The sequence below is a fragment of the Agelaius tricolor genome, unplaced genomic scaffold (assembly GCF_023055355.1).
Source record: "Agelaius tricolor isolate 1412-34295 unplaced genomic scaffold, bAgeTri1.0.p SCAF_82, whole genome shotgun sequence".
Lineage (NCBI taxonomy): Eukaryota > Metazoa > Chordata > Aves > Passeriformes > Icteridae > Agelaius > Agelaius tricolor.
The window spans coordinates 371,350-659,707 of NW_027269342.1; the positions used below are offsets into that span (position 1 = coordinate 371,350).

Below are 288,358 nucleotides of genomic sequence, written 5' to 3' on the forward strand. Positions count from 1 at the left end.
TACAGCCACTTCACACTCAATTAAAAGATCAACTCAGAACTTTACAAACTCTGCAGGAACAAAAGGTGTTGACAGATCTGAAAAATGATCTCTCTTGGCTAAATCTGAAAAATTGGTTTTCTGGGATAAATTTACGAGTTTGGGTTTTCATTGGACTGAGTTATTTAGCAATAATATTCTTTTTAATCTTCTGTCTTGTCCTTTTTAACATAATCAGAGCTGTTAAAAGCACGCAAAAACAAGTAATGGTTACCTTAGCCTTAACTATGACTTCTTTAAAAAGAAATGATGTAACTGGAATTCAAGTAAAGAATAACATTGTGCTTTACTAGATTCAGAATTCGAACACAAATGTAACACAGGAACAGAATCAGACACAAATATAGAAAAGAAATTGGACCTGAAATGCTTCATTGGAGTGCCTCATCTTCAACATGTTTTCAGTGAACCCAAGACAGGGATTTGTGGCTCCCCAGAAGAGCAGTTTCCCAATGCTGTGGCAATTCTTCCCAGGTGAGGTCCAGATGCTACAAACAAACATGACTCATTAGCAGCGGGTTTAAGAATGACTACTCCACTGAGCGTCTGAAAGAGCCACTTTGCTAAAAAGAGAGCTGAATTTAGTCAAGGTCCACTTTGAGGAAAATATAATTTCCTGGAAGCTTGAAACCTGGCTTCTCAGGGATCTTCAGAAGGGAATTTTGGATCCCTGAGGATAGTCTCTGGCTGTTGTGGTGGCTGATGTGTGTAATCCTTTCCATTACCTGACTGCATGCCTGCTTTTGCAGGATAAAGCTGTCAAAGAATGACATCTCAAAATGTTTTATGAAGAATTTCACAGGAAATTATATTTCATTAAATCCTCAATCATAGTATCAAACTGTCTAAATTTACTAATAGATCACCCTTCAAAGGTAAACTGGTTTTTACTTAGTTCCCAGAATTAATGGAACATTTTTATCCCTAGTTTAGGTCTACTGTGATATTCCATAAAATACCTGGAACATTCTGCTTATGAATTTCTGATATTTCCAATTTCTGATTGGGCCACTTTTCCTTTGTTAATTTTCTTAATGCAACCAGTGGAGACTAAAAGAAAAGAGTCCTTTATCTTAAAGCATGTAAAAATGCTGTACTCGTTAGTTGAAGTGTCACTTAAACTAACGAGTACAGTAGCCAGATCAATTCACTCAACTATCAAGTATTTTTGCATCTCTACAATAAGACTGCTACACTGTATTTCATTCTTTGATTAATGCTGTTCTAATAACACTTGGAACACTACAAATCTTAGAACCACAGAATAGTTTGGTTTGGAAGGGACCATAAAGATCATCTAGTTCCAACTGCCCTGCCATGGGCACGACAGCTTCCACTAGACCAGAGTCCCATCCAACCTGGCCTTGAACACTTCCAGGGATGTGGCAGCCTCAGCTTCTCTGAGAAACTTGTTCCAGTGGGTCACCATCCTCACAGCAAAAAATTTCCTCCTAATATCTAACAAGTTAGAGGAAACGTAATACAAAGGTGTTGTGGATTACAAAGATATCTTTTCGTGCCAGGAATGACTATTTGACAATCCCAAATATGTTACAGTAATGGCTGTTAGTTGCCATCAAAGCAATGTACAGAGCAGGGGTAAAATTAAAGAAAAAAAAAGTTACAAAAATTGCAGTCAGCATTGCTGAGGGGGGAAGAAAATGGAGAATGGAGCAACGTTGAAAGCTACAGACATAGTTATAACAATATTTAAAATACCAGGGAGAAATTGCTGTGGCTACTCCTAGGATGGAATGGGGTCAGCAAGCCCAACTTCCCACACATAGTACATGCTGAGGGGGCCTAAATGGAGGGTGGAGTGAAGTGGAAACACCAAGCTCAGGTTCTGCCAAAATTCTTGCAAAAGGGATGCTCAGTGATGCCTGGTACCTGATTAGCCACATAGCACATGTCAAATAAGGGAGGAAAAAGATTTCTTGCTGTTGAACCAGCAGCCATGGTGAGATCACAGACACCAATGCCCATTCCCAAAGGTTATCTCAGATGCAATGCAGATGTTCCCCACCTCCAAGGCACGACCACCCGGCATGGAACATGATATACCACCAGTAACTCAAGCTGTACCAAAACACAAAAATTAGTATCAAAGTAAGTTTAAAAAGTGGAGAAGATAGGGAAGACTCAGTTGATGCTTCTGGCATCAGCTGGCAGGCAGAACATATCTCCTCCATCCCAGGGACCCCAAGAACTGCAGTCTGTGTGCAGATCACTTAGCTCAGGCTATGTTTTTAGTAATTAGAGCTTGTTAGTATATTGCTTTGAACAGATTTTTTTTCAGCGAGATACTATCACTGTCAATCTTCAAACCTTAACCTTAACAGTTTTCTGTTATATTAATAAGGAATGTTCCATAAATTGTTTTGCGTGAGTACTTCAAGGGGGCTACCAGTTGCCAGCAGTAGATAACATACTTGACTGTGGAGACCTGGGAAGAAGTGTCTCTGACCCTGAATCTTCCCTGAGGCACCACAAACCAATTAAAGGTGTGGAGACTTGGGAGGAGGTCCTTCTGTCTCCATCTGACCCTGAACTGCCCTCCAACCCACCAGACTTTTTAGTGAAGGGCCCCCAAAACTGGACTCTAACAGATTAGGTTGTGCACAAGGGTCTCAGCTGACCCAAGGCACTGACAGACTAATCAAACACAAAGGGTTTGAGAAAAATCTCCTCTTTCACATGACAAGATCTTTGAATGTGCATGACACAGTTCATGCAAACGTTATAGTAACTTCCCAGAAAACACAATAATAGCCAAGATTTAAATAGTGAAGATAGTGAATTGGAACAAAAAAGATTGCTAAGAAGAATTCATCCTTTAGAAATAGCCAAAATATGTAGCTCACATATTACTGTTTTCTTCAAAGGTAGGCATAATAATTCAGTTTTGAGCTAGGTCTTTATTGATCCGCTTAGCTAGACTAACATATGTCTTTAGTACTTTAAAGTACATTGATGATTTTCTGATATAAACTAAAGAACCCCTCATTTTCTTGTAATTTATTAATTGTCTATAAAGACAAAATATACATCACTGATGAGCATCATCCACTCCCCCTCTCTTGTGAGATGATGCAGTTCAGTTATTGCAAAATCTATTTATGTGACACCTAATAACTTAAAACTGTGTGAAGAAAGACATGTTAAAACTGTTTCCTTTTACTGTGCATTTTAGTTCAGTATGAAAAGGGGAGAAAGAACACACTTTCATTGTCCAGAAAGCAGATTAAATTCTCATTAATTCCTCCTGCTTATATTTTAAGCTAAGTTAAACATTTCAACTGACCTAAATCCTGAAATTCAAACCCAATGAAATTATCAAGAGTGAATTTTTAATGATTGTGACAAGCCCCTTGCATGCACTAAACAGAGCTGGAAAAATGCAGGATCTAAACTAGCTTACAAGGATGGCAGATTTCCACTACAAATAATGTTTTTCTTAATGACTGATGTCAATCTTGCTTTGTGGTTCCAACAGAGTCAAATTGCTCAAACCCCCCACATTGTGATTTTGTAATTTGTTATTGTAAGAAAATACTTATTAATGATCTTAAGGGAAAAGTCTTACCTCTAAAGTAATCAGCAAGGATTATATAATCCAAGATAAGTCCTCTCCTTCCAGAAATGTTTAAGTGTTGCTAAGGTGGAACACCAGGTGCTTCTATTGTAATAAAATACAAATAACCATCTTCAACAAGATAGCTTATTGAGTTCTTACAGAGCTGTTCTTGGAACCAACATAATTTAATATTTTCATTAGTGATTTTGCCACAGAGAGCCAGAGGATATTAACTAAATATGATGGTGCCCTAAAACAAGAAGACATAATTAATATAAGGAGGATAAAGAAGAATTTACAACTTGCAAACAGAATCAGTATAAAATTTGGCAAAAATATGTGCTCTGGAACGAAGAGCATGAATTTCTGTCTTGAGCTTGGAAAAAGCAAATTAAAGGCAGAAGAGGAGAAAAATCTTTGGATATTAATTGATCACAGGATAACTAAACCACTCTATTACAGCTGTGGAAGAATCTGAATGGAGTCCATTCTATTTCAACCAAGATATTTGGGACAGAAATAAATATTAATGTGATCGTATTAGTTGGACTAATGTGCTTTGCCATGTGTTAGCAGAAATTTCGTGTTTGAGTAAGATAATTTCAAATTTTAAAAAAAAGACACCATAAAACCAGAAATATCTGTCTTATGACACAGACTGGAAGACATTGCATTAAGGCTACTAAAATAAAGCCTGGGAAGCAATATAGTTACTTTCTATAAATACACTATGAGCTCATAGGAACATATGAGAATGATTTAAGCTAAATGACTATATATGTGCACATACATACAGCAAATAGACATAAACTGGAGGGAAATGAGCCATCAAAGAAAAAGAGTTCTTAAATATCCTCCCATTAAATCACTGCAGGCCAAGGACTGATAGAAGTCAGAAATTAGGTTTGAGCAAATCGTGGAAGTAATTGCGTGCAGTGGCTGACCCTCAGAACACGGCGCTGCTTTCTGTGAGCAAAAGGGCTCACAGATGGACACGAGAGCCAGGTGTTTGCTGGCTCATTTGGGTGAGTAGAGAAAAGCTCAGGAATTAACCAGCACAATCCACCAGCTCAGGAAGACTCACAGTGGGTGCTCATCAGGGAAGCAGCTGTCCCAGGGCACACGGGAAAACCAGTGGGGAGCTAGGTCTTTATTGACTCACTTTCCTAGACTGACATATGGCTTTAATACTTTAAAGTACATTGATGATTTTCTGATATAGATTAAAGGCATTCTGATATAGACTAAAGACATTCAGCAATTTTAACCACTGCCATTCATCCCTATAGACTAGGGATGAATGGCAGTGGTTAAAATTGCTGAATGCTGTGACACTGCTGGGTGGGATAGTGCCACATGGACTGGCACACACAGGAGGGGCAGGAGGGGACTGGAAGGGGAGGCAAGTTACAGCTGGCTGGAAAACCAACCAGAAAAGGGTATCTGCCAGTTGTGCCTTTTTTTTTTTTTTCCAGCTGCTTGACTTGGAGGCCTGAACTTAATCTTGAAAATTCATGGACTTAAAAAACCAACTCTAAGATTTTTTGCACTGAGCACTTCAAAATACTGTAAGTTAGGTTCTCAGACCTCAGCTGGCTTCAGTCTTCAACTGAAAGCAGTCAGCATCTTCTATAAAAAACCTTCACATAAATGTTTCATTTCCAGTTGAACAAACATTTCATTTAAGGATGCTACACTAAAGATTCACACTATTTTCAGCATTTCCCTAGTAAAACACTACCTGAATTCCTTAAGTATACTTTGTTTCTTGGCCAACTTTTCAGGAAAACCTCAGCCTCAACATACATTATCACAACTGAGGTATCTATACCACATATATACAATGTCTAATTTAACTGATGCCAGTTCTTACTTTCAGTATCAGTATAGGGAGATAAGTCACTCCTTTTCAGAAAATTACTGTTGTAGGTGGGGTTTTTTGGTTTTTAAATATAGGGAAATACTGAAGGAATCTGTTTCTCTGCTGCCTTCTGAAAGACCATGCCATGCCTTATGTATACATACCTACTTCCAAATTTTTTTCCCCTTGCATATTCATTGTCCACTCAAAACAGCCATTACTGTAGTTCTTTCCAAACTTTAGGTCAGAATTTATTTGGTACATCCATTATGGTGGTTAGCAAAACCTCTCAATTAAAAAGTCATGTAGACAAGTAAACAGTTATATTTCTATTTGTGGAGGCAGCTTAGCTGGAAAATGGCCAAAAAGAAAACACCTGCTCCACTGTATTTTACAGTGAAAGAAGTAATTTTTCAGAGAGCATGTTGTTTTTTGAAAGGTGGATGCATACCTGTGAGAGGCTTTGTGTTTGCAGTGCACCTGGAGTGGAGTCCAGGGCTGGTCATGGTCTGCATCCACCTAATCCAAGGCACATCCAGAGCCACAGATTCTGTGTGCTCAGTGACATCTGCCAGCACTGGGGGAAAGCTTCTGAAAGGCGTGAGGAGTGTGATTACAAAGATATCACAGAAGATGTTTTATGTATTTAGAAGATGCTGCAGCTAAGAAGTTGGCTGTGAATCCCTTGCTGAGTGCCAGGTCCCAGAGCAGAGAGGGTTTGCAGGGACAGCTTGGGGGGCTCAGCTGGGGAGGGTACACAATGGCTGTCAAAATAATTGAATTAACACACAAAAAGTGCTGCCTGGGAAAGAAGGAAGTGACAAGAGAGGCTTCAAGAAGTGGAGAAGCAGCAGTGAGCAGCATCACCACTGGTGGCAAGAGGTGAGACCCTGAAGCAATGTCTGAGTGTCACACAGGTATTCTTTGTCATGCCTGCATGCTGAGGGCAGGGGGAGATGGCTTGACCTAGAAGGAGGCACACAGATGGGACCTGGACAAGTTGTAAACTTCCTCAATAGCTATCTTGTAATGCAGCTAAAGCTGGCACAACTCCCATCTACAGCCGTTGCACACTGGCAGCTGACCAAGCTGTTTCAGCCTCACTGTCCATAAAAAGTTCTCTGACAATATTCAAACACAAGCCAGCTTCTGACTGCCCAAGTAAGTGCTTTTCTGGGTGAACACAGACCACAGAAAGACCTTGCAGGAATTTTGAGAAGATTTAGTAGTGCTCACTCTCTTGTCCCTGTCATCACCTGAGCAGTTTTTTTCCTTGGCAATATCTTTAGACCTTTGGAATCTGTACTCTGCTTGGGACTGAGCACGTAGGTCCAAAAAGCACTTGTGCCCTGACTGTCTGCAGTGACCAGACTATCCACAGTCACCAAAAGGGATACAGCTAGAGAAGTTAAATCCAAATCTCAGAAATATAGTGATAATATATTAGGAATTTATATGTAATAGAGCATTGTATGGTATTATATATTACATAAACCCATCTCAATATCAGTCCCCCAATTTCTCGTGCCTTCCAAAAATAATAGTAGCTCTAGACAGAGTTCCTTATCTTTCCCAAGAATGATTGAACAATCCTTCATTGCTCCTTTTCTACACTGACTTTTTCTCCTCAGGAAAAAAAACCTGTCCTTGGTTAAAATTATCAAATAAATTACATTGTTTTGATTTGGCCTTGTGTGCTAATAATTAGGAATTTGGATTCTCTTTTGATAAAGTTTGTTTGCAGCAATGAAAATGTAGGACTGCCACAATTAACCCTTGGCTGCAAGTTACTTTCTGTAATAAAATGTGGAGCGATTTTGCCTCTCTGGTAGGCTTAATTAATTGGTTGTTTAAAAAACTATGTAACTATAACTAAAATTGAACATAAGCTTTACCAATGAATCCAACTGGCTGAATTTCTTTGGTTGTTCTGCTTGAAAATCCAGTTAACACAGCTGGTTAGAAATTTCTCTATGTGTATTTGCAAATGTGGTTTGTATTCTCTATGTGTATTTGTGCAAATGTGGTTTTAGCTAATTTCTAGTTTGCATGATTTTAGTTGAAGCAAGGCAGTCTATGGTGTCTAGAACTTCTTTCCCACATGACTCCAGTATGGATGGTTTTGACCAGCACTATCCCAGCCTGTGTAATTTATACATCTGTAGTGTATTTTCTCTGCATGCAGGCCAAGTTCCTGTGTAGATGGATCTCTGCCAAAGAATTTTTCCAGTCCTTGTTTGATCACTCAAGCCATGATTCTAATACCAGTTCACTTCTTACTACAAACCGACAGAAACCAATCACAAATTTATTAAAAACTATCCACTGAAAGTAAAACAAAATCATCTTTCTTTTTATTGTTCTGGTTTTATGCCTTTTTTGGTATTTTAAATTTGCAATGAAATCTTATTTGTCAAGCTATTTCTCAGTGCTAGAAGAAGAAATCTTTTCAATTTCTTAGCTTCCTTTTGATTTCTTGCAATGGCTGTTGAAACAATTTAATTGAAATGGAATATATGGAACGTGAGATGGCAGTTTGTTTCAGGCAATACTGCACAGACAGTTTTAAATGTATTGCCAAAACCAAACAGATTTAAAAGATTCTTTAAAAATTGATTTTAAAATAAAATATGAATGATAATGCAAGTCTAAACTCTAATGTCATCTCACCTGTAGATTTTGCCCATTTTGGAGAAATAGTATTAAACTGATGGACTTTTTAAAAAGTAACACAACTACTACTACTGGATTTGCTTTAGCCTGAGATTTTGTGTGCTTTGATTTCACCTTGGGCCCACTTAAACAGTGTGGAGACAATGTTTGATGACCAAAATACACAAAGAATATTATCCAAAATATGGTTGAAAAGGAGATCAAATTACTTCAGCCTTAGGGCTTGGTCTTAACATGTTTTTCAGTAGTTCATTCAGAGGGACATATTGCATTTAATTGGCTGAGTTGTGACCCTTGGAAACAGGATTTAAGTCCTGTTGGTGCCTACCTTTTTAGGATCCTCCTGTAACTCCCATAGTACCAGTAGCTCACAGTGAAGCTCATTTTCATGGGCTGCAACACTTGTTGTTAATAGAGCAGCAGAACCACTTTCTTCTTGATGTTTCACCCAAAAGAAAAGGAGAAAGGCAACTTACATGATGCTGAAATCATGTTCCACTTCCAGGGTAGTGACTGCTTGAATCATTAGACAAAGAGAGAGAGAGGCAATGTGTGTCTGAAGATATATTTGCTGTGACTCCTTTCCCCATCTCCAGAGCCAAGCACTGCATTCCAATCCTAATGTGCCTTGCTGCATTTTATCAACCCTTTTTGCCAAATCTCTGAAGCTCCTCTGGGGTTTCTTGAGTGGCTCAGGATGCTGAGGTACAGCAGATATCTTTCCTGTGAGATTTCCGCTGTCTTTTGACAGGCTCAGGAGCTCTGAGCCCTATTAACCCTTTTTTGCTCACTGTGCCCTACCATCCTTTCAGCCTCCGTGAAGCACCAGACACAAACATGTGTTTGATTTGTCTCAAATGTTCTGTTAGGACAGGAAAGGTGTGATTGGAAAAGAGGGTCCCAGGGAGGGGGGCAGACCTGTTCTGAATCAACATCCTGCTCCACCTTGGGACTCCTGCTCAGGCCACTGTCCCTCTACTTGCTTCCTGGAGAAAGGTTCAAAGGGGCTGTCTGCACACGGGCAAACAAAACAGCAGGAAAAATCTAGTTTGCATCAGAGGTATACACCAAGGTAACTGTAAAAGGAAGTGGATCAGGCCCCCTTGTGCTCTTTTTCTTCCCTTTGTCTTTGACTCTTACCCCAGCTCTGGACCATCCATGTGCCAGGACCCATGTAGTATCTACTGGTGATATTCATTGTTGTCTTTCTCTCTCTTCTGTCTTTATTTCTGTCCTTCCTTGCTTTGCCTGTGGAAAGAACAGCTATCATATTCTAGCCCAGACTCCATCCTGAAGTTTGTTGCTAGAGCGGGGAGCTTGTGGAAGTGTGCTGCAGTTTGTTCCAGTACCTTTGAAAACCAGTGTTGTGGCTTATGTCAGCACCTTTGAGAAGTGCTGTAGTGTGGCCTCTTAGCCAGCAACTTTGAATTGTGGGATTGGAGAGCTTATTAAAGTGTAATGTAAAAAGTAAGGGTATATTAGCCACTGCTTTTAAGAAGTGTTAAAACTTAAGGGGTTGATAACCAATGCCTTATGTGTCTAAGTAGTGGTCTGGTTGCTGAATCTAGGGCAGCTATATAATAGAAGCATCAGAGTTCTTTGACACAATATCTGTTCAGCATGAGGAGAACCTAGAATGAACATCATGCCCCATTCCAGTGGGTCGTGACAGCCTCCAAAGCAGCCCTTCTGCAGCATGTGAGACTTCATTAAGCTCTCAAACAGCTATTTCCTATTTCATGATCTTCCTGACATCAGTATCAGCAGCACTAAGTGGTCCTGGAACAGGCTTTTCCAGGAAAACAGGATTAGTTTCATTAGCCATCCTCATTTCAGCTTCAGGGTGGCATGTGGAAAATCCATGTCACTAAGAAGGCTACAGAGCTGCTGCCATGGATTAAAGAACTTGTTCCTTATGGATATTTCTTATTTAACCTATTGTACTGCTGGTGCAGTTTTCCAGCCATACAAAGCCTAGATACCAATCTCCTCCTCAAATCTGCTTTTCAAGACACGCTTTCTGCTCTTGGGATTCAGAAAGAGCCACCTGCATCTTGATGTCTGAGACTGCTATGTACTTATATATATGTACATGTGTGTATATATATATATATATGTACTGTGTATGTGTATACACAGTTATACATATATATACATATATATAATGCAAAACATCATCCTGCAGCCATCCCCAAATGGAAATATTCTGATAGCTCACAATTACTGTATTAAAAACCACAAATGATTTAATTTGTATTTATAGTCACAAACATATTGCTTCACAGCAGAATTGCAAGCCATGTTTTTCATGATATGACACATGAAGGATGAGCCATATGTCTGCAAAACAAGGCATGTAATTTGCTATGTAGAAGCAGAATCTTTAATTTTAAATATGACTCACAAGAATTCTTGTGTACTTAGTCATTCCTAGCCTTTCCTACTTGGAAGCAAAACACACTGGGGTCAGATTCAGCCACAGCTCAAGATAACATAACTCACATTAGTTCACTGTGGTTACATTAGTGGGGACACTTTTTGAAATCTCAAGACAAAAGCTTGTAGTACAGATTATTTCAAGTGATAAACCCCACTGTACCGCTGTGTGGCATGCAGGAACAGAGCTCTTTCTCTGCTGCAGCCACCCACCCTCCAGCAGCTTCTCCCTTGCTAGAGAGATCCATGCAATTTCCCCATTCAGGTGAAAGTTTATCCCTCTTGGCAAGTCATAAAACCTTCCTCCTCTGGGGCAGTGAAGGTAGTTTGAAACAAGAGGATCCTTTCTTTTCCTTTGTTTCAATGATAATATACTCCTTTGGCACAAGAGGAAGGCAGTCTCCCTGTGGCCCCACAGCTTGTCCCACCGGCTGCACTTAGAGACAGAAAGAGATTTCTTCCCTCTTGGTGCAGCACCAGCTAAACACAAGGGCTGCACTATTAGCAAATTTCTCTTTTACACAGATCCTCTTTTACTGTTAAGTCCTCCCTGGGGTCTGACCAAGGTACCATTCTGGACTTATCAGTTTTTTTATAGAAAAGATAAAAACTGCATTTACAGAGACAACAGATATTCATATAAATGCAGACTTCCAGATATCTTTGGATGTCATAGAAAATGGAATTCCTTCCGTTCTGACCTGCCTCCAAACTTGAAAATAGTTTCCAGAAATAAGGAAGTTTTTGGTTATTCTACAAACTTGTAAGGTACAACCACCAAAGTAAAATGAACAAAGACTCTACTTGAGAAAATGTGAGATCATATTTTTGTGTGTGGCCCACAGAGCCTTGAATTTGCGTTACCCGTAGAAAGGATTTATCACTCATGCCAATGGAACAGCCTCAGAGCCTGGATGCAGAGAAATCTCAATGCCCATTGCAAATGTACTTTCTATTAAAATTAGTTCACTTGGGAATTCTTGTTCTCAAGCAAGTTAATTGCACACAAACTGTGAAAACTTGCAGTTCAAGATAAAACTGAGTCTCAAGCACCAAAGTGGTTAAATTGCACTCAGAGTGCCAGTGATCCAATCAGCCAGAAGTAAAGGGATGAGGCTTTAATCCTGGTCTCAACCTGTTTTCCTTCAGTGGACAGACCAGTGCCAGAAGAGGCAGGAGCATCTGTAAGAAAACAGTGACAGCCTCAGAGCTGTCACACAAGTGACAAGACTGTCCCCTCTCCAGCCCTTTCCAAGGGAGGGGAGAACCATTCCTCCTCAACAGCCCACCTCCTCAAATCTGCCCCTCCTTTCTCTCAAGATAGAAAGACACCAAAAGCCAGAACCACTGGGGTACTTGTGTTGTATTCCATTCAATAATGTACGGGGGATGCCACCTGATGTTAGAAACGTTGTATCATATTAAGCCTCATTGCAAGCCACTAGTCATCCATCAGGATGGTACAGCTTCACAGCAGATCAAAGCATACTTGTGGCTTTGTAATTTAAGCCTCAGGTTTATAATAACCTGATCACAGCCTGAAATCCCAGGAGTGTCAACTCTTCCTCCTGGAAAGAGAAGATTAGTATTTTGCAGGCGGTTTTCATGCTCATTTCAAACAGGATATAGTTTTAAAAATAAAAGGTGTCTTTATGCGTGCGATTCCAAAGTACTTTCTTTAAAAGGGAAGGAGACTGGCTTTATTTTCACCTTCTACTTGCTTTGAAAGCTGAGATGAACAAATAATTGGGAAATCTAAACAATCCCCCAAATTCCATATGCATGTACATGTTTATACACAAGTATGTGCATGCATGACATTGTATTAACACTCCTTAAGAATAAGTTATTGTTCCTCATGTTGAGTAGAATAGGCAAGACTTCAATACAATACTTCCAGGCTTCAAAACAATACTTCAAGGCTTCAATACTCGTGCAGATTAGACAGCAATTCATTTGGGATCAAGTCCCCAAGAGTACAGAAGGCCTTGCAGATACTCCATGACCCGTATTGCAATCCTGTGCAGGAGTCCAAGTGGACATTCAGACTCTGCATACTTCTCCCTGAGTACCAGTTACACTCTCTATGTTCCTTTCCCATTAAAGGATCAGGACCTTCCCTGACAAGGTCCCAGCCACAGCTCTTGGATATGTGAAAGCAGAAGTGGGAGACGTCAGAAAGTCTGAGCTCAGTTTGTAGGGGCTTATCCATCTGGCAGGCAGCCTCACCCTAATGGGAAATCATCTCACATTTGGCCAGCAACCTCGGGGGCAAGATGCCAAAGCACAGAGGATATTTCCTCAGCAGCAGATAAGCTGATGGCTGCTCATAGTCCTTCCACTGCCAGCTCTTCAGTTGTTTCATGTCTTACAAGAAGAGCTCCCACCGCTGCCTTGCCCTCCTATGAGCTAGGTGGCTGACTGACACTCCATTATTTTGCAGGAGAATTCAATTCAGTTTCCTGACACAGAAGCTTTTGTCACTGAAAAGTAGAATGTGCTCATGTGTCCTCCTTTCTTTTTATCTTCAAATTTCAAGGCAGAGTTGTACTGCCTGGTCAGCCCTACAAATCCCTTTTTTTTTTGAATCTACCTTTTTGCATACTCATCTTGCACAAACAGCACTTTGAACACTGTTGTTGAATTGTTGCTCAAATAAAGGAATTACAGAACAGAGTTCTAGTTCCCCACAAACATAAACATTACTGCACATCTAAGTGAAGGAATTTCCAGTCTCTCATTTATTCTTACATATAAACTCCACTTCTTTAAGTTGCAAGTCAGAATTTAAAGGGCTGAAACTAATATCAAATCACTGTTTTCCCTTGACACTGAAATGATATGTTATCTGTAATGCACTGAACATGTCACAACATGAAATTTTACACAGGGCTGCCATACATTATTCATTAAGGGCTGAAGTTTCTAATAACATGAGTATGTGCACTTCTATCATCTTTTCTAATGACACTAATTGTCTGAAGGCAGTAGGGCAACTTCACAGGGTAAAATTTCATATATCTTTGCAGTTTAAAGGCCTAATTAATTATACAAATTTCTAAGTCCATAAAAACAAAGAACTCAAACTTCCATTTACTTTTTACAGCAACCACAGAGCATGATCAAGATCTGCTGGTGTTACTTGACTAGATTCATCCCAGCTCCCCTGTACTGAGAGATCCCTGAGTACATCTCTGATGAAGGTCTCTGGGACCTTGTACAGGATGGGACACAGAGCTGCTGGAAGAGTTTGTATTCCACCAGAATGGAACTCTGTGGGGCAAACTGAACCTCTCACCAAATACCAGTGACTTCCCACCACCCCCTGTCCAAATTGCTATGACTGTGTGAGTTAAACTTGCTCTCTGTAGGGTTTGGGTACGTTTGTTGTACACAAACTTATCCTAAAGAGTAAAGATGGTGATAGCAATTAATTTCCCATTGCCTAATATACTCTTTGGGGGTCACAAGATAATAAAAAGACATGAAAATATTCCAAACCCTTTAAAATATTAATACTGACTTTCTAACAAACATTCTGTCTCTCAGTCTTGGTTATTGGCCATTTTTGTGACAACCTTTTATGAAACAATGCAGGAAATGTCCCAAACTATCTCCCACTTGTCAGGAAACTCCTATTAATTAAAATAGGAAAATTTCACAGAAAATAGCTATCTCACTACTTATGCAGGACTGCTTTAGATTACATTAGTTAGAAGTTGCAAATAATTGATAAACTGTACCAGCATCACTAAACCAGCATCACCAACACCAATCAAACAAAACTCTCATAGAAGAAACTCTCATGCTTCTCACAGAAGCATGTACTGTTGATAGGTGTAATTCCTGGAATAGATGCAGAAATAGATGCAGAAAAAATATCATTAATGTGTCAGGTATCTTCCAATAGCTCAATTCAACAGCAGAGTGTTTGATTCCAGGTTCCAGAGCAAGAAACATATAAAAAAGTGCTGGTTTCAGTTAAAATACAGAGATTTCATTACATTCCACTACCTCAGTACATTTATAATTATTTTAGGGATTATAGATAGTATTCCCAGGATAATTCAAATTTCCATACAAATTTGCATTCAAGGATTTTGAGCATGACAGACCTCAACAACAGTTACCACATTGTACTCACTTTTACACATTGTTGACTAATCTTTCTATTTATGATTGCTATTGCAGGGTCAGCCAGACCCAGACCATATGAGTGCTGTCCAAGAGCAGGCCAAAAAAGGTCCCCTGCCCAGAAGGCCATGCTACCAGCAGATCTATCTGAAAAAGACAAGAGAGGCAGGAGCTCAGCCACCATCCTGCAAGGGAAAAGCAATTTTCTCAAAGCTCAGAGCACACTGTGGATCCCCTCTCTCTGCCTTGAGCTATAGGATTACATTTTCCGTGGTGACAGAATGAAGTCTGACAGCCTAAATCTGAATAACCCTGGCCCCAAGAATCACTTACGTAATTGAGAACAATTGAGAGTACAGCATCATGGGGTTTTTTGGGTTTTTTTCATGAGCTGTTTTGTGGTTAAGCAAAATGTTTGCCCTGCTCCAGCAGTAAAGAGCACACACGAGTTGCTGCCATGACATCTTGTCTAGGCAGCTGAGATGCTTTGGGAAAACACCTGTGATGCAAGTACATGTTGTGCTTGTGAGCTTTGCCAAAGTAAACCTTTAATCCATGTGAACACTGCACTGCTCAGTCCTTTCTTCCTTCCCATCTTTTATTACCAGATCCCTTTTCTGCAAATTATAGAATAAAAACTAAAAGATGCACTTAATCTCAATGCAGCCCTATAGGCAGGACTTGCTAAAAAAAAAAAAAAAAAAAAAAAGAAAAAGAAAAAAAAAGAGGAATAAACATCCTGTTATTCTTTTGCTGGTTAGCAAAAATGGAAACAGCTTGAGCACAGGCTGGTGGCAATGAGCCAGGACTGTGATATTCTGCAACTGGAAACACTCACTTCTGATGTTCTGAACTTTAATAACTCTCATTACTGCTGTGTGGTGGCAACTTCTTGGGCAACTGCTGGGCTTTACAGAGAACATTCCTCCTCTTGTCTGAGGCTGTCATGGGAAAAAAGTGCTTTTAAGTGAAGGCTTCAAAAGAAGACAAAGGACTGTCCCTTCCCTACCATGGAAGACACTAAGGATGGTAAACTAAAAATAATAAAAATAGAGCATGCTCTGTTTTCAGGGACTACTGTACTACTCTGTACAACACTGATATGAGGTGATGATGCCCAATTTTGCCAACTCTTTGCAACTCATCTGCCATAAGACAGCATCTTAAACTCTTCTGTATGCCAAACAAACACTTACATCCAAAGCTAACTGCTACAGCCCCCAAAAAATGGAAGTCAAGAGCTGGCTTGTGTATTTATATTATACTTAAGGTAATGACAAAACCTAGAAATGTACAGAAGGTCAGAATTCAGTCATATTAAGCTGGCAGGAAAATAAGAAGTTTAAATTCACATATTAGTAAAGGAGCAGTTGGCACATGCAAGGAGCCTAGTGTGTGTAGCAAGAAGGGAGATGTAGTTTGTGGTAATTTTTAACAGATTGAAGCAAAGAAGGAAAAAAATACCTTTGAGGAGGCAAATACTATCTACATAAAAGTATCAGTACCAGAGATTTTAAGAAGAAATGTGAATGTGAGAGTAAGCATGAAGAAGTGGAGAGTAATAGAGGTTTTCAGTTAGTCTTCAAAAAATCCTGGTTTGCTTCTTCTGCTGCCTTTGTTCCAAGTAAAAGGGAGCTGGGAGCAAATGGTTACATGTATGTTCTGAGGACATTTCCTCTCTCATTACCAATGCTTTTTGTTATAAGGACAGTTTCATGTAAGGCTCAAGACTGGAAACTTTCATCCTGAAAGAAATTTGGTTCCAGCTTCAAGATTCTCAGTTTCTTTGTAAATAATAAAACATGAATATAAATTTACTTGGCACCTTTTATTTGTGAAGAGTGCTCTACCAAATAAAAAAGGGACAATATAAGGGCTTCTGAAATAAATAAATAAACAAACACTTTTTCATGTGTTTGTAAAGGAGATCCACAGGATTCTGTCATGGTTGTATCCATTGCATTTTGGGTTGCATTTTAGTGATGATGTAGGTCTAGAGGCTTTTGCTCTGGCCACCTCAGTCTGCTCATCTGTTGCACCATATTACTTGCTAATGTAGACACAGCATATTTTATATAAACCTCAGACTTTTAGAAAAAACCCCAACATATAGATCTGAAAAATGATCAAATTATCCCAACCAAGTTTTTGACTAAATTGGAGTCTGCAACTTTTTTATCAAACAGTGAGTGTCTCAAAAGATGTGCTGCTACTTGCATTTTGATTACCACAGGACCCAATTCAAAGCTCATTAAATCACTAAAGGAATTCATCCACTGGTCTGTAGTGTCCTTCCTTTCAGTTCATTTCTATGCTTGGCTAGGTAGAACCTAACCAACACCATTTATTTTTTTTAGGAGAAAATAATCAAGTTTTTATGTTTGTGAACAAATGAATATCTGCTCTGACACCAGTTAGGTATCTTTCAAATTATAAAAGAATTCCCCAAAAAAGCAAGTTTTTGTTCCACAAACACCCACAGCTGTAAAGCTCTGATCACCCTCAATGCCTGATACAAGTTGGAAAACAGTTATCGTGGTACATGTGATGAAGTCCTACATTTGCCATTTCATTAAAAATACCTTGTGTATGTATCTGACCTCATGAAAAAGTAATAGAAGATAATTTACCAAAGGAAAATGAAATGAATTTTTATTTATTTTAGTTATTATTCACAAACTTTGCATCACCATATCAAAAACCTCATCCTGTAAAGCCATTTCAGTATGAAGGAGCAAGTGGAGTTTTATGCCTGAGGAATGGTTGTAATTATGAAAGGACCAATTTTCAAATTTATAAGCAAATTTATATGTGCTATTATCCTTCTGTTATGCAACTGTGTTTTTTCTAATGACACAAACAGCCTCAGTCTTGGCAAAACATGATCCCAGATCTTTGCATGAATAGTCTAAGACATTACCCTTGATTTCAGTAGAGTTAGTGCTGAAAATTTTACCACTGCTGAAAAGTTTCTCTATTTATTACATTAAAAATAACTAAACAAAAATGCCATCTCAAAATAACACAAGACTTTTAGCCAGCATGCCTTTCTTTCTTCCTGCCACAGAAGATCTTGCAGGTTTGTGTTACAGCCACAGTCACTGACACGCTTCAAAGGCTACCAACATTAATTTGGCAGCAATAGCCAACCATCATACCAAAGCTGACTACAAATCCTTGCATTTCTGCTGTATTGTTTAAAGAAATATAACTGAAGAGTGAAAAAGAGGGATTTTAAATTGGAGCCACATATCCACAGCTATTGCCAAATAACTTTCAGGCAGCCCCTCCCCTGGAGGCACAGAACGTTTATCATTACCCTTGCAAAAAAAGCCTGAGCATGCAAAATGCCAACAAAAACCTAAACAAAGGAAGAATGAAAAATTAGCATTAAATGCAGCAGGTTTAACTTGTGGAAATGCATATAATTTGTTTTGATTATGATGATGATAAAATGTGTGTTTAAGAAGCTGCTCTTGCAAATAATAACAATAGTGAATAAATGAAGCACCGAGCACAAGTGCCAAAGAAAGAAAACAGTGATATTCAACAGAGGCAAACAATTCAGGAGGAAAGAACTCTGCTCAAAAGATGAGATGTAATGACTTCAATTGCATATGGGCAAACAAAGTCTTTCTGCCTAACTTTTCAGGTATACCCTTCTGCGAAAACTTTAAACACATCACAATGACAGATGTAGGTTTAGTTTCACAAAGAAGAGCACTCCCTCTGACACTGAGATGCTCCCATGCTGCTAGAAATGTTTTCTTTGCTCCTCCTTCATGCTGTGGATGTAGAAGTTAGCATTCAGCTCAGTGCTGTCTTAAGTGGGGAACACTCCCTTTTGGTGAGGGACAGTCAGGAGAAAATGGGTCAAGAATATGTGTGACTCCATGGTGCTTAAGTACAGTAATTGCATGAAGAATATATGGGGCCCAAGTGAAACACTGGTAAGAATGGTATTAAAAATAGCCATGGGCATGTGTTAAAACACTTAGCTGAATTTGCAATTATACATAGCATTTGGAGGAAGTTTAGCAAAATTCCAAAAGCAACACTGATGTCTTTAATTTAAAAAAAGCCACCAAAAGCTAGTATTTCAAATAAGTTCTAGAAACAGCCTGGAGAGGTTAATAAAAAATATCTCCTCTTGATGTCCTGTTCAAGACATTTCCAGATATAGAGTTTTTATTATAAATGGTTAAAATTGCCTACAGCAACATACCACTGTCTACCACAACTCAGGTTTTTTAGCAATTGTACATATATGCACACACATTTAACACCAGACTCTGGAGGTGAGACCATAAGTGCAGGGTACAGTAGTTTATATCCACCACTCCAGCACTGTGTGGCTGACACACCTGAAGGACAGGACACTGTCCAGAGGGACCTGGACAAGCTTCAGAAGTGGTGCCATGAGAATCTTAACGAATGCACCAAAAAAAAAAAAAAAAAATCAAAAGTCAGTACAAATCCAAAGCTGAGTATCTGAGCCATTTTCATCCCACCATGAGGACAGATAGAGATATTTTGCAGATATTGGCTTGTACAAATGAGCAAAATCTAAAACAGAGACTGAGCTGCTTGTATCAAATTTAAATGACCGTGTCCTCTGTTGCTGTATAGACAAGAAAGGGTGTGAATAAAAAAAGCCTCAGAAGAAGAAGTATATACAGGGAAAAATGCCAAAGTTCAGATTAAAAATATTATAGTAGGCAATCCTCTTGCATACCCCACCTGAGGAAGCATTTGTGGCTACAAAACCATGTTTCTTCTGAACAACATATGTGTGGAAGGAGCTAAGGGTTCCACTTTAGGACTGCATTTTCAGAGAAACACAAGGTGACAAAGCTCAGGCTCCTGCTCTGGCCTCACTTCACACTGAGAACTTTTTGATATAAAGCATGGGGAGAGCTGCCCCCTCTGGTCCTCTCTCAAAAGTATTTATAAACAAGGGATGCAGCAGCTCCTTCTAGATCATGGCAGCTACTGCTGTGCTTTTAGTGCCTGCACAGTCCCAATCTGCCAACTTCACGTTCATTTAAACAGACCTGGCAGCCATCAAGATTTGAATCATACCAGTCCAGAATAAATAAAACCTTGGAAGTTTTCAGAAAAAAAACCCCAGACAACAAAAACAACCAGCCAAAAAGAACCAAACCAAAACCAACAAAAAAACTCCACCCTGAAATTTCATATTCTTTCAAGTGGATTTTTCTTTCCCCCAGACTGGAGCTATTTTTAAATCCTATTTCCTTAGTGTTCTTTCCAAAGCAGAGCAAACTCTCTCCCTCATACCTACAAGTTAAAGTTGCTTTCTCTTTATTTGCACAAGCCACTAAACCATTCCTATGTTCCTTAGGCTTCAAAAATTTCAGCTTGCAGAAGAAACTATTATATCTGGGTTACATCAAGTAATGTTCACTCTGGTTCACAGACAGCAATTTCCTTGCCAAGTTTTATATTATTAATCCCCTGGTAAGCAGAAGGGGAAAATATCTGGTTCTAAACTCCTCATAAAGGGAAGAAGGGAAATCCACCCTTGTGGGAGGAGGGAGGGGGGAATAAAAATCTCATCTGTTGAATTTTAACCGTATTTATGAACAGTGCTGTTAAAAGTAAAAGAATAAAAAAGGTTGAAGTAAATTTCAGCTCCTAATAAATACAATTAATTAAAATATTTACAACAAGATTGATGTTTTTAACTTAACTGCTAGGTCATTTTTAATAAGAAAACACTAAGGTAACTCCAGACTCACATCTCTTAAAACATTAATTTTTTCCAGATATGATAGGTATTACCTTTCCTCTATATATTCTAAAATTTATTAACTAAACTTCTCTGGCTGAATCAGCATAAACCTGATGTAGATGTATGTGGAAACAATTTGCCTTAGGTGAAGACATTCCAATACAGGTGTGGAAAAATGTGGAAAAGTGCTTAATGTGCACCCTTGCACTTTATGACAGGAGGTAACTCTTGCCATTTCAGCCCCCTCACTGCTGACCTCTGCATACAGCATCCTCACAGGCAGCCACAAAGGACACTTTCTGCATGGATTACTCAAAATGAGATTACCCTGTAGAGCTTATATATAATATTTTACACATTCTTTATAAGTTGCTTAAATCCTTCTGAAAATGTTTGTAAGAGTAACCCACAGGGCAAACATGTTCTCAATAGGGACTTCATGAGCATTTTGATGTACAAATTAGGAAACAGCTAACACTTCAACAAAATGATGTTTCATTGTTGCTTGCTGCCATCAGAATCCCAGGTAATCCGTGCTGGTGGGGGAATTGCTGCAGTGGCAAACAATGGGAGCAATTCCACCATCCCAGTGTGCTGCTGAGTGCAAGTACAGCAAAGCACAGCACAAGGCAAAACCTGTTCCACTTGGCACCAACCAGCAGGGCAGGCTGGATGCTTGAGCTGCACACAAGCCAAAGACAAACCACCTATTCAGCTGCCTGGCTAGTTGGCTCCAGTGGGCTGTGAAAATTCAGGTTTACATACTGGAATACAGCACTCCAGTGTATAGCATTTCAAGAAGAGTTCATTTTTCCTGGCATTTACTTTTCCTCCATGTTATTTCACTGCCTCAAGAAATCCCTCAAATATCCTTTGGTGTGAGCAATCTATCTACCAAAGCATTAGCAAGAAAACATCTTTGCATGAAATAGTATGCCAGAAAATTTTGGATAATCCCTTCAGGGTTTTCTTGATGGTACTTTGTAACAACAGTTAGAGCAGCTATATTGAAAAAATATCCAGATGCACAAGATTGCATTTCACACATGTTCCCATTGTTATGATGCCCCTCCAAGCTCCCTGTGTAAATACATTACCTCTTTGAAAAACCAGTAAACCCTTTTAACATGCTAAATTCTTTGAAAGAAAACAACCATCAAATTGTTAATAGAAAAGTAAAATAAGCTCAGACAGTACTCAGGTAGCCAAATCCCTAAGACTGAACCATGATTTGAAACCTTATTCCACATTCCCTGCACACACACAATATATTATTTTCATTGTCACAACAGACTGCTAAAGCATACATTTAAATAAAAGATTAATTTTCCAGATTTCAAAACTGTGCAAACCACTAAAGAGACATAGGCATATGGCAGCATCCCTGTGGGGCAGACAATTAAACCTTCACATTGAGGTGAAAGCTATGAAAATTCAAAATATCAGTGAGGTGTGTTGTAACTTGAGAAGGTCCTCAAGTTCTCTGAATTCCACATCATAACTCCTTATCATAAACAAAATGTAATAAAGTACTATGAGGATATTAGCCCCATGCTCCCCTTCAGGCAGCCCCTCCACTGAGCATGTCTTTTCCTTCATTCAAATAATCTGAGCAGAATATGTCCTTAATGAATATGAGAGCAAATTTTAAGGTTTTATCAGATCCTAATAAAAGTTCTTTCAGAAGCCTGAAGCATATAGTGTACAAAAATAAGGTGCAACAATGAGAGAAATAAAAGCATAAAAGGGGAAAAATATAACATAGTTGTTATGTAATTAACTTGAGCTGATCAGAAATTTTTATTAAAGTAGCTTTCCTAAGACCCGTGAGTCAAGCCTGTTTAACCTGGTTATGGGTAATAAGTTTTCCACAGTATTATATTTTGTGTTTGGATACTCCTGTATCTTCTGCTTCTGCTATCTTTTACATATTGCATTGAGATGATTCACTCCATAATAAATGCCTTTTCCACCCCCAACTAGATCTAAAGCAGAGGTATTCTTGTAGATTTTGTTTTATACCACATTTATACAGAATTACCTTTATGTATGAACTCAAATGAAATATTCTAAGCTAGTTCATGGATATTTGCAGAGCAGATTTGTAGGACTGTTGCAGAAAAGAATGCAACAGCAACCTCATACACAGTGCTACACAGCAAAGGTGAGAGATTCTCATGCCTGGTGTGCTTCAGAAATCCCTGGATTTCTATATGAAAAAAAATCAAAACAGAACAAAAAAACCCCTTCTCCAGCTCTGACACAGCATTTACACCACCTGACAACCATTTAAGTTTCCTGGACTTGGAATAGGCTTCACTTTGCTCACAATGCAAGCCATGGCACAAGATTGAGAAACAAAGCTCTTTGCTTCTACTGGGAGTCTCCCCATAACCAGTACAGTTATTGTTTCATTTGCCTCACAAGCTGTGCTTACTTAAATGAGAAGAAAACAGAAAAGAATGATGTTGTATGGATTGACAGAGACTGGAAAGACATTTTGGGATCGTGCCTGCAGCACTGCCAGGCAGGGACAGAGGTTCCAGGGCTGCTCCACTCCGCCCTAACCCAGCTTCCCAGTGGCCAAATGACCTCAAGTCTCACCTGGGGGAAAGGCACAGGAAGGGCAAGGGATATTCAAGGCCCAACAAGAGGCAAAGCATTTCTCTTGACCCTACCTTCATCTTGGAGTTTCTATCTGAGTACCACTATATGCATGCTTTTCTGTATCTTTTCTGTCTTCCCCTCTCGTCACAGCATATATCACAGCATAAGTCACAGTGGAGACAGCCCCAGTATCAGAAAGCTTCTACCCATAAAAATAACATCTTACCTCTTCAGAAGGCTTCAGGCACCTGCCCATACAGAGTGACACCACACCTCTTCAGAAGGTTTCCACTGTCTGTCAATGCAGAATAACCTCATGTCACTTCAGAAGGCTGAAAGCATCTGCTCATCTTTGTCCCTCAGCCCAACCTTTTATACCCGCCTGTTGATGCCCTGCCCCTGTGTGCCCTCTGCTCCCTGTGTGATTGCTCAGCACCCCTGGGCACTCCATGGCTCCTCACCTTCAATAGCATTCACCTGTCCTGCACAGCTGGAGCCCCACTCCAATCACCACAAACTCTGTGCCTATACCCTCTTTCTTTTCCTGCTAACTCCCTCCACTTGGAACTCTTTGAGTAAAATAACACTGAGTGAGTTTCATATTTGCTAAGTCAAATAGGCCAAGTTAATGCTCTGAGAAGTGTTTTACATTGACTGGATGTTGTACTAAATATTTTATTAAAGCTTCCCGACTTTCTAAAGTTTGCCAGTAAAGTTGTTTTGACCTCTTGAGAATATTTGGTTGGTATTTCTTCCATGTATCCTACCCAGAGTTAAAAGAACTATTGTAACCCTGTTCAAAATTCTCCTTGAGGAGGTGATTGAGGCCTTACAATGGATATTATTATTTGTTCATTTCAGTACCATCCATTTAACAGCAAACCCCTCCTTTTCTTTCCAGTCTCTATCTTTCACATGCTAAGCCCTGCACTGGCATATCCAAGAATTAGCTGCTTAGGGTGCAAAATTTGAAGCTATATAAGATCTAACTTTCTCAGTTAGGAGTTTAAAAATGCCTATCTGATTAAGTTGTGGTCTTAAAACAGTTGTTAATGCACCAAAAAAGAAAACCCAAACAAAACAAAGCCAAGCCAAACAAAACAAAACCCAACAACAACAGAAACCCCAAACAAATTCCAAAACTATTAAATACAAATACATATATAGGTCTGTGCTGAGAGAGGAGAGATGCATCTTATACATAATATGAACATCTGTAGTTTTCAAACATGTAAACTCACAGGATGGGTCTGAAAGAAGAGTTCTTGGAAGAGTTCTGTGGGGGATGCAGAGATCCACCCACAGCCCATGGGATCCATGGGGATGCAGAGATCCACCCACAGCCCATGGGATCCATGGGGATGCAGAGATCCACCCACAGCCCCTGGCAGAGGTGCCCACACCAGAGCAGGTGGGTACTGGAGGAGGCTGTGATCCAGTGGGAGACCCAGTGGAGAAGGGGCCCTGCTGCCAGGCTGGAGCAGCCTGTCCTTGGAGGAATGCACCCCATGGAGCAGTGACCCACTCACAGAAGTTTTGGGAGGGCTGTGTGCCCATGTAGTGAATTCACATTGCAGCAGTTTTGGGAGGACTGCAGCTGGTGAGACTGGAACCATGTCAGTGAGGTTTGTGGAGAACTGGCTCTCCTGGGAGAGACCCCATGGTCTCACAGGGAAACAACTTCTCTTCCTGAGCCAAGCAGAAGAAAACCTTGGGTAATGAACTGACCAAAACCTTACCCCCTGTCTCCCTGTGCTATTGGTGGGAAGGAGGGAAGGATTGGGAAAAAATGTTTTGAAGGGCTTATTTTAATTCTTATTATCCCACTCTGATTTTATTAGTAATAAATTCACTTTGTACCTCTACGAGGAGCCTGTTTTGCCCCTGGAGTGTTTTCTTTGGGTCCTTATCTCAACTCATGGACCCTTTGTTCAATTTTCTCTCCACTGCCCAGCTATGGCAGGGCGGGTGAGGAAGCAGCTTCCGTGGTGCCTGGTGTTTGGCCAGTGTCAAACCACAACAGCTTCTAATCTGCAATACCAATTTCAATTAAATCTGTGCTGCAGAGACCCAGATGACATTTCCAATCCCTCTTGAGAGAACAGAGCTGTTTGCTTCATCTTCTCCTCTAAAAGAAAACAGAAGCTTCTCCCAGGCTTCGTTAATGTGACAGCTGTAAAGAGGGGCTGTTCAACCACCTTTTGAACAAACAAGAATTGAAGTTTACTACTAAAAAGAAATTTACATCTGTACATAAGGAAAATAAAATAATCAAATAATCTCTTTAGTCATCCTTGCCTATGAAGTCTGATCTTCAACCCTTCTTTAAGCCCTTGTAACAAGCAGAAACCCAAACATCCCCCCACAAAAAGACATCAATAAATCTCCACCAATCTAATTGGGATTTGCTTATCTAGTACAGCAGGAGAATCAAAGCCCCAGTGTGCAGAAGGAAACTCCAGCTCCCATCCATGAGACTCAGGCAGATTGAGAATAGTAACACAAGTAGCTGGAGTACTGAAAAAGTGATCTGCTTCTAAACCTAAGGAAAATACTCATTTCTACATCAACACACACACTCAAAGGTTCCATGTAATTGAAAAACCAGGTTATGTGATCCCCACACTAAGAGCATCCAGCTCTGTGTCAGTATTTTTTCCCATTTCTTTTGACTTTTTGTTTTCCAGATGAGGAGTGGGGTGATGGGAGCTAAAAAAAAAGTAAAAATAAAAATAAATCATTCTCATTCTGAAGTCGCCTCTAACTAAGTTAACATCAACTTCATTTTTCAAGTCCCCACTGCTTCTGATTTACTGTTTTTCTTTCTACCTGATTTATTTTCCAGATGGAGAACTGTAGAAGGCAGACAATTTTTCAGCACGGTGTCTTATTTCCTGCTGGGTTATTTTGTCTGTCCAAGGAGCTCTTAGAGAAGAGAACAGAAAAATGGATTTATGTTGCTGTACCTGATAAAGACACACATTTTTTTCAAAAGCTTTCACTGAAGATTTCACAGGCATTAATAATAGGCACTGCCTGCAGCAAAGTATAACAAACTACCTCTACTTTCTCCTTCTGTCTTCCACTCCCTCACCTCCCATTTTGCAACCTGCCTGGCAGGGCATCTTACACACACATACACACACTTCACACCTTTATTTATTTATGATGACTCTGACAACACCATCTGTAATACCAGTTTCAAAGCAGCAGCAATGATGGAAAATAAGCCCAGTGAAAGGTATAGAAAATAGTTTCACAAAGTGTAGGTCATATCCATTCATTTTTTTAGCAAAACTGCTCTAAAACTTAGTAATCTTCCAAAATTAAAAAACAAAACCACATAGATCAAGACCCAGTAATACCTAAACTCCTTAAGCACCTGGTCAGCCTATTTTTCACCATTCCCTACCTTGTATTTATTGTACCTCTCAGATACCTGCTCTTATCTTGATCCACCTTCTTTTTTGCCTTACAAATGGCTTTACGCAGAGTGTTATATGGACAAAAATGCACGCTCTCACTTGGAAATACTTTAGCCCAGAGAAGCTGTGGGTGCTCTGTCCCTGGAAGTGTCCAAGGCCAGGCTGGCTGAGGCTGTGAGAAGCCTCCTGTCATGGGAGGTGTCCCTACCCACAGCAGGTGATCTTTGAGATCTCTTCCAATCCAAACCACGCTATGATTCTCCGATTGCTCTTGAATGTGACTGTACAGTTATAGCCAGGAGTGAAGCCTTTCTTCTGTGAGAAATAGCACTGCTTCTCTTTCCCAGAGCATTTACAACTCTTACAAAGGCAAAGAAAAGAGTGGGGACAAGCAGGAGATGAAGGAGTAGGAGAATAAAGACAATGTTGTAAAATGCAGAACCTTCTTCATTTGCCCCAAGGACTTCCATCAGGGTTTGATTTTCTTCATTAATACAAGATTTAGTACCAGGAGTTTTCATCCACTGAAAAATTAAACATACCACATTAGTCTATGAAAAATACTAAGAATTAATATATAGCAGATGTGCTATATTGAGCATGAGAAAAGTATGCATTTGTGTGAATGTATTTCAGCAAAATCTTCTTCAAAGCATGGTGATACCACTGTCAACTTGCTCTTGTGGGTAATGCCAGGCTTTTCGGCTATTCATTCAGCAAAAAGTGACAGAAATTCTCCATTTTTAAGTTACTTATAATGAGAAGACCATGTAATTAATTAAAATACCATTTTTTATTAATCAAAACAAGTTATCAGGAGAGGTATTGTGGCACTGAGTAGAAATACACACCACTCCATGCAATTACAAAGCAATTGTTTCCCAAATGTTTCCTACTGACTTACATAGGATTTCAATTAAAACAGAATTTGAACTACAACAGTGAGGAATTTATGAGATTGGGTGATTTTTCATGTAAAGAGGTTTATGAGATTAGGCAGCAGTATCTGATTTTTGAATTATCTTGAGGATAACATGTTCCTCGTTTTTTCAAACTGTGATGCTATAGAAAATTAACATACGCAGGTTTTTATTTCCTCTGAACATTATCTAAGGTTATCTTTGGAAATAATTTTTCTTTCATTTCACATCATTACATGGTAAATCTAGACAGCTGATTCCCTGGAAGGAAAGCAATCTATTGGCATATTCTGATTTCTGTCCAACAAAGTGCATGAAGAGGTGGGAGCAGCACCTGCTCTATTCCAGGAAACTTTATACAGAACAGCAACAAGCACATCAAATCTTTCAGTAAGCATCAAAAGCATGTTTTACTTTACATTATCTTAGCATTTACTTTAATATTTAAATATTAATTACTATTATATATTTTAGAAGAATTATTAATAATAATTTAATATGAGGACAGCTTTGTTCTTGGAAAAAATCCAAACCCCCTCTTTTTCAGCTTTCTTTGTGTGGAAATGTCCTACTGAGATGGTTGCAACACCTGTATAAGCAAGATTAGGGAGTTAAAAACATGGAGGACAAGAGTTACATTGGACTTCTGGCATGGAAATAAATATAATTATTCTAAGTCTTATACAATACAAACATAGTATAATTTAATGTATGATAATATATAATACCATATAAATAAAATATAACATAAAAATAAATATATAATATCCATCAGTAAAATTATACTATGTGCCAAGTAGATTGTGAACCTTTAAAAAATAACAAAGAGGTATTTTCTTAATGCTGATTCATTCTCCTTAACAATGTGGGAAGTTGCTAAATTTGCCATTCAACTTATGCCTACCTTGAATTATTCCAAAAAACAGAGGAACCAATATCAAAGCTCAATGTGGTTTTGAGTTCAGTATTCTCTATTTAGCTATTATTTTCACACCACCTAAACCCACACAAAGCCCAGAAATAATATTCACTTGAACACAGACTAAATTGTGTTGGTCTAGGAGTTTTACCACAATTATAAAGGCGTTTACTCAATAAATTATGTACAATCCTTATGTCTTTTTTTCTAAATTAGTCAACTCCTAAAAAAGTAAAGTGTAAGAGTGTTACTCTTCCTAAGATTTTTGTTACTAATCATTTGTAAGCAAGATGTTTAATCACACTGCCTATGCCTTCATCAATATAAAAGGAGAGCAAACCCTGTACTACAAATTTCACTCATAGTTCCAAAGAGAAAAAAACTGACTCCTTCCAAACTACTTGTTTTCAAAACAGTATTAGTCCAAGCCTTACATACAGTTGTGTTCCAAATTCTTTATTCCTATTTCCAGTTTATTTCAATCTCATTTCTTCTCCAGACTTGTCAGTTCTCAGCTGTTTCTGTGTCATGGAGCTGTGCCTAGTCATCATGTCTTAGGAAGAAAAATGATAAAGAACTCTGCATATTGCAAAATGAATTCACACATATTTAATGTACACTCCGGTAGTCAGGAGAAGTAGTCCAGTGAGGGGTCTTTTGTGTCAGCGTAATTAAATTACCAGGTTAGATAACGTTTTGAAAGCAAAGTGTCCTACAACTTGTCCTAGTTCTAAATCAAAGATTACAGCCTGTAAAGAGCATTTAGGTCAGAACTACAAACACCTGTCAAATTATACTGGTGGAGCTGAGGAAAGGCAACTCGAGTATTTCTGCATTTGTGAGGGGGATCCCAAAGGGTTTCCCCCTGCAGCAACCTTTGGCTACCTCTTAAAAAGCTGATTAGCCAAGTCATTTCCAACAGCTCCAGTTCAGCATCTGATCTTTTTTATTTTTCTTTCCTATGGAAAAAGAAAATGAGAACTTGAATCACTAACCCAGAGCTGTGCAGCCAGCTGGCAAGAGCTAGGTATCCCATCAGAGGTCCCACTTCCAAGACTTCACCCGCAGACAAAGCCTGCTCAAAAATTAAGTCTAAAAAAAGACTGCTGCCTTTCAGTTTTCCCTTTTCTCCTCTAACCAGAAAGCAAAAGTTAATGTTCCACAGATGTTACAGGGTGAAAACAACACCAAAGATAAAACTACAAATATGCTAATTCAAAAACATCCAACAAAAAGCCAAAGCAGAAAATCCCCTAGCCAAAAAAAACCCCAGATTAAATGCAAATGGGGGAAACCCCACACAGTAGTAAAAACATTATCCAAAAATTCAGCAAGCTACTACTCTGCACTGGGTGTGTTTCATACAAGAAGGCAAAGGAAGAAGATCAGTTGCAAAAGCCAAATGCTGAAAAACAATTCCTTTCATTTTCATGTCAAAAATTCTTTCACTCTGATGTTGATTATCAACAGCAAGTGATTTACCCTGAATTTTTCAGTTGCCCTGTCACAGATTTAAAAGTAATCTAAAACAGAAGCAAAATAATTGATCTATTCTCAAGCCTGCAGGGGACAGGCAAGATTTGTCTCACTTCTGAGTTTTCATTCCACCAAGGCAGCATGGAATAAACATGAAATAGAGAGATGGCCTGTTTACATGTACATTTACATTCAAAAGAAAAGAAAAGAACAATAAAAACAATAAAAACCAATAAAAACAATACAAGACAATAAAATAAAATAAAGGAGAAGCTTTTCATCTTAGAGAGATGTGTTTCATGTGTTCTGTCAGGACTAAACCCTCACCTCTCCTCAACAACACAGACTACATCAAAAGTGCAGTTTTCCACCACAAGCCTTCACATATAGCAAAAATCTTGGTTTAGAATTTATTGCTGAATGGATGCTCATTTGCAATATCCCTAATTTTGATGTGTTAATTACTGTCATTCCTAGATAGCATTTTACTATAATAATATTTTTCTTTTACATGTATGATTTCAGGGATCAGCCTTCCAAAACAGTTCAACATGTGTACTCAGAGTCAATTTTCCAAATGGATGCATGACTCACACTGCATAAAAATAACACTAAATTCTCTGCAGCTTAAACAGAGAAAACCACCCCAAAGTATTTTGTTATACAAGGAAAAAAGTGAAATCCCAAACAAAACCAACGTGACTAACAGAAGCTCTTCCACTTGATTCTTTCAAGCCAAATATATTGTGCAGTTGCAAACAAAATCCTATTTATTCACTTATTTTGATGGATTATTTTAACTATTACTAGGTCTTTATTTTTTAACTTTATTCATTTTAAGCCAGGGGAAAGAAAATAAGAGATCATAATTGAGGGAATTTAATGATAACAAGCTATATAACAAACAGTTCAAGAGAAGCTATTCTCTGCAGAAAAATGCATAAAAACAAGGGGGAAAGCCAGCTCAGCTCCTGCACCAGGAAACTCCATGCTGCTGCTTCACCATCTGCTCCACCTCCACTTTTGGCACTACTGGAGTCAATGCTATTTCTGCTAGAGATGAGCTCAAGTTTCCTCATTGTAGAGCTGGAATATACCTTCATTTGAAGTTAAAATTTCTTTGTAGTTCTTGGGATCTTCCAGTTATTCCTGGTACAAAGATAAGGATGTGAGTACATAAGGAAACTGAAATTATGTAGGCAAAACAGGATTGAGATCCTTCTGAAGTACACTAAGAATGAAAACTGAATGTGACAAAATAAGCCAACAATGATTAAAGATGATTACTCTCCAAGTCCTACTAAAGAAAGTGTCCCTTTAATTTGGATTTTCTGTGATGAGGGAAAACATACTTTTTATAACACAAGTACGCTGGAGTGCATGAACCATCTTATCTGGGGGAAGACATCACACCTCTTTAAGTGTTAAACATCTTAATTCCACAGGGAGTGTCAGAATTTCTCCTTTAGGTTTAGCAGAGTACCACGGTGGCGAGGGGATGTTTGTGATCCTCAGCTCTGCTGTAACCAAGGATGCTCATTAAAGCTGCTCATGAACAGCACAGACCTTCTCCATGGACCCTCAGCTGCAGTCCTGTGAAGGACATCTTATCTGTCTATCCCTAGGATTGCTGCCTGACTGTTCCCAAATGCTTCTTTTGCAGGGTTAAGGTGGAATGTCTATAACTTATTAACAATTGAAGACCAAATCAAATGACTTTGGTTTCTGAAGTTTTGAACAGCACAGGAATAGTGAAGTGCACATTACTTTTTCATTCTCCTAAAGTATGTTCTGCTTCTTTATTCTTAAATCACCTGCAGTGAGATCTCACCCCCCTCTTTCCTTACCAGTTGCTACTACTTTCTCCCCAAAGTGCTTTTCAATTCATGTATAAAGTGCCTTACTTTTGCTGTGCCTTTCCCTCATTTTAAAACAAAGCAGAACTGTAATGCTGCTATTTTGTTCAGTCCTTGACTGCCTTCTTTTGCTGAGGTACACTGGAATGCACAGCTGGTCCTTCTGTCAGTCCACAAGTTTTACAACCTCTTGGCTTGTTCAGCAACTAAAAAGTCAAACCAAATTTAACAGCCTTTGTCTGCAAAGCTGTAAGCCAAACAGAAAATAAGTCATGTTTTCTCAGAAATAAGTTATGTTTATCCATTAGTTGGTAGTAAAGAGCAGTATTCTACTCTTCCCTGTAAGGATCTCAGATGGCCACTGCAGTGAGTTTCCCCAGTGCAGCCTAGCCCTGCCTTCCCTCAGGCAGCCTCCTTCCCTCCTCTCTGCCATGCTCAGCCTCATGCATACTCCCTCTCACAGAGTCTTCCAGTGACAAATCAGCAAAAAAATAGAGATGACCAAAAGACAGCCTTACCTCCTTGGTGTCCACACCAAGAGCACAGCAGCCTTCCCAGCCTGCTGTGTTTCACCAGCAGATATGCACCAGCTGTTTCCACACCTTCACCCACTCTGGTCTGTTATGAGCTCTGTCACTTGGGTTATCCAGCTTGTGATCCAACTGGAATAGCCAATCATTGATTGATTTTGGGTGATATTTGGATAGAAACATCTTTCTACATCATACCTGTGCCATTTCTGGAAAATTACTCATTTGGTTGTCTCTATTTTCCACATAGACACTGTGGCAAATACTCCCTGAAAGGTGGGACTGGGAAATGTCCCATCCTATTTTGGAGCACTCTCCAGCCACAGTGTCAGGATGTGATGTGTCTCATCCTTGCTCTGCACTGATGTATGCCTACTGGTGCAAGTTTATAGGCTTCAGAGGAAGATAATTCCTGGGCAGATGAGCAGCAAACTACTTTCCTATATCCCACTTTCCTTCCCACTGCAGGGAAGAAGCAGCTGGGAAGGGTCAGGGCCTTGGGAAACTGCAGCCACAGAGGGACCCTCCACTACTGCCACTGCCATATTTTCTGGAAAAATCCCCTTGCCCAGGATTTTTCTCCTGGGAAGCTGAGAAGCCTCAGAGAAAAAGGAAAACAATAATTATCTCATTGGCTTTTCCTGTGTTTTGCTGCTTTCAAATGTGTTTGGAGATTGTTTCATTGGTTTCATGTGAATTGTTTTAACTTAATGACCAATCACAGTTAAGCTGTCTTGGGACTCTGGAAGGAATCACAAGTTTTCATTATTATCTTTTGAACCTTCAATAAGTATCCTTTCTGTATTCTTTAGTATAGTAGAATAGAATAGAATAGAATAATAAATTAGCCTTCTAAGAACATGGAGTCAGATTCATCATTCCTTCCTGTCTGGGGAACCCAACAAATACAAGACACCACTGCAGTAGTGGAGGGATAAATGATAACTGATATATTATTTTAAGCTGGTTTGGTTTTTTCCTTGATAATATGGCTATTGAAAATCCAGTGTTTCAGATTGTTCCTTCCCATCCAACTTTCTAGCTGTCTTTGTAGAAGAAAATCCAATTCTCAGTGAAAACCATGCATTTTTCTCCTGAAAAATGCTCACAAAGTAAACAATTGTGTTTGCAAGCAGCTCCACAAATTTTGCATCCTACAATGAAAGTAGAGGGAAGCAGGACTGGATGGGTCCTGACCACTGGCCACAGAGGCCACTGGGTGCCCTGATGTGACCTGGCACTTCCAGGGAAGAACAATCCCACAGGGAGGACTCTGTGTCCCCAGAGAATGATCTATTTTGAAACTCTAAGCAATACCTCCAGTTCCTCATACTACTGGACTATAATCATCTTTTTATAGATAAATGAGCAAACTTTCTGAGCCAAGAGTAATCATTAAAGAAGAGCCTCTTAAGAAAAACCAAAGTCCACTGTCAAGGAAAGACAACAACCCCTAAGTTTAACAGGATTTCTGGAAGACATAGTTTTCACTGCATTTCTTTTGCTCCAGAAATTTACTTTTTTTCAATAAACTACTTAGCACTTCTTTTTTGCCTATCCAATCAAATGTGACTTAAATCCTCCGGTGCCTATTTCTATGAATTTTTCACAGCTTGATATTGAAAAGTATTGGAAAGATATAAGACAATAATTTAGCTATGTATTAGGATGCAGCAAAACAGTTGGGTATTTTTAGCAAAATATATTATTCACATAATTTATTCTACTATCTGCATTTTTAGAAGGAAAAAAAAAATCCTTCAATACTGCACAGGTATTTATTTACCTGACAGTTGCACTTTAAATGATTTCTAGTGGAAAGCAATATACTAAACAGAGAAATTTTCTGGCCTGGATGTTAGAAATCTTTTCCTTACAGAAACACATGTAATGTTTATTTTTTGTAATAATATTTAGAGGCTGTTGCTGTTTATGGATACTATGGAAAGTATACATATGTGAGGAAATCTTAATTTTGTAAGTTAAATCAAGTGTATTTTGTATGTATAGATCTAAGCATTTAGAGTAGCACCAACAAATGGATATCAAATTTACCTGTGAATTGATATTATGTTAAAGAATGACACATTTATAACAGTGGACACATCTCAGACTCAAGCACTGGACTTCAGCATCAAAATAAGTGCAGAAGATGAAAAAATAGTAAGTAATTTAGGAATTCAAAACTCACTTTTCCTCTTCTCAGTACTAGTGACCAGTCAGTCTTGGATCAAGGGTCAGGTCCTGGATCTGTTACACATGACAAATCTAGCAGATTAACTCAGCTGAAGCCAGAAAAAACGTTCATGATCTGATCACTGACCATCAGACTACATGATTCTAGTCTGGCTTCACACAGGGATGATTCTATCCTCTCAAACTGGCATTTACTCCAAACTGAAAGCTCTCACTGCAAGGAGAAAAAGAAGAAAAAAGGACAAGAAAAAAGGGCAACGTAGCTGTGGGGGTGAGAGCATTAGGCAGAGGTGTCTTCAGCTTCCTCCTAGGGAACTGCTTGTAAATATGCACCATGTACACATACAGCATCACTTTTCTGCATTTTAGGATAAATTATTTTAATAATATAAATATAAAAAAGTATATATAACTGCATTTTAGGATAAGGCAGGTGTGTCTCACAAGTGCTCAACTCTCAAGCCAGTAGAATGGAATAAAGGTTTGTCCTTTCATTGCCAAACTGAAAGATGCAATGATATATATATAGAGAGAGAGAGATATAGATATATAGATATATATATATCTATATATAGATATATTTCCCCTCAAAAGGCTTATGTTCCCCACAGACAGGGGCAAAAAGGGATAGCAGCTCATGGAAAGGAGCATTCCTTGCAAGTTTTCCTGCCTGACTGCAGCAAGTCAGGCTGCAGCTCATTAGTCACACCCTTAACTTTGCTATCCTCAAGTGCCTTTTTCACATGTTGAAATGGGGCCTGACATAGAACCTCAGATGCATAGAGCCTGGAGTGGAAAAGTGAAACACTCAACTTGGAATTTCTAGTCAGATTCTTGGTCAGATATTGAAAGAGGTATTGAACCTTCAAAAAGTGAAGGTTCTTCCTTGGGTTACCCTGGCTAAAAATTAGTTTCACAAGAGTTTGCATAAATAAATTTAAAATAATCTTATTATTTCAGGGAAATAAAAATACCAATTATTTCCACATAAAGAATAACATCATGACAGAAAAACAAGTGTTTCCTTATTATTTAAAAATATTTTTTCTCCAGAAATTTTATATCTAAGTTATATTATTTTTTTCTGTGTGAGATTTAGCCAAAATTATTTTTCTGAACAACCCCATGACATGATCCTGAAAATGTGTCAGAAGACTATGGCATGATAAATACACAAATTTACATTCCTAGCTTGATTTTCAGTTTGTTATTCCATTATTTTTTTCCTACTTTATGTAAAATACTATAATTTTAAAAATCCCCACTTTTCTCCTGGAAAAAACATTTGTAATTTTAAAAAAATTTCTGCAGGCTTACATTTATGCCAATAGGAATTTTTACACTACACTTATTTTCCTAGAATGGATATTACAGGGATCTTCCACTTACAGTTTCTTTGGTAACATGACTAGGAGAGAAACCTTCTGACTCAGATGATTATTTTTTCATTTGCTTTATATTTTCATTTTTTATCCCAGGCTTTAGACACAGTTTCCCCAGTGCAGAACTCAATATTGAGTTCTCTGCCCACTCAACATTGTAAGACTGATGAGGTCTTATCTAAATAACACATGTTCAGCAGCTCAAATTTAAGAAGAAATACGCTCAAGTTTGAGGGTATTCACTTGATGTCCCTGTGCTCAGGCCAGATCAATCTATGATTTTCCTACAAACTGCATACAAACACCATTAAATTAGCATCCTGCCAGACTGGGTTGATGGTTGACCCTAGAAACTCCATGTTGTAAATGGCATAGCTCTTGCCTGAGACATTTATTAATAAGACCCTGTAGGCATAAAATAAAACATGCATAAAATATCCACATCCACACTTATAAGGAGAGAAGAGCAAAAAGCGGGGGGGAAAGGTAAAAAATCCCACCCTCTCAAAAGAAGAGGAATGCTTGGCTGTTTTTTTAAGAGTGCAACACTCTAAGGCATTTGGTCTGTACAAAAGAGAAATATTAACTAGTGATGGTTGCATAGTGGGAAGGAGTTGTGTGAAAACTCTCAGCTTGTAACCTGCACTGACTCTGATCCACACCATGGAACGTGGTTCACTGCTGTCTCCTCTGGCCCCTCCATCTCACCACCCACAGGTCACAGGTTACACAGTGGTGTGCCATAGCAACTGCTACATCCATATCCTGGCTTTCACACATTTGGGGTCATAGGTCCCAAACCTGCACTTCATATTTTTAACTTACGTGGACTAAAAGCTTTTTCTCTGCATGCAGCAGTACCTTTAAAGAAGTACCTTTGGTTTGGGTTTTCTGTTTGTTTTTTTCAGCTCACATTTGGCAATAAACGGGGAATTTCAGCTTCCCCCTTCACACTCAGTCTCATCAAAATCAACTATAAAATTGCACAATCTCTACTGCACACATGGGCAGAAGAAGTCCATCTGAGCAACGGATGGGAACAGGCAAGACTTCAGGTCTGGACACATACTAAGTGGCTACTGACACAGCAAAACCACCTCTACTTACCAATGACTTAAGAGATATGGGGGTCCATCCCCCACCAAGACAAGGCTGAAGAAAAGAACTTATTCTATTTAAAACTCTCCCAGGTTACGTAATTTCTTTTTTAAAATTTTCCTCACAATACACTCTCCACCCTTCCTTCAGGGTTGTGACTGCACACACTACCTCTCTGTACAAGTTCATCCTTCAGGATGACAAGTAATTTCCTGCTTCTTTGGGAAATGTATTGTTATGGCATTAATGAGGATAAAATGAATGTTCAATTATTTAAAACAAAAACACAAAAGGAAAACCTAGTAATTGAAGTTTAAAAATTATGCCAAAGACATAGTTAAGATAAATGTTGCTGTTCAGTCTGGTTTTCTATGATTCTGTAGTTCTGTAAGTCCAACCAAGTTTTATATGGATAAAATAAGTAATCTCTCACATGAACCCATAGAAGCTATATTGTCTTTGGCATAAGTTAGTTAAAAATTAGTTTCTAACAGAAACTCACCCTCAGACAGTGCAGCACAAACCACACATCTGGAGGTCCACTGGGTTTCCAAACACACCAAGGCTGAACTACAGCAGCTGGGGAGGAGCGCCATAATTAGTTTTAACCATTAAACACTTCAGTTTCTTATGGCCACTGTAAGTTCCAGAGATTCTACCAAGGAGCACACTTAGCATCTCAAAGGACAGCTGCAAAGCCTATTGCTGGCATTCAAGATCAGTTTCTAACCATATGAGGAAACTGCTTCTCTGAAAATGAACTCACTAGTGAGACGACAGGTTTGTACACTGAGCTTCCCTTCCTTTCTCTCCCTTTTTTTTCTCTATTGCTCTCATTTCATTATTTAAAAATGCTGAGACGTTAGAAAAGACTTGGATCATGTCAATGTGCCAGGCTAATGTTTAACCTTAAACTTACACATTACAGATAAAAAGGGACTGTACTACAGATTTCACAGCTAACTCCCTTATTTCAACTTGCCTGGCAGAAGCACCCACAGTACTTGGGTCTACGTGTATTCCTCCTTAACTCATCCTTAGCTACCTTTTTTTTTTTAATTCCTTAGAACAGAACTGGATTAGAAAAAGTGTTCTGGCTGAACACTCTTCCAGTTTATTTTTTGTCATTGCTGAGCTACAGATAAGATTCAGCTTTGCTGTCAACAGAGTCAATCTGGTCAGAGCAGCAGACACAGTAAACCAGAACCTTCCATCAGAGAATTATACAATTGGTGCAATGCCAAACTTTGTAGCTCCAGAAGTCAAAAAATTTGTGACTTGGGACTATATTGTTTTTGCAGCACTATTTTTAGTCTCTGCCAGCATTGGAGTATTTTTTGCAGTTAAAGAGAGGAAAAAGAAAACTTCAAAGGAATTTTTGGTGGGTGGTAGGCAGATGACATGTGGACCCATAGCTTTTTCTCTTACATCAAGCTTCATGTCAGCAGTGACAGTCCTGGGGACACCCTCCGAAGTTTATCGCTATGGGGCATCCTTCGTGCTCTTCTTTCTTTCATATACACTTGTCATCATTTTTACTTCTGAACTTTTTCTACCTGTTTTTTATAGATCTGGCATCACAAGCACTTATGAGGTAAGTAAAAATCATAAAATAAAGGCACTATTTATCATATATTTTTTTACAGAAAAATCTTTGACAGAAAGCTTTCTGCGGTGTTTTACAGAAGAAATATATTGATATATGAATTATTTTAAAAATAATTTGCATTATTTAAACTAGTTATTTATATTGCATAAGCTGAAATCCCAATCTAAGGGTCAGAGCTCCTTTTACGCACATATAGCGCAGACAGGATATGGGTTCACACACAGCACCAAATTAAGCTACAGCTGGAAAATATTTAAGCGTATCCAAATGCTTCTGGTCTTTGAGTATTCTGCTCTGGTTTAGAGAGGCAGACTTTAAGAACAACATTCAATACTACCCAATTCAAACTTAGTCTAGATATGGTAATTTTGGCCAGTTACTATATTTAAGTAGCTGTGGTGGGAAGAAGAGAAAGAAGGTGGCAGGCTTGTTCAAAAAGATAAAGAAGAAAAAAAAATAGTCAGGGCTGGAGAGTGAATTCAAGCATTCTCTAGGAAAAGAAATTAATGACTTTTGAATTTTTGTAGAGTTTTTTGCCTGGCATTTTCTCTGGAACACATTTTTTCCTTTATAACACAGTTGAGTAGTAGCCCTTATAAACTGCACATCCACAGGACAGTTACTGACATTTGGGATGGCCTATTACCTCAGTCAGCTCCTGCAAGTTTGGTTGCTCCTCTCTGGGCAGTTTCAACTAGGCATGAATTGGATGACGAAGCTGGGTTCCTTCACAAGTAACCTTCTGGTAACAGAAAGGCTGCTTGAGCTCACTGAGCCCAAACCCAAGGAAGGAAATTTGGTCAAAAAGATCTGCCTGGGTATTTGGAAATACTTTCAGGTCAGTGAAGAGCAAAATTGACCATTGCTGCAAGTAATTGCATTTTCTAGCTGGTTTTGATACAATGTCAGAGAATGAATTATTTTTGTCATGTGAACCAGCAAAAGGGTTATTGTAAATGGAGATACCCTTCAAGCATGCTGCAAAGATGACTGTTGGCTTCACAAATTATTTTTAGAAATAGATCAAGTTACATAAATTAGCCATGTATTTATATGGCAGACTGTGGGGTTTATTACGCAAGAAACACAAGATCAGCATGAGAAAAATGAAAAAGAAAAAGATACTTTGTCAGTAGGAAGTGCACAGCTAAGAGACTTGTAAAAGAGAGAAAACTTGTACAGGCCATGCCTGGTGTCTGGGGGGCACATGGGACTGTGGCCCAAGAAGAGCCTCCCTGCATGGGGACTGCCATGGGGCAGAGAGACTCTGCCAAGACCCCAGGTAGTGATTCAGCCTTAAAACCTGGGCTTTTGGGTCTAGAGATCCATTCACATCTGAAGTTCTTTTGAAGGTGGCAACACCTCTCCACATCCTTGAGCCTGGAAGTCCCTAAGATCCTCCTTCATGCCTCTCCATAGTGGTGATGTGCAGATTTGGCTTTAGGCTGAGACAGAACAAGGGAGAAAGCCAGCTCAGCTCCCGCACCAGGAAACTCCATGCTGCTGCTTCACCATCCGCTCCACCTCCACTTTTGGCACTACTGGAGTCAATGCTATTTCTGCTAGAGATGAGCTCAAGTTTCCTCGTTGTAGAGCTGGAATATACCTTCATTTGAAGTTAAAATTTCTTTGTAGTTCTTGGAATCTTCCAGTTATTCCTGGTGCAAAGAAGGCACTGATTACTGCAACCCAATTTAGAACTTCACCTGGTAGAGATGAGGAGATAGATTTCTTAAATGCAATTATCATTCTGTCTAATGACAATCTTGCTCTTCTCATTAGCTGCTCACAGCAGCAGGGCCAGCTGCCAGGAGTACTTGCACAGTAAGGTGTCACTTGGGGCAAACAGAAGGGTAACAGCTGTGTCACAGATGCTACATGTGCACTTTACTGAGATCACGCTTTTTCCTAGTATTTGGAGTTAAGATTTAACAAGATTGTCCGTCTTGCTGCAACACTGATTTACATCCTCCAGACGGTAAGACAACATTGACTCTTTTTTTATACTAATTTCACTCAACATTGATTTTCACAGACTAGTCCCATACACCACATTTTTTATAATGAGATGTTTTAATGAGTACTCTTTTTTCTTAGTTTTTTCACTTGAACTATGAATGCTAAAAAGAAAGTAAGATTGTATTTTTAACTGTCTAACTGCCCTAACCTTTCCTGTTTAGTATTAAGAATGCCATTTTAGTCGTCTTTAACACTCTTTAGCAGTATTTAACACTCTTTAGCTGTCTTTAACACATGTTGGGCTGTATTCTCACAGCACATTCTTGGTCACATTACGTTCACTGGAAACCTCTCTCTTCCCAAACAAGTGGATTCTGTCTTTCTTGAGAAGCTGGTCAAGCTTCACTGGGTATGTTTAGTTACCCATTCATGACACTGAGGTGAAGTGTCCTGTTTGAAAACTGCTGTACAAGGTATCCTGGGCAGATGCCCTGCTAGTTGTGGTCCCATGATGGGCACTGCTCTGACCATCTTGAAAGATTACATTATTTGTGTATTTAATGGAAAGATAGGACTTGATGGGAGATTAGGAGACATTTTCATCTGTATTAATTCCATTTTAATTATTCCCAAACCTTTAGCAATAGATCTGAATGCTTAGTGACTTTGATGCTTTGTTTCTCCATCAGTTCTCTCAGATCTTACACTTAAAAGGTATTGAATCAGTTACTTTGAAAGGGATTGAATGGGAAAATGAAGATTTAATTTCTAAGATCAACGCAACTTTATTTCTGTATCACTATTTGTGTTATCCGGAGATATCCTTTTTCTATTTCATGAGGATATTTTGTAACATACTTGTCTTAGCAGTAGAGAAACAGGTAATATAAAGACAAATAAGGGTCCTCCCCTCAGAAAGGAACTAAATACAACATTTTAATTTTTAAGGGCTGGAACAGAAAGCCATAGTACAATACAAGCTGATCTAAAGAAACCGTAGATCTGGTATTTTGCTCCGAGCCCTACTCTAAATACAAGTTCTATCACTGAGCATTCAAATACATCATTTTTCTCCTTCAGATCCTTTACACAGGAATAGTGGTCTATGCTCCATCACTGGCACTCAACCAAGGTGAGTTCTTATGCTGCACTACACTGCTACCCCAAATAACCATACTGGAGGGACTGCTTGACTAAAAGAAGTAACAAAAATAGATAAAAACCCAACCCTGCTCAAAGGTGCTATAAGAAGGTTTTTGCCTTCACCTCGTAGGTCGACATTTCTGACTCCCCAGGTTCCTCTCACACCCAAACATTAGGAGGAGCCTCGTGGTTGCTCTTCTGCTCTCCTTCCCACTCAGTACCGCCTGAAGAGACCTGAAGCAAACAATTTCCCAACATCCTGACAAAGTCCACAGTACAAGCTGATGATCCAAGACCATACTATGCACTTTGATTGCCCCCGTTCCTGTCTCTTGTGTTCAGGTTTCCATGGGAATAGCTCTTTTCCCTGCAGCCAGAGATGAATGCTGTTCTGCTGTCTTCACCTAGACTTCTTCAATTAATATTTGCAAACTAGGCATAAAGCATCCATCACCATAGGTGGGATTTGTAATTTTGCTGTCATAGGGCACAAGGAATCATCATGGCCCAAATCCTGATTTTACCAAAACTGACTGGGAAGAGACTGTGAGGCTTTTTTCTTTGTTCATTATCTGAGTTGCATTCAGACTGATCCCACTGCTCACACAGTGCCAAATTTTCTAATTTTCTTCCTTTGTCATGCAGCTGAATTCCATGTGAAAGTTCTCATTCATTATTACACCATACTAACTTTGCTAATAAGAGAACCTTTACAAATAGCTTTCAGTATCAGCCAAAACAAAATCTGTGCATTTTGTGTAAAGAAACTTTACGAAGCAAAATGAACACAAAAATTTATTTTAATGAAGCTCATTTTAGCATTAAGTCATTCTTAAATGCAGGTAATGGAATTTCTTAGGGCTTGGGTTTTTTTCATCTTAGGATTTTTGGGAATCTCTGAAGAACTTGGTTTCTCAAGCCAAAGTTCTGGACTAAGAACAGAAGTGAAGCATTGCTTATAAAGCTCTGTCCCGTCAGAATGACATTTTTGCTTTATGCAAGTATTCTTACTTTTGCTTGAAAGTTAGTTAATTTCAATTCAAAAGAAAACAACAATGAAAAACAGTACCCAGAAGTTCTACAAAACTTGAACAATCCAGCAAAGCTCCTAATAGACACGAAAGATTAAAGTTAGTAATTGCTCCTATCCTTCTAAAGCTAAAGGATTACAGCTCTTCTGCTACCTTCCAGATGGCTCACACCCATTTCACTAACAATTTTGTTTTCATTGGTTTCACAGTCACTGGATTTGATCTCTGGGGCTCTGTAGCTGCAACAGGAATTGTCTGCACTTTTTACTGCACTCTGGTATGTAACAGACATAACTGAATACTTGGAAGACAGACAGTTAATTCAACCATCCTTTAAACAGGACACGCTATCAGAGAAGGATGGCTCCTGTGGAGAACACAGAGATAAATTTCTTCCACATTCTATGTTATAAGGAAGTCTATTTGGTGGAAAAAAAAATCCTCTCTAATTCTCTGTTGTATGTCTCCATGTTAAAACCAGACATCTTGGGACAGAGCCCAGATAAGGAGGCAATATGCTTCCCGTCTTCTTTTGAGAAGATGATTGTTATCTTTTACAAATTATAAGCTGAAAAATACTGCAATGAAAATTGTGCTCAAGAACAAAGCACTAAAACCTAGGAAGGATAATCAACAGGTCAGCTTTACTTCTAAGTGGAAGCAACGTGAGACTCCAAATTCCAAACTAGATATATTGTATAGATATTTGCAGCGAAGCAGCAGAGCCCTGTGGCTCAGGACACAAACTAATTGCCATTCTCATTGCCACTAAAGATTTTTTTCAATATACCACTCCACTCCTGTTGAGAACACTTATTATGTGCTCTAGCACTGATTTGATCAAATATGAAAGCTATGGAAGATGAATAGCAAATTTTCTGGAGATATTTTTCTGCGTTGGGCTTATTGTGGGCTCTGAGAACATATGGAGTCCTATGGGATGTAGGAACAGGCCAAAACTCCCTAAGTTCCACACCATCATATGTTCTTCAAATGCACGTAAAGGAGGCAGTAAAAAAGCTTTTAACTGAAAGTCAAATATTCTTCTGTGCCTGTGAACAAACTATTTAGGCTGTGAAATTTTCTGACCTGCAAAAATACACACTTTGTGGGAGAATACAGAGCCCTGATTCGCTGGGTGCTGCACATACAGCTCAGAAGCTGTCAAAATAAGGAGACTTGATACATTTTTTCAGTACTTGAGGAACAGGAAAGAAGATTGGGGGTGTACAGTTTCTCTTTGTTCTAGGGAGGATTAAAAGCTGTTGTCTGGACAGATGCATTTCAAATGGTTGTTATGGTGGCTGGCTTCATGGCGGTTCTGATTCAAGGCACTAGTCTGAACGGTGGAGCAACCAAAGTCTGGGAAGATGCCCATGAAGGATCTCGGCTAAACATATTTGAGTAAGAAAAAAATTATGCAAACCATTCCTCTCTGCATATTTATTGTTTAGAAACCATACCCTCAGTAAGCCAAAAATACACAGACTTGCTATTAAACAACCCTGGTAACTCAGAGAAGTCCATTCCTCATATCTTCAGCTACTGGCAGTGCATTTAGGAAAGCTTTACTCTTTCAAGAAATCAAAGGTCTGCTGAACTGAAGGGGAGATTTGCCATTTTTCCATGTGTAGCTACAAATGCAGCCCAATTACTCCTTCCAATTTCATACACAGAATATTCTGAGTTGGAAGGGATCCACAAGGATCAACAAGTCCAGCTCTTAAGTAAATGGCCCATAAAGGGATCAAACATGAAACCTTGATGCCATTAGCACCATCTTCTAGTCAACTGAGCTAATCTCAGTGGCTAATTGTATATATCTTTCATTTTCTATTCATAACAGATACTATGTTTACTTGCACTCACCACAGCAGCAGGCAATAGTGCACCAGTGCACTGGGATAGAAATCTGATCCTCCTTTGGCTGTTTGGGGCATTTGTTGGTTAATCAAGGCAAGTCAGTGACAGAATCCAGCAGCAAGGTCAAATGTTATCTACTGTCCCAACCAAGATAAGGAAAACTGCAACGATTACACATTCAAGACAGAAAAATATGTTGTACAAGTTAGACTTGCAGAGTAGCAGAATTTTGTTAGATAACACAGCAGCTGAAGTAATTTCTTGTAAAGGAAGTTGTAATTATTATTATTAATTATAAAAAATTAATTACAAATAAAATTATTAATAATTATTAAAAATTATTACTAAAACTGTGCTGGATTTTTTTAGACTTTGGTAAGCAACCTTGTTCCTTACAGAAGATGGGGTCCCAGACAGGACAGCTTGTAGGTGCTACAATATGACACAGGTCGGATGTCTGAGCATAAGCACCCTTAAAAATTTGATTAATCTGAATTAAGTGATCCTCTGACTATGTCTGAATGATATTTGTTTATCCTGTCTTGAATACAATATGTTCCAATATAAAAGTAAAAAAACTTCCAAACCTGAACACATCGGATGCCGTCTGTTCTGGAAAACCCTATTACCAAATCAGAATTTTTTGATTCAGGGGGTAGGACATGCCAGATAGTTCTGAAAAATCACCTACCCCTTGCTGAAAAAAATATGTTTAAATAAAAAAAATTAATTGCTTCTTTCTTTCTTTCTTCTAGCTTTGATGTTGATCCTTTGAGACGGCATACCTTCTGGACAATAGTTATTGGGGGAACATTTACCTGGCTAGGGCTCTATGGAGTCAATCAGTCCACAATACAGAGATGCATTTCCTGCAAATCAGAAAGGCATGCTAAACTGTAAGCTACCTGTCATTAACCTATTCCTGCAATCAATTAAGAATTACACTAAGTTTGTCAGCTATACTGAAAACATATATTTATATGATAAATAAATATTGGGATGCCATTAGGTGGTAGTAAGTTAATTTTGCTCTGACAGTCTTACTACCTTTGGCTCAAAGTGACTTAAGTATATGCAGAGAAAAAAGAGAAATCTATCTCTTGCAGCTTATCAATTTATGATCAGGCTGACAAACTAATCCTCAGAAAGAGAGTATGGCAAAGATGGCAACACAGAAGTTGTGCTATCTACAACCTCATTACAAAAATGTATCTATTGGAACTGTGTTTATGTTATACAGGATTAAAGATTGTTATTGATTTAGTGGAGTACTACAGTACAAGGTATTACCTAAATAAAATTAAATCTTAATTTCTTAAAATTCTGCAGTGTCAGAATAATCAGAATCAATGAAGAACAAAGTGAATCTTCACAATATAGATAATACTGGTCTCCAGCTTGCTACCTGCCTCAACTTCAGCAGTAATATATTCATTACTAGACATATTTTACTAAACAATCAGATTTTTTTCACACACCTAGGGCCAATTGCTTGCAAATGCAGCTAAAAAATAAAGGTGATCATTTTTTCCTTTTTCAAACAGTTAGCTTTTTTGCTGACTGTAAACCCATTAATTTCTCTGAAGGTCATGACTGTCTATATGAATTCATCCTGTAGATAATTCGGTGTCTGAAAAGCATTTAGAAGTCACACTAGGGAGAACATCACCAGTAACAAGTTGGGTTAACCTCTGTTTCCTGGTAGCACACTCTGAACTGTGTGCAATAGATCTTGTGCAAGGTGTGTCCAAACATGATGTGAGCTCTGTAAATCCTGGCAGCTCTCAGAACCTGCAGGATTGCTGACCCACAGCCGTACAACCTTCCCAGCAGAGGCTGTCACCCACATCCATTCATGGAACACCAAGAAGCCACCAGGACTGTTACTGTGCACAGTAACATTGGAAACGATATCCTGTGTGCTCTAAAGGGAGAGCAGCATCAGCATCTCCCAACAGGCAAACATCTGTTCTTACAAGGGACAGGCATTACAGACCCAGTCCTCAGTGCAGCCCATTCTACGTCGAGGTTACTTGACTCTCCCAGCTCTGTGGAGTTGCTTGGAAACTTTATCCTTGCCCTATAGCATAAAGCTGGTGTACTTTTCCTTTTTTTTCATCTTGCTTTGAATTATACAGCCAGTTTGAATTATATAACCAATAGGGATTAAAAGATCTCCCGAAAAAGTTCAGAATAAGTATCTTATAACAACTTTTTAAATTATCTTCCATTAAACAGTTTCCCTCTTTTGCTCTAGGGCACTTTACCTGAATTTATTGGGACTTTGGACAGTCCTAGTGTGTGCAGTATTTTGTGGATTGGTGATGTACTCTCATTACAAGAGTTGTGACCCTTGGACTGCTGCTTTCATTTCAGCTCCCGATCAGGTACAGATGTCCATTACAATAGTTAGGAGCTGCTTTGGGCTCAGATATAGCACATATCAGAACAGTTTAATTTTATGCAATGCTCTATGTCCTTTCAGCACTCAGGGACTAAGGTGGGTGCCAGATCAGGGCTATAACTATCTATTCTGGCACTCCTGCAGTATTATTCAATTGAGTATTTTTCCCAAAAGATATTCCCTTTGCTCAAAATCGGAAACCATGTTATTTGCGACAACATCAGAATTTAGCAACATGCTAATAAACATAAAATACTTTGTTTCCATTACCTTAATTAATTTCTTGTGTTGCTCTCGTGCTCCTTCTATCCCAGCTCATGCCATACTTTGTTATGGACATTTTTTCTTCAATGCCAGGAGTCCCAGGACTGTTTGTTGCCTGTGCATTCAGTGGAACACTAAGGTTTGTGAATCTGAATTGAAATTTTAGTTGTTGATGATAATTTCTTGAGGATCCAGAATGAGGTCAAAACATGAAACCCTAAGAAAAGCCCAGCGGTTTCTCTTAGATCATTCTAGGAAGTAGCACTAGTTCTTCGTTGAACTATGTTACATCCCTGGAGATATTTGAAAGACATTTGGAAGTGGCACTTAGGGGACTTGGTTTAGTGGTGGACTTGACTCTGCTGGGTAAACAGATGGACTCTGTGACCTTAGGGGTCTTGTCCAACCTAAATTATTCTATGATTATGTTTATGATAAAGTCTAACTCCACATCTCCAGTATCTTTTTATCCCAAATACATTTTAGAATAATGTTACCTAGAATAATGCTACCAATATAAAGAAAGTGTAGAAAAACTGAGTTTAACTTCCCAAAATACTCTCGGGAGCTGCTCATGGTGAAACTATCTTGACTTAAGGTATCTGCCACAATATCATAGTCAGAGGTATAAATATTTTCAGTAAGTCTATCTGAACTGTATTCACCAACAACAGGCTCACTCACCCAGCTAAAAGAGTTGGGCCATGCATGGAGGACCAGGGTGGCAGTAGTGGTGACTGCACATCCTTCAATTTGTGAGGGAGTAAGGTTTTAATTCTGGAACGTGTCTATACTTAAGGTCTTTGCAAACTTGTAAAAGGAAGGGTCAGTTAGGATGTGTTCTTATCTTGTTCCATGCCAGCACGTAGCAGAGCCCCCAGCAATTGCAGAAGCAGCAGGAACCTCCCCAGTTAAAGTAGCACATATGAAAAATACTATGAATCATACAGTTCTTGGGGAACAGTAGTGCTGAAAAAGAGGAAGCATTTCTATATAAATACAACTTGATTCCAGATTATATTGCTTCCTATTTACTTACCATTCTTCTCCCTTTCCACAGCACAGTAGCTGCCAGCATCAATGCTTTAGCAACTGTTACCTTTGAAGACTTGGTCAAGAAAGGTTTCCCTAACATCTCTGAGAAGATGAGCACGTGGATCAGCAAAGGCTTGTGTGGGTACTCCAGATGAGACCCCTTTCTTTAGCAGCAAAGGGCACTGAACAGAGAGACTCTCTCAGAAACAGGAATGTAACACTTTATAAACCCCCCAGGTGAACATCAGCCTGAGGCCTTGGTAGCATCATCAGCACCATATGGCAGAGGAACAAACAGAGACTAGCATGAACAACCCCCACTCAAAATCCTTGGAAAAGTTTGGTCTACTGAACGTATTGGAAAACATTCTTCATAACACAGAAAGAATGTTAATGTAGTTATTACCATATTACTCTATAGTAGTATTTATTTAGAATAATACAGTAGATAATTTATATTCAGAGTATTGCATAAGCAGGTTATTCAGCTTTTCAGAGAACAAAATATGAAAACAAAAAAATAAAAAACCCCAAGAAACATCATCAACATATCAAGCATCCAACATTATTTTAACTTTTACGATATTTGTTACAATTATTGCAGTAAGATCATAACCCTTTTATGAATACCATAATAATACCATAAGAATTTTATTAAAATTCATTAATATAATGAAAGCACCAAACCCATCTATTTTCTCTCTCTGTAACTGCTTCTAGTCTTCTCCCTTCTTGTTTTTCCACTTACTACTTAGTTTTTTCACTCTGGACCTAGAAAGATAATTTTTATGTCTGAAACCAGGTGTGCTAGCACAGAAGTTTTGGCTGGCTTTACTCAAGGCTGCTGCATACAGAGTTTCACCTACCATAAAGTTAAAACTGGTGTCAAGGGAAGAAAGCCATGCTGTTTTATCATTTCTCAACTCATTTATGAGATTTTTCAAAAGTGATACTTAAAGGCAACAGACACATTCCTATATGAGGCATTACTTCTAAATTAATTTCATTGCTATTGTTCTACTTTGTAAGAAATATCAATCCACCAAAAACCCAACGAGACTTCATACAAGCCACTGCTGGGTGTGTATTGGTCTACTCTAAACACCCAATAAGAAGTGCCAATTCCTCTCTGCTGGCTGGTCACCTCAGACACTACTGAGCTGGAAGCCATCCCCACCATTAACCAGCACTGAGAGCCTCCCTACCTTACCTTTTCCAGGTGTACTGTACGGTGTCCTGTGCACTTCCATGGCTGCAGCAGCATCGCTGCTGGGAGGAGTCGTGCAGGTATTTCTTGCTTCAGAAATGCAATTAATAGAATAGGAATGAACACAAAATGTAATGAACTGAGCAAATAATGCTGCCAGCTCTGATGGCTACTAGATTACCCAAACCATTTCTGTGGACATTTTGCGGAGAGGAATAAAAGTAGGGAAAAAAAAATCCCCTAACTCCTTCACTATTGACTCACTGCTAGGAAACAATACTGAGCACAATTGTCTCTTTAACTGTGCCCTGAAATTACTACCTCTCCCTTCTCCCTCACCATTTTCCCAGAGAAAATTACAGATCAAAATCAGAACTGGGCATGCTTCCCCTCAGCTGCTGGCCTGAACTCCTCTTTTTTCTCTTCACCCGCAGGCTTCCCTCTCCATCCATGGGATGTGTGGGGGGCCCATGCTGGGATTATTTACTCTGGGAATTGTGTTTCCCTGTGCTAACTGGAAGGTAAGTAAACAAAAATCCTGATCTAAAAGATCAAGTTGTTTTTTGGTTAAAACTCAATTTTGAAAATTGTTTAAGTCCTTGAGCAGCTTTTCAGATTTAGTGCCTGAGGATCTAAGATCTATTTATATGTGCCTTTTCCCTGCCTAAATTCATCCTGCTGAATTTAAGTCTACCCAGTTGTGGAATAACTGGTTATTAGATTCACAGATTCACACTGGTTATTAGATTCACATGAATCCAATAACCAGCTTTCTAAATTTTTTAAGCTTTCTAAACCAGCTTTCTTTTTTTTTTTTCCTGAGTTTCATTAAGAAGAAAAAATTATTCAATACTTGCCCCAGCTTTGGGATGCACAGAGGGATTTCAAAAGCTTTGCCTTCAATCTTTCACTCAAAACAGAAAGATTGAGCTCATTCCATATTGCCCCATCAGGATTTCCATCAAGGCTAGCAGAGGTAAAAGTAAAATCTGTATCACAGCTTTAAGCACACTTCTGCTTTAGCTTTTACGAACAGAGAGCACTAAAAAACCACGTTTTATAGCTTAGTTGAGAGAGAACAGAATTTATTTACACCATAACCCATCATTACCTACTCCTGGCTAATTCACGTTCACAGAAAAGCACTTTGCACATACCATCTTTAACAGTATCTTTCCATACTTTCCAAGGGTGCTCTTGGAGGCCTCTTAGCTGGGATCAGCTTGGCTTTTTGGGCTGGTACTGGCTCTTTCATTTACCCTGCACCACCAACAAAGTCCATCCCTCTGCAGCTGTCTACCCTCAACTGCACCCTGGCTAACAGCACCGAGGCACTGCTAACAGCAGCTCCCACGCTGGCTCCAGAGAGGTATTTTTCCTATTGTTACCACTTGAGCCTATGCTTTGCCAAGTGTGCCCCCCAGCCTGCAGCTGGGGTGCAGGCAGTACTGACAGGGCAGGCTGGAAGTGCAGACTGGTGCCAGATGTCACACCAGCTGCAGCTTGAGCTGCATTGTGCTGGCTCAGTCAGGCAACAACTTAAACAGAACTGATGCTCGTCACTAGCTGCTTTTGTCACCTCTTCACAGGCCTCTGCTGGCAGACACCTGGTACTCCCTGTCCTACCTGTACTTCAGTGCCATTGGCTGTGTGGGCTGTGCCATCACTGGGCTGTTGATAAGCTTTATAACAGGTTGGTGTTCTAAACATACATAGACATATATATATTCACACATATATATAAACAATCATACCTCTGCATAAGCTGACTCAGTTGTTAAAAAAGCTTTTAAAAAGTTTAGTAGGTGACTTGAGACACAGACTGAGGGCAGCAGGCTCTGATCCTGCTCCCCAACCTCATGGTCTGTGGTCTGAGGCTCCCAAGGCTCATAGCCAGCTATCCATGGACTCACTTATTACTATTTTCTTTTTGCAGGACCTAGTAAAGGAGAAGACATCCCACCAGTGTTAATTAAGCCAGTCTGCGACCTGTTTTGCTTTTGGTCCAAAAGACTCAAAATATTTCTCTGGTGTGGTGTGCAGCACGACAGCCTGGAGGTGAGTGCTGAGCCCATCAGCTCAGCCCTGCTGTGGCCCAGGAGCCACAGGAACACATGAGGGCATGTGCCCATGTGAGGGCATGGGCTGAACAGAGAAATAAGCAGCCTTCAACAGCTGCTCTTGAACTTCTGCAAGGGATGCTGCAGAAGCAGCACAGACTGGAAATGAAATCAGCCAAACCCTGGTCAGTAGCAAGTTACCTATTGTTCTCTGAGGTTTTTTTCCTATTGTTCCCATTTTCATCAAATATGGGGACTCAGGCCCTCAAAAAACACAGAGACCTCAGGAAAGCCAGGAACTGATGCCTTGGGAAGCTGACCTAGAGCAGAGGCTGGATAGAGCTAAAGAATCAAGCAGGGATTTATTCAAAGGATCTCCTCCATGGATCCACCTTGGGCAGCACCAGAGCCCAGCCAGGGCTGCACCCAAGATGAACCAAAATGGTCCCAAAATGCTCATGGGGTCCCTCACTTTTTTAAGTTCTGCTCCATTTGCATATTGGAGCTAATTGTCCAATTACAGCTTTAGCCCATGCAGTCCCATCCTGCTTGTTTTTCTCTCTTCAGTCCTTGTTGGTTGTGCTCTTGGGCCTGAGATTTGGATCATTTGTCCTTGGTCCCGAGGTAGAAAAAGAATTGCTTTGTCTAGCTGCTCTGTGAAGAGCACTTACCAACACTTCATATGAAGCTCAGAACTACACACTAAAGCAGCACAGAATCTGGAAGATACAAAAGCTAAAACCCGAGGCATCAAAACAGGGCCTGACCTCCCTCTCCCTGCTGGGACAAAACTGCACCTTACACCCTACACAGTTCACCAAGCTATCACCTTCCACCAAGCTCAGAGGAAAGGACTTGAGAACTGACATCCTCATGAAGCTCTCTTGCTGCTCTCATCCCCATCATCACAACCCCTGAGGCTTCTGCCCTCCAGAGCAGCACCAGGGAGCAACAACCAGGCAGTGCTGCACTCACCAGCATCTGAGCTGCTCCTTCCCAACCTCCTCCTCCTCCACAGCACCAGGGCCAGCTATTCTCCAGGTGTCCCAAAGCTTTGTAGCTCATTAAAAAGGCATACAGAATGAACACCTTTTTCCTTCTTGTGCTGTTTTCATAATTTTTCTTTAATCAAAGGAAAAAAAGCAGTGAATACAGGCTTCAAACTACAAGGGTATTTTCTTTCTTTTTTCAGATGGACTTTGAGAAAAAACTGCCTGAAGCTGCTGCAAATAAAACCAGAACGGATAACACCTTCAAGAACAATACCAACAAAGAAAATAACCACCAGATCCATGGTTACAATTCTGAGGAAAATTCATATACAAATATAAGCAGAGAATCTCGCCTCTAGAAGCTGAGGGACAATGGACATTTAATCAAACTTTAGTTCTTCAGCTTCAGAAATTAAAAACTTCTTTTACTGCACTTACCAGCTTGTAGGTGACCAAGAGGGAACAGCTGCTCTCTATAGCAATAAAGGCCAGATTTTTATTCACCAATCTCTTGGCAGACCTGGGAAATGATGGGACAATCAGGTTTTGGAAGCACTGCTATCTCAGAAGAAATGTTCCATGAATTTTGTTGTGGAACCTCCCACTCAGACACAGCCGCAATACATCTGCATCATCAAATGCTCTATTCAGCAACTCATCATTGGAGGGAGTGTGCAAAGGTGAACTTGAGATAAATTAAGACTTTGGAGAAGTTTGTGGGATATCTCACTAAGGTGAGTCAGTGAGCTGCCCTCTGATGGAGGGAAAGAAGAGAGGTCAGGCTGAGCCTACACCCAAGTACCACAAAGAGTCTTCTCACAGGAACCCTGTACAGACCAGACTGGTCTTTCAGTCACCAAGATAACTGGTTTGCTCCCTCTGGGGAATTCAAGTTTTCTTTATAGTTTCTCATTGTAAAAGATATAAAACAGAGTAACAAATTTTACTTTGAATTCAGGATAGTTCTTTACCTGCATTAGTTTTCACCTCGAAAGGATCAACTTTTATGCAATAAAGAAAATAAACCAACATTTAATGATGATCATGCCTCCTAATTGATAATTCATGCTGAATTTTGAAAAAACAACACATAATCTGACAAAATAATCTGTCTGGTACACTGTCTTGGAAGCAGAGCACATTCAGTGCTCTATTCCAGTGAAACATATTTCTTTGAAAACTTGCTGGTTGAAAATAAAAGCCAACAGGTCATCTCTCACCTTGACTAACTTCTGGATATAGTTTTGCAATAAATACATTTGTTTTAAAACAAAATTCACAATTGAGTGAAACAGACTGAATGAAAATATCAAAGACAACTCACGGACCCACCTGAGACATTCAGCTTGTATTTCTTTGAAGAGCCCCTCTGTTGCTTTTGCTTTAGCAGTGACCATCTTTATGATGCAGATGTATGTCAATCTGGTCCTTGAAGCTACTTCCCGTGTGTGGGTTCATGCTCTACCCCTGGAAGTGGTCCCAGGATTTTAATCAGGGAAAAGAAACAGCAGCCTGTAAATGATACTCCCTTGCTTGCCTGGAACAGTTTGTCAAGAAACTGAGAACCAAGTCAATATTTGTGTTAATCCTCAATATTTGTGTTAATCCCTTTTACAGTGCTCTTATAATCTCATTAAAGCTTACAGCTGAGTCTGGCTGCAAGGCAGCTGCTTGCTGTCTCATGTGGCACGCTTTCCCCTCCTGCTTCCACACTTGGGATTGCCAGCAAGGTGAAGAGGGAAACTCAGTAAATGCTACTGGACCATTTATATCTCATGGGCACACACCTTACATTTTCAAACAAACAAAACTAAATCATATCTTTTTCCATCAAAATAAACAAACACTTATACAAATATTTCACATTTCCAAAAACCATTATTACTACTTACCTTAACTATCAACTTATACAACTTCTTGTTTCTACAAAAACTGTTAACCCTCAAAAATTATAAACTTAACCTTACAACTATAACAAACAAATATTATCAAATACCCATCTTTTATGAAATTCAAAAGCATTCATGTATCTAATAATACTTTTTCAAATATAATTTTTACTTCTACACACAAAAAAACAACCAATCATACTTACCAACACTTTCTACAAACTTTTTCTTCATTAAATATACCCCCCAAAAAACCAAAAAATAACCCCACATACACAAGTCAAAAATTAACCACATTTTTAATAAATTAAAATATTCACCACGCTTTTAAAATTCCCAAATCGCCCACAAATGAAAAAATTATTTTAAGAACACACCACACTCTAAAACACATTTTAAAGGAACAACAAAAAATAACCAAAACAACACCTCAAATAACATTAAACAAAACTTTATATATCTTTAATTTTTTTAAATAACCCATTCACAAAACCTAATCCTCCAATTTTAAAACACTTTTCAAATAACACAGAAATGAAATTTTTAAAAATCATCCAATTTTAATCAAAATCCCTAAAACAAAAATTAAAACACCATTTCCATAAATAACTTAAAATAAAAATTCTATTTCCACAAATACAGGCTTCCAAATAATAAAAACCCAAATAAATCCCTACAAAAAACATAAAACCATATCACACTCAAACTCACACCAACAATACCACAAACAAAAAAAACCCACACAAACATAAACCACACATAAAAGCTACAATTCATATAAAACATTCCCTATTCAACCTACAAAAACTACAAATCTTAAATTTTATATTAATATTTAGACTACAAAAATTAATAATATCATAAAACTCTTTTAACAAAAAACATAATATCCATCATAATTTTAAAAATCCTAAAATATATAAATGTATAAAAATTAAGTATTAAAAAACCAACTTAATACTTATAATTAACCAATCCCTAAAGAAATACTAAAAAATTTACTCTCCACTTCCTGAGCCATTGATCCTTCCAGAGGCAGATCTAGCCTGTCCACCTTGGTTGAAAAACTGAGATTATGAAACAGATAAATCCTAGAAGAGATTAAATTTAAGAAATTGTTAGTCACTAGTAAAAGCAGTACAACATAAATGACTGAAAATTTGAAAACTCAGTCTAGCTGGGCCTTGAGGCCAAAATAATTGATTATTTAATGGTTATAAATTCCTAAGCCAAGTATGACCCTGAAATTACTTTCTTACAAGACTATGGTTTGAATGCTCATAAGCACTCACTTTTCAAGCATAAAATTACTTTTAATTATCTTTCACTATTTGGAATAATAAAGCTCACAGCCTTTTTCAAAGATATCCAAGTTTATTACTGAAAAAAAAAGTAATAATCAAATGTGCATGATACAGCAAGTAGTTGCATTTGTAAATGTAAACCTTGATAAAGTAAACAGCATCCCAAAGACAAATTTATGCCAAAAGTGTCTTACAATAGTTAATCAGATTTACAACTTTTTCCTCAGTGAATTCTTTTACTTCTGGGGTACATAGCTGCTTGTAAAAGCAATCTTAAAACACAAAATAAACTGAAAGCTGACATGCTGGAGGAACTTACAGCTTTTGCACAGAAAAGTAGATTTCTCCAAAAATGCTCTCTGATACTGTAAACTTGTTTCAAATATTACTTACAAAGTGTAGATTTATGAGTAGAAAAAATAGCTGAAATTTTGTTCTTACTGCTTACTTAGAAATCAAGTTGTATTTAAACATTACATAAATTTCAAATATATACACATTTTAAGAAATCTGTTACGATCATGATATTGCAAGTTAGCCAGGACTATCAGAGTAAAAAAAATGACTGAACTATCTTATTCAGTTAGATTTTACATGAGATTATTTCAAAGAACTGAAATTTCAGTGATACTACTCTAGGTAAAAATTATAGCCAACAGTTTGGAAGATTTTCCAATACGAAACTCCAAGTCAATTAAATAGAACAAGAAAAGAAAATGTGATCTGTTTTTTTTATTATTATTATTAACAGAGAAATCATCGTGTTCTCAGTGGTTAAAATCTCTCCAGTTTTAGACTCCATTGGGTTTAATCCTAATTTCTCACCCTGTTGCATCTGAACAAGTAGCTCATGTCAGTAAGGATGCAAACTCCAGAGAACAGCCAGCAATACAGAGGTCGTATCAAGAAGACAGAATGAGCCAGCAGAACTCACAGAAGGTCATTTTGAGTGCAGTGCAGAGGGAATACACCATTACATTTCAAGACTACATCCCAGTCCTGGATTTAAAAAGTTCCTGTATACCATGGAGTAGTGCAGTGATTTCCCTACTGTTCCTTGTTGTGCCATTAGAACTTTGTGCTGTTGTGGTAACATTGTGCTATTGTGGTTATGCCAAGCTTGTGACAATCCAGGTTTCTAGTAAATGTATTTGCAATGGCAAGATCAGATAAAAATTGTCAAAAGAAATCCATTGTAGAAATTTAAAAATTATACAACTGTGACAGTTTCCAAGGATTTACTGAACTCATCATGAGGTTTGCCTTGCTTCCAAATATCCAAAGAAGGGCATTTAGGATGTATGTGTAGAAAGAGACATAATGGGAAAAGACTGTGGTGCTTGGGGAAGTGACTAAAAGGACAGGAACAGTACAGGGAGGGGTGCCCCATACTTCCTCATACTGCTTCATCCCACCAAGGCAAACAGATTTGTAAAAAGCATCAAACAGACTGCTATTTGTGCACTTTCTGCTTTGGCATCTCTGTCAGGGACATCCAAAAACAGCCTGGAAAAAAAAAACCTGCTTTTACAGAATTGCCCTGGAAATGGGACAGTCACCCAGAAGGCAGTGTGCAATAAAACACTGAGGATAAGCAAAGAATGAGCCAACAGAGAAAAAAGAAAAGATCAGGAGGCCTGTCCCCATGCTTCATCCTCAAACCCTTATTTTTCAGAGCCTGTTGCAATTCTGGAGCAAAACTTGCTGGGGTGAACAGGAGCCCTTTGCTGCCTGGTGCTCATTCTCACCCTCCAATGCTGGCTCTGAATTTGACCTCAGAGAAATGTGTGTTTTGCAAGCGTGAGGTTAAGTATGAAAGGACTCTGGGAATTTTTGAAGCTGCTAGATTTTCTACTACAGGAATATAGGTTAGAAGTCACTAAAACACTTCCAAAAAGTGTCATTGTATGCATCTTAGTCAGACAAAGTATGCATTGGAAGCAAGTAACAGGTCTGTCTAGAAGGGGAATTCTATTTGAATTCTAAAATCAGTCTTAACATCAAATAATTATTACAAAATGCTGCCCTTATATTTGTTTCAAACTTTGCCCCCAAACAAGCAACATCAGCATTTTATGAGGATTCCAAAAAAATATAATGCATCTGGAAGTACTACTGCATTGTAAGTGATTACTGACACCACTATTTTCTTCTCGGTTCATTTTCTTAATAGAAACTAAATAGAAAATGTGGGGCTTTTTTATTTTCCATCAACTTTATCACATTCATAAGTAGCTGTTTGTATAAAATGAGCTTTATTGATAAGGCTATTACCCAACATATATAAAAAAAATCTAGTTTATAATAGTTTTAATGAAAATTGGTGACATTTACAGGCTAACTATGCTAATTTGCCTCCAAACAAATTGTTACATAATGCAAAAGTTTGCTAAGTCCCACAATGCCATGTAGGACTCGGCAGGTAACTCCAATGGACTCCATGGCTCCAGAAATTCTCTCTGGCAACACTCCCAGTTGGAGTCTGCAGTAGAGGAAGCCACAGCAAGGATGTGCATTACACATATGATTAGACTGATCATCTTAATGGCACATTAAGAATAAAACATCACCAAAACTCTTGCCTTTCCCCATATTAATACTTGCCCTGAAGCTACGTTCCCCAAGTTATTTTTCCTTCTGTAGAACTTTCTATGAAGGAAACTCCTGGAAATTTATTAGTTTTTCCATTAAGGTATTTATCTACTAACCTATATGTACCAGTTTGTCTAGACATTTTCCTTTTGAGCTTTCCACAGGACACAACTGAGCCTAACTGTGCCTCAGAACACAATTTATGACAAGTTGTTGTTGGAAAAGGCCACAGCTGATATGTATTTCATACTAGTGAATACATGTACTTCCAAAGAAGCATCTAACAAAAAAAAAAGCTCACTTAATCACTATTGAAATTTTAGCCCTGTCACCATTTTCTCAAATCCTTGAATGAAAACAGTTAGGAAAAAACAGAATCATTAATGCTTCATTATGCTTTCATTAATCATGAAAACACCACCAAAATTATCAGGTCTAATCTTTGACCAAATATCACCATGACAAATAAATCACAACACTAAGTGCCATGTGCAGTCATTTCTTGAACACACCCAAGGATGATGACCCCACCACCTCCCAGGACAACCTGTTCCAATGCCTTCAATGGAAAAATTCTTCTTGATATCCAACCTGCACCTCATGGTGTTGCAGCCTGAGGTTATGTTCCCTTGTCTTGTCCCTAGCTGCCTGGTAGAAGAGGCTGACTCCCACCTTGCTGCAATCTCTTTCCAGCTAGTTGTGGAGAGTGATAAGACTCCTCTGAGCCTCCTCATCTAACTAAACAACCACAGCTCCTTCAACCAATCCTTCCTATGACTTGATCTCTCCAGATGCCTCAGCAGCTTCACTGCCCTTCTCTGGACATGCTCCAGCACCTCAGTGTCTGCCTGGAACTGAGAGGCCAGAACTGGACACAGGTCTCAATGCATGGCCTCACCAGCGCCAGGTGCAGGGGGACAATCAGTGCCCTGCTCCTGCTGGCCCCCCTGTTTCTGACACAGGCCAGGATGCCATTGGCCTTTGTGCCCACCTGGCCCATGCTCAGCTGCTCTTGGCCAGCACTCCCAGCTCCTTTGCCACTCTTCCCCCAGCCTGTAGCAACTGCAATGGGTTGTCGTGATCCAGGGACAAGACTTGGCCACACTGAGCACTCCACTGACCTGAGCCCATGGATCCAGCCTGTCCAGGTCCCTCTGCAGTCCCACCAGTCAACTTAGGATTGGCTGCAAACTCACTGAGGATGCCCTTGATCCCCTGTCCAGATAACTGATAAGGACATTAAACAGAACTGGCCCCAAGAGAAGTGGTTCCCCCGGGGAACCACACTCCTGACCAGCTGCCAGCTGGATAAACAGCTTTCACTGCCACCCTCTGGGCATGGCCATCCAGCTTTAACCCAGCTAAGAGTGCACCTGCTGCCACCTTCTCCAGGAGAATGCCATGAACTCATCATGAGGTTTGCCTTGTTTCCAAATATCCAGAGAAGGATGCTCAGTGTGCTGTGAGAGCTGAGTTCAACACTCAGGCAAGCCTTAGCACCCAGTTGTGAATACTCTTAATGCCTCCCAGATTGTAGAGACAAACTTAGGGGAATCTCTCATTAGGATGGGCAATAAAACAGAATTCTTATCTTCCTTTTTTTATTCGTCAAAATTCAGATCTCACACATTAGGCACAAATTAAGAATAAAAAGTTGTAAGAAATGAGGTGCATCTCATGTATCTGGACTTTGTGCCATTTCTGAAATGGAATTTTTTTTGCCTGAATCAAGATGCAGAATTTGGTTAAGAATAATTAACACATTTTGAACAAATACTTCATATATAAAAAATCTAGTTGCTCATGCAGTCTCTCTAAGGGCGCATGCATAGAGCAAACTTTTCATAGATTAGATCTGCAATGATCTAAAGCATTTTTGCACAAACTGAGGTTCTAAAGCTTTATCAAATTTCACAAATGCAGCCTGCATGCACAGTCTAGTCATACTAGTCATTTGTTTGAAAAGACAATATTTAAAATATTAAAAGATCATTCACCATTCAAAAAATACATTATTCCTGAGGACAGTGTGTGCCTTATTCTTTAGGAAAATAACGTGCAGTCAATGAAAACAGCATACTGAGCAAAGTCCAGCAAAAAGGTTTCTCAGCTTAAGCAAATGGCTAGACAGTGGCAAGATCTTTATGCACCGTTGATGTCCTCCAAAAGTAAAGGACACACAGAGTGTTTCTCCAAACTTCTTGTCCTTTCCCAGTGCATAAAATGCACCATGTCAAATCTGCATACTTGCCTTTCATATGCTCTTACATCCCAGTGTTGAAAAAAAAATCATAATACCTATAAACGTAAATCTCAAATACAAAAAGATTGTTTAATGTGGTTTTTGAAGTCCAATTGGAATTTGCCTAGGTATGTATTGACATATGCCAATATCAATAGCAAAAGAAAAAATATAAAATAATGTTTCTGATTTTTGCCTGATTTTACCCTGTATCTTTATAACTTGGGCCAGCCAAGACATTTTGTTTTTAGAGAAAATATTACATAAGCTCATTTGTGGCCTTCTGAAGCATTCAAATATTATCACAAGGTGTCACACAAATAAAAACTGTGACACACGGTTACTGCTGTCAAACAGCGCTTGACAGTCCACAGAATGAGACAGAGAGGCAATAAATTAAATCAAACCTAGTGACTGTATTAGCACTGAAGAGAGTGCAGTAATTTTTTTCTGATAATAACTCCTGAGGAATTTAATGCACAACCCAGAAGATGAAGGAACAAAACAGCCTTTCCAAAATATGGCAAGCTGAGTTCCATCTGCCCTTTATCACAGAATGAATGGGTAATGTACCTGATTGGGCCAGATCTTCAAATTTCTTTCCTCCTTTCATGCAGTACTATAGATACTCCTACAAGTGCCTTGTCTGGTAACAGAGCTGAAATTAATCAAGAAAGCTCATGAATGTGGTGAAACAACTGAAGAACTTGAAAGTATGATGTTAGGCTCTCTGGATACAACAGATCCTATTTACCTACTTTGATGGGCTCTTGACTCTTGAAATTAATTTCAGTGAAATAAAATAAAATTATTGTGCTAATAAATGCAAGTGAATAATCAAATCAAACTTTTTAATTACACAGGATTAATGTAAATGGAAAAAATTCAGGTCTTTTCATATCCGTCAGCATTGATTTTGCTGCAGCTTTATCCTTAAAAATAAGGTCAAAATTTCTAGACTTTGTAGCTATTGTGCTTTGCTGACTCTTTGTTTTTTACATTTTTCTCATCCAATACAGAAAAGCATTATTAAAACTGTATGAGAGAAACAGAACAACTGTAACTCTATCCATTCCCTTCCCTTCAATGTATCCCTTAAATTTGTTTAAACTTTAAGTGCTTTTCCTGTATTATGAAATGCTAGTAACAGACAATTTCATCACCAAAATGTGACTATTAACCACAAGCAACACTGCAGTATGCTGTTTGCACATAAAAATTGAAATTTGATACTTCAAATGAACATCTACGTTTTTAGTGATTTTATCAAAAAAATCCACCCCAAGTGTAAGAAGGCATACTAATAATAATAATAGTAGTAAATACTGTGTGTGTATGCATTTATATACAATCTGTATACATATTTGCCTGTGTCCAGCTCCAATGTTATGACATATTTAGGCCAATAAAAGAAGTGTACATTACTGCAACATTTACTATTACAATAAGAAAAACCTTGTTACAAATTGCTCTTCTTCTCCTTCCCTGAACAAGCAAGCCACAATGCTATACTGTATGTCTCATATATATTGGCAGAAGCTTGCATACTATAAAGATATAATTGTATTTGAAGAGAAAGTCAATTACACTGCATGGGAGCATTTCAAGTTCGCACTCTGTGAAGTCATGAAATCATTGCCCAGGCAGAGCAAGAGGAACAGTAACACAGTTAGCATGAAAATGACAGTTCTTTCATGCTGGAAGCATGTGGAGATGGCCTTTTACACACAAAAGTGCAAGGACAACTCAACAGCTGTGTAATTTTCAAACAGAAAATTACCCTCTCCTGGTGCTGCTGTTTTCTTTCTGAATTTGGACTTTTTGGTTTTCAACTAGATGATAAATTAATGACACTAATGTGCAAATCTTAAACTGCATAGTATATATTTAGCAGCCACAGACCCCTTTTTTAGGGTAGGACCACATCCACAATCTCAACAAGAGACTAGGACAAACCTGACAAAACAGTAAGCCTGAAAGATCAAGTCATGGCCACAAAGGCAACAACTGCTCTTTTCTTTAGAGGCATTACAGATGGAGCTGAGCAATCAGAAGCTGTAGAAGTAGTGGATATCACGTAAGTTGGTTTTAGTCATGCCCTTACTCTATAGGTTCACAGGTAATTTTCTGTTTTCATCATGCTGAGAGTATCTTCATAAACAGCATGAAAATCCATTGCCTTTTTTAAAACAGCATCCAGATTTTTACTCTGTCTGCACATCTCTGAATGCCAATTGTCACTGGAGCTCATCACAGACCAGTTACAGGTAAGGCTTTTCGTTGACATCACTGGGAACATCCATTTCTCGATGCCCACCAAAGTATGCAATTGCACTGCCTAGCAAGAACATAAATATACCACCACCAAATCTCACACTGATGCCAGACTGACTTCAGTTTGTAACTTCACTCTCCAATTCCAAAGTGGTTTTGTTGTAGCATGGTAATGACTAAGGCCATTCATGGTGATACTGTTTCCCATTCTTTTTCCTTTCTCTTTGCAAATGTTCCAGTTCAGCCTCATACATCATTTCCTGGACTAAGTATTTCTCTCTTCTCATTCTGTCACACAAGTCTTTGGGTATGTCTGGAATTAGGTAAGCAATGAAAGACTTTATTCCAAAAACAAGGTGCTGAAAAGAAAAACAAAAATAATTGATTAACATATCAATATGTATTCCTTTGTAGGACAATTTAGAGCCCAAAAGTCTGGCAAAACTGGACACCAAAGATTCAATTTGTGACTGAAAGGCAACTCCTTTGGGTTTTTTTTAATAAAAACACTCCTATGGGAGTAAATGAGTGAACTAAAAGAAATGGGCAAATGCTGAAGTTTTCTAAGGAAAAAAAGTATAGAGTTAGTGACTTAAATGAAGATGTGACTACAGGATATGCTAGTTTGATCAACAAATGCCAATGCTACATACAAGCAGGCTTTGTTCAGGGCTTATCATGGAAATGGGTGATCAGAGTCCTAGGGGAGTATGCAATAGATACTTCAAACTTAGTATACATGTTTCAACTTCTATATTAAGCTAGAATCATGTATCATTTTCCTGACACACATTCTATCTTGTAGTAACTGTGCCTAATAGACACAAAACTTGCACTTCTTTTTCAATAAAATACGAATGATTGGGCAGGGAACCAACATGATGTATAAGATTACTTTTAAGGAAATATGATTTTATAGGCATTCTACAGCAAGTGCATGCTCTGTCAATTCTGTTTGAAGTGGCTGATAGTCAACAGTTTGAGGAAGAATTTTTTTTTTCCTCAGTCTTGACTGTACTGAACAAACAATTGATTAAAATGACAATTTTGCTTATAGGACAACTATAAAGAATCAACTCAGACCTATAAAAGGTAGAAAGGGCTTTCTCCCTTTCACAACTAACCTCAAATACTATGATGAAGGCCAGCCGTGCTGCCAGGACGTGCCAAAACTGCAAAGTGAATTCATACGGAGTCGAGCTCCATGGTGGGGCTCTGTAGTCTCTGTACCTGCAGAGCAAAGAGAAACCCAGTGAGTTAAACCCAGTGTGCTCTCTTGAGCAATTAAAACTTTTGACATGGTCAAGGGGTCTCTGGTTCATCCCAGATCTGGCTAAAAGGAGAGAAACTGAAGTGAAAGCAGACTTCAAGAGGAGTTAAACTGAAAAGGAGATCTGTCCAGAATACAGGCTGTTAAATAAAGCTGTTTATGAGACAGTACTTCTTGCTTCCAAAAATCCAGAGCAAACGGTTTCTTTTATTGTTACAAAGCTGGAGTGTTAAGTGTGTTGATTCTAAATTGGTTCTTATCTTTGCTTATAAGCACTTGAGAGTCTCCAGACAAAGTTTGCATAAATGAAATATGATTCTAATTTAAACTAATGCTTACTGCAAACCTAAGACAGAAAACAGGAGTGCGCTCATGTCCTATTTCATTTTTATGCTGTATTTTTTATATTCATCTTGCATAATTGTTTGCAAGAATTGTAATCTCCATCTGGGTTAGAGAGGTAACAAAAATTTTAATTGTGTACTTTAATTTATTGACTTCAGAATGCTTAACAAAATTGAAATGTGGATTTTTACCATTCTTGGCAGCTGCTAAACTTTTAAATTAAATAATTCATAGAGACATGAAAGATAATGGCTTGCAAGAGTCAATGTATCCTACCACACAGTATTTGTACCCAAGGACTCCATGTTGAACAAACATGAACTCCAATGCTTTTAAGGGCAAAAAAGAAATGCCAGCAATTTCAGCACTTTTAATTTACTGTCTGCAATAATGTCCATGCATGTATTACAGTAAATGGGAGCAAGGAAACATACCGACAGTATCCTGAATATCCCATCCCAAGTTCACTCAAATCAAATACTGACAAGCTGCTGTTGACATATCCTTTTAAGCATCTGAAAGAAAAAGCCATATGGGCAGCATTTTCTTCATAAAGTGTTTATACAATAAACATGTGTATGTAAACATATTCTGCTATCAGATACTGTGAGCATAATACTTTATTGACTTATCAGGACAAAAGCAATTCTGAAATTCATGCAGAGAAGCAAAGTTTACTGGAAAAAAAAAAGACTAACAACTGTTTCAGCTATAGCACTGTTTAGAAGTCTATTTTCAGCACTTCTCATGCTTTTGCTTCTTACCTGCTGGGAGATACAAACCAAAAATTGTTGCTACATTCTTTTTAACTGTCCTCTAAAATTACTGATCTTTGAAAGACGGATAGAAAGGCAGAGAGCAGTATAATTTAACACCCTTGCAGAATTGGCCACCAATAATGCAGCATATACAAAAAATAACAGGTTTTATGTGTTTTCATCAACAGTAACATGAACAGCGTATATATACCAAACAGTTATATTAAAGGCAAAAATATCTTACTATTAATTACAGAAATTATATAAATAAATTGATTTATGATTGTAGGAGTGAATTTTTGCTGTTGCTTGAAAACCACAGACATGAAAGATATCCTATCTTCTTTTTCTCGATATCCTATCATCTGTCTTGTAACTTAATTAAAGCACATTTGAAAGTCAAAGAAGATATAAGAAGAGATGCATGAGGAATCTTTTTATAATCCTGGATCTTCAGGTTTGCTATAATACCTCAAACCACTACTGACAAAAGAAGAAATAGAATTACATAGTTCTCTCTTAAATGGGTAGAGTGCATCAAGCACTAACATTTTTCTGATACTGTCTCTTTTCATCCTATCCCACCTCACTATTTTTGCCCTTAAACTTTCTTTTCCTGTGACAGCTCAGGAAGAGTAAATCACTATTTTGGGAGCATATATGTGTATTTGGGAATGCACTGGGAGAAGACAGCATAGACCTACTGCAGAGAGGAGGAAAAGCTTATTTAGAAAAGATCTGAGAACTGATGCAATGTACAGACTTTTTTGTTTGCATTCAGAAGGGAAGAGATGATTTTCCACTTCTATAAAGAGCTACTTTGGAACAGCTGACTTACTCGCTCTTCACATCTGGGAAGGTTTGCACAGAATATCAAGAAATGTATCTGATATATGTTATCATAGAAATACAGCAGTAAATTGTGCTTCCACTCAAAAATACATGCATATATAAAGAATAGGCTAATTACTTTTCTTGTCTGTACCCTTGATCTGTACAGGGACCATATTTGTATGCATAGACAAAACGTGGAATGTAATCAGAAGTAATGGCAATAACGAAGGCATTGGTGATGACAGCCAGAACTCCAATTCCTTCCAGAATTCCATACCAAATACCTAGAAACAAGAGAAATTTCAACAAAGTAGTCAGTTCTTTATAGTCATATTAAGTCATATACAGTCATACCAGTGATAATAAAGTCATTAATAGTCATACAATTTTCCTTTCTTGTTAAGAATGAGTTATGAGACAGAAAAACTAATCAGATGAAGCCATGTCCCCACATTGCAACCACCACCAATGCCACCCAAATGAAATCTTACAACAGTGCACACCCTGCTGAAAAGATACAGCCAAGGAACAAAGACATAATGGCCATTTTTTGTTATGAAGGCCAAATAGGAGGTTCTAGAAAGAGATTTCTTATTTAATTAAATTTTAAATTAAAATTTAATTCAGTCCTTTTATTTAACTTCAAAATTCAATTTATTTTAGACCTAGAGTTCCACAAATCGGAAGCCTGAAATGCTTTTAGCCTGTTCCCAATATTCAAATTATAATGATTCCTTATTGTAAATGGGAAACAAACTTGAGGAATCCTCTTTGCAAATCAACCAACTATCCTTTCATTGCCAAAAAGGAAAGCTGTCACTGAAATCTGTTGGTTATGTTACCATCCTGACACATGAAATACTTTGGGGGTGCAGCTGCTCTCAAGAGGAAAACCCAAAGAGATGGTAGCTGGCAGTGGCAGCCACTGGCTTCTCTCACCTATATCTGTGGCTCTTGCAGGCATGGGTCTTCGCCACTGAGTGACAAACTTGTATGCATCTAACCTGATTTCTATGATGTTGTTGAGCAGTGCCAGGAGAGGTGCCAGGGGGAAGGCAGCCACAAAGATGGTGGTAAAGCCAAACTGTAAAACTAGACAGGCATTTCTGTGGTTAGAAATTGGAAATTCAAAAAGTCTTTTAACGTGCAACATAGTTCTACCTTCTGAAGAAAACCAACACCTCCCAGATTTGCTCACCCATCTCTAAATATTCGTCCATTAAACCATGGAGATTCATAGGTTGCAGATTCCAATCTTTTTCCCATTGAGGTAGAGAAATTTTATTCTCCATTGATTGCCCTCTTCTCTTCATTTTGCGTCGTGACCACCAATTCTGTAATAAACTTTATGAGATAAAGAGAGTAATAATGACTGTATCTGCTCACAGATTTAAAATATGTTCTGGTACTGTTCTGAAATAGGCAGGCCTGTTTTAAACAGCATCTGGATGATTACTTAAATATTTTATGGAAAATTTTACAATATCTTCTTAGATCCAATGCAAAGAACTTATAAAAGATCTCATCATTCTGCATTATAATTTTAATTGCCTTTAATGTAGCATGTTTGACATTGTAAAAATAAGCTTTTCAGAATATGGAATATGCTTACATGGACTTTTTTCATTTTGGTAGGATTTACCTGAATGACTAAATAAAAAAATTTTTAAAAATCATGCATAGCAAGAGCACTAAAAAGTAAATAATGCTTTATTTCAATCCTGTAAAAGACAAACCAGGTCAGTGGAATTCAGTAAGAATACCATGGTAAAACACTGAAGAGTAGAATACATATATTTTTGAACAAACCTAAAGGTCTAGATGTTCTACAGAATATTTCTTAAAGTAGGAAAAAGCATTTAAAAAGGTGTTGCTGTATGCGGAAATATTTAAGACTATTCTTCATAAAGCTGTGCAAAATCTTTTCACAGAGTAGTCATAAATATTAAGGAGATAGTAGGCTCATGAATTAAAATGTTATTTAAATGAAAAATATTATCTAGTACTGACACATGGACCAAATAAAGACTACTGTTTGTTTCTAGATAATATGGAAGAGAGACTAAGGATGGGAAATATCTTTCTTGTAAGTATTTTTATAAAAAGGCTGCTCTTTTTTCTCTCAAGCTAATTTCGTGTTTGGCTCTTGATCTCTCTTGTTACTGAAAGAGAAGCTTTTGTTTGTTTGAAAGATAAACTGTTGCCTATGTTGCAAACAATGGTTTTGTCAAAACAAAACATTTATTTCTGTAACAGAATATAAGCATGTTCTAAAATAAATTTTAAACAAGGTTAACATCCTGCTTGGCTGAGAAGACAGGAAGCCTGGCAGTTAAAGTAGGTTTCTCAATTCTCAATTTCAAAAATCCTCATTCTACAACATACAGTACACTGTCCCTTGTGCAGAACAATTGCAATTGAATATTGTGAGCAAAATCCTTTCTAACATATTTTCAAGGTTGAGACTTCAATTTGATCAATATTTGATGATCCACATTTTACAGAAAACATATTACCAGTTTCAAGAGAAGTGTAAGACTCTTAGCTCATTAGTCATTTCAGAGGCTGAACATCTCTGTATTATGGAAAATGAAATCCTAATAAACAACTGAGATGCTTAACATACCCTGAGAATCTTTATCTCAGAGTGGAAGACAATGCTTTCCTTGGGAATAAAGTGACAATATCTGAGGTGCAATGAGTGAAAACATTCTCCAAACATAAAACCATTTCTCCTTAGAACTGAATCATGCTAACATGTATTTACTGTTTTTATAATGAACTTTAAAATCCGAACTTACGGATAGCCTAGTTCCATGAAGTTGTTCCACATTTGTTTTAAAACCATAATAACTCCCATTTGTAAGCAGAGATCTATCAAGCAGCCGCTAGGATGACACTGAAATGAAGTGGAAGAGATCAACAGCTAAAATCAGAGAATTCATTTATTTTTTATTTGTTCTGAGTGCAAAAAAAAAAAGAGTTAAGTGTGTTGAAAAACAATCTCCATCTGCAGAAATATTTATTTCAGTAACATTTATTTTAATATTAACAGACTTCAGCTGAACAACCCTTACACATATTGTTAAATATTAGATATTAGATAATATTGCCCAATTTAAAGGTATGTGTGCTAGAGATATGATAAATTATATAGACCATTTCACTTAGACCAGTAAGTACTTACTCATTTCAAAAAATGGAGCAATATTTCATCTGCAATAATCTAAGTCTAAAGAAAGATTTACTAGCAGAATTTCTGATACTGGTACGTTATCTATATCTATCTATCTGTGTGTGTGTATATTTATAAATATATATGTATATATATATATGTGTGTGTGTATGTTTGTATATATATATGTACTGCCATATTAAAATGTTAAGTAATTACAGAACTATTTTTCAATTAATTGACTACAAAGTTATAAAATTTTACTCTGTGGCTACCAAGATTCAGTAGAAGAAATCTGATTTTCAGAGTAAAGAGGAAACTTCAGCATACTGGTGAGTTGCAAGTCTAACATTCCTGTTAAATTTTGAAAATATTCTTTTTCTTCTTTTAGAACTGTACAAAATTATCAATTATTTTGGGATGGAAAGGATCCCTTAAGATGATCTAGTCCAAACTTCTGCCATAAGTATGGCCATTTTCAACTAGAGAAGTCCCATCCAACCTGACTTTGAATGTTTTCAGGGATAAAACATCCATCACCTCTCTAGAAAACCTGTCCCAGTATTTCATCATCATCTTCATCATCATCATCATATTTTAAAAATCTCTTCCTTACACCTAGTCTAAATCTAGCCTCTCTTAGTTTAAAATCATTAATCCTTGCCCTGTCTCAACAGGCCCTACTAAAAGTTTGTCCCTTTCTTTCATTCAAGCACCTTTAAGTACTGAAAGGCAGTAATAATGTCTCCTTGGAGCTTTCTCTGCTCCAAGCTGAGTATCTCCAACTCAGCCTCCCTTCATAGGAGAGCTGCTCCAGCCCTCTGATTCATTTTGTGGCCCCCATCTGGGCCCATTCCAACAGATGGACACATTGTTTTCCTGTGCTGACAGAAAATTTATCAAGTTGATTAAAAAGCTGATGGCTTTATATTTATGTCCTCTATCCAGGAGATTCCAGTCTCAGAGGAGTCACAGTGCATGTGAGGTAAGGGACTATTACTGATGGCTTTTCTCTAAGACAGACAGAAAGATCTTGTGTGCCTTGGGCAGAGTCACTCAGCACACTGGAGAACACAGAAGGAAAAAACCATCTCCTGGATCCTATCCTTTGCTATAAATAAGAGTTTAATATTTGCTGCGCTTGGAAAAATAAAATCTTTAAACTGGGCTTCAGCCACTTCCTTTTTACTCATGGAAATATCACAGGAACACAAGATAGGATTGTTTACCTCTTCCAGCCTCCATCTGTTAAAAAGCTTGTTGTACTTTCCTGGGCGGCCTGCAAATCTGGAAAATAAGATTTCTGTTTCTCAGTGGACATTCCAGAAATACCCTGTATCAGTAGTTGTTTCATAACATCCACTGAATACAGGAAATATCAACAGAATAAATCACACAGGCTTAAATCTGGTGTCCATAGGATATGGAAGTTACAGAATGCAAACAAAGACCATCATTTTGCAAGTGATCCTGAACTTTTATTATGTCCTGAATAAAAATCCTAGCTTCAAAGATTTTAGATGTTAGCTATTCAAACTCTAATCTACTTCTAAGAAGACAAGCAAGCCACTACGACTAATAGGAATTAACTGCAGCATAGGGATCTGCTTGCCCAAGTGAAGTGTACACTTGATTTGTAAAACAAATCCCAGCTCTTGATGACCTCAATGAAAGTTATAAAAGAGATAAAGAAACCCATGCTTGGTCCTATTAGATAGAGGAGAGAGCAATACACACAGAAATTTTGGTATTGTATGGTGAATACACCATTGAATGCAACAAACAGATTCTCACCAAAAGTCTTTACTAGGCTTTTATTGTTTCTTTGCTTCTTTGTTTTTTGTTATTTTTTTTCCAAAAAATCCTGAACTGAAATTATACTATACAACTTTATAGAAGATACCCCAAAATGTTCTCTAAGTTCTGCAGGAAAGGTAAGTGTGACCATTACAAAATTGAACTGAAGATGAAGCAAGCTTAGATCTGTGCTCTATCTCATGCTCTCAACTAACGATACACACAAAAACTGGAGCCAGAATTTATGCTTCCTGCTCTTGTATAAGTTTTGCCAGACAATATTTACTATTTACAGAAATGCATTACTGGAAATTTAACTCAAGGGGAATAAACCAGAAAATATTAATAAAGGCTATTAACACAACACTAAATACAGACCCACATCTAGGAAGTGGCTGCATTTTCAAAAGTTCTGCCTTCTTATTTAATAGGAAAGTAATGTACACTCCCATAAAAAAGTAGAATTTTTACTCTCTAGTTTCATGAGTAAATATTTCAATGGTCCAACGCTTCCACACATTTTGAAATATTTAGTGTTTAAACCATGCCCAGAAACCAAACTCGTACCTAAACCTTACAGTTCAAATTGTCCCTGTATTTTCTTCAAATCTATAAAATTACTGAACATTTTGAGTTCTGTGCAAGTTTTCTTTTAATGCAACTGGCAAATATAACGTACCTGCCAAGAAAAAAGGCAATGTAGAAGATGGAGCTGTTCAAGTTGACAAACTGGAAGAGGAACATTTTCAAGGCAAAGCTGTTTTCCCACTCAGATTCTGTTCTAGGGTGCTCTTCAGAAAGACACAATATATATTATATAAACAAAAATGAAATTGAGTTATGCATAAGTTTGCTCAAAAAAATCAATCAATATTAACAAAACAAGTGATGGTTTTAAGTCACGGTGTCCCATCATGTTGCCATTGATTTCTTCTCATTGCCCCAGGTTAGAGTGCGTTGTTTCTATGTGGAAGCAGGTGATAGGAACCCCCTGGTTCAGAATAAATCATAACACTCTGGGAAGATACCTGTTTCACTTCTATGAAAAAAATTGGAAACCAGTGTGAATTTTTTATCTTTAGATTAAAGATATCTTGATTCAAAGAAAAAAACTCACCTCAAAAAACCCCCACAAAACTCAACCAAACTCCAAAACAAACAAAACCCAAACCAACCCAACCCCCCAAAAACCTGAAAGCACTTGGAATCAGTAGAGCTGCCCAGGGAAGCAGAGGTTAAAAGAGTCACATAAAAGCTAGTTGATTTCTCATCCAAGCTTCTCACCCTCTAAATACTTCTGTAAAACCTTTACTTCATCCTCAAGAGTTCCTTTTCATAAAGCTTGAGGAGTGCCAAACAGTTTATAACTCAACAAAAGGAGAGAGGTTCTCTCTTAGCTTCTTTTGGAAAGAAATGTAGAAATGTGTAGTAGAGCTACACGTGCTCTGTGTGGGTCTGCACTGCCTTGGATATATTTCCTTAAGATTTTTTATGTCTGAATTAGAATTTAGTGGTAATGTTTACAAATTAATTTTTACAAAATCCATCTTTGATGGACATATCAAACTTGGAATACAGTACATTGGTAAAAATTTTAAAGCACATGAGCTGTAAAAGCATACGAGTTGTAAGTCTAAACTGCCTGGATTTGTCAGTTAAAATTTGTTCTACTTAACTACTCTGGTCTACTGATGACTAAATTTGGATAGAAATATACAGGATACTACTAGCTTTGCATAGGGACAGTTGTTCCCAGAAGGGTGTCCTTTTCTGATGTAAAACACCTTAGCAAGAAGAATGAGCTACCTATCTGAAACACCTAATGCTGCTTGATATTTAATTCAAGAAATCTTTTTTGAAAAAAATTCTTTCACGTATTTTGGGAAAAAACTGCTTAAGCACAAACAATTATTTTCTTTCCCATTCTATGACCAGTAAAAATATAAAACGCTTTAAAAGGAATATAAATAATTTTGATATGAAAGAATACTTTAAAATATTTTAAGAATTCAAGTAAGTTGGCCATAAATTCTGAGTATTTCTAGCCTGTTCTACTGCGTGTTAGGTGAAGCACTATAAAGCTTTGAGCACCTCGTTTAATACTTCAACCAAAAGAGGGAGCTGTGGAATTTAAGCAGCCAGCTGGCATTTAACCAAGACAAAACCACTTGCATATGTTGACATGGGCTAAAAGCGAGCATGTAAAATGAAACACTAAACAGTAACGCATTGACACAGCCAGAGATCCTAAATTCTATCTTTGCTTTCTTGTTTTCTATAAGCTAGAAAGCTTTATGTCTGTGATTGAATCATGACTAGAGGCTTCAGTATAAAATTTTCATATTACAGATTTGGAGCTACTATAAAATTCATGACTCAACATTTTTATCTGGGACAACTTTATTTTATCTTAACCCATTTTTTCCATCTGAAAGATCAAATTAAAAATTAATAAAAAACAAACCAAGCATTTGGGGATAATAGAAAAAACCCTTTAGCATGCTAAGAAAGAATAAGTTTTGACATTCACTCCTAAATAAGATTACTATTTTTCAATGTATACCATGAAATATTAAAAGTTGAAGTATAAGAATAAATTCCTTAGTTTTATTTTATTTCCTCACTGAAATACTAATGTATTTTCTTTCTGTGATATTTCTCACTTGCTTAGGAAAATGCCAGAAATGTACTTCACAGATCAAGTTTTCAAAACACTTCTTTAAAGGTAAATAAAGAAGTATACTATAAAGGCATATGCCACAGCCAGCAAGAACCACACCATTAGTAAAGACCTACATACCTAAATCTGTCAGGAGATAGGCAACTTTTTCATACACCTAAAAAAGAAATGAAATGGTGTAAGTACAGGACATCCTGGCTGTAGTGATGACAAATCCACACTGAAAACAAGCATCAAAGCATGGTATTCTCTTGCTCTATAGCATCAAGGTATCACAGTACAGTTTTCCTTTGCTGAGGATATCAGCCTTGTACTGAAAACTTTTCTCTCTATATATTGACCATCTCAAGTCTTTATTTTAAATGTCATTTAGCACCAGGTAGTTGCCAACTCTGAAATACATTTCCTTCAGTATACTACAAATAGCAAGTTATTTTGGATAGCTTTGCTTGTTCACTTGAATGTACATTGTATGATGTGGAGTGATCATGCATAATAACAAAAATAGCTAGAGAACTCTGATTGGAAGGATTATTTCTTATTGCAGCAAGTGCAACTCCTTAAGAGAACTAAAAGCCAATGTTTGCTGGGTTATTACTCCTTTTTATCTGTTCATGCTTGCATGGGAACAGAAAATGATAAATAATAATGCAGCTGAAATAATAGAGTTTCTGTCTGTGTAATGCTATAAGAACAAATGATTAAACCTATGCTGTTACATGACAGAAAAAACCTAACACCAAAATCATATATCACAGTGATTCCAGGACTGTGCCACACTGATATAACAGCTGCATTTTAATAAGAAGTCATGAAGCAAAAAAAACCTAGAAACCAAATTCTCAGTCAAGAAAATAATGTAGTTCAAATTACAACTAAAACTCCAATTAGAGATCTACTGCAAAAGGTAATATTAAAAAAATACAAATGTAAAAAGCAGCAATCTCTACTCTTGTAACCTGGTGACAGAAGCGAGGATGTGCAGTGACAAATTAAGGAGGATTTAGAGAAAAACATTAACAAACACTGTATCAGAGGAGAAAAATCCACTGCAACACTAGCTTCAGACACTGCTACCTGGAAAAGCATTACCATGTATATATCTAATACATGGGTAACTCAGTAAGCTTTTAAAAATTACTCTCTTTAATTAATTGCTTCTTTAAAAGAACAGAAGACTTACGACATTGAGTGACATGATGATCATAAAATTGATACAGACTCCAGTGCCAGATGTTGCAAACTGCCAATACTTCTTGATGAAATACCACTTGAAAGAAGCAAACTGCTCCATGGCTACCAGTCGATACACCACAACTGCAAATACTGCAGTAAGGACCAGTGAAATCTACAGGTATGTATTTATGAGCAGAGGTATTAGAACAAAAGGAATCACATCTGAAATTATATCTGCTGAAATAATAAAACAAGTGTTTTAAAGATTGATATTTGTTTTGGAGAGCAGAGTTTGAGAGAACAAAAAACCAAGATGAGTTACAACATTTTTTTACTGTTCTTTTCCAATATAACTATATTCCATCTTGGGAAACAAAGAGGTCCCTGAACAAGCAGTAAGACAGACAAGCAGTTTTGCTTATGTTACATAAATCCACTAATCTTAATGAATGCACTCATGCTGAGTTGCTATTTACATCAGAGTAAGATGAATTACAACACAACAGTTCTAATAATATTAAACATCACCATGAAGAATATTCCTGAGACAGACACCATCAGTCGACTGAGCTTATCAGGGAAAGGCTGAAAAGGTTCAGGTTTTCCTGTGATGGGATTTACTCTTTCCACTTGGGAATATTTAGCTTCAAACTGGGGGCGCAGCTCTTCCTGGAACGACAGGGTGGATTCCATTTGTTGTATTACTTATTTCTCTCAAGGATCAGACATACATGTAGAACATTATACTGATACAGATCATTTTTCATAATGCTGCAACTCAAATACCTAAATAATTTTCTCTTTTGAAAATCCTTGGAAGCAGTGCCAGAAAGCAGCAAAGAACAGAAACCACAGGAGCCTTCCCCACTATGTGAGAGTGTTAAAAAGAATCATGGGTCATATGGCTGACTTAGACACTGGATTGTCTGTGAAAATTGGTAACAAAACTATAAATTAGGGTCAGTTGTAATGGTGTTGCATGTGTTGTGACAGCATTTATTAAAAATAGCCACCAGCTTCTATCTACCCGTCCACAGAAAGCTGTAAAACAAGTGAAGTCTATTGACTTAAAATGCAATTAAGTCAACAATATAGGTAAACTACAGTTACGCGGACTAGTAATTTATGGAATAAAAAAAATTATTGCTGATGCTGATTGCAGATTGTTCAAAGATAAGCTATGCCTCTCCAAGGATACAAAAGCTAGTTTCTCTCTTGTTGCTTGTTTTGGTCCTATTTTTATGCAGGATCAAGAATTTCCAGAACAAGACACCCTGGAACTGAAAGGCATCTGTGCTGACATCAGAAACAGCTACTGTCCTCTGTACAGGAAGTATTTGCACTCAGTTTTTCCCAGGACACTTTTAATAAATGTACAATTATATTGGAATTATAATGTTAGTTGCAAAAAGCAAGGTATCCTTGTACAATCTCAAGCATACCTTTGTATTCTGCAACTAGTGCTATAAATACAAATATGATCTGAATGACAAACTCAGATGACTGACATACACAATTGATACCGAGACTTTAACCATGCTGATAGCATGGTTTACATGTAAACTTCTGTTTCTTCTTACCTCTTCATCTTCCCAGTCTATGAGGTCCCAATCATAGGTCAATACAGCCCTCCGTCTTTTCCAAAACTCCAGAAAGACTGTTGCTGTGGAAAACAATTGTACTTTAACTACAGGGGGGAAAAGGGTCATGCAGATCTTAAGAAAATCAGAAATATAACATATCATTAGCCACTTGCTGACAGTTTTCCTCATAGAATCTGAAAACTCCAAGTAGCTTCAGGATAATCCCTGTTAAATTTAAAACAGTAGTTAACAATGTTTATCTAGGAAACATATTTTTGCTGTCTGCAGTAGCTGTACAGAAATAGGTACCTGTCAACATGAGACACTGCCATCCCTTTAAATTCATCATTTTGCTTTTCATTTTATTCAACACACAGAATCTTCTCTTGAAGAAACAAGGAAGCACATACACAATGATATCTATTAATAAAGAGCCAAGAGCTATCTCCTTTTATTCAGTTCAAATAAGAACCTCACTTCATTCCCAGCTATACCAGTTTTACACTGTAGTGGTCTTGCTACTAGAATAATTCTTTAGACAATTATTTCTAATTATTCTTAGGTATGAGACCATAATCAGATTTTCCATATACTTAGGGGTTTGGATAAGATAATTACACCTAATAAATTACTCCAAATTTCCAAAACACTGTTGTCTGCCACTGAGGATAGGTAACCTTGCTTACAGCGTGACTCCTGACAAAACATAGAATTGTCCAATTGTTCCTTGAAAAACAATGAATTCAAATAGGAAGTAAGAAAATTTGCTTCCTTCTAGAAATCCAACTGCTCAGAAGAAGGATTTCTAACTCAAAATAAACAGGAGGGTCATATATTCCTACCTTTATCTGTATTTCTGTACTACGTTTAATATTTTTGGGTTTCTATACATACTTGATACCTAATTAGTTATCGTAATTAGTTATATGTATTATACCTATATCTACATAATTATACATGACATTTATATAATATATGCTCTTCACATTGCTCTTAACAGTGTTACATACAAAGAAGCTAAGCTGGGGATAATACACAACTCAATAAAAAACCCCTAATGAACAAATTAATAAAACCTGTCCTTAATTCTCTCTGCTCCCTGCCCAAAACAAAAACAACAACAAAAAACCTAAAAAAGAAAAAAAAAAGAAAAACAACAAAACACAAACCATCTAAAAAATCACTCATGGGGAAAGCATAAGAAAGTAGGAGAGGCTTGATGACAAAAAAAATAGTTACTTTTTTTCAGATATAAATCTCATTCAGGTGGTGAAGTACCCACATACATGGACATACAAATAATTAATGATGCTGAAGAATAACTAATTATAGAATTTACTGTGCTGTCATATGAGAGCTCATGTGTGGGAGTTAAAAACTGGATCATCCCAATCTGTTTCATATATAGAAAATATACCAAAACCTCACTGAACAACATATGCTGAACAGCAGACCTGCTACAATCATGTGACTTCAAGGTGAGGTTTTCTCATTCTTCTCAATTTGAAAAATTAATGCCTAATACACAGTTTACAGTTTTGTACTGCAAAAGAAGTTTGCACACAAATTCAGCCTCATTCATAACCTCTGGACTGATTTAGTTTTCAATTTGCTCCTGGCAGCATTCATATGACACTCACTGCTCAAGGCCACAAAATATTATCCATCAACTTTCCAGGTCAATTGTAAAAATTCTAATTCTTGATAAGGCAGCAGAAATCTTTAGCATGCTCTTAGAATTGCTGTCTGCCCAGAAAACACTGCCTTGAGAACACCATCCATGTATGTTTCATGATCTCACTCCATAGCAACGTGGATTTGAATTATCAACATGGTTTTTAATTATTCCCTTCTGAGTAAGAGGTCTGTTTATAGAACCATGGAATTTTCTTATGAAATGAAGCTTTTGTTCCAGAATCATGAAATGGGTAAGACTGGAAGGGAGTGGATCATCTGGTCTAACCTCCCTGCTCAAGGAGGGTCATCCAAGAGCATATGGCACACAACTGCATCCAGGCAGTTCTTGACTATCTCCAGTGAGGGAGACTCCACAGCCTCTCTGAGCAGCCTCTTCCAGAACAAGCAGGAGAGAAGTCCTTCTTCACATTCAGGTGAAAATTACTGTGCATGAATTTCTGCTCATTGCATCTTGTCCTATTGTTTGGCACTAAGCAGACTCTTAACACCCTCCCTTTAAGATACCCAGGTATATTGGTGAGGTCCTCTCTGTCATCTCTCCTCAAGGATGAACAGGCCCAGCTCCATCAGCCTTTCAACAACTCCAGGAGCTCTTTGTCTTTTTTGACATGAGGAGCCCAGAGCAGGACACAGTGCTCCAGATGTGCCTCACCAGGCACTCACTCCAGATGTGCCTCACCAGGGCTGACCAGAGAGGTAGGATCACCCCCCTCGACCTGCTGTTCTCCCTAATGCACCCCAGGATCCCACTGGCCTCACTGCCCACAGGGCACGCTGCTGGCCCACGGACAATTTGTCATCCACCAGGACCCCCTGCTCCTTTTCCACAGAGCTGCTGCCCAGCAGGTCAGCCTGTACTGACCTAGTGCATGGGTTGCTCCTCCCCAGGTGCAGGACCCTGCATTTTCCTCCGCTGAATTTGACACAGTTCTTCTCTGTGCATCTCTCCAGCCTGTTGAGGTCCCTCTGAAGGAATGCACAGCACATGAGCTACCCTACAACATCTCCATCAGCACACTGAGATCAATATTGCAATGATATTGATCAAGATGAGATCAATTTTGTTGATCATCAATATTAATTTAGGTGATTCTTATGTCATTAACACTTAGGGACATAACGTTTCCAGCATCAACAAGTGATAAATCAGTGAGGTTTCTATTGTATAACACTGACTTATTTTACCAACTTATTTGGATCTTCAATGAGTAACTTGGTTTGGTTATATAAAACTATTTTAAAAAGTGAATTTCTTGTAGGTTCTCTATAAAATAAACTTTGAACTCAACACCATGCAACCCTCCTGTGGAATGACTCTCATTTTTCTGCTTTTAGGACAGCAATGGAACAGAATTAAGACTGAGGCTGGAGAAGTAAAAGAAACAAGCAAAGGAAATAGTTCAATTACAAAAAAAACCATCACTCTCCAGTACAGCTAAATTCACAGAGATTAGTTCTGCATATGACTACCACAGTAAGTCCTTTCACCACAAGTCATGCTCCACCAGCAGCTGCCAATATCAAAGAGAATGTATTGAAAAGAACAGAAATTATCAGTGGAGCAAAAAGCAGATCCCTGTGGCCCTCTGATGGCACCACCTTGTCTTCAAATGTGTCAAAAAAATTGGAATAACTCAGCCACAAATATCCACAGAATGTCTTGAGCAAAACTAGAACAACAGGTGACTTTTCTGAAGTGACCAAAAGTGTTGCAGCTACTTTCCTTCCACAGTGGCACCGAGTTGTTCCACAGTCATTCATACCATCCCCGAGGGCTTTAGTGCTCCCAGTGATAACTCGTCAGTCAAACCCACCACACTGTTCCCCATCACTGTCATTCTCACATCACCCATGGTGAAGCAGGACAGTCCTACCCCAAATTTCAACCCCATTCAGCAGACAACAAAGCTAAATCATCATTCCAGCAACCCTCCTACTGCATCACCAAAAGATGCCAATGAAGGTAAGAATCTAACTAAAATCCAAGTGGTTTAATAAAATTATGTAATGCTGAAATAAAGCCTTTTTTTTAAAATTGAACTGGAAGCTTTATGAGACATGTGAATTTACAAGTGACCTAGTACAAACTAAAACTGAAGTTCACCCAAAATAAAACATGTACTTTTCAAATTATTTACACTTCAATTAATTATTTAACACTTCCCAGAGTGGGAGAACCTAGTGACAGATATTGCCTGTTTTCACTGGAATGGACCTTCAAAGCAGATATGTAGAAACTAGATTTAAAATATACAGCACATCAACTTATTAAAGTTCAGAAATTTTTGTGACCAAAGATGACTTCTCATAAACAGTTCCAAAGGAATTACTCATTGTGCATTTAATTACCAAGTTAAGTATGCGTGGGAAAACAATGGAACATAAAATTGTCATTGCACTTTTCTATCCTGCTATTCTGAATCAAGTCTTCAGGAAAAGAAAAGATTAGAAGGCACAGTAATTTTTAGTATTAATTAGCTTTCAAGCTTTTAACACAGGACTGAAAGTACAGTTTGTACTAAGAACTGAAGGATCATCAGACTTTCATGTTTCCCATCATAGTTAATACATAGCTAATAATTACAAGGCACCTGATTTTTAGCTAACATCAACTGAAAAGGAATCAGAGTTGGAGAGCACGTTCACTTCCAAGAAAAACTGAGTATCTTGAAGAAAAGTCTTATGAAAATTGAGGGAAAATCTTGAAGAAATGCATTTATTCTGCTAATTAAACAGGTGCATGAAGCATTACTGAATTTTTAACTTTGCATACATAGAAACTGAAATTCAGAGGCTGCAAGTAATCCAAAATTAACTGCTGTCTAAAATGCTTACAAATAACTGCATTCAAAGAATGATTACTGGTTTTTTTCTTTAATTAAAAAATAGTTGTGATTCAGTAATTAAAACTGAAACCTTTGTATTTGATTAAAAACTAATTTAGTGGCTTTTTTCCTAAATCCCCGTTATTCCCCCAAACTTCAAGGATGGAGATGTCTGTTTTCATCTACAAAGGCAGAAAGTTTCTGCAGATAGGCTGGTTTACTTATAGCTTGCAAAGTGTTTCAGACCCTTGCTGAAAAGTCTCACTCACTGGTTTTATAGATTTATTATTCCTATTCAACTGTTTCATCTTTGTTTCTTTTTCTCACAGAGAAAAACAAAGAAGAAAGAACTGGCATCTCTGCAGGAGCCATTTTGGGATCTGTATTAATCGGCCTGGTTGGATATTTTATATGTGCTATGAAGAGGCCCGAGTAATTTTCCCACAGAAAATTCCTATTTCCCACAGACATCTCTATGCTGACACAAGGAGTGACCCAGGTAAGGAACAGCACGTGTTTTGCATAAGTGTTTCTTATTTCTGCACAGGGCTGCTTAAATTGTCTCATCTTACTGAATTATTAGGATATCATTGACTCCAGCCCAACTAGCTTTCAACTGACATTAATTTATTATTTAAAAAATTTAGCTTAACCAGTATGTCTCTTAACTTTCTATCTCCTCCTTACAAGTTATTTCTTTAAGCTCTGAAATATCAGGAAAATAGTATCTAGCATCAGTGAACCTGTTCAAAGAATTGTGGGCAAGTATAAAACTATAGCTCAAAAGCTCTCCCAAACCTTGATTAACTGAAAAAAAAACTAGACTCTTTAGTGATCCAATGTCAGTTACAAAATCAGGGACGAAGCTACATCTGTTTTCAGAAGCAAAAATATTTTTAAGAGGTTTAAAAAGATGACTGCTTTTGTCTTCTCCATGAGTATGTAAAAACTTGTACTGAAGTGCAATCACAGTCCAAACATCTATATCATGTTCCTGGTCCTTATTTTTAAATATTTAAACAATTACTGAGAGGCCAAACACATCTTTTTTTTCTCATAGAAAATAAAATCAAAATAAATTTTGGCAATATGCCCTTTTCAGCTTAAAAGCAAGAGCTGAAAGCTGCCAGAACATCAGATTAGGAAGCAGCTCTGAAAGCTGACCACCCATGGGAGTGCTGAATGGGTGTTGCTAGAAGGACATGAGTTATCTTCAGAAATAATGAATCAGGGCTCTCATCTCTTCCTCTCCCCTATGTTAAAAAGCATTTAACTGGACTTACATGTGATACATATGAGTGACAGCTGAATTAAACCACGAGGTAGTGATTCAGCAGATAGTGATAAACCCAGCAGATAGTGATTCAAATCTTTCAAGCACATATAAAAAAACCTTTTATGTTATTCCTTCAGTTCTTCACTAAGACAACTCTCTTGAACCATATAATAAGAATCAGAGGTGCCTCACAGCAGACAAGACAGAGGAAGACAATGCAGGGTGCCCATCTGATGGCATTCCAATGGCTGACATCACACCATCCCACCTTTCATTGCAATGCTTGCTTCAGATTATATTCTTGCCTGTTATCTACATCCCTTTCATTTTTCGCAAAACAACCTGGCCGTTGTTACCATACAGCCATTACTGTGCAAACAATGTCTTGAAAAGTTAGGAAAAATCACAAGACACACCAGTATTCAACAGGCAGGGTTCAGTAGCAGAGCATCACTCCTCTACTTTGTAATTAAATGATCAACCTCTGCTTTTCCTGGAAGGATATTATACTTGCTTTCTTAGAAATAACAAAGAAAAAGAGCACCCAGGTAAGATTCTGCTGTGTAACTTTGGTCAACAATGTAACAGAGAAACATTTGACTAGGACTACAATGATATTTTAGTATCAATACAAAAAAATCATCCACAACTTCACTACTTTGAAGTGAAACTATTCCATCCTAATATAATTTCTATCTGAAAAACGACTCAGGTCATTATTTTCCCAAATTTACGTCTGTACCTTCTTCAGTGAATATGCCAAGATTGATTAGGTTTACTTGGATTATTTAATTTGGATTACTTGAAGTTTGCTGGGGAGGATGGAATTACTGAGTAAAATGAGCTACATCTAACCTATACTAGATTACACTGACTTACTATCACCATCAATGGGAAAAAAGATTACAAGCTTCTATTCTTCCATCAAACAGATCTGTTGTTTGAGTTGCAGGCTGGATCTGTAGAAATTATTTAAAACATGTCAATACATATTAGATAGAAGAAATACTTAACAACAGAGGAAAGGAATTATCTCTGATACATATATAGGTATCCTAAAAAGCATGGTCCAGTTCTTTCCAGCTAAAGAGTAAAACTATGGCAACATAAAGCAAATAATTGCATAGATTATCTGCTTGCAATTACCAGATGTTTCTAAATAGAAAGAAAGAATATGTAAAAGAAACAACTGTAAAGGCACAGAACAAACAAAATAAAGTGCAGAGAAAACTACCCATCAGGGATGTGTCCTGGTTATTATGCTCTGCTAAAACACTTTAATTAGTGTGGAGACTGTGGATCACACTGAAGGAATGGAATTATCTCACTGTCTGTGAATGATGCCATGAGGTTTTATTCAATATGTGAGTAAATTACATGCACATAACACTCCAGAGAGAAACTATGTCAGTCATACTGAATATGAGCAAACCAGGTATTTATTTTAAATATTAAAGATTTCAGCCCATATATGCAATTTTGCCTTTTTTTTGAGTTCAGTCATAAAAACAGCATTATGTCCCATCAATGCCAGGACCTGATTTCTAACACAGTATGCAGCATGTTTTGAAGCAGACTGAAAATCTGAGACAGATTAACCCATATTACACAAGAATATCACTCTGATGCTTGAAATGAAGAAATATTTAATCCTCAGCTTTCACCTTCCTTAGCCCACATAATACCATCTTTCCTGTGGTAAAGCAGTGTCATATAAGCAAATTACTCCTCACACTTCAATCTTGCCCTCAGATGAAAATGGAAAGAGCTCTCTTGAAGGAGAACTTAGAGATGAAGAAATGCTAGGAAGCTACCTCTGTTGTCTGCACTGCTAACTATATAATTAAATGAACTGTATTTTAGGAATTTTTCAAAGTAATCATTATTAATTGGAAGACAGTAATAGCAAGATTAGCAGTAAATGAAGAAGTATGAATGAGGAAATTAATCAAAGTGTGCCCTTTAGTTATAATATGTTAATTTTTAGCAACCCAATCATAATTTTTGCATGGATGGGGATGTGCTTCTGTTCTCCATGTAACTATATGATGTTTTGCTGTTGTTTGTACATCGTTACTTGCTTTTACCATGCCAGCCTCCAAAATTTGTGACATTTGTTCTTACTTTAAATTAGAGTCCTTAATACTTACTCATACATGTTACATAAATAAAGATGTTGTGTACCATTTAATTCAAAACTGTGAAACTCTGGCTTGAATGCAGACAGCTCTATGTGTGTGAACTAGTGTCATTTTCTCAGTGTTTACACAGACAAACATGTTCATTGGTAGAACCAGTTATCCCTGGTTCTGTCTTCTTCCCTATTTCCCAGCAGCAAAATCCTCTTAGCTGCAGTGAAAGCTAATTCTACTGAGGATTTAATGCTGGGCCCATTAAATCTGTCTTTTATGGCACTATTACACTGAGAGGCAGGACTGTTTTTGGTAACTCCTGCTCAGCAGTGTCCTCTGTGGATGCACCCCTGCTTGGCTTTGAGCTGCACAACACGATGTGTGCGATGGCACTGGGAACATAACAAGAGATTCAGACTGAGAATTTCAATGGAAATACCTTAACTGCAGTAAGCACTTAACCTCAAACCTTTCCAATACCTTCCTCTAATTAGTTTCCATAAAACCATTCTCATTTATTCTATAAGAACCCTCTACAAGAAGTGTTTTTGATATTGGCTCAAGATCAGTAACACTACCCACATGTTTTCCTGCAAAAGGACTTTGGCCTAACCAATATAAAATTCAGGCTTAAAGACATTTAGGACCCTAAAGACAATCATTACATTAGGTGTTTATATACATACATTTATATAAAAGGTGTTACCCATTACCACCATGGAAATTTAAGTTAATGAAAATGAAAAAAAATTCGTTTGTGTGAAAAAATCATAATCCTTCTGTAACTTTTATCCAGAGCTAAAATCTCCTTTGTCAAGTAATCATATAAAAGGGTCAGGTGAACTAAAAATAAAAAAAAAAAACAACAAAGTAAAAATGTACTTACCCCAAATTGCCATGAAAATTGCAAAGAAGACAGTCCCTCCATTATCAAACAAATGTGTAACCTGAATTAAAAAATGAACACATCAGGAAAAAACAATACTGCCACCTCATCTTTTGCCCCAAATAGTCCCAGAGTAGACAACTGGCATCAGAAACCAAAAGCTAAGCTTTCTCATAAGTAGCCCTACTAGCATGTTTCTTCTACCAAGGTTTGTCAATGTCACACTCTGACTTCCTGTATAATTTGAAATCTGCTGTTCCAGACTATTACTTTATGCATCACCAGTCATTTTGTTTCACAGACACTGAGCTGTTTTGTCCATGTCCAGACAGACTAAAATTTCATCCAGAATTCTTGTCATATGGTAGGTCAAACTTAATCTCAACCATTTCTATTTTAAGGTTTTTTATGAGCTAAAAAACCTCTTCACTTTTCTCCATCTACATATTTACTGTCTCTTGATTCCATTTTGTTCTTCTACCTAGGTATTTTGCAATTTCTGGTGTGATTATTTAAGTTTGAAGAATAGATTCTTGCAGCAAAATATTTAATTGTATAAAATCTTCGCATTAGTTTGACAGACCAAAGCAGGAGCAAAAATTCAAATAGAAAGTAAGCAAAGGAAACAGAGTAACAAGATAGTTACAGAGAAAAGTAGGAAAAACCTTACAAAAAGTTTAATTATGAAGTCATCAAAGAGGAATTAATTAACTTGATGAAAATAATATGAATTTATTTATAAGAAAATTCTCACAGAAAGGAATTTTAGAAAAACCCCAGATCACTTTAGAGCACTCCCACATTAGAAAGATGCATTGCAAAGGCTGAAAACAACATCTGTAGAGAAAAAAAACATGCTTTTTAGGAAACTTGGCAGAAACAAGGGCAGCCATTTTACAACCACAATCATCTTGATTGCAATAACACAATAATTACCTTGGCATATATGCAGCTTTCGTTGAGTTTTTGTAGTGTGCAATTGCGTTCACACATAGGGCACATAATGGTTTCATTTGCCTCGCAGATCTCTTTGCTTTAGTATGAGAGAGGAAAATAAAGGTTATAAAAACACTTCTAGCATTCACAAGGTTTTCTGAGCTATGCCATTTATATTTTCTGTTTGTCAACAGTGCGTGCACCACAAAACTGGGCAAATAAAATAAATTAAAAGTGAATATTTGGCTTGGAAAGCCTAATCCCAAATCAGGAACCTGAACACTATGGGCCATAGAGTAGCATACAATATTTCTGGGCATCATGTTACACTTCTCACACTAGCAAATTCTCTCCCAAATATCTCAAACAGAAAAACAAAAAATTGCTCAATACCCTTCAAATGCATTTACAGCCTATTTTTCTAAATTATTATAAGATACCAACATTCAGAGGATAGACAACACTGGTACATCTACATTGATCTCAATCAAATGACATCATTTGTATGAAATTGAGCAAAGAAGAGAGACACTATGACAAGAGGCAAAAGTCAGTATGAGAGGGGGATATTTGCACCCTTTTGGTGGTACCCTTCCTTCTTCTCCATTTCCAACTTGCCCATGGCAGCAAGAGACATGAACTACAGAGAGAATCTTCTGATACACAGAGGGCAGTGACTCATGGCCCTGTGCTGAGATGAGATGGGCTCCTGACATAGGCTGATACATATATCTATCTCTCACATATATTTATATATTATATTTATATCATGTTTTTATACAAATACATATATATATATATAGCCAACTGCTAGCAGACCCTGAGCATGGAGCACCACAGGCAGACACTTGGACAAGTCATGAGCAAGACAAACATTCTTAGATGTGATATCATTCTGCATCACCCTTGAATTACTGCTGCACAAAACCTATGGCTGGCATGGTAAGCAAGGTTTGGTTCCATGGCAGTACATGCTCCTGCATTTGCTTATTACTTCTCTACTGAAACTGTACTGGATATCTGGAAAAAAAAGAAAATTATTGTTTCCTGCCTGGAGCCACTAGAAGTGGGCTGATGGCAGCTTTCTGCACCTGAGAGGTGAAGACACATCACTGAGCAAAGTATCCTTCTGCAAAACTGATTTGATCATCTGTTAAGTTCAGACTTTGTAGTACAAAAGACAGATAAAAAATAGGGCTTTGTGATGGAATTTATCATACTTAAATCAACACTTCCTAACAGCCATGGATTCCTCATATCAGGCATTATAAACCTGTTTCACATGAAACAGTGTTCAGCAGAAAATACTGAATCTGGGTCAACATGCCAGTTCTGACATTGCCATAATGCTCTAACATTGTCTTTCAATTTCTAATTTCCACTGGGTTTCCTGTGTTCAGATTTTTTAAGGTAACATATCCAATTCTGTTTCTTCCAGATTGCTGCTGAAAACTGCATTTGTGTATGATGATAGCTGAAGTGCTTAAAATCAAATGATAGATTTTAATACTCTTACAAATGCTTATTTAGAATTTTCTTTAAAAGAATGCAGAAACACCAGATAAATAATCTCTCAATCCCAGACTACAGAAAGAATAAGAACAGGTGTGCAGTCCATCTACCTGCTAATGGATGACTCCTGTCTGCTCTAGGTACAAAGTTTCTCTCTAATCCTTACTTACACCTTCCAGGCTAAGTAAAAAAAACACAGCAAGGATATGGTAACAATATCTGTTATCAGTGGCCTTTAGAATTGCCTAAGTACACAAGGTGATACAGAAAACATCTACACATATTTTATCAGGCCAGGCATAATCAGCTTGAGTCACACAGTTCACAGCTGCTCTTACTAACACAGTTGTAGCAACACACTGACAGGACAGTGCTGTGCCATGACTGACCAGAGGAACTGCACACATTCACACAATCAAAGGCAGGTAGCACCTTCTCCACACAATTAACACATCCAGATGGCAGATGTGGGGCTGCCACAGAGCACATGGTTGGGACTTCTGCCATAACCCATCCTCTGACAGCATTGTGAAATGAACACTGGCTAATGATAGCTACAATAAATATATGAATATTCACCTTCCCTTGCAGGCATGCAGGGCTTATATGAGGGTTTACCTAACTTTGAGTCTCCTGTTTCTCACACAGAGCACGGAGGCCTGGGGCACACTGGCACTCTCAACACTGAGGTGCCTCACGATGAGACCCAATAGAACCAGCCCCACAGGAACACACTCAAATGTGCTTTGTCTGTGTTTTCTCTGCAGCTACTAAGCAGCAGCCAAGGGAAAAAAAATGAGGACAGAAACCCTCAAAAGCTAGCCTACCTCTGTGCTCATTTACAACACCCTGCAACCTTCAGCAAGGAAAATATCTGCGTTTTTCTGTTAAAAATGAGTTGTACCTGCAAGTCTTCCTGGGAGAAGCATATGACACACAGGAGGTGATTGCCCTGTTCTATTCTGTGCTGGTGCAGCCTCACCTGGAATATGGTGTGCAGTTTTGGGAGCCACAATATAACAAAGATATAAAGCTCTTAAGAGAGTCTCCAAAAGAGGGCCACAAAGATGGTGAAGGGCTTAAAGGGGAAGCCATATGAGGAGCAGCTGAAATCACTTGGCTTGTTCAGCCTGGCAAATAGGAGACTGAGGGGAGATCTCACAGCAGTCCAACAGCTGGAATCTAACAGCTGGAATCTAACAGCTTCCTCTCCTTCTGGTGACCAGTGACAGGACCAGAGGGAACGCATGAAGCTGTGTCAGAGGAGCTGTAGGTTAGAGGTTAGAAAAGGGTTTTTCAATCACAGGGCAGCTGGGAACTGGAACAGATTCCCCAGCAAAGTGGTCACAGTACCAAGATTGACAGAGTACAAAAAGAATTTGAACAATGATCTCAAGCACATGGTTGGATTGTTGGGGCAGTCCTATGCAGCCCCAGGAGATGAACTTCAATGATCCTTGTTCTGAATCCCTTCCAACCCAGGATATTCTATGATTCTATGATATAAAAGCACATAATAGCTCACAGTTTGAAAGAATGAACTTATTAGAAATTTTGTTCTTTCTCTTGGGCAGTTGCCAATGACACATCTTTCTCTTCCCCAAGGAAGAAATACTAAGCTATACCTTGATAATAGGAGATTATGGCCCCTTGTTCCCCCTTTGTTGGAATTGTGCCACCGTACATGAGACAAATACAAGATTGACAGTTCAACAGCTGTGGTCTCTGTGCTCTAAGAACAGGCTGATCCTCGACTTTACAAGCACTGCATTTTGAAGACATTTATGATGAAAAACAATCCTAATACAGTATCTTAAAGATAGCATCATTTCCTGGCTGTTAAGTTTATTGCATTTAACTGTATTTAATGTGGTTTGAATTAGTACGGTTTCTCAGGAGTTTGCTGTACAAAGCAAGCTTAAAAAAAGTGTTCATTACAGCACTGTAGAATATAATAACTCACTGTGAAATAGAAGTTAAAGAAAACTCCTTAGATAAAACATAATATGATTTTGCTTAAAGCCAGAGAAACAATGTTATCTATTAAATCTGACTCCAAGTATACATACAGCCTAAGCACCCAAACTGCTTGAAGCAACAGCTGCAATTGTAAGAACAGATACTGATACTGTCTGATAACAGCTAATGGAATACTTTGCAGTACAGGGGGTCCTCCGAGAGTTCCCAGAAATACAGTCAGCACTTGAGGACCCTCATCACAACATCTAAACTGACACAGAACCCCTCCCAGAGTAAAATTACAAAAGTGGGAAACTCGAAACTTGGTTCATTTTATGTGGCTGCAACCTCCCTGAAGCTCAGTCTCCTGGCTGCAAGTTACATCGACACAGGTAAGAATTTCGTTAGAGTCCAAGTTTGCCACTATTAATGAGGAAGGAAAAAAAGACATAGGCTAAAGTTGGAGTTTAGTAACTGTACTACACTCTGGAAGTTATAGGAAGATGGAGGTAATGACGGAATATGGCTGTTTTTTCACCCATTAGCCTTAATTAGATCAACAACTACTGCAGTATCTGCAACATGAGCATTGGTCCTTATAGATTGGTCTGTTTTTCCTTAGTGGGAATCACTGCAATGCAGTGATAAGAATGGCCACTGCCAGCAGTACATATTTGCCTTGATGCAAAACAAATGTACAAAGTATAAATACTTGACTCAACAACCCAATATTCTAATAAGGTCATTCTTACATTATTACCATATCTGCAAAACATTTAAAAGAACAGCAATCTAAGTTCTGCCAGACTGTGCTTAATTAACAATAGGCTGTTACATATTATTAAATAGAATTTTACCTTACTTGGCTGGAATCCATTGTAAATAATCCATAGAGGAAAACGAAGAGCCCAACCAGGGCAGCAGGAATAAGCATTCCAGTATACCATCCCAGCCAGGCAAAATACAGTCCAATTTTTTCACCAAAGTATCGCCTACATGAAAAGGAAACACATATATTGTTTAAAACTAAATTTTATGGTGATTTCTCTCTATCTCAACTGTCACAGTAGTAGAATAATTCTAACAAGGAACTTTCATTACAAGTTTCTGGCAAAATTGTCACTTTACCAAACAGGTTTTTTTCAGGCTAGCGTAATATTTTACTGACACTAACTGCAGATTTGTGAGAACAAGGATATAACTGCAGAGACTCTGTAATTGCCATGTTCTTGCAATGACTAAGTAGATGGAGTAGTAGCAACATTATTAAACAGAGGCTAGACAGACAGATGGATGTACACAGACAGAAAAAAAATCTGGAAAGGGATAAGGTAAGTTAGTATGACCTAAGTATTCAATTTTAAAAAACATTTATGATAGATAATCATACATAGATAATATGACATATTTCCAACTACTATTAGTGAAAACAATGCTCTGAAAACACAAGCTGAAGACTGCACTTTAATTCTTCAAAACTTGGGTATCAATTGCCAGAATAGATCAAATAGCAGTGATCAGAAAGTCAATCAAGGATGAAACAGCATAAAATTGCCCCATGGCACTTGCTTAGCTCCACCAATAATCAGTTATGATTCAGATCAGGAATAAAAACTTACAGCAAGGAAAATGAATTACTGGTATTCAGAGGAGAAAACTGTGAAACCCAAACATCATCATTATTTAACTTAAATTATATGTATTTCTCTATTTTACATTTGGTAACCTATGACACTAAGTCTAAGACATAAATAAGAGTTATTTAAACCCACATGGAAAGGTTAAAATTGGATTGCATTTTAAGTCCTCTGCATGTGGTAACTCTGACTGTCCATGTGGATAAGAGTCTGCTTTCAAAGGTGCTCTCACAAGGGGCAAGTGTCTCTCATCAGCAGACCACATTATGGGTTTGTATTTTAAGTTTCACACTGCAAATTGTTGAGCAATTGGAAGTACGTGTTCTTTAGGCAGACTCATTTGGAATTAATCTACAAAAGACCACGCAAAATAAGCAACTTCGAGAACTCCAGCCTACCCAATAATAGGGAATATCTAAATGTTATAGGAAAGCATAAGGAATTGATGAATATAGTTAGCACACTGTTGCCAGGCTTTTTGTACCAGAGAAAAATCTTCCAAGTACTAATACCTGATTAAATCAAGAGGTTGGTATTTGTACCACATTCCCCACCGTGCCCAGCGCTCATACAAGAGGTGTCTGTGATTCTGTGCTCCGTGTGTTTTGATGGGATGCCTGCTTTTGTGGCTTCCCTGAAAAAAAAAAAAACACAAAGAAATGTAAGTACATTATCAGGCACTATGGAAAATGTATACCTTTCTTAGATGCTTTTTATTATAATTTTAATAGAAATGTTTTTTATATTTAATAAATAGGTCTCTTATTCTGGGCACATCTGGAACATGTCATCAGGAGCTAAGGCAAGCCTGACATAAGAGGGAGGGTTACATACACTTCTGAAATGGTCCATTTCTCTAATAATTAATACTGAAACATAGTAATACAAGACTTTTAGGAAGTACTCAGCTCTGGTTTTATTTCACTAATAGATGCCTAGTTGTATGCTTTTGCCTATTTAAATATTTCAAGAAATGCTTGTGGTATATTTTTATTCCTTCTAGAAAATTTTAAAAATTTCTAGTATGTCGGCTCTCTTCTCCTAGATTTTTTCTATCACTTTCTTTCACTACTGTTGAAGGTATAGAAAAATATATTCTTTCTGTGGTACATACTTTCTAAGATGAAGGAAACAGAATTGGCATTATTTTGAAGCTACGTAGGACTCGAGGCATTAAAAGCAAAACAGTCAGTCTGATCCAAAAGGAGTCCTTCCAGGCCATGTCTGACATTTATAGACCACCAAACAGACTAAAAGAATAGCCTCATGCTTGGCAATCAAAAGGTATCACATTTGCTAGAATCATCTTGAGCAGAACTCTTGCATTTGTAATTTTGCTCCAATTCTGAAGCAGGATATATCCCTTAGTTGAACTTTTTCCCCAAACAACTTCCATCACTCAGCAATGGTAAAGAAAATATTTCATCAGTTGTTGACTGCAAGTGAGCCAAGTAATTCTTATAAGGAGAGCAGAGTTCTCCAGCACCCACCTCAGTGATCAGACAGATTCTTGACCCTGGTAGATGCAGGTAACTAAGGCATTTAGATTTTTATCAGATATTTGAAATCTTGAGCACTCCTCAAAGTTCAAAGAACACCATCAACTTGTTGCAATCTGCTGGTTCTTTGACTTAAGAATGAGTTATAAACAAAGCTAAACATAGCAAAAACTCCAAGTCCACTCTTTTCTCCTTACAGTTAGCACAGCAGCATATCAAAGATGCCAACACTGAGTGTGACCTTTGCAGCACCTAGGAACATCCAGGAAGAGCACATCAACTTATTCTCACAGCAGGCTGGATAAATTACTTCAAAGCATTACCCAGAATTACATATTTTCATTTTTTTTCCTGATTCTTTCTGCACTGTTACCCATAAAAGAGTTAAACTCAGCATTCCCACTGGGATGGAATTTTCACTCTTATTTGTTCATGTGGGAAAGAAAAAAAAAATTGAGTGTTCCACCACTAGTCCTTAGCATCAGTCAAGGAGCAATTAAGGTAAGAGTGGCTTAAAACTATGATTTCACTAATTTTAACTGAGATGTAGAAACAGTAGCTTATGCCATAACAAAGGAACATGTAAAATGGATATGACAGCACGGCTTTGATGCTAGAGAAAGCTTCACAGGCTTTTATGGTAGTACAGCCAGCTTTTCCCTGAAGTCAGTAAAGCACAGCTGAAGCATTAACAATGATGTTACATTATTTATCTAAAAATACTCCTTCTCTGTATTCCTAGTAATTAATTATTAAAACTAAAGTATTTAAAAATTAAAAAATTACTCTCAGCCATTTGTAAAGTCTTTGAAACACGAAACCAAGTCACAATATTCAGCTGCAACACCCAGAGTTCAGAGCTGCAACCACCATGTTCCTAAGTGTGGAATTTGCAGACAATCACGACAAGGGAAGAGATAACAATCTTGACTTCATGTTTCAGAAGGCTAATTTATTATTTTATGATATATATTAAAAGAAAATGATATATTAAAACTATACTAAAGAAAGAGAGGAGACCTCAGAAGGTTACAAAAGAAGGAATGAATAATAAAATCTTGTGACTCCTCACAGCCTCGACACAACTGGCTGTCATTGGTCATCAAGTAAAAGCAATTCACATGCTGGGTAAACAATTCTCCTAATCACATTCCAAAGCAGCAAAACAGGGAGAAGCTGAAACTTCCCAGCTTCTCAGGAGAAAAGATCCTAGTGAAAGGATTTTTCAGAAAAGACATCTGTGACACCTGAGAGCATCTCAAAGACTGAAGATGCGTGGCTTGCTTCTTCTTTTCAACATAAGAGGGTTTTCTCAAAACCCTCTTAAGTCAAACATAGGTTTTTAGTTCATTTTGTGGGTTTCCAGTCTTCAGTAGAGTTTTACACTACTGGAAAAAGCATTGTCAAGTGTAGCAGCATGGGGTTTAGATGGTGGTTGCTGCTACCTCTATCTCATTTCCCAAACAGCATCTCCTGTGGAAAAGCCACTTGGGTGAGCATTCAGGCAAGGCAGCCAAGTCCACACATCACACTCACCACAGCTGGCTCAGCAAGAGAGGCAAGAGGGCCTTCTGTAGGGTCAGTTCCAGCCAGGATTATTTCAGCACACCGAAGGGGAACAAGGGACAAAAGACCAACCATGTGCTCTGCACAAGGCTTTTATGGGGGGGCCTATGGGGGTGGTACCAAGGGAAGAAGGGGCTGGCCATAGGGATACCCCAACCAGTGAGGAAACAGGGAAAGGAGAAACCAGGGAAAGTTGGGACAAATGGGGAAATGGGGATCAGTGTTGTGCAAGACTCCATGGGGAAGTCTTTTCTGTCCACCCAGGTGCAGAGAGACTCTATGCTAAGTCTCTCCAGGGGAGAGCCCTGGGGATTTCCCTGAGGGGGAAAGATCTTGAGGATTCCACAACTCCTCTGTTTTTCATATTATGAAGACTTCCCCAACGGACATCTGCAGACACTTAAGAGGGAAACATAAGTAAAACAATAAAAACCAAATCCAGCTCCTTCAACAGCCTGAATAGTCTTTTTGAGAACCATATCTAAGTAATAGTCAGTCTCAGTGCATATTAGAAATTATCCAGAACTATCCTGAAAATACTAAACAGAAAATAATTAAGCAGTCTCCCTAACCGTGATCAACTGGCCAAGCTGTTAGAAAAACAAATCCTTTTGTAGGTGGCAAGCAAAAATAATTTAATAAAACTAACTGGAACAATTTGGAGCAACTGATACTCTGTTTAAGGACTCAACAGGCAATGTGCAGTTCATAAAAATCAGAAAATAATTATATCCTAATCAAACCAGAAAATGTTCCAGGATGTCACTAAAATATCCAAATTATCCAAATACAGAAAATTTTAAAAGCCAATATCAAAGTAAAAGCTATAAATAAAAGAGGCATCAACAAATTACAATATGAAATTAAAAGTTTGCAGGTCAGAATTAAAGTAAGCACTAGTGGAAGCTATAATCTAAATATGAAACTAAAAATCAAATTAACACCAGGTTACCTCATGTGGTGGAAATGCTGCTTCATATGTGCCATTATTTAGTAACCTATTAATACCTAAAAAAAACCAAAAAAGCATTAGCTCTGATATAAATTTTTCATACACATTTTTCAAGTCACATTTGGAGAATGTAACTTAGCGTTAAATGATAAGAATGCTGCTGAAGATGACAATCAATAACCCCACCAACTACTTCAGCAGGTACTGCTGATGCTTTCAGATTTCTGGCTGTGTCAAACTAGAGAGCCACTTGCCAAAGCACCAAAGCCTGAAAACCTTCTCTCAGGGCTGAGTGCTTGTACCAGATTGATTGTGAGAAAATAGTTACATTCACACTGTATTCCTCAGAGCATATAATTCAGATTTTATGGGTGACCAGGTGATCTGGTATACAAAGTGGTATGGATAGATAATCCTTGAGGTAGTGAGACCCTTGCAGGGTTAAAAGCTATTAGGTAGCTATTTAGCTACCAGCTAAAACTGGTATTTTTAAATATAAGCCAGCTGACAATTTCATATCAGAGCAGTGCTCTGTGCCAGACTGACTACTGCATTTTGGATCCGTTCCTAGAGCCATCCTAAAACCAGATTTGTTGTACTAGCCCAGCACATTATAAAAATCAAAAAAATAAATAACCATTGATAGGTACAACAAAAAGATTCAATAGCTTTGAAGAGCAAAACTAAACTAATCTTATAATGAAATTTCCCATCATCAACTTCAAAGGTGCTAAATATGAACACTTATTCTTCCTGTTTTTCTTACTACTGCTTTTGTTCAGAAACTCAAGCAACAGTTTTCTGTAATTGAAATCATCCAAGTCTCTGAATATTAAATCTTTAATTTAATTCCTGCAGAAAATATAGAAAATCATGCATACATTCCCTGGTCATTCAAAATGAAAATAGGTAGTTAGACCTTCTAAAAACTAACACTGTATTATGAGTGTTGATATAAAGCAAATTCAGTCTTAGATCAGCTGTCTCTGAGCTACACAGACACCTCAAATAAATTAAGTGTAGCACACATTGATTCTACTGGACTGAAACTGATGGACAGTAGCTGAAATACCAGGATCAGTCCTTGAAAACATTGTCAGCTTTCTGAGGTATATGTAACCCTTACTGCGGCTCTCAATAATGTAAAGTCACAATAATCCCTCCATTTTATTTTAATGAATGAGTAATTAAGTGAAAAATACTGCAAATTTTCACAGAGATATTTAGGTAGAAAATGATGGGACATTGTTTCAATTCTGTTACTGTGTGAAAGAAAAGATTTCAAGAATAGGAAAAAATTAATTGAGTTTATTCAAATGGTATTTCTCCAGGCAATTAAAGATGAACAATTTTATAGCTTTGGCTTAGGTAAAAAATACAACATTCTTACCCATTTTGGATTTTCCATCTTCATACTTCGTTCTCTGTAGCACATGATGCACAATTCTACTTCTTGTGGAATTGCTGAAGAAGCTGTCTTTGTTGTTTATCGTAAAACTATTAAAATAATGAATATCTTAATATTCATAACAATGCACACACGTTGAAACATAGCTGTTCAAGTGTTTTCTTTTTACAATGATTTAGTGGATGTTTACATTCCTTAGACATAAGGTTATACAAAGTTACAGCAGGTGCAATGAAGTTATCCTTATCACAAATTAAACCAAAAATGTCCTCCTATCTAGTTAATTACTGTTCTGGATATAATTAATTAAATAAAGATCTTCAGTAACAGTGGTGGTCTTAAATTCAAATTAATTATGAGTTGACTGTTGTCTGTGCAGTGGAACCACCAAAATTACTATTAAAAAAAAATCCACGCACTAGAGGCTTGGGAAGCAACTCCACAACCATTTTCCCTTAGAGGATCCCAGGATGGAGCCAAGTAAAGCAGCCTTGGCCAGATGGCTCCATTCTGGACACGAGAAATCTGATATGCAGGGGTTTCTTCCTGCTCAGCTGTGCCAAAAGTGGTGCTACTACAGTTCATTACATCAGCTAAGCTGATTGAGGAAAAAACACCAAAACCAGGGGATTGATCCAGTGCAGTATGGTAAATTACTGGGAAAAAAAAAGTTGAGACTATAATGCACTTACTCTGTTTTTCTGGGGTAAAGTCAGTTCACTACCATTTAGGTTCTTTACTGAGTGGAAAGTCCTGTTTATCCTAATTCATATTTCTACTTGAAATTAACTTTTCTGTTCTAAAACAGTTATCACAAAATAACTTTAAATTAAGAAACAGAATTTTAAAGCCTAACTTTATAGGTACTGAAAAAAATATATCACATTTTAAATATAGCATTGTCAACATGCTGATTTGAACATATAGTTTTGTTGTATATATATTTGTATTTTCAGAGGCAATAGATCTTTTTAAATGCAGATCTGGTAAGAGAGAAAAAGAAAATCATCACTGGTCTTAGCTTGCTTCTGGTGTTCCAAATCTCAACAGGTTTTTGCCTATGTAAAGCAAGTAATAAGCACAGAAAACTTGAGCAAGTGTTTGCATTTTGTAACGTAAGGGAACAAAAAACCAAAAACTTCTAAACTAAAATGGCAACATTCATCTTCCCATCAAATTTCAGATGATGTTACTGAGTGACCATCAAGTAGCAAGTGACAAAGAGCAGATTTTCACTTGAAGAGAAACACGGTACTTGGTACTGCCAGTGACCATCTGTCAGCAGCTCCCTCTCTGGCCCTTGCTCAGAAGTGAGGAACAGAAACCCTTGTGGTGCGTGGCGCTGCCCGCCCGCCCACCCCAGCACTCACTGGTGGATGCGCGCGCGGCTGAAGGGGGCTGTGTAGCAATCTGTCTCCTCCAGATCAGGCAGGGCCTCCTTATCCAGCTTCATGGGATTTCTGGGCAGCCAGCTTTTCAGCTCTCTGATGTTCCTCTGCAAACTGAGACAAGAAGTCAGGTTGACACGCTCTCATTTCCTCGTCATTTCTATCAGCAGCGCTGCATATTTATTGACATTGTTCTAGAAATGAAATTAAATGAAAGCAGGAAACTTCCACATTAAGTAAGCAACAGAAAATAAAGAGTCAAAAAGCAAAATGAACAACATTTATTTGCAATCCATCTTGAACACTTTACTTGAGTAAAACTCATCCTAAAATTAGTGGGATTGCGGCTCAAAATGCGACTGTGGTATTGAGTCTGCAGAAATTAATTTTCCAAGGTAATTCATCTGGCAGAACTGTAGATGCTTATGCCTTAGCTGAGAACATACCTAGCTGCACTGAACAAAGCAAGTGAAACTCCTCCCCACTCTCTTGCCTGGCAACGTGGACACTAAAATTAATAAAATTTTAAAGTATATTTGAGAGTGCTAAGGATCAGATTATGGTTTTTCTGACTGCAACAAAGATTTCCCCTGCAAAATTTTCTTAAAAATCCAAGAGCTGATATTGCCTTATGAAACAGTATACCTAAATATCAAATAAAAAAATAAAGGATGTTACACTAAAATGGTTATACAGTATTTAGGCAAGAAAACCCCTAAATATGGCTTCCTCCAGATTCTTAAAAATTGATACTACAGAACACAAACAGAACATCAATGCTGTATCTTCAATTAAATTACATACTGGCAACATAAATGTTTTTTTTCTCTACTGGCATGTTGCCTAAATGATGTCTCAGGACATCATTCATATATGTGTAAATCCAGTCAAGTGCAGTTAATTTTTTAAGTGAGCAAATGCTCACTTGAATTTTGCCCTCCTTGCTCACCTATACCTTTTCATATTCAATTGCAATGCAACATGGTTATTTAAGGAATTGACTTCAAATTAAATGTGCTATATCATGACACAATAAGCACATCAGAGATTCAGAAAAAGTGTAAATTTGAGAAAAAAATTCCCCAAATAGTATTTTTTTTGGTGGAATTCAGGTTCTACTCAATGAATATGTATGCATGATATATAAAGTATATATATTTTACATCCACAAGAAGTGTAAAGCTAAGCAACAAATTCTTTTCTCTGAGGTGAATACCTCATTGCCTGGGCTAAGCAGAAGCACAGCTATACATTTCATAATGCCCATAATAAAAAGTTACATTTCATAATGTTATTTATATTTCATAATGTGAATGCAGCTATTTTCATAATGTTCCTAGTAAAGACTATAAGTGATGATGTGGTAAATTGCTCTCATGCAACAGAGTAACCCTTATGAAAATACTTATTATCAACATCAACAAAACCAGAAAACCCCCACTTCGCACAGTATCAGATAAAAATTTCAGCCAAATGTGGGAGAAGGATTTTACAGTTACATTTAAAATTCTCAAAATATCTTCTTGCTATATATTGCAAGATATTGGTGCACATTCTGTTGTAACTGATACTGCACTTGAGGGACACCACTTGTGTTCAACATCAAGCACTGTAAGCCAAAGAACATCATATGTTCATGAAATTGGAACACAGAACACAGTTCAGAGGCTGGTGGATTCTTTAAGTGTCTCCTTAATAATACCTCAGTGAGTTGATTATCTTTATTAGTTCCAGCAGAAGCTCTCTTAGTATAGTTGATATAAATGCATTTTCTCCTTTACTCTCTTGAACCCTTTTTTTCTGTTGTACGCTTACTGACTTTTTAGTCAGAATCCAGAATTCTTTTTTAATGAGGAAAATATGCAGATGCATCAGGAAGAAGAGAAAAACAGTGCATCTAGTTTCAGATTTTTTCATTATGAAAGTACTTTAAAATTGGTTATGGGAAAAGTCTTGATCACTTCTCCCATACAAAAATCTAAAAAAAAATTTGATAAATATTATGTTAAAAAAAGACAGCTCTTGTTTAAAATTCATGAGTGCTTCTTTTAACATGAAAAGCAGCATTGGAATAAATTAATGCTTGTGTCCCCATTACATTTGCAGTTTCTCTTCTGAGAAAAAATATAATGCCTTTAGTACTAGATAGCATAGAATATTGCAACGGAGAATGTATAAAAATGATCCAAGAGAGACATTTTTCTTATGTTATTTTACTGTTGAAGAAGAAACTATATTTTCATGGAGCTTGCCTTTAAATACAGATTTTTCCCTAAATCATAGGACTAAGTATTAGCATTTTTACTCAGAATGACTTTCTAGATTTAAAGTAGCAGTTTAAACAGATTCCTGACTTAATCTGCTCAATGTATCCTATTTAGCTACAGTAAAAGCAGAGAGAGCTTCTCTGGGGAATTCAGGCAAGGAGATAAAAAATGTCCCAGTGGAATGGTGCTGCAATGTTATGGGATACTGATTCAGGTTTGCTTTTACTGAAACCACTCCAGCTGGTGCTACAGGAACACCTCAGACCAAGGGACAGCACTCTGAATTGCATGTGCATTTCATTCTTAGCTATACAATTTAATATTTTATGAAGACACTTGTAATTTCAGCTTTGCTCGACTCCCATTCTCAGTTTTACCCATCTGATTTATTTGGTTGGTTAGTCTTTTTTTGCAGAACAAGCTCACCCAAAAATCCTTGCAGATTATGCTTACTCAACAGACTGCAATGCAAAGAAACACAGTATATAGACGATTTTAGCATTATCTGATCAAACTCATGGAATGAGATACCAGAATTAAGCAGCTTCAGCAGTCATGTTAGGCAGCTTTGATAGCAATCATCACCCAGCAGTTTGCTTGGTGTTTGTGTCTCTCGAGACTGGCCAAGTGTCAGCTACATGCCACCAAGTTACCGGGGCACAGTGTATTTCCATGTAATGGGAAACATGTTAGGGTTGACAGATTCAACATATAGACACAATCATCACTAAAAAAAAAAAAATAATCATACCTTTGTTTACTGGAATGATACCAACAATTTCACTTTAGTGTGCAGACTGAAATCCCAAAGATTTTAAATCCTCTTGCAAAGCAAACTTACTGTGGGTCAGGTGCTGAACAAAGACATTTTTGGTTCTCTATTTTTAGAAGTATTAAGTGATTTTAACATTTCAGTGGGCAGAGTGCAGCTGCAGACTAAGACAACTATATTTTCATTTTCTTTTCCTTGACGCCATCCTTTACCAGCATGAAATCAGCAGGTCCAATGTGGCAATTACAAGACAGTTTTACTAGATTATTCAGTCTTCAATCTGAGAGCTCAGACAATTTTTGATACCAACCCTATTTATTGGTATATTTCTTTCCTTTGAGAAGAACAAGTCTTTCCAAATATTGCTCATAATGAATATGATAGATTTATTTCTATAGTGGGATTCTATGGATAGAAATCAAGCTTCATAGAATTAAACACAATGTCAAGGCTTTTTAAAGGTGTGTAAATAAACAGACCACATGGATACCACATAAAGGAAATTAAGTATTACATTTTTCTTGTCCTTTCATTAATGCACCTAATAATCTTTTGCAGATCTTTTAAAGAACATTTATAGATACACATCTACCTATCATATAACTGTGTCAATAAAGTTAGAGAAGGGTCCAGGTTACAGCAGGTCTAATATACTAGAATTATACTAGAATTCTTTGTTTTCTTAAATCATAGAAACTTTATAAACTTAATATTTTGATATAAAAGAATTTTAATATACTTCTTCACTGTAGCTCTTATAAACTCTAACTTAGAAATTTTAACAAGAGATTAAATTACAGAAAAGCAGTAAAGTTTGAAAAGTTGCAAGATGCAAGGTAACAATGACAGTTGTAGAAATAAAAGTATGCATGCAATGTGTATGTCAGCAATTTTAGAGTTAGCTTTCAACTTTAAATATAGCTTCTTTCTATATTGCTTTTGTTTCACACAATTCCTCTGTGCACTGAATTATATAAAGTGCCAGAAAATATAAGCATAAAAATATTTATACCCAAATTCTCACAAAATAAATCACAAGTAAAAGCATTTATGTCAAATACAAAATCAATCTGGCATGGAAATTACTCATTAGTCAATTCACAGGTACTGTGCAATTTCAGTTGCATCTTTCAGACATCTGTCCTTCTAAATAAGGAAAACAAAATTTATGTAATATCCAGGACCCACCAGATGGATTATAGATGAAACAAGACAATTCTGAAGTAAAGCTTGTTGATTCTGCCTTTTATTGCAAGCATTTCACTTAGATTTTTCATAATGCATGCTAAGATGGAGCAAGCATGGGAACTGGGAAGAGGACAAAACGCAGTTGTAAATCTATGTTATAAATTGGTTTACTTCAACATATGCTATCAGCTCATATGTTTCAAGTTCTCTCACTTTACCATTCAACATTCTGCTGTTGTTAGCTGATCGTCCTGGAAACTTATCGTGAGACTCCCTAAATTGCTCCAGAGAAATGAGAGATCTTTACCATCTAAAGTGACAATAAGAGAACTTAAATCAAAAGTGAGCTCATCTCAAGATCCATCTCAAGAAAACCTGTGATGGGGAACTCTTCAGGAGATTTCCCTCACCTGAAATATTTCCAGGTATCTTTTCTGATGGGGATTAGGATTTACAAGACATAATTATTTCTGACTCAAGTGATGGGGAGAAACTACAGCTCAGTGTCCCCCATTCTCACTCCCTAGCACTCCCAGGCTCCTTTCCCCTGCCCCTATAGCCTCTTGTACCCTTCTTCTGGCTGACAAAAACACCAACAGCAGTAGCAGCTAGCTACAAGTGAGTTTTGCAAGTTACTCTCTCAGCTAGCAAACAAAAATTCAAAGCAGCCTTCAGCACGCAGCATTAATTTGTTCCTGATCAGGAGGACACACAGCAGAAAAAGTCTGTTTGCATATCTAAGGAAGTAGCTGACTGCCTGAATCTGAGACACACACTCAAAAGCATCCTTGATGCTAAAGAGGTATGCCTTGGTGTCAGCAGATATAAGGGCAGAGAGAGATCCAGTATTAAATCCTTGCTGCAAAGATAAGGTCTCTTTTTTTGTTTGTTTCCCTGGCATAAACATCTTTACATTTCTAAAATGACAACTGGCAAAGCTTTAAAGAACTGCACCTTGTTGCAGATGAATATTTTAGCACTTTGAGCTGACATATTTTGAGTTTTCAGGAAAATAATCTAATTTTCCAAGTTTCATGGATAAATTTACAACTGCGAATGGGTTTTCTTTAGCAGGGTGACTGACTGACAAAATTAGAAGCTACACATCACCCACCAACCTGCCCATGGTTTTGCTCCTCCAGTCAGTGTAATAACATTTTTTCCTGAAAGAACAGCAAAAAATCAGCTGAGATTAATCACATAGGAGACAGTTGAAAGGGACATATATGTTAAAAAAGAATGCTAGACATTTAAAAACATGCATTTTCATAGACCAAAACATGAAAAAACACTTTAAAAAGGAAAGTGAAATAGAATAAGTCATTACAATAACATAGTTCCACTTTTCTCAAGTTTGTTCTAAAATAGCATTTTGGATTTGTAGCTACTGACAATAATGATAACCGATCAGTAAGTCACTTAACAGTTCTTTTCTCTGCACCCTTCACCAATTAGAGAAACAAGACCAGAAATTCCCAGTAGAGTGTTCTGAGAACAGTTATTTTGAAACCAAATGGAGACATATTTGCTACATGGTTATATTTCCCACATCTAGTTTCAGGCTTTCAGGCTCTTTTTCTGGCCTCCTCCTTTAATTTCACATCACATTTCAACCACACAAAAGCCTTGATATTGCAGATTCCTCAGGAGTTAGGAAGATCTGCAACTGCACACCTGGGCAGTATGTGAGATTTATTAAACTACATTACTTACATTGAAGATCCACTGCAATTAATACCTTAAAAAGAGGGTGAAAGGCTCCTTGTCTGGAAAATATATGGCCATCTGAAAATTATGTATCTACCAATCTGCAGACTGTTGGCAGCCTGACACTTGGTACTGCTAGGCAGCATTGTAAATGAAGAAATGAAGGGTATTAAAGGGTTTTCAGACTTTTTTTTAACAAAACCCTTATTTACCCTTAGCTGTTTTGCCCAGATGGAGTTCAGCTGTTACAAATAACTTATTAACTACAAAAAATAATAATTATATGTTGCAAGATACTTGTAGACAAAATTAAAGCTTTGCCTCAGTTCTAGAAACACATAGTAGTTGTATTTCTACTGACAGACCATATACTTAACAAAAATACCCATAAAAGTTTAAAAATTGTAATTCAGTCATGCCCTAGCTTTGATGCTTACCCTGTTTGAAACCATGTACATGTGCTTCCAAATAAAGCAGCATTGCAAAGTCAGCCATATATACAAGACAGCAATGATTACTACACACTGTCCATTTAAATTTTAGAAAAATTTCATTCTGCAATTGAGACACTGAGATTCCATCTATATTACATATATGATACATATTATATATCTGCCAGCACATTTTGGTATAATGCCATGCTAAAACAGCTCTGGGGTATGGGTGAATCTCCAAAGTATTTTTACTTTTCAGAAACAGAGAGAAGTACCCTGTGTGATAATAATTCTTGATTGTGTTGATTTTGTTTAGATTCCTGGATTGAGCAAAATGAAATGAAAAAGTTTGAATTGAATTCTTCATGTGTTATTCATATATGATATTGACATATGGTATATTTAAGTGACCATAACTAAAAGTCAAAATTTTGCAAGACTGTGCAAGAGCAAACAGGTATACTGCACTAGAGTACTGCAGGGAAGGTTATCTGTCATCTTTAACTTTGTACTAGAACCAGTCAGAAACCACTGATGAAACAGATAAAGCCAATGAGAAATAACTTGCTTTTCAGAATTACAGAATATCTCAAGTAAGAAGGGATGCACAAAGATCATCAACTCCAACTCTCTTTTACCCTTAGGCCTACTTAAATCTACCTAAGGATGACCTAAAACTTTTTGGGAGGAAGATGCTCTAGTTCACTTAGTAATCACTAATTGTGGGAGAACTGCAGCATTTGAGGTTCCTTTGTCCATTGAATGGTTACCTCAGGAAAACAACATACACCATCCAGGTAGGAAACATTTCATTAAAAAAGGCAAGTTCAACACTTCAAACACAATTGTTCCTAACAGAATATGTAATAAAATTAAAAAATGTGCGGTCACAGGATGTTGTTACAGGAGTGCAGGTTTATATTTCTGCATCCGTGAAAAAGCTATCTGGGCAAATATGAACAAAGATGAAGACTTGAACTCTGTCTCAGCAAGTTTCTAAAGCACAGCCTTCTAAAAAGAGAGAAGGAAGGTATCATGAAAAACTGCTCATCTACTGTAGGGACACTTTAGAAAGGCTGCTGGCAAAGCAGGGCAGACCATTCCTCAATTCTGCTACATCCAGCTTGTGTTTGCAACAGAATTGTGTTGAGTTTTCTGTTTTAAAAGGTACAGAAATTCAAGAAATATACTAAAATAGTCACACAAGTTCTAGACTGCAATTTCATTTAAATTCCTATTAAAATATTTTTAAAGATAACTGAAATGTTGACCAATTTACTATTTCTCACAGTTCTATTATGGAGGTAGAGGTGGAAAAATTTCTTCCCTAATAAATGTATTTCATTGTACAACAAAACTACCAAAAAGATGAAATTGCAAAATTTAGTATTTCATCTACTTTTGGTTTTGAATTAGATTGTTATGAATTGGATAACAAGAAGCCAAGCCAAAGTCCAGCAATTAAGACATTTTGGGGGAAACACTAAGAGAATATATTTACATGGCATTTAATAATATAAAAAACAAACATGACTTAGAATGCCTTCCAAATAAATCAGGACTGCAAAAGCCAGCCTTTTTTGTCCTGAGAGCACTATAGATCTATGAAATAACTAAAATTATGAAGAATTCAAACCATTGCTAAAACACAATTTTATGAAGTAAGGTATCAAGAGGAAGAAAATATAATTTTTAATTGAAATTTTGATTATTTATGTGTGTATACCCTTAGATAAACACTTCTATATTTAATATACTGGCAAGTATTTTTTGAACTAGGTAAACTCAAATAGCACTATAATAATATTTTTAAACATATGGAAGATGACTATTACAGAAAACATTTTTTATGGAAAGGCCTTTGAAGGCTTAATGGGATGATGTGAAAACTCACTACAGAACTGGGTATGTGGAGCAAGATTTGAGCAATGATGATTCACAATCACTGTTTCTGTCTTAGGACCAATGCAGGAGACCACAGCCCCATAGCATAAAAGACTGAGCACTTGGCAGTTTGAGTGGGAAAGGAGTGCTGCAAGGACATTTTCCATGGGTCACACAACTTTAGCACCTAGTTACTCCTTGAACTCATGCACAGGATATGCTCTTCTCTAGGAGCATCGTTAATCAATTTGAAAAGGCACATTTTCTCCTTTAAAGACTTAGGTATTGTTGCAGAAAATATTAACCTGTCCCACAAATTAATAACAAATATTAATCTGATAGAAACTTGTTTTGCATTCAGACAAGGAAGTGAGTTCAGGACTAAAGAAAGCTACTGGACCTCATTTTACTCAAATTGTGACAATATGTGTTATATTGGAGACATGGAAGACATTTTCTGTCGTTTCACCTGCCTTTCAGTAAGACTCCAAAAAAAACCCTAAAATCATGGAGGACACTCAAGCTCAGATGGAGAATTTCTGAAACTCTGCCAAGAACATCCAAAACAATGCGTGAACTACTGTTTTCTAAAAGACATATGCTCAATCTGATGTAAAAGGCAAGTTTGAAAACAAGTAACACATAGTACACATGTAAAAAGGAGGAAAGAACAGCACTTATTATTTGTTTCTCCTCTCTCCCTATCACATCACTAAAATAAATATGAGCACACCTGGTACAGAGCAGTAAAGGTTGCACTTTTAGACTTCAGTAAGTGATGAACTTTCAATATTAAGCACTAAATCATAGGTTTCTTAAAATAGTTTCCACAATACCTGAAAGGCATCCTGATGTTCATTCTTTCTGCATATTTGCACAATGTCTCCCACGGACAGTGAATTTTAACAAACATGATATCACTGTTGGTAACAGCTGGCTGTAAAGAGCAGTAATATGCAAACACATATTAATAATTTAAACCTACAGCAACCACCCTTCCAGAAGCATTCTTCAGGGTCAAATTCTGATTTAAGGCCTGAATTGGGCATGCAAATCTGAAAATAAGTGCTCTTCAAGACAAAGGAAAATCAGTAATCTTTTTCCCTTACAAACTCTGTAGTATGTGTAGACAAGTGGGACAAAAGGCATCTGTAGGGAAAGGTCTGTGGTCATGGACGTAAGTAAAGACTTTATGCAACACCTTTTTACATGGAATAAATTTTACATGGAATTAATTTTAAATCTCAAAAAAATCACCTTAGTCAAGCAGATTGAAGGCCATTCTGTGTGTCTCCCATTAAAGGAGAACTGTGGTCAGCTGCTAGAGACATGAGAACAGATGAGAGAAGGCTCCAGGTTGCCAAAATGGTAACTCAAGGGAATGATTCAGTAATTGAGTTACCTGCTGGGAATTTTCAAATGTGTATGAACTGGGATGGTTTTTTGTTCAAATTACAATGTGTACTCTACACAGTTTTTCATCACTAATTTATTTATACTTAAAAAAAGATTTTCAGCCTTACAGATTTCTATATTCACCTTCTCTTGTGAACACTTCAGTTCCCCACCCTCTTCCCAGATGTATTTGCTTGAGATTTTATATCTAGGTATGTTGATATTTGAGTTAAGTCTGATTAAAGCCTCCAAAAGCCTGACTTTGCAAGGTTTGGTAAGTAAAGGTAAAAGAACATGCAGTTAAACTTAAGATGTTTCCAATTTTACCTACCCATTCCATAAATCATATCACAGTTCCATACTACCGCCTCAAATATTTCACTTTCTCCAAAGATGTGGATAAAATACAATACTTGTGGAAAGCAAAATATTTCAGATCTTATAAAACCATTTGTTTCTGAATGTCAGTAATTCTGAACTGACAAAAGCTAAGATTTTACTATTTGTTTAAATTGGAACAAAACCAGATATTTTTACTACCATAATGTAACAATTCTTAAAAGCCTTAAATCCAAATTTTAGTCAGGTTAGCTATTTATGAATATTCAACATGCTATATTGTGAGCTATATCTTGCAAGCTCATGGCTTAAACTCAACATGCATTACAATTCTACTGAGATGAAAAATCAAGATGAAAGACACATGAACAATAGGAGCTTACATCAGAATAGACTAAATATATACCCATTCTGCAGGTCATTCATGAGACAGCAAAAATCCAGGGCAATGTTTCCCTGGCTCCATTTTCTTTCATTTTTTATTAATACTACTATTACTAGCCACAGATGAACTAGAATAGTGACAACCTTAACCCCTTGAGACAGTGAGACATTTAACATCAGGCATTCTGCTGAAAGACTGAGAGGTTATATATTAAAGCAACACCATGGGTTACTGAAGCTGCTTCTGTTCTGCAAGCATGACAAGCTGGAACTTTTCCCCCTGTACTGCACTACACTTCTGTGTACAAGTATGTATCTCCAAATCATTTTAAACACACACTATCAAACTATTCTTCTTATTAGTTTAATACAGTTAAGCAGATGATGAGAACAGCCTGACTGGAAAGGCTTGTATTTTTGTAATCTGGAATCTTTTATCAGTTCAGTAAAGTAGAATAGTATTATAAAGGGGCTTTTTTATGCCACATAAGCTACAGGACTCACCTCCCGTTCTAACATCAGCCCTTCTGCTCTCAAATTCTTCTCAAATGTGCTTCTTTTTTCTACCTGTGGGCTTGATTTCTTGTAGACCAAGATGTAGTCAATGCGCTTTTTGCCATCTTTGAAGAAGAGTCCTGATGATGCCATGGCATCACTCTAGCAAACATAAAAGAAAAATACTCTAAATATGACATCAATAAAGATGAAGAGCCCCATTATGAATTGTATATAACATAGCACTTTCTAAACCATGGAAACAGCCACATGTCTAAAGGATGATGAATATGAAACAAATTCAGAAGAACAAAAAAGTGATATGCATCAGTTGCTTAAGATTTCAAATTAATTAGAACAAAACAAAATAAAATAGCTTTGCAGAGCCCATATTCCAGTTATTTCAGCTATGCAAAAACATTAAAATTCTTGTGTGGCGTGTATTGATATGAACTTTTGTTTATCCCTACTTTTAATTGGGAATTAAAAAGAAAAAATAAAGAAGTCAATTAAAGAAATTTTCTCAGCTTTGTACCTGGGCAAATTTTATAAAACAAACATACCTGTATTTTCTCCAAGACACAAATAAATCTAAAAAATTAAAAAAGAATGCTATTGATTGGAATGTTTGCATGGCCAGTCTAGTTGAAGTGCTTTTTCAATGCCATATTAGCAATGTTCCAGTCTTGACTAGTTCCTTCCCACCATGCTTGGAAACACAAGGAATTACCTGACCTTGGTATGGAAAACGCTGCTTTACATGCTGCTGCTAAGGAGCTATTTTTGCATTCTGTGCTTTGCATGCTTCAGAACAGAGACCAAACCAGCTGGTGACGGACTACAGAATGAGTAAAATCATTAGGTTAGGATGGACCTCCAAGATCGCTGAGTCCAACCAAACACCACCTTGTGACAACTAAATCATAGAACTAAGTGCCTCATCCAGTCATGTCTTGAACACTTCCACAGATGGTGACCTTGCCACCTCCCAGGGCAGCCTCTTCCAATGCTTAACCATTCTTGCAGTGAAAAAATTGCTCCTCATGCCCAATCTGAGTGTCTCCTGGTGCCATTTGAGGCCATTTCCTCTTGTCCTGTTGGCTGGTAGAAGAGGCTGATCCCCATCTTGCTACAATCTCATTTCAGGTAGCTTTAGAGAAGAGGACTCCTCCAAAGCTCCTCTTCTGACTGAACAACTCCTGTACCCCCACCTTATGAAGTGTGCCACTCCTCTTACGAGGAGTGCCTCGTAAGACTTCATCTCTCTGGCCCCCTCACCAGCTGCACTGCCCTTCTCTGGACCCACTCCAGCACCTCAATGTCTCTCTTGCAATGAGGGGCCCAGAACTGGATGCAATACTCAATGTGTGCCCTCGCCCATGCAGAGAGCAGAGGGACAATCACAACCCTGCTCTATTTCTGATACAGGCCAGGTGCCATTGGCCTTCTTGGCCAATTGGGCACACACATTCAGCCAGCTGCTGATCAGCACCCCCTGGTCCTGAAAACTTTAAAATCTGAAAAGGTAAAGTGAGAAACTATCATCATCCTCTGGAGAATACAGCGCTCATTTAAACATGAACCATCCAGAAGAAGGTTAGTTTCCAGAAGTATCCATTACACCCATCATGAATGGGTCCAAACGTTTATGAATGCTGCATCTTCTGAAAAATGGGATGATGCTGGTCTTAGAAATTAATCCTATTTGGATTATTTAGATATGAAATTTATAATACTCAGTTATATCCAACGGGGACATTCTCTATTCAAAACTAGAACCATGTATCAGTGCATGATATCAGCATTATAAATACTGGATAACAGCTCACTTGTTTCTATGTGAAATGTTTTTCCTACACCCACATCTCTCACTGCCAGCTTTCTACAAATTTAGTGCTTCTGAGAAGTCCTCAGTCTGCAAAACCTAAAGCATTCTAACAAGATTCTTTCTCTGTCTTTGCTTTTTTAATTCCCAAAATAAAAAACAACCACAGTCTGTCTCAGACCATCTACCATTACAAAGGAGTGCACCTGGGAACATTATTTAAGTACATTAAGCTTCAATTTAGAATCATAGACCTCTAAGATCATTGAATCCAACCATTAACCCAGCACTACACCATGTCCCCAAGGGTCACATTACACACCTTTCAAATACCTCCAGGGATGGTGATTGCACTTCCCTGTGCAGCCTGTTCCAATGCTTGACCACCCTTCCAGTAAAGAAATGTGCCCTAACAGTAGATCTAAACACATCCTGATTTAACTTGAGGATGTTTTATCTTGTCCTGTCACTTGTTATTGAAAGGCTGAATCCCACGTGGCTAAACCTCCTTTCAGGTACTTGTAGAGAGCAGTAACACCTAGTCTTTTCTCATTTTTTTTTTTCTCCACACTAACACCTCCAGCTGCCTCAACCACTCCATGTAAGACTTGCACCCTGGATCCCTCTTAGAACACACTCCAGCACCTCAATATCTTTCTTCATATTTAGATAAATAATAACGCAAGTCCAAATTAAGGTAGTAAAGAGTGTCAACCAAGACTGTTAGTGTTAGTGAATATAGGGTCTGTCACCCCTTCTAAGAATTCTGAATGGGAATAGTAGTAAAACCATTGTTTTTTATTATTTTTTATAATGTGATAGATTTTATGATCTAAATCTATAAGACTCAGAGGTTTGAGGGTGAGGTAGCAGACTGAAGGTTCGAAAGTGCAAGTTTGAATATGCAAGTTTTTAAAACACAAACTTTTTCAGGTTCAAGACATGAACAATGAATCTCCTCTGGTTCATGAAGCAGGCACAATAAGATACAAAAAGCCTGGCCAAAACTCCCCCAAAGGGGAGATCTGGAACTTCTCTAAAAGATTTTCTGCTCATGCAATTTCCCTACAGGCATGCTGCAAATTACACCCACCTTTTGTAATACACTTCTACTGCCTTTCTTTGGATTATTATTTCTAGTCTTTCTTTCCTCATTTCTGAAACATCTGATTTTCTTCATTCTTAGAAAAACATGCTTTGTTTCTCAGATTAATGACAGTATCCAAATATGAGCTCGTATTTATTAACATCAAACAGAATTATTTAGGGTCAACGTTAAAGACATAATGAGCAGTGAAGACAGTAGAAAGAAATCTCCTATCCAGTTTATCCCAGACCACTTTCAGAGAACAACCCCCACAGGGGGTTTAGAAGTGCAATAGTGAAGCCACTTACCACACTCATGCAGTGAACCTGGCCTATATTACACTGATTTCATGACTGATTCACTTTAATGCTACTGGCACCATTAGTTTCACTTTTGTCCTATTCACACAAAGCAATGTTGACCACCTATATTAGCAGTAATATAATAATTACTTAACTAATTAAGTACTAGTAAAAGAATTTATATGGTTGATTTGTATGGATGATTTAGTTGGGTCTTTTCAGTGGATCTGAAGGAGCTTCATAACACAAAAGGGCAACAGGGAGCAGTAATTTCAATTAAACATATAAGTCAGGGTATATAATCTATATCTAGCACAAGGAATCAAGCTGTCAGTACAGTGGGCATTCAAGGACAGATCATTTATTATTTATCTGCTGGTTTAGACCACTACATTAATTTATTCTTTCACATTTTTAAAGAGAGAAAAGGATCAGAAAAGGAGAAAAGCATCAGAAGAAATATTGCGTACAAAAACCTTACTCTCCTCTATTCTATTAAGATTTCCTGTTTCACCTGAAAAATGTGTATAAAAGGACTAATCAAAATTCTCTCATCCTTTCCATCACCTTACTCCTCCAGATTTTCTGAAACAGTATCTATCTGTTAAGCTTTCTTACATTTACACACATATGAAAACTCATTTGTTTGGAAAAACTCCTTTTAGACTACTGCAATATAGTTCAGAGAGTAAACTCAACAATTTAACTTAACCTTGTTCTTTCAAAGTCTTTAAATAGAAGAATTTCAACTGTGAGGCACCACTTTACTCAAGCTTGTCTATTATGCAGAATCATAATACACTGGCTTGCATCAGAGGCTTTGATACCATAGATCTGCTGCAGTTTCTTGGTTTTATTATGTATCAACAGCTTTGGTTGCTTCATAGTTTGTGGTAAGTATAACAAATCACATGACATGCTGCTTTGAAGTCTGAGAGTGTAAAATTCAAAATACTGCCACTATATTCAACTGAAGTTTATACAAGGCAAAACACATTGATTTAGCCTAGAAAAAGGAGTTTTGGCTCAATCAAAAAAAATAAAAGGTCAAAGTACAATGGAAATATTTAGCAAAGCTATAAAATAACTTATATTTCCCTTCAAATGTATAAAAAGAACTTCCTTGGATTTAGCCAACATGGAGGGATTTTTCAATAAACTATTTTCCAGATTCTAATTAATTAGAAATGCTCTTTTTACAAAGTGGGAACATCTGCTTTACTGGATCTTTCTCTACCCAGTTATTTAAGTAGCAAAATTCACAGTAATTGTAACTATTTCAACGTCATTTATGTCTCACTACTGTTCTGATCTGTAAATTAAACTTTTATCATTTTTTCACCCCATACACAGAAACAAATATTTCTAAAGAGTGAGTTGAAACCATTCTCAAAACAGGAGCAAATTTTAGATTCGTATAGTCACTGTATCCTAATTTAGTAGTCTATTTTCTTTGTTTTCTACCTTATACTGGTAAAAAGTTTAAGATAGTGAATAATATACTCTACCTAGGTGAATTTAGAGGTTAATGAGAACCACACATAGGTACAACATATATGTTGTAACCATCTTTTTCACCTTCAGGCCACCACTGGCAACTCTCCCCAAAACTAACATAACAGCAAGGCTTAAACCTGACAAAATTCTCTATAGGTGTTTACATTTTAATAGATTTTAAGAAAATTCCCATTCACTTGTTCAAATAGTTGCACCTTAAACTGTGCGACAGCTAAATACAAGTACATTCAAACCACTATGAAAGGCTCTAATTTGTTTCTACATTAAAGGTACTGCCTAGGAGAGAGCACATAACTAAGAAATGTAATTAATTACTTCCCTCTACCACCTGCTCAGGGTTCAGCCAGTGTCAGCTCAGATTTCTATGTATTTAGTAACTTTCTGTGACATTCAGCAGCCCTCAAACCCATATAATCTTTAAAAACCCACAAGATCTCTGATAAGGATGTCCACAGCTCATTTCTGGGAGAGCTGCTTGCTATTCCTTGCTCTGAATTCAGGACAAATTTGGTTTTTTGCAAAAACCACAAAAAAAAAAAAAAAAGATGTTTTACACATTCATATGGTAGCTTAGAGCCCAAAAAGGTTGGTATGGATTGTCATATATCTACATATATTTATGTGTATTTGTGTGTATATATGTACATATATACACTCTCAAACGCACAGATATACACTCTCAAACACACTTGTAAGGAAAATCAGCTAGGAACAGAGTAAGAAGAGCAGAAAGACACTTAAAATGCAAAACCACACTAGTTGCCAGGTGTGTCAAGGAAAAGCAGTTTTCTGTGCCTCTTCATGCTTTTAAGACAACTTTCAGAGATAATAAGGGATTAATTCAGGGCTATTATATAATGAAGTAAGAAAAAGCAGCCATGGAAACAATTTGAAGAACTAGGGCTGGAATTTTGACAGAGGTCAAGTCTGATCTGTTAATTTCTTCAGCATGGCAATTACCTGAAACTGAAAAATCTTCATGAACAGCTTTTCTGTTCTATCTCTGAGAAGAATGGCTCTCTCTAATAAAAGAAAACTTTCTTCCAATATAATTTAGTGATGATCTTGATTGATGGATTGATCATCTTCATAAGATGCTAATAGGTTGAAAAATTACTGGCTGATGAACGAAAACCACCCCATTTGTTTAGATTACTGATTCTCCCAAACACTGTTACCATGATCTTGGCATTAACATCTTCAGTAATACTCACACCAAAGGATGCCACCATTTAAGTGGTGAGTGTCCACAGCCACAGCTTGTGGTTCATCTTACACCTTAAGTATTTTCTGGAAATAAATACATCTTTAATGCTAATTACAGTAGATTTATTCCCATGAACAACATTAGGATACCTAAATAATGCTTCCTTTGTTTCATGATGTTTAAAAATCAAAGCTGGGACTTCAATAAGTTTTAGACTTCTTAAGTTACTTGAAATTAGCTGTGAAGTGTTTTTAAATAGTACAAGACCCATTTTTACATTCTAAAAAGATACTCTGATTAAGAATAATCTAAGGTGTGCTTTATGTGAAATTTTCTAAGCACACATCTAAGTTAGACTTCATCTAAGTTAGACTTTTGTGTTTGTAGGAATGGATAAACCATAAACAGATTAACTAGAATCGTCCTTTCAATTACTTGATTTCAAAAACAGATTGATGATTTTAAATGTATATTGCTTTAGTGTTCTTGTGCAAATAAACTAGGAAAGAAAATTTGGGACATATTTGCATATGCAAAGACATCCAAATTACCCTGGGCATCAAAGACAACATGACAGGCTGCCATATTTACCCACACTACTGCATTTCTGTGAGATTACACTGCTGGGCAGAACAAAGCTTTTTTCTGTGGAGACAAAGACTTCCAGAAATATCTGACCTTCCTAATTAAAATGCAGTTTAACCTTTTAGGATTTACTAGTTTAGCAATTACTTTAGCTTCTTCACAGAGGATTTTTTTTTCCATTTATAGTCTACTCAGACTTATAGAGTAAGCATGAAAAATGCATTTGTATATATTATGAAAAACATATCTGACTTCAGGAAAGGAGTGGGTTCGGTGATATGCAAAATTTTTAAAGGAAGTCTGTTCAATATTACCATATGAGGGAGCAGTAATGGAGGATGTTTGGAGACAGGAGGAGGCTTTTTTATATTTAATCTCTTCTAATTTGCTCTTGAGGTCTAATAGGGATGTCTTAAGAAGCATACTAACATAACCACTGAAAATTCTTCTGTACATGTTTCTTTTCAAACATTTTTGTCTATAAGTTGAAATTACTTGCTACTTACCCCAAATTTCCTGAAATATTTTCTGAGCTTTTTTTGGCTCTTTTTCTTTAATAAAACCTCACAGGAAATGAGAGTCAAGCACTAAAAGCACAAGCATGAAGTCAACTTTTGTTGCAGCTTACCACATCCTTCCATTCTGGGATAATGATTTTATCTGTTATCATCGCTTTTAGGCTTTATTCACGTCTGTGTTATTAGAGTGCATTTTTGGACTACCAGAAAAAGGCAGTCAATTAGGCTATTGTATAGGTAGCATGTCTTCATAGTTCCTGAATCCACAGTGATAATAATGCAAACCTTGTTCCAAAAATTATTTCTTTACCTTCCCAGACAGCAAAATGCATTACCTAGATAAAATATTTACAAGATCAAAGAGAGTAACAGTGATGTAGTGAATGAAAGGAAATGGAAGAGCAATTTCTCAAATATTCCTATCTTGCTACTATACATGCAATAGCAGTAGGTGAAGAATTGGCTGCTACTGATTTTGCCACTTCTCTGGGAAAACGTTGCCTTCCACTCAAGATAAAGTCTGTTTTATCCTGCTTCCCTTTCCTAAGGAAACAAGAGCATTTCAAGTATCAGCCTTCCACCCAGGGACCTTCTTATTTTCTACATTTCCCTAGCAAAGCAGGTACTACTAATTTTTGCTCAACAGACACTTTTTGGCCTCATTTTTCCTTGTGAGACCCCTTGGCAGAACCACATACATAAAGTGGTACTTTCTGTGCAATTTCAAGAGCAGCTGGTGATGAGAAGTTGGCAGAGATGGATAATGATGACAGCTTTTTCATGGGTCTGAGCGACTCACAATTTTTCAGTATGAAATCTGTGGATTCTGAAATATACCAACCTACACTATAGGAAACTATCAGTTATAAATCATAATCATGCAAACAAGAACAGTAGACGAATACACTGGCATCTGGTTGCTCTAAGAAAATTCTCTGATTTTTCAAAGCTTTAAAATGTTACAACAAGAATCAGATTTATGGAGCTATCATGCATGTAAGCTGAAAACTAAACAATTCCTGAAAAAAAAAAAAGTGTATTGGTTTTCATCATGTCAGCAAGACATGTTCACTACTGCTAAAGTATCCAGGCATCTCATTGCTGAGAAAGATAATGGCACTAAGAAGCAATTGCAAACAATTTTTTTTGCAATTTTCCCCATAATCTCTCAAGAATACAACAACCCTTCTAAAACAAGCAAAAATTAGAAACATTAAAAAGAAGAGAAGAAGAATGTGCTTTTATTCTTGTACTCCTGATCAATGCAGTGTTTCTCATTCTCATTATCTGGTCAGACTGAGAAGACTTTTTTATTGTGACAGATCAGTTTAGACTTCAAATATGTGAGAGTACTTACCAGCTGTAAAGCTGTACTGCAGTATTCTGTATTTTTAGCAGTCTCAGAAAGAATTAGAAGCCTTCTTTTGCTAGCTTTATATCAATTTGGGGAAGAGATTTTCCTAAGGCTTTCTAAAATAATTGCCACAAAGACTTCTATAAAAATCCAAAGGCAAAACCTTTCTAAGACTAAATTCCTTTCTAAGACTAATCTAAATTCCCCTTGCCTTTTTTCTGTGGAAGCAGGCAAAGATAAAGGGAAGGAGAATACTGCTTGGTTGCTTCAGTTGTGGCTTTTACTGGGAAAGAGTTTATTTTATTCACAGTAACTGGTACAGGGCTGTGTTTTGAATTTTGGGTTTAACCCAGCTAGGATTAAACCAAATCACCTCATTTGCAGAAACAGTCCTTCTAAATGGAGAAGGAAGTTTCCAGAGTAGTTGTTGTGATAAAAGGAATTGTCAAAGTTAAAAGCCAGAGACACTGTGAGAAGACTGTTTTTAAACTCTGAACCAATTTGCTCAGTAGATTGGTACATACAAAGATTGTAACATAAAAAGTGTATTTTTGTTTAAACTTAATACAAATATAAAACTTCTCTTTAAACTTTGAAAGAATGTTAGCTTACTTGCTGACTATGAACTTCATAACCATCCTGAATGCAGGGCTTGGAAAAAATGCAACTAGTGATTATTTTCTAATTCACATAGAAATAGAAAAAACACTATTTTGCTTTAGCACTGTGAAATCCCTGTTACTAGACAGACAGTACAGCATCTGTTACTAGATTGTTTTGGCAGCAGCCCTACCTATTATTAAAACTATTTAGTGCTCAGTAACAGGATCTAAAGTCTACAGACTCCACATTGCTTTTCTGCCTTTTCAGCCACAATTAACATAAAAGGCTTTGTCTATTTAATCAATGAAATCAAACAAGAACATCCATTATTATTTGTCTTTGTTCAGCTAGTTTTGCAGAAACAGACAAAAAAATCTTTGGATACAAGAAGTTCTTATTGTAACAGTTTAGATTAAAATGTAACCAGTAAAGGTTACTTATATGACATACATACATATATACAATATATCATCTCCAAAGTTTCATTTTCATGTCACAGATTTCCATTCTGTAAATACAATTTCCTGTAAGCCTTTTTAAAAATTATTACATAGCTACTACTATAAAAGATCTTTCTAAAAGCATTCTATGAAATGAAGCCTCAGAGGACACATCTACCTGTGTTCCAGAATACTGCAGTAATGATGATGAGTGTGACAAGCATTAGAGCTGTTGTAGGACTCGTGAAGAATGCATTCAATGCCAAAATCACAAAGTGCCACAAGTACCATCCATGAAACAACTCTGGCATGGTCTCCTGAAGAGAATAGCACATGTGCTGTGAGTGCAGCAGAGAAGCTTACAGTGATTCAAGCATTACTAGAGATTTGTAACCCAGGATTGCGGATGCCTACAGTGAAAAAACCCTGTGCTGCAGAATTCACTATTTCCACAGTGTGAAGAAGAAATTATTCAGAACTTCTTGAGGTTAAGTCATTTGTCATATATATGCAAGCAGTTAGGCTTAATGGAAAGGAGAATTCAGGGTCTCCTAGTTGAAAGTATGACTAAAAAATATACATTTTGTGAACAGAAAATCTATCATAATTCTTTGACATTACAGTGGATTAACTGCTGGAGAAAATACATTGTGATAAATAGTATAATTATACAATTACTAAGCAAGATAGCATGCCAGATTTATCTGGTAAGATGAGATGGCTTTTCCAGTGCTTGAGTTGAGGTTCCTGACAATGCTCCTACACTCACTACACAAGTGAGTTTTAGCTCTCATTCAATGGGTCTAGATATCATTTTGATACTGCTTAGAAGGAGGATCTTATACTCTATCTAGATCACTCTTGACCAACCATTTGCTACATGAACATACTTCTTCTACACTCTCAGAATTTCTGAGGTCTCCCAGATAACATGAATTCCACTCCATGTTCAGAATCCTATATCCTAAATCCAGTGCAATACAAATTTATTGAAAGAAGGCTACTACCTCTTAGATGAGTCAATAAAACACATAAGAATCTTTGATTTTATATAATTTTGCCTGATTTTAGTACAGAGAATTCCATTCACTGATTCTGTCACTCAAACGATAATATTGTTACTAACACCTTCCAAAATCATCAGGATGAATAAAATCCTCTAACACTGCCTTCTTAATGTTAGCAAGCAAGGCAAAATTCCAGCCTCCAAATAAAAATTTGTACAAAACTTTTTAACCTATTTATACATTTTTAGCAAACAAAGAAATTTGTGTTCATCAGTTCTAAATTGCATCATTCTCTTTCATTAACTAATATTCTATCCTCAATTGCTTATTTAGTTCTCTTGGAACATCCTAATTAGTCCATATTTTTAATATCTTCTTCCTCCAGCACACAGATTTAGTCTCTTCTTTATGTTCTGGTTTCTGCAAAATGACCTTGTGACCCAAAAATCTTGCACACCTTGTACCCAATTTCAGCAATACATCTCTCTTCTCCCAGGCTTTCTTCATTGAAGCATATCAAGTTCAGTTCAACAAAAGTAATTTTTCTTTAACAAACTAATTTCAGTAATTTTATGCAATTGTGTTCTCATGATAGCAGCTCATGACAATTTTGCTAAATGCTAACTAAAAGTGATTTAAGACTTAACACACTGCTTATGATTAATTAAAACAATTAAAAGTTATTTAAAACCATTAACTAAAATTATTTTAGAAGTTTTATCATTTCCAACCATTTGGGAGCCACCTAAATTTCTTACCATGAGACGCCTATTTACTTAGTCTGCAACAAGTGCTGCTTTAGAAATTGCATTTTAAAAATATTTAAGCACATTCTGACAGTTGATACAATTTAATAGAATTTTGTGTCCATTACCTTTAAAGAAGATTTAGTTCGAGGTTCTGTTTTCTGCCTGGTGAGCTTACTTTGAATAAGCAATGACTGATCTGTACGAGCATCATAATTCCCATGTTCTGAATCATCTGTGTATGTATCTTTGTCCTTGCCTACATCTGAAGGAAAATCAGAAGAAAACAATGGGCTCATTTTAGATTATAATGGATAGAAACAAACAGCATTATTACAGCCACAGTTGAATATTCATTTTATGCGTACACATTTTAATAACACACTTATTTTCCTGTTAAAGCTTTATACTACAATGTTCACCTTAAATTAGAAGTGACTGCTATTATTAGTAGAAGGTCAATAGTTTTTTTATTAGTCTTCAAATAAAAAAGTCCATAACTTCCTTTACAGTAGTTCTAAAACACAAACAAAGTAATATGAATATTCAACTGATTGACTCACAGTTGCTGAGGCTCAGGATGTTTCACCAAACAGGCAGCACAGCCTGCAGACCAGACTAAAACATCTCATGTTTTAAATCTAAACAAGCAACTAAAATGCCCAGTTCCCCTACACACATGCAGATATTCCATTTGAAAATTTGCACAGATATTGCAGTAAGTCCCTCAGAATACTTTTTAACAGGTGTACCTGATGGTGGTAGGAGGTAGGAAGTCTTCATGGAGGAAATGTTTACTTTCTCACTGGATTAGATTTTAATTGCTCAGATGAAGTTTTTATGAAAACTTAGCTGAGTACCATAAGAGAGCTGCAGGAAACTGAGGACCTCCCTCAGAGATCACCCATATTGTCCATCAAAGAATCATGACAATTCTTGCCCTACACAGCCAGAAGTAGTAAAATGAAGGGCAATCCCTATGCAGTGCTGGACTGTAAAGTTTTAATCAATGTTGGAAAATGGCTACTCTTGAAAAAATGTATTAAAGATTAAAAAGATGGAATAATCATTGCCACACAATTTTATCTTGGACAAATTGGAAAAAGAAACATAGTCAGACAAAAAATTTACCCACAAATCCTGAGTCAAGTTCCCATTCTCAGCTTTCACATCAACATGGGAAAAGTCAGATGGACTAGGAACAGCATTCAGCTCAGTAATTCAAAACCCTAAATAGAAGCCAAGAAAAAAGTTGTGGTTGCTGTGGGAACCACAATCTTGAATTTCATGGATTTTAAAGTCATAAATGTTCATCTGAAACATTTAAGTGTTTTTCATTAAGTTATTCAGTTAAATTCTCTACGCTAAGTACTACAGAAATTAGGAAAAACAAACAACCACAATTATCTCACGCACCCTAAACATTTCACATATTAAAATATTAAAAACCAGAACATTTACTGAGCACCATTTTTTCCTCAATTAAGTTACTACATAATGATTATACAAAATGTACCCTTGATAATTTCTAACACTGATATTAACCATGGTAAATCTGTGATGGGATTTCTTAATGTACAAACCAGCTCATTTTAATTGTCAATGTGCCTGATTCAGGGGTTTTATTTATTTTAAACAATGATGTAACTTCATATACAACTTACTCTCTGCTCAACAAAAAATCAATGTAGTTAAAAGAAGGCTTCAGGTAGGTATATAAAGTAGGAAACAGTACTTAACTCTGCATATTTGACTTATGCCTAGGTTTGAGCTCTTCATTTTAAGAGCCAGTAAAATGAAGAGGCAGGCCTATGAAACCTAAACTAGGTCATTTAAGCTGAAAGAAAGACTATAGTTATATTAAAAAGTCTATTTCAATGAGGGAAGCTTTAGAGAATTAGACATTATGAGTACACCTAGTACTAAAAACCAAAAAACATTTGCAAAACTTTTGTAACTTTTTAAATTTCAGTAATTTGAAGTTATGAATAAGTTTTCCCTGTGCTCAACACACTTTACCAGCTAAACATTTTTATGCTTTCAAGGACACATATTTCAAATTGCAGCATCTCTCTTTTGTAAAAAAATCTTTCACCTAGAGACGTCCGCTATTTTGCCTGAAATGTAGTCAAAACAAAACAAAAAGCCATAACAGCCCTTAAAATTAAAGAAATTTGTAAAGAAATGTATTCTAAAATTCAAAGATACTTCCTATTCTATCTTTCAGCAGTTGATGACTTATTTAATACATAGAAGCACTCTCCCACTACGTAATGCTATTAATACAGTAAAAAGGGGAATATTATTTAGCACTTGCACAAGCCCCTTGAGGCTGTAAGCTGCTGGTCCCTGCTCGACCACGAACCTCCACAGGTTCCAGAGTCACAGCCTCACCACGGTGCTCACCAGAGGCTGCAAGAGAATCTCTGTTCCAGTTGAAGTTGCCCTTATGTATTTTTTTCTCCCTTCTCAAATCTGTTACTCCAAAGGCACTTCCACAGCTACTGATGAGTTCAGCCTTGCCAAGCAGCAGGTCTGCCCTGGAGCTGCTGCCATAGGCTCCACCAGACACGGGGGAAGCTTCCAGCAGCTTCTCAGAGAAGCCAGCCCTGCAGCTCCACTGCCCACACAGACCCAACACAGCTGCAAGAGTCTCACTGACACAAACACAACGTGCATGACCTTTACAAGACCTCTCTGTGTGAGTCTCCAGAGTACCTTCTAACAGCAGAAAGATTTAAACATGAATCCTTCTACCAAGTCTTACATCTCAAAGACCATGTTCAGGGGCTGTTCTCACAAGAGGCTCACCCCAGGGCAGCAGAAGCAGATCTGGGCTGGGCTCTGGAGCAGCCAATTCCCTCCCCTGCAGCCACCCCAGCCTTGTCCTTCACCTGCCCAGCTCCTGCTCTCTCTCCCCCCTCAGAGAGAAACTCTGGAACAAGACAAGTGCAACCAGATGCCTTCCTCCCCTGAGGCTTGGCCACTTCTTTGGTTTTCTTAAGTACTCAGTTGTTAATGTGTCCTAGCAACTTATGGGAAAAAATTCTATAAGTAAAAAGGAACAAAAGGAAAGAAACTTAACCCCCAACAATCACAAAAATTAATCAACGCTTCCTGACATATAATTTGGCAACACTTAACACATGACAGTAAGATTTGCCCTATAAGGTCACTTACATGATAAAACATTTAAGACAATTTCATTTCTGGAAATTCTTCACACAATAATGCAGAAGCATTTAGTTTAGAGATAAATAGCTAAGTCCACATTTTGAATCTTTCTTTTTGGGTCTTCTTAACTGCTTGGCTATCTTTCTTACTATCAGACTTTTCTGAAGGGCAAAAACTGCATTTCAATTTTATGACAGGGAATAAAAAGCAGTTGTTCTGATTTCTCTGTACTCTGAAATCCAGTGATATATTTTATATATACACAGTAGTGTCTGGTAGCAAATGTTTTTCAATTGAAATGTGGCATAGTTATGGAAAGAAAAACTAATATAAACATTCCTAAATAGTTTCTGTTTCATAAACTTTGATACGACAACTCTACTCAATCCTTTAAGCCTTTACACATTTAAGGATAGGTTTTGCAAAGCTTTAGTAAGAAAGAGATTATTGGTCAAGTAAATAATCCCCTTTTGTCCTAATTTAAATCCTAGGAAAAGCATGGAGAAGAACATCACTAGACACCTAGATAAATGACATTGGGATGGATTTAGGTCTTATTTTATTTTGCTGTGCACCTGGAACACGGTCTTATACAGATAACATAGAAAGGTTTTCACCTACCTGTGTATGTATATTTAGATATGAAAAACCATCATAACTACCAGAACAACATTGGAGCCACAACCTACACCAACGAAGGCTTCAAGCATCTGCTGCTTGTTGCTCTTCAGCCCAGCCTTTTATGCCCTCCTGTTGCTGCCCTGCCCCTGTGTGCCCTCTGCTCCCTGTGTGGTTGCTCAGCCCCCCTGGGCACTCCATGGCTCCTCACCTTCAATAGCATTCACCTGTCCTGCACAGCTGCACCAATCTGGGATCAGCCACAGCCCCACTCCAATCATGACACACCCTGTGCCTACACACAACAGACAAAGACTTTCCTCGATGTACAATTTCTTATGAACTTTCAGACTGTGGTAACTGTTACACAGAATATTTCTAATTTTTTTAAAAGGGAGCCAGTCATATATTATTGCTCTTTAGATGAGTTAAAATGGTGCATAAAACTGCTTGAGGCAGATTAAATGCCTAAAGCACATCCATATTTTGGACTGCATATTAAGTCCAAAGACTAATCCTTATTATGTTCCCACGAGCACTGAACAGATTACATAACTTCTACATCCATACTTCCAGCTCTCCAGGAATGAACAAGCTCCAATATAGGAGCTGGACAGCTCTGGGTACAGGAAAAACTGTTCTCATGCAGCTTTTCTGTCACCTCACTACATAACAGATTTGACACCCTTATTTATGGAGGCACTGACCACAAACTTAGGATAAAATTATTCTAGAAGGCATAATGGAAACAACACATTTCTGTTGAAGCAGAAACTGAACCTGGTTTCCTTGAATCATATCTTCTGTTATTTTTCAGTCCCTTTTTTTATATAAACATTGTATGTACTGCACAGGTTGTATACATATATATATGCCCATTTCAATTTATCATAACATCACAAAATTGACTTACAAACACTTCTATAATTGAGCATTGAAAAGTAGTTTTTATCATGCAGTTATTATGATTCTTTCTTGGATTGTTAGTTTTGGTTCAGCTCTTCATTTGTCACTTCACTGTATTGCAGCATAGAATATAAATACATTGGTTTTTATATATAACTTCTGTACTAACTGGATTCAGGATACATTCAGACTACAAGGTATCTGTCACAGCAAAATTGTTAATTATCTAGGAAAGCTTTCATGTCCTGCTAAGAAAGATGAGTTATTATGCACAAATCCTCATAATTAATCTAAGGGGGAAAAAAACAGAATTGAAAAAAGAATAAATTAGTTTGTGATGTTTTACTTGCTACTGAGTGTTACTTTTGTTCTTATTTCAACCCAGTAATCTCCACCTTCTGTGTCTCCCACCAGAGGTGGGAGGGGATTGAGTGAGTCAGAAAGAGGGGTATTCCATTATGCCTGAAACCTCAAAGTTCACGTTGTATGTTACAGAAGCTCAACAATTATCACTTGGATTGAAGGTACCACTTCCTCAAACTAAAAACACTACTTACCACCTAAAACTGGCAGAGGAAAAATAACACAAATCCATAATGTCCTTGATCCCATTTATCCCATTTATTTATGTGTAATTAACAAAGGTGTAATACATTGACTTTTTACTTCATAAATCAATTAACATCATTAACTAAGCTTGTCTGACAGATTTATGGCCTCAGCTATAGCCAACTGAAATAAAAGAGAAGCTTTCCACTGAAGTCCTTTATTTGATGCCTGTTAATCTCCTTCACTCAAGAAAATTTTGTCTACAAACAACTCAGGAAGAGAAGAAAGCCATTTGGCCTACATTTCTACAACACTGCCTAATTAAAAATTCACCACATTCACTTAATTCCACTTTCTTTCATGTTCTCAGGAGAGCAGTTTGAAAATACTCACTAAGATGATGATACCCATTAAACAGCCTTCTTTTCAAACTCCATGAAACTGCCAGAGTACCTACAAAAGCATCGGTTTAACCTATCTGGTGATCAAAGCTGAAGCTGCAATATTCCTTTTTCAGGTTTATTTTTTACTTCCCCTCCCCATCTACATCCAGACTCAGGATTAAACTGAAAATTTTAGACTTGGAGACAAATTCTTACCCACATAAACACAATACTTAAGGACCAACAAACTGTATTTTGAAGGTATACAGGCCACTTTGTCACATGCACCTTTTAACTGTCCCTTATTTCTCTTCATGAATCTAACAGATAATGCTGATATAAAAATAAGGCAATTCTTATTACTGACCTCTGGCAGTACTGTTTTAAATACTGTTTTCTTTCTTGCCTGTAACTGACTAACCTAATCAGTTACATTTCTATAACTTCTATAACTGTGAATAACTTAACAGATTTCACTCATCTAATTTGGGATTGACTCAACATAGGCAAATTCATTAATCAAGTTAGTAAAGGGCAACTCTGTAAATACTTTATCTTCCACGAGCATAGCTGTAGCCAGAAGAGAAGAAACATCCACACCAAAATGTAACACAATTTTGAAAACTCAAAAGAATCAATCTATCTTCTCCTGTGTTGCCGAGCCCTCCATGTATCTTTTCAGGTTAAAACTAAGTAATGGGACTGAAAACCAGCATCATTTATTATGAGAAAGAATTACTGCTGACATATATAAATACACAACAATATCAGCATGCCTATGTGTAAGCAATTCACATACATAATAAAATAGAGCAAGATATTAAAAATAGAGCAGGGTATTAAAAAAAAAAAGAAAATAAGGAAATTATAACAGTAAAATCTCCTAGTATCCATCCTTGCCAACCAATTACGCTAGGAAAGGGCAGCAGCTTTAACTGGAATCTTACTAAGACTTGATTTTCTTATATAATCTTCATGCCAAATTTTTGGTCTGTGCCATGATTTTGGAATATCTGGTTTTGAAGAAGTGTCAATTTCACTATTTCCAGTAGTTACCTACTCAGGAAATCTTGAGAAGCCCTCTTATCTATGTATTTTAGGCATCAAGAAAATTCAATGCTAAATTATGTGAGAGGTGAGCAGACCTAGCTTTCTGAAAGAAGATATTTTGATATCTCTCATTCAGCATGAAGATATGATTTCTAGTTTGATGTTCATCAACTGTGAGCAAAAATATCTTTCATAGTAGTTGCACAAGGGGCAGAAATATCTTTGTGTCCGTATGGGTAACATAGATGGCAACTACGTCATCCTGGAACTTGTAAATTACCACCCAAGTGTGTATTTACAGATTCAATTTGCAGTTAGGAGATTATTCCAAGAATAACTTTTTTCCTACTTACTCTGACTTAATTACAATGTCAAAATGGTAGCAAAGCAGTGCAAATATGGCTATTTTCTCCATTACTTTTTTTTTTGCTTCCCAAATTGTAACACTTTTTGTATGTAAACGTCTAAAGCAAATACACAAAATATCTAAAAATCCCAACAATAGAACTGCAGCCACAATAATAGTGAATGACATGACTATATAGGAAAAACAAGTGAATAATAACAACTTTAAAGGAATTTCAAGTACATTGTTCAAAATTATTGTTTTATGAATAATTGTTATGGGAAAAGGATACACTCAATATATGACACTTCTCTGTCTTCCATCCCTACTTTTAGTCTAAAAGGTTAGACAGTATCAGGAAATTTATGACAGCACACATTTCTTTAGTCACATTTAGTCTCCTCTTTAAAAAAAAAATGGAAGTTCAGGGTAAGTATGGCCTTTCCACACTTAAATACTGTGAGAGTAATCAAAGAATCAGTAAATTGTCATTATTTCAGTTCAGACAACAACTTACCTAAAAATGGATCACCGTATTCTGTATTAGACAGCTTAAGCAAGTTGCTTTCCAAAGTCTCCATCACTTTAGCTGAAATAAATGCAATATCTGTATCAGCACTGACATGTATTTTCTAAGTAAAAAAATCTTTACTGTAAAAAAACACTTTTCAAAGCTGTCAGTAACTCAAATAAAACACTTAGGACTGAAATTTTGAAGAGCATGTTCTATCAATAGAAAAAAGAGCAATATCACTTTAATGAAGACTTTCTCTCTATTACTAAGAGAAGTTTAACTCAATAAAATAACTCACTAGAACAACAATTAGTGCCTAGTGTCTATCAACATTAAGGAAAGACTTATCAAAATCTACTACCAGATGAGTTAATTTATTCTACAAAGCTTCACACACATCTGGCAATAGAGGATGGCAAGGGTTGGCAACAGGTGACACACAGTGATTGGGATTCCAACTATACTAGTTTCTCTGATAAGGCATGTGTATCTGTTAAATTAGAAATCCTAAAATAAAAGTAGTTCCTTATCCCACACGAGCTAAAATTCAGAAGGATTTTCTCCGTTCATTTTCATTCTTTCCATACAGCTCTTCCCTGATTCTACTGTTTGTGAATGAATGCATCCCCTCCTACATGTTCATATATAAAGACTTTTTTTGCCTAAAGCCTAATATTTATCCTTTCTTTCTCCTCTAGGACAGACTACAGAAACCTTCATACTTTTCTCCAGCATAAATGAGCAAGACTTTCTTGTCTTATTACCAGTGAGAAGGAAATAATGTCATCATTGAGAAAAATAAAAATTAGTTTAAAACTCACTTCAAGCATTATAAAGATCCACTCAAGAACCTGTTAATACAGTATGTGTAGGTGTTTTCTGCAAAAACATTTCTTCAACAAACCATAGATATCTAAATAAATCAGAGTTTATCAGAGCTGGAGCAAACCCCTGAAAGAGAAAAACCTCCTACCTCGTTCTGACACTACATCCACTGCAGCTGCCGACGTCCCTGCACTCAAAGGCTGGGGCTGGAGCTGCGGCTGCACACGGTTGGGCTGCAGAAATGAGGAATGCTTGCTCAGGCTCTGAGGATGTGTTTGGCTCTGGGCAAGGCATGGCATAGATCTTCTAGAAGGTTTTAATGGGTGCTCTTTCACCGTCTCGCTCTTGCTTGTATTCATACCTGTAGTAGCCAAAAGAACAATAACATAATAAGCTCTAGCATCTTGGGCCATGACAAAGAAAGATGGCTAATTATGAATCCACTTAATAAGCCACTCCTCAACTAAACAAAAATGCTGTGCTAAAAGGTTTGAAGTTATCAAAAAAACAATGTAATGAACTAAAATACAGATGGTAATAGTATTCCATTCTGTAAATTATTTACATTTTCCTTTCAAAGCTACCAAAATTTCACCTTCACCATTATGGAAATAAATTAATGTTCTTAATCCTTTGACCTGTTGGGTAACCTTTGTGAAAAAACACTGTAGAACTGTGGTGGTGTTTGAGGGTCCCCAGGACAAGGGAAGAGATGAGAATCTTGACTCCGTGTTTCAGAAGGCTGATTTAATATTTTATGATATTATGTTATATTAAAAGAAAATTACATACTAAAACTATACTAAAGAAAGAGAAAGCATACATCAGAAGCTAGAAAAGAATGAATAATAAAATCTTGTGACTGTTCACAGCCTTGACACAGCTGGTTGTCATTGGTCATCAAGTAAAAACAATTCACATGCTGGGTAAACAATGCTCCAAATCACATTTCAATGTAACAACACATGGAGAAGCTGAAGCTTTCCAGCTTCTCAGGAGAAAAGGTCCTAGTGAAAGGATTTTTCAGAAAATATGTCTGTGACATAGAACAACAAACAAATGTGGCAAAAAAGACCCTAAAAATTCCAGGGTCAGTTAGAACAAAGCAGCTGTGACAATGATTTGTCTCCTAAGAGTTGTTTCTGAGAGACCCAGAAATTAAGCAGCTTTCCTAAGTTTACATGGAAGAAAAACTCATTATTATTATATACCTCCTGAATCAATACAGAGCAATGACACACAATCCTTGTAGAAGTTAATTCAACACAGAGCAAAACCAAAGTCCAGTAGTGTAGTCAGTCTCTTTCACTGTACTGTTTCTCTGCTCGACAGAACAACTTACTTCATACACAGGTAAGCTTCTGTTTCCTCAGAAGATACCATAGGTCTTTAAATAAGTACGTGCAAAAAGAACTCTGCTTCTTAGTAAAAAGGCTGCTTTGTGCCAGCAGAGAACACAGCAGGCACTGGGCCTTGACAGTGCCTTGTTCAGAGCAGAGCAATGCCTCACACGTCTGTTGTGCTACCTGGAAGGTTTCCAGGGAGTCTCCTTTATAGTTCTTCCTAAATGGACATTTATTAGACAAAAATCTGCAGCAGCTAGACACAGCAATGGGTAATACAGAATAACATATAAAGACATATACTTCGTAATTGTTCTGGAGAGTTTCAGTGATCGATTTCTTAAGCAGGGATAGGCTGCCAGTAACTATGGACCCCACTGCATAATTATTAGAGTTGCCAAAGAGAAATGGTTCTTCCATCTACACTGGAGTCAGTATGTGTGGCTAGATGAATCACTGTTACCAAAGAAATTTATGATAATGCAAATAACACATACTGACATTCAATTTTAACCCAAATTTAAGTGATACATATAAAAAAAAGAATGTAATTATTTTATGACATAATGCCTCAATTCAAAAGAAAATTATTCCCTTTTGCTCTCTCTTACTCTATATTTCCCTGTGTCTTTTCAAATAGATTCCCTAATATCGTGCTGCTTCTGCTTGAAGAAAGTGAATCACAGCAAAGTAATCTCACAGCAGATTTGCTGTTATTGGTATGAACCACCTTAAAATTTGGAAAAGTTAATTCATACTCTGCTACTGTGCCAGAGTCCAGTTCTGTGATATGCTAGTTTTGATGGCACTTGCTGCTGCATGCAAATGCTTACCCAGCATGAATAGCATGTGGCTGACGTCCTGAACTGGATCATGAAATTGAGTTACTGAAATTATTTTCATTCCTTCCTCTCTTTTCCATAGAGTAGTTTTCTAGACTATCTATTTCCAGCTAGAACTTTGGTACAGAGTCCTCACTTATTCAGGGATCTTTTCATCTGCAATAGTAGACATGTATACACTTAGCAGAAAAAGCCCAACAGACTTGTTTTTCTATAACAATTTCATTTATTCCTTCTTTTCCTACATAATATTCCTCTGGCAGCTGGCATGAGCATGAAAACAATTATAGCATGAGTGTAGAAACTCCTCATGTTGGCAAAAAAGGTAAAAAACGTTTATGGTTTAATTAGATGCTGCCTTTTTATTTTAGCACTTCTGCCTTGGAAAGTCTTCTTTCCAAGGGGATGCTGGGGATTCCTGTTAAGAGGCAAATCTCTGTGTGGCTCAAAGCCAGAAAAGAGAGCTGCACGACAGCTGTAGAGCCAACAGAGAGCTGAACTACCCAAAGCTGTCTGATAGGTCAGGCAGGAAAGATGGAGCTAGAATATGACAAGCTTTTCTGGTTTTTAAGTTAGTATGCACAATTTAATTGCATGCTCAATACTATACCAATCTAGAAAGACTCGAAATAAAGCAACTTCTCAGAGGCCTTCAGGTTTTGGCCACTAGAAACATAAAGAAAAGTTTTGCTATGCCTCATTCTGTGAAATACAAACTCAAATGATTATTTTGGTACTGTTAAGAAAAGAATTGGTCTTTCATTTGCTCCTTATTTTAGATGAGGAAAGTTTGGCAGCTAGTCCCTATTAATTGTTAACTCAATGCTGGAAGCAAGGCTGGATCAGTGCTAACCTCATAAAGAGCAGCCCAGTAACTATTCCCCATTTAATCCAGCATAAATCTTAGCATCAAAAAGGAGTAGCTTCTATAGAAGCCAAATCATAACACCAGCTTTTGGCCAGTTAATGAGGTACACATCATGTGTGCTGTGCTGCTTGAGGCCTTGCCCTGAACAACACTTGTTGATGATCTACTGACAGAAACAGAAATCGCTTATTTTGGTCACTGCATTTTCAGTCATAACCAATACTGCTCTATATATTTCCTGTTAGATCTGAAAAAACCACCCCTAACCCTCCTCCCTCCCCTCCAACCCTATCTCCACATTTCATTTACAGAGACAGACCTATTTGTGGTTTATAACAACTGCCAAGCTCTTGGTCCTATTATTCAATTCCAGTAAGGTTGATTATATTCAGCTGAAAACCTGATGCTAGCAAAACTTCAGTGGAGAATTGCAGGTAGGCAGAAGGTACTCAGGACAATGACCTGGCTAAGGCTTACAGTATTTCCATGGGAAAAGTGCTGCAGTAAAAATGAATAAAAAACTGAGTTTGTGCCAGAAGATATTTCTGGGGGGGGGATAGATAGGGGATAGAAAGATATTCTTTTCCCTGTCACAGGGTTATTTGAATGCTTAAGTTATATTTTTAAATCTTGAAAAACTTCTGCAGAAAAGGTGCATGCATTTTACTACTACTTTCAAAACACTCTCCAGAGGGTTTCAAGCATCTGAAGCCTGAAAGGGATCATAACCTCTGGCATCACTAATGGCTACACCAATCAAGTATCTCATTAAAATATTTATTTCTCCTAATTATTAATTTCACTAATTTAAAGTTTATATTTTTTTCACAGTCATCTCATTACTAAAAAACAAAGCACACCAGATGGTTAAAAATGTTTACTGAACAAACAAGGCATCCTAAGGAGCCTCAGCCATATAAGACTTCAGTTGTTCTCAACCAGAGATGTTGGTATCCCCTATTCAGTATGAGCAACACTACTTTTGTTGTGTGGGAATGGCTTTGAACAAAACAAGGAAGAGAAATTCCTTCAAATACTGCAAAACACACTGTGTTTATGTTCCATCAGATAGACTGTAGCTCCATCTGGACCAAGATAAAAACTTAGACTATTCTAAATCTTCACATGATGAAGCAAGCTCAGAATCCTAAGACCAGTATCTTGAAATTTCCTTATTTTACAGGTCTGCTTTTCACTGTGAAACTCTGGTGTAACTCCCAAGCTTTTTAAAATGGAAGCTTTAAAATTGATCCCTTTTCCCCACAAAGTCAACTAGTACCAAACTCAAAGCAAAGTAACATGATCTAGAAGCAGAGCCACAATCCATTTCTCTCCTAAACGCATTTGGGTGAGACACAGGTCAGGATGACTTCACATCTGAGGTTACAGCCAAGCGTGAGGAAGAGGCACGCAGGATGCTGATGTGAGACCCAGAAGAACTGATGAGTTGGCATGCCCAGAAGAACAGAGGATGCTCCTTAACCCCAGCTGCCAGTTTGCCCTGGGACAGCCAGGTTTTGCTCTCACACATTTATTTGCTCCCACAAACAAACCGAGGTGCAATTTTGTTGCCCACAGCCAGGTATGAAAGTCACATTGATTTTGGCAGCTCGTGGCTGTACAACTATTGCTCACCTGAGAACCCCTCTGCACATCCTTAGAGCTCTCAATCCTGAAGAGCTGAGCATTTTTTTTGTGTTTGAACTGCAGTGCAGTTTCCTGGTAGCTTTAAGTGACTGCTGAGAGTCAGCATGTGACAAAGGCTGCTTGGAGGAAGGAGCAGGATACAATGGAAAGCCTGATAAAAGGCTTTTTTTTTACCTCCTTCAGCAACCTTTGTAACAAACTCAACTCAGCCACTTGAACATTAGGCCCACGTAGGCAGCTCAATGCTGTGGAGGGGTACAGAGCTATTTTAAAAATCTGTAATTTTACAGTTGTTCTAAATTACAGGGAGAAAGTTGAGATTATTACTAAAGTACTTAAAAACTCTAAAGGTTAAATACCTGAAAAAAAGTTACCCGTGCTCTTTGAAAGCTTGTTATTTAAAGAGAAAATGATATCCTTTCAACAAACACAATTAAGCAAAATGTACAGAACTATGTAACTCTTCTATGTTCACCTTTGCACCTGATTAAGATTTCAATATTACTGGAAGATATCTTTTCTTTGTTCTATATGAGCAATTCTGTAACTTCATTAAGTTATAGAACATTATTGAAATGCATTATGCATTTCATTAATGTTCTATAACTTAATGAAGTTACAGAATTGCTCATACAGAACGCAATTCTTATCTCTCTGTTTCAAAATTAGATGTAAATGCATTTCAACCATTATTTTGTCACTTTTTAAAATACACACTGCATGTCCTTTCATAAAAACATGGAACAGCCTTTCACCAATCTCTGACCTTTGGTGGAAAAATATTTAATTTGCAACAGGTTCGTTAGAGGCTGCAGAATAATGCATCCTGCAGGATACATGTCTTAATACATACATATACACACAAGAATTTAGGAGTGACAAAAGGTCTTTGCTGACAATGCCCTTTGCTGAACACACACCCCCATCACAAATGCATTCAGATTGATCTCATCTTTCACAAATGAAGCATCCTACTGAAACTATCAAGCATATTACAACACTTTAGTGAGCGTTATGAAATACCAAGATGACTCTGATTAATTAAAATTCAGTTAAATCAATTAGATCATCTGAAAGAAAAGACAGGGAATTGCATTTAACAGATGTTATTAAACTCAGACCAACTTATTAATTAGAAATTTGCAGCTTTCATTTCAGATTTGAAAATAGTTCTTATATGCTAAGAAGCTTATCTGACTTTTCTAGTTATGGCAGCAATTAAAAGATACTTTCTCTAGCACAGCAAAACTTGGCTCACCTTTCTTAGAGCACTGTCCATAAAATTATTAAGATTATGGAATTATTAACATGTGGAATTAAATACAAAGGAAACATTCCAACACAAAATCAGAGTCCAAGTTAAATCCACAAAAGATTTTTCTGGAAGTGATTATTGACCTTTTTAAAATTACTTCTTCCATTTCAGGATTTGAAAACCATGTCTATATATGTTAATGCATAAAAGGGGGAAAAAGTAAATACTTTCATTTTTCTAAGGATGTAAAACAAAAATGAATATAATATTAAGAATAGCTGGCACTAAAGAGACTGCAAAAATTGTAATTTGCAATTAACTTATTTCATTTAACATGGAGACTCATATCCCTATTAATTTTTTTCAAAATTTCCTGAAGCACAACTCAGAACAGTAAAACCTGACTCTAAAAAAAAAAGCCCACTCTAAACACCAAGCAGAGCATGTGGGCCTAGTGACCAACCTTTGAAAAGTTGCTTTAGGAAGGGTAAGGATTTATTCTCTTTGTTTTGCTACTAGTAGGACACACGACTTGATTATAGTGCTTTTATTGCTGGCAGCTTTTTAGGCCCAATTAATTCAGTGTGTTGGGTAAAAAGTAAATTAAAATAGCACAGCTCATCTACAGCAGGTGATCTGCCCTTCTTTAAGTCATCTATGCCTTTAGGATCTTCTAATAACAGCCAGAATTCAAAATTAGCAGGCATTTGGTATTTGGAGCCTTGAGACCAAAGTTTGGTGATGACCTGTTACCTATTCAATACTTTACAAGCTTTTGCTTGTAAGGACAAACTGTAAACCTCTCCAGCAGCAAAACCATCCATCACTCACACCAACTGACAGAGCCATGCATACTTCTTTTGAACAGCTGCCTCCTCACTTTGCTGGTGAAACCAATAAAACAATTTAATTTGGGAATTCATGGCACTGGCTATTTGCTGTAATAACTGGCACTGCACTTCTCAATAGGTTGACTCCCAGTGGTGTCAGCAGTGAAGCCCTTGCAGAAACAAAGGCTGATTCCTTCTTGAGCTACTTTGACAAGTGTGAAGCTAGGAGGTCAAGGGAAGAGATTACTCCTCTCTAGTTGACTCTCCTGCAGCTACATCTCAAACAGCATCCAGCTTTGGGGTGCTCCTGGTAAATAACATGGAAAATATAAATTTTCAGTCCCGCTGAAGTTCCTGAACAGAGCTTCAAAACTTAGGCACAAAAAAGATAAAAGGATGCAAAGGTACGTGCACAGGATGATAAATATAGCTGGAACCAGGGGAGAAAAGATAAGGAGAACTGCGGGGGGGTTTGGGGAAAGTTATGTAACAGGGAGCAACTGCACATGCCCAAAGAAAAAGTTCAAGGAAAGGTTGCCTGTAATATCAAAGCATTCAGTGAATACAACCACCTTGAGAGGACCCCCCAGGGCCATAAAAGGAGCTCCAGTAGGAGGAAGATGCGTGCAAATCGTTTCTAGGAAAGTGATGTTTATGTATTAGGTAGGAAGCACATTGTAATGAATGTGCATGATTATGATGGATAAATACCTAGTGGTGAAGTCTTGTCGCACACATTGGATTGAAGGAGGCAGCCTGCTAACATGTCCTGCACTGATAAAGAATGCCTGCTTCATAATGCTTCCAAAGTTTATTTTCCAGCCCCTTCCAGTATCAGCTCTGTACAGGACACCTCAACATACTGAAGGCAGGGCAATGGAGGGTTACAAAGATGGTTCAGAAGCCAGAGGGCATGGAACGGAAGAGCAGCTGGTGAAGCAGCACTTGACCAGCACAGCTTAACAAACAACTTATCTGCACCTCCAGGCCACTCTGAACATAACCACCACCTTAAAAAGGAAACTACAGAGGCAAAGGAGAGCAACATAGATGCCTCTCCCTATATTCAAATAAAGTTACAGAACTCTTCTGTCTCCTTTTTGGACATAAACCTCTGACATCGTGGATTAGTTTTCCTGAAAAAAGCAAAACAGCATAGAAAAGACACCACGTAGCCAAAACTACATTAATACACATTTCTAGTGGAAACTGTATTCAATAATCACCTAACAATCAGTAAAAAATAATGACAATAGTAGCAACAAAATGGTGTTGCCCCTTTCCCCTCCAGCCCTTGACCTCTGGAAAACAGTGCAATTCAAACGGAGAGAGAAAAGAAAAAGAGGAAATTACCCTAATGAAGATAAGAGGCTAAAGTAAACTAAAAGTCCCACAAAATGTACATTTCATGAAGGTATATGCTTGGAGGATATTCTTGAAGAAATCTATGGAATGTTCTGGACAAATCTTCTGATTTAAAATCAGCTGTTATAATTTCTTTTTGAATATTAATGCTCCCATAATTAGTCTTCTAAACAAAAAATTTGAAAAGGAAATTTGAAAGTGTCAGAGCTTAGCACTGGTATAAATGCTTTTCAAAATTAAAGGGGTAGTTGTTTTGAAAGCATTTCTTATTTTTATCCCTTGTTAAAGGGAAAAAATACTGAAAAACCATTTTAATCCATTACTTGGTGCCTTGCTTTGCCTCCTTTCCATTCCAGGCTGCAAGGAATTTGAATTCCTTCTGCTTGGGCAGAAAAGACTGCCAGGAAATACCTATGATGGCTACAGGTATGAAATTAATAATGTTAATAGACTATACGTGAACTGAATGATGGCATTAGTAAGCCCCTAAGATAACACTCCAGAACCAACATGCCAAAACTGAACAAATAGCCACAAGGGGCAACCAAGAGGGAAAACAGCCCAGTCAGACTGACAAACAGATCACTGTCACCATGACATGAAAAATCATTTTTCTCTCTAAAGAAACTCCTTCCATTAAAGTACAAGCATTTATGAATGCATATTTCAAAATTAATTTTTTTTATGCCTCAGCTTGAATACAAGTCAATCTCGGGTTTATTTTGAGATTTCCTACAATATAAAGTAATAAAAAGTTGTAGATGCTCCTTTCCAACACCACAAAAGAATAGAAAGTTTTGATTAGTCTCTACCAACACATTTTATTTAATTCAAAGTAATATCCTAAAAGGTGTTTGCCTGTGGTTCTGGTTGGTGTTGTTGCCAGGGTTGTTTCTCTTGTTACACATAAATATACAATAAAGAACTGTTATTCCTTTTCCCCTACCTTTGCCTGAAAACCCTGTAATTTCAAAGCTATAATAGTTTAGAGGGAAGGGTTTCCATTCCAAGAGAAGTTCTCACCTTCCTTAGAAGACCTGTCCTTTAAACCAAACAACAAAATAGCCCATAATGAAGAACAGACTTCTCCAACAAAACAAAACCAAAAAAAACCAAACCAAAACAACAACAACAAAAAAACCCCAAACCAAACAACAATAAAACAAAAACAAACAAACAACCAAAAATCCCCCCAAAAAACCCTTAATGCCTCAGGAAAACTAACTCATTAAAAGCACTATCTCCATTAGTTTAATGAACCAGAAAGATAAGACAAATATTATATAAGTTAGAGACCTTCTGGATTATAAAGAGAATTGATAAAGCTACTAAACAAGCACTAAGGAGTACGGAAATTTTTGAGCAAGAGTAATTCTACTGAAGCAGACAGGCAGAGAATAGAATATGACATCTCAAACATATTTTAACTCCAGAGCTTGCCATCACCACAGGAGCTCTCTGGAGCATACGTGACTAGCGACAATTCTTGTGTAACTGTGATGTACTTAAAAATTTTTCAATGCAGATTTGAGTGAGCTCTGAATTCCTTCATTTGCACATCCTTCTTGTGCTAGGGTGCTGTGAAACTTTCAGGCAACCCCAACAAGGGAAGAGATGAGAATCTTGACTCCATGTTTCAGAAGGCTGATTTATTATTTTATGATATATATTAAAAGAAAATTATATATTAAAACTATACTAAAGAAAGAGAGAGGAGACCTCAGAAGGTTACAAAGGAAGAAATGAATAATAAAATCTTGTGACTGCTCACAGCCTCGACTGTGGCTGGCTGTCATTGGTCATCAAGTAAAAACAATTCACATGCTGGGTAAACAATTCTCCAAATCACATTCCAATGTAGCAAAACATGGAGAAGCTGAAGCTTCCCAGCTTCACAGGAGAAAAGATCCTAGTGAAAGGCTTTTTCAGAAAATATGTGTGTGACAGGGTGCCACACAAGAATCCATTAAGAGCAACAGACAAGATGCAACAAAACACGTGTTGGCCATGTTTTTACTGACAAAATCAATGAAAACCCTATGAACAGTGGCAATTTGTTGTTCAAAAGGGATTTCTGCAGATACTCTTCAAAGCACACTTCCTTCTCCTGAGTTACTGATGGATTCTAACTCAGCAGGCTTTCACAATATCTTTTTTCCCACTCCCAAGATCCTACCTTTAAGCAGAGCAAACAGTTACATAATAGTAAGGTTATTTGCCTGATGTATGAATATTAGACAGGACCCAAAGGGAAAACCTAATGTACCAGTTTCTTCAAAACCTCACTTAAATCCTCAAATATACTGTCAATTAAACTGTGACCTCACCAGTCAGAAAAATGAACAATTCTTCCCTTAAGTAACTGTGCTGGCTAAAAGCCCTCACGAGACCGATGAGAATCCAAATTGAGGCAGACTCAGACTCTCTTTCTGAGAAAACAGTGATGAATTTGCATTCATTGTAGCTCAGAGTTGTTAAAACATATTGCTGTACACTGAAGTTTGGTGCTAAGGTCACCTGTCTCTAATAAATAATCTACTGTAACATAGGCTGTAGAATATATAGAACCGACCTAACTCCAGAACCAGTGTGGTAAAGATTTGTAATCTGGGTAATACATATACATATATATGTATAATATTACAATGCTTTCTGCAAATGTCCTTGCATGTTTGACTCAAGACAACACAGACACTCTCTTCAGTTAAGACAGGCCAAAGCAGAAAACAAGTAATGTCCATGTTGCTCAGCAAACCTGTGAATTTAGCACATCCACTTTCTGCTATCATGCTATGTCTAAAATATGGATGGCTGGGGTTTTTTTCATTACTTTCCCAGTTTCTACTTAGCCATCTGCATTAACTGTCATGCAAGGCTCTTGGTACTGTTAGCTAAGACAGTGTTTCAATTTCTCACAGTTATTGGAACTTCAAAATACCTCTAATCATAAAATATGCTGACTAGTCTTGATTTTGAAACAAAAACTGACATATTCAAAAGGCTACTACAACAGAATATAAACTGAAAGGGCTGTTTCATTTATACTCATATAGCAGATTTCAAAAATGACAAAAAGCCAAATAAATAAAGCAAAATATGGAAACAGATCAGAAACTTGCAACTTTGTGGTATACTCAATGAAATATAACTGACAAGGGTTCTAAAGAAAATGAGTGGTGGCTAGGGTTGCTATTTTCACAGGTCCTTACTCAGGAAATTTTGAAAAGCTGTGGAATAGGTACAAGGTTTGTCCACAGATACAACTATATCAAGCTATACTTAAAACAGAATGTAGGAAGTTAATGCCCAGACATCTAATCACAGCAACATCATCATCTTTAGCTATAGAGAGTTATGCAACATCCCAAAATCTTCTGATATCCTTAAGTTTCTCATTTCAAATATCCATTCAGTGAAAAAAAAAAAAGTTACTTTTTTCTACAGCGCTCATATACCTGCATAATATAAAGTTTAATATGTCATGTTTAGTGATTGTTTTCAAAAAGCTCTATATTTTTTCAAGTTACAACCCACAACAGTATAATCTGGAATAAAAAGACATACTATGGGCCCTTCAAAGGTGTCTGAGTGAAAAAGATGGAGTGCATCCTAGGCTGAGCAGTTTTATCAGGCGAAAGAAGTGAGAGCAAATATAGCCTTATTAAACATTGGACCTTGCCTTTCAGTGCCCTGAAAAAACATTTTAAGTAACACTATTTAAATATAGTATTGTTTCAAGGGATTGTACTAATAACTGCATTGCTCTCAGCTTTCAGAGTCAAGATGAGTATGGCACTGAAGTTTTCTCTGTGTGTTAGTGCTCCTTGGAATGGAAACTGAAGAGCTGAGGCCAAAAAAATTGCTTCATTCACACTGACATGAAAACTTTGCCTTTCTGCTCTGAAGAACAGTGGCAGAGGGTCACAGTCTGTCATAAATTTTTGTGTGACAGAATTCCATCTTCTAGTAATTTCAGCAGTCTCTTCAGATTATTAAGTTCACTAGGTTTACTCATGCCACAGAAGCACCAAACATTCTTGGATTAGTCTCCATGAGATTCTTAATCACAAGTCCAAGTTCCTGAATACTGAAAACTCTGGAGCAATATAAAATGTGATGTTTACAAATTCTCATTGAAATTCACAAGAAATGAAAGTCAGTTTCACGTGCTGTTATATAAAGAATGCAGGTCACTAAGAGCTTAAAATCTGAGTAAAGGAACCATAAGGGAAAGCTTTACTCCACAACAACAGTGCTTCTCAAAGTAGCTCCAAGTGATTTAACAAGAGAGTCCATGAAGCAACAAGCTTCCCAGTGAAGGCAGAGCTATTCAAGATTCTCCATCCTCAATCCCTCTAAATCACACTACAACTTCAAGTCGCAATATATAAAATGAAACAAAATATTTGGCAGAGATAAGAATTGGAATGCATCTAAAAATGCATCTTTTATGAACATGGCTGATTTCTCCAGAAGTCTCAATTCAAGTTATTCCAAGATAAATCCTTTGAGAGGCTAAATCAGTGCTCTCAAAGACTTAATGAGTATTGAAATTGATGAACTTCTTCCTGCCTCATTGAACCAGGAAACACTGAACTCCTTGACCAGACACCTGAGAAGGCACCAGATTTCAATCTGCAGTCCACATTCTAAATCTCATACACCAAGATGAAAGCAACTTCATTCTAAAGCACAAAACACGTTTTATTTTTCCCAGCATTGAACTCCTTCATTAAAAAGCTTTGATAGAGGTATTAAAAAAACAACACTACTCAGTTAAAGCACCCTTCAAAGTATGCAGGAAAGTGTAGTCTGTGTACTAGCATAAAAGTGCTAGACATTTAAAATTTTAAGCATAGCAACTGCCTTGATCTACACCTTAAACACAGGTTTATTCAAACCCACCCACCAAGTATCTGTTACCAGAGCCCATTGCAAATCATGTTGCCTTTCCTTCTGAAGAACTCAAGTTTTCAGTAGAGTACCCTAATAAAACAAGCAATTTCTTGGCACACACCTACTATGGAAAGCACAAAAATCTACCCTAAGGCTGCAGTATATTTTATGTCCTACATGTCAAAGATTATAATTCCTAACTAGCTATCTTTCCCTGGAATTTTGAAACTACAAATTACGGTAGAGATTATCTTTGCTCTTATCTTTGCTCTTATCAACATGATCTGATCTCTCCTTTATGAATAACTATTAATTACTTACTAGTTTTAAACATACCTGTATATTAAAGATGTATATACAATAAAGTACTGTATATATCACCTGTATATTAATCTGTAAGGATGAACATTATTCTTTTGTAAACATGGTTGGGAAGAAATCCGTAAATAATAAAAACCTCTTTCCCTTTCCTCTGACATAATTCCTAAGAGGCCATAGGTTGCATCAACTTTTGAGAAAGTACGAAGTATAAAGGTCTATATTCACTAATATGGTTTTTATCTGAGATTATTACTGAGGAAAATAATTTCAGAAAAACCAGTTTCCGCCAAAGCAGAGGTTAAAAATAGCCAGAAAATACTATACAGATGGCTAAACAGATCTAACACACTGCTGTGCAGAGACACAGATTAGTCTACCTCTAGGACACTGCTCTTCTCCACAGACATTATCTTTGGATACACGTAGAAGAACAAGAATTGCGGGGGTGAAGAAGAATGAGATTATTTTTTTTCAATCCTTTCGGTGTCTTTTTATAACACTATACTGAGTTCTGCTGCAGGTTTTGAAACTGAGGGTTTCACTCTGCATACACAATTTGAACAAAGAGCAAGACAAAAAGATGGCAGCAGCCTCCTACTCTGAACACCTCCTCACTTTGTCAAGAAGGGAAAGATAAATCAAAGAAAAACAATACCTAAATTCTAAACAGTAACAAATCCTCAGGATGTAATTTCATTCTTTCTTTTTTTCCTTCATGTTGAAGGCTCCTAGATACCCACGAGACTGGAGAACTTAATCTTCTTATTCCTCCAAACCTTGTAAAAACAGCTTTGGTACTGAAACCACAACTTCTCAGCTAGAACAAAGTGCTCAGAGTAAGTAAAAGGAAAAAAAAAATGCTCTCTACCCCATTCTGTCTCCCATTTTAAAAGTTAGTCCTCTTTAGCAATTGAGTTTGAATATTACGTTACCTAGCAATAGGTAAATTCTGTTTCTGAAAAGTTTAAATTATCTTCTATTTGTTTTCAGGAACTATGAGACTTGCTGATGTGTATTTTTCCTATATGACTGAGAGTCCACATAAAAATAATGTCCTTTCAATGCCCCCCCAAAAAATGAAGCTTGGTCTTAATGCAAGTGAAGCATACAAGGCACAGCTGTGATGGGCATTTGGCCATTTCATGAAGATTACCCCTGATTCTGTAAAGAAAGGGAATTTAGGGCACAATTTAGTGAGCAGCTGGAAAACAAACAATGCATTTAGTCAAAATCTCAGCAACAGTAAGCCAGAAATTACAGTAAGCAAAATATTAAATTTTAAATCAAGACTGATATAAAATACTAAATTAAAAGGAAAAAAGACACAACGTTTTTTGCTGCTGAGATCAGTGTCCATGAACTTCGGAGTACCAGATGCTCAGCTTCTTCTCAATACCTCATGGTAAGATGGTGAATTCTTGATTACCATTTACGTTTACTTAGTTTTGCTGTAGCCTTTTGCTCAAGATTTCATGTTATCCTTCCCCGTTCCTAAAAGTTTTAGGCTGAGAAAAGCAGTCTGAACTCAGGTACATTTTGTACAAAGCACACTGCATTTGAGAACTCTGGGAAAGCCACAGTCATGTTAGTCAATGCTGTACAGGTTACCCAGCTCCATAAAAGCATCATCTCCTCCAAAGCCTGATGACTGGCAAGGTACCTCAATCATCAGGATTTCTCAGGAATAAGGAGATGAGAACAATAATCTTCTCAAAAAGTAACTGTCAAAACTCACTTAGTTTTTACAAAGTTTTATGACTTGTGCAAACACAGTTTCATAAATCACAAGTCAAAGAACCTGAACATAGTTAAAGTTGGCAGACATTGTTGAGAGAGAAACTGAACACTAAACAAGTTTCAAAGGATGGCCTTGCCAAATAAGACTGGATACTTTGGAGAAATAGAACTATGAAAGATGCATTGCAGTGGGACCCACGAGGGGCAGTTTTAGATGGTTGGCTTTAAGGCATGGTGTAGCTAAAGCTGACAGGCCAAGAAACACTTGAAATGTCTTGTAATTAGGAAATAGTTGGCTTCTGATTGTGATGGTATCAATTATAACAGCTGTATTCTCACCCTTCATGTGAGACTGAAAACGGAATAAACGTTTTTAAAATGCCTCTCAGTTGCCCCATCTCTGGGTCAGAAAAGGGTATAATCTGACAAATGAAAGTTGGTTTTGGGGTTTTTTAAACATTATTACAGAACAGCTGCATTTTTTCCGAAGAGCCTTGACAACAATTCTGGAGCTTGCTAATCGTTGCCATAATGTAAGAAATGTTGTCTTATGAAAAAGGACTAACACTGTAGCTTCAAGGCTTCTAATGCTTTTACAAATGTAGACTTGACAGTTGAAAAAATACATTTTTATACTAATTAATTACCTTTGAGCCTGAATAAACTAGACTTTTTACAGTCTGAGACAGCACCACTCATTATTGCACACAAGTCTGGCATTAAATGCAAAACCTCTACAGCAAGGAAGTAAATTTATTATGGGATTACCAGAATGGAAAAAGCACTTTGAATTATTTATTTTCAACTAACCAGTCAAAGAGAAGAACTTGAATGAGGCAAAATCCAATAAGTGACCTCATGATTTATGCATAAAGAATACCATTTCCTATCATAATTTATACCATACTGCACTATAAGAATTTTAAAAAAAGTTTGTCAATAACTGAAAGAGAACAAAGTGAGAGAAATCTTGGTTCATCTGATCCATTGAAGTAGAATTAGACATAAAAAATATAGAAAAATATTGGTGCCATGGTCAAGAAATAAATAAAAAAAGTTCATTGAGAGAATTACCTTTTTTCTAACATGAACACAATACAGGTTTTATGGTGATGGTAATCACAACTGGAAATTCACCTTTATATTTGCTGACCAGCAAAGAGCTTCTGTTTGGCAATTAAAATCCCAGACAAAAAAAAGCAACTCAATACACAGACTGAACCCAAGTTGTATCTGCACCTACAACACCAGAGCCCTGCTCACAATTACAGCTAATATTCTTCCTCTACTTTTGTACTTGGCTAACAGGATGACACGAAGACTAAAACCTAAAAACAAACCTACTAACAACCGCAGTGAACTCTAGAGGCTGAACGACCTGTCCTATCACGCATGTAGGCATCTTTAGACTCACCTGTACGGTGAGAACCAAAGCAGCACCTCCCTTCGGCAAGAAAAACTTGGGCGGGGCCGGGCCGGGCCCTTGGGCCCCCAGCCCCGGGCGCGGACAGCTCCGGGCTCGGCCCCGCCGCAGCCGCATTGACGCCCAGCAAAGCATCCGAGAGCATCGGTGCGCCTCCGGAGCAGGAGCGGCCACGGCCGCATGCCGGCACCCCGGGCAGGGTGCGGGCACACACACAGAACGCGCCGGCACCCGCGGGCGATCCCGCACGGACACGGCGGCCAGACCTGCGCGTCCCCCCTGAGGCTGCCCTCCCTCAGGCTGCCCTCCCCTGAGGATGGCATCCCTCAGGCTGCCCCCCCTGAGGATGCCCTTCCCTGAGGATGGCATCGCTCAGGCTGCCCCCGCTGTGGCTGGCATCCCTCAGGCTGCCCTCACCGCAGCTGCCCCCCCTGAGGCTGGCATCCCTCAGGCTGCCCTCACCGCAGCTGCCCCCCCTGAGGCTGCCCTCCCCTGAGGCTGGCATCGCTCAGGCTGCCCCCGCTGTGGCTGGCATCCCTCAGGCTGCCCTCACCGCAGCTGCCCCCCCTGAGGCTGCCCTCCCCGTGCCCCCGCTCCCGCCGGGCGGGCAGGTGCGGTGGCCTCCCGATGGGTGCGCACGGCGGGGCTCGTACTGACCTTTCTGCTGCCGAAAGGACTGGATGGAGCCCGAGTGGTGAACCATGCTGGCGGAGCGCAGCCTCCCAGCTGCCAGCCCGCCGGCTGCGGCGGCGGGGGGCGGGCACCCAGCGGCGCGGCCCGGCCCGGCGCGGCCCGCCGCGCAGCGGAGGCCGGGGGAACGAAGGGCCCGGGGAATGGCGCCGGCAGCGGCCGCGGGGGAGGCGGTCACGCCGGGCCCGGGGGGCGAGGGGCGGGTGCGGAGCCGGGGCTGCGCCTCCGCCCGCAGCCCGGGCCGGGAATGGTGCCAGCGGGAATCGGTGGGAAAGGCAGCGCGCACCCCGCTGAGGAGGAGCGCTGGCCGCAGCCCCGTTATCCCTATTGCCTGGCTGTGCCCTCGTCTCCCTTTTTAGAAGACATCAGGTGTTCCTATTGAGGTGAAGGGCAGCGAAGTAAAAATTGCATCTCCTTTACGCGGCTGCGTTTAAATCTCAAGGTTGTGAGTTAAGTTGCTGTTACATCGCCTCCATCCCCGTCCTCACACCGCATCCCTAAGTTGCATCACAGCTTTTTTATTTCTATGTATTTTATAAAACTTAGAGTCTCAACCTCACTGCAGATGATTTTTTACATGATACTAAATTACAAATTCAAGCCTGATGTGGCCCATTTCTATGCTATTTGTATCATAATTTCCCCTTTCTCTACGGTGTGTGCCAGTAGCTCATTCTAGACAACAGAAGATTCAAACTAAAAAGAGTTTTATTTCTTTCCTTGTTGCTCTCTGCTCACATTATTCTCTCTGGATGCTGAATAAGTTCTATGGTAGCATCCTTCAATTCCTGTACAATGTTTTGGGTTTCTTTTTTAATTTTTTTTTCTACCACAATAATCTGGGGGGTTTTGTCCTCCTAAATTATTTCAGTCAAATATTCTAGCCTGCATCTAGGAGTATCTATATCCTCTTCTCCATTTAGGGATACAAACATTATTTACTCATCAGAAGTTAATTCAATCACCTAACTGGCTCAGGTTACTACAGTATCCTTTAAAGTCTGTGGCTCCATTTGTATCCTGTCAGATTTCCTCTGACAGTAAAGGCAGAACTTCCCCATAGCTGACTGGGGCTTGTCATGTACAATCTGCTAAAAAAATTACATAAATGCCACCTCATACTATGGTCTGTACTATAAATTGTACTACTTTGTCTATATGGGTGTAGTTAACCAAACAAGATGGATACACACCTTTTTTGTGTGTGTAAGAATGTTTTTCCACTATGAAAACATATTAAACAACCATATATAGACCAATAAATCCATGCATGTAGAAAGGCAGGCAAAATAAAAATTGCATCCTAACTGGTGAGGTATTCCCCAGCACTTTTTTTAGAGTACAACAGATACTGCTCTTACATAACACGCAGCTGACACATCCATAAGGGGAAAAAATAAACTTACCTCCTCAGGATAGCTGACCACATTTCGGGTTGCTTTGCAACATTTGCAGAAGGTTTCTTGTTAGTTTCAGAAAAGATGCAGAAGCTATAGTGCTATAGTATGCATCTTACTCATTTTTTGGTCTCCAGTGGCAGCCTGCACAGTGAAGGTAACAGATGAGGCATTCCTCTGCACTCCTGCAATTTTAGAAAAGCTCCTCAGAACAGCTTTTTCCTGCTGAGATACAGCACTATAAATGTTGCATGGCAGAATAAGTCAGCCAGCTGACTTGCTGATCAACAAGTTCTGGCAAACTAAAAGCAAGCTAAAAAAAGAGGTAGAATAAAATCTTTATTGTTTACTTTCAAGCTTTAATGTAGACATCAGAGTGGATTCATAGAGATTAAAACCAAATCTATACCCTGAAAGTCAGCCAGAAAAAAACAAAAATAGAATATCATAAAAACTATAAACTTAATAAACATATGCAATCTGTAGCAAGCAAAGGTAGCTCTTCCACTGTAAGGGTCTAAACCTTTGTCAGGTTCTAGGACAGATCTATTCTTTGGGAAACCTTGGCTGACACTTTTTGACTTGCCTATGAAGTAGAAGAGCAGTGTGCATTGTGCTCCTTCTCTTAGCAGCACAAAATAAACGAGGGCCATTGCTGGCTCTCCAATGATGGTAATTACAAAATGCAGAGGGGAAGGAGAGGGGCTCCCAAGTAAAATTACAGAGGAAAGAGATTATCATACTCAGTCTTGGAAAAGAGGCTGTCAGCTGCCTGGTATTCAGGGCCATCCTTCTAATTTCTGGTCCACAATCCACAAGGATTTACAGAACTCCTGAATTCAAGCAGATTTCACTGACACTAGTAGATTTCAAGTAGATTTCACTGACATAATACACAAAATGATGGGAAGGCAGGGTAAGGCAGTGCTCAGAAATCCTGTACTGGATTAAATGCTGAGACTAGAAAATTATAAATTATATAGATTATAATTATAAAGCTCTATTTCTAACAGTAGGTGGTATGTATGCATGAAACTACAAGTAAGACATTTGAGGCTAAGGTCTGCAAAAGAGAAGAAAACCTACCTGTACAAAGGTAATTAATTTAATTTTTAAATTAAATCCTTCACACTGTCAACTGACTAAACTTAATAATTGTAAAATGTGATCATATAAGGATCTTGAAATATAGTCCTTTGGTAAGTAAGGAGAGTTTGAAGATCTTTTTAGAGCGCAGATAACAGAACAATTAAGAATTGATGGCTAAGATATGTAAGAAATGCATACATTCGTAGGCTTCATATGCCTTGGCTACATTGGCTTTGAAGGCCATTGAAATAAAAATCTACCCTCATAAGCACTGTCTAATGAAATATTTAGTGCTATTATGCTATGTCTCACAATTATCTCTTAGTAAGTTTTTATAAATCACTTCTAAAACCAATGAAAGATGGAGAGATCAGGATCAAACAGAACTAGGTTAAAATCTTCTGCCTTGACAATCAACAGAACCAAAATCGTGACTTAAAAACTTAAGGTTGATCACACTGAATGTTTAACCAAAGTTTTAGGTTTTTAGTTTTGACAGTGAGATTAATTCTCTGTGAGAGACATCATTTTTCATGAGATATTTCCTTATATCTTCTGACAAAGACTAAGATTTGGTCTTGCTTCATCATAATACATCTGGCTTTGTGAAAATCTGTATTATTTGAGATCTGCAAAACTTGGAAATTATAAGAACAGGAGGACTGAGTTGTTTTGCCACTAGAACAGGCTATGAGAAAGACATGCTTTAAATTAATTTTTGTACTTTTACAGTGCTTTTCAGAAAGTCAGATGAAATAGAACCCTAAATTAAAGCCTAATTCACCTGTGTTGTGTCTTTGCCAATTATTTCCTTAAGAAATATAGCCACCTCAAAAGTTGACTATAGCCAGTGTTAAGCATTGCCCAGAAAGAAAAGGGAACTTACTCCAAAGAAACTCATGAGGCTCAGCAAGCGCAAAATCCTGCCCCTGAAAAATCCCCATACATAATTCATGCTGAGCAGCAGCTCTAGCAGAAAGGACCTGAACTTTATGGGAAGCACTACCTTGAACACCAGCCAACTGTGCACTTCCATCATAAATAAAGAAACCTTAGGAGAAATGGAGCCAGCAGATGAAATTGGTATTAATCCCCTTTACTTGGCATGACTGTAGCTGTACCTGCAATTTTGTGTCTAGCTTTCCCACTTCACGCCCATTCAATTCAGGAAAGGTATTAGAAAATTGGAAAAGGTCCATAAAATGTTACTTAAGAAGGTCAGGGGTCTATAGTAAATAAACTGTGAGAAGTTGAATAAACTAGGCTAATTTAATATGAAAAATAAACTAAGGAGTTCCAGGAGCCTACCACTACTGGGAAACCACTTGCAAAGGTTACAGTAATGAACCCTTTATAGTCCTAAATGATCTGCTTAGTGACAATAGCCACACATCATGGCATGGGAGGCCCAGACTGAGCACTAGTAATGAGTTTTTACACATTGGTGAAACATCATCAGAGCATGTAACCCAAAAAGAGGTGAAATACCTGTCCTTGAAGGTTTTCAAAATATGCCTTGACAAAGCTGTGTCTGACCCAGTCTTGTGATGGAAATGGTAAAGCTGCAGAACAGGAGGTTGGGTCTGCAAGGGCTATAATAAAGGATGTAATAAAAATAAAATTCAAAGGAGTTGGAGCCAGATGGATTCAAAACAGGAAGTAGACACACAATTCCAAATTGTAATTAAAATAAGTCCTAAAGTTAATTTTTCATATCTACAGTAAAGGATTTTGTTGACTATGTGCTTATGCAGCTTTTCAAAGGACAAAACAGCAAGATGATATTACATCAAACATCTAATTTCTTAAATTCTTGTGGAGTACAGTTTCTTATAAATTTGCAAAAAAGGTTTTAAGACAGGATGATTCTTTAGTGTAAAATGTTTGAATAAGAGCATTAAATATTTACAACAGCACCCAAATTTACTTATTTTGTTATCAATTTTTATCTAATACATTTAAATAGTATGAAAATCAGTGTTTACAGAATTGTTGAGTCCACCTCTCAAGAAGAACAGCTCTGTACTACTTAATGTTCTGCAATGCAAGAATCATCTTGTTCAAATATTTGCAGGAATGTTGTTCCCAAATTTTTTGATCTTACTGAAAACAGTGAGAATTTTGCCATAGAGAGTAACACAATGATTCTCTCATGAAGCTGTCAGTCACTATGGAGAAGGTCTAAAAAGCAGATTTGCTAAAGAATGTGTTGATTAATTAAAAAACTGAACAACATATCGATAAAGATTTTACCTTGTGTTGCTAAGACACAAACTCTTGAAATCTCACTGATTTCCATATTTTAATATTTCATTTCTATGGTAATGTAAGAGACATTTTCTCCTGGTATCGATAGAATTTTCTTATATCCATGGAACTGTGTTTTCTACCTGATATAAAGTGTTTGGGATTCAATTCTGTAGCTCACTGCAATTGCATGCTTACTTTAAAGCTTGTAGTTTACTTTTATACATTCACGTTTGCATCCTGATCATCTCCCTGAATGGAGTTACTTTTGCAGTATGAGATTAATTTATCAAGCTACCACGAAAGAGAACCAAAGAAAGGAACTTCACAGTCCATATTTTTAGTAAAATTTCATTTTCCTCAGCCAAGAAACTCAATTTTCTGGTTAAATATTTGGGTCAAACACTAAACTGGAATTGTATAGAGTTCCTCATTCTTGTGCCCAATATACACTGGAATCCTTGGAACACACCTATATAGAAGTGAAAACATGAATGAATTTTGCATTGCTAAAAAGATTATAAAGAAAATATTAATGTCAAGAAACATTAAAAGGGTTAGAGGAAAAACTGAATTTTAATAGCAGCATCCAATTTACGTAACTATCCACATTTTTCAGGTAGGAAAACTTCTATATTGTGATATTTTTCTTTTCTATGACACATCTCAGTTTTCTTACTTCATATTTTATCATCTGAAGCAAACAGCAAGATTATTCTCCTCTAGCTCTGCAGTACCAGCTATCAAAATGCTGCAAAATATTTTTGAATCACAGCCTCATTTTTCAAGTAAGGAAGAAAATAATCAGCTAGAGTAATAAAAATCACTGTCAGTAATGAAACTATCCCTCCTCTAATTTGTTTTCACAGTGTAGACCTATTCTAGAAATGTGCCCATTGTTTCTTGAGTATCATATTCTTAGTACAAGGAGCTTCAAAAATTACAGTGCCAAATACTTTTAGAAACAAGACATTGACATAGTCCTTAGCTGCATAGTCTAAATTTACAGTTAAAAAAAACCAAAAAACTGCCATTTAGGTATTTCTTCCTAGATTTAGGAAAATTTTCTTGTCTTGTCTCTAAGAAGATCTGGTCTCCTGGGCAGTCAGTTCTTTGGTTTAGAGATTAACCCTCTATTGCTGCTTAGTGCAGTTTTGACAGCCAAGTCTTTCATCACCTTCAAGCTAGTTCTGTGCAGAAAACCTCTTAGTTCTTATTAATTATAATGGATTTAAATCCATTTCCTATTTGCTGATGGCTCATGGGAAAATTCAATGCAAAAGGAGAAAAGAAAAAGAAACCTTACTTATAAAACCATACAAAGTATATTCATGGTTAGAGCAAAATGTTACAAAGGCTGAATAAGCCTAAGAGAACAAATCTAGCTTGACAATTACACAGAGTTAAAGGCTTTCACTGCTCCTTTAAAAGCTATATAGTTCTGCCATCACTTTTTTTTTCTCCATATCCCTAAAGAAAACACCCATCATACTCTCTGTAAACTGACTGTCCTGTTTGTAATGTACACAAAGACATACAAAAAAAGACAATAATCCCTATTGCTACAAGTATTATGTACCCAGACCTCTTCCCTGGTGGTGTCTGGCAGGAAAAATGGAATAACACACATTATCTACAACATTGAAATACTAAAAATTACAATGAACAATATTAGTTCATCTTGACCCTGAGGAACTGCTCTGCAGGAAAGGAGACACGATAGGGAAAGCATTTATGCTTCAAAAAGGAGCCTGTGTTTGCAGAACAAAGCAGCAGGTGAGAACCTGAGGCAAACCAGGAATGTGGCCTTAGATGGTTGAACCTTTTTCTGTCTTTTATTTCTGTCATTCTGTCAGTTCTGGAGAAATAAAATGTGTGAAACAGTGCTCAAGGATGGTGGGAGGAAAATGCTCGCTGATACTTTGCAATAACTGTTTGAATATGAGGCACTTGTCAGTTTGATGTTGATGCTTCAAGAAGCAGATTTTGGGAGAGGCATCAGGAAAAGGAAGCATGCTGCAACTGCCTGCAGAGCTTTGTATTTATTTCAGATGAATCGGTTCATTATTTATCTGAGTTATTTATGCCATGGGGTATTTCTTTCACTGTAAGAATTCTCAAGGATAACTGATAAAACTAAAAAAAATTGAATGCTCACAAAACAGCTCACAGGTTCTGTTCTTCCTCCTTCCCAGGGGATTGCTCACACTAACTCTGTGCTTGTGGAGCTGTATCAGCCTGGCACCTAGAGCCTCTTATGCACAGAGATAGATTTATTCTCAGGAGAGGTAAGAGACTTGAAGTACCCATGAAGTGCATTGATGTAGCCTCCCTTACAGGCCTGGATAGAGAGAACAACAGAGATGCCACAGAGGTATGGAACATTAATATGGATGTAGATTTTACATTGCTAGGAAGCAGACTATTGCTTGCAGAAGGCAGTGGCTGGCAGGAGCTACTCCAGCTTTTTTCCTTTTCTGTTTTTTTTTTTTTTTAACAGAAGCTGTTGAAACTAGAAAATAATCCAGTTACAAGTAATTGCAAAGAACAAGTTAAAAACTGCATACTGTTTTCATCCATGAATTTTGTCCTCTAGGGGTCAACAAGGCCCTGTTTTAACTATCAATGGAGTAAGGGAGAGATAAGATATTAGGCATATTAAAATTTAAAAAACCCTCAAATGTTTCCTTTCTGAGCCTTTCTGGCCTTGGATTTATCTATCTGCACCCTACCCACACCTGGGCATTCAGTCCTAGGTTTTCCTCCCCTTTTCCTTGGTTGTTAATGTAACTGCATCTCCCAGTACCAAAGATTCATGGTGAAGGTTCTGGAAAGTCTAAGAAATAATTCAAATCTCTGCTCTCCCAAAGCCCATTTCACACCAATTGAATATTTATGTGACCACAGGGAAGGTATTTGGATGTCAAGTCATTCCAGCTGAGTGAAAATCGTTGCTGTGATAAACATTTAATAATTTATACAAAGCAGTGTCTCCCAGAATAACTTCTATAGGAGAAAGAAAAGAAACATCTGGTAGATAGGAGACACCTGGATTTTGAGAGGTTTGGTATACTCTGTATGTGACATAGTACTGCCACTATCACAGACAGCTATGGCAGCTTCTACATCCTTCAATTCTTGGCCAGGACCCACCCAGCTGCTTTGCTAAAGCCAAAGCATTGATATGTTCATGCCAAAGGCATGAAGAAATTTTCCTGAGGAGTTGTGCTCAGTGTGAGTTACACTCAGCTGAGGGGTTGAGTCAGCATTCTGACAGGACCAGGCTCCAGCAGCCAAACAGACACACAGCCCACTGGTAGGGCTGGGGTTGATCTGGGTAAGTCTGCTCACACAAGAAATTTTGGCTGGATTGATACCAAATGTAGTTCTGAAAGATCTAGAAAGGAAGTTAGCTTCCAATTTTCAAGTTTCTGCAATACTTGGCAAAAACCTCCCTTGCATTTCTCCAAAGCCATTTTTCCTATAAGTATCTATCAAAAGAAAGACACATTTGGAAAGCAAAATAAAATTAAGCTACATGAGTATCAACTGTAGTTACAAGCAAAAGTTAATTATGTATTCATGACATGCAAGCTTGTTACATCTTGTAAGGCTGAAGAATTGAGTAAGATGCAAATACACAGGCTGTAGTTTACAAAGGGTAAGAAAAAAGAGTGGAAACTATAGGACATTAAATATCAAAAAGCATGAAGAAGAAGCTAAATACTTAAGAAAATAGCTTGGGAAGCAATATGTATATATACATATATATATATTTAAATATGAAAGGTACTTAAGGAGTTTTTCTCATTATCCTGATCTGATTTTGTTCGTTTGTAAATTCACTTTGTACCTCTAAGATGAGCCTGTTTTGCCCCTGGAGTGTTTTCTTCAGGTCCTTATCTCAACTCATGGATGCTTTGTTCAATTTTCTCTCCTGTGCCCAGCTGTGGCAGGGGCAGGCAGGTGAGCGAGCGGCTTCCGTGGTGCCTGGTGTTGGCCAGTGTCAAACCACAACAAAGCTTTTCCCCTCTCTGGCTCCAAGGAGCTGCAGCAGTAATCTTTCAGCTGCTTTGAGGGAACTGAAGCCCACTTGCTAGTTCAAGACCAGAGACCTGGGACCCATGGGAGCAGCATCACCCCATGCCAGCCCCAAGCCTCGGGGAGCACCTGTACACTGAGACAAAAGGCCAGCAAGGTCATAAAGCTGGAATCCAGAAATATGGTTTCTAGCTGAAGCAAACATCTCCCTGTTTATTTGTGATTAATTAGTAAAATCATCATAATGGCTCACACAATCAAAAGCAGAAGATCTTCACCATGGACTATGAAATCCCATCTCTTACACCCCGTTGCTCCATGGTGTAAACAGCTATGTTTGGTTTAGCCAGAGACACTACAGACTTTTTTATTAACTCAGAACAGTGCTTGCTGGAAGTGTAATAATATAACTGAAGTTCCTGTGATCTCATTTGTAAAATAGTGTTAAGCAAGTACTGCACACCAAGTATTGTCAGCAAAAAACTGCCAAAGCTGTAATTGTTAGGACATAACAACAGGTTATTTTGTAGTATATCTTGACTTGCTTTTTGTTTTTTTTCTCTGCACATAACTGATCTTGGTTGTACTCTTCCTCCCAAACATATTTACAGCTTTTAATGATAATGGCAGAGAGAAATATTTACACATCTTCTCAAAGGCAACATGTACAAGTTGCCTTTGAATCTGCAAGTCATCATGCCAGCAAACTATCAACAATACCAGATGGCAGGGGATTTCTTTAATGCTTTCCATTCCACCATCAGTCACTCCCTGCTGCATAACACATCTAAAATCCATTGAAGGGTTTAAATACGTTTGGGCATTGTTTGTAGCAAACCATCTTTTCACCCCAAGTATTCTTACACCACCAAGAGGTAGCATACCTCCCCAGAAGGGAAGTTCCAACCCAGCAGAGGACTTTGTCCTTGGGACACAGTGCTGCTGGAGCACCAAGTGACAATGGGACAGTGGCTTAGACAGGCAAGGTCCCCTGTGTTTGCAGCCGCAGCAAAAGTTGGTTTGTAAGCTCGGGTTTCCAGCAGGCAAGAAGAAAACAGTGCCCTCAAAATTATCTGTGCCTTCTACACGCTGTGAAAGAAAGCACGTAATTTTTCTGAGAAATTTTCTAGACAGTTTGTAACCTCAGGTTTGAAAGGCTAACGTGGGGTTTACATATTATATAAACTGTTAATTTTATTCAATTCTTCCCTTCAAGAGCTCAACACAGAGGAGTTTGTTTATTTGAAAAGTAGAGACAGCATTTTCTCAGGTGTTGACATGCCTGCTCTTTGAAATATGACATCTATCAAGCCAAGTCAAGCTACACCCCAGCAAGAACAATTCTTATTTGTTCCATTCTGGCATCTGGGCCAGGAAGAACTTGAGGAAGACACTTTTTCAGCTAGTTCCACCATTTGTTCCTTTAGGCTACTACCCCATTGACTCCAGAAACCTGAAAATAGTTGGTGACATCTGCTCAAGGTCTCTGCTGAGTTAAGGACAAGAGCACTAGCTGGGGTGTCATTCAGCCAGCCTTTCTTATGCCACTTTCATGTTTCCAAAGCAAGAGAAGAGAGAAAGCCAAAAGAACAATCTCAAGGTAGTTTATAAATAAAGTAATAGCCTTCAACCTAACTCCTCTTTCAAAAATTGAACTCTATTAAAAAAAAGAAAAAGCCAAACACCAAAACCACACAGCAGCAAGCAGAAATATATTCACACTATATGAAGCAAATACAGAACTTAAAGGCATAGAACTTAAATGCAAAATAATAAACTTTAACTGCCTTGTGCCTTACTGGACAGAGAAAAAAAAGTTTGTGTTAGTAAAAATAATGAAAAATGCTTTTCTGACACCAAAAATATTTCCAAAGATAATTTAGTTTTCAATCAAGAAAATCAATCATGCACAACCAGAAGTTCTCAAATGCCTTTAAAATTTTGAAAATACCTGCCTAATGCTTCATGAGACACACTTCTGGGCAGTTCAATTTACAAAAGATAGCATAAAAGGTAAAAGATAGCATTTTATCAATTGATTATTTAATCAAGTTACACGAACCAGGAAACCAATTATTGCAATAAATCAGTTACTTAATAAAGCACTTCTTTCTCCTTTTAGAAAACGAACTCCTCAATCTCAGAAAAATTTCAGCCAGCAAAGAATTGCAGACAAGATTCTGTCTTTTGCCATGTCCTTATAAGCCACCATCAAGTTTAACACTGACTTAAATGACCATGTAGTCAGGGAATACCAGAACTGTGGCCTGCACTTACCTTGCTAAGTCTAAAAACTTGTTCATTTTTTTAGCCCAAAAAAACCACCTCTATTAGATTCTACTTGGCTTGGATATCACATAGTCCAAATTTGAAGCTCATTGTCCAAAGATTTCAAGGAAGCACAGGCTGAGCTTTTGTTTCTTACAGCATTCATACAAAGAAGTGAATCAATGATTCTGTGAACACAGATGCAAAAAAAGCCAAAGCACATTTTACCTATTGATCTGTACAGTCACACATCCAAGCACAAATCCCCCATCAAGGTAGTTAAGGAGAAAGGGAGTCAGAAAGGTTATTCATGGGAGAATACACAAGACAAAAATAAATTAGCCATGAAGCTGTGCCTAAAAATCAATTTTATGTTCTGCAGAAAGACTGCATGATAAGAACAGAGGCAAAGTTCTCAGGACCACCATGTTAACACAGTAATTTCTGGCAAAGTAAACCAAAGAGGAATTCCAACACCCAAAAAAGCAAACAAAAAAATTACCTGAATATATTTCATTATCTAAGTAACACAATGCTTATCTATTTCTAGTGATTGATTCCAGAGTCCATCAGTGACATGCACATGCCAGAATCATATCTTTAAAGAAACTGTTGGATCATGTTTTCAGTGTTGGAGATGGGTTTACTCACCATCAACAGACAGTAGTTTTTCCACCACTCTCCAGTTTTTGTCCTAAAAATTCCACAAGGAGCTACCAAGTTCTGCCAGGGCAAAATTCTGCATTCTTCTTGAGTAAATTCACTACTTAGTTTTTCTAAGTGTGTTGCTTAGTGTGGAACTGTGGTTTGGATTTGCTCTGAAAAGAGGATCGATAATGTGGAGATGTTTCTATTACTGCTGAGCAGTGCTCAAACAGTGTAAATGACTTTTCTGCTGCTCCCTCTGCCCCAGCAGAGTAGGCTGGGGGCACACAAGGAGCTGGGAAGGCACACAGTGAGGGCTGCTCACCCCAAATGACCCAGAGACGTCCCACACCATAAAGAAGGGGAAAGAAGAAATGGGGAACAATTGGAGTGATGATTACATTTGATGCAGCCCTGATTTCCAAGAGATGGCTGACCACCTGCCCATGGGAAGCGGGGAATTAATTCCTTTTTTTGCTTTTCTTGCATTCACTGCTTTTGCTTTGCTTTTTAAATTGTTTTTATCTCAACCCTCGAATTTTCTCATTTTTATCCTCTGGCTTTTCTCCCCCATCCCCCTGGTGGCTTTGTGGTACTTAGTCGCTGCAGAGGTTGAACCACAACAAAAAGAAAAAAGAAAATATGAAAAAGTTAACTTTTGCTCCAAGTCTTACTTCCAAATAAAGCAGAGACAGGGACCACCTCTATGACTTCATCTATAGTGCAACTGTAAGACTATGATATCTATGTTAAGAAAATACTGGAAACTCCAGTCTCAATACTGGTCATGTCTGATTTTTTTAATTAGCAACATTTTACAAGCAATCCTACGTTTGTATATGTCACTGTCATATTTTCTGAAAAATCCCTTTGCCCAGGATTCGTCTCCTGGGAAGCTGAGAAGCCTCAGAGAAAAAGGAAAACAATATTATCTCATTTGCTTCTCCTGTGTTTTGCTGCTTTGGAATGTGGTTTGGAGATGGTTTATCCAACAGGTGATGGTTTGATTGGTTTCATGTGAATTGTTTTAATGACCAGTTACAGTCCAGCTGTGTCAGACTCTGAGGAGAGAGTCACTGGTTTTTCATTATTATCCTTTAGCCTTCTGTAAATATCCTTTCTCTATTCATTAGTATAGTTTTAGTATAGTATTCTTTTATATACTATCATAAAATAATAAATTAGCCTTCTAAGAACATGGAGTCAGATTCATCATTTTCCTCCCTTTGTCCAGGGGACCCTGAAAATACCACATGTATACCTTCCCAAACACTGTCAATTACTCTGCCTCTGATTCTAGTACCCAAAATCATGCCAAACAACATGCAGTGAAAAGGCATCTTGTAATTTATCAGTACCTACTTCAAGAAGTACAAGAACTAAACCTTCAAGATAACAAGATGGTCTAAAAGGAATTGCAAAATGACAAATGTTGACAGATGATTGCAAACTGAATACAGTGCCTCCACAATTAAGTTTTTCCTCTTTTAAATGTGAAAATAGTAACAAACATTGAGCTTATTGGTAGCCTTGAAACACCATGAAAGGGGCCAAATGGGAAAGGCTGAAGAGTAAACAAGGAAGTCAAAACTTAAGGTCCTGTTGTTTTCTAGCCCAAATTAGCACAAAGCCTTATAGTTTCTATGGAAACTTGTCTGTTTGGCACCATAAGAAAAAGTTGCAGTCTCAAAATGAGAAATAAGTCAGAGTGCTAAAAAAGTGATGAAATTAATGTTAAGGTACTGAAAGCTACCGAAAGGTAAACTGCCGGTCGTAAGGAAGAAACCAAAGACGCATGTTTAAAATATATTATGCTTACAAAAAATTGTCACTTCAAAAGTGGAAAGGAATGAGAAAACTGACTTTAAAAACCCAAACCAAACAAAAACAAACAAACAAAACCACAAACAAACAAAAAACTGAAAACAAAAACCAACCAACCAAAAAAAAAAAAATCACCTTGTAATGTGAAGCGAAATTCCCAAATGAGATGAAACCAAAAATGTTGATGGGCAGATGAGGCAAGTCACTTTTGTGCAAAGGCCAGGAAAAATTTAGCAATTTGAGCAGAGAGGAAGATTGTTTTAAGAGCATTATAATGAGTAAAACAAAAGGAAGACAATAACATTTTCTTGCTGAGAAGAAAAATGAGAGCAACAGACCTTGTCAAACTTTGAAAAAATGAGATATACAGAAAGAAAGGGATCAACACTGGCAACAAAATGGGAAAAGAAGATTTTGAGTCAAATTCCTAGTGTTATTAGTGTTTTCAGGGATAATCATAAGATGATCAGTTCTAGAGAGCCTTTTTTTCCTCCCAGACTCATGTTGCACCCTTTACCCCAGGCTGGAACTCGGTGAAGGCAGTGGTGTGGGACCATCTACCTCAAGTGACTGAACTCTGCATTTTCCCCAAGATGAGTTCCACAACTCTTGCAGTGCTTCAATGCTGCTCAGTTGGAACAAGTGGTAGGATATCTTTGAAGATAGAAACCTGAAAACCTGACCAAGATGCTTTCCTGTTTTCCTCTCCTCTGAAATAGTGGATACTGATTGTTGCCACCACAGGATATCAAACAAGTGATTTTTGACCTGAGTCTTTATAGGAATTCCTTTGGGTTATTAGGGCAGAAGAAGGTAGCAGTTCCCTCCCCATTATCTGTGCTTTGCTTTCCCCAGCACAGCAAAGGAGCTCAGAAGGAAAGCATGTGGAAATCAGAAGAGCAGAAAACAAAATTTTATAAAAATAAAAGTAATAGGCATCCCATTTAATTCTACTGTAACAAATACTATTAACAGAAAGAGAACATGCCAAAAAAATGTGTTGTATTAAACTCGTGCGATGTGAATTTTGAGGACGACAAGATGTCTATAAATAAATTAAGAAAAACTATTTGTACTTGTTTGAATGACCCTCACAATTTCCTTCCTGAGGTAAGTGAAGAAGCCAGTCATATCCTGTGTGAAAACTACGTACAAACTGCATTCTTCCAGAAATGAAGAAAAAAGGTGAAACCCCTGAGCATTTGTTACATCATTTAGTTAAACTAGCCAGAGGACAAGGTAAAATCACTCTCAAAAAGAATAAGATGTCATTCAGCTTATTTTGATTACCTGTGAATTGAGAAGGTTTATGTTCTCCTTAGGTTTTTATTAAGAAAAATAAAAAGAGTGCATAAACATAGAGAGTTCATTATTCCTACCTGGAGTATTGAATTACTCCAATTTCCATCTAGTTTTGACAGAACTTTTAGTCAATTGAAGTGAGCAGCAACAATTGGCAACTGATACTAGCTGTTCTACAGAGTCTCAAAGAGCAGGAAAGCCAACCATCCTAGCAAATTCATATTCTATTCCTATTGTTCTTTATTGTATGAGAGAAAACTTTCAGAGTTTTCTCCCATAAAACAGAGTTCATGGATTTTTCAAGACAGACATTTCTAAGAAACACACAGGTCAATATAATTGCACTTTGATTCATACACTCCAGGGACTGCCTTTCTGAAAGACTGACTTTATTAAATCCAGTCTTTATTCTGTCAAAGTGAGTTTTAAAATAAGGCATTTTGCCTTGCCAAAGCTGAAGGGGCAAGAACCTCTATTCATTACTATTTTTCTCTTTAAAGCCACACTAACAGAGCTTGCCCTAGCCAGGATCCTGGAAGGGAAGGCATGCAGACCTGGGACAAAAGAGAATCAGGCAGGAGGAGCATAGAGTATGGCAACATGAGATTTTGATGGTGGTTCAGTTAAATAATTCATTTGTTCACTTAGGTTCAGCATAATGTTTTTTGGGTGAAGGAAGGATTGAGTAAACTATTACTTCTACAAGGGTGTTTTTCTTGGATGTTTTTTGAGTGTCAAAATCAAAACCTTTAGAATATAAAAGGCAAAGGTGTACCAAAATAAGATGAAAATAATCTAAAATGTGGGCTGACTCAAGTTAATTTAGTGATTTTATGAATTTCTGATATTTAGTTCTTTCTCAATGCCTAGGTAGGGAAAGCAAAAATCAGTTTTGACCTCCTACTCATGGTCCCAGTGCCATGCCCATTATCACTAGCCTGTTAATCCTTATTAGGTCAGGAAAAGAATGGGAGAAAAACAAATTAAGGAAAAGAACAGTTAGTGCACCTACCAGAAGAAGACTTTGCTAACAAGAGAGTTTATTTTCTACAAGGAAGCCCCAGAAAAAAAGTTTTTTCAAGATGTTCAAGAAGGCACTGTAGAAATTAGCATGTATCTCAGTACTCAGGTAGGACAAACAGTTCATCTTCAACATACATCATTAAGTGCTTTTGAATCAAATTTGGCAAACAATTTACTACCTTTTTGGTTAACAACACCTTAAAAAAATTAATATTGGCATCTGACTACAATCTGAGTTTACAGAAAGCCTGTTGCATTAAAACACAAAAATATAGCAGCAGAACAAAGAGGACTATCGCTTACTTAAAAGATTTATGATACATCATGTAATTTAGAGTGCTGTTTTGAAGTGCTATCTGTTTTCTTTTCATACACAAAAGAATATATGCATTTTAGAAATAATAATCCTAAATAGTCAAATCTTCAAAACAGAAGCCTGAGGCTACCTGGTCCCAAAAACTATACAGCCAGACAGTTTTGACATAGCTGTCCTGCCACAAGAGGTCGATGTATTTGGATCTGAGTGACTCCAACATGCCCTCCCTCTTCCCCCGCAAAGGCAGGAGCACAAAATGAGAGAGATCTAAATGATTACAAATACTTTTGCATATAGAGATACATAATTCCTCAAGATACCATTCCCAATTTCTCTTACCAGCAAAACAGCACACTTTAGGACTGTGGTTAATAGGCAGCCAAATCCTTTCTCACCATATTCTTCTGGAAAAAGACACTGGAGTCTGCCAGTACCACTCAGAACTTCCTATTTATAACATTCAGCTCCTGCACAGAAAATTCCATATAATTCTCTCTCTCCCATGATGTCCTTTCTAAATTTTACTAAACTTGTGTTTTCAGGAAGAAAAATAAAAATAGGGTTTTTTTTCTTTGCTTATTATTTTGGTTTTTTTAAATCAGATTAACGTAGGTAATATTACAATGCTGGTACAAATATCACAGGGTTTATAAAGTCTGCCAGAGTTTCTATACATTTTTGGTACTGTAATACTGAAACAACCCATATTTGGGGTCTCTAACACTGCAGGCAGGAATTGTATACAATGTACTAAGTGGCATTTGTTTCCTGACTGCATATTGTCTAGACACAGCCATCAGAACTTACAGTTAATTCAGTGTTCAAACATGAAATACAACTGTATTCTGCATCACCAGAGGAGCATCCTTTACTCACCAAAGTTATTGATTCATGGCCATCAGTCCATTCTACTTATGATGCTCACAGGCTTCAGACTTGGCTTTTTAAAACACATTGTTACGATTGCATACTGACACATAACTCAAGACTTAGCTTGCAAGAAACCTGAAATTCCTCAGTGACCTCCCCATCTACACTGAGTCATTTGGCATCTTCTAACATACTGGACACCTGCTTATCAATTTATGCTCATTATTCAAGTAAAAAGGACTTAAGCACACAGATAAGATGCAAGTATTTCACTGCTGTATTCAGGCTTTGCAGGTGTAAGACACACTGTTCTACAGGAAGAGTGCTCAGACTTCACTCTGGCTCCCATTTTTCCACTTTTGTTACCAAGCCTGCACTCATCTGTTTTGCAGCTATTGACCTCACATTTCAAATCAAGGCAAGTTTGATCTGTGAGGTCAGCATATCCTTTGCATAGACATAATTCTATTGCTACTGAGATAATTTGGGAAACAAAATCCACTATTACAAGTCATTAGTGTCTTTTCTTGGAGTCTACTAAAAGCCCCGTTCTCCATTGAAAGTAAATAGCCCATTAAATGAAGGAAGTGCATGTAAATGAAGTAAATGAAGAAGATAAATTATGCCTCTGGGAAAAGTTAAATTTTTGTGCTCAGTTTAGTTTCCATTTATCCACACACTGTAAGGACAGAAGTCATGACTCCTGGGGCAGAGGTGAATGCCTCAGTGTGTTAGGCCTCTCTGCTACCTCTGAATTATTCTTTAGATATGGGCTCATTTTGTGTATTATTAATGAAGTTCTAGTTCAGAGGGTAGTGCCAAAGAGTGATTGACCTTCCAGTTGGAGCTCATCTTTATTCCATCCCTGTATGAGCTAATATTCTCTTCCTCCTCCTTTCTCTTCACCTGCATTCATCATAGAAGATGCCCCAAAAAAACTCATCAGTGAAAGAACCACATTGAAGGCAAAACCCAGCAGGTGTTCTTCTAGCCTTGTACCATTCTAGTAAAAGTCACAGAGTCAAAGCCATGTGGTTTCCTGCATTTCTAATTTCAGGACAATTTGAGTGCAGTACTCTGACTTGGCCAATGAAGATTTAGGTCAAGTGTTTTCAGTCTCTTCCAGACTAACAAGAGATGAAGTGGAAAAGCAAATATCAGGGATAATAGGGTTTAAATCTGCACAAATATTTACATCTGCAATATTCAGATAAGCTTTGTTGGCTGTGAGAAGTCTGAAGAGCAAACAGACCAGGTCTGGGATGAAATTCTACTCACACCAGTACAACAGAGAAATGGTTCTCTATTTCTGTATTAGGAACAGCCTGTTTGCCATTGCAAAGTGCTGTTCTGTGACACTTGCATTCATGCTATATGTTGTAATAAAGACTCTTCTTTGCGGAGTACGTATCTTAAAAATCAAGATGGGTTTGATTTTTTAAAGATTGCTCAACATCTCTAAGATGTCAATCCCTCCCAACCCCACATTATCTGCCATGTCTAAAGTGTCACTGCTCCATTCAAGCTCTCCCCCAGAGAGAGTCCAGGTAATCTGAGCAACATGGAAGTCTCTGATCTGTTCCTGGGGCATTCATCAACTGATCTTGGTTATACATTTCATTCCTTAAACCAAGGTCTCAATATTTTTCTGCAAGTGATAAACACCTAAAGATTTCAATAAGGCTCTACATGGGAAAAAAAATTCTGTACTCTGTACTCAGAACTTATCAGTACTTGAGTTCTTTTTCTTCTTTTTGTTAATAATCTGCAGTGTATTTTGGTGTTCATGCAGAGCACCAAAAAAACAAAAAAAAAAAGGCTCAGGATTGATACTTGCATCAGAATTGAAAGTAAAAAAAAAAAATATGGTTAATATTTTTCTGTCACAGCAACATTTCCTGAACATCAGAGTGTATTTCAGGATGCCACTTTACTTTGTCAGTGTTCACTTTTTCTAAGTGTTATGTTTAAAATAGCAACACATCAGTACAAGGAAAGCTTTTCTTAAGTGAAATCTCTCTATATTGAATCCTCTGCTTTATATACCAAGAGAATTATATGACAAGCACTGCATAATAAATTTTAAACTATAACCTCTCAAACGAAACAATATTTTGAACAGTAAATTGAACAGAAGAACAAGGAGGTGTTCTCTGTCACTGCATTTCTGTAGGTTAACACTGAGTACTTCATGTTTTCACAGCATTTCCTGGTGATATGAACAATTTTATGTGAGTCCTTGAAAAATTATTTTCAAAACAAAACCAGTTTAAAATCTGAAATGCATTGCCACTAAATATAGAGATTGCCAAGGCTGCAGGTGTGGAAGTGCAGTCCCCTGGGGCAGAGAAGCCAAACCTCAGGGCAGCACCCAGATGTAGGATGTCCATTTCCCTGGGGGTTTTCATATTACCATTTGAAACAAACCCAAACAAACAAACCACACCAACCCAAACCTCAATTCTAAGAGAAAAATTTCTGTCAATTACCATAGCTTGAATTCTTTTCTGCCTGACAAACAGCATTGTTGGTTAATATCTACTGAAAGAATTAGGGTCCATCATTTTAGTATAACCAAGAGGTCCTTATTTTTATCAATAGCCATGGCTGAGCAAGCAGAAGTTCCTTTTAGGAACTTCTTTTTAGGAAAGAAGTTCCTTTTAGGAACTTCTTTTTAGGAAAAAACATGTGGAAGCCAAATAGGAATTGTTTACACTTCTCCATGCAGACTTCAACCAACACAGCACCACACTAGAAACTACAAAGGGCTTGCCTAAAGACTGGTAAAGTAAATATATCAAGGAAAACTTTACAAAGCAAAAAAATGAGATGGCATTTCCTTCAAGTGGTCATTTATAACACCCAAAAAAACTAAGACAATTCATCAGTGTTCATTTGATTCTGCTCACAATGCAAAATATAATCCAAGAAAATATCCATACTCAGACAAAACATTTGTCAGAGATGCTTGTTAGCACTCTGATTAGATGTTTGTTATTTTGCTTCAGGAATATTAAACAGTGTTTCCAACAAATACTCACAAGACAAAATCCTTTTTAAAAGAAAATAATATTTTTTCCTGAATGGAAGAATCAAAAGAGGAAGTGTCTTTTTTTATTACCTTCTTTGCAAAATTCTGAGAAATAATATGTTGCTTGTACTGGAAGTTCATTTAATTCTTTATCAACAAGACAGGCTAAAAAGGTTACTTTGTCATTTAAGGAATATAGCTCAGCAAATCACCTAGCACACACAGAAGTTCTTTAGTGACACTTGTAAGGGTAGGAGAGGTATTTTGAAAATTATGTAATAGTATCCCAGAGGAGCAGACAGACACCTAATTCCTGACCTTACAAACCCTGCTGTCATAGAAAAGAAAATTTCAGAAGTGCATCGACTATGAAAATTCTGTTTTACAAAAGTTACTGAAGGCTTTAGAGAAAAAGAAATTAGAAAATTTCTATTAAGGAAAGCAAAAGCCATCTGCTTTTCTGGCAAAGATCCCAACCATTTGACCATTTTAATGTGCAACAACTGAATTTATAACTAGAAAATGTTCCAAACACATGTTGCAAAGTTGAAAATATCATTTTGATTTATTTGATTCAAATCTTCACCTACTTCAGCCAGTCTGAAAGGTGCAGACTTGCACTGCACTTCAGTTGTCCTATTACAGCATATAGAGTGTCAATTACATTCAGATATTCTCCACTTGCCAAGTCTGTGTTTTGTTCTGGGCAAGGGAAAACATGATGAAAATAAAATTACTCTTTGAGAGTTGTGAAAGCCATAATACAGATGTAGTCCAAAAGAAATCAGAGTAGCCATTCTCAGAAGGGGTTTCCCATGTGAAGAGCTGTCCAATACTTAAGAAGATGTGTAGGGATTAACTGAGATTCCATTAATTAACTACAGATGTGTCCCCTTGGTTATATTAGATAATCCAAGGCAGCTACAGTCTGTATTTTTCATGACTAGGAATTTTTGGAAAAATTTAAGTTTCACGATGCTCACAAAAATCGACATTTTTGTGAGTATAACACCTGTACATAATACCTGCCCAATACAAAAACAAGCAAAATGCATTTCCCTCTTTACATATGACAAAAAAAAAAATAGAAAAAAGCAGTCAAGGAGCCACAGTGCTGGGTACCAGAGAGCACAGCTGACAGACACACTTGGCCGAGTCTCCTCTCAGAGCAGCAGCTCAGGCTGCTCTAACTTACACAAAAGCTGTATCATCTCCTATGGAAAGCTCATCCTTCTGTAATGCCAAGGTTACAGGCTCCTGGACCACCCCTGCCACATTCTAGAGAGTTCAGGAGACACAGATTCTTTTTAAACAATCATTTGTTCCCACCATTGATCTGAACTAAAAATTAATTCCTATAATGCTTGCATGACAGCAGCAATTCCTATGTTTTCCTTGGTGGGTCTTACAACTGAAAGTTTAATTGCCACATGTTACATGAGTAAATAGACACAGATTTGAGGAAATAAATAATATAAATGCATCCTTACCAGCTGGTGCAGAATGTGAGCAGTGAAGCTGAAATCCATGATGATGATCAACACATGATTGACTGGATTTGCCTTGCTTCAAATCTGGCTTGGAATCTCTTTTGCTCTCAGTCTCATCTGACGAAATCTTATCCAGTTCAATTGTAACAGCTGACATTTTGATGGCTTCAGTAGACATCAAATTAAAAAAAAAAAAAAAACTGAATAAAAGAAGTGAGTTTTAGTTCAGCTTGCCCAAACTTGCAGTCTGAAAAGAACTTCCTATCATAAAGACAAAAGCACAAAAAACCAGACTGTAACAGTGCAGAAAGTCAGGTTCTTTTTTCTTTTTTTTTTTCTTTTTTTTTTTTTTTTTGTTAAATCAATGACAGAGAAATTCTAAACTCTATTTCCATGAAGCTGTTCTTCCATCTCTGGAGCATCTGCTAAACACTGCAGCTCATTTCTAGAATGGAAAACTACTACTTTAAGAAGTTCTTCTGTCCTTGCAGCGAGAACCATATTATGAATAGCTGCCAGAAACACAGCAAGGGTAAGCAGAGACATTTGTATGCCTGCTAAGTTGGGGACTTCCTAACTTTGAGAGTCCAACTCAGATTTTGTTCCTGGGAGGGGCCAACACCAATGGGAGTGAGTGCATCCCAGGCCAGCCCATGCTGGCACCTGTGCCTTGTCCCTTGTGCCACAAGTCAACACCAAAGTCATTGCATGGCATGTGTGTAGGAGGATAAATTACCAAAAGCTGTGTAATTCCTTGAAAATGAGTAAGAAATGCATCACACTTTCTCTGGTCATTATTTTAGAGCCTTGAGTTTAAAAACGTGTCTTTCTAAGCAAATATTAAGTAAGAGTAATATTAAGGAAAGTGGTTTAATCTTTCAAACTTTTTAATGATTACTTTTGTTTCCTTAAATGCAAGTAAATCTCAACACAACTCAAGGCATGAAAATGATCAATCACTTTCTAACCTGTCCCAGCAATCTGAGCACTCTGAAGAAATGAATAGATCTATTTATCAGTGGGATACTTCTTTAAATATTTAGAGATATTTAAATTTCTATGAGATAATGGGACATGATTGCAGCTAGGAACCCAACTGAGGTAAAAAGGCTAATACTAATAAGTAGAAAAACATGGAAATGGGACTGTAAAAATCAGTCAGAGGGGAAGCTTTCCAAGGAGACCAGAAATATGTGACAGTTTTGCTTTCATTTCCCTTCAATTAATGCACATCAGGGGCAGGAAAAGCTTGATGCAAGTGTCACAACACTAAACAAAACTTTAGAAAGGGTTATATAACAGGAAAAACAAGTGTGGTTTTTGGAAGGCAAACCCAGCATGGCTTACATCAAGAGAAGGAAAAGGCAAAAATATCAGACAAAAAACACTGCATCTTTTTTAAAAATAGCCCTCCATTCCAATACCTCATAAGTATGTAAAGTCTACTTGTGTAATTTATGCTGGCTGAAGTAATCTTACTTTGTCTTCTGAAAGAAAATTCCCCAAATGAAAATGTTGGCTGCCAAATTTTTCAGAAATTTACAGGCAGTACAGCCCTATCTGTTTATTCAAAAAAATTTATTCAAAAAAAATCCATAGCCTTAATTGCTCTTTGCTGCTCATAAAAATTTAAAACATGTATTTTACATGGAGGTGCTACATAAATGAGTCCAGTGTAGTAAAACTAGTAAAGAAAGAAGCAGCTTAATCCTCTAAAGGCAGAACACCTCAAATGCCCAGAGGCTGGATAATTTCTTCAATATTCAGTGTCCCAAGAACTTTATCTTAGCTTTTGCTGGATTCTTGTAACTTTTCCTGGACATGTAAGCAATTTCACTTCCTGTACAAACCTTTATCTGAAGGGTTTGTGTTTCTCCAGTAACATTAATGTCAACGTGACTGAATTATTTTATTTTTTTTTCTCCCATTACCATGTTGCTGTTTAAACTCTGAATATGTAAATCAGTCAAGAGCAGTCTGTGACTGTGTCACACCCAGGTCACTCAGACCCAGGGCTATACCGAGGGTGTTTTGCTCTGGGTGGGTGCAAAGGAGAAAATTCCAATATTCTCAAAAAGCTACACAAAATTTTACTGGCAAACTATAGAAAATTAAGGAACATTGGCAAAAGAGTAAATACAACACAACATCACTTATCAGAGCACAGACTTCAGCCCACTGAACACAGAAAACCTTTAAACTCATTTGATGTTGTGTTCCTGGAGAAGAGAGCTAGAAGAAGAACAAAGGGAGAAAAACAGAAAGGCAGGAAATTTTTTTGCAGCTAATTTTGACATATCTTTTCCATCAGCCTGAGTAGGAAATGCAGGGAAATTCAATCCCCCCCCTTGGGCTGCACAGGGAACGTTCCTGCCACGGGCTCAGCTCCACCCAGCACAAAAGCTGGAGCAGGAGAGCTGGATAAAGAGTGTCAGGGAACTGGTGCACATGACAGGAACCTAAAGCAGGGTGTGCAAGGCTCTGCTGCTGCTCGGGAGGAGATGCTGTCATTCTGCACCTGAGGCACCACCTGCACTCCCAGCATGGACACCTGGAGTTTGGCAAGGCCTGGAAATGCAGGAGGGGTTATGGGGCAGCAGCAAAGGCACCAGGCAGTGCCCCCTGCATCCCCTCACACCTGGGCAATGTCAGACTGCACAGGAAACTCACACAGTCCTGTGCTACTCACCACCTGGAAACAAAACCTGAGACTCCTCTGACTTGCCAGTCTGATTTCTCACCATTATTTAAGCAGTTTGCACACAGTTACTGTTGAGTCAGTTGTTGTTATGAGCCACAGGCTGATGTGCTCACCAGCACAGTGACACTGGAGGAAACAGTCTCCCTCATGCTGACATCCAATGGGAGAATGCAAAGGAAAACTGCTCCTAAACTTCAAGGGTTAAAAGAGAAGAAAATAAACCCATGATTTTTCACTAAGTATGAGACACTTTTCAACTATAACTATAATCTGTCAAGTGACTGGTCTAAAACATTTATTAAACCAAACAATCAAGAATTTTCTATAGTAACACTAAGATTTTTTTTACAGTGAGCTGTATTACTACTGAGTGTAAACAAAATTACACTTTACCTTTTCAGAGTTGCAGAATACCATAAGAACTGAGAAAAGCCTTTTTTACGTATGAACTCTGGAACTATTTGTTTCCCAGTCAAAAAAAGCCAGCTGAACAGCTGTAGATATAGGACATGATCTACTCTGGAGTAATCATAAAATCCTAGAATAGGCTGGGTTGGAAGGGAGTCATAAAGATCACTTGGTTCCAACACCCCTGCCATGCACAGGGATCCTTTCACCAGACCAGGTTGCTCAGAGCTCCATCCAAACCTGGCCTCCAACACTTCCATGGATTGGACATCTTCAAATTCTCTGGGCAACCTCATCTTGTGTCTCAGCACCCTCTGAGTAAAGAATTCCTCCCATATATCTCGCCTAAAGCTACTCTCTCTCAGCTGGAAGCCCCTCATCCTTGTTCTGTCACTTCATGCCCTTTAAAACATCCCACCTTTCCTGCAGGCTCCCTTCAGGTACTGGGAGGCAGCAATTAGGTCACCCCAGAGCCTCCTCTAATACAGGCTGAAAAAAACCCAATTCTCTCAGCCTTTCAGTTAGGCCCTAAAACCAGAGATTTCACCTGAATAATAAAGGAGATTAGCTTTTGATGCCATGCCCCTTATGTTAACTTGTCACCCCATATTCTCTGCCAGCAAACAATTACCAGCCATTCCTAGCAGGCTGACAGAAGGGAACTGGATGGCTAGCAAAGATTAATAAAGCATATTGTTTGCTGTTTGCACTGGACATGAGCTTTATACAATTATCCCCCCAGTTAGTGTGGAGTGGGCAATTATCCTGGCAAACAGTGGCACATTGAGGGCAGCCAGACAAAGGCAGCTCAGAGCCCCTCTGAATTCCTCAGTGCTGGCTGCCATCCCAGCCCCAGCCACGCTCCAACAAGGCTGCACAGTCATGGGGGAGCAGCAAGGGAAACAGTTTTCCTGACCTGGCAGCATTTAACAGCACAAACATTTTTCCTCACCACAAAAGGAGTTGAAATCTGGAGGGAAGAGTGTGTGTGTGTGTGTGTGTGTGTGCAGCAGAACAGAGTGGCTGGAGAGAGCAGTTTTGCTTCCCATTCTTCTGCAATGTTCCTGTTAGATTTTCACCTCCTTCATCCAAGTGAAAGCAGGATTTCAGCAGTGGAATGGAACAAAGAAAAGTATTAAAAATTGGAATGTCAAAGGACTTTTTTTCGTGACGCCAAGTCCATATAGCAGGAGCCTCAGCTAGCTGAATCCTTCTTGGCAACAATTCCATTTCAGTGCATTTTTACTCACTTTTTCAGGGGAATTGTGAGCAGACACAGCCCATGGCTGACACAAAACCAAGGAATGACACAGCAGGGCCATTGCCATGGCTGTTTTTCCAGCAGCCAGGAGTGCTCAGGTCTGGCAGGGAGGGCAGCAGAATCTGCAGGGGCACTGCTGGCACCTCCTGCCACGCCAGACCCCAGCCAAGCCTGAGCCACAGCAGAGATCCCTGGCAGCCAAGTGGAATCTGGGACAAATCCTGGGTGCTACCCAACCTGCACAGCCCTGCCAGCACAATCACAGAAATGACAGGAATTGTTCCAAACACTGACACTGCCTGTTTCTGAGGCAGGTGAAGGCTGCTCTGAGATGCCCTGGTGCCTGCTGGATCCCTGTTAACCCAGGAGTGCCAAGATGCCAGAAGTTGAGATTTAAGTCATAATCTGGTCAATTCTATTTAGCCTTAATGCTTTCTCTTTTGCACCAAGAAAAAGGATATTTCTCTTATTATCTGAACACGAATGAAAAGACGATTTTGACTGCAGAACGTCTCACACTAAATCTTCAAGTAGCTCCTACCTTATGTACTTAAAACCCCAAATCTTCAGACAGAGATTGAATATCTACAGCAAAATTGATCTTTAAAGTCCCCACTACTGAAATATTTCAAACATTGTCTCTCTAGCAATACCTACAACCAGTGTCTTGAAGGAAATCAGAGCTGAAAATATCTATTGATTATCAGTATTCCACATTTCCTAAGGTAAGTGAGCTGCACTGTGAGAGCTGGGGCTATGCAGTTGTGGACAAGGCTTATTCCAGCCTGAATAATTTCACTGCCTTACTGAGGCATAAGTAAAAACTCCACCAAAATAACCTCATGCCTCAACCAAATTGAAAAAGGGACAAATTCTCAGTTTAGTGGATCCAAGTTAAGAATGAAATCTAAAACTCAGTGATTTCTATGAATTTAAGTTGCTTTTATTCTGTTCATTTCTTTTTCATTCTGGACACTTGTAGCCACAGACAGCTCTGTAACCCTCTTCTCCATATATATATACACTAAGGAAATAAGAGTTCCCTTCACTCTAAGGAAACTCACTACATAGGCACATTTTCTTCCAGAAATTGAAGAAAGCTGGTATTTATCTTCTCCCTTGGTCTTTTTGTGTTTGATTTTTGGTGGAATTTCTGAAGGTAAAGAAATACAGCAAAAGATAGGAAAAAAATAATTTTGAATCTGCTTGAGTTAGCAAAATACACTGGAGAAAACAAGAGAAAGGATCTTCACACTTCCACACCTTTAAGCAGGAAACAAGCAGAGGGTGGATGCTTTTTAATGAGTGTGAAGCTGTTTTTACCTCCCTGTTCTCTGAACACCTGTATTTTGTTTTTGACTGATAATAGCAGGTTTCCTGCCACTAACAAGGAGGTTCCTGTCCCTTCCCAGCTCATCTGGCTCTGCCCAAGGTACCTGGGCCTACACACACCAGGGCTGGCTGGCTGCAGAGCCCTGCAAAAGAGGTGTGCTCAAAGCACACACCAGAATATTTCCTGTGTGCTTCTCCTGCACTTCTGGAACTCCAGACACACACCAGAATATTTCCTGTGTGCTTCTCCTGCACTTCTGGAACTCCAGTCACAAGGTCCCCCACAGCAGAGTGAAATCCATTTTAATGGGGCTTTGGTTAAATCAGTCACCTGAGTCCTTGCTGAGCCAGGCAACCTTATGCAGAAATACATCCAAAACCCAACCAAAATAATACAACAAACCAAAATACCCAACAACCCCAAGCCCAATGGAAAATCCACTCCTGTTTCTGTTGGCAGACCTAGAAAGCAAGGCCAGAGGATGTTTGCAGTTGTAATCCCTTGCTTCACTGTCAAGCTCATCAGCACTACCCAAACATGGTGCATTTTGGCTCATTTTGGCAGCACTGCTCAGTGCCTGCTCCTCCTCTGGGCTGCTCCACACTGGGAACAGCTCAGGGAAATAAGTGCTGAAAGTAAAGCCAGCGCTTCTGACTTCCACAAACTCAGTAGTGATGTCTCCCTCTGGTGATGACACATTCCAGCAAGGAACAGAGCTGAGAATTGCAAAGGAACACATCCAAGCTGAGTAAAAAGAAAGGAAAAACGTGCCTGGATTCCACCAGAACATCAATGTTTTCATCTCTTGTTTCAATCTGGTACTGTAATGAGAGAAGCCCGAGCTGTAAGAGGAGATGTAAGAGGAGCAGAAGTGCATTATGTTTAATTGTACTCTAGAAATTTTAAGATTAGTGCACAGAAAAAATACCAAAGAAGTGAGATGTCTTAAAAAACTCATGTTATTTGTATTGTAAACATCAATCATCACACATCCAAACTCCTGCAAGTATGATAAATGCACCTCACCCAATTAATGCATGCTTTAATCAAATTTTAATTTGAATTAGATTACAGTGACAAAAGAGGCAAGTTTTGTGAAAAAAGATGGCCAAATTTCAGCCCTTTGTATTTTCATGTGTATTTAAACAAAATCAGTTGCACCAAGAGAGTAACAAAGTGAGAGCACACCCTTCCTACTGCAAGAGGAACAGGCAGCCAAGGACATGCAGGAGACAGTGGAGAGGGACCCTCCCCAAAGTCTGATTTTGTACCTTCTCACTGAGTATTTCAGTCTTCCATCGACCTTGAGGTGCAGCCCTGTGAGATCCAAACCCAAACCAGCCACAAGCTTTGGGACTGCAGCACCAAACTGGTGTTGAGCAGTTTATTTGCAGTGTCTGCAAATAAAGTTTTTTTAAATCCTGCCACATTCACCAGGTTTCAGGCCTCCACACCCACAGTTCCTTGAACAACTGCACATTCTCTGCATCCATGTGCATTATGTAACACCATTCTCTGTGACTTCAGCACACATTGCCTCAGGTCTCCCTTGCCTTTTGTATTTCTACATCAGCAGCCTGAGCTTCTGATACCAGTCCACAGCTACACAAAATGTGCTTCTTTTATTCTGGCATTTCGTCCTATTTTCAAAAACATTTTTAGGAATGTGCCCAAGATTATAAATAAATTTTCTCAAGTACTGAGCAGTTTCTGATTTGGAAAATCTTAGCGTGTTATTTAGATGGCCACCTATGAGCCCCTAGGCAAATTTTCAGTACTGTGAACAAAGGAGACACTCTCCTTTCAGCACCACCAGTATTTAACAGCCTTATTTACACATTTTGAAATTAAGTCCTTGAAATTTTTGCTCTATCCCCAGGCACCCTCTTTAAACAAAGGGTGCCTACATTTACTGAGTGGAAAGATGATAGGAAAAACTTCTTACAGTGAAAACCACAGAAACAAGGAAAACACCAGTTTTAATTTTGAGGCACAGCTGGCAACCAAAGGGTCAGCACCTCCAGCAGAAAGGAATTCCTCTTCCACTCCTTTCCTTATTTATCCAACTAATTCCTGGACTTCACTTAGACAAGAGCACCATTTCTCCACTTTTGGTTTTGTTCGCCTCTAAATTTTGAGTAGTTTAGCAACAGCTGGTCTAAGCAAGGAAGTTACTAAGGGCTGGTATGACCCTAAATGCCTCTGTTTTCTTTGTGGCTCTTTTACCCAACCACCAACACCAAGCTCTGCTCTTTCCATTACCCATAACTTGGACACACTATATTCAGATTAAATAATCCCAGTACTTTCAATTACTCCAGTCTAAAAGCAATCACTGCCCTCAGCCTTTGTGAACTTTACAACTTGTTGGATTTTTCTTGAAATGGGTCTGTTCTCAAAAGCCAAAGCCATGGAAAAAGAACTGAAACCAAAATCCACATGATCAAGCAACCATAACACACGAGAGCCCAAAAACAACAGGAGAGGCTGTAGCCATGTCTGACCCTGTGAACCTGTTGTTCTTCTATTATTTCTAGAGTCCCATATTGTTGTTATTAGATTTCCAAAGTCCATACCTCTCTGATGTATTCTCATGGCTGCAGATCTTCACTGACTCCTTCTGCTGCATGCTGTTCTCTCTCAGGTCAGGCCTCCTCCAAGGCTCTCCCTGACTGGCTTACCCGCCCTCTTTTATCCCAGTCATCTTCATTGGTTACAGCTGCAGCCCAATTAAGGACATCACAGCTGCAGCCCATCGAGGGCAACCGGGACCTCTGGGGCAAAGCCTCTATACAGATATTCAAATACATTTCCTCTACTATATTTCCCCCTTTGCTTTTACTTAAGTTAACAGTTATACAGATGTTAAATTACAATACATACATTTCTCATGACTCACAGGTCATGCACAACACCCACATTTCCCCATGACTCACAGGTCATGTACAACCCACATAGCTCCTTGCTCAAAGGCCATACTCTTTCACAGCTCCCTGACCCAAAGGCTATGTTCCGTCGCAGCTCTTGGCCGCCGCAGCTCTCGGCTGTCTTATCTTCTGCTAGCTACCACCGCAGCTCTTGGCTGTTCCGTCACAGCTCTTGGCCACCACAGCTCTCGGCTGTCTTATCTTCTGCTAACTATCACGTTGGGGTCCCCAATTGTTGTTCTTCTATTATTTCTAGAGTCCCATTGTTGTTGTTATTAGATTTCTAAAGTCCATACCTCTCTGATGTATTCTCATGGCTGCAGATCTTCACTGACTCCTTCTACGGCGCACTGTTCTCTCTCAGGTCAGGGCTCCTCCAAGGCTCTCCCTGACTGGCTTACCCGCCCTCTTTTATCCCGGTCATCTTCATCAGTTACAGCCGCAGCCCAATTAAGGACATCACAGCTGCAGCCCATCGAGGGCAACCGGGACCTCTGGGGCAAAGCCTCTATACACATATTCAAATACATTTCCTCTACTATATGAACCTGCACATGGCCTGGAGCAAAGAGCTCAGAATCTCATTTTATTGGGCATACTGCTCCTGCATTTGGAGCTAAACAGCTCAGAATCTCATTTTACATGTGGCATACTGCTCCTGCATTTGGAACTAAACAGCTCAGAATCTCATTTTACATGGGCATACTGCTCCTGCATTTGTAGGTCAGAAGATCTCCATTTACAGGGCCAGGATTTTACAACTTCATGGACTTGCTTCAGATGCCAGAAACTCCTTTACATTTGGAATAAGCTTAAAAAAGGTCACAGTTGAACTTCATTAGCTTATATGATGAAAACCAATTAAGCAGGCAGTTTCAATGGCTGCAGACATTCCCTCTATCTCCTACCACGTTTCCACCTCAAAAAGGAAGGGGCCTGAGTGGATTTTCTGTTCTAAATCTCTTTAAACACGGAGTTACTCAGGCTAACGTGAAAGTAGCAGGTCACAAATTTTTATTTAAAATATACTGGCAACACAAATTCAACAAGAAGTTTCTTACAGAGGTATCATCAGCCTGCTCAGATCTGCACCCAGCCCTTAACTCTAATAATAATAATAAAAATGTCAATCAGTTACACTCTGATCATCCCTGTACAAACTGAGCACTTGTAGTCCCACAGATAGGACTACAAATAACTTCTATAACTACTAACCAAACACACAGATCATGTTGCTGCTGACAAAGATATCAGAGCCCTTCACTTAGATCCATATATGCAGGGCATTATTGCTACCAGTAGCCTTACTGACAAGAAATAGTGATTTTTGTGAAGGTAAAGGCCCCATGAAATGTCAATAAACTGTAACTTCAGGCAGCAAAGCTTTGGCAGCTTTGCTGGGTAACAGCCCCCTGTATAATTATCCAAATTATATGTACAGGCACTCAGGATGTTCAGTAGCTGTTGCTGCTATGAGCTGAGCTAAAACTCAGTGCAAACCATCAATGCTGTGCAAAAGTACAAATGCTACCCCCAATCCAGCCTAAATATCTGAGATGCAAGACAAAACCAAACTGCAGACATGCCACCTTCACTCCAAAGTAAGTATATTCAGGTTTACCCAGGAATTAATAGAGATATTTCCTGGGAATGGTTTTTAACAGGCTCTGCAACTGTGACACCAGGAAAGGAAAAACCAGCGGAGGAAAATCCTGATCCCCTTGGAGCTGAAAGTTTTTCTCTAGTTGGCAGCAGCCCAGGCCAGATTTTCTTCATGAACAGACCTTTACTTAATTAAAGAGTTTCACTGGAGTACAGAGAGGAGCCTTACAAGATCTATGCACAGTATTTTCCTCTCTCATCCTCCTAGGAGTACAGACACACTCGTACACCCATCCTCACAGGCCTCCTGCAGCAGAAGCTACCAAAGATCTTGGCACAAGTGCCAAATCAAGAGGTAAAAACCACCAAAACTGTGCAATTTGCTATTCTCTACTGCATAAATAACTACCTGAAATAGGCAGTTTTTTGGAAAAAACCCAGTTTTGACAACAAAGTGAGATGTGGCAGCCAGACCACAGAGAAAATAAATGTCCAACACGAAAATAAAGGAAACTCCTGTACACAGACAGGACAGAATGGCCAGAAGAGGAACTGTTAGAGCAGCTGATTTTGGCAGGGGATCCTATCCTCTGTGCTACCTCCTGCAGGACCCCTTGTGCCAGAAACCCTGGTGGCCAGAGCCCAGCCCTCCCTCTGCCCAGCTCACTGAGCACCAGCAGAGAGCACTCACACTGAGAGGGAAAGGGGCAGATGGAAAACCTGCATCACCACTTCTTCCTGGCCCCACAAAGGGACCCTGCCCTGGCAGGACCTTGTTCAAAATCCATGGAAGTCAGTAAAGTGGATGTTTGTAACTGTCAGCAGGGATACTTCTATTTATGTTGTTTGGGGTTTTTTTATTATCATCCATCAAGAACATTCAGGTTTTTTTTCTTCTCTCTTTGTTACAACCACAAGAGAGAAGATGAACACAGGGAACTGAGAGTGATTCACACAACAAGGCACAGGGCTGACCCCAGGTGAATTTAGCTTGTACCAATACACTGTTTCACCATCCTCCTGTGCTCTCTCTGCTGTTGGCAGCATCCATAATGCTCTCATCACAACACTGCAAAATGGAATTTTGCAGAAATGTAACTCTGCAGGCAGAAAGAAAGAACAGTTGCTGCAAAGTCTTTCTTCTAAAGTATTAAATGGTAATGAAAAGTCCAATAATTTAATATGATCAGGACAGAAATCTTTCAGCTCTGACATCTGCCCACTCCTATGACACAAAGGATGATCCTGATTTTTCAAAAAATCTCTCTTCATCTGCCTCCTCTCCCACCCTTTCAAAGCACCAAGTTATTCACAAACACTTGTATAACTGGAAGAGAAAATGGAACCAATTTCAACATCCTCAGCTTCAAAAATTATCTTGTTCCCTTGTGCTGTATCATTTGCTCCCTTTGGAATCCTGATCAAGTACAAACCAGAACATGCATGAGCTTTGCTTAGCTCCAGTTTTTAACCCTCAGGCTTAATTCAGGGCTTGAGCGCAAAGGCCTTACTCCAGAACACTGAATTTTAGAATCACCAAGGTTGGAGAAGTCCTTGAAGATCAAGTCTGACTGTCAACCTACCAGCATCACTGCACCCTCTAACCCAAAACACCCAGGAATTTTTACCTACACAAGATTTTAAATGCGGTCATTCTGATTTCAACAAAATATTGGAACTCCTCTGTACACTGTGCCCTCTTTCTAAAAATAGCTTGAGCTTCCTGTCTCAAAAATTGGTCTGGCTTCAGACACTGAAATAGGAGAATGCAGAAAATTCCTCCTCCCATCATCTGGTAATTCAACAAGTGCTAGAGGGCAGCAAATACCAGTGCTACTCTTCATAACAATTCTCATTACAGCTACATCCTATGAAGTAAAAATCAAGAAAAATGCAGATCAGTCACACAATGACTCTATTAACAAACAAAATATACACACACCTTTATACATGTTTAGCAATGTCCTGTCCTGGACAAGATGATTTAGGGAAAGAAAAACCACTCAGGTTTAGCCTCATCAAGAAACACTTACTGAAAATTGCCACAGTTATGCTTTTTCCTGAAAGATACAGCACGCCCCAGATCAGAAATGCATGGTAATGTGTTAACATTTGCCTTTGTTGACTGCATTTGAAGACAGCTTTGTGATTATAGAAACTATCTTGGAATAATTCTGGCTTACACACTTAACAGCAGCTCAGTCCTTCCCTTCCACAACTTCCTCCTGCCCTGCCTGTGCCTGGTTTCTGTGCATTGGTAGAAAACTGTCTGGCTGCTCCCAAATCACCTGAAATGAGCATTTTTCTGCCTGTACCACCTTAATTACAATCCTAGAAGGGTTTGAATTGGAAGAGTTTTGTTGCAATCCCCCTGCCATGGGCAGGGACACCTTCCACCATCCCAGACTGCTCAGAGCCCCATCCAGCCTGGCCTTGGACACTTCCAGGGATCCAGGGGCAGCCACAGCTTCTCCAGGCAGCCTGGTCCAGCGCCTCAGCACCCTCTGAGTAAAGAATTCTTCCAAATATCAAAGCTATATCCACCACCTTTCATTTCAAAGCCATTGGCACTGGTTCAGTCACTATAGGCCCTTGCAGAAAGTCTGTAGGAAAAATCATCTTGTCAGGAAGGGGGAATCTGCAGCTCAGGAGTCCATGGCAGAGGTACAGCTCCCCTAAAAGGCAAAATGTCAGAGCAGACTCCCAAAATCTTTGCCATGAATCTCTCTTTTGCTGAGGTACCCCAGTCTCAGCAGTCCTGCACTTCAAGCCTTCCTCAGACACCAGCTATCAAAAGTGCTGCCAGCACAGGTGTCAAAGGCAGCACCCCTTCCTCTCACTCTGACCATTTATCTTTTTAGCAACAACAAATTCTTTTCATGGATTTCTGTGCCTACTTCATGACAGGCCTCCTGCAGCAGAAGCTACCAAAGATCTTGGCACAAGTACCAAATCAAGAGGTAAAAACCACCAAAACTGTGCAATTTGCCATTCTCTACTGCATAAATAACTACCTGAAATAGGCAGGTTTTTTTACAGCAGTCATGCTTTACGGCAGTTACATTACAGATTACAGTCTCACATTACACATTACATTACAGATTACAGTCTCACATTACAATCTCACATTACAGCATTTACTTTTACAGCACTTTACAGTTTGGGGTTTTTTGTTGGGTTTTTTTTTATTATTATTTATTTATTTTATTATTTTTTATTATTGTATTTTTACAGTTTTCATTGATTTTTTATTAAAAAATAACTTAACCTTTAAAAAATAAAATAAAATAATATGCTTTAAAAATAGAAAAACTGAATTATTTTTATTTGGTGCTGCCCAAAACGGCTCCAGCCGGTGACTGTGGTGGTGTTTGAGGATCCCCAGGACGACGGAAGAGACGAGAATCTTGACTCCACCTATCAGAAGGCTGATTTATTATTTTATGATCTCTATTATACTAAAAGAAAATGAGATATTAGAACTATACTAAAAGAGCAAGGAGACATCAGAAAGCTGGTGAGGAATGAATAATAAAAACCTGGGACTGCTCACAGCCCCGACGCAGCTGGACCATGATTGGTCATCAAGTAGAAACACTGCACAGGAGACCAATCCAAGATGGCCCTGTTGCTAAACCATCTCCAGCCCACACTCCACAGACAGCAGATTGTTATTGGTTCCATTTGTTCTGAGGCTTCTCAGGAGAAAAATCCCAGTGAAATTATTTCCATCAAGCATGTCAGTGCCAGGTGATGGCACAGGCAGCATGGGCTGGCCGAGGTCACTGTGTCCTCCCTGCCAGCCCAGGTGTCACAGCAAGGAGGAGAGAGCTCACCCTGTGCTCACCCTGCAATACAGAGCAATACAACACAAAACACATATTAACACAGGATGATAACCTTTTTCTGTTTTCATTACATGTTGATTTATTGTTACAGGAAACCCAAAACAACAAAAGCACACAAAAAACAACACTCATCTACCATTAGCACCCCCCCTCACATTACACACAAACTCACCATCACTCTCATCACAACTGCTAAATTACACCCCAGCAGTCATTGGTCCTTGGAAACGTGGTTCCCGGGAGCCTCCAAAAAATCCTCCAGCCTGACGAAAACCCCAGTCCCTGGACAGTCCACACTAAAACTCTGGTGATGAATGATGAATGTCACCTCGCTGACAGACCAGGACTGAGGAAAAAATCCCAGCCGGGGAGGAGGGCGGGAAACACCCCAGCGGGGGATTTTTTATTCTAAATTTGAAAATGAGTTGAAAAACCTGAAAAGCAAAGTCACAGACACAAGGTTAAATCCAGTCAGCATGCGCTCCCACACGCAGAGACGAGCGGACACAGACACAGGCACACGCTCTCACACACGCTCACACACTCTTCCCATTTTCCCATTTACACGTTCACTGCAGCCCTTACTTGAAACGCTGAAGAACGTGCTTCGACACATCTCCTGCCTGTTACTCCTTGATGTCAAATGGTAGATTCTGGGGAAATTCTGGGGAAATCCTCGGGGACCTGTGAGATGACAGGAAGCGGTCAACGAGTGGCTATCTGACAGCTAGGACTTGTCCCCGCTCTGGACCAATACATTTTCTACCCAAAATCCCATAAAAGACAGATGAACAGTAAAGTTTTTATAACTGTTCTACCTAATGTGACTACGTGCCACGGCAGGGCAGCTCCGACCATAAGTGGTACAACATAAGTACACACAATATAAGCCAATGCATACAGTGCAAGTGTACATAGAGTGTAAGTACATACAGTATAAACCAGCATAGGTACACACAATGTAAGTACATCCAATATAAGCCAGGACTTGAGATAACTCTCTGGAAGATGAATTCTTGAGCACTATACCCTTTGAGAAGATGGAACCTATAGAACTACTGCAGTCACGTGAGGAGGGTGTAAGATGCTCCCTCTAGAAGTCCAAGAGAATGGCATGGAAAAAAAGGCACTACCAAAGCTGGTAGTGAAAAGGAAGACGGATGAGAACATCTTGTCCCTTTGAGACATCCTGTCTCAAAGAGTAAAAATGTAAAGGTGCCGGAATAAGGGATATCCGGAAAGGAACGTGAGTAGAATAAGGGCGATATGGCACGGAATAGTGCCGATAAAGCATCGAGACATAACAAAGGCCTATGATGTGGAAGACAATGGACACAGACTACATAACACAGACACCGACAACATAACATAGACACAGATGACAAAACGCAGAGACAAGTGGCAATTGCCTGGCACTTTCCTCTTAGGGACCCGAGATTCCTAGCACAAGATGAGCCAGAGGCTGATGATGCCAAAGGAAAGGAAGCCCTATGACGAGAGCACGTGATGATGAAATGTAACTCGTTAAAAGAACTTAGTGCCAAAGCAGTTAAGAGAATGCTCGAGAGGCTCAGCAAGCCTAGAGAAGGAAGCGGACTGCCGGGTGACCAAGGCGCCGCCACCGAGCGCCTCTCGCCGCCCCCCTCCGGCCGCATGGTGGTTCGCTCCCCCCAGAGCGCGCCCCTTCGGCCGGGCGCACCCACTCTCCGTGAAGGGGGGCGGGAGAGGGGCTAAGGAGAAGATGCGTTGACGGGATTCCCTCGCGCCGCCTCTCACCGTCGAAATCGGTGTCGGCCACCACCGTGGTGTGGTGCTTGAGCTGGTCCAGCGCTGACTCCATCTTCTGCCGCTTCACGGGGGACACCGACATGTCTGCGGCTGTGGGGGCTCGCGTGCCTATAAGGGACGGTGCGTGCGCGGAGGGGACCGGCCTGCGCGCGCTCCCGCCCCAATCCCAGCCCGGCTGGGCGGCAGCGACCAATCAGGAGCGCGGACACGAGACGGACGCGGCCGGGAGGAGCCGGGGCGGGGCGGCGAGAGGGAGAACGATTCTGATTGGCTGGCTCGTGGGCCTGGGGGTCGGGCCGGGCGGTCGCTTTGGCGACCCCGACGCCGCCATTGTCCCCAGCAGAGCGGGTCCGGGGCTCTGCCGGCCCCGGGACCTCCCGGCACCGGCATCTCCGGTCCCCAGAACCACCCGGGGGACTTCCCCACGGCCCGAGCTGCCCCCAAGGCACCCGTCCCTCCCGCCGCCGCCGCCGCAAGGTGGCGGCGGGCGGGCCCTGAGGGGAGGCGGCCGTGAGGGAGGGCTCGGAGCCGCGCCGGTGCTGCCTCGCTGCAGGAGCTCAGCGCGCTGTGCTCCCTCCCCTGCCGTCGTGGCAAGGTTCGAAATGGCTTGTCCGGCACAGCTCCAGCCGCCAAGAGAGCCCCCGACCCAGCAGGGCAGGTGTTTTGGGCTCTTGATTTGCCAAAACACTATTTAGGCTGTAGAGGAGGTGATCTTGTTATTGTGATTTTTCACCTGAGACAGAAATGTCGGAGAATCTGTTGCTTGGTTGTGTCATGGTGTTATGCTGTTCCCTCTTTCTGCATTGTTCCACTTGGGACAGCTGCCACAGAAGTTCCCCTTCCTGATAGGTAAGAATGTGCTTTTGTACAACCTTGTCATGCTTTGCCCAGCCCAAGAAAGAATAATGCAAAGAAGCTTTAGGTTTAAGTGCTGTTGGAATTGAAACAGGTTCGTACTGTCTCTGGTTTCTTTGCCATGGAATAGGAGAGCCTCCCTTGTGAGTCATGGAATCACAGATTCCCAGACTGCTTTGAGCTGGAAGGGACTTTAAAGACCATCCAGTTCCACCCCCTGCCATGGGTGGAACATCTTCCACTAGACCAGACAAGGAAAGGAGTTCAGCTTGCAGCTTTTCTGGGACTTAATTCTTATGATGTGTGAGATTTTCACCTCTGTTTTTAAACCACAGCTATCCAGGCCATAACACCCTTCCTGTTGAATGTCAGTCCCCAAACACAAAAGGAAATGTGTGGTTTCAGACCTCTTGCTGAGTTTCTCAGACTGTCAGTGACAAACCATTATGAGAACCCAGTGAAAGAGACAGACGTGGATTTATAAAACCCAGTGAAAGAGACAGACATGGATTGATAAGTATAACTTAACTATTTTAATAACTCTTGTACAGTGCATGGTTCTATCGTCTCCTTCCCTCAGTTTACATCAATGTACAGTACTTTATAGCAGTGTCTGCAGGCAGTACAAACAGAACAGATGCACAGCTCAGTTGCATGGAAATTTGTCCAAGTGACCTCTGCAGTAAGGTCTGCTGAGATATTTGTTTTGGGAAGTGCTCCTGTGGCTCCCAGCTCTACAGAGCTGTCATGTACACTCCTGTTAAAATCCCAGATAACTGTAATTCCCTGTGATTTGCTTTCCTCTACACCCCAGGACTAGAAGATGGGGTGTTTCCTAGCTCAACATTTGGTTTTATTTTCATTTTAGAAACTCCTTCACCTCCTGTGCTTGCCATCCTGCTTCCCTTCCCCCTCTTCCAGAGCCAGGGCTTCTCAGGAGGATTGTCCTCTTCATCCCTCCCTGACAAGGTGAGTGCCCTGTTGTTCTTCTATTATTTCTAGAGTCCCATATTGTTGTTATTAGATTTCTAAAGTCCATACCTCTTGGTGTATTCTCATGGCTGCTGATCTTCACAGACTCCTTCTTCTACACACAGTTCTCTCTCAGGCCAGGGTTCCTCCAAGGCTCTCCCTGACTGGCTTACCCGCCCCCTTTTATCCCAGTCATCTTCATTGGTCACAGCTGCAGCCCAATTAAGGACATCACAGCTGCAGCCCATCAAGGGCAACCGGGAACTCTGGGGCAAAGCCTCTATACAGATATTTAAATACATTTCCTCTACTATAGTGCCCTTCTCAGATCCCAGCAGGGCTGTGACTAAACCCAGGATCCCCCCCCTGCCTGCACCCTAATTCTGCTGGTGCCAGCAGTGCTCTCTTTCAGATGAAGAAAACAGATTATCCATAGGAGACAGTCAGGAATAAAGCCAAAACTGAGATGCATTGGTGCTCTCAGATTGAGACACGAGTTCCCCAATGCTGTGTTAAAGCTTTTTCCATTAGATGTGCAAGGACAAACACAAATTTGGGCAAAGACTGAGTAGTGCTGAGAGAGATAAGCCAACTGTCCCTGGGCTGTGGGCAGCTCTGGAGCTGTGTTTGCTTCACTGCTTTGCAATCAGGTTGGTCTGTCAGTTAGAGAGAGAAATGCAATGTGCCAAACTTGCTGTGGACAGGAACTACGCTGCTTGCTTGAGTTTTGAAATTCTGAGTAAATTTTGGAAGCATAAGCACTAATTCTGCCTCTAGGAAGAGAGATTTTCCTCACTCCCTATTTACAGATTGTTATATATCAACGCACATAACTATAGTAAAGGAAATGTATTTGAATATCTGTATAGAGGCTTTGCCGCGGAGCCCTCGATGGGCTGCAGCTGTGATGTCCTTAATTGGGCTGCAGCTGTAACCAATGAAGATGACCGGGATAAAAGAGGGCGAGTAAGCCAGTCAGGGAGAGCCTTGGAGGAGCCCTGGCCTGAGAGAGAGCAGTGTGCAGAAGAAGGAGTCTGCGAAGATCTACAGTCATGAGAACACTCTGAGGAGGTATGGACTTTGGAAATCTAATAACAACAACAATATGGGGCTCTAGAAATACTGGAACAGCTACCAGTGGTGGTCCTGACGTGATATTAGCAGAACATAAGACGGCCGAGAGCTGCGACAGAACAGCCAAGAGCTGCGGTGGTAGCTAGCCGAAGATAAGACAGCTGAGAGCTGTGATGGAACATAGCCTTTGGGTCAGGGAGCTGTGAAAGAGTATGGCCTTAGAGCAAGGAGCTATGTGTGTTGAACATGGCCTGTGAGTCATGGAGAAATGTTTGTATTGTAATTGAACATCTGTACAACTGTTAAATTGTGTAAAAGAAAAGGGGGAAATATAGTAGAGGAAATGTATTTAAATATCTGTATAGAGGCTTTGCCCCAGAGGTCCTGGTTGCCCTCGATGGGCTGCAGCTGTAACCAATGAAGATGACTGGGATAAAAGAGGGTGAGTAAGCCAGTCAGGGAGAGCCTTGGAGGAGGCCTGACCTGAGAGAGAACAGCATGCAGCAGAAAGAGTCAGTGAAGATCTGCAGCCATGAGAATACACCAAGAGGTATGGACTTTAGAAATCTAATAACCACAATATGGGACTCTAGAAATACTAGAACAACTACACATAACCTTATGAAGGAAAACAGGAAGTCAAGAGCAACAACCTGTGCTAAATTAGATTTTTTTTCCTTGTGCCCATTTATTTGGAGTTAAACCTGCCCTTCCCAGTGTGCTTTGGGGTTTCAGCTATTTGGGAATCATTCAGCTGACTTTCTGCAGTGAAAACGTGAAGGTGGGGACGAGTGACCGACTCCCTGGCAAGGGCTGTGGGCGTGCCTGGGACGGGAACAAATGGTAAGGACTTATCTTCTCCTGGTTTGAGGCTGAGTTTGGCAGCCCCCCAACATTGCAGGGCAGGATCAGCGGCCCAGGGAAGGGCTGCACAGCTGCCCTGAGCCCAGGCCTGTGCATCAGCAGCAGTGGGCAGGTGGAGCTCACCCATGTCCACGTTCAGATCCCTTTGTTTGTCACTCCTGCTCCTTTCTAGGCACTGAGAGCTCATCTCAGAGACAGCACCAACTGGTCTGTGGATTTAAGGAAGCAGCCAGACTTTGGGAATGTGTGTTGCCATTCCAGCCTTGTCCAGTGAGGGGGCACAGGGGGACAGGGAGTTGTCACCGGGCTGTGCTCATGGGCTGCAGGGGACACCTGCACTGAGGAGGAAATGGAAATGGGGCTGCCTTAGGCTGCCCAGAGGGGTCCTTACTCCCCATCCCTGCAAGTGTCCAAGGCCAGGCTGGACAGGATTTGAACCACTTGGGCTTGGGAAAGGCGTCCCTGCCCATGATGGCGGTGGGACAGGATGAGCTTTAATGTCCTTTCCTTCAACCCAAAGCACTGCAGGGTTGTTCCTACAGCCTCATTCCCGTGGTGCAGGCTCTAGGCCCTGAGCTGGCCCCTCCTGAGCTGTGTGCCAGGCCTGCTGTGCCAGCGAGGGCTGGAAGCAGGGAGAGCCCTTGGGGAAAAGCTCTGGGGGTCTTTGTTTGAATCCAGCCCTTGTTGTACATCCAGCCCCGAGGGAATCCTGCTCCGGTCGCATGCACGGAAAATTTCAGTATAAAATCTATAGTTATCAAAAAAATACTTCATGCAAAATTAAAACACCTTTCCCAGTGGGATATGGTCTTATTGTCAATCTTTTCCAACAGTGTTTGAGGAATTGTCACTCTGATGGCAGCTGGAGCCCAAGGGGAGCTCTGCTGCCTCTGGCCTGGGCTGGGAATCATTGCTTTCATTCCCTTTTTTCTGCAATACTTAGGGCTAAGAGCTGAAATAAAGCAGAGAGACTTTAATTAGCAGAATCAATCCTTTCCTGGCGGCGCTTCATGATTTCTTGGAGCTCTGACTCCCCTCTGCTTTTCTGGAATGGAAACAAAACAGGAAGTTTGGAGTTGAACTTCAAGCTGTAGTTAAATTACAGTATTCAGTGAATGCTCTGGGAGTAGAGCTAGTTTCAAAGGGATGGGTGATATCAGTAAAAAGCAGATTAATTAGTAGAAATGGGGATCTTGTGGATTTGGGGCCTTTGAGCTTAAAAGGCACTTCAGAATTTTTACGTGTCTTTTATTGCTTGTGTAGGTTTGGTTGCATTTTTTTTCCCCCAGTTGTGTTTCTTAAAATGCCTGTTTAATGAGCTATCTGACACTGCTGGTACAGCCCCCTACTCCAGCAGGAATTATCCAGAAAAATACTCACCTCCAGCTGGTTTTTCTCCACCGTGATCTTGCTGTACACTCTGTTCCCCTCATCACCACACACCTTCTTCAGCCCCTCTCTGTTGAGGGAGAAGAGCTGAGCTGCGGTGAGGATGCCCAGGTGTTCCACGGTCCTGGGGAGACACAAAGTGGGGGGTGATGGTTGTGCTGCAGTGGCCTCGTGCCAGAGGTGAGGAGTGGGAGATGGGAGGCTGGGAGCTGCACTGGGGTCGTATCACAGGGCCCTGGGGCTGTGCCAGGCTGGCAGCTGTGGTTCCAGTGGCATCTCAGGCTGTGGGTTTGATTTGTGGATTGTTTTTCTCCAAGAAAATGTTTATAAGAAAGAAAAGGAGTGAGTTTGGGCTCTGAACACCCTGGTTCTAGAGCCTGGGTTTAATAGGGTTGAAATCCAATTTACACCACAGGCTCTGTAGGTAAATCCCAGTGACTTGTCCCAGGTGAGATGGTGCCAGCAGCCTCCCCAGCTCCTTCTGCAGGGAAGGACGAGCATTTCATGTGGCAACAGAGCAAATCTTACTCTTTGCTGAATGACTTGGCCTCTAGCCAGGCTTTGACTTCTTCAGTGCTGGATTCAAAGGTGAGGGGCACAAAAACTTGCTGAGGCTTTTCCACTTTGAAATTCCTGTGGGGAGGCTGAATTGTATTGTTTGTGATCTTCTTTAGCAGCTCGTCGTTCAGCTCATCCATTTGGTGAATGAGTTCTGCAGAAACAGGTAGGGAATGAAATCAACTCTTCAGTCAAAAATCCCATTAAATGTGTTGGTGGGGAAATTGTAAGGAAAATGGGGGTGTGGTTCAGCACTTTTATTCAGTCTGTAAATACAGCCCAGGAAAGGGCTTGCTTTTGTATTTTAGATCTGGCTGCTCTTGAAATATACTTTGCAGCTAGAAATAGAGCACTTTTAAAGAATATGCATAGTCAGCTGTAGCTTAAAGAAACATTCATGAGAAGTACAACTGCTGTGACCTAGACCCAGATCTTTACAATAGTTCTGAAAAGTATAGAAGCGTGAAAGTTATGAAAATTCCTGGCTAGATGCATTACTTAGATTGTCTGCTTATGACTGACAGACTTATATTCAATTTGATATAATTGGATTGGATAAATTGCATTTTTATATCCCTTCTTTTCCAAAGAAGTATTAATGTGAAGTCTACTGGCAGTCAAATTTTCTTTCTTGTCCAAACCTCTTAATGATTAATTTCAAATTAAAAAAAAATCTAATAGGTGTTGAAATGTATCTATTGAAATAGGTAATTTGGTTGAATAAAAAAAAAAAGTAAAATGAATCCACAGGTTTTTGTGTGTATTCTGTTAGACTAATTGTCTTCAATGATTTTTTTTTGTTTTGTGCAAGATGGAAAAACTTTGGAAGAGGGGATTAAAATCTCTGTGCTTTTTCTTTCATGAGCCAGAAATACAAAAAAAAAAAGTCAGGACAGGAGCATCTCTTTGAAAAGAGATGTGCAAGTATTGAAGCTGCACTCATTAAGAAGCCAAGCTTGGGTCTTGCACAAGCTCATTGTCATGCAAGATGCCAGCTCTCATTCTGGGAGTCTGGGAGCTGAAGCTGAGCTGCTGAATGCTGCTGAGGCATGACCTGCCCAGAGGCATTTGGTTGGTAATTTGGGGTTTAAATACTGGAAAGTGAAGGACTAGGGAGCAGAGAGAGAGGAAGAGAGAAGATGAACTAGAATACATGTATTTAAAGCATCTCTGAGAGTGGTTACAACTTTTTGGGTGTGACTTTGGATTTTCTATCATTTTGGATTTTCTATAATTTTGAAAAACACAACTCCAGTAAGACCTGTTGTCCAACACTTGCTTAGCCTTAAACCACTGAAATTCAGTTAATTATTTTCAGCTAAGCTACCTGACTGTACAACAATTATTCAGATCAATATTGAAGATTTTTTTTGGGTTATTGAAGATTTTGTTTGTGTTTTTGTTTGCTTATGGTTCTTTCCCAATCCTTACTAGCTAATTTTACTATTTTCATGTCACCCCAGAAGCTGCAGCTAAAGAGCACAGTTGACATGCTTGGTCTTTTGCTTTCTGTGTAAGCCTTTTCCAATGACAGAGCCAGTCAGCAGCAGCTGGGCTGTTCTGCATCATTTACCTCCCTGAGCCTTTTCAGACGAGGCATCACTCACATCTCTGTGTACATGGGCTTTCTTCATGTGGTTGTATTTCTTAGATACATGGAATGGTTTGGGTTGGAAGGGACCTTAAATATGATCTAGTTCAAAGCTCTCTGCATTAAAATGTCAGTGTTTAATTCAAGGCCCTACACAGGAATGATGGACCTGGTGCATAGTCATCTAAAAAACCAGCCAGACAAATTAATCACTTCCCCTGGCCTCCTTTTGGTCTGACAGTTTGGGTTTGGTTTGAACCTAGTTTTGCCATCACTTGTGATGTCCATATGTCTTGGGTTTCTGTGGCTGAGATGCCCCCAGGGTGTTAGAAAGTCTCTTCTTTCCCAGCTCTGCGACTGAAGAAGTCGAGATTCGTGGGTTCTGCTTTTCAAGGTTGTTTATTTTCTCTTATCTGTTCCATTCCTTCTCTGAGCTGCTGAGACCTGTCCAGCAGGTCGGTTCATGGCACACTGACCACCTTGGGGTGGTGTTAGCTTTTTATCCTAAGAACTACATGCACTTTATTTACAATAATTTTCCAATACCCATCACCTCAGTTAGACAGTCTGTCTCTACTCTAAAGCAATCCACAAGTGTCACCATCACAGCAGGAGATGGAGGACAAGAAGAAGGACAGGACACCCCCAGATTGCTCCATTTTGCCTCTTAAATCCCCATTCTAAAAACCCCAAAATTCTACATTTTCACCCTGGGACAAACTTGCTTTCGTTCTATTCAAACTCGTGTGGCTTGTAACTCCTCACGCAAGGTTGGGAATGGTTTCCATGGGCTAAAATCCAAGGCACAGGTGTCTGTGACTCCGTGCCCAGGTCCCTGAGCCCCTGCCAGGGTCTGGAGTCCTCCAGGGCAGCCAGAGCAATGTCCTGGGTCCCGACAGGGATGTACTCACTGGGGCTGGTGAGCTGTGCCAGCTGCTGCCTGGGGCACACAGTGAGTGCAGCTTATATCACACAGAGCTCATACTGATGCAGTCCTCAAAGGATAGACTATATGGCTGCTTCTCTTGTAGTTTTCCTGGTCTTTCTAAGATTTATCTTTTTCTTTATTTTGGGGTATGCAACAGTTCTGTCTTAACCAGATGAGGTTTTTCAAGTATTCATGATAGTTCTCCAGGTTCATAGACTTTATTCAGTTTTTCCAATCCATCAGCATATGTAGTGTTTTGCTATCTTGGTTTGTAATCCAGAGGGTATCTCAAGAAAGTACAACTAGTTAATTCTGATAGAATTTTACAGATCAGTTACCACATCCAACAAATTATTTTGCATTCTGATAATCTCAAGGAGGAATATAAGCATTGTTTATGCACATTGATAGGCCTCTGAATATTTTAGTGGCTTTGAGTTGAGGTAGAAGTGAAGAATTATTTCTCTTACTCACCAGATAGTTTTGGTTCTATTTTTAGTAGAAAAGGTCCTGTGAAGGTTGAATCAAAATCAGAATAATTGCTCTTATAATTAATAAGCCTGTATTCTATTCAGCAAAATAACTAACAACAAGCCTCTGTTTTTCATAAAGCATGTTTACAGTCCTAAAAATACCTTGCCAATGTATATAGACTGCTCTTAATCTAGAGAAAACACAGTCAAACAGATTTTATTAATACCATTTGAAAAAATACTGAGTTAAATACAATTTTGAGTCATCACATAGTGACAGTTGATGTTTTGCAAATATTAAAGTAAGGAAGGAAAGACTTTTAGAAAGTTTCTGCCTGCAAACTGTGGTGGTGCTCACAGGGGTCCCAGGATGAGGGAAGAGATGAGAATCTTGACTCCATGTTTCAGAAAGCTGATTAATTATTTTATGATACATATTATATTACAGGAAAATGATGTACAAAAGCTATACTAAAAGAATAGAAGAAAGGATTTCGTCAGAAGGCTAGGAAAGAAAGGAATTGAATGGTACTAAAATCTTGTGACTGGCCAGAGTCCCAACACAGCTGGACTGTGATTGGTCATCAAGTAGAAACAATTGCCATGGACCAATCACAGATGCACCTGTTGCATTCCACAGCAGCAGATCATCATTGCTTCCATGTTGTTTCTGAGGCCTCTCAGCTTCTCAGGAGAAAAAATCCTGGCAAAAGGATTTTTCATAAAAGATGTCTGTGACAGCAAACCACTCTCCTGTGCTTAAAAGACAGAGCAGACTAACATGGCAAGTGAGAGCATGGCAGCATTTTGCTTACTTTGCTGTTCACCACAATCTGCTTTGCGTGGTTAATAACTTAAACTGTGATAACCCTTCAAGAATGGATGTAAAATCATGCAGTTCCTTTTCAACTTCTTCAGAGAAGATTTTAAATACGTTGCTACACGGCATTCAAGCTCAGCCCTTGAAAGCAAAGTCTTTTCCTGGCTCCCTAATGCAGGAAGAGTAGTTCCTCAGCCCTGCTGTGCAGATACTGGCTGCTCTGTTCTCTGCCATTAGATCTTGCTGTGCTTCCCACATGGCTTTGGCTTGGAGATTCATAGGCAGGAGAACAGGTGCTGCAGTGTCAAGGGAAAATCTAGACTCCTTTTAATGGGCATCATGAGGAGCTGAATAAATGGGCCATTGTTGGTGGATAAAAGAATGGGAATGTTCAGCAGTCTGCTTTGACTAAGAGGTGGCTCCCATCCCCAATGTCACAAATGCTGAAATTGCAGCTTGTCATGGCAATATTTGTTTTCTATTTTAAAACCCATCTTGTCTTCACCCAATGTGATCTGTCTGTACTGACCTTTATGTCTGTCAGATGACTGACACGTGGTCTGTGAGGTGCAATGCTCTTCCAATCCAGCCTCTCCTTCTGTGTTTGTAGGGAGTTGAAGACATTTATCACTGATATAAAAAGCTCGTTCTTCTAATTAATGATGTGTCTTTATTACGTTGTTTGCAGTAAAATTACACACATGGCTATATGCAAAATGCAGTGTGGATATTTACACCAGATATGCTGAAGCTAATCGAGTAGGCTGGCTGAAACACTGTATTTTTATTTTGGAAATGTCACCAAAAATGAAAGTTTTTTTGATCTTGGCAATACTTGCCAAAGGTGATCAAAGGAAAGTCAAACAAAGAGTAGAGTGAAATATGTTGTGTCATTTCTCCTCTGCTTTGGGAAGGTGAAAGTATGTCAGAAAAGGGGAAGATACTGGTTTAGAGCTGCTAATTCAATATGCCAAGCATTACAAACTAGATGGACTCATGACTGAGCTTCTGACATATAAACATCAATTTTCTGACATCAATTCAGTAACATGAACTGAAGAGATTAGGATCTAATTTATGAAAATAGATTTAGAGGAAATGTTGGTATCAAGCAGTCTGAATTTTGCTTTTTGCAGAAAAAAAAAATACAGGAAAAAAATGTAAGTCCTTCAGTGATTACAGAGTTGGGTTTTTTTACATTAAACTGCAGTAAATAGCTCCAGTAGATGGAGCCCAATTTCTTTTTGTAGCTTTTGCATTAATGCAGCTGTTCAGAGAATATTATCAATACTAGGAGACATTTGGAATGAGCACAAAAAGCAGGATGCTGGGAGATAACAATAAAGACTAAGAGTCTGGTTAGAGAGGAAAGGACTTCTCTGACCCTTCCTGGTATACTAAAAGATAGAGGAAAATACTAGGAATGCATTTTTCTGAAAATGGAAGCATGTGCTTTCATGTCTGCACAGTTCACTGCCAAACTTTGGAGGTTTATCTTTGCCAAATGTTACAGTGTGTTGGGGCAGAAACTCAGAATGGAAACCAACACATTTTCTTTGAATAATTGGGGCTTTGCCCTTTTTAATAGAATTCAGAATGGTGATCTGTCTAATGTCAGTGTTACATAGTACAGCCTCTGTTGTTTAATGATATATTGTCTGAAGTAATGATCAACAAATTACCTTTTTTCTTTGCTGAGCACAGGTAGTGAATCAAGACATCAACAGGAAAGCTTTTGTGGGAATAATTTTAAAGAACTTTGGATTATGACATCATATAAAATACATCTAAAAATTACAAAGAAAATGTTTGTTTCTCAAGATGCAACTGTTCCCACTTTCAGGCATGACCCCAAGCTCACTGAAACGCTTCCTCAGCAAGTAAATGCTTGGATGTAAATCCTGTTTGACATTTCTCTTACATTTTGAGAAGATTATTTCTTCACTGAGCTCCTCTTTTGTACACTGAGCTCTTCTTTTCATACCTTTAACTCAAGTATTTCAGTTGTCTGCTTTGTAAAGTGACTTCCCACACAATTCCATCAGCCCAGTGGAGGCAGGAGTGAGCATGGGTCCAAGCTTGATGCAGAGGGCTGGGAGACATTTGAAACAGAGGAGAAGCCACAGTCTGTACCCTCCCATGGACACAGGATTTTAGGTGAAACAGCATCCCCCTTGGAGCTGATGGTAAACAGAGGTGCTAAAGCCTGGCTTGGAACAGGAGGTGGGTGGGGGGAGTCCCACAGTGCCCAGTGCAGCTGCTGATGTTCCAGCTGTAGTGATGCTCCTGCTGCTGGCAAACAGAAAAGGACTCACTGCCTCCAGTGGTTCTGTGAGCTGGCAGCAATCAGGTGAGTGTGCTGCAGAGCAACATAAGCTGAGGTTTTTATTCTCTGTGCTGCTCTGTTGGCTTGCTGGTGGTTTCGGTGTGGGGGCACAAGCACTGGGCCAGCAAGTTTAGACCCTCCTGTTCAGACCAGACTGAGGGAGTTGTGCTGGTCCCCAGTGCAGTATTTTGGCTTCAGCTGCATTCTGCATCATTGGAGTTTCCAGAAGTGCAGTAAACCTGGGAAAAAGGTGGGAGAGGGACAGGGAGAGCTCTAGATCTCTGCCTTTTTGTTCTTTTAAAGGAAAAAAATGGTAATATATAATGGTAAAATGGGAATGGGAATGTATTTCTGGTTTTCTTGAGAATGTCTTTTTCCCATATTTCATTTACTGATTATAGTTTGCAGCTGTAGTTCTAAGCATTTATATCCATACTGCCAACTGTAATAATTCTGAGTCAGGTTGAGTTTCTGCTAAGTTACCCATCTCCTTTGTTCAAGAGCAGTGTGCAGGGAAGTGTAAAAGTAGATTTCTTAAAAGAAAAACAAGATATTTTTTCAACAGCTCTTTTCTGTTAAGAGCAAACTGGTCTTTGCTCTTGTGCCTCTCTTCCAAGTCATGTGCACAGCTTGTCTGGTAGATTTTTGTTTCTGCACATGGATGCAGTTGCTTCAGAGCTAAGTGAGTTAAGCAGAAAGAGAATCAATCAGTAGATTGCAGACACTTCATCAAGGTGACAAGGAACAGAAATGACAGCTATTGTCACTCTTTAAATGAAACTACCTCCCTCTCCAGATCAGGCAAAGGCCAGTGGATGTGTGGTTGTTTGCTTAGAGAAAGCTCCTCAGAAGACTCTTGTTGGACACACACACACTGCAAAGATGTAGAGGTGAATGACACCTCTGGTGTGTTCTGTCTTCCAGATCATACAGGCAGCAATTTCACTTCAGCCTCAAGTCACGTTTTTGCCTACCCTAGAATGTGTTTTCTCATTTGCCCTTTCATAATTGGAACAGGAGGAATGTGTGGATTGATTTATTGAAGTAGTCCCTATGTGGATAAACTGAAGTGTATAAAATACCTAAGAGAATACCACAAAACACGAACTGTATTTCTGTGTGAACTTTTTTTACTGTTTAATTGATGCTGAAGTGTGCTGAACAATCTGCATATCTCAATAGAAGGGGGAAGTTTACCTGACTTGCATTTGGAACTGTAGTTTGCTCTAGATTCACTGACAAGTAAAGCTAACACAGCATTGTTGAGAATTGCAACATGTATTTCATTCCCAGAAATATTGAGATGTGTCTAAAGTGTTTAAAAAATCTCAGAATAAATAAAACAGAGCAGTAAGCCTGAGGAGATCTGAAAGTAAAATTTTTATAGTATTTTTTTGACAAGTTTATATGTCTATCATACCTGGAATGTAGCACTGAATAGGTTCTGTGAAATGGTGTCCACAGAGGAGTCTTTGTTGTCACATAGACTGTCCACAGAGGAGTCTTTGTTGTCAATAGGTTCTGACTTCAAAGAGCTTACAGTATCACATATTTTTTTCATGTTCATGATAATTTTCTTTGTAATTGTGTAATAAAATTTACTGTATTCCTCAAAAGGATCGCTCATTGAAATACACTCAAAAATTTCTGTTCTGTTTCCTTGATATGTTTCACATAGGAAAGAAGAGAAAGGAAACGAAAGCTGAACAAAGAACTGGCAGAAAAAGCCACAAGGGAACTGGAAAAAATGCAGCTAAAAGAAAAGGCTGACATAAAGTATAAAGAATGGTTAGAGAAGAAGAGAGCTGAAGAGGCAGAAAAGAAGAAAAAAGAGAAGGTGTTAATGAACTCATAATTTATTAGGATGGAGTTACTTAATCTGCAACTTATTGCAGATTCAGATTTGCTAGATTCAGAGCTTACATTGAATATATGGACATCAAATGGCAGTGTTGTACATGAAGAAAAATCTTTCAAGAGTTACAGTGTTGGTGCATTAAAGACACTGTGGTATGGTCAGCAAAGTAAGATGCATATTAATGCATTTTTGTTAATGGCCTTTGGTTTGTTTCTTAGGGAAACACTGGATTAACATGGAAGTTGGGGGTTGGGATTTTTTTCAGTCTTAAACCAAAAAACAAAAATGCATCTTTTCCATTGTTAGGAAGAGGTGCTTGTATTTGAAGAAATACTTGAATTGTATTCAGCAGTCTGGAAATCTGCAAAAAATTATTTACTGTTTTGTGTATATTGTCCAGGGCTTTGTCCAGGAGTACCTTTTATTCTTTTTATTTCTAGGAAAAAGAAAAAGAACGGGTGGCTGAGCTACAGGAGAAGAGAACAAGATCAGAGAAGATCTTTAAGGAATGGCTGCAAAATGCTAGAAATAAACCACGACCTGCTTTAAATGGTTATGGTTTCCCAAATGGGAAGTCTACAGGTTTGTACATACAGTACACAAATAGAGAGTGACTTGGGCTGGTGGTTCCTTCCTTGTAGTATTCTAGTGTAAAATGAAGGCTGTTCAAGACACTCATCTAATGCCTAGGTTTTGGCACATAGGAATGGTTACTTTTACTATGCTATAAGTCAGGGAAACAGATTGAGACCTTTTGTGTATTTTTCTTAGCCTTTTTTTTATTATTTGGGAGGAAAATGACATTATTTGAGATAATTATGTGGCGTACCAAAGAATGATTTTATCTGATTTTTCTTAGCAATCATAGGAATCACTAGAGCAAAGTCCTGGGTGCTGTGAAGCAAATTGGTTGTCATTGTCAAGTTAGTTTGTGTGTTACAGAAGGTGTGTGTCAGCACACCTGAATCCCCCTTAGGAAAGAGATGGGGTTTTGAGACACAAGAACTGTTAGAAGCTGACAGAAGTCCTGTCTGAAAAAGGAGACAGGGGCATCAACCTCTGGTCTGAGCTAAAATTTTGCTTTTCACCTGCATTGCCCCTCCTTGGCTTCTGTAATCCTGTTCCATTTTTGTTTGAAAACATCTTATTTTTCTGTGCAACTGAAATAATTGCTTCTATGTGACTTTGCAACAGAAATAGTTTGGAGACCAAAATTCTGATTTCTGAATGTTCAAGAGACAGGTATAAAGCAGGTGAACAGGCTTTACTCTTCTGCTTACATGTATTTGTAAGTAGTGATATACCTTGCCTTCCTGTTTTGCTTGGGCCTGCATTACAGACTGACAGCTGCAATCATTTATTTCCATGATTTTTGAAGAATATTTGTCTACTCACTTGTGTCATTCAGTGTAATGTGTTACAGACTTTGAAGTGTACCCATCCATCATGTGGTTGGGTAAAACAAAATGGCCAATTTGTAGACATTTACAGTTTCTAAGAACACAAAGCATTCAACCTGCTTATTATTTAAGTAGAAGTGAAGAATATACCAGTTACTGTTTAAAAAGGGGGCCTGGTTATTATTTTGAGTCACTTTAATTATGTGATGTGCCTGTGCTGTCTTTCTCTGAAGGTGATGTTGTGTTGTATAATTATTGTAACTGCTTGCTTTGGCAAGCTTGTGGTGTAAAGATTCCTTCTAAATGATGTGTATTTTCTAACTGTTCTAGGGAGTGCTGTTAGAAATCTGTATCCAGCTCCAGCATATTGTAACCCCATTCCTTGGAAGCCAGTACATGTGTCTCCCCCAAAGGAAGACACAGTTGTCAGCAGGAAGAGGAGTCAGAGACCTGGACCTTGTCAGCCATTTCCCAGTGGTGATTTCTAAGCCCAGGAGTAACCCTTGTATTGGATCCCTGAGCAGAAAGAAGTTCTAGTCCAGAAAAATGTTCTTACAACCTTGACCAAATGGGGCCGTAAATGTGCAGTTCTGTGTAGTTTTATGTCCAGTGCAGATTGCTTTGTGCCTGCCTTTCTTTCCCCCTTCCCGACCCCCCCCCCCCTTTTATTTTGAGCAGGTTTTGTGTTTACTGCTAGTTGACCAATCAGGATTTTAATGTTTTTTTCTATATTGCATATTAGTTTAAGAAAAAGGGAAAGATAGAATGTAATGGGACTGTACCTCAATGCCAATAAAATGCACAGGGTTGTTTCTTCCTTTCCTCTCTTGTTGCTGAGGGAGTTCTTTTGTATATGTAATTATTCTTTTGGCAACAGTATTAACTAGGTTATTTTAAATATAAATTTAATTTGTAACAAATTGTTTTGTTTTAATTTGTAACAAATTTTAAACCAGTTCTTGGCTTAATGCAGGAGGAATTGGCCTGCCTCAGTTCCAGGGTTATCATGTCCCTGGATTCCAGAGATCAGTGGGATGGCTGGAGTGCTGCAAGGAATGGATGCAGGCTCTTGAGGGAAGCACAGGCTCTTTGCTGGCCCTGATCTGCACAAACCAGGGAGAGCTGCTCAGGGGTGGGAAGTTTGGGGCCAGTGCTGACATGCACAGATCTGTGGGCTTTGGTCAGGTGCACCTGGGAATGCTGAGGAATGCCAGATGTCACTGTCAGGATACTCTGCACTATCTTGGAGAGCTCTGGTGGTGAGGGGAGGCTGCTGAGAGCTCGAAGGAAGCCCATGTCAGGCCAGCCTTCAGGAGGGGTGTGGATGCAGAGCTGCAGGCCAGCCCAGCCTCACCTCAGTCACCTGAGCTGGTGATGGATGGGGTGAGTCCAGCCAGCAGCTCCTGGGCTGCTGAGGAAGAGCCCACAAGGGGATGAGTCTGTCCTTTGTACCATAACTATGGGAGACCACACTTGGAGTGCTGGGCCCGTTCCTGGGCAGCAATGTGCCAGGCAAAGAGTGACAGTGATGCTCTGGAGCAAGCTCAGGGAAGGGCCACAAAGGTGATTAAAGGATTGCAGCATCTGCCAAGAATGCATCTGTCTCAGAAGCTGGGAGAGCTGTGACTGTTGAGCATGAAGGAAACGTCAGTAGTGCCTGAGCAATGTCTGTAAATACCTGGGGCCTGGAGAGAGAGCACAGACCCTCCTCAGTAGGGGCCAGCAAGAGGAGAAGAGGCAGGGAGTGGAAATCCAAGTACCAGAAATTCCATTTATACAGGGGGCAAAAATGTTAACAGGAGGAGTCATCGAGCGCTGGAACAAATTGCCCGGTGATGTTGTGGAGTTTCCATCCTTGGATATACTCCAAACTTGACATAGCCCTGAGAAACCTTCTCCAGCTGACCCTCTGTTGAACAACAGACTTGGACTAGACTATTTCTAGAAGTCCATTCCAGTCTCAACAATTCTGTTATTAATGATGAAAAGGAAAAAGCAGAACTAAAGAAGACTTATTTTTCCTGTTGTATCACTGTGAGAAAGACCTTTTTATCCTTAAAAAGTTACAGTATTAAAAAGTATATTGCACATTATAAAATTTATGAGGTAAGAAAAGACGCCAAGTCACATTCTGGAATGTAAGTGTTCTATTGATTCTAGTGCTAGGCTTAATATTATATTTTAATTTCTTCAGAGCAAGTTGTAAAAAGTACTAAACTATCTCATCAAGTTTATACCTAATACATTACTTGTACCATTACTTTGAGTGAATCAGTTTCTACAATATGCCTGTGTCTGTTCTTTCTAGGCAGTGGCAAATGCTGACAAGACTGCAACACCTTACAGTTGCACTTAGGGATTATCTGGTTTGTGTTTGCATTTAGGCTTTCACAAAGTCTTAATTTTACTGTGTGCATTTAGAAGAAGTCTGTACAGGTGTCTGTAAAACACATGGAACATCAAACTGTGTTTGTGGTAAGCAGCAGCACACAGAAGTCTGCACATTATCTTGAGGATGTAGAACTCTGTGTCCATCCTTGTCTCTAATGATGATGTTTTAGGCACAGTCTGGTGATTGGGAGCAGTGGGTGCAGCTGTGCAGGACAGGTGAATGCCATGGAGGGTAATGAGCCATGGAGTGCCCAGGGGTGCTGAGCAATCACACAGGGAGCAGAGGGCTCACAGGTGCTGTGCATCAGCAGGAGGGGATAACAGGTTGTGAGCAGATGCTCCAAGCTCTCTTTGGTGTTGGTGGTGGCTCCACTGTGGTTCCCATATCACGGTGGCCCCAGCAGGATTTGGGGTTTTGCTGTAGGGCGAGGTGGAGACGCAGCCCAGCGTAGCCTGGAGAGCAGTGGGGGGACACTGCCCGATGGACCAGGCTGGATTTGGCACCTGGAGCACAGGTGAGCTGCTGGGAACACCATGGGCAGTAACTTCATCTTGGGTTTCTGTGGTTAAGATGGCCCCGAGGTGTTAGAAAGTCTCTTTTTCCAGCCCTGCAACCAAAGAAGGGTTGAGATTGCTCAGCTCTGCTTTTCAAGGTTGTTTATTTGCTCTTATCTGTTCCATTCTTTCTCTGACCCACTGAGGTCTGTCCAGCAGGTTGGTTTGTGGCACAGTGACTGCCCTTGGGGTGGTGTTAGCTTTTGATAACTAAGAACTACCTGTACTTTATTTACAATAATTTTCCAATACCCATCACCTCTGTTAGACAGTCTGTCTCTACCCTAAACCAATCCAGAAGTGTCACCATCACTGCAGAAGATGAAGGACAAGAAGAAGGAGAAAGACAGGACATGCCCAGATTGCTCCATCTTGCCTCCTGAACCCCCATTCTATCCCCAAAATTCTACTTTTTCACCCTGTGACAAATTCACTATCATTCTACTCAAACTCTTGTGGCTTGTAAATCTTCTCACAAAGTTGGGAATTGTTTCCATGGGCTAAAATCCAAGGCACTGGTGTTTGTGACTCCATGCCAAGGTCCCTGAGCCCCTGCCAGGGTCTCCAATCACCCAGGGCAGCCAGAGGAATGTCCTGGGCCCAACAACTTCAGACCATCTAATGCAACAAAAGCTGTGAAAGGAGCAAGAGAAGTTGTTAGAGCAGCAGGAGGAGCTGGAGGCAGAGTGGCTCTGTTGTTCAGTGCCATGTGTTTGTTTGCTGGTAAAATCTGTGTACTGTGCTTGTGAATTGCACTTCTTAGGATGGGAGCATGCAGATTCTGTCTTATTATTGTGTGTTACTTTATGAAGTTGTGTGGCTGTGGATGGAATTCTGTAATTCTGTTATTCTTGTGTGTTGCTTTATAAACTTGTACTGCCATTGATATTGTCAATATTGTCAAGTATTCTAGAAGTGTCGGTTTGAGGATTTTGATGATGTGAAATGAAATTCTGGGGAGTGAATCAAGGTCAGGACAGAGTCCAGAGTCAGTGGAGCCTGCACAAGGGATACTTGTACCATGTTTGCTGTTTCTTCTGCAAGGGCCCTCTAGGAGGATGGCAGACATGGCATTTATTGAAAAGGAGCAAAAAGGGGGGGAAGTGTTGTGGGCACAGAGTTTGTGGTGGTTGGAGTGGGGCTGTGGCTGATCCCAGATTGGTGCAGCTGTGCAGGACAGGTGAATGCTATTGAAGGTGAGGGGCCATGGAGTGCCCAGGGGTGCTGAGCAATCACACAGGGAGCAGAGGGCACACAGGGGCAGGGTGTGTGAGATGAAGGGAATAGAAGGTTGTGCTGAAGAACAATAAAGGGCAGATGACTGAAGCCTCCTTTGGTGTCCTCGTGGCTCTGCCTTGACCCTGATGCTGGGTAAGCTGTGTGAAGCTTGTGAGTGTTTAACATAAAAGGACAGCATTTTATTGTAATGCCAATGATTAATTTTGGATTAGCTTGCAGAGATTTCATGGGACTGATTTAGTTGAAGAGTCATACACTATTTTAGTGTTTTCTCTAACAGGTTCTCTGAATGTGTGTTGACATGATATCTGAGTGTATGCTGATGGCTTTGGATTTCTTTTTGGATTTATTTGCTTGTAGTGAAATAAAATTAACGAGTGGACTTAGAGCCCTAAAATAGAATGAGGCCCTTGCTGTAGCTTCTCCATAGCATTGTAAAGACAGTTCTGTCCTAAGTAAATTACAGCAAAAGGTTAAGGCAAGACAGCTGCTGAATGCCCATATTGGCCCAAATTCAATCCACATAATGATTTTGCTAAAGAAGAGAAATAATATTTGGATTTTTTCCAACGAGCTATCAACTACACAATAAAATGGACTGGCCTTGCAGCATAATTTCAGAGTGTGTGCCACAGAAGGCTATAATTTTATGCTGTTGTGGTAAATAATTTACACCATTCTTTCTCAGGTGTTAGAAGACAAAATGATGACACTGGAGCAAGTGGTTTAAAGGGTTGGTAGCAATGGTTTGGTTTGCTCTGCTCAGAAGGGATTTCTGTCTCTGCTGGGATATCTGTGCCAGGCTGAGCACAGCTCACAGTGCCTGAGGGAGGCAGGGGCAGATCTGCAGGATGGGTGTGGGTGAGCTGGAGGTCATTTCCCCCCAGCAATCTCACAGTGCTGTGCTCTGCTGTGCTGGCTAGAAAGGTGCTGGTAGCAAACTTGCAAAAACAATTTCCATGGCAGGATGCAGGAAACAAAGATGAAAGGTGCATGGATGGCAGCTGAGGCTGCAGCTGTGACTGGGCACAATTTGATGCCTCTGCTGCATTCTTTATTTCCCACAATATCCAAGTTTATGCAGTCTTGCCCTGGGAAAAGTGAGTTACTGTGCCCATCCAGCACTTTCTCCTATGCCACTCTCTGTGTGCACAGTTTGTCACAGGTGTCCCAAGCCAAATGTGCGTGGCAACAGCTTGAGGTGCCCTGAGCAGCAGAATCTGGACAGGGATATTTATTAATAAGTGCCAAAGCTGCTGCACTGATCCAGGGGTGAACACTGAAGTTTCTGGCTAGTTCTTGTTTGTGATGTTCAGCCCATTGCAGCTGACATGACCTGTGTGGAACATCCTTGTACCTTCTCCAAACTCAAATGGCTTTCAGACCTTAGCTCTGTTTCATATCCAAATTCTTCTGCTTCTCAGGAAGGAAAATGGGAGGGTAAAGCTACCAGCATTCTTGGTGGAGAGAAAGTGGGTAATATAACCCAAATGAATTTAGCAAGGAATGTATTTTCATGCTGGTTTAATCAGCTACTAATACAAAATGTTACAGAGAATGTAATTTGAAGAAACTCTAGGATTTAGGTACTGTTGCTGATATTCTTCTCTTTTTTTTTTTTCTTAACTGAGTCTTTTAGGCTGTTGTTATTATTGATTTACTTGTACAGTCCATGCTTCAATGCTGACCAGGGAACTATTTTTGCTTCCAGCTTTAAAAATGGAAAATATTTTATGTCATTTCCTGAGTGAACTGGATGGATGTGCTGATCACATTTCACAAGATTCCAGCACAAACAGATCTTTGAAAAAAAATCTCCTTTTTTATGTTATTTCAGGTGGTGTGTGTGTGTTGCTCTTACATAAAATTGTTAGGGTTCTTCCAAGACTACTTCAGAGGTGTAAGATTTCAGGATTAAAATGCTTAAACAGGAGTAAGGACAGGAAGCTTCAATTTTGTGCCTTTTAAAAGTGTTGAAAAGTGTCATTGCCACTTACCTTTAAGCCTTTGAGACTTTTAAAGCATAATCATCTGGTAAAGCAGTTTAAATGGTTGGTACAGTTACTTAAACTGTTCATCTCCTTCATGCCTAGTTAAATTAAACCAGTGATTTGTTGTTCATTTACTGTCCATGTCAATAGATTTACAGAATTTAACATCTCTCCTCTTGAAACTTTTGACATCTTCTTGCAATGGTTGTGGTTTTTCTAAAATAGCTTACAGGTAACAGTAATTCCAGAGCCAGTGGCCTGGACAATAAGATATGTGAGTTTCAGTCTCTGATCCACAAACTTTTGGTTATACATGCAAAATAAAATACATTGAGCAGAAGGGTTAAACAGCTCAAGGTAATTTATTCTCTCACCCGAGTACCATGGATGAAATGAATGAAAATAGCAAGGTGACTTTTGAGAGATACTGTTCTGGGTTTTTTCCAGGTCTGTGAAAAATCCTTTAATCATATTTATGGTTTTTAAAAAAACTTGTGTGTTAAATGCTGAGTGGACAATATTTTAGGCTTTGGCTCTCTGTGGGAAGTTTTAGGTTGGGTTTGGATGCAGTTGGAATGATATTTCAGGGATGTGATATTTCAGTGGGAATACCTGAGGTGGGAAAATGATGATGCTCATGAAAGTGATGATGCTCTGCTGGTGCTAAAACCCTGATTGTTTTTATCCCTGTGTCCCTTGGGATCTGAGTTAAGCTTTTGCTGCACACAGCTGGCTTGGCAGGACGTGGGTGTGTGGATGGTGACTCATATTTGTGCACTGCACTTGTGTTTGCTGTGTGCTCCACAGGGAGGCTGGCTGGGAAGAGAAACATTGAATTGGCAATTTGATTTCACAGGGATTGCAATTCTGTGCTACTGTTTGCTTTTAGTTTTGCACGTTTTCAGTTGTAAATTTTGTGTAAGTCCTGTACAAGAAGGATTTACAGTCTAGGCTTGCTAGACCAAATCACTGGGAAGCAAAGGACACACCTCAAAGCTGCTGATGTGATCTGCAAAGCCTGTCTGGGGATTGGTTTGTTTGCTCCTTTCTGCTCAATACTAGGAAGCATTTTTGTTCTGTTTTATCTTGGGACTTTTTCATGAGTAGAAACATAGATGAAATTACTTTTTTATTTGCATAAAGATTTCATCCATACTTCTCTCATAGTCTTAATATATGTGTATATTTAAATGTATGAAAAACATTTGGCTAAGTTTTAGTATTACTTCAGTTTCTTAACACAAAAGGAAAGTAAATTGAATTATCGTGTTCTCAAAAAAGAATTCTTGTCTAGGTGTGTATAGTTCATAGAATTACACAGTGTGCTCTTTAATTAACATTGAGACAATTTATAATTGTATTGAAATCAAAGAGCTTGCTTTAAAATTCACGAGTTACATATCTGAATCTTTGCTAGATCAAGGACATGTTAAGTAACTTCTCTCTGCCAAAGCCATGGCATGTCTGGAAGGTGCTGGCTTTCAGAAATGGCCCTTTGGCTTGCCAGGTGCACAGCACATGGGTGCTTTTCCAGGCTCTGGGAGGCTGCCTTGCCCTGCACGGCCGAGTGAGGGGAGATTTCTTTGTTTCCCATGGTTTTCAAGCAATTGTTTCAATTGTCTGAAACAATCTGGCTTTTTGGTGGTGGCTGGCATGTGAAGGAGGGCTTGACTGCTCCAGTGACACATCTCTGTGAAAGGCACTGTCTCCAGCAAATGCAATTAAATATTATCTAGGAACCAGATCAGGATGTGTTCTCCATGACTTTGGTTTAATTTTGTTTCTTACTTTGCTGCCATGCTGTTGTTGTTGATTATGATTAAAGGCATGCTCTGCTAGGCAACACAATCCAATTGGAAATGTGAACTTTTAAAAATAATGTACTAAGGACTTACTGGTAGAGCATAAACCAAGTTCAAACAATGTCTGGAACTAACATTAAAAGCCAGAAGTGATTGCCCTTTCAAAAACACAGCCCCAGAAAAACCTTGGCAGTAAAGTAAATTAGAACTATTTATGTGTGTGCAATACCACACAAATAAATGCTATGTACAGCAAAGTTATTACTTAGTTAAAGTTTTCCTTCCTATTCCCAGTTACAAAAGATAACTTGTAGATTACTTTTCTGCACTTTAAGTCCACCCCAAATTCCCTCAGTGGTTTTTTTTAGGGGAATCAAAAGCAAAAACCATAAGACAAAAAACCACCAGCAGCTCAGCCAGTCTAATATGAAAGCTTGACTCCCAGCAGCTTGAGGCAGAGTTTGTAATCCAGTTTTCTGGATAAACGAGTTCTCCCTGTTCCTGGAGAAGGGAGGGGTAGGGATGAGAGCCTCTCACAGATTGCAAATGTAGCCTGATTTGTAACATCACTGGTTGCAGTGCTCTGTACTTTCAAGAGTGCTTTTAAAGGCTGTTTTTTCCTCAGGTAATCAGTTTATGGTATGTGTCTAAGTGGGTAGATTTTTGAGAAGTTGCTCAGCAGTGTAAATCTGATAAGCCTTTCCTAAAATTTCTCTCAAGTACTGGGAGGCCAAGGGAAAATTCAAGTTACTTGGGTTGGCTTTCATCTCACCCAGCTTCAGCCCTGACTGGCACGCTCAGGGTGCAGCAGTGCTCTTTGAGAAAGGCAGGTGATTGCAGAGGTGTGTGGATGTTCCTGGGTGTTCCACTGCTCTTCTGGGGGCACTGCTGAGTGGGGTCTGCTGCTTCACAGAGCCACGTGTCCAAGCTGTGCTCTGCAGCCCCTGGCTCCTGCAGCAGCTGCTGTGGCTGGTGTAGTCACTGCCACAGCTCCGTTCTGAGCCTTACCTGTGGGATTCTTGCCTTACAATCCTGGATTGGATCCCACTTCCATCAAAAACAAGCCAAGAACAGCATCTAAAGCTGCTGTGGAAATCAAGGAGGTTTATTGTTGTGGTTTGTAAACTAATGTTCCAGCAATCTACTGAGGAATCAACTAATGCACGTTGTGCTTTTTGGCCAATCAAAATCCAATTTCTATTTGTTTGGGTTCCAGTTCCCCCCAGACATAAGTTGTCCCTGTCTGTCAGGTTTCAGTTGTTGGTGTCTCATAGTTAATTTAACTCTCATTCAGATGGAGGAGACTGAGAAGCAGTCTCAGAAGTTAAAAACACAAATTTTGTCTATGTGGCTGTGTAGGTTTTGGGTAGACAGAGTATCCTGAGTCCTTGGGGAGTTTCCAGTGTGACTTGAGCAGGACCAAAATGGGTCACAGAGCAATGGCCAGTGTGGGTTGTGCATCTGGTCCCCTGTGGTATTTGTGGGGTCCCCGTGGCAGGAAGGAAATGATGAATCTGACTCCATGTTCTCAGAAGGCCAATTCATTATTTTATGGCATTGTATGATATTAAAGAATGCTACACTAAACTATACTAAGGAATGGAGAAAGGATATTCACAGGAGGCTTAACAAGATACTAAAGAAAAACCTGTGACCCTCTCCAGAGTCCTGACACAGCTGGCTGTGATTGCTCATTAAGGTAAAACAATTCACATGAAACCAATGAAACAGCCACCTGTTGGATAAACCATCTCCAACCACATTCCAAAGCAGCAAAACACAGGAGAAGCAATCATCAGATAATTATTGTTTTCCTTTTTCTCTGGGCCTTCTCAGCTTCCCAGGAGAAGAAATCCTGGCGAAGGGATTTTTCCAGAAAATAGGACAGTGACAGTCCCCAGCATCATTGCCTGCTGCAACAAAATAAACAAAAGCAAAAAAAAAATACTCCCAAAATTTTACTCTGTTAAATTAAGCTCCCTGCAAATTGTCTGGAAGATGATTTTGGTGAAGAAACCTGTAGGAGACTTCTGGAGCCTGTGCAGTTGAGGCAGTGGTGAGGTAGGGAGTGCAGGATGTGCATAAATGCTTGGAGTGCAGGGCAGTAATGATAGTGCAGAATTGGAGATTGTGGTATGTGAAAAAACCGGGATCTTCTAAATGAAATCTGCTGAGTGTACTTTAAACTATGTTCTTTCAGGAGAGTGGGATATCCAGTGTGAAAGCTTTGGGTTTGTGCTCACTGTCGCTCAGCCTGTGACTCACTCGTGCTCCGAGCTTACCCAACTCTGTTTGCTCCTGCTTTCCAGAAGCTGTGCAAACACCTTGTTAAATACAGACGTGTTGCAACTGGTGAGATGGTCAGAAATTTCTGAGAAATTCTGGCTGAGGAGTTTCTGCCTGGACTGTAATACAAGAGATTTGTAAAAAAGTAATTTGGTACGTGAAAAGAACTAATGATGGAATCCTAATCAATGGGAGGCAGAAAACTCTCTTAGATAACTGAAGTCAGTCTGAACTCAAGATTTATGGGATTCCCATGCTTTTCAATCCATAATTTTCTCACAACATGGCAAAAAGCAGAGTTTAAATACCAAGAAATCTGAAAATGCCAGGTCAAACATAAGTAATTAAAATCTAAGCAGGGTCCTAATGCAAGAATGTCTGTCCAGTAAAACATGGGTAGTGCAGGTCTGCCTACATGTCAGCAGACAGGGAAAATATGTGTTTTTCCCCTGAAGTTGTTGAAGGAAAAAATAAATCCTTGTACTATTGCTCCTCTTGTAAAGAATATATTTTTCTTAGTGAAAGATAGGGAAAGAAATACAGATGTTGTGTATAAACAGTAGGTGCTATTTATTGTGTACAAAAGTGAATACTATTTATTTTAGGTTGAAAAAAGAGAAATTCATAAAGAAAATTAAATAAATTGGGGAATCTGACGTATATTTTCAATTTCAAGGTGTTTGAACATTTCTTATAATTTCCAAACCTTGCAACTTACAGTGAACCTGTTACAATACTTTGATCAGTTTCTTTTTACCCTCCACTTTTTTTGTTGTGATCATTTGATAATTTCAGCCTCAGTTTGCAGGAGTACATTTCAGTTTCTCGAGCGTTATTCATGTGTTGGTGTTACATCTTTCCTATGTCATTTTCCACACACTTTTTCCTGGCAGAACAGGAAGGGATCTGCTCTGAACTCATGTTCTTTATTTTGTGAGCCCCAAGAAGCAGTCCTGGTGTATTTGAAGCTGACAGTGGCAAATTTTTTTTGAACTGTGTTTGCCAGGGCCATAGGGAAAATAGTTAGTTTGATCTTTTTATTGAATCAGGAATTAAATCATTCCAGGTTTTTGTTATACTCTATGTCAACAAAGTAGTGGAGAGCTTGTTTTTCCTTTAGAAAGGATGGTTTAGACATCCTGTGCCATGGGATTGATGCCAGTTTCTGAATTGTAATTTAAATACAATTTAAATACTAAGTGTGCCAGGTGTGTGTTGAATGGGTAGGACTCAGTGCCAGCCCAGCACATTGGCAAAAGCAGTGACAGGATTGCTCTGAGCTGCTGTGACACGAGCTCTGTGACACTAAAGCAAGGACCTGATAAAAGCCCAGGGCTCTGCAGTGAGTTGTGTTTTGGTGCAGTCATTTCTTTCCCTGAGAGCTGTGAGAACTTGGAATGTACAGTGAAAAATCATGAGGCAATAAGTGACCTGCAGCAGGGATCCCACAGGCTGCCTACATCTCATAGCTGAACCAACTCTGCTCAGTTTCCATAACAGTCAGTAATTCCACTTGCAGTATGCTTTTCCCTCACTAGATGTCTTAGTGCTCTGTAAAATCCTGGCCATGGTGTGATCCTTGGTAAACTCAGTCTTGGAAAAGAGTTGGAGACGTGACATTACTGGGTTCTTCAATATTTCTGAAATCATAATTGGCAAACCTCCCCTTCCCCCACCCCTGCATTTGAGAACCTTCTCTGGATTTAGGTACCTAAAATGTACATTCCTTGTCATATTTAATTGTACCCCATAGCACTAATGTTGCTTTTTGAGAAGGGATGGGCACTTTTGGATCTGAAAACTATTCTGTCAAACAAAGCAATCCTAGCATCCATTAAAGGTCTGTGATGTTTGTCCAGTTATTGACTCAGTAGAAACTAATGTTACTGTTCCCATTAGCCTTAGTTTCATACAATATGGAATTGTTCAACTTGATTTCAGTAATAAAAAGATTGTGAAGCAATTAATTAAAAGAAAATATCACTTAATCAGTGCATTAGGCAAATGGCAAGGAGTTTGGCCCTAAAGACGTTTTCTATCTATTCTGTTTAGATGAAAATTATGATAGCAATGAATGGGATTTTTCTTTTGTTTAGTTAAAGTCTGGGCCCTGATACATCTCTGGGTTGTCTTATTGCTGGCAGCTCATTCTCCTCAAGTGCTTTGGAATGCAAATGTGTCATCTTTGGGACACCTCATACCTTCCAGGCCTTCCCTCCTGTTGTTCTTCTGAACCCCCAATAATATTTTGTTTATCTCCTGTTTCTCCCCTTCCAGGTAGGCCTTGATAGCACAGGCAGGGTACAGGAAGGCAGGGGAATAAAAGGACTTTTCTCTTTTTGTCACAAGGCCAGTGTAAGGGAGGGGTGCAACAATTAATGTGCAGTCAGTTCTGAGCCATCAGCTGGTTTTACCTGCACATACAGCCCATGCTGCTCTGGGCTTCTGTCACATTCCTATTTTCTGAAAAATCCCCTTGCCCAGGATTCTTATCCTGGGAAGCTGAGAAGCCTCAGAGGAAAGGAAAACAAGAATTATCTGATTTGCTTCTCCTGTGTTTTGCTGCTTTGGGATGTGTTTGGAGATTGTTTATCCACCAGGTGATTGTTTCCTTGGTTTCTGCTGTGAATTATTTTGACTTATTGGACTTATTGGCCAATCAGTGTCAAGCTGTGTCAGGGCTCTGGAGAGAGTCATGAGTTTTCATTATTATCTTTTTAGCCTTCTGTGAGTATCCTTTCTAAATTCTTTAGTATAGTTGTAGTATAGCATTCTTTAATATATTCTAGGATCATAAAATAATAAATTAGCCTTCTAAGAACACAGAGTCAGATTCATCATTCCTCCCTTCATCTGGGAACCCTACAAATACAAGAGGCTTCCTTTGGATTCCTATTGCAGAGAAGTGGTGTGCTTCCTGTGGATATTACCTATAAACTTTTGTGTTGGTGTATGTGCTTTAAAAAGCTTCTCCAAGTTTCTTCAGATCAAGGAGGCAACTTCTAAACACTGCAGAGGGTTCCTTTCACCAGTTGTTTAAATCTCAATCTGTATGTTTTCACCTAATAAAAGCAGAAAGAGAGCTGATATTTAATTGCATTGTTAGAGACTTGATTTTCACAAAATATTTCATCAAGTGTTGTGGGAAGAGTAAACTGCTCTGGAAAGCAAAAATATGACCTTACTGTTCTTTCTATTGCTGAATATTTGTGACTGGCTAAAATATTTACCAAAGAGCTGATCTGCACATCTAAAGAGGTTCCAAAGATGAAAAGCAGCTGAGGAGAGCACTTCAATGTCTGGCACAGGATCTGGCTGTATTTTCCCTATGGATGTGCATGTGGAATACAGGAAATGATATTCCATGTGTTAAGTCTGTGTGGTGAAGATGAAATGGCAGATTCAGTCTAAATCTTGACGTGTCTCATTAGGCTGCAAGCATTCAGGCTCTGTTTGGTTTTGAGGTGGAACACACAAGTGCAGGCATCAGCTGCTGTCCTGGGGAGGTTTTGTGTTCCCTGCCCCATGCCCAGGGATGGCTGATGTTGGGTTGAGCTGGGTCTGGGGCAGGAGGGAGCCCTGGGGCTCTTCCACAGCCTCACTCCGGGGTATTTTGAGCTCTGGGGTTTTGTGGGGTTTTTGCTTTGCTAGTGAGAGGAACAGCAGATTTGTCTTTACAGACAAGCTGTGGGTCTGCTGGTAGATAAAACTATAGCTCTGGAAGGTAAAAGAAACAATGGGAAGGATTCCACTGATTGATGAATGGAAAAGGATATTTGCTTTTACAAATAAACTTTAGGCTTGCTGATTAACTAAATTAGACGTTGAGAGATGAAAGAAACAACAGGGAAGAAAAACCTTGAAATTCTGTAAGAATTAAAAATTAAAAGGGAGGGTTATATTTTAGAGGGAAATCTTTGGGATCAGGTGTTCTGGGAAGTCTGTACCTCTCAAGTACCTCAGCCAATGGGGAAAGAGAGAAGGGAAATGCAGCCAGGAAATTGGGATAAAAAGGAGGCTGTGTCCTCCAAAAATGTGAGAGATCCCAGCCCCATGGCCTCTTCCTTTATTCAGATAAAGCTAAAAAGGACTCCTCTGTCTCCTTTTTGGACATAAACCTCTGGTGTTTGTGGATTAATGTGGTGGTGTTCACAGGGGTCCCAGGATGAGGGAAGAGATAAGAATCTTGACTCCATGTTTCAGAAGGCTGATTTATTATTTTTTTATATATATTATATGAAAAGATAATGATATCCTAAAACTCTACTAAAAGAATAGAAGAAAGGATTTCATCAGAAGGCTTGAAAGGAAAGGAATGATAATAAAGTCTTGTGACTGACCAGAGAGTCCTGAGAGAGCTGGACTGTGATTGGCCATTAATTAGAAACAACCAGATGAGACCAATCACAGATGCACCTGCTGCATTCCACAGCAGCAGCTAATTATTGTTTTTCTTTTCCTCTGAGGCCTCTCAGCTTCTCAGGAGAAAAAATCCTAAGGAAAGGATTTCTCAGAAAATATCATGGCTATAGATTAATTTTCCTAACCCTAGCTAGGGTTTGTTGTTAGCTTAGGCAAGGGGGGTGGGTTTTTTCCTTTGCCTGGCCTCGGGGGCTGGGACAGCCATCCTCGAGTGGCTTTTGTGTGGGATTGGGTGCTTTGGTTTTGGTCCCAGAGCAGAGAGACCCAGCGGGACAGCCAGGGCTGCTCCGGAGCTGGCAAAGCCAGGCAGGAGCAAAGAATCCCAAATGTCCCTGTTCAGCTGCTGCTGCTGGGCTGTTTTATGGTGATGCTCTGTTCCCTGACCCCTGCCGGGTGCCCGGGATCGGCTGCTGTGGCTCAATGGGAACCAGGGACCCGCCCATGGGTTTAGGAGGGGTAGGTCATGTTTGACCAACCTTTTATGACCAGGTAACCCGCCTGGTGGATGCAGGGAAGGCTGTAGATGTTGTTTATTTGGATTTCAGCAAGGCCTTTGACACTGTCTCCCACAGCACACTCCTAGACAAGCTGGCAGCCCGTGGCTTGGACAGGAGCACTCTGTGCTGGGTTAGCAACTGGCTGGATGGCTGGGCCCAGAGAGTGGTGGTGAATGGTGCTGCATCCAGCTGGGGCCAGTCACCAGTGGTGTCCCTCAGGGCTCTGTGCTGGGGCCAGTTCTGTTTAATATCTTTATTGATGACATGGATGAGGGTTTAGAGTCTTTCATTAGCAAATTTGCAGATGACACTAAGCTGGGAGCATGTGCCGATCTGTCAGAGGGACAGAGGGCTTTGCAGAGGGGCTTGGAATGGCTGGATGGATGGGCAGAATCCAATGGGATGAAGTTCAGTAAGTCCGAGTGCCAAGTCCTGCACTTTGGCCACAATAACCCCCTGCAGTGTTATAGGCTGGGGACGGTGTGGCTGGACAGTGCTCAGGAGGAAAGGGACCTGGGCGTGCTGGTGACAGTCGGCTGAACATGAGCCAGCAGTGTGCCCAGGTGGCCAAGGAGGCCAATGGCATCCTGGCTAGTATCAGGAATAGTGTGGCCAGCAGGAGCAGGGAGGTCATTCTCCCCTGTACTGGCACTGGTGAGGCCACACCTTGAGTGCTGTGTCCAGTTCTGGGCCCCTCAGTTCAGGAGGGACTGAGATGCTTGAGCGTGTCCAAAGGAGAGCAACGAGGCTGGTGAGGGTCTGGGAACACAAACCCTGTGAGGAACCACTGAGGGAGCTGGGGGTGCTCAGCCTGGAGAAAAGGAGACTCAGAGGTGACCTTATCACTCTCTTCAGCTTCCTGAAGGGTGACTGTGGTGAGCTGGGGGTTGGTCTCTTTCTCCAGGCAAGAACAGACAGAACAAGAGGACACAGTCTCAAACTGTGCTGAGGGAGATATAGGCTGGAATGAAGGAGGAAGTTTTTCACAGAAAGAGTGGTCAAATACTGGAATCATCTACCCAGGGAAGTGGTGGAGTCACCATCCCTCGATGTGTTTAAATAAAGACTGGATGTGGCACTTGGTGCCATGATCTAGTTGAGGTGTTAGAACATGGGTTGGACTCGATGATCTTAAAGGTCCCTTCCAACCTAGAAATTCTGTGATTCTGTGAATGGGAACCAGGACCTGCTCGGGTTTGTTCAGGCTGCCCCTGCCCTGCCTGGCTGTGCCTGCCTGGCCTTTCTGGCTTCACTTTGCTGCTCTGGGCAAGGAGCTTCTGCTTCTTCCTTCCCCTGCTCTGGAGGTTTTTCACCAGCAAATCCTTTCGGTGTGTTTTGGGTTATTTTTTTTTGGTTGTTTGGGTTTTTTTGGGTTGTTGTTTTTTGTTTTTTTTCTTCCCTGAACTGTTTTGGCTTGGCCTTCCTTGCAGTGTCTGGTGGGCATCCTGAACCCAAGAGCTTGGAAAGCAGAGTAAATTCTCTTTACAACACAAAAAAGAATTTTTTCAATATGGGGGGTTTTTTTTGTTTGTTTTTGTTTTGTTTAGTTTTGGTCTTTTGTTTTTATTTTTTTGGTTTGGTTTTATTTTTTAGTTAATCAGCAGTTCTCTTTTTTTGCACTTTCACTCACCACTATCCATTTGTGTCACTGGCAGAAGAAGAGAGAGGTATTGAAACTCTTTCTCTTTAGATGAAACGCTCATTCCAGGGCATTTTCTCCTGAAATTTGTCTCGAAACTGAGACAGCTGTTAACACCAGCAATTCCACAGGTTCCCATCTGTTTTGCCCAAGCTGCAGCGTCAATGTTTTGTTTTGGTTTCTTTTTCCCTTGAGGCAGGGGCCAGCACCATTTTTTTTCTCCCCACCATGTTGCCTCTTTCCCTGGCACTTTGGTTTTTTTCCTACTGTGTGTGTATGTGGGGGGTAAGGTCTGACGATTCAATATTTAGAATTTATTCAGCATTGATTCACTTCTTCCAGAGTGTTTTTCTCCTAAACTTGTCTCTAAACCAAGACAGTTGTTCATCCTGGTTTTAAGCTCTAAATCCTCATCTTGTCCTGGCTTGGCTTGGGTGGATGCCCCTCAGCCCTAAGAATTAAAACAATGCTCTGGAGATGGTGACCTGACCTTTGGCAGGCACATCCAGGAGCAGAGGGCGGGGGCTCTGGCACCATTCAGCATTTTAGGGATAACGAAATGTGTGAACAGGGGATGCCCTGTGACCTCCCCTGCCAACATGGCCACATCTGTGCACATCTGCGTGCTGTGTATGTGAACAAAGGTCTTGTCACCTCCTGCAAGAGGCCAATGGTGGCAAAGCTCTGGAAACCCAAGTTAATGGAAAAAAACATTTTAAGAATGTTCTTTGGGTTCTTGTTTAAGCGATGGAACAAGCAGGAGGAAGCTGCAAACAGGCAGCCCTTCATTCTGGTCCCCAAATTGCTGGGATGCTGCCAGCCCACAGCATTTCTTGTGGCTTGCATTTGCGTTTGTTTCACTCTGTTTTCCAGCTGCGACTGTCGTAAAAGGTGCCGCAAAGCGCGGCTGTCGTAAAAGGTGCCGCAAAGCGCAGCTGTCATAAAAGGTGCCGTAAAGCAGCCCTGTTCTAAAAGGTGCAGTAAAGCAGCCCTGTCGTAAAGCACTTTACTGCTATCTCCCGCCGGGATTTGGCTGCCGCGGGGCTGGTCCCAGCTCGCAGGGTACCTTTTTCTGGGCAGCACGAACCCAAAAAAGGACCCACGTTAGCAAAGGATTAACCCTTAAAAGTAATAACCTGTTGCATATTCATATACTTCATACATGATGCATAAACTCCATTCAAACACAGGGTTCTGTCTGGTCATCATCAACTTCTTCCTTCCAATCCTGACAGCGCCTTGGAGGCGGGAAGAAGTTCGTATCTTCTGATAAGAGGGCAAGAAATTCTTTTTCTCTGAAAGATTCAGGTGTCCTGTGGCTGCTATCTCGCTGCCAGTCCTTTCTTCACACAAAAAAAGTATCTTACATAGCATCGTTTCTATTTTAACAGTTTTTGTAACCTAAAACTATATTTAACGCACTACTTAAGAGAATTAATACAGCATTACTTTCTAACACAACACATATACTATACATTTTAATATTTGCAAAAAGCCCATCATAAAATACATGCATTCTTCACAATCCCCACTCTTATTCTTTGTAAATCTTTTGGCTTGAGCAATATTTCTTATCCACTTGCATCTTCTGGACTATGCTGGCAAAATAAAACAGGGGATTACACAAGGAAGAAATATAAAAACAGTTGTAACACATAAAATGAAAGATCTTAATTTCTTCTAATACATTAATATGATTTCTATTAGTGAAAAAAAGAGAACATTAATTCTCTGTTATATTTCTGTAAGGACCACATTTGCTGATATTTAGATATCAAAGATCCACTTGAGCTAGAGAAAGGATGAGGAAAAGCTACTTTGCCTTTTCAGTTCTCAGGAGGAAGCAAAAACACAGGGAAATCAGGCAAATAGTTATAAATCCAGGTTAACCTTTGGAAGGCAGTGAAGTCCTTCTGTTTTCCCTTGTTACCCATTTGAAAAGTTCAAAACCTTTTTTGAATTAAAAAAGATATGGCTATTTGTATGCATGAGCATGTTATTACAAACCTGTATTTTTAAATAGGTGCAAGAATGTTAAACCGTTAGATTACAGCAAACAGCATTTCCATTGTTTGATCTAAGGTTCCCTTTATTAAATCCAGTCTACTAAGAGTATGTTAAAATTGTTTTGCGTTTCTGTGGAATAATTTTAAATTGTAATTCTTTAGTCCCTAAAATCCATTTAAAGCAAATGCGGCTGCTCAAGTGCAGATGTAATTTTTTTCCTATTTTGGTGGAACCTCTTTAGTTTTTAAAGAAATTGCATCAAGGAGACATTTTAGGAAGAGAGGAGGTGGGAGAAGAGAACCAAAGGCACTAGCAGAACATGACCTAAATCAGGACAAACATTGCAAGATTGCCAGATATTAGAAAAAAGGCTGGATCTGGCTCTGAAAGTAGTCCCCTTCCATTAAGCAGTAGGGATTTCTGGCTTCATGTGGCATGGTTTTATGCCATACAGAAAAGCTGGCCCACAGCAGGGCCGCAGAAGTGATCAGATGGCCGGAGCACCTCTCCTGCGAGAAAAGGCTGAGAGAGCTGAGGTTGTTCATCCTGAAGAAGAGAAGACTTTGGGGAGGACTTCATGGGCCTTTTCAGTACTTGAAGAGCACTTTTAAGAAAGATGGGGACAGACTTTTTCATAGGGCCTGTAGCAATAGGATAAGGGACAATGGTTTTAAACCAAAAGAGGGTAGATTCAGGCTAGGGAAGAGGAAGAATTTCTTTACAATGTGGTGTGAAACAGTGGCACAGGTTGCCCAGAGAGGTGGTGGATGCCCCATCCCTGGAAACACTCAAGGTCAGGTTAGACAAGGCCCTGAGCAACCTAATTGAGTTGAAGATGTCCCTGCTCATTGCAGGGGGTAGGACTGGATGAGCTTTAAAGGTCCCTTCCAACCCAAAGTATTCTATGAAAGTGTTAAATGTGTTCTGTGGATTGAAAAGAATTAATTCTCTGGGGTACTGCAAGGCATTTCCTCACCATAGAATTATTTCCTCTTAGCCAGCTTCACAAGTTTAATGAACAGGAAATTGGCAAGCATTAACAAAAGGTAAAAATTATTTCAGAAATGTACTGGAATAGCATGGTCCCATTTCTCTGGAATCTCTTCTGTGAAATTTTGAGTAAAATTTGAAGGTCTGAAAAAAAAAGGTTCTGAAAGCCTATTGTAATCCATTGTAGTTCTTTTGCAAGTTTCTGAGCTTGTTTGGCTTTGCAGCCTCACATGGAGCTGTGGGAATCTCTGTATTCTGGTGGGGGATCAATCTCAAGAAGAGCTGCAAGGTGAATTTGGGGGCATGGAGGAGTTCAGTTGTATGTGTGCTTATTGTAAAATACCTGTAAGAAGAAGAATCTTCAGCTGGAGCAATTCTCTCCTTGGTAAAAAGGAAGTGGGTTTGTCTCTGGTTTTTTCTGGTCATTTGTTTAAGGTGAGGGTGCTTGTTTGCTTTGGGTTTTGCTGAGGTTTGTTTGTTGTTGTTTTTTGTTTCTTTTTTAAAGTAGAAGCAGTATAAATAAGCAAAATTTCATCCTAGGAAGTTATTCTGGTTAACATGGATGATTTTCTGAAATGATACTAATTTTGCAAAGCTTTCAGGCTTAGCATTTCCATGCTGTGTGTCTGAAGGAGAAGTCCCCCATGCAGTGAATCTGAGGTAACTCCTCTGCCCAAAGACACATTTGTTTCACATGTGAATAGCTGGATCCCTAGACTGAGGTGATATCGGTTTGAATTTACAAAAGTTTGTACAGGGTAAGTTCTACAGATCATTTCTGGCTTAAGTGTTGTTCAGGTACTGTAAGAGCTGACCCTCCTGGGATTGAAGTACTGAAGAGACATAAACCCCACCCTGAGCTAACCAAAAGCTTTAATTCCTTCTACAAACTCCTACTATTGGCTCTTAGCAATGGAACTCTAAAGGACACTAAAGGACATAACCACTGACTGAAGGTCAGTTTTGTCAGGGATTAATTTCACTCAGTATTTTATCCATATTGTACTCTTTATTGACTCATTTATTGACTGCAGCAGCTCTCAGAGAGTTAGCTGAGAGCACAGCTATTGGGTGCTGGCTTCATGTCCTGATCATGTATCTGGTTCCATTAGTAAATAACAGGTTTGTCATGGTTGTTTCCTAAACAGCTGCTAGAAAAGCTTACCAAAAAGAGGAGTCAGTAATTTCAATTTAAAGCTTGCTCTGATTAAAGGAGACAGTTTGGTTTGTCCATCTTTGCAGGTCAGAAGCTGCATTAGAAACCTCACAATCTCAGATTCTTACTCCTATAAGGGGTTAAAGTACCTAGAGAAGGCAAGACATGTACAAATGATGTTTTAAAACTATGGACAATGGGTATTTCCGTCCTCAGTCAGTTTGGTGAAAGCTTTCTGGAGATCCCTACACTTGTCCTTCTCTTCCTTGGCTCTGATTTTCTTAAATAATAAATACATTCTTAGTCAGCTCCCCATTCATCTTGCTCCCAGCAGCCATATGGTAAATAAACTCCCATGATGTCCTTCACTAAACAGATCCAGAACCATGACAGCAGTGTAACAAACAGGACAAGCACGAGGATGAGGATGTGTCAGCAGGAGAACGCTCTGGAAGATGAGTCCAAACACACCCAGTTTATGGATTAATTGAAACTAGAACCTGGACACTTTCAGCCAGGAGTCTTAAATTAAATTATTAAAGCACTTTCTGAGTCAATTACAAAAACAGTCAAACCCAATTAATTTTGAGCAGTAAGAACATCTAGAAATATAGCAGAGTTTGAGTGGTCATTAAAAAGATAATTAAAATAACTTTTCCTGTGTAGACCCACCCAGAAACAACAGAGGACTTAAGCAGAGCAGTTCACCTCATACAGATAAATAAGGACTAAAGCTGTCTGCCTTGAAAGTGAAGTGAAACAAGAACTATATTCAATCTTCATAAAACTCTCATCCTTTTTCAATACTCCAGGCTGTGTTTCTCAGTTTCACTTTTCACAAAGTCTGGTAGCAGCAGATGCAGTCGCACCAGCTGACAGGCTGAGGAGGAACTTGTACAAAGCTAGATTGTAAGGAAGGAGTTATGGAAGGAAATGATCCATCCTCCTGCCTGGGCCCAACCAACATCAGCCTTGCCCTGTTTAACACACAGCTGCACCTGCAGGTGATGCATGGCCAAGAGGGTCACCCAAGGGAAGGTGCTTTCCTTGAGAAGAGTACCCGTGCCTGAGAGTGGTTTTGAGCTGCGAGCAGCAGCAGGAACAGGCAGGGCAAGGAAAGGTCCCAGAGCAATTTCACTCCATGTTCATTGACTGGAGGGAGCTCTGGCTGCAGAGGGCTCCCTTCTAACAGGTTTTGCTGTATTGTGTTCACCAAAGCTGCAAAGCCACCCAAGCCAAGTTATGGAAGACAGATTTATCTGGAACAAGCTTCATCCTGCCCAAGTTGTATCATGAACTCCTACAGAAACATCAGATAGAATACAGGCAAAAACCCCAACACCCCTGGGCAGGTATTTTACCCTTCCAGCAGCTACATTTTGGATACTTCAGGGGTCCTTTTTCTTTTCTTATCCAAGTTTCCTAAACCCTCTGTACTTTACCTTTGAGTGTCATCTTATCTAGTTGAGTGACAGTGGAACAGGAAATTTAACTTTATAATTGCTGGAGATAGTTGTCACTCTTCAAAGGAAGTAAGAACAAAAAGTCTTTTAATCAATATTCATGCCAGTGACTGCCCAGATCTGCAGAAATTCTGGGTAAGACACAGCATTTGCAGAGTTGATATTTGTGTTGCTGAAATGTTAAATTCAGTAGTGACTTCCTCCACTCTGATAGTGGTCTCTTTCCACAAATCTTTGAAGGACAGGAGGGTTTCAAAAGTTGTAAGTCTGTATCAAGACCAAGACTATTTCAACAGAAAACACATTCTAGTTGATCTGGAAAAATTTGATCAGTCAATTACTGCTCCTTTATTCCAACTGCTATTTCATTGAATCACATGGTTTAGGCAGAAAGAATGTAAAAGAAGTCTTCAGGCTTCTTTTAGAAAATGCAGAACATCACCATGGTATTTATGTTTACAGATGTGAAAATCTTTGTAAGTATTACTGAGCATCATTAATTGTTTTTTGGGGATTTAGCCAACTAACACGTGGAAACTGAAGAAGTTTCTCCCTTCCTTTCTGCCAGTTGAAAGTGAAGAGGGCACTTCTAAAGAGGAAATGGTATCTCACTCTTAAATTCAGCCATTAGCCTTTGTTTTAACTGCAAAAGTAGGTGACAAGCAGTGCTGGTTGCAGTGATGTACATCTCTGATGGAAAGCAACCAAACTGCACAGGAATATTCCCTGAAAGCCACCAAACAGCTCTCAGTTTAAAAAGAAGCTTGCACATCCTCCCATTAGGAATCCACTAAGCTGTCCAATATCCACAAAATGAAGTTCTTATGTTTGGTATTGTTTGCTCAGTTATAACTTTTACATTAAGTCTCAAGTTAGAGTCACAGAATCATTATGATTGGAAAGGACTCTAAGATCCAAAAGATCCCCAAGTGCTGGGGCACCACCACAAGGTTTGCCACTAAATTACTAAACCATGTCCTCAATGCTACATCTGACCAAGCTGAATTTACTATAAATATTCTTCCTAACATAATATTGAGTTATACACTACTTGTTTTCTTTTACAGATTCTAGCCAGTCTTTTTGTTTTCTGATTAGATTTTTGTTACAAAGTATCTAATTCTTGAAGATGTTAGAGATGGAAGCATGAAAATGGTAAGTTATTAAGTAACTAGAAATAGTACCTCAGTGTTAATATTTTTATCTTTTATGTCTTTTAAAAAATCCTACATTTTTGTGAAGTTAGCTTTGTTATGCTTAAGAAATGCTGTAGGTGTTGATTTCTTATAGGATGATTTTCTCAACGTCCATCACTAAATCTCTTGATTATAGAGACTTGTATCTGTGTGGTCAGGAAATTAGAATAGATTATCATTGTAGGTCCTTTCCATATGAACTATTCTGTTCTTCACAGTACATTTTTTTTTCATTTTTTGGAGAGAAAAATCGGGGTCATTTTTAAAAAACCACTTCAGTCTTCTGAGAGAGTTGGTTCATCCACCTTCTTCAGCCTTTCTACAATAGTGCTGCAAAGACAGCAAAACCTATCTCAGTTGTTCATACCCAGACTAAATAAATGCATTTTATTAATCTATTCTATTCCTAGTTCTCTCTCCCTAATTTAGCTGTGATTTCCAAATTTGCCTTTTTTTTTTTTTTTTTAAGTGCTTCAGTGGAGAGATGAAGCTGCTTGCCACAAAGCAGGCTGAAATAAATACACAGGCTTTCAGCCTTCAGGGAAAATTTGGATGGAGTTTCAGGATAAGCCTGATAGCAGACTCTAGACACCATAAAAGGAACCACGTAGCCCACACGTTCAGTGCATTGTCTTTGTGCATGCAGAAAACGTGCTGGGGTTGCTACAGCTTCAACTTTCCATCCTGAACTTCCTGGCACAGGTGAATCCAACTTGCTCCATTCCTCCCAGGCAAACAAAGCCATCTATTTTTAGAATGGTTTAATCAAAGGAAGTTTTATAAAGAGGAAAGCTGAGATTCAAAAAGGAAATACATCCTGCCGTGCAAAGTTTGGCTCCAGCCTGCCCACCACCTTGAGCTAATATTGTCCAGCTCTGCATTTGCAAGTGGTGCTGTGCAGTTGGAGCCAGTTTGGTGCCAGGAGCCTGATGTCCACGCTGCATGGGAGTGGGTGGAAAAGAGGGAATGTGCTTTGAACTTACTCCACTTTTGTCCTGTGAACTGAAAGTCCAGCAATAGCTGGGGCACAGGAGATGCTCTGCAGTCTGTAGAGTGCATCTTTCAGCTTTGTGCCTTTTGGGAGTGTCTGGCTGTACTCTTTGATCTGGGCTGCATCAAACAAGGTAAGGTGGGAGGGAATGAACAGGAGATTCCCTTCCAAAGCATATTCCTGGTGTGAGCTTACAAACTCAGAAAGATGCCTCCACTGATTGGGTGGTTGGAAAAGTAAACATATTCTGCAGACTGTAGGGAATTAGTACTTTCTGCCCTTTGAAAATAAATTTTCTCTGTATTCACTGATGCTTTAAAAAATATCCTAGTATTTATTCTCTGTGCTAGGGTGAGAGAGGGAAACATGGTAGAGTATAAAGGTGTACAAGGGAATCTACTTGTCTGGTTAATAATGAAGGACTCCCCTGGGAAGTGATTACATTCTGTTTCACAACTAACATAGAAGGTACATGGACTGAAAGTTGTCTTCCATATCTGTGATTTTACTATTTCAAAGCCTTCACCATTTACCTTTTTCTAAAGCTGCAACCAAGAGAGCTTTCCCCGATTTCAAATATTTTTATTCTTCATAAAATGGGAACTGATAAATTGAAGGCCTTGCATAAAATCCAGTACACCACTTAATGGCACAGCATTAGCTGCAGACAATACTATTGCTACCTTTGTTCTTCTGAGTCAGTGCTGTAAAATAATGCAGCACTGAATACAGAGAAATGTGATAGTCCTGTAAGAATGGTGGAACTGAAGAATGTTCTATCATTCCAACACTTGTGAAAGTAGTAGAATGATGGATTTCTGGCCAAGGCTTGTCCTCTGAGACTGATTGTTTACAGGAGTTGTAGCACGGGAGCCCATGAGCAAAGATGAGATGAGGAGGCTGATTCTGCTGCCTCATTCAGATGAAGCAGGACTTGCTCTGAGCAATGAATGCATTCATTTTCATGAGGGAGTCTAAAAATGGACTACAAAGCAGGATGGGACCCAAGCCTCCATCTCAGCATTCAAGCTCTGTTGGAACAGCTGTCTGCACAAGGCTGTGTTGCACTTGTGTTTGGGATGGCTCTTAGTGGCAGCCAGTAACACCAGTATGGACCACGAAGGTGAGAACACAAAGCCAGAGGCCATGGCACTTTTTACACAGACTTTACTTAAAATAGGGAAGTGGGCAGGTGAGCAGAGGTAGTGAGCCATGCAGAAATTTGTACCAAAGCTTTTGCAAGCCTTAGCGTGAGAGCTGCAGCATTTATGCAGCTTTACACGTGAATGTGGCTGGCCTTTTGTAAAGGAAGTCAATCCATCAATGAAAAGCTGTGATTTAAAGCAATACATGTAAAATAAGCCTTCTTTTATCCCAAACTCTCTCTCCCCCTTTCTGAACCACTTCCTATTGTCATTCCACATGTGATACTTCCTTCAGCACTACATCAGCCTGTGTGGTGGTCACTGGGGCTTTTGCCAGAGTCCAGTGTAAAGCAGGTTTTGGCAAACTGTGATTGCAGATGATAAAAGGCTGGCAGCAGAGTTAGCATGGGGTTAGGAGCAATAACACTGAGAAAGTTGGCTAAGAGAACCACTATGTTTCTCAGCAGAATCCCTGGAGCTGGGAAGTCCTTTCCTCATGATGATTTTAAGGTCATGTGGTGAGCAGCATTTAATTTCTTTGAGTTGGAGATATTTTTAAATGCTGCTGGGTGTCTGTGAGCATCCTCAGCATCCTATTTGGGAAAAAAAACAAAACTATAGAGTGTAGTGTACCACATTCAAAAACTCTCTGATCCCTGAGCATTTGAGGTTTGATCTTACTGTGAACATCTACTTTTTATCATATGTAGGGCCTGAGTAATTCTAACCATTGCTTGAATAGTAAATGCTACTTGGTCCCTCAGGATTTGGCCTTTATTTTTGAAAAAAGGCAATGGAAAATGTAAGAATTAATTAATTCCCTGCAGGTTTTTGTATTCTCTTCAACTCTCAATCTGATTTTCTGGATCTTTCTGCATGTTCACGTGTACTCAGCAGCTGAGCATCTATGGTTGAAAAACAAGTCACTGAAAAATACCAAAACTCTGTTTCTCTGCTCCAGCCTTTTACAAGATACCTGCAACAGAGAGGGTCAGGAATTTTAATGCCAGCTGATTTGAGTCTTAGGAGAACAAATAACTGCACAGAATTTTTGCCAGTGTAATCTTTGGTCATTATTCTTGATTGAAGTGAAGCTGAAAAGTGGGTTTCTTGTGAAGTCTTTTGAAAAATGGTGGCTGTCAATGTGCTTTTAAGGCTGAAGTATCTATCAGCAGCCCTGTAACGATGGTGAATTAGTTCTGCTGAAGTATGTGACACCTGTGAGAACTCCTCAGTGTGTCTGAGGGGGAATCAGGGGTAACTTTCAAATTTTGGACACAAATGGAGGAGAAGAATAATAATTCTCTGTGATGTGCCAGTTTATGAGCAATGAGTAAGTGCACGATGCAGGTTCAAAGCACCTCTTTTTTGAGGAAGCAGCAAGGAAGAAAGAGTCCAATGATGTACTGAGATCTGACCCCAAAAATACTCAACTTTACAAAAACTATTCACCAAGAAGACCTGTAGAACTCAGAGAGAGTTTCCTGGGGGAAAATTCTAAGTGCTTGAGTGTAACTTGTTGAGTTTCATAGGGCTGTGATCTGACTGTTTAGTTAGGATTTTTCCTTTGAGTTGATATTTGCTGTCTGTCAAGTGGAAGGTCTTGCACAAGAATGAAAGTTATTTTACAAAAAATGAGGTGCTGCAGAAATCATTGATTTCCAAAAGCATGGTCATGCTTATGAAGTCTTGACAAGAACATTTTAATGAATTTCTATTCTAGAAGCTAGCAGTATTTAAATAAATTTAAAACTCCCCCAAAACAACAACAACAACAAAAAAAATCCAAGTGCCAAGAGTAAAGACAAGTAATTTCTGGTGATTCATGCAGATTATTCTTTCTGATTTGCTAATATTTGATGTGGAGATAATCTGTGAAGTCCCTTGAAGCAGAACAAAAGCTTTAAAGATATTCTTAAGATCTTATTGATAATACTAATAAATCATATCAGTGAGGAAGTAGAAAGCAGTTTTCCCTGAACTTTGCCTCAACAAATAATTGTTGACAAAGGGCTCTTGAGGATGAAATGTCACATCTTCTTTTTCCTGTGGCTTGTGCTAAGTTGTGCAATCAAAACTCTAAGGTCACTGGTTTTTTACTAGGCAAGAGTTTATTAGGTCTACATGCCCAAATGTTTTCAGTTCTCCCTAACTCTGATGGCACAATATGTGATGGAAGTAAAGGAAATCAAGGTAATATTTGTGTCTGCTCATACAAACACAGCTCTACCATCTCTTACTAGTTAGGTAAATTCTCTGTCTTCAAAGTTCAGGGCTGGAAGTAAATATCAAAGATGACCAGTGTCAAATGTGTTGTTGAGATTGTGCCCAGTGTTCAGTTTGTTTCCTACTGAAGTTTTCTGTGCTGCCATTGACAATTCCCACCTACATAAAAGCAACATCAACAGATAATTCTTTTGCCTCTACTGCTCAATAAAATCAACTCAAAAGCAATTTTCTTTCCTCCAATACATTGAAGTCTTTAAGAAATGAAATGCTGCATAAAACTGCTAAGCAGGGCTGTGATTTTTTTGTCATCCTTTGAGCCAACCTTTCTAGGCTGGAAAAAGATTGTAATTGTAGATCAGGCCCCATTGAAGATGTTTCAAATCTTGGATGAATTTATTATAGTACATAAAACAAATGGAATTTTGACTCACCCTGTGTATAAATAGCTCCTCTATTGTATTAGATTTTTTCTCAATTACTCAGATTACTCAAATCTTTCCTAGATTATCAACTGATTTTTTATATAAAGAAGAGGGAAGATTGATTCTGACATTTTCTAAGTTGTGTGCAATGACACTTTTAAAATGGTAACAGTCTCCTGCCAGCTACAGATATTGACTCAGGCTTGAGATTTTCAGAAGACATGCTTACTCTAGAGACTAGTTTGTCATGTTTCCATCTGTTGGATAAATGTCTTTTTGACTAAGTGTAAAACCTCAAGTACATGTCATCCCAGATGCTCAAGAAATTTTTCACTTGACTGCGGAAAGGATGAGATGCAAAATCCTTTCAGAACACCTGCCAAGCGAGACTGCCCAGTCCTGTCCCAGGCCACTGGAGCAGCCACCTGAGGTTTGCAACTTCAACAAGCCCAATGTAGAACACAGAGAGACAAATCTTACTGCTGGGGAGTGTATGATTTCCCCAGCAGGTGGGAGATGTAAATCAGGAGCCTGGAGGGAGCCAGGAGATCTGAGAATGCAGAGGGTTGGACGCTCAAGTTGTGCCCTCTGCAGCCGGGTTCCTGGAAACCTGACCTTGGGTTATTTTGGATACTGGCTGATAAGAACCTTTTCCTTGTTGTCTGAGCACTGAGACTGAAGAAATTTGCATTCCTCCTTTTTGCATTTGATCCTACTGGCTGTACCAGACAGGGCTGATGGGGGCAGGTGAGGCTGAAATCCCATTGTGCAGGCTCCCTCGCTGGCGCGCAGAGATTTCTGTCCCTCACGGGGAGTATTTGTTAACACCTTGGGAGGTGTTCCTTCAGGCTTCTAAGAACAGTGTGTTCACTTGTAAATACTCTTCTTTTGCCTCTCCCCCTTCCCTGAGATAAAATAATGCTCTGGTGGCACAGTCTCTGTAACCCCTCTGTTGCTCCCCTGCAATAGATGTGCAGGATCTGTTTTTTAAATACAAGTCTCCTCTGCAACACCAACGTGCTTCCATTGATACTGGGCTTTGCCTTTCTTCAAAGTATTCTACCTATTGATGGATTTGCCTAGGAAAGCAAAAGCAGTTAAAGCAGGAAGGAAGCAAGAATGACAGAAGAATCACTTCATGATACTGTTGACTTCTTCACAGCAGCTTTGATGAGACCAGATAAAGACAATTTCATTTTTTTATTCAGTAATGAGTTTTACTTCATGTAGTCACCAGCAGACTTGGTGATCCTATTTCCCCTTGTATATGGTGTGATTTTAACCATGCAGTTTCCCCCTTTTCTCTGTCAGAATAACCTGAAAAGCAGGTTCCTTTTATTTTGTACTAAAGTTTGATTCTGACCAAGGCAGTGAACAGCTGTGGTCTTGCTGGAAGTTGCTACTTTGCTTTGCCCTATCCTTTCCCAATCTCTGCCTGCAGAACAGCAATGTGGGACTGGAAGTGACTCATTGGATCACAGAATCCACCTCTCTGCTGCAGCATTCACCCCATCTTATAAACTCCCTTTAAAAACATCCAAACTTCGTCTTGAAACTGCTTTGTCATGCACCTCACCTGCTCTGAGATATCCTACATTGTTTAAAAAATACTGTTCATGAACTTGAAAGGCCTCAGCTCTCCTCACTGGTGCTAATTAAGCTCTTTTTCCCCAGATATACACATGGAAATATGGTATGTAGGTGTTTCTTTCCAGCTGCTCCTGCCAGCATGCTGCTCTGGGGCCCCACTGATTAGAAACACAATTGTTTTGCTCAGCCTTCATGGCCAATGGATCTGTGCTTGGAAGTGTCACCCAGCTGCCCATATGGTCGTGCAGTTCCTTGTGTTGTCAGAACTCTTCTGGGGAGGTTTGTTTCAAGTAAGTCTGGGATTGCTCACTGAGTTATGGGAATGCACAAACTTCTTTTGTCAGTTTACATTACATGGAAAATGTGGGAATAGGGTGGAAGATCCAGGGTTTCTGATTGATACTGTAGTAAGGAAGAAATGCCTGGATTATCTGAGAATGAACAGAATGAGACTGATTACAAACGCTTTGTAAATAGAAATATTTCAGGACATCTCAATTGTGTGTTTAAAGTCAGCATTCCAGAATTCTTCTCATCCATAGGGAGGATTTAAGTTTAGAATGCATTGAAAAGCAGTGTTACTGTTTCTATGATAGTTCTTCTAAATCAGTGAAAAAATAGAGTTGAAGAACGCTTCTATGATCACAGAATATTCTGAGTTGGAAGGGACCCAGAAGGATCATGGAGTCAAATTCTTAGGTGGATGGCCCATACAGGGATCAAACCCACAACCTTGCTGTGATTAACACCATGCTCTGACCCACTGAGCTCATCTCAGGCCTTTCATCAAAGGAAGTAGCATGACCCAAGCCTGTGTCTTCTGGCAGGAGCAAGAATGACAAAAATCTCCTTGACATTTTCTTTTCCAAGTTTTTTTCTCCTCCTTCCCAACTTCTGTTGTCTTCAGTGGTGAATTTCTAACTATGTCCACCATTAACCATGCCATTCAATTGTTATTTTTCCTTTCACTTCTTATTTCCTGGACTGATAACAGAACATTATGAATTGATTCCATCGTTTATATGATGGTATTATAACTAAAGCAGATGACTTTATTTTTAAATTTTAAAATTATTGTGAAAGTAGATTCCATCTTTGTCTGATATTTTAAGAATATCAGAATTTACTAGCAGCCTCTGGCAAGGGAAATCAAATGGATTTTAAGATAAATGCAACAAAAAATCCAGAAATAGCTCTCTAGAACTCTATTTTCTGATTCAAGTGCTAGTAATCATGGAGTTGTTCATGAGAGATTTTATTGATGAAGTAGGATGGGGCTCTTTCATCTATTCCTTGGAGTTCTTGATTGATGCCATCAGGTCACATTTGCACAAATCCCTGCTTTTGGTAGGGCTCTGGCAAAGGCAGTTTGATCCAAGAGCAGAGAAGGGGGAAATTGAATACTGGACGTGGGGCTGTGTGCTTCCAAAATTGGAAAATGGCTGCTTAGGCCTTGGTAACTGAGGAAACCTCCTGAATCCAGTCATTCACCCCCTCCTTTGTCTCAGAATTGCAGATTCTCTTAATAATAATCTCTTTTATCTTGATACCCAATTTTGGACACTGCTTTTACATTCACTGAGTCTCTCCACAGTGTGGAATATTTTTGGCTGCAAGGGGCAGCAGCTGCAGAAGGAGGGGTTTTTGTGTGGGAAGGTTGCAGTGTCTGTTCATGTATTATTCTGCCACATGATGTCCTCCTAAGCCAGGTTAGAGTTATGGAATGCAGGTACTCATTTCAAACTGCAATTCTTCAGCATTCAGACATGTATTGATGTAAAAGGGACCTTTCTTGTAGTAAACTATTGCTCTAATCAGAAATGCCTAATCTGTAATTTGTTTCAGTTGCTATGTATGGATAGTGAACATTTCTGCTGATCAGCCTCATGACCATCTGCATTAAAATCCAAAGCTTAAGAAACTTCAGCATTTTCCATTTGTTCATCTTAGTCTTACTGGTACTGCTCACTAGTTTGTAGAAGCATTTTGTCCTAGTTGTGTATTTTTTGCACCAAGGCACATTTGGAATGATGCACGCATGATGTGAGCATTGTGATTAATCTTATGAATAAATGACTTGAAAGAAAGTGTCTACTACTTGTATTTAGGCTGTGACAGAAAGATTTTATGTACAGCATCCTGCTTTTTCTTTGTGTCATATTACTTAAATAACTTTTCTTTTCTGTGAAAACTTGGTGTTCTTTATAATGCTGATGCAGTATATTTTTGTGTACTCAGGGCTGCACGAGTGTTAGTCTCCTGCCAGTTCATTAAGGTAGAGGGGATCATCTCCCAGCCAGCCAGAGGAAGATATTGAAACTGCAGAAGCAGCCTTGAGGAGTTTGGTCCTGGTGCTGAGTACCTGGTTCACTGGAGCTCAGCAGTGCCCTGTCTTGCCTTAGCTCTCAGTGTAGTGCTTCACAATATTAACCAAAAGAAGGGCAGAAAAATAACCCTGCTTTGTTTTCAGCAGAGTCACCAGGTCTGTGTTCTCTCCATACTTGATCTGAGTCTGTGCAGATTCATCTGTCTGTACAGGAATGTGGATCTCACCCTGTGGAAAGCAGCAGATACAAGTGAAGCTTCAGCCCTTGCTCATCTGAGCTTTTACTGGCTCAGGGGCTTCCACTGGGCATGGATTCTTTAGAACAACCCAGGTTTCCAAGGTGGCTGGATGGTAGCAGAAAGAAAATGTTCCAATACCCACATCTCACTTGTTGAAAGTTGACTTGCAGATCTTGCTCCTTAGCATGTCCACTGAATTAGAAACTTGGACTTGTGACACAATGCAGGGCTTTCTTCTGGTATGGAATTGAAGTTTGGCCTGAACTTCAGTTTAGGATTTTGAAATGGATTCATTCTTCAATTTAAAACGAAGGAAAAGGGTCACACAGCAAATGATTAGGGCAATGAAAAGAGCTGTTTTCTGTGGAATACTCAGTAATTAGTCCATCCCTCTGCCCTGAATGCATCCAGTACTATTAAAAGTAATGACACTGATCATCCCAGCATTTAGGCATAGATGACATCCATAAACAAAAAAGAAAATGCTGTTCTAGCATGCCAGTGAAGTCTGCTTTGACAAGTTAATCCAGTATTTATTTAATTAAACAATGGTAATAAAATATTTAATTGCACTTTAAGATTTCAATTTCTGTCATCCAAGCAGGTGAAAAATTCTGAACTGCACATATGTCAAGCAATGAAAATGCCTCAAGCACATCAAACAGCAGCCCATTATCCAGATTAATGAAAGAAACTGAGCTGCAATGTTCACAGGTATGAAATGTGGAATTCCTTTTCTGTTCTTTGAGCCTGAAGCCAAAGGGAAGGAGCCCTCTCCTCCCCCAGCCCAGCCCTGTTTGCTTCTGAGGAATGTTCATCAGCTTCCCAGTGCCAGCAGGCTACAATCACCAACTACTAATTAGTTTTAGAGCATGGTATTGGTCATGAGGCTTTAGTTTCTCAGAGGCACCAGACTGAGCTTGACTCAAGTGTATTTAGTTATTAATTAAGAATGTTATTGTGCAGTATGAACAGTTTGAGCATGTTTAATGCCAGATATTTGTATTTCATTTCCTAGTATCACACACCATTTTCAAACAGGTTTTGCTGATGGAGCAGCTGATTTTAAATTAACTTTCCATTTCACAGGGCCAGTATTTGTCTCCTTGTTACTGCAATTGTTTGATTACTCTCTAGGACATGTTTGCTACTCAGGCAATTATCTAATTACCTGAGGTAAGAAGATGTAATTGGGGGAGTTTTTAAATTAACTTCCTGGCCCATGGCCTCTCTAGGAGGTCTGTTCATGGGCTCATGTCAAGTGCTGCTGTTTTTGCAAGGTGTAAAATTCTCTGCTAAGTGTTTCCCAAACAAGATTTTCATTTGTTGGAGCTGCCAGCTGTGAGGGGTAGAGAGAACAGATCAGTTTCTACTTCATGTAGTGCTGCAGTCAGGTGTGAGGTGAATTTGTATGTTCCCAAAAGTGAGCCTCAAAATCCTTTCCACCATTAAGGCAGAGAAATACCATTATCCAGGAGATGATACCAAATTCTGTGGCATGATTTCATACCTGAAGCTGTATTAGGGAGGAAGAAATGGGACATTTCAGCATCTACATGAGGATCTCAGTTTGGTTCCACCTTTCTATCTGGTAAGTTGACACTGGAGGATTGTGTTGAATGGGTAAAACCATGAAGAAATGCCAGGTCTGTTTCCTTGTACCATTGTGTATTGGAAGTAGGACTAGAGAAGGCAGAAATAATGTAACATGTTTCCTGGCATGCTGTCTTTGCTCCTGCTAAACATTGCAGCCCTTATTTGACCTTTAATCCCTTCAAAGCACCAAGCCACTGTCAGAAGGTGATGGTGGAAGAATGCAGCATATTGGAACATTTTGGATTTTATGCTTTTTGTCTTTTCATGGCTGTCTTCTGCTTCTCTATTTTCAGTATTTTAGAGTAAAAGCCTGAATTTTATTGAAACTCCCAAAGATCAGATGTTTAAAGGCATCATTTTGGTCAAAGTCACATGTCTAAGTTGCAGTTCTGAAAATGCTTGCAAGTGCTTTCTGTTGGCATGTGGAGTCCATTTTTTGCTTGTTTTTGTAGTTGAAAGTTCCCCAGTATGATTAAAACATTCTCAATGTTGACCAACTGAGCCCTAGAAACCAATGGATTTGTTATTCTTTTGAGTAAATATGTGGATAGCAGATTTCAAGGCATTTGTAACTGTATTTATGCCATCAAGAAAATGAGTGCTATTTGTATATTGCATTCAAACTAGAGCATCTGTCTGAGATGAAGAATACTTCAAATTTTTGTTTTGGCTTCCAGTAGAATTTCTCTTCCCAATAACAAATATAAGAATCATGAATGAGATGCTGTGTTGCTCTGTCAAATGGGATCCTTCCACTGGGCCCAAGAAACCTTGAATTCTTTTCCTTGTAATAATGCAGCTTCTGCTGAATGGGGTAGAATAGTTTCCAGCTTGCTTCCTAATGCATTCTTTGGGGAAATGGAAGACATGGATTTGAGCTCCCTCATTCTGAGGAGAAATCAAGGTTGAACTTTATATTTCATAGGTGACTGCTGGGCTCTTCTATGAACAATAGGATTTTTTTCTTCAATTGTCTTTTGCCTTTCTACTTCCAAATAAAAAATATACACACACTGACTGTTTCAACATTAGAATCAGCCCAGCTGAAGCCTAGGGATATCAGGATATATCAGTTCTAATGAAAATATAGGTTCTGTGTGATTGGGGACCTAGGCTATCCTAGGTTTTAGGCCAGCTGTGTCCTCCTCTGCTCACCAGCTGTATTTCATGGGAAGTTTGGTTTAAAATATGCTTTCCTTGTATCATGATTGTAGAAAACTTTTCTTTTTTTCTTTCATGTAATGGGGGGGACAAATCTATTCAAAGGTTGTATTTTATAAACTGAAATTGTCTACAGTAAGTAGAATTTGAGGGCAATGGCATTAGAGTATGATAATTTCTGAGTGCCTGTGCCCAGCTGTGAACTTGGATAATTAGGAAGAACCCTTGAATCAGGAGCAGATTGCTTCATATCTTTTGATTGAGCATATTCTCCAAACTTGCTGATCAAACATGGGATACATCCCAGGTTTGAAACACTGGAATCTGCTGAGAAAGATCCCAAGATGGACAGAATAACCTTCTCTCTAATTTTACCAGGCACTGAAGGGAGACTGCCAAGCCTGTAATTTCCAGGGTCTTCCTTCTCACCCTTCTTGAACTTTTGCCCCTTTTCAGTCAGGTGGGAGCTCTGTGCACAATGAAACCATCTCAAAAGCAAGGAGAGAGGTGCTGCAATCACACCAGCCAGCTCTTGCAGTGCCCTGGGATGAATCCCATTGGGCCCATAGGAAATGAGGGTGAAAGAGCAGAGTTTGGTTGCACTCCCCATGGTCAGCTGACATTTCCTTTTCTTCCTGGAAGCACATCATGCACGTGGCCATTTTCTCTATTTCTGCCACACCAACTTTCTGCTTCCTTTTCTCCTGGCAATATGAAATGATTGCAGCTTACCAAGGTGCCAAGAACTGGGAGCCAGTTGAGTGAAGAGCTGGTGCTTTATCATTTAGCCTTGCCATGTGCCTGTGTGTCACACAACATCTCTCACAAGAGGATTATGGTGTGCTTCAATGACAAATGCATCACTCTGTGCCAAACTCCTCAAAGCTTGAATTTCTGTACTTATTTGGAAACAAACCCCTTACTGATGGTGCTGGGTATCTCAAGTCCTCTGCTAGTTTCAATTTTCTTGAGCTTGTCTTGGTGTGTGAGAAGTGCAGATCATGAACTTGTCAGTCAGGCAAAGGCAGTATTGCTTTATATCCTTCTAATTATTTTAAGAAAAAGAAAAAGATTCTGTACACACATTTGTCCAGTGAACTTTTGAGGGTAAAGTAATCTTTGACATCTGGGAAGTCAGACACAGCAGTGTAATAGCATATACTGCTACTTGGAGGAGTTCTGCTGACTTTTATCCTAAAGAACCTATTTAAATTGACTCTGCAAATTGCTTTGTTTTCCTATGAGCTACCTAAAGGTATGAGAAATGTCTTTTTGTAGCTTTCTTGCCCGTGGTGTGACTATGTTGAGTGTCAGCAGTCACCTCCTTATTTGCCATGTACCTCAGCACAGTTTCCAGGAGTATCTGCTCCATGCCCTTACAATATTTGGGTTCTGCTGTGCCAGTGTACTAACTCATGGGAACTCTTTTGGTGTCCTCAGTTTCCCAGTCTTGGGGCAATGATTTCCTTTTGGTTTAATGTGGCAAGAGGCTTTACAATGAAGAACAGACTGGCACATCAGAGCTATTTTACCTCAGTCAGACCCAATACACTGATTTATTAGGGAATTTTGCCAATGGGTTTAGCAGAGTGTGAGACATCAGTGAGACATAATGGTAGGTATGTCTCAAGAGATCTCACTTTTTATCTCAATATGATTAAATCACCCTCCCCCACCCCCCAAATATTTTTGTAAGTAATTACAATAGAGAGCTTTGAAGAGGTGAGGATGTGAAGGACAGTGGCTGAATGCCATTTCTGGCTTCTTTGTTGTTTGAAAATACAAGGAAGTTAATGGCTGGCCAAAAGGTAAAGCTGAATGCTCTCTCAGTTGGAGATACTCTGTGTTTTGCTGGCCCTGGATTCCTGAAGTTGCTATCTTCTTCCTGAAAACCTGCATGATAATCCACTTCTAAAAAGTAGATTTTTAGCTTGTTTTGTCCATCTTTTGGATAAAGAAGTAACTTTGCTTTTTCCTACTTTTTGTTCATGTGGCTTTTTTTGGCAGGTAAGTGCCTTCATTTAATCATGTGGGAACCAAATGGGAAAAAGACACTTTCTTATAGATATTCTAAGTAAATTTCAGATCTTTTTGTGTTTGTACATGAACATCTCAGGTGGCAGGTATCATATAACATGAGATACACTTTTTAATGAGAAAAGCAAAATAAGAGTGAATTAATCCAAATGAAGACCAAGTGAGAAGAACTCAATGATTATCTGTACTTTGGTTTTGTATCATATCCTGAAGTTCCACTATAGCTGAGTGACATGCTCACAGTTAAAGGCAGTTTTGTGCAACCAATTTAAACCATTTTGAAAAGGAGTTTTCTAGTTGTTGAAATGGAGATGGATGCAGTTCATTTGGCAGTCTGGAAGATGTATAAATGCTCAAGCAGGAACTCGAGTGTACAAGTAGTTATGTCCAAGTTTATGCCATGTCATAGCACATATCAGCACTGGTTTTATGGGCCTGTGAAAGAAGCCAATCTTTCAAGATATTAATTGTTGATCCACTCAATCCCAGGCTTGTAGGCCAGCTTAGAATGCTCCCTTCTCCTCTGTGTCCTTTGTCAATTTTACAGGTAGTATTCTCTTCCCTCAATCTTTGTACCCTAGGAGTTGTGTCTATTGAAATTAAGAGTTGTAAAATAAACATTGCTTGTCTTTTAAAAAACAAAAACTACATCAAAAGCAAAACAAACCGGTGTTCACCTTGTCAATTGACTAAAAGGCTCAATAAATTAGGAGTTTGGCTTCCTTACCTCCTTCCTGCAGAAAACAATTTTTGGTTTCCATAGTAAAGCACTATGCAAGCGTAATGCAAATCTAATTCAAGCTGTAGTGCAAATCTGTGCTTTCTACACCTATTTTTAAGGAATTCCTGATGTTTCAAGTTGTTTCCCTCTTTTAGGCCGGAATAGTATGCAATGTTTTGGCTGTTCTCCTGAAATTGGGTTGTCCAAGTCAGAATTTAGAATTTCAGCTGCTGATTTTGGGAATTATGTGTGTGACTGTCACCAATATGTGTATCATGCACAGAGCAGTAGTACAAAATGTGGGAGGTCTAGATTGAAATCTCTGCTCTTCTTGATTCAGAGCACTTTATCCTACATTACCTGGAGGCATGCAGGGCATGAACTTGAATGTGGATCCCCTGTTTCAAACCATGGCCCTGGACAGGCTTGTCAAGGCAGAGCACAAGTTGATGTGAATATATTCATAGATAGGCTTCTCCTATGGTATAGCTCCGTGCAAAGAATGCAGCTTGGAATAACAGTTATGATGAAGTTTCATTTAATCAAAAATACTCTGTTCATGTGTATGTGTATAAACAGCAAATAATTAGTTATAAAATATAGTTTATATAAACAGCATTCTGTGCTGGAATGAAAGTTAATGTCTTCAGCTCCCTGTTTGTCATTGTCATCAGGCAGGTGTCCCTGCCCATGGCAGAGGGGTTGGATCTAAATGATCCAGAAGGTCCCTTCCAAGCCTCAGCATTGCATCACCACTGTCCTGGAGAGCAGCACGTGTTCTGCAATGGCTGCATGGGAAAAGCAGCCCAAACTGGAGCTGCTTTCTGCTTTTATTAGCTTGATTTGGGGGGGTTTTAAAGTGAAATAACTAGCAGAAAACAAATTAATATTTTAATTGTATAAACCTTCTGAATTTAAGAATTTAATGGTCTAAACCTTCTGAAACCTTCATGGTAGTGGAATGACTGGGAGAGTACAGTGCCAGCAAACAGACATTTTGGGGTCACTGGAGACTCATTCCATGTATCACTTTTCAGCATTCTGAATATGCTTGTGGCTAATTGAAAAAACCCAAACCAAATGCTTTAATTCAGGAACACAATTTGGTGGTAATTTCCATAACAATAAGATGCTGTTAAGCAAATGTTCCAAATGGTTTAGGTATTGAATGAGGTAAGAAAGGAGATCGAAATAAGACAGCAATATACTGGTAGTGTTTAAATCTCACCTTCCTTTTTTAAGGATGAGTTTAATCCTTTACTGCATTTTTCTCTCATTTGTCTCCTAATCTTCTTTATTAAAACACTTCATTCTTCCTACTTAGCTTTGTCCCCTGAAGTTACATGTGAATGTGTCTGTAAAATGAAACATTTTCACTGGCATCTTCACAGACTAGCACAGTGATAGATAAACATTTCTAAGAGTTTCAGTCTGAAGAAAATGCTGGAAGTGCTTGTTGTGAAATAAAGAACATACTACCTGACACTTGGGCCAAATTCAACCAAGAATTTGGGGGCTTCTTCTTATAATTTGTCATGGAATCATTGAAGCATCAGCTTCTTTCCCAGATGTTTTGCTCTTATTTAATGGCTGCTGTGGTGCTCTTTGGCTGCTGTCTCCTCCCTGCTGCAGTGGGCAGCAGTTCTGTCCTTGGGCAGTGCCTGGCTGGCCTCTGGCAGGCCTTGGCACTGCCTGCACTCTCTGCTTTTATTGCAATGATTTCCAACGTGCTGTCTTTAGTGTTTTAAAGTGGGGGGTGAGATGAACTGGGGATTTAATTAGAGTGAGCAGGCAGGCCAATTGTTGATTGTAAAGAAAGGCAATTGCTGTAGCTGTGCAAGATGGAATCCTGTTGCTGGCTTTTCAGTGACCCCTTGGGCACTGGGATCCAGCAGATGGGTGGGTGGTACTTGCCTGCCTTTGCCCTTGCTGAGGAGATCAGTTCTGTTCTGCAGAAACGTGGCAGCAGAGAGGTGTGGGCTGTGCCATGAGGGAGGATGCTGCAGGAGCCAAGAGGGCCCAGGCCCAGGCAGGACAGTCCCTTGTTGTCCCCAGGGCAGGCCCTGGGCCAGCGCTTCTGGGGCTGCAGCTCCCAAGGCATTGGAGGGCTGGTGGTGCACTCAAGGCCCTGATGGAAGGTTTGTAAGGAATTGATAGCATTGCTGGGCTGGCACTTGCATTTGTGCAGCAGTTTGTGTGCAGCTGGCCTCTGGCACAATTTGGAATGAATTAAAATGGTTTCAGTTCTCCCTGAGAACAGAGAACTATTGCCACTTGTAGAGTCATGGAATACACTTTTGCCATTTTCTTATCCAACATAGTGTATATTCTCCCTGGGGATAATGGCTGAGTTAATAGACTGAATAGAAGGAATTAAATCTCTCCATCAATCTTCTTCATTATTATGTGGTTTTGTTCTTTTCTGTGTGCAGAGCACTATGTTAATACAGTCAGAAGAGAAAATTGTGCAGACTGTCAAGTCTTTGGAGCTTTTGGCCTTGGATGTTTTGAATCACAAAACTTTTGCTTGCAGCACGAACCTTTTTCTAAAAAAATGAGGACATTTCAGTGATAAAATACCATTCAGAGTATTTCAATTCCTTACCATGTAGATTTCTCAAAAGCTTGTAAGAGTAGAGTCCTTAGCATTTGGACTCTTGGTTGCTTTCTCTATAATCTTCACATTGGGATAAAGCTTTGGATGATGATTTGATGTTCAGCCTCTGCTCTGCTCATGTGTTTTATTCTGTTGTACAAATGATTATTCTCTGTGGTTAGTTAGCTTGCTCTAAGAGGAACTGGGTTTTAGGTTAGAAATAGGTGGTCTTTGAGAGCCCAGCAGTTTGAGGGGAACCCAGGCTGCAACAAGGCAAATATTAAAATACAGATGCCTCAAAAGATTAAGTACCTTCAGTAGTTATGTTAGCAATTTTTGTCTGCCTCCTAGTGTTTGTTCCATTCTCTCATTTTATCTTGTGTTTAATGAGATTACATATTTTTGAGTAGTGAATAAGAATAGAACTTCTTTTTTAGAAACAAATATTTTCTGCATACTTAGAATGTTTTGCTGAAGAAGCCTTAGCCAAAAGTGAAATCTGCAACTTTTAAATGAAGATGTGAAATATTTTGAAGATTAATTATGACTATTTTTTTGGAACTGCTTGTAGGACATTTTTCACAGGAGCCGCTTCCCAGCTCCCTTTTAAATCAACTCTGCAGGGAGCTATTTCTATTGGAATGTTTTGCTTTGCTGGTGTAATGGTGCTCTAAGTTCTTTTACATGCTACTTCAATACATATATTAAAAACCCCAGAAAAAAAAGAAAAAATTAAAAAACCAAACAAAGAAAATTCAACAAAAAAAAAAAAAAGCTGAACAAAGAAAAGCCAATCACCACCACCACAAAAAAAAAATTAAAACCAAAAAAACCACCACAAACCAGAAAAACCCCATCCCAATGTCCCAAAACTTTGTCTTCACCTTGTGGTCTGCATAGAATTCCTTAAGCTGCACTGTTCATGGTAGGGCTCATGCAGCAAACCCAGGCTGTTCTTGCTGTTTGAGTGCCTTTGCTTTTGTTTCAGCCCCAGCAATCTGCAGTGCCTGTTCCTCCCATGGTATTTCCAGAGAGCCTCAGGGACACTCAGGGTGATTGGCAGTGCTGCAGGACAGGGCCCTTGGGGACAATTGATGCCTCTTGTAGCAGCCACTCAATGTTGTTCCTGAATGTGCAGTGTTCTAGCAGGGCTGTCATGGACAGCAAATTGAACAGATTCCCCAGCCCATTGAAAGACTCTCCCATTGTTAGAAGACTCATGTCCACTTTTTCTAGTCTGGTGTTATTTTTGTATGGGTTTTGAGTTTTGCCTGGTGCCAGTGGCAGATGGATCTTGCTTCTTCTATATTGAATTATAGTTCCAGTGGAATTCTTGCTGGGAAAAAACAAGTCTGACTTGCATTCCCTCTGAAGATGTTTTGACAAGTAAAACACAACTAATTTCTGCAGAGTGCTATTTACAGTGTTTCAGGCCACATTCCTTGACACAGAGATAAGAACTGGGAGCAAGGATGGATACTTGAAAAGTTCTCCTTCTTCTTGATTTTGTGGTGAGTAGTTGTAGCATTCCTGTTGAGATTTATGTCTGTGTGAGGTTCTGTGAAAACCTGGAGCTCTGACCTCAGTGATTGCTTGACCCTCAAAGCTTCAGAAGTATGAGTAAGGATACACAGATGGTACTTCCCAGAAATTCTTGTAGCAATAATATCAAGCTGTCTTGACAGTTACCAAACAGTATTTTGGGACTGTTTTTCTCTGTGGGCAAAGAGCCTTTGCACCCATTTTTCCTTTTTACATTGTCAGTGTGTGCCGGTAACTTCATGGAAATGGCTTCAGGGAGCCTCATTTGTTCTTTTCACCAACTTTACAGTACAGTTGTCTCATTTAATGTCCAGTTCCTTCTTTTGGTTTGTCCCTAGGTGAAGCACTTTGCTAAATGAAATTCAATTCCCATCCTCTTTTAAAATGAAATTCTTTCAATCTGGTTACAAACCCCTTTCTTTCCTCTAACCTGCTGCCCTCTGTCCCACAGTTACTCCTTCAACTCTTGGTAAGCTTTCACTGCCAAACTGGGTCCATCAAAGCTCAGGCCAGGCTGATGAGGTTTGGGGCAGCCAACAGGAACCTTTCCTCCTTTGCTCACTGCAGACTTTGGAGCTGAGGGAGCTTTTGAATTCTTCTCAGAAATCTTTGAGGAGCAGAAACATCCCTAAGCCTTTTTGATTGCTGCTTGTTCTGTTTAGTCAGGAGACTCCAGTCCTTGCTCTATTCTGCCTGGGCTGTAAGCAATCCTCATTTCTTGTTGTGCTGTTCCTCAGGTTGACTCCCAGCTGATTTCTTAGGATGGCTGCTGATTCAGTCAGTCCTGGGCTCATTGTTTGGGTCATTGTTTCATCTGCTGGGATGTCGCTGTTCAGGTGACATCAGCCCCCTGTTGGTGGGATTTTCCCCAGTGGAGTTATGGTGACCTGTAAAATATGTTTTATAGAAATAGGTCAAATGTGCATTTCAGCTGATGCAGCCTTCCCAGCTCTTTATTGATTTCAAAGGATTTCTGTTGCTTTAAAGCAGTGAAAGAACTGCCCTTTGTTTTCAAGGTCCTATTCTGATACTGAAGCTGTACTTGCCATGGTGTAGCTGCTTAGGTGGCCACACAAAAATGACCAGGGCTGCACCTTCACATGTGCTCAATGTTCAGTCCTGGCTCCATGATCCCTTTTTGCTTTTCTGTGACTGGTTTTAGAAGTAGGCCTGTTTGTTCACTTTCCAGACTGCTTTCAGTTCTAGTGAAACAACAGCAGGCTTTTGACAAATTCTATCCAAAAGCAGATTATACCTCTATCCTTAGAATATTCCTTGAAGTGTACTAGATGTTAAGGTTGGTATATTTTCCACTGAAGTCTCCCACCAAAATGAAAGTGCAGTACAAAGAGAGTAAATGCCTCTTCATGCAGCTCTAGCTGCAGGACTGAGGGAGAAATGGGTGGGAAAAAGGTGACAATTTGCCTTCAAAGGATTCATTAATCAAGAATTGCTTTTCTCCACTCTACTGAGAAAAAATCAACTTCTAGTGTAGCCAGTGCAGCAGGGCATGCCTTTCTATTTTTATCCAAGTTGTCTTCCACCTTTTCCATCCAAATGTTCTCAGACTTATTATCATTCTGAATTATTAGAGCCACTGTTTCTATCTCTGAAAGATCTTTCTATATTCCACACTTTCCATCCTATTTGTGGTTTCACCAGCTCCATCTAGGGTGCATTAATGAGAAGATCTACATGCTTTCTATTTGTTATAGGCAAATAAAGATTTCAGAGCTCTGTTTGTACTGTGTTTCCTCTGTCTTGCAGTATTGTTTGGTTGTGACATGGACTCCCACAGTTGGTTGCCCATTTGGGAATTCCTAATATTACACCAAGGGCACATCCTGATCAGACAGGCGATTTCTGTGTCTGCAGATGAACACCTCATCTGCTGTGTCTTTGAGAGGCTGGTCTTTTTTGGCTTTAAAACCTAATTTTATGGAGAGAAATTCTGCTCTTGGATAGTGCCAATGATCATCTGGTTAGGCTTGCTTTACTCCTACTACTCTTAAGGACACTTGGAATGAAAACCATTTTACTATTTCCTGATGCAAAGAGTATCGTGTAGGGTGATTTAGTCTGAATAATGAACATTACTCACACACACACTTATGCTACAGTACCTAGTACTAGACATAATTATTGTTAGAAAAACTATACATCATTTGATACAGTAAATTTATACATCATTTATCACATATTCATATTGTGGTGTTTTATTGTTATGATTTTTATAAAAACATATTTTAATGAATTTATACCTAATTTGTAACTGTAAATTCTCTTTTTATAAAAAGAGAATTTCCTGTTGTGAAAAGAGAATTTAATTGAATAAAGGGATTGCCAGTACACTAAGCCCTAACTAAACTCTGTGGGCAGAAAGCTAAGCACTGGAAAGGTGCCTTCTTTAAACTAAGGTGCTCTTGCTTTAATGGTCTGAGAATTTAGAAAAATACTCAACACTAATTACTTCAGTATATTTTATAGATGCAATCTCCTGCAGAGTGCTAGAGATATGAATGTTATCTTTTCTTTATTAATGCTTATTTGATTTGGAAGCCAGGGAATGCATTGGAAATAGTCCTTGAAGATGTGCTTTGGAATATTGTAAAGATGAATACCCCAATGGAAGAATATTTCTGCCATACCCTGCAGGTGGTTATTATCAAACCTTGGGGAGTAGAATGCTGCCATTTTTTCTTGCAGAGGCAATATTTCATGCAGTTCAGAGGTGCTGAGCAGCTGAATAAAAGCTCCTGGTTGTGGATTTCAAGTTGCCTGGGTACAGAACCATGGCTGGTTCCAGTTAGTGTGGATTTGCTTTGCAGCTGGGATCAGAAGTGACCATTCTTTCAGGATGACAGGAATTCACCCAGTCACCAGGTGGGGATTTGCCCATTTTGTCTGCTCTCAGTGCCTGTTCCCAACGCAGTCCTTTCTTGCCAGGGCCAGGGAGACTCTCCAGCACCAAGCAGGTTTCTGTGAGACTTGGATTGCAGGGAGTTTGCAGAGCTGAGACCTGCTGTGGTGAGAGCCATTGGCTGCAGCCATGTGATGGGAAGCAAAAGCCCTGTTTGCCCCAATCCTTTCTCTCAAGATGGGTTGGGTCTAACATGAAGCAACATGAGAAACAGTGCAAATGGAGCCAGAGGACTAGGAAGCTTTCCCCCCAGTCTGCTCAGGGGATAATGGAGTGAGGGCCAATGCCTTGGAGCTGCTGGGAGCACCTGAGAAGGTGGGGGAGAACAGCACCATGGGTGGCTGATCTCCCTTCCTGGGCCTGAAAGAAAGTGGGAAAAATGTTGCTGGTGACACAGAGCACATGTGCCTTTGCTTCAATACTCCCATGTCCCACAGAGGAAAGGATCTGTGACTCTGAGATGGGACTCCTTGGCTTTTTCCTTCAATCCACAAGGGTGGAGATCCAAAGAGATGAATTGGGGCAACAGGTTTCTTCACATACAAGGGATTTTTTTCCATCTTGCTTGAAAAAAAAAAAAACAAAGCAGTTTATCAGCCTTTACTCAGTTCAGCTCCATTTGCTCAAAACAGCCGCTTCCATCATTTTCTCTCTTAGCTCATAATATTTATTGCCATTAGGGAATTTGATACAGGATTACCAAAGATAGCTTCATTATCAATGGCAATAAATACCTATGCAAATGGAGCACCAGAGGCATGGGGGGGTTGTTATCATTATTTAATTTTTTTTTTTTCTTTGCACAATGTCCCTGGTTTAACAGTGAACTCTGAGGCAGATAATTTGTTTGGTAAAGCATTGATGAAGAATTTTCTCTCTCTGACCAAATGAATCAAGATGTGGCACAACTGTCATCTCTGTGGCAATCCAATAGTACTTTTCATTCTTGCACACCTTTGCCTTCCCAGTGATGTGTATAATACAAGACAGACATTTCTTTCTGGATATTTATAACACAGATGTGACAGGGTTTAATCTGAGCTGCAGCCATCAAGAGGATGTAAACTCTATTTCCCCTGGATGTCCCTCTTAGCTGAGGTCTGTGGGAGCTTTACACTAAGGGGTTGTCTGCATCAATCTGATACCTGTTGGTTTGTTTGGATTTTTTAAAGGTGTTTCTTTCACCTCATGGTTCTAAATGTATTGTTTTAAGGAGAAAAAGTGCTAAAGATGGTAATGATGATATGTTGAGTTAGTTTTTACTTGTGTGATTCTAGCATATTTCTGAAGGGGTAATGAATTTGTGAAACTTCACAGCGCAGAGATGCACTTGGATAAAATTCTCAGGTATTAAGAGAATGTATCCATGAGTCCATTTCAAACAATTCCCCTGGGCTTGGGAGACCTGGTAGTACTCTGCAATAAATTTCCTTTTTTATATCTATTTGATATCTAATCTTGCCTTATTTAGTTTCTTTCCTTACAACTGTGGGTTTTTTTTTGGGGGGGGGGCAGGGTTTGTGATTTTGGGATTTTTAAATGGTTTTGGTTTTCATTCCTTGGGGGTTTTTTTGTGAAGCTTTTTTGTTTGTTTGTTTGTGGTTTATGTTGGTTTGGTTTGGGGTTTTTTGGGGGGGATTTTTTTTGTTTGCAATTGTAGCTTTTCCACAGCCAAACACAGAAGTGGCTGGCATGGAATGGACAACATTGCATTCCTTTGCACCACTTGCTTATGTAAATTCAGTATACAAGAGAGACTGGACCCTGGTAAATCCACTCTCCAAAGTCATTTTGGGTCATGCCAATGAGCTGAACTGCTTATGAATTGATGTTCTGTAACGCTCTACTAGAAGCAGCAATTTAAAATATATCACACATAGGTTTTCTATGTCCCACATAGGTTTTGGTTGCCTATGTTTCATTAAGTTGTCACAGGATGCTCCTGATTCTGGGGTGTTTTATTTTGCACTTCTCTTCAGGGTTGCACAGAACAGCCCAAAACTGCCCCTCTGTAATCACATTTCAATGACACAGCTCAGAAATGTGGCTCTTTATTTTGACAGCCACAATGTCATAATATATTGGTCACAAACAAGCTTGGAAATGAAGGTTCCTCTAAGGTGAGTTGTGAAGTTCATGTCTTTGATACTTGAATGTCCCCTGACTGTGATTCAAAGTCAGAGCAGAGGGGATCAAATTTACATGGATGTGGGAGCCTCCCTCTCCTCCCTGTATCCAGATCACAGGAAACACTTCTGTGGGCTGGAAGGAAAGGGCCAGGAGTGAATTTGGAAGTTCTGTTCCCTGCTGGCTTTTTCTCCCCCAGAGCTGCTGCAAGCAGCTGATGCAAGCCTAAAGAAAGATGTTAAGTGTCCCAACCTGCTTTAACTTAGTTTTTCATTTGCCAGTGACATTTCCTCCGTCTATGTCCCAAAATGCCAAATCAGGGTGTTTGTATTCCAGCCTCATCTGTGAGCTACTGAACACACAGAAGCTGCCCTAAGTTATTGCAGCTTGCACATGGCCCTTGGCAGCCCTTCCTTGGTCCTTTGGACACTGACAAGGCTGATTCCTTTGCAGTGTCTGCTAAAGGAGAGATGACTGCTCATGCAGGGGCACCACATACAGCCTCTTTGGTTTGTCTTACTGCTATACAGACTTTGTTCTGTTAGGAAAAATATACTTTGAATATTTATAGTCAGTTTTCTTTGCTATTTCTATTGAAAATGTTGGCAATAGTTACCATTAATGTATTTGATGGTAGTATCTGAGTATTTAGGAACCAAAATTACACCTCACACCCTGCAGTCTGAGTCATTTTTGGGAGGCTATATGTAATTGTTGCAGCAGTGTTTTCAAGCCTGCTCTTCTACTAAAAGGAGTTTTCCAGTTTAGAGGTAAAAGGAGAAGGCCCTTTTTAAAAAATGTTCATTTCCTTACTTGTATCTATTTATTTTCAAAGAAAGTTCCATTGTAAAAAGCAGAGCATTGACATTCATTTAACTCTCCAACTTCTGCTAAATTTTTAAGTACAAAATAAAATGTTTGTCTTGAAATAATTTTATTCTGCACAGTTTAAGCCTTCTGGGTTATACTTAGGCCGTGCATTTGGGTCATTGACTACAAATGAGAAGCTGACAGAGTCTGGTCAAGCAGGCATTTACAGGTGAGAATGGACATTTGGAATATTTAGGCTTTGATGTACAAGTGGGAAAACTACCCCCTCAGGTTTCTTTCATCAGGTATTTAATAAATGTAATAGGAGACCTAAACCCCTTTTCTGTGTCTACAAAGAATTGACTAGTTTTTCAAACTGTGGGTATTCAATTTTGTCCTGAACATGTTTGTGTTAGGCACTGAAATGTGAATTAATTGGTTCAGCTGTGTGCTTAGCTCATAGTATCAGTCAGCCTGATTTTCCTCTTGAAAGGCAGAACTTGGTCAATGTGATCTCCCCTGCTTTTCTCACCTTCCCTGTGCCAAAAGAGAGGGACATGAACTGAACATTGCCCATTAGAGCTGGTCAGAACAGGTGTGGGACCAGTGTTCATAAAGAAAAGCTCTCCAGAGTCTCTTTCTGTTGTATTCACAAGACTTGCTATGGTCATTTATGTGCACATTAAGACTTGTGAAAAAATGATTTCTTTATATATATTACATTGAAGGCAAAATTGTGTGCAGCTAAGGATAAGGAAAAATGGTGTGGTTTGGGGATGATCCCACAGACTGTGATTGGTATTTGTTTCCATGCTGGAATAGCATCCCTTAGTGTGTGAATCTTGTCTGAACCTTGCCTGAGGGAAGCCTGAGGACCTGGCAGAGTCATGCAGGCTTGGAGCTCAGCTGGAGATACAGAGATGCTTTCCAGTGTGATGGTGTAGATCAGCTGTTCCATTGAATACTTGTGGTTTGTTAAGTTGGATTATGCTTCAGGAGCAGGCTATTTAGCATTTTCTTTAGATGTGAACTGATTGGTTGTTGTTTTAAACTGAAAAAAGCTGCACCCTGTTTTCTTCCATTTGGGAATACATCTTGCAGTGGTTTTGATTGCAAATTCAGATGTAGCAGTAGCAAGAAGCTAAGTGGTGTCTATCATTGGAAAAAAATGAGTATTTATTTGACAGTTTCTGAAGAGCAGCTGCTTCATCTAAACTAACCAGATAAAGGCCTGGAAGAGAAAGGAGGCTTAAATATAGACTTTAAAAGGCTCACAAATACATACTTCAAGGAGGGTAAACAACATATATGAAGGACTATGTCTTATCTCCTGCCCTGAAAAGTAATGGCAAGAAGCTCCCTGAACAGCAATGAAAACTATGTTTTTCCCAATCCTCTCCTTGAATCATGCCACAATTCATAAGGAAATTCATAAGAAGTGGCATTTGGATATTTTTAGGTAAGATGTGGATTTTCCTCCCACGGGTAGGGATCCAAACACAGATCAGGAGCCCCATGAATCTCTGCTAGTACAGGAGTTTGTTGCTAAGAATCAGACTGGAAAATATTGATCCCAAATAGTGTCCCAATTCGTGGTGGGAATGATTTTAGGAGCGAAACAGACCAGTGTAGGAGAAAGGGTTTGGTTGAAGTCAGAAGAAAATATTGCTGTGAGGAAAAGCAGCTGAGTGTTGCTCCCCAGCCCTGTGCTCTTCCCAGCAGGCAGAGAAAGGAGGCAGCTGCAGTGGGAGCTGGAGCATCAGGTAATTTCCTGAATTGTAGGTGGGCACAGATGATCATGGGAGCTCCAGGAACTGTGCAAGAGCCAGGCACAAGGAGCGGGTGTGTTGGACACCTCAGGGAGGGAATGTAGGCACTGAATTCATTGATAGCACATGGAATCCTGGTCTGACTAGCACTGCTCTTACTGACATTTTTCATGACTTCACAGCTTAAACTATTCAAATTAAACTGGCTCTAGGTGTCACCTTAGGAATGCTCTCCCTGGGCCAGGATTGAGATGCACGGGTTAAATGAAATCCCTGCAGTCTAGCAGGTGATAGTTGTGTGAAGAACTGGAGAAATGCCCTCTCCATGCTTGGCCAATCTGGTACAATTCACAGGAATCAATCTGATATTGTTTTGAACTGAAACAGGAAATCCAGTGATACAAATCAATCTATTTCTGTTTTATTGCAACTGTCTATGATATTAAATCTAGGTAAGAGCTCAGGAATATGTTACTGCTAAACAACATAAGCCTGTAGACACTTAAAGGAGGGCCAAGTAGCAAAACCAAAGAATAATTCATCAGACTCATAGTTCTGCTTGTAGGTCCCTGAAGAGATGGAAGGGTAGGACATTTTGCTTTAAAAATGGTATCTGCAGCACAATTCTGTGTTCTCATCCATTGCTGTAGTGAATGAGGTACCCTGGGTGGAGTCTGTTCCATGGTAAGGAGCTTGGAACCTTACATTCCAACCAGCCTGTCCCTGATCCAACTTCCCTTGACTCCCCTGAGGCTCTCTTGGCATTTAGGGATTGTTGTTGATCAGAGATGCCCTCTTTGATTTGTTCTTGTCTTTAAAGTTTGCATTTTTATTCCTTTTTATTGCCTTTGCATGCATACATTTAGAGCCAATCTGTTTTATTTGATGATTCAATGGGAGCAGGGTTTTGGGGATTTTTATCCCACTCCTATTGAACCAACACTTGTTGCTACAATTCAGGGTTATGATTTCTGTCTCAGAAATGCCCTAAATATAGAACTGACTTATTTTTACTTCATAATTTCACCTCTTCAGGTCCATTCAGTGTCTTACTGGGAGTCCTGAAGATTTTCTTGTCATCAGGAAAATAATTGGCAAGCTACAAATCATTTCCTGCCGTGGGGAAGCTGACAGTGGAAAGAAGGTAAGAGGAAACAGTTTCTCTGCTTTGAAATGGATGAAAGAGCTAAAAGTGACCCTACTCTACCAACATGATTTTCTTTCTGAAGATGGGGATTTTTGTCTTCCTTAGGCCTCCAGTAAGTGTGGAATGAATAAGACAAGGATGAAGCATTGCTACTGAATCCATCCCTGTAAAATCAGTTTGCTCAGTTTTCTGTCCATGTTGCATTTCCATTGTTTTCTCCATAAGGAACACTTTTGGTTTTGCTTTAGTGTGTCGTTTATGGTGTTGCTTTGCTTCACATGTTCTGCAGGAAGTTTCTCAGCTTTTCTCTGTAGCTTTTGACATTTAAACCCTGATCATCAAAGCAGTGTTGTGGACTTAGGATGTGACTTCAGAAGTTTTATTGTTTGCTGTTTTAGAAATGCAGAAATACCAATTGACATCAGTTCAGAAGATTTGGTTCCCTTTTGGCAAAGCTGTCAACTTGTGACATTTCTAGTCACTTTTCTTCCCCCAGTTCAAAAGGAGATTGATCCTTTCTTTTTGCACATCTCTTGTTGGTGTTTTTACAACATTATTCTCCAAGAGTTCCAGGGAATGATAGTCTTGATTTGTGTGGCTCTATTTTATTCTAGATGACTCAGTGCATAAAAAGAAATGGCCACTGTTCCTAGGCAATGGAGTCAAAAGTCTACATCATCCACCCTGTCTTCATGGTAGGAGGATCTAAACAAGTTATCAAAACAACTTAGATATGACCTAGTTTTTGGTGGGTTTTGGTTTTGTTTGGGGTTGTTTGTTTGGGTTGGGGGTTTTTGGGGTTTTGTTGGTTGGTTGGTTGGTTGGGTTTTTTTGCTAGTTAGGCACAGGTGAAAATTTACCTTCCTATCTTGTGAATCTTTTAGAAAAATATTTCTTGCCCTATTGTTTTGTTGTTTCTCAGACAGCAATTTTCCCATGGGCACCATGCCCTCTAACCCTTTGCTGAGTTTATCTCCAGTTTTTAGCAAAAAAACCCTATAAAACTGAAGATTTCCTGGAGGAAAAAAAAAAATCAATCACTGCTTGATATATGATGCACAGTGGAAGTAAATGCTTGGATGTAAATCCTGTTTGACATGTCTCTTACATTTTGAGAAGATGATTTCTTCACTGAGCTCCTCTTTTGTACACTGAGCTGTTCTTTTCATAGCTTTAACTCAAGTATTTCAGTTGTCTGCTTTGTAAAGTGACTTCCCACACAATTCCATCAGCCCAGTGGAGGCAGGAGTGAGCGTGGGTCCAAGCTTGATGCAGAGGGCTGGGAGACATTTGGAACAGAGGAGAAGCCACAGTCTGTACCCTCCCATGGACACAGGAACAAAATTTCTCCTCATACACAAGGAAGGCCTTTTTTGACAGTAGCTGCATTAAAAGTATGAAAAAACCCTCCGGGTTTTTCCCTGGGTTTCACCCCTTGCCCCCAAAATATTTCCTGCTGATTTTTTTTTCTTGCTGAAAGTTTTGGAAGGATTTCTAATACCAGCTTTCCAAAAGAAAATTTGTGTAGTGCATGATGTTTATCAATCAGATGTAGCAGACCTTGGCACATGAACCAAACTGCTTGTGTGTGATGTAGTACTGGATGTATTATGTACTGATGGGCAGCAGGAACACTTTGAAGTTTCTGTGGTGCTAATCTGTAAATCTGGGTACAGAGAGGAACGTTTGTCATGCTGAGGGGCAAATCCAGTGTCATTGCATGGATTCTGTTACTGGCTTTAGTGGGGACTTTTTCTCCAATGATCATTTGATCTGGATCATGAACCTGGCTCGCTGCATGAGGGTATTTGTGAAATGGACATCACTTAATAGGATTTGTAAGGGCTCCCACACATGGGGAGGAGGATGTGCACCAACCTCCCTCTGCTGTAACAGCCTCTGTTCACACTTGACCCAAGGAACCTGGAAAATTGGAATTGTGAACAACAATAATCAAACTCTTTAAAAAGTTGCACCTTGAAGTTGTTGAAGTGCACTGGGTTTTGCATGAACAGGAATGTTCTGTACACCAACAGGTTTGCAATGAGCTCCAAGAGAAACTGGCTGCCAGGAAGGTTTTGTGGATGTTCTTGTGCACAGTGATGCTGGCTGGGTTATTGCTAATGCTGGGAGAAGTCCAACTGAGTCAGCCTCAGTTTTCCTAGGTCACTGAACCAAGGGACATAAGGCAAGCTTGCCTTCTGACAATAGCATGACAGGCTCATTTTTCTCATGAAGATTTAACAGTATTTGTGTTTTCCTTGCTACTTTATGAATTAGGCAACTGTGATGGTGCTCGGGCTGCAGATCAAGTCCAGCAAACAGGAAAGAAAGTGAATCATGACTGGACTATTAACTCCAATGAGAGTCATGAGGTGTTCTAAGCCTATTTTCTGTTGGAGTTTTGGGCTTTGAAACTCATGTTGAATCAGAACAAGGCTGAACTGTAAGCTATGGCCTGATTCAGGTAATTTTGATTGCTGTATAGAAATTCCTCAATCAATGAATGCTATTGCAGCTAGACAGAACAGCTGGCTTGGATCAGATTGCTACATTTTCAGGTGTTGCCAAAGGGGTGGATAGAAAAGCTGTAGTTAGAAAGTGCAGAGTGCCTTGGAAACTGCAGGCACCCAAGAAACTCCTTGTGACAAGAACAACCTCCCTTGTGCCAGATGAGCTCAGAAGGGGCCACAGGTACAAGTAGAACTCTGCATGGAGCTGATCAGCTCCCGTGTCAGTGGAGTTGAATCAGATCTAAAGAGTGTGGGCACAGTCAGGTGAGTGTGGAAACCTTCCTTGAACTGGTGAGATTCATTACCTTTGGTGCTGTGATTCATGGTGCCACTGACAGCAATGACACTACTGGGATCACTGAATTTACCTTTAGAGGAGACCTTGGACTGAGCAATTGTAAAGAGTTACTGAAAGTTCCCTGTCTCCTACTGGTTTACAGTGGGCATAAGTAGGAAAAAAGGTTATGCTAAACTCTTCTTTTGATCTGGGTTTCCATTGGTGATCCTCATGCTGCTTTGCTGGCTGTGCATGTGAGCATAAACCTTTGAATGATCAGTTTTCACATAGTATCACCTGAAATACTTTTTTAAAAACTCTAAGTAGTTGAGAAGATGCTGGTTATATTTGACAGAATAAACTCCAAATGTGGATATTTTCTGATACTTTTGCACATGTGAATTTCATTGTCTCTTCTTGTTCTGCTACCTGAGTTGTTCTCAGTGCTGTTTTCTCCATGCTGGTTTTACAGGACCTTGAGGACTTAATTGTTAGTGTGCAGTCACTCATTTTGCATTCAATCACGTGGTCTTGCTGTGATAATGAAGGAAATGGAATGGGAGGATGGGGCCCAATATATTTAAAAAACCGCTTCAGATAAAGGTTTGTTTTTTCATGTGACAATTAAAACTAATTAACCTTTAGGCCATGTTTGAATCCAGTGAGATTTAAAAGTTTCTTTAAAGAAATCACTGTAAGTTAAAAATGTGTTTTGTTAATGTAATGGTTTAATACATTTAAATTAGCTAAGTAATTTGAAAGAAAAATGCTTTGCCATCACTTTGAAACTTGTTTCCATTGGTTTCTAATGGGACTTGAATTCTTTTCCAGATATAATCTGTTTCATGAGGGTGGCTTCACATTGCAATAATCCTTCTCATTGCATTTCTAGGACTTAACTCCTTTACTCCTTAATAACACTCTTGGCCACTAGTACAGAGCAGTGTCCTGTTCCAGGAGTACTCTGCTTTTCAAAAATAGCACTGAAGCCCTGTGAAGTTTGCCTAGGGGCTCTTCTTGATGACTAAACTGAGGGTTATCAAATACCTGCAATGTTTCCAACATGCAGAAGAGATCTCAGAATCTCTGGCTTTCTTTGCATTTCCTGGACCTAAGAAAAATGTCCGGGGCCTTGGGGAAAATAGTTCTGGTTTTGTTTTTTAGTTTGGGTTTTTTCAGTAGTAGTTGTTGCACAAAGCCTTGCCAAAAAAGCTGAGTGGGGCTGCTGCACAAATTTAAGTCAAGAACTCCGTATGCAGCATTTACAGATGGATGTTTCAAACCCCTGCAGGTCACACTGGGAGAAATCCTGATGATTTCTTGCTGTGTTAGAATATTGTTTCCAGTGCCTGGAGCTGGCTCACAAAAGTCTGGTTTGCAGTGTAGTCAGAAGGACTCCTGCTCCTCACACACGGTGAGGATGGTGTACCCCAGTGCCTTGGTAGTTCAGGGCTGTTTCCAAAGCTGCATTTAAGTAGATGGAGCTGATTCTGCAGTGTCTGAAAGGCCTGAGCCTGCAGGGTGTCTCTTTAGACTCTTTGTGTGGTTTTTCTTTGCCTTGGGAAAGTGCAGTGAAAGGGCACGTGACAAACTTGCCTTCTTTTCTGATGGCAAAGGCTCTTTGGAAAACTTCCAATCCAAGGATCATTCCACTTCAGCTAAGCAGGGTCAGGAAACAGCCTTGTCCCATCCAACATGGAATAATAATATTATGTTGCCTTTGGGAATTTCATCAGTGTTTTTATAAATTGACTCATTTAAAGAATAAAGGAAAATGAAGAGTCTCTGAAGATAGATTCTTAGATTAATTTAGAGAGAAACACTTTTTATGAGTTGTTCTTTGGATTTCTCCATTACTTTAGGGGCTTGTTTTTATTATGTTATTCCAGTTTTTCTCACATTTCCTATGTCAGATTCTGTTTGCATGTCATTGCTTAGGTAGCCTAAAATAGTGGGATGAGCAAGCTCTGGGCATACTCAGTGGTTTGTATTCTCCTCTAGTTAGAAAAAATAAGGCCCCTTTTCTTCAGTGAACCCTGTTTGTTTGCACTACAGGTCTCTATTGCTTGCATTGCTGCATTGCATGTGGTTTGAAAAGAGGCTTTAGGCCAAAAACATGGATGTGATGGAAAGTGAGGCTTTCTGAGCAAAGTGTGGGAACAGCACCTTTCAGATGCAAAGATGTTTTCCCCTATTAGTTACTAACACTTGCACCAGCCTGTGGTGCAGATGCTCACCCATGTATTTGCACAAGAGATGCTCACCCATGTATTTGCACAAGCTCCATGAAACAGGATGTTCAGAAATACAGAGGAAAATGTGCAGTAATTATGAATATGCAGAGCCAGCCACTGGCAGTTTTTCCCGCTTCTGAGAGCGAGAGGCAAATGATGTTCTTACTAAAATCCAAGTCAGAACTGGCCAAAATTGGCATTTATATAAAGCCAGAAAATATCTGTCAGGTTTAAGTGGGCGGTGGAACTCCAAATTGAGCCAAGAGTTCAACTCAGTGCTGTGATGAATAGAAGCTACTGAATTCATCATCTTCTTTGTCCATTGAGGCAAAATGTTACTGAGAACTAATCCACATGAAAGATGATCTAAAATGCAGTTTTAGACTGCTTTGTAAATGATGCTGTAAGGATCTGGAGTAGTCCTCCTCCTGGTTCCAGTGTGTTAGTTATCAAAGTCATTTAGAAATGGTGTGCTCTTGGCAGCCAGTGATAGTGTAACTCTCCTCTACTGGCAGTAAGGAAATTCCAAACTCTAGATCAAATGTATAATCAAACATTTACCACATGGCACAAAGACCTGTGTGCTTTTGGGACTTTTCTTAAGTATAGCTATATACTTGCAAATCTAAGCTGAGATGTACTGGTTCAAAATCACCAGACCCCAATATCTGTTGTTCTGAAGGGTGTTTTGAGTTCTGAAGCTGTTGCATGAGTGCATGTTGCTGCACTCAGTGGTTTTGTTCTCGTTTCATTTTGGTTCTTGAAGGCCTCTGTTCATCTGGTAACTCAGGCACTGGGTGACAGCAGCACATTGGAGCTGCTTTCTGGATTGGGTTGGATTCAGTGACACTGGAGTCATTGGCACAGTAGTGTTAAGCTCACTGGGAGTGTGAGGACTCCCAAAACTCTCAGCAGGCTCTTCTGAGACAGTGGGTAGCACCATTGCTGTCCCAATATTCAGCTGCTTGTCCTGCCTGGGGGTGATCCCTTGCTTGCCAGGCAAAGGATTCCTTTCCCCCTGCGTCTCCAGCCATGGCAGCTGCTTTGGGCTGTGTGCCAGGGCCACAACAGCAGCTTTGGTTGGATGGTCCTGGTTTAGGCTGAGCTGCTGGAACAGAATGCTTCCCAGCAAGCACTCCAAGGCAAGGTGATTTTCATACCTTGTTATCCCCTTTCCCATTTCCTCTCCCTTTTTCCCTGCTGGCATACTTGCCTGTCTCCTATCCAGTCTCTTCCTTCTCTTGCTTTTTATCTTGGTCCCAGCTTGGCTGCATCTATACCCAGATCTGGCATTTCTGATGCATGATTACCTAGATAATCCCAGTCTTTTGTGCTGCTATGGTGCAGTTACACAAATGCTGCTGGCCTCTACTCTCCAGAAAATCCCCAGTACTCTCCTTCAATGATCTGTGGAATTCATCTCTTTTTCCTGTCATTTCCACATTCCTACCTGTGAAGCCCAGTTGTTCTTTCATTTCTGCTATCTGTACCTCTTCTCCCCTGTGGCATTTTCCATGCCATGCTCAGCAGATTTCCATGTCCCTGCAGCCCTAGGAGGGCTTTAAGACAACTCTGTCCTTCTGCCATGCCTTTTGCCAGGTGGAAGAGCTTCTCTGGGCAAGAGCAGGTTTTTGGGTCATTCCAAATGTCTATAAAAGTCTTTTTCCTTGCCCAGCAACCCAGAGAAGTGAAAGAAAACTGCCATGGCAGGACACTGAGCACTGAAACTGAACTGAAAGGTACTCCAGTACTTCAGCACTGCAGTTTAGTTATTTTCAGAAAAAGCTTAAATATCTTGTGACTCGTGGGCTTCCTGATGTCTCAGAAGTTGCGCTGTCATTTCTACAGAGACAGAGATTCTTTTTCCAAGGTAGCATCAATAGGTTTCCCAGGCTAACATAATGATTCTCTTGGGTATCCACAAGGATTAGAAGTGGTCTTTCAGAATAGTAGGTGAGAGAAGGATCAGTTATATTACTGATCAGATGAACTGGATAGAATAAAGACACATTAATATTTAGAAGTCAAAAATTATGATGTAAATATTAATATTAATAATAGTTAATGGTAATAGTTTAATAGTTAATAGTTAATGGTAATAGTTTAATAGGTAATAGTAATAGTAATTAGTAATTTTAGTTTAATAGTTAGTAGTAATACTTCTACTCACATAATATCCTTTTTAGTATCTTCAAAGGAAGCAAGAGGAGTTTTCTTTAAATTCTCTCCCTTGGAAAGTTTTTTTCCCTTAGGCCCAGCCTCTGGGGTTGATGGGCACAGGAGGGAATTTCCAGCAGGAGCTGAGGCGTTTCCTTTGCTCTGGCCAGCCCCAGCAGGGCTGTGGGAGGCAGAGGATGTGGGAGCAGGAGCTTTGCCCCCTGCCCCGGGGGAGTCTCTGCTGTCCCAGCCCCAGCAGAGCAAACGTTTGTGCTTTCACATCCCGTTCCAAGGAGCTGCCCAGGCAGGAACGGGGATGGGCGCGGAGCAGGGACGGTGCCAGGCACAGGGGGACATCCAGAGGTGCCACCAGCCCGTCCCTGCTGCCCAGGCTGGCATGAGCAGGCTGGTGACCGTCCCTGGCTTTGCTCTGCAGGCTGAGGAAGCCAACCCTGGCGAGGAGGAAGATGAGGAGGCGTGGGAGGATGGAGACAGCGGCCCCCAAAGGCTGGGGAAGGCCCAGCTCCAGGTAGGAGATGCTGCCTTCCAAGGACAGGGACTGGTCTGTGCCACTGGAATTTGGGCTGGGAGGCCAATGGAACAAAGGGGTCGATTCCATTTGCTTACGTGGGCCAGGCTGTGTTTGAAACAGCCCCAGGTAGCAGAGCTGGAGGCATTTCCTAGCAGGGAACTTGATTTGGAAGCTGCATTCCAAACCCTTGTCCACATTTCTGTTGTCTCCCACATGGAGATGCCTAAGGAAGGTGGGGTGTTTCTAACAAAAGAACATCCCAATCCATCTGGGGCAGAGGGCTTAAACTTCAAGTGTGAGTGGAGCTGCCTTTAGGACACTTCAACTTCCTTAGTATATGAGTGGAATTTAAATGAAATTAAATCCAAATCCTGAGAAGCTTGTGTGAACTCCAGAGCCTCTGCAAGTGTTTTACAGCCAGGCAGGGAGACAAGAGTCTGGAGTCTCTCCCCAAAAACTGGCTGCTGTTTGTTTGACCAGGCATAGGAATGACTGTGTATGCCCTGGGGCTGCTGTCCTTATGGAGAAAGGTTTATTTGTGTGCCCTGGGTTTATTCAGGGTCTCTTCACCATGATGGAAACTGATTTCATTGAAATGCCAGAGGTGCCCAATGCTTTCCCCAGCCAGAGCTCAGCACCAGCCCTGTGGGAAGGGGTTTAATGCCCATTTTGCCAATCCCTCCAGGCAGCAGCACTGGAGCACTTGAGGCAAACATGGCCAAGGTGCCCAGTGCTGGCAGGAGGCAAATCCAGGGATTGGACAGTGGGAGTTTGCACTGCTCCTGGAATCCCAGACCCGGAGCTGTGCTTCAGAGAGCCCAGGAGCTGCTGCCTCCCTCAAACCTCATTTCAAGCTCAGCATCCTCCCTGCTCCCTTCCAGTTATTGCTGCTCCCTTAGCTGCTCTTCCTTAGTACTATTCTTATTGTCTTATTGTTATTGATGTTATTGTTACTATTATTGTAAACTCCCACTCCCTGTCTCTTCCCTAGCCCTTTGCTTCCCAGAGGTGGTGCTTTAGGAAACCCCTCCAGCCTGGGAAGGGCTTTTGGCTCCAGACACGTTCCCAGTGCCCAGGAGCAGCAGGACCTGTGCTGCTCCCAGCAGGTGAGGCACAGGTGCCTTTCCTTCCTTCCCTGCTGCACTTGGGCTTTTTGAGGGGTCTCTGGGGCTCTGAGGGAGAAGTTCTTTGTCACTCCAGGGCAGAATTAGCCCTGGTCCCACTAAAAGCAGCAGAATTCATTTTATCCTTGGGTTTGGATGCACATTTGATGTTTTCTCTCTGTTGCTGACACCGTGTGGTGAAGCAGCAGCTCCCAACCTTGTCAGTGCTGCTCCCTGGAATAGTTTTTATCTCTAGAACCATGAATTCCCTGCTGGAATCCAGTCACAGCCCCCAGACCAATGTGCAGTTGAAGGTCTTACACCCTGACCAGGACGATTTCCTGTCTCTAGACGTGGAAAATGGGGGAAAACTCAGGCTGGAGTGGAGCCAGGATGCAGGATGGGGCAGTGAGGCAGCGTGCTCAGCCCAGGCTGGGGTTGGCACAGGGGCTGTTCCCTGTTGGATGACACCCACGTGGAACAGAGCCTTCTCTTCCTTTGTCCAAAGTCCAATGGCAAAGGATTGAATAACTCACAAGTGGGGCCTGGAATGAAAATGGTTCTGTTAAAATTAGGCAAAGAATGTGATAAGAAAAAATGGGCATCCTTTTTATGTCTTAAACTAGTAGGGAATAAAATGTTGACCAGGAGCACTTTTATTTGGTGTCACCTTTCCTTTTTTATGGATATAATCCCATTGTGAACAATCAGAACAAAAGGAGGAAAGGCAGGAGCCTTTGACTTCCAGAGTGGACCTCATTTCCATTTTCTCCTCTCTTTCAGGACAGGAAAAACCACTTAACTGATCCCATCTTTGCCCAGAGCTTTGGAGTTGGAGCAGCCAAACCCAACGGGCTCCAGCTGCACTGGAGGGTCCCTGCTCCTGCCCGTGGTGTGGGGTGAGTCCCCAGCTGTGCCCAGAGTGCCACAGACCCAGAGGGATCTGCCCTGGTCCCAGGCTGTCCCTGTCCCAAGGGGCCTTTGTCACCTTTGTCCCCTTGTGGGGAATGTGGTGGCAGCCCCGGGAGCAGCTGGGAGCTGGGGCAGGGTCTGGCCCTGATCCAGGGCAGGGCAGTGCTTCCCTTGGGGGGGTTGGACCCCCACGCTGAGCTCAGGCAGGATCAGGCTCACAGATGCTGCATTTTGTGCCCCTGAGAGTTTCTGTCCCCCCTGGGGATTTCCTGCTGGGATGGGGCAGCGCAGGAGCAGAATTGAACCTGCAGCTCCCGTGGCCATTGCTGGCCTTTGTCTCTCTGCTGTGCCCTCAGACCGTGGCAATTTGCTGCTGCCACTGCCACCCCCTGGGGGCTGTGTCCTCCTGGCAGCCCTTCCCAGCCCCAACAGCAGCTCCAGTGCTGCCTCTGTGCCTGTGGGCAGTGTTTGCTGGCAATGTGCCTCACCCCTGGCAGGATCCTTTTGTTCCAGAGCAGGCAGACTCCAGAGCTTCTGGGATTCTCAGCTGCAGGCTTGCATTGCAGAAGTCCCTGCCAAGAAGAAGAACCATGAGCTTTGTCCAAGTGGTGCTTTCAGAGCCCACCTGACAGTCTGTGCTTTGTGCTGGAGGCTGTTGTGCATTGGCACTGCAGGGAATGAATGTCCCCTTCCCAGTTCAGCCCAGCAGATCCCAAAGGCTCTTACAGGAATATTTATCCTTCCCTTCCCTGTGTGATAACTTAATCTCCACCTGCCGTGAGCCATTCCTTGAGTTCTCCTGGAGAAAACCTCACAGCAGAGGAGTTTGCCAAGAGCCCAGAGCTGTGTTTGGAGCAGAGAGAGCTGAGAGCTGTGTCTGCCTGCGCTGCCCCAGCCTGGCAACATCCCCATGGAACAGCCTGGGCAGATGGGATTAGATGGAGCAAAATCCCTTCATGCAAGAGGTTTTCTCCTGTGCACATCAGGCACGGGGCAGGCAGTGAACTTTGGAAATCAGCTGATTTCCCCAGAAAGCATCACTCCCAGCAGCATCAATGACAGGACCTGTGCCCACTGCTCAGGAGTCACCCAGCCAAAATCAAGGGCAAAGCTTGGTTTGGGTCTGAGAACTTGAAATAACTTGGAAAGAGAAGAAATGACCTTTTTCTTCTTCCTTCCTTTCAGATGCTGGAATTGCCTCTGTGGATGTGCACTGAGCCCTCGCTGCAGGGAACTGCCAGGCCTCAATGGTGGTGAGCTCATGTTCTTCTCACTGGGGAACTGGAAATAATCATTAATTAGTAATTGCAGAAATGTTTTCTGAAACCTTTCCCCTTTGCTGGTAGATCTTCTCTTTCTGGCTTTGAATTTACAGAATTCCCTGCTCTCCTTTGCCCTGCCTGAATTCCTTGCAGCTCCTAACTGGGAAAACCTGGGATAACTCACAGGGGACAGAGGTGACATTTTTAGCTGAAAACCTGGGGCAGTTGAGAGGGGACACAAGCACTGTTTGTGTAGGAAAATGGGAGGGGATGTCAAGGGGAGCCAGGTGGCATTTTGAGGGGAAAGCTGAGGTGATGTTCAGGGGAGAGCATGCAAATTTCAGAGTAGAAAAGAGCTCATCAATATTGTACAGGAAGGAAAAGTTTGGGGGTAAAACTCGATGGAATCTGTAGGGGACAGAATGAAGATATTGGAGTAAAAATGAGCTACTCCGTAGCAGACAAGGAACATTTTGGAGGCAAAGCTTGACAAAATCTCAAGAATAGAGAATGAACATACTGAGGGGAAAATGAGGTGATGAGTACTGAGCATACACTTGGGAAAATTCGGGGGCTAAATCTTGACAAAAGCTACGTGATAGAAAGTAAATAATGTTGAAGGAAAAATGAGGGAATCAGTAGGGGACAGGTAGGGGAATTTTGGGGGGAAAAACTTGAAATAATCTAAAGGTTGAAAATTAATATTTTCAGGCAAAAATGAGGTAATAAGTTATGGACTTATGTAATAAGTGACAGAAAATTTTGGGAGTAAAACCTGAGTAAATCCCAAGGGAGAGAGTGAACAGCGACATCAACTGAGGCAGTCACTGGGGGCAGGCAAGGAAATTTTAGGGGTAAAACTTGGGAAGATCTGTAGGGCAGAGAATGAACATCTTGAGGGAGAAATGATCAGAAGTCAACATTAGGTAGAATTTGGGGGGCAAACCCTGAGGTAATGATGTAGGAAGAAGAAGTGGTTTTGGGAAAAAATCGGACATAATTTGCAGGGGACAGAATGAACATTTTGGGAGTAAGAGACATAACCTGTGTGGTTTTGGTTTTAAAATCAAGTTGGTAAATAGGGGACAAACTGGACATTTTGTAATAAAATCTGAGTTAATCTGTAGAGGAAACAATGGATATTTTGAGGTGAAAAGGAGGTAATCAGTACTGGGCAGGTAGGGAAAATTGAGGGCTAAAATGTGAGATTCTCTCTAGGAGAGAGCAGGAACATCCTGAGGTAAACTGAGGGAATTGCTGTGGACAGGTGGGTAAAGCTGGGGATAAAACTTGAGGGAATCTCCATGGTAGAAAATGAATATTTTAAGGGAAAAATGAGGTACTCAGTGGTGGAGAGGTAGGGAAAATTTTGGGGTAAAATCTGAGGTGATTGGTAGCAGAGAGGATGCACTTGATGGGCTAAACTGAGGTAACCAGTTATGGACAGGTAGGGAAATTATTGGGAGGGAAAACTGACAGCATCTGTAGGGTAAAGAATGAAAATGCTGAGGTGGAAGTGAGGAAATAGGGAGTGGACAGGTAGGGAAAACAATGGGAATAAAGCTTGTGGTAATCCCCACATTAGAGAAGGAATGCTTTCTTGTCAAGAGTGAGGAAATCAGAAGGGGACAGACAGGGAAGATTTGGGGGAGAAATCTCAGGTAATCTCAAGGTGAGGGAAGGACTGTTTAGAGGGAACCTCTGGACTCCCTGGGTCCTCCTCCTTGCCTGGCAGCAGCTGGTAGGGAAGGGAGAAGAGGCCTCAGGCTGGAGAGGGGCAGGAGAAAGGCCCTGTGGGCAGAGGAAGCCCCTGGTGTCACCAGGGCACCCATGGGGAACAGAATGGACACTCTGGGAGCACATGGAGGCAATTGGATTGTCCCTTGGGGGGATGCTGGCATTTAGATTATTCCATCCATTTGGCTGCTGAAATTTCCCAGCCCAGGGGCTTTGGCTGGCAGGGCAGTACAAAGATTGTTCCCTGTGTGGTGCCCAGATTTGGGCTTCATCTCTGCAGTTTAGATGAACTAGAGCTATAGCCCTGAATTCTCTGCTGGAATAACCTCCCAGTGCCTCATGCAGCATGGATATCCATGGGTATCCTCATGCAGCATGGATATTCCCACACAGAGCTGCCTATTTGACACCTGCTGTGCCAGGAAGCAGCAGAGGCTCCGAGGAAGCTCAGTGGGATCAGGACAAGGACAGGCTGATATTCCATAGCATTTGCTATTTTTAACCCTTTGCTATTTATTCATCCCCCAGCCCCACCCCTGTTCCCGGGGCCACTTGCAGAGTTCCCTGGAATTCCGTGGGCTCCACCCCTGGGCTCGGCTCCAGCTGATGCTCTCAGCAGCGAGGGCGGGGCCGGACACGCTCCCGGCCCTGCTGGGGCAGCCCCTGTGCCCAGGGGAGGGCATCTCTCCCTGCAGGAGCTGAGCTCATTCCAGAGCCTCGGCAGCGGCCTCCGGGAGCTCTTTTCCCTGAGGAAAGGGATGCACATCCCTGCCTGCAGGGCACCTGCACTGTGGCCCACCTGTGCCAGCTTCCCAGCACTTCTGCAGTGCCAGCTGGCTCCCGAAAAACTCCAAACTTCATCCAAACAAAACTTCATCTAACTCTAACCTTTTGTTTTGAGGCATCTCCGAGGGCCTTGCTTGGGATTGAATTGCTGTGAAGGGAATTCCCTTGGCTTTAAGGCTGCTGCTGCTGCTGCTGGAGGATGGCCCCGGGCTGGAAGGGAAGGCACTGGAGTGGCCGGGACACACCCGGTGGCTGTGTGGGAGCTCCAGGAGGTGGCACCGGGAATCGCTGTCTGAGCTCCTCTGCAAAGCCAGCGTGCAGCACTCCCAGGCAATGGCAGCTGTTCCTTGGGCTGGTTTTGGAATGTCAGGGGGCTCTGTCCGGGCTGCAGCATCTCCAGGGCCCCGTTCAGAGCAGCCCCTGGCCCAGGAGCCGCGGGCAGCCCTTGATCCGTGCCGATCCCAGCGCTGCCCCGGGTGTGCCTGGCACGCTGCCTGCACGGGCAGGACACTGAGGCACAGCTCCTCCCCTGCAGGCACCGAGGGCAGGAGGGGCTGGTTCCCCCCTGGGCTCGGCCTCCTCCCGCCCCGCATTCCCGGCCAGCCGGGACACACGGAGGGAGCAGCGAGGAACATTCCTGGCAGCGAGCAGGAGTCCCCGAGGGCTCCGTGCAGCTCCGGGCTGGAGAAGCAGCGCCGGGCTCAGCCCCCGCCGTGAGTTTGGGCCGTGAGCACTCACCTGCAGGAAAGGCCCCTCTGCAGGCGGCACCGGCCCTGACGCTCTCCACAAGAGCTTCGGCCTTGGAGCAAGGGAACCCTCAGGACTTGCTCGTTTCTCCCTGGAAAGGGACACGGCATCAGCACCTCTACAGCTCTGTAGGAAATGCTGGAAAAGGCAGGAAATCAGCATTATGGGAAGAGTTTTGTGCTGTCACACCACTGTTCACCTGTGTTGTTCCACGGTCAGGTGCTGCCTATGGAGCTCTGCCCTAGAGACCTTCCAGGGGCTGGTGTGTAAAGCAGCATTGGCAAAGGAATTGCCCTGCTGGCCTTTGGCATTCCCGTCCCAGGCAGGGCATTGCCATTACCTGAGATTGCTTGGTTGGAGCAGGCTGCTGAAAATGCCCAAGTTGTGGTTCAATCCCCAGCTGAGCCCTTGACATAAGGCTTCAACCTGGTGCTCCTGGTGTGGCCCTTCCCACTCAGGATATCGGATGACCTGGAAATAAAGAATAAACAGTTTTCACTGGCTTTTTGACCCCGGAGGTTTTTTTTGTATAGCAGAGTAGGAGCCCTAGGGAAAGTGGGGGTAAGGAGGAAGAGCATCAGGTCTCACCTGGCAGGTATCAGGCGAGCGGCCCGAGCAGGGCCCCGTGTCCGCAGCCGGCACAGTCGGAGCAGGAGCAGCAGCGCCGGGCTCGGCCCGGCCCGGCGCGACTCCTCCGGCCCGCGGCGATGCAGCCCCGCTCGTTCGGCGGGGACGCGGCGGGCGAGAGCCCCGGGGGTGCGGGCACGGGGTGCGGGTCCCGCTCTGCGCGCGGTGGCCTTGGGGGTACCGGGGCTGAGGGAGCTCCGCATCCCCGCGGGGGCCGGGCCGGGAGCGCGCCCCGGGGGCCGCCGCGCTCGCAGCTCCGCTCCGTGTCCGCCAGGGGGCGCCCCGCGGGGCGGCGGCGCTGAGGCAGCGGCGGGGCCTGAGGGCTCCCGGGGCCGGCACGGGCGGTCCCCGCGCTCCGGCCGCTTCCAGCCGCGATCCAGCGCCTGCTCCGGGAATGCGCCGCTCTCCTGCCGGGCCCGGCACCGGCACAGCCCCGGCTCCTCAGCGCAGCAGCAGGACCTGCCCGAAGCACCGGCGGGGCTCCCGCCCCTCTCCGGCCGCAGCCGGAGCGGCAGTGCCGGCCTCAGCCCCAGCGACCGTCCTGGAGCGGCTCCTCCTTGCCGTGGCGATGCTTGTCCCGATCCCGACCCAAATGCCAGCCCGGTCTTGCAGCTCCGGGACCCGCAGCCCGCTCTGCCCGGGATCCCCAGCAGACAGCGGCAGGACCCGGATCCCCAGGCCCGGGTCCCGTTCCCGGCCCCACCTCAGCGCCTCGAGCCCGGAGCAGCACCGGGAGCAGCCCCCGGTCCGGGACTCCGCACAGCGCTCCAGCGACGGCCCCACGGCATCCCGGGACGAGCATGCACCGCATAAAGCGGAGCGGGAGCGGATCCACCGGGATTTAAGGGCGCGGGCGGGGCGGGGCGAGGCGGAGCGGGGCGGGGCGAGGCGGGGCGGGGCCGGCTCAGGTGTGAGGAGCGGGGCCGGCTCAGGTGTGAGGGGCGGGGCCGGCTCAGGTGCGCGGGGCCCCAGCGCGGCTGCGCGGGGCGGGGCCGAGAGGATTTAACCCCCGGGAATCGCCGCTGGCGCCATTTGCCCCCTCGGCGCTCGGAGGGGAAGGTTCTGTCCGCGCGGGCTCCATATCTTTTTATTCGTTTCTTTTCTTTTTCGCTTTTTTTTTTTTCCTCTTTTTCCTCTTTTGTTCAATCCCTCCCGTCTCTCCCTCCCTTCCTCCCCTCCCCCACCCCCCACACCCTCCCCCCCCCCTACCCCCCCCCCTCCCTCTCCCCCCTAGCCCTCCCCTCCCTCCCCCCCAAACCGCTCCCTCCCGGGCGGGTCCCCCCTACCCTTCCTATGCCCCTACACACCCCGACCCTACCTTACTCCTCCTTTCTCCACGCTTCCTTTCCTCCCCTAGCCCGGCTCCCACCTGCCCCCACATCCTTCTTCCCCCCAATTCCGCTTTCCCGTTCTTCCTTCACTCTTCCTCCTCTTCCACCTCCCCCTGTTTTCCTTGTTCACTTTGACCCCCCCCCCACCTGTGCTCCATCCTCGTCCTCCATCCTCCGCCCGTCCTGCCCCCGCCACCCCACCTGCCCCTGCCCCCGCCCCCCTCCCCGCTCCCCTGCACATCCCGACCCCCCCCACCTGCCCTCCATCCTTGACGCACCCCGAGCACCCCCTGTGTTCCCCTGTTGCCGTCCTGTGTCCCCCCCTGCCTCTTTCCTCCGCAGCCGCGGGTCCCGGGGCGCCGCAGAATAAAGCCCAGAGGGCCGGAGCGGCGCCCCCGCTATCCCTGGAGCCCCCACACGGGGCCGGAGCCGCTGGGCGGGTCCCCCCATTGCAGTGCAAAGCACGGCCCGACACCGCCGGGGTTCCGGCTGTCCCTACATCACACTGGGGGTCCCGGGAGGGGGGAAAGGTTGTGGGGTGGGTTAGGCAGGGCCCCCTCCTCCGGAGGGGGTCCCGGGGGGGAGGGGGGTGGGTTAGGCAGGGCCCCCTCCTCAGGAGGGGGTCCCGGGGGGAGGGGGGGTTGGGGAGGGGGGGTTGGGGGGGGGGGGGGGTAGGGCCCCCTCCGGAGGAGGGGGTCCCTGGGAGGGGGGGGTGGGGCGGGCCCCCCTCCGGAGGAGGGGGTCTGGGGGAGGGGGCGGGGTCTGGAGGGGGAATTCCCCCTCCAGGCTCCGCCTCCTCCTCCGGACCCCCTCCTCCGGACGGGGCTCGGCCCGGCCCCCCCCCTGCCCGGGACCCCCTCCTCCGGACCGGGGCCCTGGGGGGAGGGAGGGGCGGGTGGGGTGGGGTGGGCGCAAGGGGAGGGTCCATTTGTCTGTCCGGTGATGTTTGTGTGTCTGTTCACGCAGCAGAGTGACGTGAGCCCCCCAGCTTCCCCCCCACCCCACCCCACCCCACCCCTCCCTCCCCCCAGGGCCCCGGTCCGGAGGAGGGGGTCCCGGGCAGGGGGGGGGCCGGGCCGAGCCCCGTCCGGAGGAGGGGGTCCGGAGGAGGAGGCGGAGCCTGGAGGGGGAATTCCCCCTCCAGACCCCGCCCCCTCCCCCAGACCCCCTCCTCCGGAGGGGGCCCGCCCCACCCCCCCCTCCCAGGGACCCCCTCCTCCGGAGGGGGCCCTACCCCCCCCCCCCCCCCAACCCCCCCTCCCCAACCCCCCCTCCCCCCGGGACCCCCTCCTGAGGAGGGGGCCCTGCCTAACCCACCCCCCTCCCCCCCGGGACCCCCTCCGGAGGAGGGGGCCCTGCCTAACCCACCCCACAACCTTTCCCCCCTCCCGGGACCCCCAGTGTGATGTAGGGACAGCCGGAACCCCGGCGGTGTCGGGCCGTGCTTTGCACTGCAATGGGGGGACCCGCCCAGCGGCTCCGGCCCCGTGTGGGGGCTCCAGGGATAGCGGGGGCGCCGCTCCGGCCCTCTGGGCTTTATTCTGCGGCGCCCCGGGACCCGCGGCTGCGGAGGAAAGAGGCAGGGGGGGACACAGGACGGCAACAGGGGAACACAGGGGGTGCTCGGGGTGCGTCAAGGATGGAGGGCAGGTGGGGGGGGTCGGGATGTGCAGGGGAGCGGGGAGGGGGGGCGGGGGCAGGGGCAGGTGGGGTGGCGGGGGCAGGACGGGCGGAGGATGGAGGACGAGGATGGAGCACAGGTGGGGGGGGGTCAAAGTGAACAAGGAAAACAGGGGGAGGTGGAAGAGGAGGAAGAGTGAAGGAAGAACGGGAAAGCGGAATTGGGGGGAAGAAGGATGTGGGGGCAGGTGGGAGCCGGGCTAGGGGAGGAAAGGAAGCGTGGAGAAAGGAGGAGTAAGGTAGGGTCGGGGTGTGTAGGGGCATAGGAAGGGTAGGGGGGACCCGCCCGGGAGGGAGCGGTTTGGGGGGGAGGGAGGGGAGGGCTAGGGGGGAGAGGGAGGGGGGGGGGGTAGGGGGGGGGGGGAGGAAGGGAGGGAGAGACGGGAGGGATTGAACAAAAGAGGAAAAAGAGGAAAAAAAAAAAAGCGAAAAAGAAAAGAAACGAATAAAAAGATATGGAGCCCGCGCGGACAGAACCTTCCCCTCCGAGCGCCGAGGGGGCAAATGGCGCCAAAGGCGATTCCCGGGGGTTAAATCCTCTCGGCCCCGCCCCGCGCAGCCGCGCTGGGGCCCCGCGCACCTGAGCCGGCCCCGCCCCTCACACCTGAGCCGGCCCCGCCCCGCCTCGCCCCGCCCCGCTCCGCCTCGCCCCGCCCCGCCCGCGCCCTTAAATCCCGGTGGATCCGCTCCCGCTCCGCTTTATGCGGTGCATGCTCGTCCCGGGATGCCGTGGGGCCGTCGCTGGAGCGCTGTGCGGAGCCCCGGACCGGGGGCTGCTCCCGGTGCTGCTCCGGGCTCGAGGCGCTGAGGTGGGGCCGGGAACGGGACCCGGGCCTGGGGATCCGGGTCCTGCCGCTGTCTGCTGGGGATCCCGGGCAGAGCGGGCTGCGGGTCCTGGAGCTGCAAGACCGGGCTGGCATTTGGGTCGGGATCGGGACAAGCATCGCCACGGCAAGGAGGAGCCGCTCCAGGACGGTCGCTGGGGCTGAGGCCGGCACTGCCGCTCCGGCTGCGGCCGGAGAGGGGCGGGAGCCCCGCCGGTGCTTCGGGCAGGTCCTGCTGCTGCGCTGAGGAGCCGGGGCTGTGCCGGTGCCGGGCCCGGCAGGAGAGCGGCGCATTCCCGGAGCAGGCGCTGGATCGCGGCTGGAAGCGGCCGGAGCGCGGGGACCGCCCGTGCCGGCCCCGGGAGCCCTCAGGCCCCGCCGCTGCCTCAGCGCCGCCGCCCCGCGGGGCGCCCCCTGGCGGACACGGAGCGGAGCTGCGAGCGCGGCGGCCCCCGGGGCGCGCTCCCGGCCCGGCCCCCGCGGGGATGCGGAGCTCCCTCAGCCCCGGTACCCCCAAGGCCACCGCGCGCAGAGCGGGACCCGCACCCCGTGCCCGCACCCCCGGGGCTCTCGCCCGCCGCGTCCCCGCCGAACGAGCGGGGCTGCATCGCCGCGGGCCGGAGGAGTCGCGCCGGGCCGGGCCGAGCCCGGCGCTGCTGCTCCTGCTCCGACTGTGCCGGCTGCGGACACGGGGCCCTGCTCGGGCCGCTCGCCTGATACCTGCCAGGTGAGACCTGATGCTCTTCCTCCTTACCCCCACTTTCCCTAGGGCTCCTACTCTGCTATACAAAAAAAACCTCCGGGGTCAAAAAGCCAGTGAAAACTGTTTATTCTTTATTTCCAGGTCATCCGATATCCTGAGTGGGAAGGGCCACACCAGGAGCACCAGGTTGAAGCCTTATGTCAAGGGCTCAGCTGGGGATTGAACCACAACTTGGGCATTTTCAGCAGCCTGCTCCAACCAAGCAATCTCAGGTAATGGCAATGCCCTGCCTGGGACGGGAATGCCAAAGGCCAGCAGGGCAATTCCTTTGCCAATGCTGCTTTACACACCAGCCCCTGGAAGGTCTCTAGGGCAGAGCTCCATAGGCAGCACCTGACCGTGGAACAACACAGGTGAACAGTGGTGTGACAGCACAAAACTCTTCCCATAATGCTGATTTCCTGCCTTTTCCAGCATTTCCTACAGAGCTGTAGAGGTGCTGATGCCGTGTCCCTTTCCAGGGAGAAACGAGCAAGTCCTGAGGGTTCCCTTGCTCCAAGGCCGAAGCTCTTGTGGAGAGCGTCAGGGCCGGTGCCGCCTGCAGAGGGGCCTTTCCTGCAGGTGAGTGCTCACAGCCCAAACTCACGGCGGGGGCTGAGCCCGGCGCTGCTTCTCCGGCCCGGAGCTGCACGGAGCCCTCGGGGACTCCTGCTCGCTGCCAGGAATGTTCCTCGCTGCTCCCTCCGTGTGTCCCGGCTGGCCGGGAACGCGGGGCGGGAGGAGGCCGAGCCCAGGGGGAACCAGCCCCTCCTGCCCTCGGTGCCTGCAGGGCAGGAGCTGTGCCTCAGTGTCCTGCCCGTGCAGGCAGCGTGCCAGGCACACCCGGGGCAGCGCTGGGATCGGCACGGATCAAGGGCTGCCCGCGGCTCCTGGGCCAGGGGCTGCTCTGAACGGGGCCCTGGAGATGCTGCAGCCCGGACAGAGCCCCCTGACATTCCAAAACCAGCCCAAGGAACAGCTGCCATTGCCTGGGAGTGCTGCACGCTGGCTTTGCAGAGGAGCTCAGACAGCGATTCCCGGTGCCACCTCCTGGAGCTCCCACACAGCCACCGGGTGTGTCCCGGCCACTCCAGTGCCTTCCCTTCCAGCCCGGGGCCATCCTCCAGCAGCAGCAGCAGCAGCCTTAAAGCCAAGGGAATTCCCTTCACAGCAATTCAATCCCAAGCAAGGCCCTCGGAGATGCCTCAAAACAAAAGGTTAGAGTTAGATGAAGTTTTGTTTGGATGAAGTTTGGAGTTTTTCGGGAGCCAGCTGGCACTGCAGAAGTGCTGGGAAGCTGGCACAGGTGGGCCACAGTGCAGGTGCCCTGCAGGCAGGGATGTGCATCCCTTTCCTCAGGGAAAAGAGCTCCCGGAGGCCGCTGCCGAGGCTCTGGAATGGGCTCAGCTCCTGCAGGGAGAGATGCCCTCCCCTGGGCACAGGGGCTGCCCCAGCAGGGCCGGGAGCGCGTCCGGCCCCGCCCTCGCTGCTGAGAGCATCAGCTGGAGCCCGAGCCCAGGGGTGGAGCCCACGGAATTCCAGGGAACTCTGCAAGTGGCCCCGGGAACAGGGGTGGGGCTGGGGGATGAATAAATAGCCAAGGGTTAAAAACAGCAAATGCTATGGAATATCAGCCTGTCCTTGTCCTGATCCCACTGAGCTTCCTCGGAGCCTCTGCTGCTTCCTGGCACAGCTGGTGTCAAATAGGCAGCTCTGTGTGGGAATATCCCTGCTGCATGAGGATACCCATGGATATCCATGCTGCATGAGGCACTGGGAGGTTATTCCAGCAGAGAATTCAGGGCTATAGCTCTAGTTCATCTAAACTGCAGAGACGAAGCCCAAATCTGGGCACCACACAGGGAACCATCTTTGTGCTGCCCTGCCAGCCAAAGCCCCTGGGCTGGGAAATTTCAGCAGCCAAATGGATGGAATAATCTAAATGCCAGCATCCTCCCAAGGGACAATCCAATTGCCTCCATGTGCTCCCAGAGTGTCCATTCTGTTCCCCATGGGTGCCCTGGTGACACCAGGGGCTTCCTCTGCCCACAGGGCCTTTCTCCTGCCCCTCTCCAGCCTGAGGCCTCTTCTCCCTTCCCTACCAGCTGCTGCCAGGCAAGGAGGAGGACCCAGGGAGTCCAGAGGTTACCTCTAAACAGTCCTTCCCTCACCTTGAGATTACCTGAGATTTCTCCCCCAAATCTTCCCTGTCTGTCCCCTTCTGATTTCCTCACTCTTGACAAGAAAGCATTCCTTCTCTAATGTGGGGATTACCACAAGCTTTATTCCCATTGTTTTCCCTACCTGTCCACTCCCTATTTCCTCACTTCCACCTCAGCATTTTCATTCTTTACCCTACAGATGCTGTCAGTTTTCCCTCCCAATAATTTCCCTACCTGTCCATAACTGGTTACCTCAGTTTAGCCCATCAAGTGCATCCTCTCTGCTACCAATCACCTCAGATTTTACCCCAAAATTTTCCCTACCTCTCCACCACTGAGTACCTCATTTTTCCCTTAAAATATTCATTTTCTACCATGGAGATTCCCTCAAGTTTTATCCCCAGCTTTACCCACCTGTCCACAGCACTTCCCTCCGTTTACCTCAGGATGTTCCTTCTCTCTCCTAGAGAGAATCTCACATTTTAGCCCTCAGTTTTCCCTACCTGCCCAGTACTGATTACCTCCTTTTCACCTCAAAATATCCATTGTTTCCTCTACAGATTAACTCAGATTTTATTACAAAATGTCCAGTTTGTCCCCTATTTACCAACTTGATTTTAAAACCAAAAGCACACAGGTTATGTCTCTTACTCCCAAAATGTTCATTCTGTCCCCTGCAAATTATGTCCGATTTTTTCCCAAAACCACTTCTTCTTCCTACATCATTACCTCAGGGTTTGCCCCCCAAATTCTACCTAATGTTGACTTCTGATTATTTCTCCCTCAAGATGTTCATTCTCTGCCCTACAGATCTTCCCAAGTTTTACCCCCAAAATTTCCTTGCCTGCCCCCAGTGACTGCCTCAGTTGATGTCGCTGTTCACTCTCTCCCTTGGGATTTACTCAGGTTTTACTCCCAAAATTTTCTGTCACTTATTACATAAGTCCATAACTTATTACCTCATTTTTGCCTGAAAATATTAATTTTCAACCTTTAGATTATTTCAAGTTTTTCCCCCCAAAATTCCCCTACCTGTCCCCTACTGATTCCCTCATTTTTCCTTCAACATTATTGACTTTCTATCACGTAGCTTTTGTCAAGATTTAGCCCCCAAATTTTCCCAACTGTATGCTCAGTACTCATCACCTCATTTTCCCCTCAGTATGTTCATTCTCTATTCTTGAGATTTGGTCAAGCTTTGCCTCCAAAATGTTCCTTGTCTGCTATGGAGTAGCTCATTTTTACTCCAATATCTTCATTCTGTCCCCTACAGATTCCATCGAGTTTTACCCCCAAACTTTTCCTTCCTGTACAATATTGATGAGCTCTTTTCTACTCTGAAATTTGCATGCTCTCCCCTGACCATCGCCTCAGCTTTCCCCTCAAAATGCCACCTGGCTCCCCTTGACATCCCCTCCCATTTTCCTACACAAACAGTGCTTGTGTCCCCTCTCAACTGCCCCAGGTTTTCAGCTAAAAATGTCACCTCTGTCCCCTGTGAGTTATCCCAGGTTTTCCCAGTTAGGAGCTGCAAGGAATTCAGGCAGGGCAAAGGAGAGCAGGGAATTCTGTAAATTCAAAGCCAGAAAGAGAAGATCTACCAGCAAAGGGGAAAGGTTTCAGAAAACATTTCTGCAATTACTAATTAATGATTATTTCCAGTTCCCCAGTGAGAAGAACATGAGCTCACCACCATTGAGGCCTGGCAGTTCCCTGCAGCGAGGGCTCAGTGCACATCCACAGAGGCAATTCCAGCATCTGAAAGGAAGGAAGAAGAAAAAGGTCATTTCTTCTCTTTCCAAGTTATTTCAAGTTCTCAGACCCAAACCAAGCTTTGCCCTTGATTTTGGCTGGGTGACTCCTGAGCAGTGGGCACAGGTCCTGTCATTCATGCTGCTGGGAGTGATGCTTTCTGGGGAAATCAGCTGATTTCCCAAGTTCACTGCCTGCCCCGTGCCTGATGTGCACAGGAGAAAACCTCTTGCATGAAGGGATTTTGCTCCATCTAATCCCATCTGCCCAGGCTGTTCCATGGGGATGTTGCCAGGCTGGGGCAGCGCAGGCAGACACAGCTCTCAGCTCTCTCTGCTCCAAACACAGCTCTGGGCTCTTGGCAAACTCCTCTGCTGTGAGGTTTTCTCCAGGAGAACTCAAGGAATGGCCCACGGCAGGTGGAGATTAAGTTATCACACAGGGAAGTGAAGGATAAATATTCCTGTAAGAGCCTTTGGGATCTGCTGGGCTGAACTGGGAAGGGGACATTCATTCCCTGCAGTGCCAATGCACAACAGCCTCCAGCACAAAGCACAGACTGTCAGGTGGGCTCTGAAAGCACCACCTGGACAAACCTCATGGTTATTCTTCTTGGCAGGGACTTCTGCAATGCAAGCCTGCAGCTGAGAAGCCCAGAAGCTCTGGAGTCTGCCTGCTCTGGAACAAAAGGATCCTGCCAGGGGTGAGGCACATTGCCAGCAAACACTGCCCACAGGCACAGAGGCAGCACTGGAGCTCCTGTTGGGGCTGGGAAGGGCTGCCAGGAGGACACAGCCCCCAGGGGGTGGCAGTGGCAGCAGCAAATTGCCACGGTCTGAGGGCACAGCAGAGAGACAAAGGCCAGCAATGGCCACGGGAGCTGCAGGTTCAATTCTGCTCCTGCGCTGCCCCATCCCGGCAGGAAATCCCCAGGGGGGACAGAAACTCTCAGGGGCACAAAATGCAGCATCTGTGAGCCTGATCCTGCCTGAGCTCAGCGTGGGGGTCCAACCCCCCCAAGGGAAGCACTGCCCTGCCCTGGATCAGGGCCAGGCCCTGCCCCAGCTCCCAGCAGCTGCTCCCGGGGCTGCCACCACATTCCCCAGAAGGGGACAAAGGTGACAAAGGCCCCTTGGGACAGGGACAGCCTGGGACCAGGGCAGATCCCTCTGGGTCTGTGGCACTCTGGGCACAGCTGGGGACTCACCCCACACCACGGGCAGGAGCAGGGACCCTCCAGTGCAGCTGGAGCCCGTTGGGTTTGGCTGCTCCAACTCCAAAGCTCTGGGCAAAGATGGGATCAGTTAAGTGGTTTTTCCTGTCCTGCAAGAGAGGAGAAAATGGAAATGAGGTCCACTCTGGAAGTCAAAGGCTCCTGCCTTTCCTCCTTCTGTTCCGAAGGTTCACAATGGGATTATATCCATAAAAAAGGAAAGGTGACACCAAATAAAAGTGCTCCTGGTCAACATTTTATTCCCTACTAGTTTAAGACATAAAAAGGATGCCCATTTTTTCTTATCACATTCTTTGCCTAATTTTAACAGAACCATTTTCATTCCAGGCCCCACTTGTGAGTTATTCAATCCTTTGCCATTGGACTTTGGACAAAGGAAGAGAAGGCTCTGTTCCACGTGGGTGTCATCCAACAGGGAACAGCCCCTGTGCCAACCCCAGCCTGGGCTGAGCACGCTGCCTCACTGCCCCATCCTGCATCCTGGCTCCACTCCAGCCTGAGTTTTCCCCCATTTTCCACGTCTAGAGACAGGAAATCGTCCTGGTCAGGGTGTAAGACCTTCAACTGCACATTGGTCTGGGGGCTGTGACTGGATTCCAGCAGGGAATTCATGGTTCTAGAGATAAAAACTATTCCAGGGAGCAGCACTGACAAGGTTGGGAGCTGCTGCTTCACCACACGGTGTCAGCAACAGAGAGAAAACATCAAATGTGTATCCAAAAGCAAGGATAAAATGAATTCTGCTGCTTTTAGTGGGACCAGGGCTAATTCTGCCCTGGAGTGACAAAGAACTTCTCCCTCAGAGCCCCAGAGACCCCTCAAAAAGCCAAAGAGCAGCGGGGAAGGAAGGAAAGGCACCTGTGCCTCACCTGCTGGGAGCAGCACAGGTCCTGCTGCTCCTGGGCACTGGGAACGTGTCTGGAGCCAAAAGCCCTTCCCAGGCTGGAGGGGTTTCCTAAAGCACCACCTCTGGGAAGCAAAGGGCTAGGGAAGAGACAGGGAGTGGGAGTTTACAATAATAGTAACAATAACATCAATAACAATAAAACAATAAGAATAGTACTAAGGAAGAGCAGCTAAGGGAGCAGCAATAACTGGAAGGGAGCAGGGAGGATGCTGAGCTTTAAATGAGGTTTGAGGGAGGCAGCAGCTCCTGGGCTCTCTGAAGCACAGCTCCGGGTCTGGGATTCCAGGAGCAGTGCAAACTCCCACTGTCCAATCCCTGGATTTGCCTCCTGCCAGCACTGGGCACCTTGGCCATGTTTGGCTCAAGTGCTCCAGTGCTGCTGCCTGGAGGGATTGGCAAAATGGGCATTAAACCCCTTCCCACAGGGCTGTGGCTGAGCTCTGGCTGGGGAAAGCATTGGGCACCTCTGGCATTTCAATGAAATCAGTTTCCATCATGCTGAAGAGACCCTGAATAAAGCCAGGGCACACAAATAAACCTTTCTCCATAAGGACAGCAGCCCCAGGGCATACACAGTCATTCCTATGCCTGGTCAAACAAACAGCAGCCAGTTTTTGGGGAGAGACTCCAGACTCTTGTCTCCATGCCTGGCTGCAAAACACTTGCAGAGGCTCTGGAGTTCACACAAGCTTCTCAGGATTTGGATTTAATTTCATTTAAATTCCACTCATATACTAAGGAAGTTGAAGTGTCCTAAAGGCAGCTCCACTGACACTTGAAGTTTAAGCCCTCTGCCCCAGATGGATTGGGATGTTCTTTTGTTAGAAACACCCCACCTTCCTTAGGCATCTCCATGTGGGAGATAACAGAAATGTGGACAAGGGTTTGGAATGCAGCTTCCAAATCAAGTTCCCTGCTAGGAAATGCCTCCAGCTCTCTGCTACCTGGGGCTGTTTCAAACACAGCCTGGCCCACGTAAGCAAATGGAATCGACCCCTTTGTTCCATTGGCCTCCCAGCCCAAATTCCAGTGGGACAGACCAGTCCCTGTCCTTGGAAGGCAGCATCTCCTACCTGGAGCTGGGCCTTCCCCAGCCTTTGGGGGCCGCTGTCTCCATCCTCCCACGCCTCCTCGTCTTCCTCCTCGCCAGGGTTGGCTTCCTCAGCCTGCAGAGCAAAGCCAGGGACGGTCACCAGCCTGCTCATGCCAGCCTGGGCAGCAGGGACGGGCTGGTGGCACCTCTGGATGTCCCCCTGTGCCTGGCACCGTCCCTGCTCCGCGCCCATCCCCGTTCCTGCCTGGGCAGCTCCTTGGAACGGGATGTGAAAGCACAAACGTTTGCTCTGCTGGGGCTGGGACAGCAGAGACTCCCCCGGGGCAGGGGGCAAAGCTCCTGCTCCCACATCCTCTGCCTCCCACAGCCCTGCTGGGGCTGGCCAGAGCAAAGGAAACGCCTCAGCTCCTGCTGGAAATTCCCTCCTGTGCCCATCAACCCCAGAGACTGGGCCTAAGGGAAAAAAACTTTCCAAGGGAGAGAATTTAAAGAAAACTCCTCTTGCTTCCTTTGAAGATACTAAAAAGGATATTATGTGAGTAAAAGTATTACTACTAACTATTAAACTAAAATTACTAATTACTATTACTATTACCTATTAAACTATTACCATTAACTATTAACTATTAAACTATTACCATTAACTATTATTACTATTAATATTTACATCATAATTTTTGACTTCTAAATATTCATGTGTCTTTATTCTATCCAGTTCATCTATCAGTAATATAACTGATCCTTCTCTCACCTACTATTCTGAAAGACCACTTCTAATCCTTGTGGATACCCAAGAGAATCATTATGTTAGCCTGGGAAACCTATTGATGCTACCTTGGAAAAAGAATCTCTGTCTCTGTAGAAATGACAGCGCAACTTCTGAGACATCAGGAAGCCCACGAGTCACAAGATATTTAAGCTTTTTCTGAAAATAACTAAACTGCAGTGCTGAAGTACTGGAGTACCTTTCAGTTCAGTTTCAGTGCTCAGTGTCCTGCCATGGCAGTTTTCTTTCACTTCTCTGGGTTGCTGGGCAAGGAAAAAGCCTTTTATAGACATTTGGAATCATCCAAAAACCTGCTCTTGCCCAGAGAAGTTCTTCCACCTGGCAAAAGGCATGGCAGAAGGACAGAGTTTGTCTTAAATACCTCCTAGGGCTGCAGGGACATGGAAATCTGCTGAGCATGGCATGGAAAATGCCACAGGGGAGAAGAGGTACAGATGGCAGAAATGAAAGAACAACTGGGCTTCACAGGTAGGAATGTGGAAATGACAGGAAAAAGAGATGAATTCCACAGATCATTGAAGGAGAGTACTGGGGATTTTCTGGAGAGTAGAGGCCAGCAGCATTTGTGTAACTGCACCGTGGCAGCACAAAAGACTGGGATTATCTAGGTAATCATGCATCAGCAATGCCAGATCTGGGTATAGATGCAGCCAAGCTGGGACCAAGATAAAAAGCAAGAGAAGGAAAAGACTGGATAGGAGACAGGCAAGTATGCCAGCAAGGAAAAAGGGAGAGGAAATGGGAAAGGGGATAACAAGGTATGAAAATCACCTTGCCTTGGAGTGCTTGCTGGGAAGCATTCTGTTCCAGCAGCTCAGCCTAAACCAGGACCATCCAACCAAAGCTGCTGTTGTGGCCCTGGCACACAGCCCAAAGCAGCTGCCATGGCTGGAGACGCAGGGGGAAAGGAATCCTTTGCCTGGCAAGCAAGGGATCACCCCCAGGCAGGACAAGCACCTGAATATTGGGACAGCAATGGTGCTACCCACTGTCTCAGAAGAGCCTGCTGAGAGTTTTGGGAGTCCTCACACTCCCAGGGAGCTTAACACTACTGTGCCAATGACTCCAGTGTCACTGAATCCAACCCAATCCAGAAAGCAGCTCCAATGTGCTGCTGTCACCCAGTGCCTGAGTTACCAGATGAACAGAGGCCTTCAAGAACCAAAATGAAACGAGAACAAAACCACTGAGTGCAGCAACATGCACTCATGCAACAGCTTCAGAACTCAAAACACCCTTCAGAACAACAGATATTGGGGTCTGGTGATTTTGAACCAGTACATCTCAGCTTAGATTTGCAAGTATATAGCTATACTTAAGAAAAGTCCCAAAAGCACACAGGTCTTTGTGCCATGTGGTAAGTGTTTGATTATACATTTGATCTAGAGTTTGGAATTTCCTTACTGCCAGTAGAGGAGAGTTACACTATCACTGGCTGCCAAGAGCACACCATTTCTAAATGACTTTGATAACTAACGCACTGGAACCAGGAGGAGGACTACTCCAGATCCTTACAGCATCATTTACAAAGCAGTCTAAAACTGCATTTTAGATCATCTTTCATGTGGATTAGTTCTCAGTAACATTTTGCCTCAATGGACAAAGAAGATGATGAATTCAGTAGCTTCTATTCATCACAGCACTGAGTTGAACTCTTGGCTCAATTTGGAGTTCCACCGCCCACTTAAACCTGACAGCTATTTTCTGGCTTTATATAAATGCCAATTTTGGCCAGTTCTGACTTGGATTTTAGTAAGAAGCTCTCAGAAGCGGAAAAAACTGCCAGTGGCTGGCTCTGCATATTCATAATTACTGCACATCTTCCTCTGTATTTCTGAACATCCTGTTTCATGGAGCTTGTGCAAATACATGGGTGAGCATCTGCACCACAGGCTGGTGCAAGTGTTAGTAACTAATAGGGGAAAACATCTTTGCATCTGAAAGGTGCTGTTCCCACACTTTGCTCAGAAAGCCTCACTTTCCATCACATCCATGTTTTTGGCCTAAAGCCTCTTTTCAAACCACATGCAATGCAGCAATGCAAGCAATAGAGACCTGTAGTGCAAACAAACAGGGTTCACTGAAGAAAAGGGGCCTTATTTTTTCTAACTAGAGGAGAATACAAACCACTGAGTATGCCCAGAGCTTGCTCATCCCACTATTTCAGGCTACCTAAGCAATGACATGCAAACAGAATCTGACATAGGAAATGTGAGAAAAACTGGAATAACATAATTAAAACAAGCCCCTAAATTTATGGAGAAATCCAAAGAACAACTCATAAAAAGTGTTTCTCTCTAAATTAATCTAAGAATCTATCTTCAGAGACTCTTCATTTTCCTTTATTCTTTAAATGAGTCAATTTATAAAAACACTGATGAAATTCCCAAAGGCAACATAATATTATTATTCCATGTTGGATGGGACAAGGCTGTTTCCTGACCCTGCTTAGCTGAAGTGGAATGATCCTTGGATTGGAAGTTTTCCAAAGAGCCTTTGCCATCAGAAAAGAAGGCAAGTTTGTCACGTGCCCTTTCACTGCACTTTTCCAAGCCAAAGAAAAACCACACAAAGAGTCTAAAGAGACACCCTGCAGGCTCAGGCCTTTCAGACACTGCAGAATCAGCTCCATCTACTTAAATGCAGCTTTGGAAACAGCCCTGAACTGCAAAGGCACTGGGGTACACCATCCTCACCATGTGTGAGGAGCAGGAGTCCTTCTGACTACACTGCAAACCAGACTTTTGTGAGCCAGCTCCAGGCACTGGAAACAATATTCTAACACAGCAAGAAACCATCAGGATTTCTCCCAGTGTGAACTGCAGGGGTTTGAAACATCCATCTGTAAATGCTGCATACAGAGTTCTTGACTTAAATTTGTGCAGCAGCCCCACTCAGCTTTTTTGGCAAGGCTTTGTGCAACAACTACTACTGAAAAAACCCAAACTAAAAAACAAAACCAGAACTATTTTCCCCAAGGCCCCGGACATTTTTCTTAGGTCCAGGAAATGCAAAGAAAGCCAGAGATTCTGAGATCTCTTCTGCATGTTGGAAACATTGCAGGTATTTGATAACCCTCAGTTTAGTCATCAAGAAGAGCCCCTAGGCAAACTTCACAGGGCTTCAGTGCTATTTTTGAAAAGCAGAGTACTCCTGGAACAGGAAACTGCTCTGTACTAGTGGCCAAGAGTGTTACTAAGGAGTAAAGGAGTTAAGTCCTAGAAATGCAATGAGAAGGATTATTGCAATGTGAAGCCACCCTCATGAAACAGATTATATCTGGAAAAGAATTCAAGTCCCATTAGAAACCAATGGAAACAAGTTTCAAAGTGATGGCAAAATAATTTTCTTTCAAATTACTTAGCTAATTTAAATGTAATAAACCATTGAATTAACAAAATACATTTTACCTTACAGTGATTTCTTTAAAGAAACATTTAAATCTCACTGGATTCAAACATGGCCTAAAGTTTAATTAGTTTTAATTGTCACATGAAAAAACAAACCTTTATCTGAAGCGGTTTTTTAATATATTAGGCCCCATCCTCCCATTCCATTTCCTTCATTATCACAGCAAGACCACGTGATTGAATGCAAAATGAGTGACTGCACACTAACAATTAAGTCCTCAATGTCCTGTAAAACCAGCATGGAGAAAACAGCACTGAGAACAACTCAGGTAGCAGAACAAGAAGAGACAATGAAATTCACATGTGTAAAAGTATCAGAAAATATTCAAATTTGGAGTTTATTCTGTCAAATATAACCAGCATCTTCTCAACTACTTATAGTTTTTAAAAAAGTATTTCAGGTGACACTATGTGAAAACTGATCATTCAAAGGTTTATGCTCACATGCACAGCCAGCAAAGCAGCATGAGGATCACCAGTGGAAATCCAGATCAAAAGAAGAGTTTAGCATAACCTTTTTTCCTACTTATGCCCACTGTAAACCAGTAGGAGACAGGGAACTTTCAGTAACTCTTTACAATTGCTCAGTCCAAGGTCTCCTCTAAAGGTAAATTCAGTGATCCCAGTAGTGTCATTCCTGTCAGTGGCACCATAAATCACAGCACCAAAGGTAATGAATCTCACCAGTTCAAGGAAGGTTTCCACACTCACCTGACTGTGCCCACACTCTTTAGATCTGATTCAGCTCCACTGACAGGGGAGCTGATCAGCTCCATGCAGAGTTCTACTTGTACCTGTGGCCCCTTCTGAGCTCATCTGGCACAAGGGAGGTTGTTCTTGTCACAAGGAGTTTCTTGGGTGCCTGCAGTTTCCAAGGCACTCTGCACTTTCTAACTACAGCTTTTCTATCCACCCCTTTGGCAACACCTGAAAATGTAGCAATCTGATCCAAGCCAGCTGTTCTGTCTACCTGCAATAGCATTCATTGGTTGAGGAATTTCTATACAGCAATCAAAATTACCTGAATCAGGCCATAGCTTACAGTTCAGCCTTGTTCTGGTTCAACCTGAGTTTCAAAGCCCAAAACTCCAACAGAAAATAGGCTTAGAACACCTCATGACTCTCATTGGAATTAATAGTCCAGTCATGATTCACTTTCTTTCCTGTTTGCTGGACTTGATCTGCAGCCCGAGCACCATCACAGTTGCCTAATTCATAAAGTAGCAAGGAAAACACAAATACTGTTAAATCTTCATGAGGAAAATGAGCTTGTCATGCTATTGTCAGAAGGCAAGCTTGCCTTATGTCCCTTGGTTCAGGGACCTAGGAAAACTGAGGCTGACTCAGTTGGACTTCTCCCAGCATTAGCAATAACCCAGCCAGCATCACTGTGCACAAGAACATCCACAAAACCTTCCTGGCAGCCAGTTTCTCTTGGAGCTCATTGCAAACCTGTTGGTGTACAGAACATACCTGTTCATGCAAAACCCAGTGCACTTCAACAACTTCAAGGTGCACCTTTTTAAAGAGTTTGATTATTGTTGTTCACAATTCCAATTTTCCAGGTTCCTTGGGTCAAGTGTGAACAGAGGCTGTTACAGCAGAGGGAGGTTGGTGCACATCCTCCTCCCCATGTGTGGGAGCCCTTACAAATCCTATTAAGTGATGTCCATTTCACAAATATCCTCATGCAGCGAGCCAGGTTCATGATCCAGATCAAATGATCATTGGAGAAAAAGTCCCCACTAAAGCCAGTAAGAGAATCCATGCAATGACACTGGATTTGCCCCTCAGCATGACAAATGTTCCTCTCTGTACCCAGATTTACAGATTAGCACCACAGAAACTTCAAAGTGTTCCTGCTGCCCATCAGTACATAATACATCCAGTACTACATCACACACAAGCAGTTTGGTTCATGTGCCAAGGTCTGCTACATCTGACTGATAAACATCATGCACTACACAAATTTTCTTTTGGAAAGCTGGTATTAGAAATCCTTCCAAAACTTTCAGCAAGAAAAAAAATCAGCAGGAAATATTTTGGGGGCAAGGGGTGAAACACAGGGAAAAACCCAGACGGTTTTTTCATACTTTTACTGCAGCTACTGTCAAAAAAGGCCTTCCTTGTGTATGAGGAGAAATTTTGTTCCTGTGTCTATGGGAGGGTACAGACTGTGGCTTCTCCTCTGTTTCAAATGTCTCCCAGCCCTCTGCATCAAGCTTGGACCCACGCTCACTCCTGCCTCCACTGGGCTGATGGAATTGTGTGGGAAGTCACTGTACAAAGCAGACAACTGAAATACTTGAGTTAAAGCTATGAAAAGAACAGCTCAGTGTACAAAAGAGGAGCTCAGTGAAGAAATCATCTTCTCAAAATGTAAGAGAAATGTCAAACAGGATTTACATCCAAGCATTTACTTCCACTGTGCATCATATATCAAGCAGTGATTGATTTTTTTTTTTCCTCCAGGAAATCTTCAGTTTTATAGTTTTTTGTTAAAAACTGGAGATAAACTCAGCAAAGGGTTAGAGGGCATGGTGCCCATGGTAAAATTGCTGTCTGAGAAACAACAAAACAATAGGGCAAGAAATATTTTTCTAAAAGGTTCACAAGATAGGAAGGTAAATTTTCACCTGTGCCTAACTAGCAAAAAAACCCAACCAACCAACCAAAAAAACCCCAAAAACCAAAAACCCCCAACCCAAACAAACAAACAACCCCAAACAAAACCAAAACCCACCAAAAACTAGGTCATATCTAAGTTGTTTTGATAACTTGTTTAGATCCTCCTACCATGAAGACAGGGTGGATGATGTAGACTTTTGACTCCATTGCCTAGGAACAGTGGCCATTTCTTTTTATGCACTGAGTCATCGAGAATAAAATAGAGCCACACATATCAAGACTATCATTGCCTGGAATTCTTGGAGAATAATGTTGTAAAAACACCAACAAGAGATGTGCAAAAAGAAAGGATCAATCTCCTTTTGAAGTGGGGGAAGAAAAGTGACTAGAAATGTCACAAGTTGACAGCTTTGCCAAAAGGGAACCTAATCTTCTGAACTGATGTCAATTGGTATTTCTGCATTTCTAAAACAGCAAACAATAAAACTTCTGAAGTCACATCCTAAGTCCACAACACTGCTTTGATGATCAGGGTTTAAATGTCAAAAGCTACAGAGAAAAGCTGAGAAACTTCCTGCAGAACATGTGAAGCAAAGCAACACCATAAACGACACACTAAAGCAAAACCAAAAGTGTTCCTTATGGAGAAAACAATGGAAATGCAACATGGACAGAAAACTGAGCAAACTGATTTTACAGGGTTTGATTCAGTAGCAATGCTTCATCCTTGTCTTATTCATTCCACACTTACTGGAGGCCTAAGGAAGAAAAAAATCCCTACCTTCAGAAAGAAAATCATGTTGGTAGAGTAGGGTCAATTTTAGCTCTTTCATCCATTTCCAAGCAGAGAAACTGTTTCCTCTTACCTTCTTTCCACCTTCAGCTTCCCCACGGCAGGAAATGATTTGTAGCTTGCCACTTATTTTCCTGATGACAAGAAAATCTTCAGGACTCCCAGTAAGACACTGAATGGACCTGAAGAGGTGAAATAATGAAGTAAAAATAAGTCAGTTCTATATTTAGGGCATTTCTGAGACAGAAATCATAACCCTGACTTGTGTTGGTTAAAAAGGAGTGGGATAAAAATCCCCAAAACCCTGCTCCCATTGAATCATCAAATAAAACAGATTGGCTCTAAATGTATGCATGCAAAGGCAATAAAAAGGAATAAAAATGCAAACTTTAAAGACAAGAACAAATCAAAGAGGGCATCTCTGATCAACAACAATCCCTAAATGCCAAGAGAGCCTCAGGGGAGTCAAGGGAAGTTGGATCAGGGACAGGCTGGTTGGAATGTAAGGTTCCAAGCTCCTTACCATGGAACAGACTCCACCCAGGGTACCTCATTCACTACAGCAATGGATGAGAACACAGAATTGTGCTGTAGATACCATTTTTAAAGCAAAATGTCCTACCCTTCCATCTCTTCAGGGACCTACAAGCAGAACTAGGAGTCTGATGAAGTATTCTTTGTTTTTGCTACTTGGCCCTCCTTTAAGTGTCTACAGGCTTATGTTGTTTAGCAGTAACATATTCCTGTGCTCTTACCTAGATTTAATATCATAGACAGTTGCAATAAAACAGAAATAGATTGATTTGTATCACTGGATTTCCTGTTTCAGTTCAAAACAATATCAGATTGATTCCTGTGAATTGTACTAGATTTGCCAAGCATGGAGAGGGCATTTCTCCAGTTCTTCACACAACTATCACCTGCTAGACTGCAGGGATTTCATTTAACCCGTGCATCTCAGTCCTGGCCCAGGGAGAGCATTCCTAAGGTGACACCTAGAGCCAGTTTAATTTCAATAGTTTAAGCTGTGAAGTCATGAAAAATGTCAGTAAGAGCAGTGCTAGTCAGACCAGGATTCCATGTGCTATCAATGAATTCAGTGCCTACATTCCCTCCCTGAGGTGTCCAACACACCCGCTCCTTGTGTCTGGCTCCTGCACAGTTCCTGGAGCTTCCATGATCATCTGTGCCCACCTACAATTCAGGAAATTACCTGATGCTCCAGCTCCCACTGCAGCTGCCTCCTTTCTCTGCCTGCTGGGAAGAGCACAGGGCTGGGGAGCAACACTCAGCTGCTTTTCCTCACAGGAATATTTTCTTCTGACTTCAACCAAACCCTTTCTCCTACACTGGTCTGTTTCGCTCCTAAAATCATTCCCACCACGAATTGGGACACTATTTGGGATCAATATTTTCCAGTCTGATTCTTAGCAACAAACTCCTGTACTAGCAGAGATTCATGGGGCTCCTGATCCGTGTTTGGATCCCTACCCGTGGGAGGAAAATCCACATCTTACCTAAAAATATCCAAATGCCACTTCTTATGAATTTCCTTATGAATTGTTGCATGATTCAAGGAGAGGATTGGGAAAAACATAGTTTTCATTGCTGTTCAGGGAGCTTCTTGCCATTACTTTTCAGGGCAGGAGATAAGACATAGTCCTTCATATATGTTGTTTACCCTCCTTGAAGTATGTATTTGTGAGCCTTTTCAAGTCTATATTTAAGCCTCCTTTCTCTTCCAGGCCTTTATCTGGTTAGTTTAGATGAAGCAGCTGCTCTTCAGAAACTGTCAAATAAATACTCATTTTTTCCAATGATAGACACCACTTAGCTTCTTGCTACTGCTACATCTGAATTTGCAATCAAAACCACTGCAAGATGTATTCCCAAATGGAAGAAAACAGGGTGTAGCTTTTCCCAGTTTAAAACAACAACCAATCAGTTCACATCTAAAGAAAATGCTAAATAGCCTGCTCCTGAAGCATAATCCAACTTAACAAACCACAAGTATTCAATGGAACAGCTGATCTACAGCATCACACTGGAAAGCATCTCTGTATCTCCAGCTGAGCTCCAAGCCTGCATGACTCTGCCAGGTCCTCAGGCTTCCCTCAGGCAAGGTTCAGACAAGATTCACACACTAAGGGATGCTATTCCAGCATGGAAACAAATACCAATCACAGTCTGTGGGATCATCCCCACGTCACACCAATTTTCCTTATCCTAAGCTGCACACAATTTTGCCTTCAATGTAATATATGTACAGAAATAATTTTTTCACAAGTCTTAATGTGCACATAAATGACCATAGCAAGTCTTGTGAATACAACAGAAAGAGACCCTGGAGAGCTTTTCTTTATGAACACTGGTCCCACACCTGTTCTGACCAGCTCTAATGGGCAATGTTCAGTTCATGTCCCTCTCTTTTGGCACAGGGAAGGTGAGAAAAGCAGGGGAGATCACATTGACCAAGTTCTGCCTTTCAAGAGGAAAATCAGGCTGACTGATACTATGAGCTAAGCACACAGCTGAACCAATTAATTCACATTTCAGTGCCTAACACAAACATGTTCAGGACAAAATTGAATACCCACAGTTTGAAAAATTCGTCAATTCTTTGTAGACACAGAAAAGGGGTTTAGGTCTCCTATTAAATTTATTAAATACCTGATGAAAGAAACCTGAGGGGGTAGTTTTCCCACTTGTGCATCAAAGCCTAAATATTCCAAATGTCCATTCTCACCTGTAAATGCCTGCTTGACCAGACTGTGTCAGCTTCTCATTTGTAGTCAATGACCCAAATGCACGGCCTAAGTATAACCCAGAAGGCTTAAACTGTGCAGAATAGAATTATTTCAAGAGAAACATTTTATTTTGTACTTAAAAATTTAGCAGAAGTTGGAGAGTTAAATGAATGTCAATGCTCTGCTTTTTACAATGGAACTTTCTTTGAAAATAAATAGATACAAGTAAGGAAATGAACATTTTTAAAAAAGTATCTTCTCCTTTTACCTCTAAACTGGAAAACTCCTTTTAGTAGAAGACCAGGCTTGAAAACACTGCTGCAACAATTACCTATAGCCTCCCAAAAATGACTCAGACTGCAGGGTGTGAGGCGTAATTTTGGTTCCTAAATACTCAGATACTACCATCAAATACATTAATGGTAACTATTGCCAACATTTTCAATAGAAATATCAAAGAAAACTGACTATAAATATTCAAAGTATATTTTTCCTAACAGGAACAAAGTCTGTATAGCAGTAAGACAAAACCAAAGAGGCTGTATGTGGTGACCCTGCATGAGCAGTCATCTCTCCTTTAGCAGACACTGCAAAGGAATCAGCCTTGTCAGTGTCCAAAGGACCAAGGAAGGGCTGCCAAGGGCCATGTGCAAGCTGCAATAACTTAGGGCAGCTTTTGTGTGTTCAGTAGCTCACAGATGAGGCTGGAATACAAACACCCTGATTTGGCATTTTGGGACATAGACGGAGGAAATGTCACTGGCAAATGAAAAACTAAGTTAAAGCAGGTTGGGACACTTAACATCTTTCTTTAGGCTTGCATCAGCTGCTTGCAGCAGCTCTGGGGGAGAAAAAGCCAGCAGGGAACAGAACTTCCAAATTCACTCCTGGCCCTTTCCTTCCAGCCCACATAAGTGTTTCCTGTGATCTGGATGCAGGGAGGAGAGGGAGGCTCCCACATCCAGATCAATTTGATCCCCTCTGCTCTGACTTTGAATCACAGTCAGGGGACATTCAAGTATCAAAGACATGAACTTCACAACTCACCTTAGAGGAACCTTCATTTCCAAGCTTGTTTGTGACCAATATATTATGACATTGTGGCTGTCAAACTAAAGAGCCACATTTCTGAGCTGTGTCATTGAAATGTGATTACAGAGGGGCAGTTTTGGGCTGTTCTGTGCAACCCTGAAGAGAAGTGCAAAATAAAACACCCCAGAATCAGGAGCATCCTGTGACAACTTAATGAAACATAGGCAACCAAAACCTATGTGGGACATAGAAAACCTATGTGTGATATATTTTAAATTGCTGCTTCTAGTAGAGCGTTACAGAACATCAATTCATAAGCAGTTCAGCTCATTGGCATGACCCAAAATGACTTTGGAGAGTGGATTTACCAGGGTCCAGTCTCTCTTGTATACTGAATTTACATAAGCAAGTGGTGCAAAGGAATGCAATGTTGTCCATTCCATGCCAGCCACTTCTGTGTTTGGCTGTGGAAAAACTACACTTGCAAACAAAAAAAATCCCCCCCAAAAAACCCCAAACCAAACCAACATAAACCACAAACAAACAAACAAAAAAGCTTCACAAAAAAAACCCCAAGGAATGAAAACCAAAACCATTTAAAAATCCAAAAATCACAAACCCTGCCCCCCCCAAAAAAAAACCCACAGTTGTAAGGAAATAAACTAAATAAGGCAAGGTTAGATATCAAATAGATATAAAAAAGGAAATTTATTGCAGAGTACTACCAGGTCTCCCAAGCCCAGGGGAATTGTTTGAAATGGACTCATGGATACATTCTCTTAATACCTGAGAATTTTATCCAAGTGCATCTCTACGCTCTGAAGTTTCACAAATTCATTACCCCTTCAGAAATATGCTAGAATCACACAAGTAAAAACTAACTCAACATAGCATCATTACCATCTTTAGCACTTTTTCTCCTTAAAACAATACACTTCGAACCATGAGGTGAAAGAAACACCTTTAAAAAATCCAAACAAACCAACAGGTATCAGATTGATGCAGACAACCCCTTAGTGTTAAGCTCCCACAGACCTCAGCTAAGAGGGACATCCAGGGGAAATAGAGTTTACATCCTCTTGATGGCTGCAGCTCACATTAAACCATGTCACATCTGTGTTATAAATATCCAGAAAGAAATGTCTGTCTTGTATTATACACATCACTGGGAAGGCAAAGGTGTG

At 40.5% G+C, this 288,358-nt stretch overlaps 6 protein-coding genes and 2 long non-coding RNA genes across 16 annotated transcripts; 4 read left to right on the top strand and 4 right to left on the bottom strand.

The window, feature by feature from the left end:
* The first annotated feature begins 38,038 nt into the window (after window positions 1-38,038).
* On the top strand, window positions 38,039-53,463 carry SLC5A12 (solute carrier family 5 member 12). The gene is made up of 15 exons (XM_071418296.1): window positions 38,039-38,478; window positions 40,406-40,471; window positions 41,533-41,584; window positions 42,836-42,903; window positions 43,876-44,030; window positions 45,245-45,385; window positions 46,747-46,876; window positions 47,208-47,296; window positions 48,218-48,330; window positions 49,412-49,479; window positions 49,834-49,920; window positions 50,590-50,768; window positions 50,989-51,092; window positions 51,336-51,457; window positions 52,652-53,463. Exons 1-15 carry the CDS (start codon window positions 38,122-38,124, stop codon window positions 52,808-52,810), a joined length of 1,890 nt encoding a protein of 629 aa, XP_071274397.1. The 5' UTR covers window positions 38,039-38,121; the 3' UTR covers window positions 52,811-53,463.
* Window positions 53,464-55,694: 2,231 nt separating this feature from the next.
* Window positions 55,695-167,432, bottom strand: ANO3 (anoctamin 3). Of its 5 annotated transcripts, none has more exons than XM_071418301.1 (27): window positions 167,227-167,432; window positions 128,615-128,827; window positions 127,645-127,716; window positions 120,230-120,366; window positions 108,919-109,071; window positions 107,133-107,233; window positions 103,390-103,434; window positions 98,027-98,158; window positions 96,639-96,745; window positions 95,249-95,304; window positions 91,744-91,865; window positions 90,452-90,586; window positions 86,124-86,220; window positions 85,188-85,248; window positions 76,368-76,450; window positions 75,316-75,456; window positions 74,795-74,959; window positions 73,732-73,768; window positions 71,611-71,722; window positions 70,364-70,421; window positions 68,761-68,858; window positions 67,158-67,303; window positions 66,899-67,051; window positions 66,096-66,243; window positions 64,802-64,882; window positions 63,877-63,982; window positions 55,695-63,111 (listed from the first exon to the last, which is right to left on the bottom strand). In XM_071418301.1, the coding sequence occupies exons 1-27, from the start codon at window positions 167,402-167,404 to the stop codon at window positions 62,929-62,931; spliced, it is 3,120 nt and encodes a 1,039-aa protein (XP_071274402.1). In that variant the 5' UTR covers window positions 167,405-167,432; the 3' UTR covers window positions 55,695-62,928. The 5 variants fall into 5 exon arrangements, with proteins under 5 accessions (XP_071274402.1, XP_071274400.1, XP_071274399.1 ...); XM_071418299.1 differs by lacking the exon at window positions 167,227-167,432 and adding an exon at window positions 147,090-147,317; XM_071418298.1 differs by lacking the exon at window positions 167,227-167,432 and adding an exon at window positions 145,651-145,829.
* MUC15 (mucin 15, cell surface associated) lies at window positions 79,361-82,566 on the top strand. Its single transcript, XM_071418280.1, is given in 6 exon segments — window positions 79,361-79,497; window positions 79,707-79,786; window positions 79,789-80,031; window positions 81,223-81,344; window positions 81,347-81,392; window positions 82,307-82,566. Coding segments are annotated over 6 exon segments (888 nt in total).
* An 11,924-nt stretch (window positions 167,433-179,356) lies between the features above and the next one.
* On the bottom strand, window positions 179,357-183,258 carry LOC139585495 (uncharacterized). Of its 2 annotated transcripts, none has more exons than XR_011677096.1 (4): window positions 183,083-183,258; window positions 181,892-181,990; window positions 181,479-181,740; window positions 179,357-181,295 (listed from the first exon to the last, which is right to left on the bottom strand). It is a non-coding gene; the product is annotated as an uncharacterized lncRNA (long non-coding RNA). The 2 variants fall into 2 exon arrangements; XR_011677097.1 differs by having other exon boundaries at window positions 179,357-181,306.
* A 197-nt stretch (window positions 183,259-183,455) lies between these two features.
* LOC139585506 (coiled-coil domain-containing protein 34-like) lies at window positions 183,456-199,024 on the top strand. Its single transcript, XM_071418286.1, has 5 exons — window positions 183,456-183,943; window positions 184,818-184,918; window positions 196,623-196,781; window positions 197,243-197,384; window positions 198,533-199,024. Exons 1-5 carry the CDS (start codon window positions 183,877-183,879, stop codon window positions 198,688-198,690), a joined length of 627 nt encoding a protein of 208 aa, XP_071274387.1. The 5' UTR covers window positions 183,456-183,876; the 3' UTR covers window positions 198,691-199,024.
* On the bottom strand, window positions 187,533-190,440 carry LOC139585508 (epidermal growth factor receptor kinase substrate 8-like protein 2). The gene is made up of 4 exons (XM_071418287.1): window positions 190,380-190,440; window positions 188,777-188,960; window positions 188,240-188,372; window positions 187,533-187,904 (listed from the first exon to the last, which is right to left on the bottom strand). Exons 1-4 carry the CDS (start codon window positions 190,438-190,440, stop codon window positions 187,833-187,835), a joined length of 450 nt encoding a protein of 149 aa, XP_071274388.1. The 3' UTR covers window positions 187,533-187,832.
* Window positions 199,025-231,392: 32,368 nt separating the features above from the next.
* LOC139585504 (uncharacterized) lies at window positions 231,393-262,951 on the top strand. Of its 3 annotated transcripts, none has more exons than XM_071418284.1 (7): window positions 231,393-231,492; window positions 232,232-232,369; window positions 249,093-249,201; window positions 256,822-256,914; window positions 258,804-258,919; window positions 260,118-260,185; window positions 262,833-262,951. In XM_071418284.1, exons 2-7 carry the CDS (start codon window positions 232,314-232,316, stop codon window positions 262,859-262,861), a joined length of 471 nt encoding a protein of 156 aa, XP_071274385.1. In that variant the 5' UTR covers window positions 231,393-231,492; window positions 232,232-232,313; the 3' UTR covers window positions 262,862-262,951. The 3 variants fall into 3 exon arrangements, with proteins under 3 accessions (XP_071274385.1, XP_071274383.1, XP_071274384.1); XM_071418282.1 differs by having other exon boundaries at window positions 262,460-262,906; XM_071418283.1 differs by lacking the exons at window positions 231,393-231,492; window positions 232,232-232,369 and adding an exon at window positions 257,909-258,023 and having other exon boundaries at window positions 249,169-249,201; window positions 262,460-262,906.
* On the bottom strand, window positions 255,803-263,722 carry LOC139585505 (uncharacterized). Of its 2 annotated transcripts, none has more exons than XR_011677100.1 (4): window positions 262,820-262,906; window positions 259,421-260,213; window positions 256,399-258,565; window positions 255,803-256,218 (listed from the first exon to the last, which is right to left on the bottom strand). It is a non-coding gene; the product is annotated as an uncharacterized lncRNA (long non-coding RNA). The 2 variants fall into 2 exon arrangements; XR_011677099.1 differs by lacking the exon at window positions 255,803-256,218 and adding an exon at window positions 263,456-263,722 and having other exon boundaries at window positions 258,023-258,565; window positions 262,820-263,069.
* Between the last annotated feature and the right edge of the window lie 24,636 nt (window positions 263,723-288,358).

Bases quoted from the DNA above. Each gene is read 5' to 3' on its own strand.
- SLC5A12 (XM_071418296.1), top strand. From the start codon at position 38,122: ATGCCAAACTTTGTAGCTCCAGAAGTCAAAAAATTTGTGACTTGGGAC. The intron at 44,031-45,244 runs GTAAGAAAAAAA...TCTTTCTTCTAG, and splicing joins TCTCGGCTAAACATATTTGA to CTTTGATGTTGATCCTTTGA. The intron at 51,458-52,651 runs GTGAGTGCTGAG...TTCTTTTTTCAG, and splicing joins TGCAGCACGACAGCCTGGAG to ATGGACTTTGAGAAAAAACT.
- ANO3 (XM_071418301.1), bottom strand. From the start codon at position 167,404: ATGTCTACTGAAGCCATCAAAATGTCAGCTGTTACAATTGAACTGGAT. The intron at 66,244-66,898 runs GTGAGAGAAGCC...TCTTGTTTCTAG, and splicing joins TGCAAGAGCCACAGATATAG to GTATTTGGTATGGAATTCTG. The intron at 63,983-64,801 runs GTATGTTTCCTT...TTTGCTCTGCAG, and splicing joins GGATATTCAGGATACTGTCG to GTACAGAGACTACAGAGCCC.
- LOC139585506 (XM_071418286.1), top strand. From the start codon at position 183,877: ATGCTGTTCCCTCTTTCTGCATTGTTCCACTTGGGACAGCTGCCACAG. The intron at 184,919-196,622 runs GTGAGTGCCCTG...TGTTTCACATAG, and splicing joins CTTCATCCCTCCCTGACAAG to GAAAGAAGAGAAAGGAAACG. The intron at 196,782-197,242 runs GTGTTAATGAAC...TTTTATTTCTAG, and splicing joins AAAAGAAGAAAAAAGAGAAG to GAAAAAGAAAAAGAACGGGT.
- LOC139585508 (XM_071418287.1), bottom strand. From the start codon at position 190,440: ATGAAGAAAGCCCATGTACACAGAGATGTGAGTGATGCCTCGTCTGAA. The intron at 188,373-188,776 runs GTAAGATTTGCT...GTGTCTCCCCAG, and splicing joins GCCAAGTCATTCAGCAAAGA to GACCGTGGAACACCTGGGCA. The intron at 187,905-188,239 runs GTGAGTATTTTT...TTTCCATTCCAG, and splicing joins TGGAGAAAAACCAGCTGGAG to AAAAGCAGAGGGGAGTCAGA.
- LOC139585504 (XM_071418282.1), top strand. From the start codon at position 232,314: ATGGGACATTTCAGCATCTACATGAGGATCTCAGTTTGGTTCCACCTT. The intron at 232,370-249,092 runs GTAAGTTGACAC...TCACCTCTTCAG, and splicing joins TGGTTCCACCTTTCTATCTG to GTCCATTCAGTGTCTTACTG. The intron at 260,186-262,459 runs GTGAGCTCATGT...TTCATCCCCCAG, and splicing joins ACTGCCAGGCCTCAATGGTG to CCCCACCCCTGTTCCCGGGG.